This window comes from Eptesicus fuscus, chromosome 9, assembly GCF_027574615.1.
Source record: "Eptesicus fuscus isolate TK198812 chromosome 9, DD_ASM_mEF_20220401, whole genome shotgun sequence".
Classification (NCBI taxonomy): Eukaryota; Metazoa; Chordata; class Mammalia; order Chiroptera; family Vespertilionidae; genus Eptesicus; species Eptesicus fuscus.
In genome coordinates this window covers 68,617,285-68,905,642 of record NC_072481.1, presented here as the reverse complement: position 1 = coordinate 68,905,642, position 288,358 = coordinate 68,617,285, and the positions used below count along the sequence as shown (strand labels likewise).

The 288,358-nt window shown below is 40.4% G+C and overlaps 1 protein-coding gene and 3 pseudogenes across 1 annotated transcript; 1 reads left to right on the top strand and 3 right to left on the bottom strand.

Moving 5' to 3' along the window:
* Nucleotides 1–51,014: 51,014 nt before the first annotated feature.
* On the bottom strand, nt 51,015–52,450 carry LOC103297980 (tubulin alpha-1B chain-like; annotated as a pseudogene).
* Nucleotides 52,451–117,856: 65,406 nt separating this feature from the next.
* Nucleotides 117,857–257,109, top strand: ZNF644 (zinc finger protein 644). Its single transcript, XM_054721348.1, is given in 8 exon segments — nt 117,857–118,108; nt 161,624–161,684; nt 226,357–226,373; nt 226,376–229,393; nt 229,570–230,178; nt 231,939–232,061; nt 254,550–254,652; nt 255,399–257,109. Coding segments are annotated over 7 exon segments (4,107 nt in total). The 5' UTR covers nt 117,857–118,108; nt 161,624–161,640; the 3' UTR covers nt 255,592–257,109.
* Nucleotides 128,355–136,499, bottom strand: LOC103298009 (high mobility group protein B1-like; annotated as a pseudogene).
* LOC114227474 (40S ribosomal protein S13-like) lies at nt 147,990–148,508 on the bottom strand (annotated as a pseudogene).
* Nucleotides 257,110–288,358: the final 31,249 nt, after the last annotated feature.

The following is a 288,358-nucleotide window of genomic DNA, read 5'->3' as shown; positions in this document are numbered from 1 at the left end:
CCAGTTAGAAAGAGAATGATGTTTTAAAGTTGAGATTTACCTACAGTTCAGGATGTTCTGGGCATATTCTGGGCAAATTTATGTGTTCCCAAGAAAGATGGGGTGGACTTGTCTTTCTAACACTTGCCTTTATAGAATTCTTGCAACATATGTTGTTGAACTTCTTGAATCATTAGATCTATTTCTTGACAAACAAAGAGGCTGTCCCCCTTTTGTCTCCTGTCCTAATACATAATGCTTTCCTGTGGCTCTGGGCAGGAGACAGGAAATTCAGGACTTCTGTATCAATAGGTCTCTAGTTTAATGACTACAGATAGGTAAGAAAAATAGCCTGGTAGATGGGATTTAAAAGGTCTAGAAATAATTGAAGATGACCTTTTAGTTTTAAAATTGTCCCCAATGGCCCGGCCGGTGTGACTCAGTTGTTGAGCATCGACATATGAACCAGGAGGTCACAGTGTGATTCCGGGTCAGGATACATGCCCGGGTTGCAGTAGAGGGTGTGCAGGAGGCAGCCAATTGATGATCCTTTCTCATTATTGTTGTTTCTATCGCTCTCTCCCTCTCCCTTCCTCTCTGAAATCAATAAAAATCTGTTTGTCCTCAGTGGAAGTGGTTCCCCTAGTGTGTACGGCAGAGCTGCTGGTGCTCACCCAGACCCACAGGTGTGTATGCCATGTCAGGGCCTGGACCCTGAAAGGCCCAGCACCATCTTCAATGGCCCCTTGCTTTGCCTTCTCCATGCCTGGAGCAAAGACTTGGATACATCAGAGCCACACACCATATCAGGAGCAGGACCCCTGAACTCGGGACTTAGAGTCACCCAACCAGTGACACTCACATTGGACTTTATGTGAGTGAAGAACAGCTTGCTTTGTGATAAGCTCCTAAGAGTTCATAGTTGTCTGTGGGTAGCAGACGAGCCCAGTGAGTGAGATGCTACCAACCATCACGGGTTCTGTCCTCAGGCGTGTCCGTCCTCTTTGATCTGATGTATGAACACAGGAGGCACCTTCCACCCAGGACATTTTTTTTCTCTGGGACTCCAGCCAGCCCCCTACTTTCTAGCACATTTTTAGTGATTATTTTATGGAATAAGTATTTCAGATGGATGAGCCCATCGGCTGTAATATTGCACCCCAAATGACCTGGGGTCTATTCAAGGGAGACTCTGCTTTGAGGCTGGGTCTGAGCCAAGCTTGAACCCAGGTGTAAGCCAGTGCCTGGCACATGTCAGGTTCTCTACAAACATTGATGGACCGTCCAGATCCTGAGGGACAAGCAGGAAACAAAGTCAAGAGCTGGGAGCTGGCGGAAAGCACTGTAGAGCAGGCAGGAGCAGTCTGAGGACGGCGGCTGGCAGAGCCATGTGGCCACACGGACAGGGAAGCTCAGGTGGTGCATTGAGCTGCCCAGAGGCACTTTTTAAAAAAAAAAAAAAATCTTTATTGTTGAAAGTATTACATATATCTCCTTTCTTTCCCCATTGACCCCTTCTAGCCTGCACCCACCTCCACCCCAGGCACCCACCTCCACCCCACACTATTGTCTGTGTCCATGGGTTATGCAGATATGCATACACGTTCTTTGGTTGATCTCTTCCCTCCTTCCCAGCCACCCTCCCCTGCCTTCCCTCTGAGGTTCCACGGTCTGTTCCAATTTTTTTTTAAGTCCAGTTGTAGGTTCACAGCAAAATTAGGCAGAAAGTATGGACAGTTCCCAGATATCCCCCGCCCGCACACATGCATAACTCCCCCGTTATCAACATCCCCCACCAGAGTGATGCATTTGTTACAATCTAACCTAAACTGACATATCATTATCACCCAGAGTCCATAACAAACATTACTCTTACATTCTATAGGTTTTGACCAGGGGTCCTCAAACTTTTTAAACAGGGGGCCAGTTGCACTGTCCCTCAGACCGTTGGAGGACCGGACTATAGTTTAAAAAAAAACTATGAACAAATTCCTATGCACACTGCACATATCTTATTTTGAAGTAAAAAAACAAAACGGCAAAAACACCTGCATGTGGCCCGCGGGCCGTAGTTTGAGGACGCCTGGTTTTGACAATACTTAATGGCATGTATCTACTATTATAGTATCAAACTGAATAGTTTTACTGCCCTAATCAGAGGTACATCTTTATGGTGGACACAAATAAACAACTTTGTCCACAGCTTTCCCTTAGGAGGCATTTTCCCAGCCCACAGCTGACAGACCCCACGAATTCTTCAGATATCCGTATGGGAAAGGAAGGCCCATCTAGGATCCTGGCAGATGTGAATGGAGCCCGTGGCTCCATTCCCAGCATTCTCTGGAGTTTAGCTTGAGAAAATAATAAGAATCCTATAGGATCACTGATCTCACTCATTTGGACTACAGTAAATCTCTTCTATATTACTGCTCAGCCTCTGAGAATATTATATTGGGCCACATTTTATTAAAGAATGTCATGCATACCCAGAAGTCGCTATTTAATTTTTAGCTGCAAGATACAGTTTTGAAAAACTATTATCTAGAAAGTGCAATAATCAAACAATGTAATCAGGAATGTTAAACCTTCTTGGAATATTATTTTAAATGCTTGCCAGCTGGAAGCAAGAGTTGACAATGAAGTGTGTGACTTGGTCGGCTTTGCGATTTGTCAAAACATCTACACTTTCCAACAAGATACATTTGTTAAAATATGGTTTTTCTCTGTGTGATTGTTTTGAAATATCAAATATACAAAATCCTTAAACCAAGAAGATAGATTTGCATTCTCTATTCGTCCCAGCCTAAGATTTAGGATTAAATCACTTTAAGAGACACAATTGAATCCTTTCTCAGAGGAGTCAGACAGCCCACATATATCACCAATTGCCTTTCTGGCTGCTCTGTGAGATCAGACTCGTAAATTTTGTGACATGTGGAAAATATCAGAAAACCACAGCCTGCATTTTTTAAGAGAAAGCAGGACTCACACTGTCGTGAAACATCATTGGTAATTCACCCATTCTTTTCATCACCCACCCATGAATCTCTACAGAGAGGGCCAGCCGGGTATTCAGCCCATGGCTGGGAATCTGAGGAGTGACTCAGCTGTTTGGGACAATGTGCCACCTTCTCTGCCCAAAGGGGTCCAGCAAGGCTGTGGGTTCCCGTGCAGTACAGCAGGGAAGATGTCCTTTCTTATGACCCTGAACTCTGGCACAAACAACTCCTCCTACCTGTATCTATCTCATTGAATTTCCCATTCTGTTCCCACACACTTCCTGTCTACCCCTCTCTCAGCACTTGTTTCATTGTATGTAACTGACACTTCCGTCTTCACTATGGGGCATTGCACTTATGAAAGCCAACTAGGTTTCAGCCGGTTTCAGCCCAATCCCACAGGCCAGACGGAGGGACCCCACTGGTGCATGAATTCGTGCACCAGGCCTCTAGTTTATTTATAATAACCAGTATTTAGGATGGCTTGGAGATGCCTGGGTGGATAAAACTGAGCCAGGTTTGGTCTTCGGAGGCTAGCAGCCACGGTAGCTGAGGCCTTATTTCCCTAGAACGCCCTGAGCCCTGAACGTGGCAGGTGGTTAGCGATGAATGGATGAATGTGCCACCTGCGGGGGGAGCCTGGGGAGAGAGCAGGGATTGATTGGTCTTAGCTCCTAACTTCTCTTCTTCACACCACTTTCATGACCTAAGCTTTCTATGTCCCAGTTTCCTTGTCTATAAAATGGGAATGATAATGGTGCCTCCCTCATAAGATGCCATGAATATTGAATGATTTGTACATGTAGTATACTTACTAGTAAAATGACAACTTGCAGTCAAGAAATCTAAGCTAACAAAGTGAGCGCTCAAACAATGTGAGAGCTCCTTATCAGTCAGAATAATGTCCCAACTCCACGGGACGCCTGCAATAGCCCAGGTCTCTCCTCCACGTGAGTACGTGAGGGTGATTGGATTTGCTTGGAGGGGTGACTTGCTGGGGGATCTCAGGAATTCTGGTGAAGAGAGATGGGGACTTTTTTTTTCCCCAGAAATGGGCCTTCCTTAGCTGTTTGAATGACAGAATAGTAGGACTTCATGTCTGCTTGATGACAAGACCACCTTCACACTTCTCTCCAAAGCCATCTCTAGGGCTCCTTGAATGACCCTGGAGAGGATGGTCAGTAAAGTCTGGGCCTGGCCTTGGGTGGCACTTTAGGCTCTAATGTCCCTGAAAGTCCACAGACTCAAGAAGGACGGAAGGAAATGGGAATGACAACCCTGAAAGCACAGGCAGAAACTATCAAACCTCAAACATTTCTAGGCAAAAGGAAAATGGGGAAATGGGGGTGTTTGGAGGAAAGGGAGTGGACATGGTTTGGGGTGGATAGAGGTGAAAAGTTGCCCTAGACAGGAAGGCAGGTGTCTCCACCCTCAGACCTGTCTGGCCCTCTGAGCAGGGCCTGTGAACTGGGGAGCAACAGATCTGGGTGTCATCTTGGGGAGACAGGAAGTGGAGAATAAGAACAAGTTACCCTAGAGATGTTTACTCGGGAGACTCACCCAAAAGGAAGAGACCCTCAGTCACAAGGGAAGAGCTTCTATGATGTTGGCCCTAAGTCCACAGACCCGGGACCCAGGAGCAGGTCCCAACTCTCTGTCTACTTGTTTGGGGCCTGTGAGTGGTCACTTAGCCTTGCTGAGCCCCACCCTCTCTTCCTGTAAGATGGAATTAATGTACCTCCCTCACAGAGCCATTGTCAGTCTCTAATGAAATAAGATTTATAATGTGTTCTGAGGGTTAGATTACTAGCAGGCATCCTATATAATAAAAGCCTAATATGCTAAGTGTCAGGTCATCCAGTTGTCTGTTCAACCAATCAAAGTATAATATGCTAATGATATGCTAAGGCTGCTCAACCACTTGCTATGATGTGCACTGACCACCAGGGGGCAGACACTCTGACCGGTAGGTTAGCTTGCTGCTGGGGTTGGCTGGGGTCCGGCTGATCGGAACTGAGCCAGATGGGCCGTACACACCCTGGAGCCCTCCCGTGGTCCCTTCCTAGCTGGCCAACCTCCTGCATCCCTCCCCGGCCCCAATCGTGCACCAGTGGGGTCCCTCAGCCTGGCTGTGCCATCTCACAATCCGGGACCCCTCGGGGGATGTCGGAGAGCCGGTTTCAACCCGATCCCACAGGCCAGACCGAGGGACCCACTGGTGCATGAATTCGTGCACCAGGCCTCTAGTTTACTTATAATAACCAGTATTTAGGATGGCTTGGAGATGCCTGGGTGGATAAAACTGAGCCAGGTTTGGTCTTTGGAGGCTAGCAGCCACGGTAGCAATGGAGGCAGATTTCCACCAGCTTGGATGTCCTTTTCCAAACTGGCCCCTTTCCCTCCTCCTTCTTCCACAGCCTGGACAAGACTGGCAGTGTAGGGCCGTGGTTGAGGGTATGGGACCAGACTGTCTGCATTGGAACCCTATCTCTGTCATTGAGCAGCTTCATGGCCTTAGGCAAGATACTTAACCTTTCTATACCCCAGTTTCCTTGTCTATAAATTGGGGGATGATACTCGTGTCTACCTCATAGGATGCTGCGTACATTGAATGGTTTATTACATGTATTATATATAAAATGATAGCTAACAAAGTGAGCACTCAAAAATGTAATCTCCTTATCAGTCATGGTGATGTTATTCTAAACGGCCCAACTCCATTCGCTTCCCTCATTCAGACCACACTGGGACCTTTCCACCCAGGCAGGCCAGCCAGGAAGCTGGAAGAAAACACATTAGAAATCTCCTAAAAAATGAACATTTCTTTCCACTCAGATACACTTAGAACCCAAACTGGGGCTGTCCCCTTACCATCCAATCTGACTTCCTATAGAGGGAAGCGCAGATCCCACGTCATCTCAGACCAGTGGGACCAGCTCTCTTCTCCTCCAGTGAACAGTCACACACGTGAAGACTGGAAGGGACCCCAGAAGATCACTCAGGCTAGTGGGGTGGTTGGGGTTCCTGGGGAGAAAAATAATTGATGGAGGAAGTTCTGTTTTTTAGGGGGAAAGCCACTGTCTGCCTCCCAGGGCCAAATGCAGAGCAGAAAATGGACCCCCTGTGCTGCTGAGGGATGGAGAGTACATTCCAACAGTCCCACCAACACCCATTGAGATCTACCGCAGTCCTACGCCAGTGAGAATCTCACCGTGTAGTAGAGGGAGGCACATGGTGAACAGATGATTGCAACAGGAAGTGGTCACCCCGTGTTGTGGGTACTCATGGGGTGCTATGGACGCCAAGGGCAAGGGCACGAGGATGGCCTGGGGTGTCTGCGGAAGGAGCTTGGAAGAGTTGGTGATGCGTAAGGTAAGTCTGGAAGGAGAAAAAGGAGTAAACTCAGGGAAGAGAAATGGAGAGTTCATCCCATCAGAGGGAAGAGAATGAACAAGCAGGGGCTATGGTGCCAGACACAGGGCTGGAGAGACTGGGGCTGGGGATGCGGGGCCTCGTGTGCCACGGGAAGGACGGGGCTTGGAGAATCCGTAGGATTTTCAGCAGAGGAAGTGAGCAACCAGATGTGCCATCTGGAGGAGCCCTTCAGGGGCTGGCTGGGGGAGGACAGAGTGCAGCGGGCAGGCCTGGAGGAGGTTGTCCTGTTAGCCCCCCTGAGGGTGTCTGATGTTTTTCCTTGGCTTCTTGGTGAACCACCCCAGAGACCTAGGGCACCACTGTCACAAAGACACCCCACACGTGGCCAACAAACCCCTCCATGTTAACGGGTCTTAATCACCCAGGTATTCCCCACACCCAAACACAGCCCATGTCCTGCAGGAGAAATCCCATTGCTCTCCTGAAGCATGGAGCTCAGGCTGCAGAGAATGAACGTAATTCTCTCCCCCTGGTCACAGTGTTTGCTTTAAGAATGGGCAAGCCATTCCATCCAGGCTGCTGACACCCAGGGCAGCATTTCCAGAGGCGAAGTGTGCGGATGTGAGGCTGGAACACGAGGGAAGGCAGCCCCAGACAAAGCTGGCCATGGAGAGTAGAAAACTTCAAGGCTCTGATGATGGGGTGAAACCAGATCAAACCAGGCCTGAAGTACACATCCCTCTCCCCAGAACAAACTTCTGGAGTTTTCAGTTATACAAGCCAATAACTTACCTTTGTTTATAAACTTGTTTGTCTTGGTCGCAAAAGCTCAGAGCTCTGGGGTTATAATAATCTAGGGCACAGTGGCCAGAACTGACAAGTTCTAAACATGTAAAAAAAAATCACGAGGAGGCTTTCCTGACACCATTTTAGAAAACTGAAAAATTGCTTTAAAGTAAAAACCATTTTGTAAAGCCTTCTGCTAGATGGGACTTGCCTCTCAAATCCAACTTCAGCTCTGGGTCCCACTAACACAGTGGTGCGCTGCCACCTGCTGGTCACAAGGCAGAATGTGATCTGGAAAGTAAATTGTTAAGAATGGAAAAGGCCTTCAAGATCAGTGGGAAATAGAAAGTGGAAATTCATCCTGTGCTAATATGTATTTGTGATCTGTTTGAATCTGGGTTAGTATGTGTTATTTTTATAATAAGAAAAAAATACAGATATTTACTTTGGGAAATATTTACTATACTTTGCTGTTTTCACCAACACCTGCTGTTTCCTTGAAAAACAACAAATTACTACTCCCTTCCTTCACTCTCTCTAAAAATCAATGGGAAAAATATCCTCATGTGAGGATTAACAACACAACACAAACAAACAAAAAACCCTTCTTGTTTTCTCTTTTCCTGGACATCTGGAAACACACACTAACTCTAGCTTGTCCCTACTAATTGCACGAAGCAGCAGCCACTTCATTATTCCTGCTTCCAGGGCGGGCAGCCAGCCCATTTCCAGCCTGTTAGATCTTCCAGGCAGAAGTCAGACCCCAGTGCAGTGTCTCTCTGTTCAGGAAACACTTACCTAGCTCTCCAAGTATTCTCCTTAGAGTCTCTCTCTAGGTTTGAAGCACAGAGTAGCCAGGGACCCCTCCCACCAACTCTGGGAGAGATGGGCTCATTTTAAAAGTTCTATCTGCAAATCCCCTTTTCCTTCTCCAGTGGTTAAGGAATTTAAGAGTTGTCCTTGATACCACTTTGAAATCTCTGTACAGTGGCTCCTTTGGAATGTAACATCTATTATATATTCATGTCTCGACCAAAACTAAGACAGTAAGAACCCCATCATAAATGCTGCTATAAATTCCCTCCTGGCCTCCATTTGAGGTGGAGACTGCCAGGAGACTAGCAGAAGCATCATCCCTCCAGTAGGTGGCACCTTAATCAGCCCTATTCCCAGGGCTCTACCTGAGATCCATCTTGGTTCCCGTGATCTCCACCATCACTTTCCCAGCAAACCCTCCCTCCACTACAGCTCCCCTTCCGCCTGCCAGGGCTTTGGCTTCAATTCTCCAGTAAGTCCTGAGACTCACAGAGGCCTTGAAACTGTCTAGCTCCTATAGACCACACCCTGCCTCAGAGATCTTTTCCTGTTACCCCCACTCCAACGCCCCCCCCCCCCACCACCACCACCACCGCTGCTGCAGCTGACTTGGCATCTCCCTCGTGGGCTTCCACAGCTGTCTTCTGCTCTGTATCAAAGCACCTGATGTGACCACACCCTCTGTACCAAGTTCGAGTTTTCCCGGTCCATTAGGACACAGCACCCTGGACTGTCAACTAATTTCATAGGAGTTCACCCTGTGGGCAAGCTAGCTTTTCTTGGCCCCTTCCTAGCTGGTCCTGGAGCCTGTCCCTCTCTTGAGGCAGTGTGGGGCTGCTCCCCTAGATCCCCAATACATGTGCATTTATCACCTGGAGCCTGCAAGCTCCAATAAGATCTGGGCCCACTCCAGCCCCGTGCCTTACCCTCCTTTCTCCAGCCTTTCCCCTCTGAGTGCACTGACTTTCCTCCTGTCTTCAAACAGATGTGTTCAAAGCTGTGGGAAACCAAGCTCACACCCGCCTCAGGGCCTTTGCCCTGCTGTTCCCTCTGCCTTCTGCACTCCAGCTCATGCCCAACCCCATCTTTCCATTTAGGTTGCAGCTCAAATGTCACATCCTCAGAGGAGCCTTCCCTGACTATTCCGTCTACACTGTCAACTGCTATCACACTCTGTGCTCCTCCCCTATTTTCTTCAAATACTCGGCACTCTCTGAAATTGTCTTACATCCATTTGACTTGTTTGTGTATTATCTAGACAGATAAACTGCACCTAGAATATAAGCTCCATGAGGTCGGAGACCTCATCTGTCTTGTTCTCTGCTATATCCCCAACATCTAAAGCAGAGCATGGCGTTAGTCAATCAATATTTGTCAGTGAATGAATGAGTGACCTGTGCCCCAGGCCACTGGGCCTGAGTGTCAATCCCCAGCACCTTCAATTCAGTTCATCTGCATAAAATATTGCCACATCATTTGAATCCACTTGCATTTCTTAGTCTCTGCTCTGTGCTTATTGCTATAAACTCCAGTTGCCCTTGGAAACCAACCTTCCTGCTATTTCAAGAGTCTTCAACTTGAACCCGCTCCGCTGCCAGCTGGTACCTGACATTTTTCTCTAGTCCTGTTCCACGAGGGGTGCCTGCTGCTGGGGTTGCTGAGGGCCACGGGCCCCGTGAAGGCACCCAGGCCTTGCCACAGCTGCCATCCCCCTCAAATGTGCACGCACGTTGTGTGCGTCACACTCCGCTGGGCCACAACTCTGGGCACTGCGGGCTCAGTGACACAGACAGGCCCCTCTTGTCCATCTCTCATCCTCAGGTATCGGCATTAATGACTGCTGTGGACTGAATGTTTGCCCCCACCTTCCCCTCCAATTCATAGGTTGAATTCCTACCCCCAAGGTGATGGTATTAGTGGGTGGGGCCTTTAGAAGGTGGTTGGGTCATGAGGTGGAGCAACCTCGTGAATGGGAGTAGTGCTCTTATTAAAGACTAGAGGCCCGATGCACGAAATTCATGCAAGAGTAGGCCTTCCTTCCCCTGGCTGCCGGCACTGGCTTCCCTCTGGCACCCGGGACCCGGGCTTCCCTCGCAGCCCTGGCTTCGTCCGGAAGGACATCTGGAAGGACATCTGGTCTAATTAGCATATTACCCTTTTATTGTTATAGATTAGTGCTCTTACAAAAGTGCTCCGGGCAGAGAGCACTATAAAAGCCCTATCCCACAGAGCACCAGGGCCCCTTCTGCCAAGGACACAACAAGAATCTGCATCCTGAGGAGGGCTCTCACCCTGAACTCGGACTTCCAGCCTTCAGATGTGAGCAGTTAATTTCTGTTTATAAGCCGCCCAGTCTGTGGTATTTGTTATAGCAGCTCGAATGAACTAAAACAGTGACCTGTGAAACTGCCCGGTGCTTGGAGCAGGAGACACCTGGCACGCTCACCTGCACGGGGGCTATTGCACCTTCACCTTGATCCTGAGCTCCTCTTGCTCAGCCTCCTCACTGTGCCTGCCTCCCGAACCCCACTGCTGGCTGGGTCTACCAGGGCCCTTGGAATCTCTGGCTATGGGGTCTGGAATGCAGTGCACCTGGGTGCAAAACCTGGCTTCTCCGATCACTAGTGCTGTGTGACCTAGGGCAAGCAACGGAACCTCTCTGAGCCTTTTCCACCTCTTCTGTAAAATGAGGTTGATAATAGCATCTGCCCCATAGGGTAGCTGTGAGGCTCAAATGAGATGGGCAGTGCACATAAAGTACGGACTAAGGGGCCTGGCATGGAGTTAGCATTCCATAAATGGCTGCTGTCGTTAACCGCAGAAACCTAGGCTGCTCCCAACATCTCTCGTCTCCAGGTAGAAGTTCCCTTTGGAGACAACTCCTTTCCCTCAGCTTTACACTCCCAGCCCCGAGGATGGTGCTGGATACACAGTAGGTGCTCAAAATATTTATTGAGTTGAAGGATTTGATAGCAGGAAGTTCCTTCTTCTCATTTAGACTTTATCTTTGTTAAGGATAAAAATTATATGTTGGTTTGGGGTTTTCTTTTACAGCATGACTTTTTTATATATTGTGGTAGAATATACATATAAAATTTACCATTTTAACCATTTTTTAATTGTACAGTCAGTGGCATTAATTACATACACATGGTCGTGCAAGCATGTGGTATTTTTTTAAAAAATCCTAACAGCTGCCTGCAACCAGGAATAGAAACTGAATATACACAGACTTTGTGGATGTGAATTAAGAAATCCTCCACAGCAGGGTGGTCTCTTTCCGAGAGGGCCTGGGCCTGGCCCCCACCACTCAGCACTGATCCTTGACACAGGAGGGGCTCAATAATGTGAAGAGAGCCACCAGCGGAAGTGGCAAGGTGGCAGGAAAACAGGACGGGTCCTTCAGACACGTTGCTTAGAGCCCAAAAGCTTTTTTGTTTCTTTGCTTCTTTAGTTTTTAACGCGTTGTTTTGAGTAAGTGGCAGTGTCACACACGAATCCGCATGTGGAGTGAAAATCAGAAGACCGGCGACTTGGGATGCGTTCTTGGTTGGCAGCACCTGCCTTTGCTGAGTCACAGCTGCCCCTGCGGACGGCATGGGTGCTCTCCAGGCCACCGTGGTCCCTTCGGTTACTCCTTTGCTCCCTTTGGTTACTCCTGTGGTCCCTTAGGCATCGGAGGTTTTGACCCCTGGGTTAGAGTCAGATGAACTGGATTTGCCATCCACCTCCCCAACGCACTGAAGTCAGGCAGCCCTTTGAGCCTTCGTGTCCTCATCTCCAGGAGGGGACAGATGGCAGTGTGTCCACGGGGCCTGTGGAAAGCATTGCTAAGTTACACATATGAAGATGTGTAAGAAAACGTAAAGCTATTGTACAGACGCTAACCCCGGGTCACGGGCCTGCCGCTCCCAGCCCTCTGTGCTTGCGTCGAGGATGTCTGGAGTCGCCTGCGGTTTGGCATCTCCAGGTTTCATACATCGAATACTTGTCTGGAAAGACAGCAGCACCTGGAAAAGCGAAGGCACAGCTGACAGGTACCCCCAGCCCCTGCCGTTCCTCTTAGGGCCATTGCAACGGCCCTGCCTGGGCGGGACCCAGTCAAGAGCCAGTCGCCCAGGCCCAGGCCTGCTCTCCAGCATCTTCCATCTGAGAGCCCTCGACACACTGGACAGCAGCCGACGGGCCTGCGACTCCACGTTGCAGCCAGAGCAGAAATGTGTGGCATTTGCCACCTGGTAAAACCAGCTCCCAGAGCACCACCGGTGCCCTCGGCTTCCTCTCCCTCGGCGCTGGGGCGTGGCTGCTGGGACAACGTTTCCGCCTCAACGCCTGGAGGAAACAAGGGCCCTGGAAAGCCCTTTCAGTCTTTCTTACAAACTCCTTTCTCACAGTTCACCTCAAAACTCAGGTCAACTGTGTTTCGTCCGTAGCAGCTTGATTCTAAAAAGGAGTTCAGGACAGGCAGTAAATAGAAAGGTAAGTCAGGTGACACGGTTTTGAAATGAAACCAGTTTGCACCGTAACTGGTTCCAGATTGCCTTACAGTCTTGCCTGGCAGGTAGAGATTTAGCCCCGATAGCGAGCCAGATGTCACACTTGCTCTTCTAAGACATTTGCTTTTGTCTCCAGCAGTTCCTGGTGGAATAGATACAAAGAAAAGACAAGAGCCTGTTGAAGCAGGGAGCAGCGTGTTTGCATCCTGACACCGGAGAGGATCTGATCACCGGAGCCCTTCCAGTCTAGGTCTGAACAGCTTTCGAAAATCACACAGAACCAAACGATGTAAAAGCAGAGCGCAAAGGGGCCGTCGCACGTTCTGCATTCCGTTGGCGCAAGGAGACAAAGTGTGTCCACGATAGGAAATCCACCTGCAACGAGAGGGGCTTTGGCTCTTCCAGAAGAAAACTAGGCCTCCCACACGTGGCTAGTTTTTTGTGTTTTTTGTTTTTGTTTTTTGTTTTTGTTTTTTTTATAGAAAACAACTAGTCACTTGACCATGTTTCATTGTAGCCAAGAGCCCAGAAACTCCTCTGAGGCTTGTCTCAGCCGGAGCGGCGGCCTCCTCCCCTCCAGCCCTGGGCCTCTTCTGCACCTTCCTTCCCTCCTTCTCCCCACGGCACAGCACTGCTCAGACTTTCTGAGTCAGCAAGCATAAGTGCTCAGGCTCATTGGTAAGTCCTGCAACCCCACTGCAAATAGTGTAAGAAAGAACGGCACAGTCCTCAGAACCCCGACGGCTCTGACCCAAGGACCTCTCTCCAGACTTCTGTCAGCTCCCAGGAATCCGCTCCAACCCCTGGTCCCAGTGTCTCCTCGCTCATAATCCCAAAGCCTGCTGCTCCCGCGTGGCTCCCATGTCCATCCTGCTCCAGGCAGCTCTGCCCAGGTAGGAGGGTCTCATCCTGGAGTCCGTGCAGGGCTGGTAGCGTGGGCCACGGGCTGGCCAGGTGCTCGGGAGGAATCTGCCAGGCTACATGACTTGGCTTTGATTGGCGGCTGCGGCGGGGGCGGGGGAGGTGCTGTGGAGAGTGACTCCGGGAGAAAGGCATGATTTATGAGGAAATGGGAGATTGCATGGTGAACTAAGAGGCTGTAGTGGGGAGGGGCTGTGTTAGTGTCCTATTACTGAGATAACAAATTACTGCAAACGTAGTGGCTTGAAACAGCACAAATATTTTGTTGTCTTACTGTTCTGTCGTTAAGAAATCTGATCGGTCTCACTGGGCTGAGGTTAAGGAATCAGCAGGGCCTTTCTAGAGAGAATCTGTTCCTTGGCCTGTTGAGGCTGCCAGGGTGTTCTTGACCGTAGCACCTTCCTCCATGTCCAAAGCCAGGGATACTGCCCTTCTCAATCCCTCTTCTGTCGTCACAACTCTCACTGACCACTAGGGAAGGTTTCTCCACTTTATTTTGGTAATCCTCACCTAAGGATTTTTTTTTTCCCACTGATTTTTTAGAGGGAGTGGAAGGGAGGGAGGAGGGGAGAGAAACATCCATGCAAGAGAGTCACATCGATTGGTTGCCTCCCACTCCCCCTCATCCTCCTCCCCCCCACCCCCCTCCCCCCACAACTGGACCAGGGAATGAACCTGCAACCCAGGTATATGCCCTTGAACCTGCAACCCAGGTAATACACCCTTGATGGGGAATGGAATCCGAGACCGGTCCACCGGGCAACACTCTAACCACTGAGCCACACCAGCGAGGGCAGAAAGGTTCTCCACTTTATAGGACATGCAATTACGTTGGGCCCAAAGAGATAATTCAGGATAATTTCCCCATCTCATGGATCCTAACTTTAATCATATCTGCACAGTTCCTTGTAATGGGTTGAATTGTGTCCCTTCCGCCCCAAATTCCTATGTCAAAGTCCCAAACATAGACATCTCTGGGAGGGCCATTGTTCTCCTTACCACAGGTTTGGCCAGTGAATCCCAATCAACTGTTATTTGCTTGACTTTGCCCCACGGCTCGTACACCCTAAGTGAAGTAATGGGCTGGACCCCAGGCTTGTTGCTCACAAACACCCCGAAAGCAAGAGGGCAGACTCAAAACAATCCGTCTTTGCGCGGGAAACATGGTCCAGCTTTCAAAGCTCCACACATTTGAGAATCTATTCCAGTGTTTCTCAAAGTATGGTCCCTGAGCACCAGAGTTAGCATTCTGGGATGCTTATGAAAATTCCCAGTCTTACTGAGCCAGTCTTTCAACAAGGACCTTTAGTAAGTTTTATGCGTGCATGGCTGGGGGCTCCTGATCCAGAGTCGCTGGACTCTTCCGCTGTCTCACGTGCCCTTCTCCTCGTCCACTTCTCTCGAGGCATTGTTCATCCATGGTACCTATAAGCCCAATAAATTGCTCCCCTATCTCTATTCCCCTGGCACTTTATGCAGCCCCTCAGACTACAGCTTTGTTTTACAGATGTTTGCTGTGGATCTGCTGGATTATGTTCCATTCGTCTTGTCCCCTGAGTGACTATACAATTCCTCCATTTCCACACTGGGAGATGTGTAACTGACCATGTTTCCCGCTCCCTAAGGCACTAGAGTCAAATTCACAGCTCAAGTATCACAATTGGAAAGGCCGCCATTGGCTGTGTATCCATGTCCTCTTCCCCCGCTGGACGCTACCTGTTTTAATGTATGTCCTCCTTGCTGCAGAATATTAAAAACCTATATCTGACCATTTTATTTTATATGTTTCTGCTACAAGCTGCCTCAGATCCTTTCTGGAACAAGGTGAGAGAGATAAATTATTCATCTCAGTATTCCTTCCACCCAGGACAGTGTCTGGCAGGTAGAAAATACTCAGTAACTGTTTCCTAAATTTAATCAAAGAAAGAAAGTTATGTGGGTTCTGTGACAGCTATTTTACTTGTCGCTTAGAAGACTTTTGGTTACGTCTGATTTTGATCACAGTGTTCAAGAGCTAAAGCTGCTAGAAGACTGCATGATGGGTAAGTGCCTGTTCTTATGCAAAATTCACTTGATTTCAGCAACCTAATCATCTTTATTCTTCTCCTCGATCCATGGACAAGCCATCTTAGGGACCCAGGCTACTCATGAACTCTGTAATCTGTGATCAATCTTAAAAGATGGTGAACAGGCAGATTTCTGCTGGGAATTGAGAAGGAGAACAGGGTGAGCAGGGAGAGCAGTGTTAAATCTGACTGTGCCAGGATGGAGCCCAGGAGGAACACAGGGTCTGAGGAAGGGACGTGAAAGCGCAGGGGTGGATGCCAGACTCTGTCTCCTGAAGACGCACCACTGTGATGGCACCACGTGCTGTTGGAGAGGTGTGTGTTCAAGCACATGGTTAAAGATGTCAACATCAAATCGCTGCAAAATAAAATACAAAAACTTAAGAGAAAATCTAGAGAAAGGGAAAAAAATCACTTTTTATACTCATTTTTCTTCAATTTACATCTCATACTTGTTCAAGAAAAACCATCTTTTCTATCTTTGTGTATTACATCTGAAGAAATAACAGCAGCACCCAAGTCTCTTTAAATTGGAGATTTTTTCCTAGGAAACACATGAGCAAGTGTAGTCTTGACTTTCAGTTGTCACCTCAACTTTCTAAACAAGTCCCTCGCACTATTTTGAAAGCATCATTCAATTGGAATTTCTTTCCTTTGCAGAAAAATAAAAGGATGCTAACCTACCAGTTGTTACACGTAACCAACTACATGTAAAGCCACATGCCTAATTTAAATTTGTTTCCAACATCTTTGTTTCAATCAAAACCATCAATACAGTGTGTTTTCCCCATGAAAACCTAAAGAATATGAGATAATTCTTAGAACAACATAAAAAAAAGGGTGTTGATGTTAAATAGATTAAGATGGAAAGTTTGTAGGAATGAGTTTGGTCACATTGTTACCTTGCGATATATGATGTGACAAAAATCCTGGTCTGTTATAATAAAATATGGCTCTTTTCCAAAAAAATGAAATTAATAGAGGAACTGATATCATAGTTTGGAATATCTGGAATGTTTATGTTGTCCTGGGTCAGTGAGCTCAGGACTGGCTGAGAGTTTGGTCTGGGCCTCAAAGGGTTAAGTGTTAATGGCAGGACAGTCACCAATCAGCTGAGGCCTGGAGGCCTGGTTAAGCAGTGATCTGAGGATCAACTGGCAGACTATGTGAGAATGAGACCGGGGTCAGAGGTTATGTGCCAGCCCCTCTGTGAGGGAGGCCACCTGGTCAGCGGCAGCTGAGCTGTGAGTCAGGCGAGTCTCTAGTCTGTCATCCCCAGTCCTAGCCCATGGACCCATACTCTCTGACTTGTAGGCCGTGCCTGCCCACATCTGAACCCATGATCACACATATATACAGGCAAGCAGTGCATTCAACGGGACCCAGTGCAGGGTGTGAGATTAGCCTGGCTGCTCTAAGCCTGAGTGAAGGTGGAGGCAGCCTGGAATCTCCCTGTGCTCCCTATGCTGTCTCAGCTTTCTTTGAACCAGTCGGCAATCCCCCAAGTCTCATAACTGCTTCTGTTCCCTCCATAACGCTCTGGTGTCCCTTCTGGGACCTCACCTCCTTTAATGGAAGTCCTGACACCTTGTCAGAGTTTGGCCAGCCCCACCCCAGAGCCTGCAAGCTGACTTGTTGAAAAACAGACACACCATCTCCCACCCTGCATTCCTACTAGGGGCCTGTGTGGTTCATCCTCTCTCCAGCCCTAGTGCCTAATAACTTCCTTTCCATGCTGCCTTAAGCCTCGCAATTACTCCTGTTGTGATGTCAAAATCATCTACACTAATAAAAGAGAAAAATGCTAATTGACCGTACCTTTGCTACACCCACAGCCAATCAGAGCAAGCATGCAAATTAACCCAACAAAGATGGCGGTTAATTTGCATACACTGAGAGAGGGAGGAGTGAAGACTGAAGACAGCATAGAAGGAAGAGGGAGGGAAAGCGGAAAGCAAGGCGGCTGCCAGAGGGAAAGCACGGGCGGGGTGGGCGGTGGCAGCGGAGGGGCGCACAGCAGCAGTGGCGGCGTGCGGCGGCAGGTGGGGCGGGGTGGGCGGCCTCGAAGGCCGCTTGCAGGAATCTTCCTGCAAACAGACCCCTAGTAATAAATAATACAAGCTACCATGTCTTAAACTTTTTCCATGTGCCAGGCAGTGTGCTCAGAACTTTATATACATTATCTTGGTTCATCCTCACAACAACAGGATGAGGCAGGTACACTGTATTAATTTTACAGCTAAATAAACTAAGGCTCAACGAAGTTCAGTAGCTTGCTCAAGAGAACAAAAGTCCTAAGTGAGAGAGCCACGACTGAAATCCGGGACTGAAAATGGCCAGGATCACAGTTTCTGCCTCTTTATCCCTTACCATGAATTAGAAACAGCGAGACCATAGACGCAGTCTGGAATCTGCATGCTGTTTCATTGAAATTGTTGTAGATGTCCATGTACCACGCCAAGGACCTGCAGCCCTACCTCTTCCTCCAGCCACCGAAGAAGCGACAAGTTCTGCGCGGGCTTTAATCAGCTTCATGCACAAGCAGCCTGGCAGGGCCTGGCTTCAGCCTGCACCTCATCCTCTCGCTTTCTGCGTTATGGCTTCTCTGCTATTAAGCCATGGGACAGCATGGCACAGCATTCCCACATGGACAGCCCAAAGGGCAGAAGAGTTAACACCTAGGCCACTCTTGACTAGGGGCAGATAAGCACTGATAAATAAATGTTCCCTGCTTCATCCCCCATGGATGTTCTGAAATACATTTCATATGGATCCTTAGGAAGTTCCTCAGGGTCAAGCCCTAGATGCCCATCGATTCAACAACACATCCTTACCCTGGTTTTCCTTTGTCTCTGTTGCTTTTCCATCACTCCTGCCCCGTGGGACCACATTCCCAAGACAAACTACTTCTGTCTCAAGCACTGCTTTTAGGGGAACCCAGATAGGTGGACAGAGAAGTGCTCATTTCTCAAGAAAGCCAGTCCATTCACTCACATATTACTCCCTGCTACTGACCACAGTGATTTTTCTCTCAATTGCTGTTCATTTGTTTTCATCCTGGGGGCATGATGGGATCCCGAATCTCCTTCCTTTTCAGAAGTCACTACTGACTGAATTGTCCTGAAGAGATTAGAAGGAAGATCTGACCATGGCAGAGCGCAGCCAACATCCCTGAGCCAAAGCCGTAGTAAGGGGAGGGGGGGGGGGGAGGGGGGGGCGGGGTTCCCATAAGGCAGATGAAGAATGTGAATGTAGACTGAAGATAAAAGCCTTTCCTGCTACAATGATAAAATCATTATTCTGGGAAGAAGATTCTCTCAGAACCAACATACAAAGATCACACAACTGCAGGCATCTGGGTTGGGGCTGCAAGTCTACCTATCTCTCCTGCCCACCAGGCTTCTCCCTGTAGCGGTCAAGGTTCCAGACTCCTTGTTTCCTTAGTCCATTGTTCCTTTTAATCAGTGTTGACTCTTCTCCCCACGTACATTCTCAATGGGGAGGCCAGTGCCATCACTGTCAGCCGGAAGATGTGCCAAGGGAAACCAGAAAGATGAAATAAGTAAAGAGAGTCCCCCTTGCAGCCACACGCAGCCTCTCATCCCAGCAGCAGAGGCATGTGGGGGCATCCCTGAGTGCCCTACTTGAATTCCTTCCATCTGCTTGAGCACAGGCAGAACTGAGGAGTGTGCCTGCCTCGTTTCCAGCCCTGAAATAAAATTTATTCATTTTCCCAGATGTTTATTTAGAGCGGATTTTATATGGAGACTTTCTGCTAAGATAAGCTTTAGCCTTTCAATTATTTTCATTCTGGTGACCTTATTTGCTTTTAGATGCAATGATTTATTCCTCATATTCTGAGAAACCTAAGCTTTAATAAAAGCATGGTACCTATAATAAATCACACAGAGAAATGGCACTTTGTTTTACTAAACCTAGTAACAATATAATACAAAGGTGAGGAACCGTTTTTCTGCCAAGGGCCTTTTGGATATTTATAACATCATTCGCAGGCCATACAAAATTATCAACTTAAAAATCAGCCTGCTATATTTGGTCAAACATTTAATTAACTCACCCCTAATGCCTTGTCAGGGTCAGACCAAATTATTTCATGGGCCTTATATGGCTCACAGGCCAGACACTTCCCACCCCTGATAACAATTTCCTACAAATAACCTAAACCGATACAGCAATAATCTCAATAGCCATTATCCTGTAGGCTGTGTCCCAGGGCTGTAGACCTCTAGGGCATATGGAGCTATTACAAGAGATTAAATATATTTGATGCTCTCTCTTTTGTATGTCAAGCATAATTTGTGGTCTAAATACCTATAGCACACATAGGTATGACTTTTTCAAAGTGTTTGTACATGCTGCTGTGATAAAATGCAAACCCATAGATTTACTTTATCTCAACAAATATAGTGGTGAGGCTAGATAGTTTTTAAAAAATATTTTAAATTTTAAATTGAGGTCCCAGTATCCCAAAATATCAGGGTAACCAATGTCATGGAAAGAAGTCTTAAGATAGGAGTCAGTAAAGACTCAGGCCCATCTTCTAGCTCAATCATTAATCAAAATTTTAAAAAATGTGTTGTCTCCCAAAGATTTTGATTCAAAAGTCATAGGTAGATCCAGATTCTATATTTAAAATATCTTTAGCTACTTCTGGTATAAAACTACCTTTGAAATGATCTACAAACTAATAAATGTGGGTTAAATTCTTTTTAAGTTGTACACTGCTATGACAATAGAAAATGTTATTACTAATAAGTAATAAGGAAATTACTAAAGAAATAAGTAAAAATCTCATGAAACTGCCCTCGCCGGTTTGGCTCAGTGGATAGAGTATCGGCCTGTGAACTGAAGGGTCCCAGGTTTGATTCCAGTCAAGGGCACATACCTGGGTTTCGGGCTCAATCCCTAGTAGGGGGCATGCAGGAAGCAGCCGATCAATAATTATCTCTCATCATTGATGTTTCTATCTCTCTCTCTCCCTCTCCCTTCCTCTCTAAAATCAATAAAAACAGATTAAATAAATAAATATCTCATGAAACTAATATTTAAGGGCTTGTTTTCCAGCAAAAGACCCTGTAGGATCCTCACCAGTAGGATGCATCTGAGATAAGTATTTCAGCACACCAGTCCCATGTTCTTTGTCCATGGGTGTAGAAAGCACGGGGGAAAATGGCTATGTTTGAATCAAGCAAAAGAAACAGGAAGAGAACTACACCAAAGCATATCATAATCAAATTTCTATAAACCAATGATAAAGAGACAATATTAAAAGTAGCCAGAGATGTAGAGTGGGAAGGGGGAGGGGATAGAAAAACAAACTAGATATAAATGAACAAAAATAAGAATTATTGCAGACTTCTCAACAGAAGCAATGCAAGCCAGAAGACAATGAAGCAACAAATTTAATGTTCTAAAACAAAAAACTATCAACCTAGTACTTTATTTTTTATTTCAAGAAAAATGATTTTAAATATAATAATGTTACATGCAATAAATATTAATATTTTAAGAAAAATGATCTTAAATATACTAATACATGCAATAACCAAGTACTTTATACCCAGAAAGAATATCTTTCAAAATTGAAGCGGGGGGGGGGACCTTTTTTTCAGAGAAATGAAGCTACTAGAACTAATTAAGTGAGTTTAGCAAGGTTGTAGGATACAAAGACACATAAATCAATTATTTTTCTCTATATTAGCAATAAGCTATCAAAAATTGAAATAAACAAAACAATATTATTTAGAATGCCATCAAAAGGATGAAATAGTTAGAAATAAATATAACATACTACATGCAAGATGAAGTCAATAAAAACTATAGATTATTGTTGAGTTAAATTAAAGAACACCTAAATAAGTGGAGAAATATACTATATCAATGGATTAATAGATATTATACATCCTTCCCAAATTTTAATCTATAAATTTAATATAAATCTCATTCAAAGTACCATTATCTCCTTTTGTAGAAAGTGGCAAACTGATTCTTAAACTCATATACAAATACAAAGGGCTTAGAATAGCCAAAACAATTTTGTAAAAGAAGAACAAAGTTGGAAGACTTACTTTACCTAATTTTCAGATTTACTATGAAGCTACTATTATCAAGAGAGTGTGGTATTGGCATAAAACTGTACATACAGATCAATACAATAGAACACAGAGTCTAGAAATAGACCCACAAATATAGGGTCAATTGCTTTTTGATGGAGATACCAATGTAATTCAATAAGGAAATAATATTGAATGAATGATACTGAAAAACTAAATAACCATACCATATGCAAAAAAATAAATGATTTTGACCATTGCATCCTAAAATAGAAAAAAAATTACTTTGAAATGGATAATAGACCTAAATGTAAGAAGTAAAACTATAAAAATTCTAGAAAAAAACATAAGCCCAGCCAGCACGGCTCAGTGGTTGAGCATTGACCTAGGAACCAGGGGGTCATGGTTTGATTTCTGGTCAGGGCATATGTCCAGGTTGTGGGCTCAATCCCCAGTGTGGGGCATGCAGGAGGCAGCCGATCAATGATTCTCTCTCATCATTGATGTTTCTATCTCTCTCTCTCCCTCTCCTTCTCTGAAATCAATAATTAATATCTACACTAATAAAAGAGAAAAATGCTAATTGACCATACCTTTGCTACGCCCACAGCCAATCAGAGCAAGTATGCAAATTAACCCAACAAAGATGGCGGTTAATTTGCATATGCTGAGGGAGGGAGGAGTGAAGACTGAAGACAGCATAGAAGGAAGAGGGAGGGAAGGCGGAAAGCAAGGCGGCTGCCAGAGGGAAAGCACGGGCGGGGTGGGCGGCGGCGGCGGTGGTGGTGGTGGCTGCTTGCAGGAATCTTTCTGCAACAGGCCCCTAGTATGTGTGTGTATATATATATATATATATATATATATATATATATATATATATATGAAAAAACATAAGATGAAATCTTAATTTGCATTTGGAAGATATGATTCCAAAAGCACAGAATATAATAGGAAAAATGTCAATAATTTGGAATTCAACAAAATTAAAAATGTTTGCTCTTCAGAAGGTAAGGAAATGGAAAGGTAAGTCATAGGCTGAGAGAAGTATTTGAAAAACATATGTCCAACAAAGAAATATCTATTTTACATAACGAATTTTCACAGTAGTATCTTAGTTTCTTTGAACTGCCATACCAAAATACCATAAATTAAGTGACTTAAACAACAGGAATTTATTTCCTTGAATTTAGAGGCTGGAAGTCAAAGACCCAAGTGCAAACACAGTTGGGTTTTGGTGAGGGTGCTTTTCCTGCCTCGCAGATGGTAGTCTCACTGTTTTCACATGACAGAGAGAGATGCTAAGCTTTCTGGTGTATCTCTTTATAAGGGCACTAATTCCATCATGAGGGCCCCACTTCAATGACCTCTTCTAAACCTAATTACCTTCCAAAGGCCCATATCCAAAAACCATCACATTGGGGGTTAAGGTTTCAACATATGAATTTGGGGGTGGGGGGGGGACACCATTCAGTCCATATCAAATAGGAAGACAACCCAATTAAAAATGAGGAAAAGTTTTGAACAGTCGCTCCAGCAATAAGATTCAGAGATGGCAAATGAGGACCTGAGAGATGTTCTGCATCATATTAAGACTAACACAAGACACACTATATACTCACTACAATGGCTATAATTAAAAAAAAAAAAAGACAATACCAAGTATTTGGAAGATATGGAGAAACTGGAACCCTCATACATTACTGGTAGAAATGTAAAATGACACAGCCAATTTGGAAAACAGTTTGACAATTTCTCAAAATGTTAAGCATCAACTTACCATATGGACCAGCAGTTTCACTCCTAGATATTTACCAAAGAGAAATGAAAGCATATGCCCACCCAAAGGCTTGTGCATGAATGTTCCGAGCAGCATTATTCATATTAGCCAAAAAAATAGAAACAACCAAATGTTCATAAACATGTGAATGGATAAACAAATTGTGGCATATTCATATATTTAAATACTACTTAGCAGTAACTGGGAGCCAGCTACTGATAAATGCAAAAATACGAGTGAAATGTCAAAAGCATTATGTTAAGTGAAAGAAATCAGACATAACAGACAAGATATGAATAATCCTAATTATATGAAATTGTCAAAAGGGACATTCGGATAGAAAGCTGTTGCCAGGGGGGTGTTGACAGGCTTTTCTGGGATGATGACACTCTTCTATACCATGATTGTGGTAATTACATGACTATATACATTTGTGAGACATTATCAAGTTACACAGTTAAATTAGTAAGTTTTATTATATGTAAATTATACATCAACTAGAGGCCCAGTGCATGATTGAATCATGCACGTGTAGGGTCCCCTACACGCTTTCGCTTTTGATCACGGGGAGCTGGGTGCCTGTCCGCTGGTGCACCAGGCGCCGGAGGCTTCTACACCTCCACTCCTCCTCCGAGTCTCAGTGTGCTTTTCTCTTTCCTTCTAGTTGTATAATTTCCACTCAGCCAGCCTTCCCATGGTTCTGGATGATACCCGTTTTGTCTTTTAGTTGTAGTTTTGAAGTTGTTGTGCGAGGCAGCAATTTCAGGTGTTTACCTATGCCGCCATCTTGGTTTCTCCTCCCCTCCTTTTAAAAATCTGTTTTAGACATTAGAATTACACATAGAGTTTTATTTGGGGGAAAAAATCCTTTATTAAAAAACAAAAACAGCTGAAACCGGTTTGGCTCAGTGGATAGAGCGTTGGCCTGCGAACTGAAAGGTCCCAGGTTCGATTCTGGTCAGGGGCATGTACCTTGGTTGCGGGCACATCCCCAGTAGGTGGTGTGCAGGAGGCAGCTGGTCGATGTTTCTCTCTCATCGATGTTTCTGACTCTCTATCCTTCACTCTTCCTCATATTTAAAAATAAATCAATAAAATATATTTTTAAACACACAAACACACACACACACACACACACACACACACACACAAACAAACAAAAACACCTCTGTGATCTCTTCCAGTTCCAAAACTTGTAATATTCTCTGTTGATTGCTGAGAAGCAGTGCAGCATTGGGCATTGCATTACAGCACATCAGACTGCCTGGTGTCTGAATCCAGCTCCACTTTTTATTAATAGTGTAACTTTGGGCAAGTTTCTTTGTTACTTGGTTTCTTCACCAGTAAAATAGGAGAATGATAGTGCCTACTTCAACAGGTAATTATGAGGATTAATTGATAATGTATGTGAAACCCTTCCAACAGTGCCTGACACCTGGTACATGCTCAACAACTGCTAGTTATAGTGAGATTGATGATGATGATGATGCTGATGATGATGACGATGATGATGATAGGTCTATAAGATCTCAGTGAATCTGGTTTGCCTTTGTGAATTTCCCCAAGGAGTGAGCTGGGAAAAAAAATAGCAACCTAAATCAGGTCACCACCTTGTTCCCTGTAATTGTGTCAATAGTTTAGGGGTAGTGAAAACTTTGATCTCTGTTCTTTGTTTTATGAATATAATCATCTTTTCAACTAATGACTATCCCAAATTTTTTGTGTGTGGTTTAAATAAAACTTTTTCTGATTATATTAATAGTACATATGCAGTGATAAACATTTGAAAAATTAATTTAAAAAATAAAATATGAAAGCACTGGTAATCTTACTACCAAAATATAAATGCTATTAACATTTTGATTCTTGCATATTTCAACTTAGAGTGGACTTTCTGGACTTTCTTTTACACCATTTAAAAAGAATATATAAACACACACACAAAACTTTATCTGTGTATATGTATGTTTTTGTGCATATAGTTTTATGTCCTTCTTTTCTCAAATAAGGTTATATTATAAGTAACATTTCATGACATTAAATAGTCTTTGAAAATAACATTTATATGGCTTCTTAATAATTTATCACATGGCTCTAACCATGATTTATTTGACAAGTTTTCTATAATTGGACCTTTTAGTCGTTTTTAGTTTAGAGCTAGTATAAATAATGCTATATAAACATCCTTGGATATCAATTTGAAACATATCTGATTAGGGTACTATACTTGGAGAAATTTATGAATTACCAATATATGATCATTTATAAGGCTTCTGATATGTAGCTATATAATAAAAGCCTAAGTGACCATTGTGGTGGAACGACCAGATGACTGGTCACTATGATGTGCACTGACCACCAGGGGGCAGATGCTCAATGCAGGAACTGCCCCCTGGTGGTCAGTGCACTTCCACAGGGGGAGCGCTGCTCAGTCAGAAGCCAGGCTCACGGCTGGTGAGCACAGTAGTGGTGGCAAGAACCTCTCCCGCCTCTGCAGCAGCGCTAAAGAGCAGCCAGCCAAGCAGTAAGGAGTGAATAGGCGGGTGGTAAGGAGCAAGGGGTCCCGGACTGCAGGAGGGATGTCTGCCTGCCGGCTTAGGCCCCATCCCCAAGGAGCGGGCCTAAGCTGGCAGACAGACATCCCCCAAGGGGTCTCAGACTGTGAGAGAGCACAGGCTGGGCTGAGGGACCCCCCAGTGCACGAATTTCATGCACCAGGCCTCTAGTTAAAAAATAGTCTTCCAGAAAGTTTGCACCAACTTACACATTGACCAGCACTGTGGTGAATATCTGTAAACAGTAATTATTAGAAACTAGAGACCCGGTGCATGAAATTCATGCATGGGGGTGGGAGGGTATGTCCCTCAGCCCAATCTGGTACCCCTCGAGGAATGTCCAACTTCTCATTAGGATCAGGCCTAAACGGGCAGTCAGACATCCCTCTCACAATTCAAGACTGCTAGCTCCCAACTGCTCACCTGCCTGCCTTCCTGATTACCCCTAACTGCTTCTGCCTGCCAGCCTGATCACCCCCTAACCACTCCCCTGCCAGCCTGATTGATGCCTAACTGCTCCCCTGCCAGCCTGATTGCCCCTAACTGCCCTCCCCTGCAGGCTTGATCAACCCCAACTACCCTCCCTTGCAGGTCTGGTCCCTCCCAACTGCCTTTCCCTGCTGGCCTGATTACCCACAACTGCCCTCCCTTGCAGGCCTGGTTCCTCCCAACTGCCCTCCCCTGCTGGCCATCTTGTGTCCACATGGGGGCAGCCATCTTTGACCACATGGGGGCAGCCATCTTGTGTGTTGGAGTGATGGTCAATTTGCATATTACTCTTTTATTAGATAGGATAGAGGCCTGTTGCATGGGTGGGGGCCAGCTGGTTTGCCCTGAAGGGTGTCCCAGATCAGGGTATGGGTTCCCTTGGGGTGTGGGGCAGCCTGGGCAAGGGGCCTGTGGTGGTTTGCACGCCGGCCACATCCCCCGGGGACCCAAGCAGAGGCCCTGGTATCTGGGATTTATTTATCTTCTATAATTGAAACTTTGTAGCCTTGAGTGGAGCCAAGCCTCCTGCTTGCTCCATGGCCGCAGCCATTTTTGTTGGGATTTATTTATCTTCTATAATTGAAACTTTGTAGCCTTGAGTGGAGGGTGTGCGGAAAGCTTGGCTTCCTCCATTGCTGGGGCAACTCAAGCCTCCTGCTCACTCCGTGGCCACAGCCATCTTGGTTGGGTTAATTTGCATACTTGCTCCTGATTGACTGGTGGGCGTGGCTTGTGGGTGTAGCAGAGTGATGGTTAATTTGCATATTACTATTTTATTAGCTAGGATTATAAATGCTGAGTTTCACTATAGGAACTACATTGAGGAAGCAAACTGTTGAATGTATTTCCCTTGTTTGAGAAATTGAGCTGAATTTAAAGTTTACAAAACGAGGCTTTTAGGGCTTAATACAAATCACATATTTCTTTCTGGAGCCCTTAAAGTTTACAAAGTTTGTTTTAAAAATCATTCCTATTGGACCATAAAATGAGAAGTCCATTATATCACACAGTGATTCGGAGTCTTTTTAAGCCATAGTGTTTACTAACTAGGAAATAAAGAAGTCATTATTAGTATTATTATCATCATTTTGATTACAACTTATTTCCCAGACCTTTTCATGCCATGTTTCATGAAGAACCAACATCCCATCACTTAATTAAAGTCTGGTTAAAGGGATTCTCCATATCACACTAATGCTGACTTCACTCTGGTCCTTGAACAATTAATGTTCTTCGGTTTAGATCAGTTGGCCTGTGGTTCATTAAACATGAATATTTGAATTTAAATGTGAAAGACAATATGAAAATATTCCTCACACGTCTTTCATTCAAGCCCTGGCAACTTTAAGTAAGAAAATGTTCCAGGGGCAATGATGTGACTGGAATATGGAGCTGTGAAAAGCAAGATGGCATCATCTGGAATTTAAAATAGTTTTCTTTAAAGGCCTCATAACGTCACCTCCCTAGAGCCTGGCTGTGTCCTGACTGACATTCTGCTTCTCCATGAGACCTGATTGTGCAGCTGATGTGATAGTTTCCTGGCCTCCTTTCTCTGAGTGTGTCTTGTGAGCATTAACTGCGTTTGTAACCTGAAAGAAACTAACAGAGAAGTGGATCTTGTCCAAATCTCAGCAGGACAAACAGACCACTAATAATCTGGACTCTATTATTTCAACCCCACAGCCTGCCATCCTTCTTGCTAGTCAGGTTGTTCTTTCCACCATTCTCTGGACCCCCTTGATCTTCTGTGCCTGGATCAGCTGTGTTCCCGAGAAGAGTCTTCTCCTCTGTGCAGCCTGATAAATTATACTCATCCAATCAGATTTCCCCACACATCTCCAATCATAAATACTAAGGCCAAGATTCCTTCTTCATTAGGTTCTATTGGTTGTAAGGAATACATCCTTCAAATTACTTTAAGTAACAGGGGTTTGTGATTAACGTGTCTATTACGTGGGGGTCATAGACAGGTCAAGAATCTCATGGAAACCAAGGAGCAGCTCCTATTCAAGATCCAAGACAGGCCTAGAATCCAAGTGGTCTTGTCCCCTCTTCAGTTACAAAAGTCAAAGGTCTCCATTCTGGTGCTCTGTTGTTATGGTGACGCCTACTCTCACTGGCCCTGTGTGTCTTTGTGTGCTAGTTCATTTCTCTTCCCTGGTTCTCTGCGCCTACTCCTGTCTCTGTGCCTCCCCATTCTAACTTACTTGAAGTAGTTTCCTGGGTGGGGCTTTTCAAACAAGACGATCTCACAGGTGTGGATCCGTCCTCTGGAAGACTACATTGGGCGGCTTCCCCAGCCTGGCTACCATGGCCACCTTTCTTTCAATCCCAGCTTAAGCCTCTGCAGTTTTCCTTATAAAGGGAGAAAGGACAAGGTGAGCATTTTGCCAGATATCTCTGACACACCAAATTCCTAACTTTGACCTTAAGAATATTACTTTTGTGAGTAAAAGATTTAGGACCATTGTTCTAATTCGATTCATATGTTGTAAAAGAGAGGATTTATAGGCATCCTCTAAGCACTGTGCTGGAGCCATATCAGAGAAATGTTTTTGGAAATTCATTTTACCTATTCCTAGAACAATAAACTGCCACCCAATGTCCACTCATTCCCTAGCCTGTAAATGAGGCTTGTCCACGTACACAGGAAGTACATGCAAAGCAGCCTTAGGCTATGACTCCAGTATCAGCTCTCCACCCACTCGTAGGCCATGAGTGCCTTCAATACCAAATCCCTTGGCTTCATTTTTTAGCTCCTTCTGTCGGCCTCTAGCCGTTCTCCTCCTTCCCAGGATCCACTCTGCTCAGCATCTGCCCACTGGAGTAAGAGTACCTCTCTGCCATTCATGATTTACCAGCATCCCTTTCTCTATCCAGCCCCTACTGCATCCCTTCCTTCCCCTCAACCCTCAGGAGAGGAGATTTGTAATTCAGGACAAAGTGGGGGATCGCCTTTAATGAGCTTATAGCTAAAGAACCAGAATATTCTACTTACCTCAGAGATTTGTTTTGAGGACCAAATGAGATAGCTTAGGTAAAGTGCTTTGAATAGCACCAACACTCATTATTACATCTTGGTGTTTGGAGTCCTCTTAGCCATTTCCTCAGTTGCTCATCCTTTCACAGTAGGATCTGCTCCATGGCACAGTCCAATTTATGCAGAACAATTATATTCCCAAGTGATGAGGGTCAAGCATTTCAAGTAGAAAAAACATAGACAACTCCTGGTAGTATTTAGTATTTATTGAGAGCTTATTAAATATCAGAATCTAGTGCTTTGCAATTTTGACCTAACTTTTCCTCATAAAGTAAGTTCCATCATCATCCCCACTGTACTCATGAGGAAACTAAGGCACAGAGAAGTTTAAGAAATTTACCCAAGGTCATAAGTATTGAAGTCAGTATTCAAAATACATAGTCTTTTCTAGAGTCTGAACTTTCGGCCATTAAACCACGCGGTCTCCTGTTTAAGCAGGAAATGGCCTTGGTAATCATCTTGCCTCTACCCCTCATTTTACAGGTGAGAAACTGCGTCATTTCCCCAGGATTGCAAGTCTTGTTAGAGGCACAAGAAGGACTAGAACCCAGAACTGGTTTTACTTCAGTGATTTTCTGGCTACTCCACTTCATGGTAATGTTTTGCTAGACTAATTTTTATTAGCATCTACAGAAATGCTATCTTCAGATTCATTTCGCTTTGAGGGATAAGTTCTTCTTCCCACTTATCAAAGTAAGCTTCCATATTCTGACATTGTCTCCAAACTTGGAGATATTGGATAACTTCGTAGGAATTAGTTTCTCAACATGTTATATGTAGTGGTTGAGTTAGATGAGCGGTTTCTAGATTTTGGATTTCAAGGAACAACAAATTTTCAAAAAACATAGGGACCAGGATAGAATTGCCATTAAAATTATTTTTATTAATTCTTTGATATTATAGAGAGAGGAAGGGAGAGAGAGAGAGAAAGAAACATCAAGTTATTGTTCTACTCATTAAAGCATTCATTGGTTGATTCTTGTATATGCCCTTACCAGGGATTAAACATGCAACATTGGCATATCGGGACAATACTCTAACCAACTGACTACCCAGCCAGGGTGCCATTTTATTTTTACAGGCAAGTATTTTAAAAAAAACCCCAAGATTTTTCACATTCGTACAAAAGATAAAAAACAAACTACCACCTAAAATACTATTATTATTCTGTAAAATAAAGAATAGTTCAACCCAAAACTAGGAAGACCATCTTAGAATGCAGAGTCATTTAAAATGAGTAACTAATTGTATGGAAGGACTCCATACAATTGGCCTGAGTGTTTTCTTTTCATCACAGACCCATGACAATTTAATCGTGGATCAGCATTTGAGAATTTGAGTTAGATAACCTTTGAAGTTCTCTCTAGCTTTTAAACTCTGTGATTTTAAGTATCATTTCTCCCTTTACTATATTTTAGAGGTTTCTATCACTTAGGTCTTTATATATTAATCCTTCTTAAGCTTGTCCTTAAAAGCTTTGTTACCATGTGTGTGGAATGACTATTAAAGATCTTACAACCAGAATAGAAAAGCAGAGACATATAATTATCCATTCCTCATCTTAACACCCTTCAAGTCTTCCACTTTCCCTCTCTCCCACCCCTGGGAAGTAGGACATTGATTTTTAACACTGACCTCTCCCTATTCTCCAAGCTCCTTTAGACCAAAAGAGTCAGGTTCAAGCTGTAGCTGAGGATTTGTTTTTTCTACTGAGTGAAAGCCTCTGAGATTTGACTACTGCCCAAGGTCTAACCACAGAATTTTGCCAACCCTTGGACTAAGAGGGAGAAATTCCTTAAGGAAAGAACACCTGACTTCATGTAACAACACGGGGGAGAAGCAGAAATCTGGCCCCAGATACCCATTTGAAAATTCAGTTCTTTGTTTTCTACTTCAGATGGCCGTGTTATACCTATGTGTGTATTCAGGGGGAGGGGGAGGTTTGGGAGGAGATCAGAGGTTGCCAGGACTAGAGCATTGATACATCGAGGACAGAGACATGTCCAGCCATTTGCCTCTGCATTTCTAGCAATTAGCCTGTCCTCAGTGAGTACTCAAGAAATGTTTGTGGGATGCACCAAGTTTTAAGCACACTAATTTAATAGCAGCAGCCTTTTATTGCGTGACCTCTAGTGTCAGGCACTATAACTGTTGCTTTACAAAACTTATTTCTGATTCTTACTAGAACTCTCTTTGGTAGGTGATTTACTATTTCCATTGCATGGTTAAGGAATCTGAGGCGCAAAGTGGTTAATGGAGTTGGCCAAAGTCATGGAATTAGTTTAAGTGACAGCCAAATAGTCTGCAGTGTGCTGAGCTGCTGAGCTGCACATAAGCAAGCTCCAGGGAGAGGAGGGGAAAGGCAGCTGGCATCTCCCTCCAAGGGCTCAGCAGAGGTCTTTCCTGGCCAAATCTCTGCACAGGCAGAGAGCCAGTTGTGTCATCATCAAAGAGGAAGGAATCACTGACCTTTTTTAGACTCTCAGCTTTTAAGATGCTGAGACCATTTAGGTCCATCAAGAAGTGAGGGGCTTCCCTCGCAGGTTTGGCTCAGTGGATAGCGCATCAGCCTATAGACTGAAGGGTCCCAGGTTCGATTCCAGTCAAGGGCACGTACCTGAGTTGCAGGCTCAATCCCTGGCCCTAGTCAAGGTCTGTGCTGAAGGCAACCAATCAATGGCTCTCTCTCACATCGATGTTTCTCTCTCTGTCTCTCTCCCTCCTTCCACTCTCTCTAAAAATCAATGGAAAAATATCCTCAGGTGAGGATTAACAAAAAATTAAAAAATTTAAAAGAAGTGAGGGGTAGAGCCTAGTCTAGGACCAGCTCTCCTGACTGCCTATCTGGTGCTGTCCCCACCCTGCAGACACCAGCAAAAAATAGAAAAGCCCAATGTACCCATCAAGATAGGCAAACTCCTACAGCCACCACAAGTATCAGTAGCTTAAGAATTGACTTCTTATTTATGTCATAGTCCAAGGTCAGTAGGAGGTGGGCCTTTCCTCTTTAGTCTGGGCTGGCCCTCCCATAGGCTCTTGGGGCCCTTGGTGTTCTCTCCATTCAGCCAGCAGATGAAAAAAGAGAGCGAGGATTGTACCTGTGAGGGTTTCCCAGGCCAGGCCTGAAGAGGACCTCCTCACTTCCATTGTCCAGAGTTTAATCAGGAGGCGACATCTAACTGCAGCAGAGGCTGGGGAACGTGGTGTGATGTGTGCTCAGGAGGGACACTCGTGGACCCCCCCCCCCGAGTCTGGGAGTCCCTTCTGGGAGCAGCAGCTATCAAGGGGCCTGACCTCAGATTGCAGTTTTGTTCTGAGTTTACTGTAGGCACTTGAACTTTAGGCTCCTACAGCATTTATTTAAACATATGTGTGTGTGTTTAGGTCACTGCAACTATCATGCTTGCAAATAAGGGTGGGAGAGAAGGGGGCAGTGGCAGTTTTAAGTAGTTAAAAAGTTGCATCTGATTCTTCAAGGTTTCTTGTTTTTGTTGGTTTTATTTGTTTGATTGGGTTTTGTTTTGTCTTGCTTTGTTTTTTGTTTTGCTAAGATGTGTTGTATACTTATAGTGTATCACCTTTGTTAATCTTCATAGCAACCCTGGGAGGTAGATGCTGTTATCACCCCCATTTTCCAGATGTGAACATGGAAGCTTACTGAGGTAAAGAGACTAACCAAGGCCACAAAGCCAGTAGGTGGAGAGCTGAGGTTTTAACCTGGGGCTCGCCCTTTGGAGATCACATGCCATTCATTCCATTGTCCTCTGGCGGGCAAGCGTCCGGCCACAGCTGGAGCCCTATCTGAGCCTGGGACAGTTCTCTGAAGTCTACTCCCCTCTGCCATAGGCAGGCACCGCGTGTCCCTCTGTTGGTGGAAAATAGAGGCTCCTACAAACGTTCTGACCCAGTGAACAGATGTAGTGCTGCAGCAACTCTTCCTTGAGTTTAAAACAAGATCTTTTGGTCCACATTTTAAAGACTAATTTCATCCAAAATAAATTAATTTATGTTCAGCCCAATGCTTCCTAAATACTTCTAAATTCAGCAAGATATTTCAAAAGGAATACTCTAGCAGTCCTCTTAAACCACCACGGTTACAGACTAGTCAGATCTTTCATTACATGCTTTTAAATACTTAAAATGCCCTGGGAGGGAAGCACTGGATCAATTAGGGCAAACTGACTAAAGGTTAATTTAACAGAGCCCTGAGCAGATGCTCTGCCTGTCCTTGCAGCTCCATGGGCTAACAAGCTGAGCTACTTCAACTGTGTAAACACCATTAAAAGCAGAACTTGACCTGGGTCGTGTACCCACCCCATCATTAGAGAGTAGCTGAAAGAACCATATTAGAAGGAAACCATTGGGTGGGAGGTTGGGGAGCAGAAGCAGGAGAAGGGAGTTGTTGAGCTATTGAACTCTAATTGAACTATAAACAAGGGCTTATTATAAGCACTGCTCCCAGCACTCTCAGCGTGTGACCCCCTTCGGGAGTTTCATTGTAAGCAGAATTTAATCACACACCTGTCTTTCTAGGGCATCATGCCTCTAGTTCAAGTAACTGAAAGGTGTGAACAACAGACTTTGAGGTCATGCTGCTTTAAAGGTAGATTATGGAAGGAGCACTCAAGCAGCACAAGGCTGAGACCACTCAGAGGAGGTCCCATGGCTCGGGAAGCAGGAGTGGCACTGGTCCCAATCCCAGGCACTCTTCTCTGGCACTGACAGTCATGGTTTTGACTGACAGTCATATGTTAATTTCTCAGGGTCTCTTTACCTGGTTTTCAAGTCTTCTGGCATGAACACTGGAGTCCCCTACTTCTTATCCAGCCCAGCTCTGTATTCTGGTTGCATCCAAAATTACCTGAGCGCTCTTTAAAATAGTGATTCCTAACCCTGGCTGGTGTTGCTAAGTGGTTAGAGTGTTGGCCTGCCCTTTAGAAACACTGAAGGGATTCTGGACAAGGGCATGTGCCTGGGTTTCGGGTTCTCTCCCTGCCTCTGGTCAGAGCGCATGCTGGAGGCAACCAGTCAATGTGTCTCTCTTGCATCGATATTTCTTTCTCTCTCTCCCTCTCTTTCCTTTTTTATTCCTCTTTCTCTCTCCCTCCCTCCTTCCCTTTTACTCTCTCTAAAAATCACTACCTTTGAGTACACATCTTCTCAATGCTCTGTGTGACAAATGGGAAATACGAATAAAGCACGTCTACTATATACAGGAGTACGATGGTTGTCTCGAGGAAAAGCACTTGGTTTTTGAATTGTAACTAGTACTAGCCGCTTTCATCATGGAACACAGTTTCTAGTTGAGAAAAAAAAAGCTACTGACAAACGATGGTTTTTCCAACGTAGGTTCTTGGTAGACTTTTATCTTTTTGAGAGTGAATAATGCGAGGCTGTCACTTCAAGGGAGATAGCTGGCAGTGTTTGTTGGCAATGATAAAACTGAAGCTTTCAAACAGAAATTAGAGTTTTAGAAAACTTGTGGCTACTACCATGAGCTTGACAAATTCCTAATACTTAAAGATTCCAGTGAGATGGGTGCTAATAGTAATTAATGTAATTTTTAATATATTATATAGTGAAATATACCAACATTTGGAAGAACTCCGTAACTCAGTGAATCAATCTTCTCCAAATAAGCAATGCATGAAGTTACCAGATCATGCACAGGTAAGAGATTCACTCAAAGTGCAAGATTGTATGAAAAGTTCATTAATATGGTTTCAGATTACATATTGTAACTACCATTTAAGAAACTACCACTTATCAAGTTTGATGTAGTATTCCAAAAGAACATCCACAGCCATCAAAAACAATTAAAACACCCCTTTATAACTACATTTCTGTGGGAGGCCAAATTTTCCTCATGTACCTCAACAACAGCAATGAAACAGATTGTGGCTGACTGAATGCAGCAGAAATGAGAATCCAGCTGTCTTCAATTAACCCAGAGATTTGAAAAAATGTAAAATGTGGTCATTCTCACTAGTTTATTTTAGAAGCTAGCCGGTTTTTTTCCTCAAAATATGTTATTTATGTTAACATGTAATGGTTTTATATTGTTATTTTAAAATTAATTAACATATGTACATTTTAAAAATTTCTCCGTTTTAATCTCTGATATGGAAATATTGCTAGATATGAGCCACATAAACAAAAGCTCTTTGGGATCATCAATAACTTAAGAGTTTAAGGAGTCCTGACACCCAAATGTTTGAGAACTGCTGGACTAAATTATTTTCCAGTAACAAAATTGTCTTGGCTCTCAGTGGCTACACAGAACAAATGTGTATTTCCTTCTCATGCCCAGACAATCAGGCAACTCTCTAAAGACAGCTGTCCTTTCTGTGCTGACTCAGCAACCAACCAAGTGATCTTGTGGTTCTGCCGCCTCAACATATGGCCTCTACGATTGCAGCTGCAGAAGAGAAAGCTGGAAGGAGAGCACATCAGCTCTTAAATCTTCTGCTAAGTGTCACTGCTATTCACAGCTCACTCATCAGAACTGATCACATGGCCCCACCCAACTGCAAGTGGGCTGGGAAATGTGAGAAAGTTGCTGAATATTTGGTGAGCAGCAAATGGCTCTATCCACTATAGAACAAAGAAGTTGTGGTGAGAAACTGAAGCTCCTTAGAAAGAACTGATGGGGAACATATAGTGAGGTGAAGCAGAATGCAAGGAAAGGCAGGGGAGATTTGTGGGGGCCAGACTCTGTAGGCTGGCCTCATAAGCCATGGTAAAGATTGTGGTCTTTTTCAGGGCAATAGGAAGACATTGGATGGTTTAAACAATAAGTGATAACAATCAGGGTTATCTGTGGATGGACCACTGCATGTGTGGAAAGAAATGAATAGAGAGGGACAGGAATGGAAGCAGTGACGTGCAATGCTGATAAATTGGATAGTTAGCGGAAAACAAAAATCTTGATCTGTGGCACTTGCCAATTTCTGTAGTGTAAATACTCCCAGCACGGCCAGTTTCAAGCTGATCAATTTGATGTCACTGACTACAGAGTTAGGAAAAGACATCCACAGTCAGCTCTTGTGAGTCAGCAGAGCAGCTTTGGTGCCACTGAGGCAAGAAAGCTAGTGAGGAGGCAAGTCCAGACAAAAGATGATGGCAGTCTAAATCTCCCTCTTTGAACACACAGCTGGAGCTAACCCACATCCTATGCATGTCAGTGACCGAAACCCGCTGCCTCCCCCAGAAACACAACCACCACACCAAATATCACCAAGATTTTTCAACTATTATGACATACTAGAGGCCTGGTGCACAGATTCGTGCACCAGTGGGGTGCCTCAGCCTGGCTTGCGGGGATCGGGCCAAAACTGCCCTCTCGCAATCTGGGACCCCTCAGGGGATGTCAGAGAGCCAGTTTTGGCCTGATTCCCACAGGTCAGGCTGGGGAGCGAGTGAAGCAGATTCGGGCTGACAGTGCCCCAGCAGCAACCTAACCCACAGCTGATTCCATGAAGAATCGGGCTCCTCCTCTACTGGTCAGAGCGTCTGCCCCCTGGTGGTCATTGTGCATCATAGCTACTGGGTGAACAGTTGAATAGGGGAACAGTCAAAGAGTTGAACAGGTGAATGGTTGGACCGTCACTTAGGCTTTTATATATATAGATGGGGTGAGAGATATAGCTATCTTCCCCTATGCATCTACAGTCTTACCTCCAATACAGAAGTACGGTCCTCGATCCTTTAAGCAACGAACTATCTCATCCACTTTTAGATGATCTTCCAAGAGCCCTGATTGCAAACACCCTCAAATATTCTGGCATAACATTTCTCCCCAACTGTTCCAACGAGGGGGCAGCCTAGGAAGTTGCCTAAAAGGCCCGGCTTGGCCTGGCCAGTGTGATTCAGTGGTTGAGCATCTACCCTTGAACCAGGAGGTCATTGGTTCAATGCCCAGTTGGGGCACATGCCCAGATTGTGGGCTCAGTCCCCAGTGGGGGATGTGCAGGAAGCAGCCAATTGATGAGGTTTCTCTCATTGATGTTTCTCTCTCTCCATCCCTCTTCCTTTCCCTCTCTCTAGAAATCAATAGAAACATTTTTTTTTAATAAAAGGCCCAGCTTGGGTTTTCAGCCTCCTCCGATTTACATGAAGATTCACGAGAATCAAAATAGTTACAGTCGACAACTACAGATTACAAAAAAGCCTTCGCATGCTTGTCAATGAGGGGAAAACTTTGGCTGGCTGGCTCAGAACTGAACTAGATGATGGACAAGGATGAAAAATGGAGTGAGGGTTTCTACCCTACGGTGCTCTCACCCAATTTGCAGCCTCATCCACCCAACCTGGGCTTTACCTAGTTCGCCAAGGCTCCTTTTCCTTCTCCCTTCCCCTCTGCTCAAGTTTCCAGAACAGGATCACAGCGTGTGTGTACCTGAAGTGGTGTCTGGGGTGCTGTTATTTAAATAGCTCTGCCTCTAAATACAACAGGTGCCACTCACCATCGAGCTCCCAAATTTTAACTGTTAGTCTTTCTTTTTTTACTCCAGAGGGAAATATGAATTTTTTATTTCAAGAACTTGCCTGGTTCAGATAATAATTCCCTCTTTCCTTTCCTCCTTCCTTCCCTCCATACCTCCCTCCTTCCCTTCTTTTCTACTTTTCTTCTTCCCTCTTACTTTCGCTTTTCATATAAAGCCACAGGCTAAAGTCTTCCTCAACAGCGTCACCCATCACCCATCTGTCCTGCTGGTTCCAAAGTTCCCATCTCCTGGCTCTGCCTGCTGAACGAATTTCCCAAACAGGAGCTAGGGACTCTAACCAGGTTCAGCCATAATATCTGTGTCCCTATTGATGGTGTTACATAACCCAAGTCATACCACCAAATGCTAACATTTCTTCTTGGGAGAAATTAGAAATATGAGACTGAGTAACATTAAAATTTCATGTTTGAGAAATCTCAGAATTCCTGCATTCACAGAAACCATTAACCAAATATAAGACCTGAAATTGAAAGAGGATACACCTTTTCACTTGGCTGGAATTGCTTGATTTTAATATTTGTGCCTGTGCAGGCCCAAATCATGAGTGACTAGATTAAGAGATCCACTTCTTAAACAGCTAAGTAAGGACATTTAAAAAAAATAATACGTTTTGCTCAGCCAGCATGGCTCAGTGGTTGAACATCGACCTATAAACCAGGAGGTCAAGGTTCGATTCTCGGTCAGGGCAGTTGTCCAGGTTGCGGGCTTGATTCCCAGTACGGGGTGTACAGGAGGCAGCCGATCAATGATTCTCTCTCATCATTGATGTTTCTATCTCTCTCTCACTCTCCCTCTCCCTTCCTCTCTAAAATCAATAAAAAAATATTTTTAAAAATAATATGTTTTTATTGATTTGAGAGAGAGGAAAGGAGAGAGAGAGAGAGAGAGACATCAATGTGAGAGAAAAGCATCAATTGGTTGCCTCCTGTGCACCCCGTAAAACTAAAACCTGGGAATGTGCCCTGATCAGGAATCAAACTGGTGATTTGTAGGTGCACAGGACTATGGACAACCAACTGAGCCACACCAACCAGGGCAGCATATTTCTAAAAAAGGTAATTCTTATCGCCATAACTTAATGCAATAAAAAATATTTTTTAATTTAATAAATCTTTATTGTTCAGATTATTACAATAGTTTCTCTTTTTTCCACCCATAGCTCCCCTCCACCTGGTTCCCACCCCACCCTCTTCCCTTACCTCCCCCCCCGACCTTCTTCCCTTACCTTCCCCCACCCCCACTGTCCTCATCCATAGGTGTACGATTTTTGTCCAGTCTCTTCCTGCACCCCCTATACCCCTTTCCCCCTGAGAATTATCAGTCCACTCCCTTTCTATGCCCCTGATTCTATTATATTCACCAGTTTATTCTGTTCCTCAGATTTTTAATTCACTTGGTTTTTAGTTTCATTTGTTGATAGATATGTATTTGTTGTTCATAATTTTTATCTTTACTTTTTTCTTCCTCCTCTTCTTAAAGAATACCTTTTAGCATTTCATATAATACTGGTTTGGTGATGATGAACTCTTTATCTGACCTTCGAATCTGAATGATAACTTTGCTGGGTAGAGTAGTCTTGGTTGTAGGTTCTTGCTATTCATCACTTTGAATATTTCTTGCCACTCCCATCTGGCCTGCATAGTTTCTGTTGAGAAATCAGCTGACAATCATATGCGTGCTCCCTTGTAGGTAATTAACTGTTTTTCTCTTGCTGCTTTTAATATTCTCTCTTTGTCTTTTGCTCTTAGAATTTTAATTTATGATGTGTCTTGGTGTGGTCCTCTTTGGATTCCTTTTGTTTGGGGTTCTGTGTGCATCCTGGACTTGTAAGTCTATTTCTTTCACCAGGTGGGGGAAGTTTTCTGTCATTATTTCTTCAAATAGCTTTTCAGTATCTTGCTCTCTCTCTTCTTCTGGCACACCCATAATTCTGATGTTGATACGCTTGAAGTTGTCCCAGAGACTCCTTACACTATCTTCAACTTTTTGGATTCTTTTTTCTTTTCCAGTTGAGTGTTTTTTGCTTCTTTGTTTTTCAAATCTTTGACTTGATTCTTGCGTTCCTCTAGTCTGCTGTTGGGTCTCTGTATAATATTTTTTATTTCAGTCAGTGTATGTTTAACCCTTTGCACTCGCTTGCTTTTTTCTCAAGCTGCTACCGATGCTAACCGTGTCGAGTCACACTCAACATCCGAGTGCAAAAGGTTAATTTCTAGTTGGTCCTTTTTCATATCCTCGAGGGTCTGACTAAATTTATGGGCCTTTTCTAGGAAATTCTTGAAAAACCTTATAACTGTGGTTTTGAATTCTATATCCAGTCGTTTTTTTCCCCTCCATTTCTTTCGTTTGTGACCTGTTACTTTGTCTCCACATTTTCACTGCTTCCCTGAGTTGGTAGGGTAGCTCTGTGTGCTAGGTTTCCTATATGGCCCAGTGGGTCGGCCTCCCAGTCACCTGAGGTGGACACTATTGGTTCACCCCTTTGTGGTCTGTGTGTACAGCCTTGTTGTAGTTAAGTCTTGATTGTTGTTGGTATCACTGGGAGGTATTGACCTCCAGGCCAATTGGCTATGTGTATCAGCTGTGTGTAAGCCGGGAGACCTGTGCTGGAGACAGCCTTATAGGAGCAAACTTGCAAAATTGCAAAAGCCTCTGTGTTCAGCTTGGATGGGGCAAAGTCTCAGGGCTGAGTAGACAGTCTTGGCTTCCCATCAGCCCTGCCCTTGCACATGCGCACCTCCAGACCGCTGCCTTCCGCAGCTCCCCTGAGTTTGCGCCTGACAGTCCAGATTCCCCCAGGCTCACCCAGAACTGGGGTTCAGTGCAGTAGGAACTGGGGCTCAGTGCAGTCAAAAGCTTCCGACTCCCTTCTGTTAGGGAGAGCTAGCGGCAACCTCAGCAGTCAGTCTTCTCTGTGCGCACGTGCGCCTCCAGACCCCTGCCCACTGCAGTTTCCATGTGCCTTTCTCTCTACCTGACAGTCCAGACTCCCCCCTTATGAGCCTGGGTCCACAGGGTTTCACCCAGAACTGGGGTTCAGTGCAATCGGAACTGGGGTTCAATGCAGTTGGGGGCTTCCTTCCCTCTCCCGCCAGAGAAAGCCAGCCATGCACTCAGCCGCCCTTCCTCTCTGCGCGCGTGTGTCCATACCTCAGTCCTTTGCAGCTCCTCTGATTTTCCGTGAGCTTTTTTCTTTCCTTCTAGTTGTAGAACTTGCATTCAGCCAGCTTTCCTGTGGTTCTGGATGATGTCCGTTCTGTTTTTTAGTTGTAGTTTTGAAATTGTTGTGCAAGGCAGCAGTTTAGGTGTTTACCTATGCCGCCATCTTGGTTTCTCTCCCAATAAAAAATATTTGAACATTAAATATTTCAATGAATTTAGCATGATGAAAACTTACTACACTGACCTTTTCACCTAGCAAAGGACTTATGAAAATTACAGTCTACTTAACAACATTTGAGAATCCAAATCTCAGTGCATCCAACACCATTTAAGAGAAAGATTTTATTTGTAGGTATCTCCACTGGATCTATATAGAAATGAAGTCTCAGAATGTTAAACAATTTGCCCAAAGTCACACAGCTAATAACATCAGAGCTAAAATTCAAACCCAAAATAAAACTCTTTCCCATGAAAAAAAATGGTGGGGGTGGAAATAGAAGGAGTAACAATAGATTTTTCCCAGCCCCAATCCTATATAATAAAAGCCTGATATGCTAAGTGTCTGGTCGTCTGGTCAGCCGTTCAACCAATCAAAGAGCAATATGCTAATGATATGCTATGGCCACTCAACTGCTTGCTATGATGTGCACTGACCACTTGGGGGCAGACAGTCGACCGGTTGACCAGTTGCTATGATGTGCACTGACCACCAGAGGGAAAATGCTCCAACCAGTATGTGAACTTGCTGCTGGGGTTCAACTGATCAGGACTGAGTGAGATGGGCTGGATACACCCTGGAGCCCTCCCATGATCCCTCTCTGGCTGGCCAATCTCCCACGTCCCTCCCCAGCCCCGATCGTGCACTGGTGGAGTCTCTTGGCCTGGCCTGTGCCCTCTCGCAATCCGGGACCCCTCAGGGGATGTTGGAAAGCTGGTTTCCACCCGATCCTGCAGGCCAGGCCGAGGAATCCCACTGGTTCATGAATTTGTGCACCAGGCCTCTAGTATTAAATAAGTTTTACTAGGCCTATTCTTCCTGCTATATAATTTTCTGCCTATTAGGCAATTTTCCTATTATGTTTTTATTTCACAAGGAGGCCTATTACCTTGTAAAGAGATTCTGGAATAGACTGTATCTCCCTTGTCAATTATTAGCTTCCTTGATTACAAATAAACTTCAACAGCTCATTTCGTGAGGCCTCTGAGGTACTTCTGAGAAGTAAAGAATGGTTGATGGGGTTTTATACTTGAAGAACCTGATTTTTCAACTCTAAAACTCAGAAACAACTAACAGGGTAACAGGGCCATGGGGAAGTTCTGGCTAGACTTTGCGAGAGAAAAGCATTGATTGGTTGCCTCCCTCACAGGCCTCAGTCATAGCTGTTGTGTTGCTCGCTGTGACCCAGTGGGATGGACCCTCCACCTGCCAGCCAGATGGGTTTCCAGCAGGTCTTTTTTTTTTAATTTATTCATTTATTTTTTATTGTTTAAAGTATTACATATAGTAGTACATATATCTCCTTTTTTTTCCCCCATTGACCTTCCCCTACCCTCCCCTATCGCATGCCCTCATCCCACCCCCCAGTGTCTTGTGTCCATTGGTGTGCTTATATGCATGCATACAAGTCCTTTGGTTGATCTCTTTCCCCCCCTCCTCAACACTCCCCAGCCTTCCCGCAGTAATTTGACAGTCTATTTAGTGCTTTACTGCCTCTGTATCTTTTTGTACATCAGGTTATAATGTTCTTTATTTTCCATAAATGAGTGCGATCATGTGGTATTTTTCTTTCATCGACTGGCTTATTTCACTTAACATAATGCTCTCCAGGTCCATCCATGCTGCTGCAAATGGTAAGAATTCCTTCTTTTTTATAGCAGTGTAGTATTCCATTGTGTAGATGTACCATAGTTTTCTAATCCACTCATCTGCTGATGGGCATTTAGGTTGTTTCCAAATCTTAGCTATGGTGAATTGTGCTGCTATGAACATAGGGGTGCATATATCCTTTCTGATTGGTGTTTCTAGTTTCTTGGGATATATTCCTAGAAGTGGGATTACTGGGTCAAATGGGAGTTCCATTTTTAGTTTTTTAAGGAAACTCCATACTGTTCTCCACAGGGGCTGCACCAGTCTGCATTCCCACCAGCAGTGCATGAGGGTTGCTTTTTCTCCGCATCCTCACCAACACTTGTCGTTTGTTGATTTGTTAATGGTTGCCATTCTTACAGGTGTGATATGGTACCGCATTGTTGTTTTGATTTGCATCTCTCAGATAATTAGTGACTTTGAGCATGTTTTCATATGTCTCTTGACCTTCCCTTCTGTCTTCTTTCGAAAAGATTACATTTAGGTCCGTTGCCCATTTTTTTATTGGATCATTTATCTTCCTTTTATTAAGTTGTATAAGTTCCCTGTAGATGTTGGAGATTAAACCTTTATCAGTGATAACATTTGCAAATATGTTCTCCCATACAGTGAACTTTTGTTTTGTTGATGCAAAAGCGTTTTATTTTGATGTAGTCCCATTTGTTTATTTTCTCTTTAGCTTCCATTGCCCTAGTAGTGGTATTGGTGAAGAAATTGCTTTGGTATATGTCTGAGATTTCTCTGCCTGTGGATTCCTCTAGTATTTTTATGGTTTCCCGTCTTATGTTTAAGTCCTTTATCCATTTTGAGTTTATTTTTGTGTATGGTGTAAGTTGGTGATCTAGTTTCATTTTTTTTTGCATGTATCTGTCCAATATTCCCAACACCATTTATTGAAGAGACTGTCTTGACTCCATTGTCTGTTCATGCCTCCTTTACCCAATATTAATTGAGCATAGTGATTTGGGTCGATATCTGGGTTCTCTATTCTATTCCATTGGTCTATATGTCTGCTCTTGTGCCAGTACCAGGCTGTTTTGAGAACAGTGGCCTTGTAATACAGCTTGAAATCTGGTATTGAGATACCACCTACTTTGTTCTTCTTTCTCAGGATTGCTGTGGCTATTCAGGCACTTTTTTATTCCAGATGAATTTTTGGAGAGTTCTTTCTAGGTCTGTGAAATATGCCATTGGTATTTTAATGGGGAGTGCATTGACTCTATAGATTGCTTTGGGTAGTATGGACATTTTAATGATGTTGACTCTACCAATCCATGAACATGGTATGTTCTTCCATCTGTTTACGTCTTCCTCTGTCTCTTTTTTCAGTGTCCTGTAGTTTTCCCCATATAGGACTTTTACCTCCTTAGTTAAGTTTATTCCTAGGTATCTTAATTTTTATGGTGCAATGGTAAATGGGATTGCTTTTTTAGTCTCTCTTTCTGTAAGTTCACTATTGGTGTATAGAAACGCCATATATTTCTTGGCATTAATTTTGTATCCTGCTACCTTGCCAAATTCATTTATTAAGTCTAATAGTTTTTTGATGGAGTCTTTCAGGTTTTTTATGTACAATATCATGTCATCTGCAATTAAGGACAGCTTTACTTCTTTTCCAATTTGGGTGCCTTTTATTTCTTCTTCTTGTCTAATTGCAATGGCTAATACTTCCAGTACTATGTCAAACAGGAGTGGTGAGAGTGGGCATCCCTGTCTTGTTCCTGTTCTTAGGGAAAATGGTTTTAGTTTTTGCCCATTGAGTATGATGTTGGCTGTGGGTTTTTCAAATATGGCTTTTATTATGTTGAGGTATGATCCTTCTATTCCCACTGTGCTGAGAGTTTTTATCAAGAAAGGGTGTTGCATTTTGTCAAATGTTTTTTCTGCATCAATTGATATGACTATGTGATTTTTATCTCTCAATGTGTTTATGTGATGTATCACATTTATTGATTTGCGGATATTGTACCATCCTTGCATCCCTGGGATAAATCCTACTTGGTCATGGTATATGATCTTTCTGATGTACTGCTGGATCTGATTTGCTAGAATTTTGTTGAGGATTTTGGCATCTATGTTCATGAGGGATATTGGCCTGTAATTCTCTTTCATTGTGTTGTCTTTATCTGGTTTTGGTATTAGGATGATGCTGGCTTCATAGAATGAGCTTGGAAGTGTTCCTTCCTCTTGAATGTTTTGGAATAGTCTGAGGAGGATAGGTTTTAGTTCTTCCTTGAATGTTTGGTAAAACTCCCCTGTGAAGCCATCTGGCCCAGGGTTTTTGTTTGCTGGAAGTTTTTTGATGACTGCTTCAATTTCTTCCATATTTTTTTATTATTATTACTAGAGGCCCAGTGTATGATTGAATCATGCACGTGTAGGGTCCCCAACACACTTTCGCTTTTGATCACGGGGGAGCTGGGTGCCTGTCTGCTGGTGCTTCTGAAAGGCCTGGTGCCTGAGCAGACAGGCACCCAGCTCCCACGCTTTTGCTTTCGATTGCGGGGGAGCTGGGTGCCTGTCTGCTGGTGCACCAGGCCTTTCAGAAGCCTCCGGCACAGATCCCACGCTTTTGCTTTCGATCACAGGGGAGCTGGGTATCTGTCCGCTGGTGCACCAGGCCTTTCAGAAGCCTCCGGCACAGCGAAGGCTTCTGAAAGGCCTGGTGCCTGAGCGGACAGGCACCCAGCTCCCCCGCTTTTGATGGTCTGCGGTGGGACGTGAGCTCGCTGCCCCAGAGGGCCTTTCTGTGCCGCAGCACAGCCATGGTGCAGACACTGAGCTCGAGCCGCCGCTGGCAACGCGAGCTCAGCGTCCCGCCGGCCCAATCCGCCACCCCGGCCATCCCGAGTCCCGCCCCCCCCGCACCTCCTGGCCAATTGCAGGCATAGCGAAGGTACGGTCAATTTGCATATTTGTCTATTATTAGGTAGGATTCTCTATTTTAAATATATTTTATTGATTTTTTACAGAGAGGAAGGGAGAGGGATAGAGAGTTAGAAACATCAACGAGAGAGAAACATCGATCAGCTACTTCCTGCACACCTCCTACTGGGGATGTGCCTGCAACCAAGGTACATGCCCTTGACTGGAATCGAACCTGGGACCCTTTAGTCCGCAGGCCGACGATCTATCCACTGAGCCAAACCGGTCAGGGCAATTTCTTCCATATTTATTGGCCTATTGAGATGTTTAGATTCTTCCTGATTGAGTTTTGGAACGTTGTATTTTTCTAGGAATATGTCCATATCCTCCAGGTTATCCAATTTGTTGGAATAGAGTTGTTCGTAGTATTTTTTAACAATCCTTTGTATTTCAGCGGGGTCTGTTGTTATTTTGACTCTTTAATTTCTGATTTTGTTTATTTGGGTCCTTTCTCTTTGCTTCTTGGTAAGCCTGGCTAGAGGTTCATCAATCATGTTTATCCTTTCAAAAAAAAAAACAATACAAAAGATTGTTTTTTTATTTCCTCAAAGATCTTTTGTATTGTTTTTGTTTGTTTTTTTGGTCTCTATGTCTTTTATCTCTGCTCTGATCTTTATTATTTCCTTCCTTCTGCTTACACTGGGCTTTTCTTGTTGCTCTCTAACTCTTTGAGTTGTATGGTTAGATAATTTATTACCATTGTTTCTTGTTTTTTTTGCAGTAGGCTTATAGAGCTATGAACTTCCCTCTCAGACTGCTTTCGCTGTGTCCCATAGATTTTGGATTGTTGTGTTTTCATTGTCGTTTGTTGCCATGATGTTTTTTTTATTTCTTCTTTGATCTCTCTGGTAACCCAGTCATTATTTAATAGCATGCTATTTAGTCTCCATGTGTTTGATTTTTTTGGATTGTTTTTATTGTAGTTGATTTCCAATTTTATGCCACTGTTATCTGAGAAGATGCTTGATATGATTTCTATCTTCTTGAATTTGAAGAGACTTTGCCTATGACCCAATATATGGTCTATCTTTGAAAATGACCCATGTGCACTTGAGAAGAATGTATATTCTGTGGCTTTGGGGTGAAATGTTCTGAAGATGGCAATTAATTCCATCTGGTCTAATGAGTCATTTAGGATTGATGTTTCTTTGCTGATTTTTTGTTTAGAGGATTTGTCCAATGGTGATAGTGGGGTATTAAAGTCTCCTACTATGATTGTATTGCTGTCAATCTCTCCCTTGATCTCCTCCAGGAGTTTTTTTTTTTATGTATTTGGGTGCTCCTGTATTGGGTGCATATATGTTTACCAGAGTTATTTCTTCTTTTTGGATTGCTCCCTTTAGTATTATGAAGTAGCCTTCCTTATCTCTTTTTATGTCCTTCACTTTGAGATCTAATTTGTCAGATATAAGTATTGCTACCCCAGCTTTTTTTTCATTTCCATTCACCTGAAAAACCTTTTTCCATCCCTTCACCCTCAGTCTGTGTGCATCTTTTTTTCTGAGCTAGATTTCTTGTAGACAGCAGATATATGGTTCATGTTTTCTTATCCAATCTGTTACCCTATATCTTTTGATTGGGGCATTTAATCCATTTACATTTAAAGTTATTATTGATAGGTACTTGTTTGTCGCCATTTTTATTCTTTACCCCTGTGTTCCTTCTTCACTTCCTATTTCTTTTTTTTTACAGCAGACCCTTTAGCATTTCTTGCATTGCTGGTTTGGTGGTAATAAACACCCATAGTCCTTTTTTGTCTGTGAAGCTCCTGATTTCACCTTCAATTTTGATTGATAGCCTTGCTGGGTACAGTATTCTTGGATTCAGACCCTTCCTTTGCATGACTTTGTATATTTCATTCCATTCCCTCTGGCCTGATGTGTTTCTGTTGAGAAATCAGTTGCTAGTCTGATGGGGGATCCTTTGTAGGTAACTTTCTGTCTCTCTCTAGCCGCTTTTAAGATTCTTACTTTGTCGTTGGTGTTTGCCAATTTAATTATAAGGTGCCTTGGTGCCAGTCTTTTGGAGTTCATTTTGCTTGGGACTCTGTGAGCTTCTTAGATTTGTGTGGGTTTTTTCTTCCCTATATCAGAGGAGTTTTCTGTCATTATTTCCTCAAAAGGTTTTCTATTCCTTGCTCAGTTTCCTCTCCTTCTGGCACCCCTATTATGCTGATGTTGTTTTGTTTTGTGTTGTCCCAAAGTTCCCTTAGGCTCTCCTCCTGCTTTTTAATTTTTTTTTTCTAGAAGCTGCTATACTTGGGTATTTTTTTCTACCTTGTCTTCTAGCTCACTGATGTGGTCCTCTGCTTCTTCTAGTCTACTCTTGATGCTTTCTATTGAGTTCTTTATAGCAGCTATGTCATTTTTCATTTCTTCTTCATTTCCTCTTGGTTCTTACACATATTGTTGAATATGTCTTCCATTCTTTTCATCCGCCTTATGACCATTTCTCTGAATTCTTTCTCTGACAGGTTGCTTGCCTCCATTTCGTTTACTTCCTTTTCTGGTGATGCCTGCTTTTCTTTCATATGCTGGCTGTTTCTTTGTCTCCCCATGATGTCTCTTCTCTGGGTGTCTGGTTATGTAGTTCTCTCTCTCCTGCATTGATTTAAAGGCACAAAATACAACACAACAAGGTACAACGCACAATGCACTGAACACAAATGTATTCACGATATTAATAACCCCAAATAAAGGTGACCACCAGAGAAAGGTGTATTAGAGGATAGGAGAGAGAGGGGAAGAGGGAAAAAAGGAGTGTAAAAATAAAATTGGGTAGAGAAAAAAAAGTAAGAGAATAAGAAAAAGAGGGGGAAAAACTATATGTATATGGGGAGAAAACTCCAATAGAACAGCCACTAATCCCAACACATGCCAGCAACAAGTACCTGGAGATGAATGCAAACTACAAACAACAACTAATATTGAGTGTGGTGAGGGAAAACAGAAGCAAAAAAAACAAACAAAAACAAAACAACAAAACAAAAACAAAAAGAAAAACAATCTCACAAACAAGCATAAAAAATTAACAAACAAACAACAACAAAAGGACAGAGAGAAAAAAAATTTTTTGGATAGTGAAGAAAGAGAAGAGAGAGGTGTGTATGGACTTGGAGCAGGGAATTGGAAATTAGATATATAAGTAGGGTGAAATTTTAACAGGGGATAAAAAGAAGGAATAGGGAAAATCTAAAGCAGGAATAGGGTAAGAGAAACAGGACAACAAAAGGGGAAAAGTTAGGAAGAGAGTGATAGCATAAAGGTAAAGTTGAGATAGAGTAAAATGATGCTAAAGGAAAGATGAAAATAGAATGTAGAACACTAATCCCAAAGTGAAATAAAGAGAAAATAAAATGACACTTAAAAAAAAAAAGGTAAAATAGTAGTAGTAATAATACTGATTGAAAATAAAAATGTAATAATTACAAAGGTAAAATCAAGTGAGGGAAAAAAAGAAAAAAATTTAGTTTCTTAAGTAAAAGATGAAAAAAAAATGTGCAGTAGTGAAGGTCATTCACTTCCTCTACTGTTCTGTTTGGCACGCCTGTTTCCTAGTCAGGACAGTATTGAAGTTCCCTGCGTTCCACTGCTCCTCAGTGTTGTAAGCCAGTCCTGATTTTTAAGCAGGCAGTACGTCCTTATTTCTTCTATTCCTTTATTTGTGTTTACACAAGAGTCAATTTGTGATTCAACCCCTAGGTGGCAGTGTTTCTGGATTGACCTCCACGTCTATAGGTCCTCTCTAGCTAGTGTTTAGGTTTTGTTTTCCCTGTGGGACTTAATACCAGTTTGGGGGAGTGGGTTGCCCCAGAGCTGTTTCTCTGATGGTTATTCCCTGCTCTGATCCCCAGGTTCCAGAAAAACAACTTTCCCCTGCAGTCTCTTAGGGTGTCCCCATTTGGGTGATCCTATGTATTGGGCTTAGTAATCAGAAGCAAGGATTTAAAGAGGGAAAAAAAAAACACACCAGAGTAAGTATGCGAACTCGGGGGCTGCACACAAGTCTGTGCAGTCTTTTTTCCCCTTGGGTCTAAGCAGCCAGCACACTTTTAAAATTTTTAGGCTGTCCTTTTGTGCCCAGATCAAAATGGGTTGCTTTTTAGAGTTCCCTTCTGTTAGCAGCTCTGAGGACCCCCTTCCACATTCACGGATCACGCCAGCCCCAACAGCCACGGATTTTTCTAGGCGCAGACTTCCCCCAGTCCTCCAGCTCCCGCAGTGCGTGCGTTTCTCTCTCCTGCCAGGACCAGAGACCTCACCTTATCCCAGGCGAAATCTGACCTTTCTGTGGTGGAGTGTAGAGCTCCTCTGAATCCGCGTGCTTGCACCACTTGGGGACCCGTGTGGTGTTCTCGGGTTCACAGCTGTTCAGTGGGTGCCATAGTTATAGATTCCCCGGGCTTTTCAGATTTCTGATAACATCCACTTTCCCCTTCAAGATGGCATGGTCTCCGCATCTGAGCTGGTCACTCCAGGAGGGAACCCAGCAGCTGTGGGGGCTGCCCGGTCAGGGGAGCCCCGTCCAGCAGTCCCCCACAGTCTCCTGGAGTATAGCTGTCCCTCAACTCACCAACAAACACTCCCTGTGGGACCACACACTCTCCCTTTGTTTTCTCACTCACACACTATCTTGCAGTCTGCCTTCCCGTCGGCAGCCATCTTCCTCCAGACCCAAAATTTAAAACAACAATCTCCAGCAGGTCTTGTCGGCCAGGTGATGTTGGTAGTGACTCTGACTTTGGGCATGACACTGCACCCTCAGCCAAGCTGCAAATGGGAGGGATTTGGATAAAATGATCTTGTGGGCTTCTTCCAGGTTTGCAATGACAGTCACAGGACATTTTTTTTTTTTTTTTTGCTGCTAAATGCAGGGATCAGGCATTTCTCCTCATTAAGCTCCCCTCAATCTGGGAACCATGGAAGACTTTTCTTCATCCCCCCTCCTCCCCAGTGTCCTCATGACAAATACTGGGCCGGCGAAAGTATTTCACTTTTTTTTTTCTTTCTCAATGCCTTTACTATGACATATGAGGGGAAAATCTTACAGGTACACAGGGGAAAGACAGACATGATCACAGGTAAAAGTGAAGACAATCTAACCAGAAAGTTTTAACATCTATCAGGTAGTGAAGCTGAAGTTCAGAGTACGATATGTTGCAGGGCTGAAAGAAATGGTAATTAGTATTTCTCTCCTTCTTCCTGCCCTCTCTTTTGACAGTATCCACACTCCCTCCTCATAATCCTTCTCAAGAGAAGCCATGCCCTCACAGGTCTCAGAAAACTCTCCTTCCTCCATGCCCTCACCCACGTACAGTGGACAAAGGCATGATTGGCATACATCAGGTCAGACTTGTGGTCCAGGAGAGCCCAGGCCTCAGCCATAGCTGTGATGCTGCTCAGCATGCACACGGCTCACTGTGGTTTGGCCAGATCTCCACCAGGTACACAGTGAGAGGCTGGTAATTAATGCCAACTTTGAAGCCCGTGGGACACCAGTCCCCAAACTGGATGCCACCCTTGGTCTTCATGGCGGCAAAGGTAGCACTGACATCTTTGGGAACCACATCACCACGGCACAACAGGCAGCAGCAAGTCATGGTGAGGGTCATATTTCACCATCTGGCTGACTCAACAAATGTATTGGTGATCTCTGCTATAGAAAGCTGGTTGTGGTAGGCTTTCTCAGCAGAGATGACAGGGGCATATGAGGCCAGAGGGAAGTGAATGTGGGGTTAGGGCCCCAGTTTGGTCTTGGGTTTGGTCAGATCAACATTCAGGGCTCCCTCAAATCTGAGGGAAGCAGTGATGGAAGACACAATGTGGCTAATAAGGCAGTTAGTGTAGGTTGGGCACTCAATGCAGAGTGGGTTTACAGTTGTGAGTATGCGAAATGGAGAGTTTATTCTTGTATTATTAGTTATTAATTATTGTATTATTTTCCATATGAACAACTGTAAACCTACGTTTGCCCCACCCTGTATTGAGGTTTCTACAACAGATGTCACAGATGGTCTCGTTGTCAACCACAAAGGAACAGAGTGCTCCAGGGTGGTATGGATGGTGAGGATGGAGTTGCAGGGCTCAACTACAGCTGTGGAAACCTGGGGGGCTGGAAAATGGAGAACTCCAGCTTGGACTTCTTGCCATAATTGACAGAGAGACAACCATTCCATCAGTAGGGAGGTGAAACTCAGAATTGATTCCCCCACCCAAAATGTAAGAAATCAAGAAGCCCTGAAGACCTGTGAACTGGTCAGCCAGTTCCCAAATGTGGTCGATGACGAGGTCAATGATCTCCTTGCCAATGGTGTAGTGTCTGCAGGCATAGTTATTGGCAGCATCTTCCTTGCATGTGACGAGCTGCTCTGGGTAGAAGAGCTGGCAGTAGGTACCAGTGCAAACTTCATCAGTGTAGGTTTCAGGTCTATAAACACTGCCCTGGGCACATTCTGGCCAGCGCCTGTCTCACTGAAGGTGTTGAAGGAGTCATCTCCCCACCTAATGGTTTTATCACTTGGCATCTGGCCATCGGGCTGGATGCCATGTCCCGGTCAGTAAAGCTCCCAACAAGCTTTGCCCATCTGGCCAACAAGGATGGAGATGCACTCACACATGGCTGGTGGTTAGCAGGCACAGACAACAGGAGAAGACATGGGGTTCTGATTACTGTCCCTGACAAGCTAAAAGTTGAGGTAAGTAATGCATTCAAAGCGGTTTCACTTTGAGGAGTTCTTATGCGTGGCTGAAGTGTAATTCATGTAGTTCGACAGAGCACAGTATCCTACAGCAAGCACTAAGTGGTAACATTATGATAGATCTATATCTACTGCCTGATCACCTTCATTCATTTAGAAGTGTAACCTCAGCCCACGCCCTGAAAGTGTCCATAGAGGAGGCATGTTTCACACTAAATTGGTCAGCTCATGTTATCACACTGCCTCAGCCCTCTTCCTCATCTTGTGTCCAAGGACTCCTGTCTTGAGGTGACTCCATCAATCAGGAAAAAGCCAATGTTCCCAGCGGGAGTGAATTCTAGATGCTCCCAAGGATTCCAGTCCTAGCACTGAACAAGACAGAGGAGAGGGAAAGGGCCCATCCCCAATCCAGCTTGGTTGGAGTCCAGGGTCTCACCTGCCCCTTCAATAGTCATATCACATTGGCCTCTATCTTTGTGTCTAAGGAGGTAGCCAGTAAGTGGCAGATGTCATTCATTCCATTGCCTCCATCCTCTTCCTCCTTGTCCCTTATGTTGTGGAGTTTCTCTCTCACATCAATGTTTCTCTCTCTCTCTCTTTCTTTCTCTCTCTCTCTCTCTCTCTCTCTCTCTCTCTCTCCCTCCTTCCCTCCCTCTCCTCCCTCCTCCTCTTCCTCCTCCTCTTCCTCCTCCTCCTCCTCCTCTCTCCCTTCCTCTATCTCTAGAATCAATGAAAAACATATCCTTGGGTGAGGATTAAAAAATACTAATAAACAAATAAGCAAAGTTAGGCCAACCTAGGTTTGAGTCCTGGCTCTACCATGTACTAGCTTGAGCAGGATTCTTGAGCTCTCTAAGCCTCTCAGTTTCTTCATCTCTCTATAAAAGAAAATCAAATTACCTGCCTTACCATAAGTCATAGCAATAAAGACCATATGGTTTGAAATTGGGTCCAGTTCTTAAAACTGTTCCATTCTAAATGTTTCATCTCTCTAAGTCTCAGTTTCCTCATCTACAAAATGGAGATAATAATAAGGTTGGCCTGATTAAGGTGTGGATTTTAAATGAATGATGCATGGATAGTCCTCAGCAAAGTAACCTACATAGGGAAATAGTCACTAAATTGTTGTTCTTTCTCTCAGGATGTCTTTTTGTGAGAACAAAATAAGATAAAGTGCCTGGTGCTAAAAAATATCCATGTGCATTTTTAATATTACTTTTCCTCTAGGTTCTTTTTCTTTATGGAGAAATTCCTTATGAGAACTCTCTCCTCTGTGGACTTTTAACTACTCTCTGAGTCAGCTAATGCACTCCTTTTTGTCTGGTCATGATAATGGTCTTTGTGAAGAAATCAACTGAATAGCAAAGGAGGGAGGACTCAAAGCTTCTCTAAAGTGGGAAGATTCCTTGAAGTTTCATTAATCCATCCATCCATCCATCCATCCATCCATCCACTGAAAAGGCTAGGTCCTGGGATTGTAGAATTGACCAGCACAGATGTGGCCCTTCCCTTCAGGGAGCTTCCAGTGAGATGAGAGGAAGGTGTGCACCCAAGTCTGTGTTGGACTGAAAGTCCTTTGTATTCCCAGACCCAGAGGCTTATAAGAAAGCTGCATTGTGCTCACCTTAGATCTGGACTGAACATCCCCAGGAAGGACTCCAGTTGAATGAATTACAGTGCAACAGACAACCATGGGAGGGACAGTCCCTTTAATGCCATACATTTAGGATTCCATCTTAAACTGTGGGAAATGATGCAATTCCCCCGGAGTCTACATAATATACAGCAACTTGGTTTTTCAGGCTTTGTGGGCCTGAATAAAAGTGCTAAAGAGGAGTCCAGAACCTTTAAGACTTGCTTTACTGTCAGACAAATGTTCACCCTGCAGGGGTACTCGAGATTGAATGTAGCCAAGTAAGTGAATAGGTTTGGAAATAGCAAAGGGCCATCTGAATACGGGGAATTGTTGCCACCGAAGCTGAGGGTGGGAAGGAGCCTGATATTTTGTGGCTTCAGTCTGGGTTTCTATGACTAGAGCTGGATGGAGGTATATCTCATCCACTCAATCAACAGTGAGAGAGCACTTATCACTGCCAGGTGCTGGGATACAGCCCTGAACAAGAGAGACAAGACTCTGGCCAGAAGGAAGGGGCACTATAAGCAATTACACAGGGCATGTTGACAAGTAGAGGACCTTACTTAGCCTGTGCTGCCTGAACTTGCCCAAAGTGGGCGTAGGTAAGGTCTTCCTTTGTCTATAGCTGTGCTGCCCTAATTGCTCACAGAGTTAGTCAGAAAGGCAGCAAGACCCAAAGAGGGACACAGGTGTCAGAAACACTTGGGGGCCACTCCCAGCCCCTGGTTACATGTCATTGCACTTCTCTAGGTCTCAGGCTCCATTAAAGGGAGGATTTTGAGAAAAGAAAAAAGGATGTCTAAGGATATGCCAATTCCAACAGAAGCTCTGATCTAGGAGTCAGGGAACAGCCTCCGCCGTGTGGGTCCCTGCAACTCTGAGGCTGTTTGGCTCACACACACACACACACACACACACACACACACACACACCCCTCCCCTAAAGTGAGGACATTGAAGTCACTTGCTTCCAGTCATGTCTGCCATCCCAGTTTTACTACATGTCAGCTGGGGGTTTCCTTGACCCTCAAACTCCAGGTAAAATCATCTCGCATCTGCCACATGTCATGCTCCAGTTCCCATGAGCTGTGGAAGTTGAAAGCCCTCCTGAATATTTCTAAGGACCCAGGGGAGCGGTGGAGGGATGTTCCTCTTCTTAGTTTCTGGCTCCTGGACTCAGATACTGGGTAGGGGACCATCCCCCATTTCCCAAATTTGTCTTTGCCAGTGTAAGTGCCACATCCTAATACATGTGCCCATGAGTGATTCCCCCGCCTGGACTCTGGAGTGAGGGACTGTGTCATATTCCTTTTCCTATCCCTGGCACAAATACACCTGGCATCTAGTAGGCGTTTAATGACTATATAAAAGGAAGAAAGGGATGGTGCCAAAGGTGTCACTGATATTACCTTGAAGGCAGGTCAAGTTTAGGAGAAAAATGTGTTAAAGTAAAAAAAAAAAAAGAGTTGCTTCTCATCCTGGATCATCCCTGCTCTGCCTGCTTCTGGTCCCTTTGGAGGGAAGGGCAGTCCAACCACAAGCTGTTGAGATATTAACGGACAGTGACATTGTGAACTGATAGATGTTCAGCAGGTTTGCTCCCTGGGCTCAGCCCATTTGCTATAAGAGGCTTCCTGTCCCTCTGCCCCACCCTCCCAGCTGGATCCAGTAACACCATTCTACTTTAAAAGTCTGTGCCCACCTGGGCTCAGCCTCAGTTAGCCAGACCCAGAACTGACTTCCTCGCTCTCTAGCTGGACTCCTTTGACCCTTTATACAGAACCTGGTTCCAGAAACATAGGAAGACTTATTGTTCAGTAAATGTTTGCAAAATGAATAAATAATGGGGGGAAATAGAATATGGGTGCAATTATTTTGAGGGTCAAAAGTAGTGGAAATGCTTATAAGCAAATAAAAGGGGAGAATAAAAAAATTTTTAACAGAGGGCTAAATTTTTAATTGGCTCAGTGGATAGAGCGTCAGCCTGTGGACTGAAGGGCCCCAGGTTCGATTCCGGTCAAGGGCACATGTACAGGTTGCAGGCTTGATCCTCAGTGGGAGGCATACAGGAGGCAGCTGATCAATGATTCTCTCCCATCATTGATGTTTCTATCTCTCTCTTCTTCTTCCTTCCTCTCTTAAATCAATAAAAAAATATTTTTAAAAAATTTGTAACAGAGGGAAAGGTGGGATGTTCATTCAGCATCATTGCATAGGTAAGTCATTTGTCAAAGCAAGCTGAGGGTGAACTGGGTTTTCTAAACCCAAACCCAGCATTTTCTACTAGTGCCTTTATCATCTTGTCACATTATTTTTGTTTGTGTTTTGCAGCCTGTTGGGAATTACATCAGTTCATTGTTTGCTGGGTTTCATAAATCTCCCTTCCCATCCGGAACATACCATGAGGAATGTACAATAATTGCTTTTTATATAGCCAAGAATTTAAATTACATTTTGTTTTGCAAATTTTATGACACCCTTTGAGATAACTGGAAACACCTGGGGATGTTGTGAAACCAGGCCTAAGAATGGCCTCTTCACAATGTGCTCAGCATGGCTCCCGCAGTTAAGGAAGAACGTGTAGTTCCCTGCTGGCACTTTTCCTTTGCATGCACTCGGCTCTGGTGGAACCTAGAGATGGCTGGCAGGATAATCCAAATTATTAAGAAATCAAAAGTTATGCAGTTCTTTCCTTCAAAATTGCCTGTTAATTTAGGCAAAGAGCTTTGACTTCAGTTATCAAACTGTTTCTATTCTATACTTGGCTTAATGAGGAAAATAAGACATTTGGGGAGGGGGGATGGTGCTAGCAGCCTGGCTCTGTATCCCTAATGCACATTCCTGTTAGCCTATAGTCTAGTCACTGCCCCTTCCTTAATTATCTGGTCTTGCAAGACTTGTTTACCTAAGTACTCCCATTTTACAGAGGCCATAAACCATGAACAATACACAACCCCCGGAGGGGGTTATCAGTATTGGCACCATGCCAGGCCTTTAGGAGTGGTCTCATGGCCCCCATCCCAACACACGGGGCTTTTTGCAAAGCCTGAGAAAGTTCCGGAAGTCTGATCCATATCTGGGGGACAAAGAAACGAAAGGGTATAAAGAGAAAGCTTCCTCCATATTGGTTTACTCAGGATTTGGAAATAGGCTCCCCTGAGTCACGGTACTAGTATATCTGGAAATAAATGGGTTTTTCCTGTATCTCCAGGTACTGCTGTGTATTTTTTGGTTGCCTAGTAAATTCTGTAACAGCTACGTGTAGACCTGTGGGATCCAAAACTGTAATTACTAAACATTTATGGCAACTGAGCACTTGAAATTTGGCTACTCTGGATTTTGAAGATTTAGTTTTTAAAAAAATCTCATTATTAATTTTAGCATTGATCCCATTAAAATAGTATTTTATCAATATAATGGTTAAATAGACTATATTATTACAATTAATTTCACCTGTTTTTATTTTTAAATGTGGCTACTAGAAATTTTTATGTTACCTATGTGGTTTGCATTATATTTCTGCTGGACAGCTCTCATGGAGACAATGCTTATATATATATACTCAGTAGACAAACATCATAAAAATTGGATCACTGACAGAACAGAGTGAAAGGAGAATTTATTCCAGGGGGAAAAGATAGTTTATTTCAGACAAAAGCAAAACTTTGCTTGAATGACAAATTGTGCCATAATTTCCATTTCACAGTGTAATCTATTAATGAGCTAATGCTCAGAGTTTATAATGGATGGAAATCACTCCTATATTATAGCATTAATGGGCACAGTAAGTATATCAGACTGCCATTTCCTCCTGAATGAAACACCTATAGTATGTATGTTCCTCCATTATCTCTGGACTGTGAGCTCCTTGAGGACAGAGACCCTGTGTTAGTAATCTGTTAGGGTGACTAACCATCTTAGTTTTCCAGGATTGGGGGTTTCCCAGTACATAGGACTTTCAGTACTGAAACCAAGACAGTCCCAAACAGGATCTGGTTGGTCACCCTAGTGGGAAAAAAGGAATCTCACAAACTCTTCAATATTCCCTGTGCTTGACATGTAGTAAGTGCTCAATAAATGCTAGTTAAACTTGTACTGAAAACTGTGAACTTGTGCTGAATGTTTTCCCACTTGTGTATAAACAATCCTGATAGAATCAAAGTACATTCTAAATCAAAGAAGGATTAGTATGAGGTGTGTGTGTCTGTGTGTGTGTGTGTGTGTGTGTGTGTGTGTGTGTGTGTGTTTAAATAACATAGCATTGACCAGAGGCTGCTGTAATTGGGGTCCCCTTTCCAGGCATCAGCACTGCAAGAACTATCTTTTGTCCCAGTCAATGGAACGTTCATCCTCTCCCTTTGACCCATTCCCATCAATTCTACCAAGCCCCAATCTACCCCTGATGACTTAGGGGGGCCTTGCCATTGCCAGAGACCCTACTCAGATCATCTGCCTTTGGCTAGGGGAGACAGCTGGTTGCTTGAGCTGAGTGAGTTCTAATATTTGTCAAGCAAGTACAATACAGTTGTGTATTTGAGGAGGAGGAGGAGGAGGAGGAGGAGGAGGAGCTAGAACAATATTGGAAAGATTGAGTTAAAGGTAAGAAAGAAAAATTCCCTGATCTGTTACTGGCTTCATCCAAAAATAAATAAGCAAGTAAATAAATAAATAAATAAGTAAGTAAGTAAATAAATAAATAAATAAATAAATGTAGTATATGTGCTACCTGTATTCTGTGACATCAGTTCTGAAACTTTCCCACAATAGAGGCAATCCCAAGAATGGTTAAGAGCCTGGGCTCCAGAATCAGTCTTAGGTTTCAAGTGGCTCTATAAGTTGCTGAACTTTTCTGGGCTTCAGTTCCTTATCTGTAGGTAGTAACAAGAGTGTCTACCTCATAGGCTTATTCTAAAGAGTAAATGAGCTCATGGATGTCAAGTGTACAGTTCCTGGCATGTCAAGTGTACAATTTCCTGTCACTCAAGGTCAACAGAGAAAGTTAGTGCAAGGAAAGAGCATGGACTTTGGAAATTGTTAGGTTTGACCGAACAATTGAACTGATATCCCTCCCCTGGGAACTGGCTTTTCAGGTCATTTCACTATGGACATTCCCTTTGCTGAGACCACATTTCACTTGCGGTGACCACATTCCATTATCTCCCCTCCAGGTATGCATAAAGAAGTCTCCGCCCAGAAAAAAGCCCACCAAAAGTCCTTTAAAAGCTGCTGACTCCCCTCACTGGGTGCTGGAGCCATCCAGGCTCAGCCACCTGGTGTGCAGATGATCGAATAAATTCGTGATCCCTCACCACTCTGGCCCGTGCGTTCCTCCTTCGGCAACCTAACAGAAATATTTCAGTCAGGTCCATACAATCATGGTCTCAGGTAAGTAATTTAATCTCTCTGTATTTCAGTTTACATATTTGTAAGAATTGCTATGAAAGTTAAATGGGACATATAAATATGGTGCCCAGGACATAGTGATCAGTCAAGATAATTGGAAAGACCTTTCCTGTGTTCAATTCATCTCTTTCTGCTATCTAAGTCTGAGAGACCCAGCAGATTTCCTATCTCCCAGCACATCCTGCTCCCATTCCCTTGCCTCGACTTCTGCTATCTCATCTCTAGAAAATGACCCTGACATGTTGAATCCCGCCTAGCACTCGAGATCCAGCCGGAACCACCTCCTCAATGTCCTTTCCTCTGCCCAGGCAGAGAAGATAGCTCTCTCCTTAGCCAATCATCCCCTCAACCAATCCATTCCAGTGCATCAAGTTGCATTGCCCTCGTGTTGCAGAAGACCAGAGAAAAACCAAGCAACACTTTAGAGAAATGGAGTTACACGGTTTATTATGCTGGCGGACTCAGCGGAATAACCTCCCAAATCTGAGCAAAGTAACACGCAGGGAGCTTTTCATTTATATCTTTCTAGTGTCTTTGTCCCTCAAATATGGATTATGCTTTCGGTCCTTTTGCGGGCTTTGCAAAAAAGGCCCCAGGTGTTGGGGGTCTTGAGACCATATCTAATGGTCTGGCCTGGCGCCAGCACTAATACCCCCCACACACACACCCCCGGCCCCGTCCAGGGCTGTGCACTGTTCATAGTTTATGGCCTCTGTGAAATGTGAGCTTTTAGGTATCAGGTCCTGCAAGACCAGTTTCTGGGAAAGAGGCAGTGACTTAATCATACCTTATCAAGAATGTACACTGGGCTTGCTGGCACAGATTCAGATTGCTAGGCGCCGCTCCCCTCCCCCCCCCCTCAAACATCAGGGTTACATTGGAATTAGCCTTTTTAGCCTTCTCACTTGGATAAATTCAGCATTCTACACTGGTAGTTCTTAGAAAGAGCAACACAGAGAAAAATGATGATAGTACAGTGAGTGCCTTCTTTGTTTTACACAAGCATGGTGATAATAGATAGTTACTATGTTTCAATGTCCTTACTTGCCAGTCCTATGTTGATCACCGAAATGTTTTTGGTTTTATTTGTTTTGTTATTTTACTGATTAGCAAACACACACACACACACACACACACACACACACACACACACACACACATCTCCAGGAGCCACTTTATAGTGCACAATACTGGTAGAGAGAAGGAGATAAAGGGAATAAGGAAGAAGAGATGCAAGAAGGGCTAGTCAGAATCGGAGTCTCCATGTGGCCACCTTCTGCTGGCTGACTGGGGACCCCAATGATTCTGTCCAGGTGCTAACCAGGCACTCACATAAAACAGGCTACAGGTAAGACTCCATTCATTTGTTAGAATCAGTGAATGACCATCTCTAACTCCAAGTGGCAACAGGTAAGACTGGCTCCACCAGTTCTAAAGCAATGATTTTCAAACTTCATGCCTGGAAAGTTAGTTGAACTCTTGGAGTCTGGGGCCCACCCCCTGGGGCTCTTAGTCAGGCCATCTGGGGCATCTGCATTTTAAATAAGCTTCCTGGGGATTGCAAATGCAGGTGGTCCTCAGGCCAGCCAGACAGTGCAAACACCAATGCTGACCTTTCTGCTCTCTCCTGTAGATGCCAAGGCTCACCCACCCCTAGCCTCCACCTTTTCTAGCCTCTCTCCTGATACTGCATCTGCTTTCACATCTGTCACGCTCAGGTGTCCACACCGCTTTTTTTCTTTCTTGGAACCTTAGTAGTGAAATGGTCCTAGGTGGGCAAATTTCCCTGAGTCAAAGTGAGGTCTAATTTCTGTTTTGGGCAGCCTATGGAAAAGTCATAAGTATTGTGAATGTCTCTGGTTCTGAGAGAGAGCAGAATGCCTTCTATCTCCCCCATCACTGCTCCCAGCCCACTGCTAGTGAAAGGCAGCTGCGGCCTCCGCACCACTGAGGCTGTGTGAGAGGCAGCAGCATCCTGTTTCTTAGAGTAGGTGCTTACAAGTTTGTTCATGACCAACTATCTGAATTCAGTACCCCAGGTTTCCAAGTGCTACTGGAAAGAAAACATGGCTAAGAGAAGCTATCTAGTCTGGTTGATTTAGAAAAAGCAGAGAAAGAAACTGGCTCTTTTTTTTTTTTTTTTTTATCAAAATCACTAATTTCACTGACTTCACCTTTGTTAGAAACAAGGCGAGCCCCCCAAGTCAGGGGTCCTTGTAGAACACAAAACGTACTCGGGAGCCAGGCAGCAAGGCAACCATCTTTACTTCTATGTAGAAGGGTGCACACACATGGTCTGGAAGCGCGTGCACACCAAGCTTGGGTTTATAATCCCTTTCGCATGTGACCTGTCCTTTGCTCTTGACTGGAGCTCAGGCGCACAGTCTTTCGCGATTGGCTAATTCAAAGGGAGGGGTTGGCCTTTGCTGTTTCAAGATGGCGGGCCCCAGGGGAGCTGCAAGCCATGTGGCCAACATGGCGGCTGCCAGGTCACAAGGTCCAAAATGATGGCTGTCTTTGACAGAAAAGATGACTTGTTTATTCTCATACCTTCAGGCCATGCTCATGACATTTATCCATTTTCTTGTTTTAATCACCACTTAACTTAGTGTTACTGTCGGATTTTAGCCATCTCTTTGCAAAACTTGTGACCAATATTCAGGCAATTAGCTCCCAAATTAAGGGAAAATAACCATGGGGGGTGGGAGATGGCAGGGAGGGGTCTGGCATCCGGCATCCTGGTGTTCATCTAGAATCATAAGGACTTTTGAAAAGACTTCACAAGTGGAAAAAGCTCACAAAGAGGTTGATTTACAAAATTCCAGCTAAGGTCCAACCTCACTCCTGAAAGACTTGAGTTTTTGGAGAAGTGAATTTTAGGGGCCTAGGAACACAGCCTAGATTTGATAAGTTTAGGAAGGATAGGTGGAGCAAAGAATTTGTTTGCCTTACACACAGAAGAATTGAAAAAGGAAGCATGTGAGTGAGGGGTGTGGGGGAAGGGTGTTCATTCCTGTATTGAAAGAACAGAAAGGGACCATATTTTGCTTTTTAATTTTTTTTTGGTGCAAGGCAGATGGACTGTTGATTGACACTAAATAAATCCTTGAATAAATGAATCTCTCTAGTACTGGGGAGGGGGTGGTAAGGAGGGAATGGGGGGATGGGGGGAAGTAGCTTGTGCATATGGAACAGATAACTTTTTAAGGAAAGGGGGATTAAAAGCAAGAACCTCAGGGCATTTAATAACTGTGGCATTTTATTCTTGCCTCATGTGGATTATTGGGGATTATCTGCTAAAAGCAAGAGCTCAGTCTGGTGTTACTGTTTGACTCAAGCTTCCTGTCCTCTCGTTTAAAATCTGTCTCTTCCATGGTTTTCATTTGGTTAATAACAGACAAGTCTGGAGTGTGAAAAAAGCTTTCCTGATAAATGGAGGCTCTGCACAACCAACCTTTTCTAAAAACAGGAATGGATTTTACTGTCAAAGGCAACCTTTATGAAATCATAAAGCCCAATTAAAAGGATTAAAAAGTAGATCCATGAAAGATTTTTGCAGCAACTGCAGTGGCCTACAGCGCAGAGCTGTCGAGGCTCAGTAGAGCCAGTTAGTGGCAGGTCATGGGCTCCCCCGAGGCCTGGGCGGGCGAGTCCAGGTTGTCCCTGCACCACGTGATCTCTGCAGGCTGTGCTTATGCTTAGCCTCAAACATTACGAATCACCTGACCGAGAAGCTATATTTCAAAAGGAAAAATCTTTCCTAGTGGAACCAGAAGCAAAAGAAATTCTAAACTGAAGCTCAGCATACAGAAGGTTCAGCTTGCTAAAAGTTTAGTTTGGGATTATTTGAGAAAGTAAAAAAATATCATCGCAGTCTCAGGAATTACGATCACATGGAAAAGAGTGATGGGCTTTGGAGCCAATTCCAAAGTGTGGATTCTGGTCCTGGTCCAGTTACTCGGGTATGGTTTATCTGGGACAAAGTGTTGAAGTTCTCTCAATCTCAGCATCTTTATTTATATAACAGGAATAACAACATCTCTCCCAAGGGGTGTGAGTACTTACAGCACAATACACTGAAATCTCCTTCCTTCAATATACACGGAGTGGCCAGATTATTATGATCTCTGAACGCATAATAATCTGGCCACTCAGTGTATGTGTGTGTGTGTGTGTGTGTGTGTGTGTGTGTGTGTGTGTATATATATGAGGCCTGGTGCATGAATTCGTGCATGGGTGGGGTCCAGCCAGCCTGGCCAGGGGGAGGGGACATGGGCAGTTGGCCAGCCTGCCTGCTGGTCGAACTCCTGGTCGAGGGGACAATTTGCATATTAGCCTTTTATTATATAGGATATACACTGAGTGGCCAGATTATTATGTCTTCAGAGATCATAATAATCTGGCCACTCAGTGTATAAATACCCAGTAAATATTATTTTCATTTCCTGTTCCCTCTACCTTTCTCCTGTCTACCCCCAAACTTCTTATCCATAAAGACTTCTCACTGCTGCTGTGCCTACATGCCTCAGGAATTTATTTCAGTGTCATTGGGAGATCATTTGATGAAACCTACTAACATCGAGGAATTTCCTTAACAAACACATTGGCAAGGTCTGTGAGCTCTGAGGGCAGCTGGTCGGGTGGTAACTGAGACAGGCTGGTAAGCCAGGAGAAGTGGAATAGGAAAACTGAGACGGATAGTTAAACCATCAAGCAGTTTACAGCCATCTAGCTAATCGCAAAATCCTATCTTCTGTAACCAAGGACACATAAGGATAAATGGCTTGCACTTCTCCCCAACCAGAGGGTAAATAGCTTCAATCACCCTACTAAGGGAGACAGATAGCAGAAATCCAATTAGTGCCAAATGCCAACAACATCCAGGGACAGATGAAGTTAAGGAAATACATCTCATTTTGATACATCAGCATAAAGCTGATGAATATTCTATTGAGCTCCTCCCCCAGACCTCCCCTAACATCCCCTCCCCCTCTCCTCAGCCTTTAAAAACCCTCAAAACAAAGGTCCCAGCTTGTGTTTTCTCTCCCTGGAACAGGCGGAACCTTTCCCTTCTTTCTCTTCTTCCCCACAGGTAGGCATCTCCTAAAGTCTAAGGGACCCTTTAAGGACTCCACAAGGCTTGCAACCAGGGGGCAGTGGCCCAGCCCACATTACAAATCTAGACCTAAGTCAGCCTGAACGTAAGGGAGATGCCTCATTGTCATGGGAACCTAAGAAACACCAGCACAGCCTTCCAAATGAGTGCGAGCCAGTTTGCCTTACCCTAGAAAACTGCCTTCGAACTTTATCAGGAAACCTCCGACCCCGCAGCCAACCATGCTGTTTCCTGATCACCTCTTCTACTCACCCTTGGCCCAAACTCTCTCAGGAAGAGGCACTGTCCTCCCCCAACCCATGGATGATTTTCCCCTTGAATAAAGGACATCAAACTTGTTACTAAATTATTTTTATTTTGTCATTTCTGACAGTATAAAAAAGGGAAAAAATATCCATTAAACCTAACAAAGCTGATGAAAGAAGTAATGGTGACGTTTAAGGAAGAAAAGTGACTGAAGCTTCTGCTCCCTGTGCCTTCCCTGAAAAGAAGGGGCAAGGTGGCGGGTACAGTGATTGGTGAGACGCGGAGATGTGGGAAAATGAGCCAGCCCAGTAGGAGGGAGGTGGGGCCGGGGAGGGTCCTTGAGCACGTGGAGAGATTTGACCTGAGAATCTGTATTTTTTAAGCTTCCCCAAGGATTCAATGGGAGCTCCTCCATTAGTGATGTCATTGCTTGGCCCGGAGCCAGCACAACCATCTGCCAGGTCTCAAGTCCTTCTCTCATTGTTACGTAAAGCCCATGTCTGCTCACAGTTTTTTCTTTTGCAGGGACATGGCTGTAAAGTAGGATAAAAAAATTTGCAACATTAAAATTAATAAATGTTTAACTTAACTTTATGTCAACTATAACTCAGCTCATATTTTGTCATACATAAAGTATAGTCAAGTATTTTAACTCTTTGCCCCAATTTCTTCTATTTAATAGGTATATAATAATAGTACCTTTTGCATAGGTAATTTTTAAATACTCACTTGACATTGGTGGGAATAAATGTGATGGTATATGTATAGCACTATACAAGGGTTCTGGTACACAGTATGCCAGTGCGGTATAATGTTATGAACACTGTTATTAATGATAATGAACATGATGACAATAACGATGATGATGAAAGCATAATTGATTGAGGAACTCTCACTATACTAAGCACTTATGATGTTGATATTCCTCTCTCTCTAAAATACAGTGGCATGTCAGTCCCAAGCCAAACCATAGCTCTCTATAAGTAGTCTCCCACCTGTATCACAGTGTTCCAAGGACGTTCGCATCCATAATCTTCTTTACTCCTTATTGCTGCCCTTCCTAGGCAGGCAGCGAGGGCTTAGCAATGTAATGTAGGAATAAAGCACTGGAGGAATAAAGCTTGAGTCCCTGTGATTTCCAACAAGTCCTTTAACTCTTTTTTAGGCTCAGTTTGCTCACTAGTGAGTCAGGAGCGAACTCCTGCTTTGTGGAACCAAAAAGAAGGCTTGTATGTCAAAGAGCTAAAGCACAGTGCCCATCTAATCTGCCCTTATTTTGGGAGCTAAGGAAACAAACATTGACAGAAATGACCTGACATGTGCACAATCTCTCAGTTTACAAGAGGGAGAGGCAGGGCAGGAAATTGGGTCAGTGTGCCTTCCTTCACCGAGCACAGCTTCCTGAACTGCTGACATTCCCTGCAGGCCCTTCACGGCAGAGGCCCGGCAAGGAAAGACTTGGGCACACAGACCCCTGTGGGCAGGGTTTTGTAAAGCAGACTTAGCCAATGGAGCACTGCATTCCCGGACCCAGAGGTCAGGCCGTCGCCTCTCTGTGGGAAGCGTGGCTTCCTGTATCAGCCTCTGTGCCAAGCCAAAGCCCTATGGGGGTATTGCACTCTCTGCTACATTCCAATTTATGCTAGTGTTGTGAGGTGCAGTGGGGCCTAATGTTCCTTCTGATGCCCTTGAAGCCACTATGAGTTGGATAACTTATTTCTGCTTAGAGTCAAGATAACAATCGCTACTATTCTTGAATGTTTCGTATTGGTGCTTTATAACCACATCATCTCATTTAATTCTCACTACAGCCCTCTGAGGATGTAGATGCTATTATTATCTCCATCCTTTTAGGCCTTTATAGGTTAGCCTACCCTGCCAAGGTCATGCACCTACCTTTGTAGGCTATCTCAGAAGCCAGTGCTCTTCATCACCCCATTGTTTCTCAAGAAATGGCCTCTGTAAACCATATATATCAAAGTCAAAAATCACTTGATGTCCATTTCCTCTCCCAACCTATGGAATCAGATGGGGGTGGGTGGGAACAGTGGGAACCCAAGAATCTGCATTTCAAGGAGGTCCACAGTTGATTCCCGTGGATATCCAAATTTGAGAACCACAGCCCCACTCCTCAGCCTTCTGGATGCATTTCATCAAAAGGTAGGCAAGGAAGGGAGCGATTTGACCTTCAACACCGACGGAACACATCTTGGGCATCACTTTAGAAAACAAAAGCCAAGTCCCTTTTCCCTTACAATTTTCTGAATAACCGACATAGGTTCTCTTTAGTGGGTTTGAGTGGGACAAGGTTGTTTTGTTCCTGTTGATTGACAAGCATTTTAACATGAATATTTAATGGGCAGGGCAGCTAGCACACTTGCCTAATGTAATATTCCAAGCTCTACTTTCATTCTGAAGGGATTTGCCCTCCCTTAATGCATGTCTGCATCCTGTCCCAGTCCTTCCAACAGCATTTCCCACACAGATAATGCCAGTTCAGGAGCCACTTGTTCCCAGCTCTCAGTTTAAGATAGCACTTACTCTTATCTTGAGATAAGGTGTTTTTGTGCTGACTGAATGCCACTGAGCATTGTCTAGATTTTTATTATTGCTTGTCCAGGCCCTCCATGCCTTCTTGGTTAAAACCCATTGACAGAATCATTTTGGCTGACGTCATTCAGATGAATCATTCACACTTTTACCATTCCATCTCTATTTCTATATTTTTCCTTCCAGCCTCTGATGTTTCCCAACTTGCAAAATATTTGGGTTCAGTATTGTAATTGGGGTTTACTTAAACCAGTTGGGGGAATAAAGGACTCAGCCATCAAGATGTACAATTTTGTTTGCTATATTTTTGAAAAATCTTTTATTTATTTATTTATTTTAAATAAATCTTTATTGTTCAGATTATTACAATTGTTTCTCCTTCCCCACCCCCATATCTCCCCTCCTCCCAGTTCCCACCCTTCCCTCTGCCCTTACCTCCCCCACTCACTATCCTTATCCATAGGTATATGATATTGTCCAGTCTCTTCCCGTACCCCCTACACAGACACCCCCTTCCCCTGAGAATTATCAATCCACTCCCATTCTATGCCCCTGATTCTATTATGTTCATCAGTCTATTCTGTTCTTCAGATTTTTAATTCACTTGACTTTTAGATTCACTTGTTGATAGGTATGTATTTGTTCATAATTTTTATCTTTACTTTTTTCTTCTTTTCCCTCCTTTTAAATAATACCTTTCAGCATTTCATATAATACTGGTTTGGTGGTGATGAATTCCTTTAGCTTTTTCTTATCTGTGAAGCTCTTTATCTGCCCTTCAATTCTGAATGATAACTTTGCTGGGTAGAGTAGTCTTGGTTGTAGGTTCTTGCTATTCATCACTTTGAATATTTCTTGCCATTCCCATCTGGCCTGCATAGTTTCTGTTGAGAAATCAGCTGATAATCGTATGGGTGTTCCCTTGTAAGTAACTAACTGTTTTTCTCTTGCTGCTATTAATATTCTCTCTTTGTCTTTTGCCCTTGGCATTTTAATTATGATGTGTCTTGGTGTGGTCCTCTTTGGATTCCTTTTGTTTGGGGTTCTGTGCGCTTCCTGGACTTGTAAGTCTATTTCTTTTACCAGGTGGGGAAGTTTTCTGTCATTATTTCTTCAAATAGGTTTTCAGCTTCTTGCTCTCTCTCTTTTTCTGGCACCCCAAAAATTTGGATGCTGGTACGCTTGAAGTTGTCCCAGAGGCTTCTTACACTATCTTCTACTTTCTGAATTCTCTTCTCTTCTTGCTTTTCTGGAGGCATGTCCTTTGCCTCTTTGTATTCAAAATCTTTAACTTGATTCTTGCGTTCCTCTAGTCTGCTACTGGGTCTTTGTATAATATTTTTTATTTCAGTCAGTGTATGTTTCATTTCTAGTTGGACCTTTTTCATATCCTCGAGGGTCTCATTAAATTTATCAGCTTTTTCCATGAAATTCTTGAAAAACCTTATAACCGTGGTTTTGAACTCTATGTCCAGTCGTTTGTTCTCCTCCATTTCTTTTGTTTGGGATCTGTTTCCTTGCCTGCTCATTTTCATTTTTGCTGCTTCCCTGAGTTGGTAGGGTAGCTTTGTGTCCTATTGGTTCAATGGGTCAGCCTCCCAGTTACCTGAGGTGGACGCTCTTGGTGCACCCCTTTTTAGACTGTATGGACAGCCTTGTTGTAGTTAAGTCTTGATTGTTGTTGGTGTCACTGGGAGAAATTGACCTCCAGGCCAATTGGCTGTGGGGACCTGCTGTGTCTATAAAGGAAGAATTGCTGTGCTGGAGACACCTTTATGGGCCGGGACTTGTTGCAGTAGGGCTTTGGCGCTCACTGAGTCTGCCTCTTGAATGTGTCCCTTATGCGAGTGGTTGAAATCTGGTGTCGTCGCACACCGACCACTAGATGCCCTCGTTTCTGGATCTCCAATGGGGTGCACGTCAGCTACTGTCTGAGGCCACTCAGCAGGAGTTACAGCAAAAACTGCAGTTTTCTCCTCTTTGCTTGAGTGGTTTTGGAGCAGTCTGACTGGAGCTGCAGTTTATTTGGTTAAGCTGCCACAGAACAGGCCATTTATATGCAAAAGCTGCTGTTTGGAGCCTGGACGGGTTGGTAGAATGTGCAGGGCAGTGTCTCAGGGCGGGGTGGGATCTCAGGGCATCACTAGGCTAGGGCGTGGCAAACAGCAATGGCTGCTAGTCTACCTTTTCTGCCTTTCCCGTTTCCAAGTCCCTGCGTCCCGTGCTCCAGCGCAGTAAACACTGATTGCTGGGCGCACCTCTGCAAGAAAGTCACTCTCACTTTCCGACACGATGGCCGAGAGTCCAGCTTCTCCCTGTAGGTGTCTGGGTCCCCCTCGTGTCCCCAGAAACTGGATTTCAGAGTGATCGGGAGCTTATCTCCCTTCGGGTTGGAAAAAAAGCCGCGCATCCCGTCGCCCGCCACCAGCCCGATTCACACGCCTCCGTACCTCAGCCCTTCCACGTTTGTTCTTTCTTTTTCCTTCTTAGTTGTAAATCTACCATTCAGCCAGCTTTCCTGTGGTTCTGAGTGGTAGACGCTTTGTCTTTTAGTTGTATTTTTGAAATTGTTGTGCGCGGCGGCAGTTTAGTTGTTTAACTTTGCCGCCATCTTGGTTCCTCAGGATAATCTATTTTTGAAAATTCTTGAACAGCGATTTCATACAACTAACATTATACATAATGGTGAAAAATGAAATACTTTCTCCCTAAGATCAGGAACAAGACAAGAATGTCTCCTCTTAATCCTTCTGTAAAGCAAATAAAGAAATTCGTTCAGATTGCAAAGAAATACGTAAGACCGCCTTCATTCACAGATGGCACAATATTATATGTAGAAAATCCCAAAGACTCTACAGCAAACTACTAGAACTAATAAATTGGTTAAGTCACAAGATATGGGAAACATACCCATTATTACTATACTACTAGTGCTAATAAAACAACTACACACTGTAAAACCTTTTCTACTATCTGAGAAATTTTTTGCCGTTGCCAATTAAAATTTAAAAAAAAAAAACGATAACAAAAAGAACAATGTATTAGATCACCTCATCGACATAGTGACAGAATGCTGTGGGAGAATTAAAGAGGAGCACCACCCAGTTAGACAAACTTCAAAGTTTGAGCGCATAGTCCTCAAGACTGAGATTATCAACTTCAAGTTGGAGGCTCCCCAAATCACCCTCACGTTCTACAATTCCTCAGAGTGAGTGACTCAGCAGCCACAGAAAGCTATTCTTCTCCCAGTTACAGTTTAATTACAGGAAAAGGATATGGATAAAAATCAACCAAAAGAAAAGTCACATAAGGCAGAGTCTGACAGTGTTTCAAATGTGAAGCTTCCATTGTCTTTTCTCTGTGGAGCCAGGAAGTGCTACTCTCCCAGAATCAGTGTGTGACAGTGAACGTGGGGTATGCACCTCCAACCAGGGAAACTCACTTGAGCTTTGGTGTCCAGAGTTTTCATTGGGACTTTATTACATAGGCATGACTGATTGATTGTTGACGTGATTGCTCCGTGGGTGAACTCAGTCTCCAATAATATTACATGATCCAAAGCCCTGACCCTAAGTCACATGGTTAGTCTTTGTTGTGTGGCCAGTTCCTACCCTATGATTGTTAGATGTGGTCAGCCTTACCCTATAATCTGGTGTGGCCAGCCCCTGCCCTAAACAAATATACTCCTATGACAAAGTGTCTCCTAGAAGCTGAGGGCAAAGGCCAGGACTTGTCTTCGAATGAAGCCAAATTCTTTTTTGTTTTAATGTATTTTTATTGATTTCAGAGAGGAAGGGAGAGGGAGAGGGAGAGAAACATCAATAATGAGAGAGAATCATCTATTGGCTGCCTCCTGCATGCCCCCCTCCCCACTGGGAATTAAGCCCACAACCCAGGCATGAACCCTGACCAGGAATGGAACTGTGACCTCCTGGTTCATAGGTCTACGCTCAATCACTGAGCTGTGCCAGCTGGGCAAAAGAAGCCAAATTCTTTAGTACACAAGACCTAACCAAGATTTGGAAGCCAGCTAAGGTTTATAGTTAGGATTGAGATAGGTTAAAGTCTTACTGAAGTCTGTGAACAAATCTGGGAAAAGCCACACTGGACTCATTTGTTACTATTATTGTATATGTTTTTAAAAAGAATCATATTCCTGAATACTTAAATATGAATGGTAATGATTTTTACCATTAGACTTTTGTGTCATCCTGGACACCTCTTTCTTCTTTTCCTGTTACCTCCTTATGAATATTTCATGTTTTCCTAAAATTAGAGGGTTTTTAAAGATTTTAAGAAAAACTGAACTGAAGGTTAAACAAATACATTTTACTTGGAAGAAAGTAAAAGAATGGCCAAAATCAGCTTTGGGGTTTTATCTGTTTTCAGTAATCTATGCTTTAGTCTATAGTGCTGTAGATAATTAAAAGTTATCTTGAGGTTGGTTTTTGTAAATGCTTAATTGTACCTGATTTTTACAAGATAGTCATTTAGCAGAAGAAATGTCCAAATAATTCCCAATTTCAGCAGGAATAGGCAAGGAAAGAAGATCTAATCCTTGAATTATTTACTTAGATGAACAGAAATACCCCAACTCCCACCCCTATCCCCACCCCCACCCTCCTTTTTTTTTTCTTTTTGAAACAATGGCTATGCAAGATTTAGCCATTAAAGGGTTAGGGTAAGATGAAAATCCTCTCAGTAATAGTTGAAATCTGAGAAAATCTATCAAGGAAATTAAACACTTGATCAAAAAAAAAAAAAGAAAAGGGTTATTGGTGAGAGCTGAGATTAAACAGCAGAGTCGTCTGAGAAGAGGCCTCAATTATAAGAAGCAGGCAGTTAATAATATCCTCTCCGGGATCTGCTTTTCCTCAAGATGTCTCTGTGGGGAAATGCGATAGTTTCAATTTTTTTTTCCCACTAATATAGGAAAAAGTGCCTTACCTTTGAAAAATGTGAAGAAAACTATAAAATTTTTTGGGGAAAAAATCAGAACCAAGAAGAAATAATTTAGAAGTATGTTTCCCGTATAAGAGAAAGTACCACTCCTAATCAGGAACCAAGGTATTTTAAAAGTATACTTCCATTAAATTTTTTTTTGCACACAGATCTATAGAAATAAACCAAAAGCAAATGATAGTGATTCACACTTCTTGCATGAAGCTAAGCACTTCCATCCGTTTGAGCACTTTAGCTCATAAGAACACACACATTCCTGAAGTGAGCCACTTATTTGAATCCTACTTTCTTAGTAACTCATCACATGGACCTGAGGAGAAAGAACCACTTCCCATGCTGTGTTTCTCTATTGAAAAGGAGAACAATTTAGTCAGTAACATCATTATCATCACCGACCATCATCACTATCAATACAACTACCACATATCAAGTGCCAACTATGTGCAGGCATTATACCATACTAGAGGCCCGGTGCACGAAGATTCGTGCAATAGACCTTCATTCACCTGGCTGCCTGCACCAGTTTTCTGCTGGCACCGGGGACCCAGGCCTTGGCTGTGGCCACCGCCTTCTGCCTTCTTTCAGGGTCCGGGCTTGGCCCTGGGCGGTGGCCTTGGGCTCGGCTGCACCCAGCGTCCCTGCTACCCGATCTCAGGTCGGCTTGCTCCTGCGATCTGCGAAGGCACCCCGCTGGCGTCCAAGGCCCGGAAAGCCTGGGGCAGCTTTCCAGGCCTTGGGCTCCGCCGCACCCCAGCATCCCTGCGACCCGATCACAGGAGCGAGCTGACCCCCCAGGTCGGCTCGCTCCTGCGATAGGAGCAGGCACCCCGCTGGCGCCCAAGGCCGGGAAAACCTCGGGCGGCTTTCCCGGCCTTGGGCTCCGCCACACCCCAGCTTCCCTGCAAGGGTTTCCTGGTGGGCGTGGTTGATGGGCATGGTTTGGCCGGTGGGCGTGGCTTGGGCGTAGTGAAGGTGCGGTCAATTTGCATATTTGTCTATTATAAGGTAAGATACTTTCTTTTTTAAAAATATATTTTTATTGATTTCAGAGAGGAAGGAAGAGGGAGAGAGAGAGATAGAAACATTCATGATGAGAAAGAATCATGGATCGGCTGCCTCCTGCAAGACTCCCACTGGGGATCAAGCCCACAACCCGGGCATATGCCCTTGACCAGAATTGAACCTGGGACCTTTCAGTTCGAAGGCCGACGCTCTATCCACTAAGCCAAACCGGCTAGGGCTATACCATATACTTTCCATATCTAATTTAATTAGTTCTTATAAAAGCATTAAAGGTGAAGGTATTATATTCACTTGATTGAAAAACCTAGCACTCAGAGAATTCACAATCTGTAAAGAACAGAGTTAAAACCTAGTTCTGTGGGGCTTTAAATGCCCTTACTCTTTATCCCTGCTCTAGTGGTTCAATGGTTTAGCATTTCCTATAAGCAATTGTATCTGTACTGCAGCCTGTGTTCAGGACTGACACTCACCATGCGTGTGCTCGGGGTTAGCTCAGTGCCTAGAAAGACAGCACTGTCTCTGCCATGTCTATAGGCCTAGAATTAACAAAAGATGGGTCCCCACAACTCAATGGGGAATGGGTCGGGTGAAGTAGACCAACTTAAGTTGACTGTGAAGATAATTCTGATTTATCTGGGTCCCAGCAGCAAGCCAATTAATCCCTGAGCTATGCTGAATGAGTCATTTGGTCCTGGGCCAATTCCCGGTCACACTCTATCCCAACACCATATGTCAATAATAGGTAGTTAATACTTGGTAATATTCAAAATTCTAATATTATTTCAAGCCCAGCATGCTTTCTATCACCTCATACATTCATTCAGGTAAGAATACAAACAAAAAATATTTCATTGATATATTTAGTCTAGAACTCTTTGGTGGCATGAAACAAAACCCCAATTTTTGCCTAAGAAAACAAATTAATCTATTGTCTCACATAGCTAAATCATGAGTAGGGCAGACCACAGCTGGTCTGAGGAAAGACTGAGTCCAGAGGCTCTAGCACCCCCAGGATTGTCTGTTTCTTCAAGGGAGGCACTGGTGGCTCCAGGCTCGCACCCTCAGAGGGCCACAACCAGAAAGGAGAACGTGGGTGTGAATCTCTGGAGCTCCACTTTGAGAAATCTGGAAGGAGTTGCGACGTTCTAACTTGGATCACGTGCCAATCTCTTGGACCAATCACTGGGACCAGGGAGGCAGTCATGTGAGAAGATGGCCATCCCCATTTAGACCATAGGATTTGGTGGTGGGCACAAAGCAATCCTCCTTAGTAAAGTTGACAATCAGCTTCATTGAGAACATTTGCATAATGCACATTAAAAAAAAAAGTATTCTTACAAATTGTTCTGCCATCCAAATATACAATAGCTTGGAAAACAGCGTTTAGAAAACAAAAAGATAAATTAAAGCGACTAGAACAGTACAGGTTTTATATGGCTCTGATTTTACAGTTTTTTTGCTGCATCATCAAAGTCAGAAATCTCTTCCTTCAGCTGTCTCCATTGCTTGGGATTTAAAGAAATACCTTTTCTTCCTGGTGTCATTTCACCTTCTGGATTCATCCAGTATTCTTTAATATCAATTAGGACTTTTCCTTTAAAGTTCCGAACGCTGAAGTACCTCATTTCCCCAATCTGAAGCATGTTATCATTTCTGCTGTTGGCAGGGCCTTGACGTTGTACCAATCTTTTGCTTCTTTACAGGTTTTTCTGAACTAACTTGTTTTCCTCTTTAACTTTTTGTCAACGTCGCTGTCAGGAGAGCTTGAAGAAACGAGTTCCTTTGATGTATGTATTGCTCTGTCCCTACCCTGAGCAGCCCTGTGCTCGCTCGCTCATTGGCTACTGACCCAAATGAGCTTGCTTCCCAAGAAGAGGAGATATAGACAAAACTCTAAAAGTGTCCCTCTTGAACCATAGGGTACAATCCATTTTTTAAAAAATATGAAACTCCTATTACCTTAGTGCATATCAATAAAATTACTTGTGACAACAGAGATATGTGAAAGTATGGGGTCTGATCACAGAAAGTACTCAGTACATGTCTGCTAGATTTAAATCCAAATCTTCCTTGAAAGTCAAAATACGCTTTTTGTTTGGGTTGGCCTTTCGTGTTGCGGCCCCTCCAAACAGCAACGGTTTCCTGCTAAGGTGGGCTGGGTCTCCTGACGGTCAGTGGAATCACGTGTTACAGAGGTTCCTTACAGAATGGGTTATGTGCCAGGAGAGGCAGCTAGAAGGCAGTTTGAGGTGCCTGAGTTCTCTGTGAAAATGAGCCATGAAACTTAGGCAAATCTTTTTAGTTCGCTGGGCCTCAATTTCTTCTTTGGCAAAACTCCCTACCCATAGTTCCCTACCAGTATCTCCCTGCCAATAAAGCTGCAGGAGGAGGACTGAATTAGATAGCATCTAGCTAACAAGCTAGCTCATATCAAGCACTGAAATAATGGAATTTCTTTCCTTTCTGGGAAAGGATTGCATTGCGCCAGACCTCAGGGCAGCAATACCCTGAGAGAGTCTAGAACATCCGCTGAGACATCCGGTGTGAAATGGTTAAAGCAACAAATGACTCAAAAAGAGAAAGGTGGGATGCAGTTCTTCATTGCCATTTTCTTATTCAAGCAGAGCTAGCTTCTCTTTGCTTCTATCAAGTTGCGAAATTGTTATTTTCAAATATATTGAATTGTGCCTACTGAGAAAAACAAATCATTTTTTTTAAAATTTGGGTTTGTATGTGTTCGTGTGATATGATGCCGGTGAAGGTATTGAGCTTGGAAAGCGTGTGCTTTTAAAAAGCATTCTGGACACATTGCTGACTGTTACATATATTCATTTGTTCATTCATTTATACTTTACCACTTGTTCTAGAAATAAGTTTTTTAAGGTTTCACCGCTGGTAGTTGAATTTCTTCCTTTCCCAGGGTTAACCTCTTTAACCTTTCCTCATTGATTGTTCCAAAATAGTTTACTATTGTCCATTATAGTGTAGCTCGTGTACCTATGCTTAATGCACGCTCTGATGATGAGAACCCCTTCTGGCCCACAGAAACCCAGATGTAGCACAAATATTCATAGCACATGGCCCTTGGAAAATACCTGGTCTAGAGCTCTAAGCCAACATGGGAATAGTTTGATGTAATTCAATCTCTTGGAAACAACGTCTAATATAATTGCCTTAACATTATAATACTGATTAGTTAATTGCGATAGAAATAATGTTTGTTGATAAGTGTAAATGAGAATCCCACACTGATTTTACAGAAGAGATTAGGTTATTCTTTTCATTTTAATGGCCTTTCAGGACTCTAAGGTCAATTGCTGGTGAAATACAGGGCTGCTGCCCAGTAATTTGACACCCAGGCTTAATGAGTTTCTTGGGGGAAATTATTACAACATAGCATAAACCTAAGCAGCAACCCTCATTTTTAAAAACATATATCATATGATATTTATTTTCTTGGGCCATCCATTCCCTATAATTGTATCTCATCTCTGAGGTACATGTTCTCTAGAACAAACAGAATATTCATAACCATTATATATGTTAAAACACACACTGGAGCAGGGTCCAGCAGGGGTCTCCAAACTGTACTAAGAACATATCATGATGTTAAGTATTTTTAATTTTTTGAGGACCCTCCATACTGTTTTCCATCGTGACTGAACCAAATTACATTCCTGCTAATAGTGCATAAGAGTTCCCTTTTCTCCACATTCTCACCAACACTTGTTATCCCTTGTTTTCTTTTATTTTTTAATTTTATTTTTCAATTACAGTTTATATTTAATACTACTTTGTGTTAGTTTTAGGTGTACAGCACAGTGGTTAGACAATTATATACTTTACAAAGCGTTCCCCCCAATTTTTCAGGTACCCACCAGGCACCATACATAATTATTACAATATCATTGACTATATTTACTATGCTGTATTTTGCTACATCCCCATGACTATTTTGTTACTACCAATTTGTACTTCTTCATTATGTTTAAGTCTAATTCATTTTGAATTAATATTTGTGGTATTAAACAAGGGTCCAATTTTATTTGACTGCATGTGAAGATCCTGTTTTCCAGTTTATTGAAGAGACTATTCCTTATCCATTAAGTATTCTTGGCTCCCTTGTGGAATATCAGTTGACCATATATGCAGGAATTTATTTCTGGGTTCTCTATTCTGTTCTATTGGTCTATGTATCTATTTTTATACCAGTACAATGCTGTTTTAATCACTGGTAGGACTTACAAAGCAATATAATCCTTAAAGGGTCGTTTTGTAAGCTTCCCCGCCACAAGAGAACAAAGACTAGGAAGACTTGTCCAAGCTTCCCGCCACAGGAGAAGGAATACCAGGAAAACTTGTCAGACAGGAAATGCCTGACACCAGGAATCAAACCATATAAGGAACTAAAGCTGCCCAGAAGCACCTAATCCCACATTCACATTCTAAACCCATCAACCAAACCTTTAGGGGATTTAGGACCCATCGACAAGTTTCTTGTCAGTGTCTGCATATACATGGAGGAGACTCCAGCTTCTAGGTGCTGCCATCATCGACCCAATCAAAACCTCTTGGCTAGGTGCTGTGTAGCCCTTCCCTTTGGATGCCCCCACTCCACCCATCCCCTTTCTCTTAAATAAATTCAATTTGCTATAATCACCTAAAATGGCTAATTAGCCTGCCCTCTGTGGACGTAAGGGGCCACATGCTGACCTGACAAGCTCAGGGGAGGCCTGCATGACAATCTTGCAAACTCAGAGACCTAAAGTAACCACAAAGGATGGTCTGATATTAAAGTTTAACTAAAAGCAGTTATGGTGGGCAGTTACGTCCTAGGCCGGTATCTTCACTGATAAGGCCAACCTTTACCTTAACTGAGCCCATCTGTCTTTTTACATCTATGATAACACACCCTTGAAATGTCTGGGTAACTTGTAACTTCCCTTTTTCTGGAGCCCCTGGGGCACAAGCAAATGTGCTGGGCACCAGGACATATACCCCAAATTCCTTCAATATCATGTTAATTGTTCCTGCACCCACCTAAGTATGTGTCCATCATTTTACTTTTTATCCAATCCCAGGGGTTTCCCACCGTTTGACTTTATCCCACCTCCTTAATCTATCTATCACCAATGAATTTCATGTAACCCACCTATGTCCCTCCTTTGATTGCAATGTATAAATACAGATGTAACCCACCATTCTCCGGAGCATTATCTCAATTCATTGAGGTTCTGTTTCCCTGCATATGTCGACAGTTTGGCTCAAATAAACTCACAAAAATTCTTTACAGGTTTCACTGTGTATTTTTTTTTACATTAATATTTCATACCACCGACTTTAACGTTTCAATCACTGTAGCTTTGTAGTATACAGGAGGGTGGGGGCAAAAGTTGTTCATATGGACCATAATGCAATACTTAAAAATAATAGAAGAATAAACTGTGTTTTGCGAATTCACAACTGTAAACCTACTTTTGCCCCTCCCTGTAGTTTGCAATCAGGAAGTGTGATACCCTGTCTTTCTCAATATGACTTTGGCTGTTCAGGGTCTTTTGTGGTTCCATACACATTTTAGGATTGTTTTCTCTATTGATGTGAAAAACACTACTGGAATTTTGATAGGGATTGTTTTAAACCTATAGATAGCTTTGGGTAGTATGGACATTTTAACAACCTAAGTTGTTTTGATTCATGAACATGGGATATATTTCTACTTGTTTGTGTCTTCTGCAATTTCCTTCACCAAAGTTTTTCATCAATTTCTTTCCATAATTTTCATTCTATAGGTCTTTCACTTCCTTGGTTAAATTTATTCCTAAGTATTTTATTGTTTTTAATGCTATTGTAAATGAGAGAGTTTTCTTTCTTTCTTTTTCAGATGTTTCATTGTTTAGTCCTGGCCCAGTTCTGAAAGCCATGCCCTACTGTGCCAGACTCCAGTCCACGTAATCATGCCTGCTCCCAATCACATCCTCCTTCTTCCTAGCAGAGACATGAGAATCGCCTGTAATACTTTTTGCTTTTCAAAGAAAACTGCCTTTTAAAACTCTAAACATCACACTGTTGCTTTTATTTTTTCTTACTTTCTTTCCTTCCATAGCAGAATATTAAGGATTTATCAAAAAGGTAGAAGAAAGAAACGGTCAATTTTTAAAAGCTCAAATATCCGTGTCCTACAATGGTTCATGAAAATACTTTCACTGTTAAGCCCTAAATGAGGAAAATAAAAATCAATGTGCTAAGTTTTCTCATAAACTAAATGTGTTATTTTTTAAAGGACTAGCTTTTACTAGTATTCAAAGACTCTTTTCTTACTATTTATCTAATATTAAAATATCTTTCTTTTATGAAATGGTGATGACAGCAACTGGTAATTTTTTCTTAATGTCCTGTTTTGCCAACTATATGTTTGCCTTGCCCCTGACCCCAACGTCTCACCTCTCCCCCTAATTTAACTGTTCTGGAAACTGCTACACTAACATATGCCTTTTTTCTTATTGTTAATAAATTTGCTTAATTTCCCCCTCGATTTTCCTTGTTACTATTTATAAAACCTGATCAAATAGAACAAAATCTCTAAACGTCTTTGAAATTGCAACTGTAGCTCGAACAGGCAGGATATGTACAAGCAGGGAGATGTTGATAGTACAACCACTCTTTAAAATGTGTTCTCTGATGCCCGGCCAGTGTGGCTCAGTGGTTGAGTATCAGCCTATGAACCAGGAGGTCATGGTTTGATTCCCGGTCAGGGCAAATGCCCAGGTTGCATGTTCAATCCCCAGTGTGGGGCATGCAGGAGGCAGCTGATCAATGATTCTCTCTCATCATTAATGTTCCTATCTCTCTCTCCCTCTCCCTTCCTCCTCTCTGAAATCAATAAAAATATATGTAAAAAAAAAAGTTCTCTGAAAAGAGTGCAAATGCTGCCTGCTGAGGAATCTCACACCAAACATGATTCTGAATTACACCCAGTCAGGATTATACAAGCCAAACTGATGCCTTCAATGTGTTAGCTCTCTTATAGGAAGTGACTTTCCAATACCAGAAGCATGCACTGAAAATAATTGAAACAAAATTATTCTTACACCTTATGCAAAGGCCTTCAAGAAGAAATAAAAATTTTTAAATCTAGTTTAATTAGCAAGCTACTTGAAAGAAGAAACTTAGGTGCAGGCATTCATTCCTATAGTGTAATTTTAGAAACGAAAAGAGCTTCCATCCCCCAGTTTATCTCCCTGCCAACCTATTAACAAAACACAGCTCAAGGAAACTTCCAACGGCAAGACTCCCAGCTCGGCTTGCTTCTGTAACGGTGACTGTCTTCTGACATTACACATTGCTCTGGACTCGCCGTCACTCTCCCTGCTCTCCTCCTGCAGCACCCTTCTCCCAGGCGATGGCAACCTCCGCCATCAGACCTGTAAAGAATACTTATAGGACGATGAGAGGAAACTCAGTGTCGAAAAATAGATTCAAACATGGTAACTACTCCAAGATTGAATAGTTAGTTTGACCCTTGATTCATGTTCCACCTCACACCCCATCCTTTCCCCCAGAGTCAAGCTTTTTCAATCATTTCCAGCCCTCGTTCCTAGTGAACCCGGGCTTCCTCTGCCAGGCCCAGCGAAAGCAACCCAGTCATTCATGTCTCAGCTCCCTTCCCCCCAATCCTACCCAACCCCGAGTGTAGGCCATTTCCGCCTGGTTCCCTACAACCAGTGGTACGCTGCAGCTGGCTCAGGCCGTCTGGAGAGAGCTGATGGTACAATTCCCAGGAATGTTGCATACTAGGTATTAAAATAGTTATTATTAAATGTTAAAGCATATAAACTTATAATTAAGAAAATTCTATAAAAACAAAAGTAGTAATAAAAACTCATCACTAAATTATTTTACTCCACTTTACTATTTTCTATGTGCTGAAGATTCTTTACGTCTATTACGTATGTCTGTATGGTGGGAACACTCTTATCAGTGTGTATTTCTGGGCATCTCTTCCCAAGACTGAGTGCAGGGCATCACAATGGTAGCTTCAAGTCTGTCCTGGGAGTACTTACACCACTGCTACAAATCACGGTTACTCCCACTGCACCCTCTAAAGCAGTTTTGACGTACTTGCTAGCACACCATTGTGCAACATGACGGGAAAACCCAGCTATTCCCTCCCCAGGGCCTGAAGAAAGCCACAGAGCCTTACATCTTGGTCCCAGTATAAATTCAGAGGGACCTGTTTCAGCCGGGCTCAGGCACTGCTCTGCAATCTTACTATGTTCCCCTGGTCAGTTTCCCCTCCATGCCCCAGACCCTTTCTTTTTCTGACCTTGTCCATTTCCCTCCAACATCTCACCCTCTCCCTCCTCCCTCCTTATGCTCAGAGGACAACTTACACTCCCACTTCCCCGAGAAAACAGAAGCCAGCCAAGGGGCGCTCCCTCAACTTCCTGGCTCCAAATCCAAAGTGAACCGTCTGCACCCTGCCTTTTCCGGTTACAACGAAAGAAGGTGTCCCTCCTTCTAAGGCTTACCTTTCCACCTGAACCCTGGTCCCACACTCTCTGCCTCTCCAGGAGCTCCCCTCTCCATGAGACCCCATCTTCCGACCTTGTATTTCCCCCCCTCTGTTGTCTCCACGCCATGCAGTATTTTAACTTCTGCGGTTCTCTCCTAAGCAAACGAACCTTCCCAGTCTCATGTCCTCCTACATCTCCTGCCTTTCCTCTTCCCTTCCCTTCAGAGCCAGGCTTGAAAACATGTGTCCAAACTCCTCTGGTCTATTTCTTTTCCTCCCCCTCTCTCTCCTCAACCTGTTGCAACCTGGTTTCCCACCCAGTCCACTGAAATGCTGTTGCTGAGACCACCAATAGCCTCCGAGTTACTGAGTCAAATGGAAAGGTCTCCGTCTGCATTTTACTTGATTTCTCTGCCGGAAACCAATCACTGTTTCACTAATAGAGAGATGTGGACAGGAAGCGGGGGAAGGCTGGTCAACAACCTTAATTGCTCTAACCCCTCACTGTTTAGTTGAGACATTGTTAGCTGAAGCAGCCTCCACCTCTGTTTGTCTTATGTAAATTTCTGTTATTTCCTGCCTAAGCGCTATGGGTGTTTCCCATAGCCTCAAAAAAAGGGAGAGCAAGGCCAGAGCAGTGGGTCGCCCTCCCCCTAGAGGTGGACTCCCGCCTGGCCCCCAGTATTCCCAAATTAATACTTTTCTAGTCTCTTTCATTTGTGTGTGGCCTTCTCCAGAACCCAAACCCTGAACCGGAACCCTGAACCACGCGGGACGTGAAAGGGGTTCCTACATTTCTCTACAACAGGGGTCCTCAAACTTTTTAAACAGGGGGCCAGTTCACTGTCCCTCAGACCGTTGGAGGGCCGGACTATAGTTTAAAAAAAACTATGAACAAATTCCTATGCACACTGCACATATCTTATTTTAAAGTAAAAAAACAAAACGGCAAAAACACCCGCATGTGGCCCGCGGGCCGTAGTTTGAGGACGCCTGCTCTACAACATTGGAACTGGTTTGACCCTCTGCAATATTTTGGCCACTCCCTTTCGAAATGCCTTCTTCCCTTGGCCTCTAGGACATCACCCTCCACTGCCTTTCCTCTTACTTCTGTGGCCACCACCACCATTTCTCAATCTTTGCAGTTTCTTTTCTTCTTTTTGGGAGGGCAAGGGGAAAAAATCTAGAAAGCCAAATTTCCTGGATAAAGCTGGCACTGATTTTTCTATATTACTCCCCTCTTACTGTGGTTATCAGTAGCAAACCAACCACCAGCCCTTCCACACACAAACGTGATAGGCGGAGGGGGAAAAATCTAAAATGTGTCTGTATTATGAGTAAGTAGTGGAAGGAAGCAAGGAAGGTAACTAACATTTATTGACATTTATTTTTAAATGTCAGGCATTATGTATTTTATTCTATTTAATATCCATAATTATACTGTAAGGCAAATATTATCAACTTCATTTTACAGATGATGAAGTTGTCTAAACAGCCAATAACCGCCGAGCAAGTGAGTAGCAGAGATGGAATTTAAACCTACTTCTTCTGACTCATAGGACAGTGCTCTTTCCAGAGATAACGTACCCGATTGCTCTTGGTTTATAGAGATTCTGTGGAAAACAAGTAAATACTTCTTTTGCATGTGCTAGCTTTGCGGGGAAATGTCCTACAGTTGTTCAAAAGGAACGGGTTGGTGGCCTGACTTGATGGCCTCCAGACAAGACTTACCAGCCCGGCAATAACTCACCAAGGATTTCACAGGCAGGGTTTTCAGTCCTGCAGGTGGAGAAACTATTCTTGCCAGAGCACCCAGAAACCAGTAGAGTCCAGGGGACAGACTCATACCATTGGACTCAAGAGACTGATATATAAAGCAGACTGCCAATTTATGTAACTATCAACATTGTCGTATTCACTCACTAATACATTCTGACCCTGTAAAAAATATCTCTATGAGAAGTAAATTTTTAATCAGCAGGTTACTGACCAAGAAATTGAGCAAGAAATCAGAGCCAGGTGAGTTACACTGATTTTCTTTCTTGCTGGAGCAATGGAATTTCACTTTGCTAACTGACGGGAGGGTGGGGGAACAAATGTCAGGTACCCTTTACCCTGGTTTACCGTGGACTAGAGACCCCTGGCAAGTTCCCACTCTGTGAGCCTCCAGGTTGATCCCCCATCCCCCATTTGCTTACATGATGGAATAGTTTTGCACCACTCAGATGATACAAATTTGGGCTGAAAAACAGCACAAATGCCAGCTTGTGGCTACAAGTTCTCATACAAGGGCCCTCTTCTCTTCCCCAGCTGCTCAGAACCAGGGCAATTTTCCTGTTTACTCTAGCAGTGAGGGCTGGGGGAGTTGCTGCTGGGTCATCCTACCCTGGAGTCTAGCCCCTTTGAGTCCCAACTTTGTTGGGAAGCAGGGGGTTTCCCACTAGACTCCCTACCTTGAACGTCCACAGCCAAAACTACGCAAATTGCCCCTCAATTTTTCTTATTTCAGCAAGCACCCTCAGAATATAAGTAAGTTTGGTTCTTAGCAACTCTCAGGATTCCTACCTTCACTTAGATTTCGGCCTGATAATTTCTTACTTAATGGTAAAATGCTTTTAAGGTGCTTTATAAAAACACACACACACACACACACACAAACACACACACATATTTTATCCATCATTTTTAGTTGTTCTTAGCAAGAGGATTGGTTCAAATAACCTGTCGTTATCTGACTAGTAGTAACATATAACAAGTGCTCAATAAAAGTCCATGAATATCTTGTCCAGATGGATAGCCGCTCAAACCTGAGTGCCACAGAATGGCACGTGTTCAATAGTTTCTCTGCAAGTGTGCTCTTGCACTGTCTGCATCCTTTGCTAGAAATGCAGATTCTGGAGCCTGTCCTTGGCCTGCTGATTAGAATTTGGGGGATCAAATGAGATCTGCATTTTAATAAGCTCTGCAGGTAATTCTTATGTGCACCGAAGTTTAGAACAATCGGACTAAGGCAGAGTTCCAAATTACATCTCATACATTCCCAGAAATGCCTCATTTCTAAAGCCTTCTCACATGCAATATGCATTAGCAAAGCATTCATTTATAGGAGAGAGATTATTTCTCATCACATCTTTTCATTTTATTCATATTTATAATACATATTCAAAACAAAGTCTTAGTAGCATACTTAAATTACCATAAAAAGTGTATAGAACTTTAAAAATCCTAAGAATGTTTGACAGCATAACCTTCATAAAAATCTAGAAACCGGAAATCCAATTATCAGTTGAATGGGGGAATTTAGACCACCAACTGTAATTTAAATCACAAACCCAGTATTCCTAATCAGCATAAACCCTTTTACAGTTGCAACAAAATAAAACAAAACAAAAAATAACAGAAAACAAAAGGCACTTTTTTTGATAGATGAAAGCATTATATAGTCTATAGATTATACTTTTCTATAATAGTATTTTCCTTTGTTTATTTAATACCACAAATGCACCATTAATTTCTTTATATGAGATCTTCCAGAAAATTATATTCATATAACCTCTGATTCCAGTGGAAGTCTGACTTTGGAAAGAACAATAAAAAAATAGTAATTTATTATAGCCTAAAAATATCCTTATTAGCACTTACTTTTTTTCTTAGTTTGGAAATTCATATGTGACAAAATAGCATAGAAATATTAATAGTAGGATCTGGGAAGCAGTATACAAGTATTCACTGTAATATTCTTTCAATTTTGTTTTATGTTCCAAAATTTTCATGACCAAATATTTATGATAAAAGGGATCAATAGCCACATGTAGCTAATCCCTGCCTATTGGTCAGCAGCAGCTCTGCCACATGTCCTGCAGCGCCACACTGCTCCTCACCCTAGGACATACCGCCACCCCCGCACCCCCTCGTTCACCAGACTAAAGTCTACGCTGCCTTTAAGACTCAATTCAAAGGTCAGGACTTTTCTGATACCCCTACCCCAACACAGTCTGGACATGGTCTCTTTCTACTGTATTGCTCCAATAGCTTTTATTTTCTTAATCTTTATTGTTGAAAGTATTACATATATCCCCTTTTTTTCCCCATTGGCCTTTTCTAGGCCTCCTCCCCGCCACATTCGTTAATGACTCAGTGAATGAAAGTTGCTCTCAAAAGGATATTAGGCAAGAAAATGAATGGCAAAGCGCATACAACACTAATGGTTCATATTTTTTTTCAAAAAAGGTTTGTAAAATAAAGAACATGTTTATTAAATTTCCACAAAACAAAGACTATCTTGTATTAGAGGAAAGGAAACCATATATGGAGACCGGTTTTGAGTCAAGCACTATGATGGGCGAGTAAGTTTTAATGCAATGACTTTTATTTTATTTTATTATTATTATTATTTTAAAATACGTTTTTATTGATTTGAGAGAGAGAGAGAGAGAAACATTAGGCATGTGCTCTTACTGGTAGTTGAACCAGTGACCTTTCTGAGCATGGCACAATGCTCAACCAATTGAGCCACACCGGCCTGGGCTGCAATGACTTTTATAGGCTTACTAGAGGCCTGGTGCATAAAAATCGTGCATGGGTGTGGTCCCTAGACCTGGCTGGCGATCGAAGCATGAGCGTCTAGCATGGAAGGGCAGGTCCTAGCTGACCTCTGGGCCCTGGGCAGCACCTAGGCTCCCGGGCCCCTGCGCACCCCCCTCTGCCTGTGTCACAGCACCCGAGTCCCCACACAGAGATGCAGTGAGCATGGCCGGATGCCGTGGGCTGGGGCGCAGAGTGGGCCTCTGGGCCGCCCAGCAGTGCCGCTCAGAAGCTGGACAGGCAGCGCGCTCTCTTCCCACTGGCCTTGCAGACCGGCTCCTGCATGAACCCGCGGGGAACCTGACCAGCCCCTGCAGTCCCAGCAGCTGCAGCCCGGCTCACGTGGAAGAAGCCACATGGGTGTGGGGTGGGCTCCTCGTGGGTGCCTGGCACCTGAGTGTGGGGGCTTCCCCAGCGTGTAAGCCCTGGCATCCCAGGGGAGGGTAGCAGGGGGAGAGAGAGCGAGCTCGGCGGTCATTCCGCATTCTCACTGCACCTCTGTTCCATCACCCCCGCCCCCAGGTAGCTGGCAAGAGGTCGCAGTGCATTGCTGACGCTGCCATGTTCCACGCCACCCCCTGGTGATCAGTGCACGTCATAGCAAGTGGTCGAACTCTCAGTCTCCAGGTCAAACTCCCTGTCGAATGACCGCCCGAGGGGACAATTGGCATATTAGGCTTTTATTATATAGGATTATATTAGTTTCCTGTGGCTGCTCCAATGAATTACGTACTTGGTGGCCTAAACCAACACGTTTATTCTTTTATGGTTTGAAGGTCAGAAGTCCAAAATCAGTTTCACTGAGCCAAACTACCTTGTTGGCAGAGCTGGTTCCTTCTGGAGGCTCCAGCAAAGACTGTCGTCTTTTTTCAGCTTCCAGTGGCTTCCTGTCTTCCTTGACTTTTGGGCTTTTCTCATCCTAAAAGCATCACTCCAATCTCTGGTTTCAGAACCACATGACTGCCGAAACAGGTTTGGCTCAGTGGATAGAGCATCAGCCTGCGGACTGAAGGGTCCCGGGTTCGATTCCGGTCAGGGGCATATGCCTTGGTTGCGGGCACATCCCCAGTGGGGGGTGTGCAGGAGGCAGCTGATCGATGCTTCTCTCTCATCGATGTCTCTGACTATCTATCTCTCTCCCTTCCTCTCGGTGGAAAATCAATAAAATATATTTTAAAAAAAACAAAAACAGAACCACATGACTTTCTCTTCTGTGTAGTAAAACTTTTCTTTCTTTATCTTGTAAGTCTTAGAAGATATATTTAGGGCCCACTCTGATAATTCAATATCCTTTCCCCATCTCAATATCCTTAATTTAAGCATGTCTGCAAGTTCCATATAAGGTAACATTCACAGGTTCTAGGGATTATTTATGATTTGAATATATTTATTCAGCCTACCACACTGATTTTTTAAAAATAAAAATGTAGGCATGGTTACTTTATTCTGAAAGTCTACAACACTCTGAATTTTTAATGTTAATATATTTTATTGATTTTTCACAGAGAGGAAGGGAGAGGGATAGAGAGTTAGAAACATCGATGAGAGAGAAACATCGATCAGCTGCCTCCTGCACGCCCCCTACTGGGGATGTGCCTGCAACCAAGGTACATGCCCTTGACCGGAATCGAACCTGGGACCCTTCAGTCCGCAGGCCGACGCTCTATCCACTGAGCCAAACCGGCCAGGGCGACACTCTGAATTTTTAATGTTCTTTTCGATACATGTATTTGCAATATGGACAAGTAATAATATAAACGTTACAAACAATACAAGTATAGACTAGATCAAATGGACATACATATATTTCAGAATGTTTTGTAGGTAGGAATATTGTGAGCCTAGAAATGCAGACAGGATTTTAAGATCAGGGTATATATTAGGCCATGACTGCCCTCCCCCTCCCCCTAAGCCCCAATCCCCAGCCCCCTACTCCCCACCTCTTACTACCCCCCCCCCCACACACACACACACACACACACAGAGTACTGCTCTCTCATTAACAGGAGCAATTCTACAGCCCACATTTAGTTTATGAGACTCTACCCACACTTGATTAGGTGAGAAATAAACACATCAAGCTGGGCCAATCAGGTTCTTTCTTCCAAGGAATACATAATTTTACATTCAGATGTGCTAATGCTAATCTTAGCTGGCACCTCAACTCAGGTAGCAATCCTTCCCCTTATATATCAAAAAGCTGAGAAAAATGGTCTACAGAAAGAGAAGAATGCAGCAAATGTTTATAATCTTCCAACAACTCCCTCATCTTCCTCTCTCTCCCTTTTCCTTTTTTTCTTCCTTTTTTCTCCTTTGCATCAGTTATTTTGAGCGTATATCTGTTATTTGCAATGAAAAAAATTCTTTATCGAGACAGGGTAGAATCTTTAGTGATTCTCACTGCTCTGCTATTAAAATAGTGGACAATGCTTGTGGATTTATGCTTCAAAATGTAGAAATTTCATGTAGATGGAATCTTAGCTTTAATGAAACAAACTAATTCATATTTGACGTTTTTCATGTGTTTTTTTTTTAGGGTAAGACTACTTTACAATGAATTTCTATGTAGAATTGCATTTTTAAGGGATAATGTAAGGATCTCAAAAAGAAAATTTTTGTTATTATTTTATCTTCTGAAACCATATATTAAAATCTGAACCAACGATCAACAGGTTATGGTATTAAACCAATACATTTGTCTATAGATAAATGGGCTTTTGCTTTCCTTTGCCCTTAAAAAGGAATTTAGATTTGGGACAATCTGAATTTTGATGCATTTTCTTTATCTAGAGATTATTTCAAAGTTTAGCTTCCAGTAGAAAAGCTTTCTCTAAATTTTATCTCTTCATTTTTAACACCAGAGTTTCATGAAAGGTAATGTTTTAAATTGTTTTCTTATTTGAACACTAATTAGGCACAAAGGACATCTGAATAATTCCTTCAAGTATTAAGTTTTACATTTGTAACTTATTATGAAAAAAATAGTTTTTTTTGGTCTGGAAAATAAAGTGGGGTCTCAGGTTTGTCCCATAAAGTTTCATATGTTATAAAAAAGTGATAACAAACAAAATTTGAGATTATAAAATTTCTTTTGTTTTTGCTATTTTCTCAAAGGCTTGTATGATGCAGATATATATATTTGGTTGAATAATATAAAACTCCTGATTGTCTACTATTTTTGACTTATAAAAATGGCAATTTTATATTGTTCAACCTAAACGTTTCCTTATTTAATTACACATAATCTTGGTCTTTTTGAGAAATACTTTCCATTGTTTTGTTTTATGTATCTTTTCTTGGACACTTTCTATTTGGTGAAATGTTGATGGCCATCAAATGTATTTTTTGTTCATAGTAGTAAAATGAACAACAAGTTATTTCTGTTTCTCCTTTACATTTATAAAATGATTTTTTTGAAAATGTAAGCTACATGTGCTTGTGTAGATTGTATGCTAAAAGATTACTTTCGTTTTAAAAATCTTTCTTAGAATAGTTCTATTTTAGCTTCCTTCTCTACGCTTGAGTGAGGGACATCTGTTTCTGTTTTCAGCGTTCTTTTGTTACACAACGAAGTCGAATATCAAAGTTCTCCTCCTCCGACAAGGAAAGAATGCCTTACTTTTGGCTCTCATTTTCTTTTATTTATTTTCACCAGTTTTAAGAATTACAAATATTGTACAAAAAGGATGAACTGCTCCCTGAAAAAATCCAAACAGTAGGAAGTACAAAGTCAAAGCCTTTCTCTCATCTGTTCTACCCCCACTTCCCAAGGGTAACCACTGATAATAGTAGGCATGTATCCTTCCAGACCTTTTCCTATGCACATACATGTGTACATATGGATGTATATATGTGGATGTCTGTATCATTAGAAATGGGATCATACTAAACAGATTATTATACAGCTTAATTTTAACCCATTATTTCACTACATTAAATATTGCAGTGAACATTGTGACACATGTTTCTGTTCTTTTTGTAGCATAGATTCTGAGAGATGGGTTTAACTGAGTTCAACAGTTTATACACAGGGTGTCCCCCCAAAAATGTATACACACTTTGAATAACTATGTATTCCAATGGGTTAAATCTGAAAAGAAAGAAACATCAATTAATCTATCAGCTGTTAAAGTGTGTATACATTTTGGGGGAACACCCTGTATTTAAACCTTTCAAAGGTGCTGCTAAGTTGCTCTCCAGAGAGGAAATTGTACCCGTCTACACTGCTTCCAATACTGTATGAGAGAACTATTTTCCTTTTACTCTTGTTTCATTAGAAATGATCAATCTAACATTTTAAATAACCTGACAGGCACAAATGGATATCTCACTCTAATTTTTCTGTGTTATTTTCCTAACCACTAGTAGAGTTAGCATTTTTCTAAAAGTGTATTTGTTGATCATTTGTAATTTTCTCTCTATAAATTGCCTGTTTATATTATGTATTAGTTATCTGCTGCTGCATCACAAATGACCACCACAAATGTAATGGCTTAACACACACACACACACACACACACACACACACACACGTTCATCATCTCATGGTCTCGGTGGGTCAGAGTCTGGGCATGGCTTAGCTGAGTTCTCTCCTTTAAGGTCTCTCACAAGGCTATGCTTTCATCAGGTTTATCTGAGGAAGGATCCACTTCCAGGCTCTCGTGCTAAGTGCAATGGGAAGCCATTGGGAGGATTTTGAGAAGGACAGGGACATGATTTGATTGACATCTAAAGGCCTCACCCTACCTGCTCGGTGGAGAATAGGCTGTAGGACCATAAGCATAGGAGCGGGAGGAGGTGTTAGGCCATTCCAGCAGTGGGAGAAGGTGGAGGCCTGGCTGAGAATAGTAGCTGTGGGGAAGGAGCAAGGCAGACAGACTGGGAAGATATCCAGGGAGTGAAATCAAGAACATTGCGGATAGATTAGCCTGGGGATAAACTCTATTAAATATTCCTTAGATCCAGTCCTGCTTCTTGATTCCTTGAGTCTTTCCTTGGAGCTAACTCTAAGGTTTTAGCATGGATGGTGATGGTACCATTTAAAGCCCTCTCCACAGCCTACAAGGCCCTGCACCATGTGGCCCTGGCCTGTATCTCTCTGGCTTCATCTAGGCCCACAGTTCCCCTCAGAGCTGCTCTCCCACTCCACTGTCATATTTTCTTTCCTTGGAACATGCGAAATTCCAGGACCTTTCACTTGGGGTTCCTCTTTCTGGACTGCCCTTCCATACCTCTTCAATAAGGACGATTCATTCTCATCCTGCAAACCTGCCCTTATAGCCTTTTTTATCCATCCTACCTAAAGTTGTTTCTCCTGCATCAAAACACTATCATATTGTCCAGCCAGTGTGACTCAGTGGTTGAGCGTTGACTTATGAACCAAAAGGTTGCAGGTTAGATTCCAGGTCAGGACACATGCCCAGGTTTTGGGCTCGATCCTCAGTGGGGTCTATACAGGATACTTCTCTCTCATCGATGTTTCTATCTCCCTATCCTTCTCCCTTCCCCTCTCTCTAAAAAACAGACAAACAAACAAAAAAAAAAACCCCACCCCACTATCATATCAACCTACTGATTGCCTTCACAGCACTCATCACAATGTGAACTTACCTTAATTATGTATTTGATTGCTTATTTTATTCTATGGTCCTCCCTCTCCTCTCAGCCAGAATAGAAGCTCCATAAAAGGTTGGACTTTTTTTTTTTTAATTGATTTCAGAGAGTAAGGGAGAGGGAGAGAAAGATAGAAACATCAATGATGAGAGAGAATCATTGATCACCCCCCACTGGGGATTGAGCCCACAACCCGGACATGTTCCCTTGACCAGAATTGAACTGGAGATGCTTCAGTCCCCAGGCCGACGCTCTATCCACTGAGCTAAACCAGCTAGGGCAAAAAGTTGGACTTTTAATGTCTTGTTTACAGCACCTAGACCAGTGACTGACACATAGTAGGTGCTAAATCAAGTATTTATTGAGTGAATAAAAGAGAAACTGCCTGGGAGGGTCAGTGAGGTCTTCACAGAGGAGGTAGCTCCTAGTCAAGACTTGAATAATGAGCTAATGTCGGCCAGGTTGACATGTTCAGAAAGTCAGTGAACAACATGGGAATTGGGGTGTAAGGAGGACAGAAGTGGGGAGGGAGGTAATGTTGGGAGAGCGAGCTAGATGGGCAGGTTGGGAATGGGGAATGATGACGTTTTTATACTATGCTAAGGAGCTTAGATTTTACCCTTTGTGCAACTTGAGCCTTCCTCACTCCTTTCCAAACTTTAATGGCCTTAAGTTTTTCTGAGCAGCAACCCCTTGCGTAGTAGCTTTTGTTGTTGCCATAACAAATCACCACAATTTAAGGTGACACCTGCAGGCTAGATGACCAACCTAAGTCTCATCAGATTGAAATAAAGGTGCCAGCGGGGCTCTGTTCTTAACGGAGGTTCTGGGGAAGAATCTGCTCCCAAACTCATTCATGCTGTCGGCAGAATCCTGCCCTTGGTGGTTATAGGACTAAGGTCTGCGTTTTCTGCTGCCGTCACCTGGAGGCCAAGGTTTTAGCATGGATGGTGATGGTACCATCCTTAGCTCCTAGAGGCATCTCTGGTCCTGCACAGGGGCCCCTACATCTCAGAGCCACGAACAGCACATCAAATCCTCCTCTTGCTCGATTTCTCTCCGACTTCCCCCGTGGCCACATCTCTCTTCTTCCTCTCCCACTGTATCTCTCTAACTCCAGCTGGAGAAAGTTCTCTGCCTTTAAGGGCTGATGTAATTACTAGTAGATTGGGCCCACATGGATCTTCCAGGACAATCTCTTTATCTTAAGGATTACCAGTAAAATCTTAATTACTTTGCCATGTAATGAAAGGTTCCAGAAACTAGAGCATTTCTCGGTGTGGATGGGGCATGCTACCTCCACATTTCATGATCACGTGTTCTTCTGAGATTACCCAGCGGGCTGTGTAATATGAATTAGAATAGAAAGGGATAAGACTAGTATCCAGTGTCTATTCCAGGTCAATGATGATAAAGGACTGGAAAAAATAAGAGGGGCTGGAACTAAGGAATATTTAACAGATTATATCTCCAGGCTTTGGTAACTGATGAGATGCAGGGGGTGTGGCCAGGAGGATTCAGGATGGCTCTAAAGTAGGGCCTTTTGTTGGGATAGGTAGAAGAGCAGGCTTAAGGGGAAGATGATAGATTTCCTGAAGCATTGTAGATACTCCTGCATTTTGCTGATAGGTCATTTATGATTAGCAAATTACTCAAATGGTTATGTTAGTAACTTTCAACATAGTATCCCTTATAGGAATTCTTGGCATATTAAAAGGAGATTATTTAAAAGTAGTTAACAGTATTTACTCACTCCTTTCCAAACTTTAACAAACATTGAATGTGCTAACAGACTTAAGTTTTTCTTTGCATAATGTCTATAAAATCATTTTTTCTAGATATTTGCAGACAGTGCTGATAATGGTTTATTTCTAGCCTCTATTTAAGAAGACAAATAATTACAATACCATAGAAATTACTGAAGGGCACTTTATAATTGATGCTGAAAACATGAAGCATTGAAGAGAAAAAGCCACAATCCTTCTTGGCCTTGATCTTTGTTCTGGTCGAGGGGCATTGCAGGTTTGCATTACACAACAGCTGATTTATCAGGACATACTTAAAGCTGGTCACTGTATTTCAAGGGAAAAGCAAGACAAATCCAGAAAAAGTGCTTGACGTGGAAGTGACGCTTGTGTAGAATAAATTAGGACACATAGGTTCTAGTACATACAGGTTCGTTAGTTTTAAAGAATAGCTATATTTTATTGAACCGTTACTCTTAATGAAACAACTCATTTCTTATAGTAAACCAGAGAAGTCGTGTTTTATTATTCCCATGTTCCAGAAAAGGAAAATAAGCCTAAGGGAGGCTACATAACTTGTTCTAAATCCCATAGCTAGTCAGTAACAGAGATAGAATTCAAACACAGGACTGTGTGATTATAAACTTCATATTCTTTACCCAGAGCTCCAGGGCCTCACTCTTGGAGACCCAGGGAGAAAGGGGGCTTTCCAAACTACTATTTATATGACTTCACCTTGGGGACTTTCCTTGGTCTACCTGACTATATCATTTTCTTCTACCCACAGTTGTAATTTATTTGGGTAATTAATGTCTATCTCTTCCCACTAGACAATAAATTCCATAAATGCATGGGTTTATGTTTACCCTTGAATTCACAGTTCTCAACTCAGGACTCAGCACATACTAGGCGCTCAAAAATTATTTGTTCAGTAAATCTAGGAATGAATGATGTCATCTAACTTCACTGGGCCACCAGTATGTCATCTGTAAAATGAAGCAATCAGGACAGATTAATTTATTCATTCAAAACATTTTTGTGGGCTTATGAAATGATCTGTAGTTTCCTTCACAGAGACAAAATACAGTGAAAAAAATATCTGGTAGAAGTATTATATATGTTTATATCTATATCTATCCATCTATCTCCTTTATGTGTATAACATTTCTTTTTCACCTATAATAGTTAGTTATTATTGGGCTATTAATGAAACTCTTTAATGTTGAATGAATTACTAAATATGTAGAAATATTTGAACCCTAATATGTTCTACTATTAGTAGCATTATGGTAGTTGATTTTTTGAAATGCATTCATTTGTATTTGTGGAAATTTTATAGATTTATGGATGTAGTTTGATGAGCTTTATATCGTTTGCTTTTTTTAACTGCAATCTCTTTTTACATTTTCTTTGTAATTGATGCTGAAAACATGAAGCATTGAATATAAGAGATATGAAGTGTTTATATTTGTTGTGTCTCATTTGTTATTTTACAGTTCTGTAATTGGAGCTACAGAGTTACATTTTCTTTTATGCAGGCCATTGCTTGCTCTTTTTCTTTAGTTTACTCTGTCTTAGTGTCTTAGTGCAAATGTATTTTGCTTCCTCAAATAGAAAAATTGTAAAGAAAAATATTTTTACTCTATGTAAGGAAGGTTTGTTGTTGTTGCTGTTTCATTCATTTTACATCTAGTACTTTAAGGTACATGAACAGATAAGAATATTTTAGAAACTCTTCCAATAGGTTTAAGTATTTGCAATTTACTTATATTGGAATTGATATTTGAGTGACATCTTTAATGTACATAAATTGTCTGGTTTGGATAACATGATTCATTTCAAGGTAATTTTATCAATAAAATGCAGCAAGGAAAGTCTTAAGATAAACAATGATCTTTTTAAAATAGCAATATTTTCATATCTTATTCCTCTTGTATTGAAAATTCTATCATGAACAATTCTTTCAGAATTTTCTAATGATTTTTTTCAGTAACTGAAAACTAATCAGTACTTGAGTACTTATTTTCTTCATTGCATCTCTTTTTTCCGTAGTAAACAACCAGTGTCAGCCATGTTCTTCCCTGAGAGCAGCCCTCCCAGCTGCTGGTGATAATTACATTCACCTGTAACCAGTAACTACAGGAGAAATCCACTCTCATTTAAGAGTATACAGTACTGACTGAAAACCAAACTCAAAAAAAAACCAAAACACTATTTGAGGAAAGGGGAAGACATACTGGTGTTTTTTCTGATAATCAAAATAATGTACATAGACACCTAGATATATGGAGAGCTATACCATGTTCAATAATTGGAAGACTAAATATTATTAATTCTCTCCAAACTGATATATAGCTTCTATGCAGTCCTTAAAATCTCAGTAGGCTTGTTTTGTAGTAATTAAAACTGATTTTTTAAATTTGTGTGAAAATGTAAAGACCCTAGAATAGTTAAAACATTTTTGAAGAAAAAAGAAACATGTTGGGGAACTTTTACACCTTATTTCACAAAGTATAGTAACCAAAACAATATGGTTTTGGCATCAAGATAGATATATAAATCAATGAAACAAAAGAGGAAGTTCAGAAATAGATATTAATTGATTTTTTTTTTACAAAAGTGGCAAGCTAAATTGGGAGGAAAGAATTTTCCCCTCAAATAATGGTGCTAGTATAATTGTACATGTGTATACAAACAAAACCAAACTTTGGCTCCTACTTTACTCATGCCCCCAAAATAACTCAAAATATATAGGTCTATATATATATACTACTCTGAAATGTAAGAACTAACACTATGGAACTTTTGAAAGAAAGCATGAGAAAAATCTTTGTGACCTTGGGCAAGCAAAGATTTCTTAGATATGACATAAAAAGCACAAACAATATAGTTTAAAGTTGATCAATTTAACTTTATCAAAATTAAATATTTTTGTTCTTCTAAGAATACCATTTTAAAAATGAAAAGGCAAGCCACAAACTGGGAAGAAATATTTGCAAGATATGTATGTCATAGAGAAGTTGTATCCAGAATATATAAATAACTCTTAACAACTCTACAATGAAGACAGACAATCCAATAAAAGACTTGCACAAAAGATGTTTAGTCACTTCACTCAAAAAGATATACAGATGCCAATAAGTACATGAAAATATACCCAGCATTACTAGTCATTAGGTAAGTGCAAATTAAAATCACAATCAGATACTGCTATACATATACCCATAAGAATGGCTAACATCTAATGCTGAGCAATGCCACGGATTTGAAAAAACTGGAAACTTCACACTTTGTTACAGCCACAATTTAGCAGTTTCTTCAAAAGTTACTATATACACCAGAAAACCCACTCCTATTTGTATCTATCCAAAAGATATGAAAACATAGGTAATTCCTCACAAAACTTTTTTCATAATAACCAAATATATCTTTACAATGGATAAATAAAAAAGTCAGCAATAAAAGAAACAAACTGTGTACATATCTAACAATATAGATGAATCTCACAAACACCATGCTATATGAAAGAAACTATATATATATATATATATATATATATATGTATAATTTACATGAAAATTTAGAGAGGGCTAAACTATAGAAACCAGATCAGTAATTTTCTGGGGCTGAGAGAGAGAGGAGGTTGATGCAAATGGGCACAATGTAACTCTTTGAAGCAAGAAAAGTATTCTAAAATTTGCTTGTATTGATGTTTGCAGAATTGTATAAATTTACTAAAACTCAATCATTTGTATACTTAAAGTGATAAATTTTATGTTAAAAAACAAAGGACATAATTAAAAGAAGTAAAAAACTATGAGAAGATATTTACAATATGCAATGAACAAAAGATTAATATCCACAAAATATAAAAACTTTGTTAAAATAATACCAAATAGAATAACTAGAATATTTAGAAATTAGATAGATCTAAAGTGAAAAAAATTGCTCCCCTACTGCTATGAATTTGTTATCACATTTCTTTCCAGCTCTTATTTTAATGTATATTTTAACATGTTGAAATTGTAATTTTGTAAGCCAGGTATTTGGGGGAATCTGAAGATTTCTTTGAATTATTTGGAATTGTGTTGATGAATACAGCTGAGGATTCAGTAGTGACTGAGAAATTATAACCTTTCAAAGTCTCTGTCTGAAAGGCTTTATACAATTGTAATAACTGAGTTATTATAAGCTTTGAGACTAAATATGAACCCTGTGTTCATTAGTCAATGCTCGATGTATATATAAGCCTACCTGTGGCCTTATATCTTCTATGCAGCATCGTCCCCATAAGGCTCTATATTTCTTTGCCCCCCACCCCCGCCGCCATTCAGTCCTTCTCCCATTGCCTATCTTTTTATTTTTTAATACATTTTAAAAATATATTATTTTTTATTGATTTCAGAGAGGAAGGGAGAAGGAGAGAGAGATAGAAACATCAATGATGAGCGAGAATCATTGATTGGCTGCCTCCTGTATGCTGCCCACCACTGGGGATGGAGCCCAAAACCCGGGCATGGGCCCTTGACTGGAATCGAACCTGGGACCCTTCAGTCCGCAAGGCCAACGCTCTATCCACTGAGCCAAACCGGCCAGGACTTAAATACATTTTTATTGATTTCAGAGAGGAAGGGAGAGGGAGAGAGATAGGAACATCAACAATAATAGAGAATCATCGGCCAGCTGCTTCCTGCATGGCCCACACTTGAGATCAAGCCCGCAACCTGGGTATGTGCCCTGACCTGGAATCAAACCGTGGACCTTCTGGTTCATAGGTTGATGCTCAATCATTGAGCTACACCGGCCAAGCCCACTACCCATCTTTTAAACTCTTCCTTACTGACATCTGGAACTGCTTCAATATCAGCAAACTGGGCTGCATTCTCAGACTCATCCTCCTCAAACTGGCTATTTAATATTTTGGTTCACTGAAGCTCAGGCCTACCCTTCTTCCCTTCTCTATACTCTCTCCCCCAGGTGAGCTCATCCATTCCCGTGATTGTTATATATATGCTGACAGCTCCCAAATTTCTAGCCCAGTCCAGGCTGTACCCTTGAGCTCCAGACCTGTATACACAAGTGCCTACTTGACATTTCCATACCACATCTTAAAGTTATCTCAAACTCAAGATATCCCAAATTTTGAGTTTGTGAGTTCTGACTGCCCCATCTGAAAAAAGAAAAGACAAGAAGAAAGGGAGAAAGGTATAGAGGAAGGAAGGGCGGAGAGAGGGAGGGAAGGAAGGAAGGAAGGAAGGAAGGAAGGAAGGAAGAGAAGGAAGGAAGGAAGGAAGGAAGGGAGGGAGCGAGGGAGGGAGTGCCATGCCAGCACGGCCAAGGGTGAACCTGAGTGGGGGCGGCTGAAAGGCTTAGAAAAGACAGACAAGAGAATGAAAGCTGGGTCTTGATGGGGGTGGGACGCTGCTTCTCTGAGAGACAGCAACGACGCACACAAGCCATGTCTTTATTTTATAGCAGATGCCACAAGGCAAAGTAAGGGCATGATCAAGATATTCACAACATTCTCATGTGTTTCAATCCTACTCAACTACATGCACCTGAACTCTATCAAGCCTACATTACTCAGGCATGTGGGGCCACGTGTTTGGACCATAGCTTCAAGCTTACAACTACAGTTGTTGGCTATAATTGTGCTGGGAGGGCCCTGCCCTCCAAGCTGGGACTTGCACGTGTCCATGAAAGGACTGTGCCCTCTTATTAGTCCGAGGCTTGAACCTGTCCAAACACTGTAGCCACTCCCCACAGGAAGGAAGGAAGGAAAGAAGGGAGGGAGGGAGGGAAGAAAAAGTGTGGCACCATAATCTGTGCATATGTATAAACAAGAAATCCAGAAGTCATCATTGTTCATTGTCTCCTCCTGCCCTCAACCCCCATCTGAGATCTGAATAAAGACGCAGCTTAAGAATCAGGAAGATAGAGATCAATGTGTCAGCTTTACTATCGATGAAGGCCAGGTTGAAGAATGTGACTTATGAGTTTCCTAACTCTGAACCTCAGCTTTGGAAGATTTACCTACCTGTTCCCTGGTAACAGCGGACCCCTGCAGCCCTCTCAAAAAACTTGACCCTGTGCAGACCAAGCACATGCTTCTTGCAGGCAGCCAGCCCTAAAGAGAAAGCAGAAAAGGCTGAGCCTCCCAAACTCCTCAATTACATGGAAGGAGGATGAGAGGAGACAAGAAGCCAGGAAACTTTAAAGAAAATCATCTTCATGGAAACCAGAGGAGTAGGAAAGCATCCCTTTCCCAATACAATGCAAAACCAAAGCTTATTGATTTCATGTCCAAAATATCCCTGACAAATTACCTTCTCTCCTTCTATTACCACTTCCCTGATCAAAGCTAACATCATCTCTCAATAGCCTCCTCACCATTTTAACTATTGGAACCATCCATTCTCACCTATTTGCTATCTGTTCTCCACACTGTCATCCACAGTGATATTTTGTGGGGTGTTTCTCTCTTTTCCGCATCAGCATGGAAAAGGAGCGGGTCCGGTTCCTGAGTGGAGGCAGCTGGCAATTAAGAAATAAAAGAAAGAAAGAGACCAGATAGAAAGACAGAAGCAAAGCTGGGAGCCAGGTGGGACGCCATCCTCTCTGATGGAGGGACAGGGACCCCGAGCCCATGCAGCGCCTTTATTTATATATCCCCAAATACCAGGAAGTATCACCAAAACTTAGGATCAAAGGAGCTTATTTGCATTCTTGAGTAGGCCCGAGCATTCCTGGTGCTTGACTGGATTTACATATCAAAGCCCGCTCCCCGAAGACACCTGGACAAAGGTAAAAAGTCAGTACTGATAACATGCCCAGCCTTTTTGGGGAAGCATGTTCCCAGGGCGTGGCTCTGCCTGTCGCCCTGAGTTCAGCTGACAATAATTAAAGAAATGCCCATGTGCCTTTCCAGGGGGCCCTCTACAATATTTTCCCAATACAGATCTGCTCTTATTTTTTCCTCCCACTGCTTCCACTTTCCCCCTTATCACTGGCTTTTAGCATAAAGGCCCAAATCCTTTGCAGAGCCCTCAGGACCTTGCAAAGTCTGTCCCCATCTTCTGCTGCAGGACATCTTATAGGTGTCCCTTGCTCTTTGCTCTCCAGGGCCTTCTTTCTGTTCTCAAACGCATCTAAATCCCTCCTGTTACAAGGCCTGTGATATGCTGTCCCCCTGCAGCAAATGACCACCTCCTTTCAACTCATTATTAACGCCCACTCAGCCTTCAGGTCTTGATCCATCGTCATGTCCTTGGGGACAGTTTCCTGTCACACCAAGTCCTTTCAAAGCATCAAGTACTTTTATTTCATAGCACTCTTTACAACTATAATTTTACATTTATGTGTGATTGTGTGATAATTTCTGTCTCTCCCACAATATTCTGGGCTTTACAAGGAAGGTGCTATGTCTCTTTTTCTTTACTAATACATATTCCTAGCTCCAGACACAGTACCTAGCCCATAGTGGGTTCTTGAAAAATGTCTGTAATAATGAAACACCAGAGTAAGAGGGGAGTTAGGCCTAGAGTGAGGCATTGTGAAGGTTTCAATGAGGATCTACCTTTAAGTGAGACCTAAGGGATGACGGAGAGTAGTTGGGTGAAAAGGAGAGCAAAGCATTCTAGGCAAGGGAACAACTTGAGGGAAAACTCATGAGGCAAGCAATAGGCTGGGGAGTGTGTCCCAGGAAACAACAGTTTCAGGAAGACTGAGCGAGGAGAATAATAAAAGGCTTGGTAAAGAGCTTGGGATTTATCCTTAGGGCAATGGGAAACCTTTGAAGGTTTTTATTTATTTTAATTTTATTTTTAATGTTGCTAATATTACAGATATCTCCCATTTTCTCCTCCTTTTCCAATAGAGTTTTAAATAAAGTATTAACATGGATAGATTTGCATTTTCTGGCTGCTGTATGGAGACTGGATTAGGTAGGAGTGAAGTAGACTAAATGTGGGGAGATAGTATGTAATCTAGATGGACTATGGCTGCGGCAATGGGAATAGTGATACAGAAAGACTTGAGACATCGATATACAAGAGGTAGAAGAAGTAAACTTGATGTCTGATTAAATGTGGTGACTGAGGGTGGAGTCAGAAATGACTGCCAGGCTTTTAACTTGGACAGCACTTGATTGGATGGTGGGGCACTTATTGAACACTGGAAGGAGCTTTGAAAGGGAGGTAAATTAGTTTGAGGCATTCTGATTTTGAAGTGTTCTTAAAACAACCAAGAGAAGATATTCACTAAGTAATCTATACTAATAAAAGGGTAATATGCTAATTAGACCTGATAGACCGGATGTCTCCCGGATGTCCTTCCGGACAAAGCTGCGGTGGTTGCAAGGGCCGAGGAGGGCAGGCAGTGGCCGCAGCAGCAGGGTGATGGGGGCAGCCTTCCCCTGATTGGCCCAGTTGCCTCCCACAGAGGGAGGCCAGACTGCAACCCCATGAGGGCTCCCAGACTGTGAGAGGGGGCAGGCCGGGCTGAGGAATCCCCCCACACACCAGTGTACGAATTTTTGTGCACTGGGCCTCTAGTTGGAAATACCAGTCAGTTGGAAATAGGAATTTATGAGATTTGACATAAATATGAAAATGTGGGAATTCCCTGGTAGGGTGGCTCAGTTGGTTGGAGCATCATCCAGTGCAACCAAAGGTTGCAGGTTCAATTCCTGGTCAGGGCACATGTTTCTCTCTCTCCCCACTCCTCTTCCTCTTTCTCTCAAACCAATAAACATATTCTTGGGTGAGGCTAAAGGGAAAAAAAAAAGGAGAAAAACGTGCAAGTTATTTAGATGGTAATTGAAATCCCTAGAAATTATTGGTAACGGATGAGATGCCTAAGGAGAGTGTGCAGAGTTAGGAAAGCATCTCAAACAATCTCGAGGAACTCCAACATATAACGGTAAATGAGAAATATCCCAGAAAAGAAATTGAGTCAGACCCACAGAGAAATTGCAGAAAAACCAGGAGAGCACAGTGCCACAGAAGTCAAGGGAACACAGTGCTTATAGGAAGAAGAATCCTTTTATATTGACCATTCAGTTTCTACCATCTACATCTCAGTTTCTGGAAAGAAATGGATCTAAAACATTTTCCATTTACTGAGCCTTTTTTTGTTCCATCTTCTGAAATGTCTTCACCTCCTTTTTCTGTTTTGGGAAGAGAAAAAAAGTTTCTCCCTGCTCTTGTTTCTTAGGGCACCTTTCACATTTTACTGCAGTCAATTGCTTCCCTGACTGTCTTCCCCATTGCATCACGACCAGCACAGCACCTAGCTGGTCATTCAATGAGTGTTAGTTGGCTAAATGAGTGAATCAATCGATATAAATAACGTTAAGAATATCTATCATTTTTTAAATATTTCCTGTTTCTGGGCACCTGTGATAATGCTTGATTTATAACTCTTTTAAGCTTTATTAAAACCCTATAAGGGGACGTGATTATACTCTCCTTATAGATGAGGAAACTGAGGCTAAGAGAGAGAATTCACTTCTCCAAAGTTAGTAAGTTGCAGAGCTGCAATTCACAAACAAGTCTGCCTGTTTCCAAAGTCCATGCTTGTAACCACCACCTCTCCCAAGAGAAGTAAACATTCACATTTTCCAGACATCTGTGGAAGAGACATTTTTAAACTGGCAGCTTTCCCAATTCATCGCAAATCATAGCACATAAGGAACAGCCTGCTCTTGTTCCAAGAATGCTTTACTCTGGGTCTGGCTGAGCCCCCACTGAGCTGCCCTCCCTACCTGCAAAACAATAAGTTTTTCCTTAATCCCTCACCTAAACCTGTCAGCCTGAACAAGCCCTGGCTTCCTAAGCAGGAGGTTTCTCTTAGGATTAATACCCTAATATTATTTCCCCCTTCCTAACAGTTATTATCCCATTTGATTCAAGGATTGCCTCAGAATCCTTTGCTTGAAGTGCCAGAGTAGTTTCTTACACATCAACCCCTAGTGTCGACCTATAGTCAACACACTAGAATGTAAGTTTTATGAGGGCGGGGGCCTTGTCAATCTTGCCCATAGAATTGTGCCCAGGATCATGAACAGTGTGCGCCTGTACCCAGTGGTCTCACGATAGATAATAGCTGACGGAATCAGTCTGATGGTGATGCAGCCCCAAAGTTGGTTAACTGTCACGGCATCATAGTCATGCTGTGCTCTGGCACTTTACAGAGAGAAAACTCACAAACTCATGGCTGCCAAGTACCTATCAAAAGCTCAACTGAGAAAAACCGTTTTCATGAAGGTTTGCCTAACCGCTCTGCTGGCCTATCCTTTCAGACATAAACCAAAAAGGCAGTGAGGGTAGACAGAGTAAGTTGTCTTTTTGGGAAGAGGGGGAATTCTTCACAAGTCACCAAATAAATTCACCAAGTAATTTGTCTTAAAAATGTTTTAGAGCAGTGGTCGGCAAACTGCGGCTCGCGAGCCACATGTGGCTCTTTGGCCCCTTGAGTGTGGCTCTTCCACAAAATACCACGGCCTGGGCGAGACTATTTTGAAGAAGTGGCGTTAGAAGAAGTTTAAGTTTAAAAAATTGGGCTCTCAAAATAAATTTCAATCATTGTACTGTTGATATTTGGCTCTGTTGACTAATGAGTTTGCTGACCACTGTTTTAGACTTATTTATATAAGTACTAGAGGCCCAGTGCACGGATTCGTGCACCAGTGGGGGTCCCTCAGCCTGGCCTGTGCCCTCTCAGAATCCGGGAACCCTCAGGGGATGTCGGAGAGCTGGTTTCAGCCCGATCCCCACAGGCCAGGCCGAGAGACCCCACTGGTGCACGAATCCATGCACTGGGCCAGTTTTGGCCCGATCCCAGCAGGCTCTCCAAAACCAGCTCTCCGACATCCCCTAAGGGGTCCTGGATTGCGAGAGAGCGATTCTTGGGTGTCACACCCCAGAATCCAGCTCCCTCCTCTCTGGGTCTGGGGTTCAGGTGAAGCAGATTTGGGGCTGACAGTGCCCCAGCAGCAACCTAATCCACAGCTGATTCTTTGAGGAATCAGGCTCCCTCCTCTACTGGTTGGAGCATTTGCCCCCTGGTGGTCACTGCATGTCATATCTACCAGGCGAACAGTTGAACGGTTGGACAGTTGCTTAGGCTTTTATATATATAGATTTCTTGATTATTTAACTAAATAATAATACCGAGAGCACATTATAATATTAAGCTCTAAAAACTCCCTATTTCAACAGTTAAGGTTCCAAAAAGCTGGGGGGAAATGAGGAATTCAAGCACCAATCTTCTCCAATTGGGTTGCTGATCAAATTACAGTAAATTCCTGGATCTTCTCTTATTTTCTGTTCCCATTTCAGCAATTTCTTCTGTCAAGTATACTTGCAGGCAAAATATTAATAGTTGGCTAGATGTAACCTTTCTACTTAATTATGAATAGTGACCCTCCTGAAATCTCCAGCCACATTCCTTATCATGGATGGCTACATGGTGAATCTGTGCATTGGCCTGATTTAGGGGAAATATCTGGCACATGATTACTTTTCCTATAAAAATTCATTATTACCACAGGAAGAAAGTAATACTTTATCTCTTTGTGGATATTTCAGGCAAAGACCCTTTTTCCCATTTTATTATTTAGGAAAATTTCATTGAGACAAGAAAGAGACCATTATAAGACCACTTTGTTTTCCTGTACAATTCAAAAATCTTGCTGCTTTTCGGTTCTAGCGCTTCTTTGCAACATTTTTTTCTTATTAGTCAGATTGGCTATCACCGCTCTTTTCCAAAGCCTGCTGCCAAACTCATCAATTTCTCTTCCCAACCCTTAGGGATTTGTTTTTTCCCCTTTTCACTAAAAGAAACATCTCTTATGCATCTGTGCATATTTTTAATTTTAAGTTTTTGGATCACAACAGTAGAGGAAAGAACATGCATATATCTTTTAATAACCTTTTCTCCCTTTTATTACTTTTAGCTCTCTCTTCTGCTGGTGGTCCCACAAACAGAATATTGACAGCTACATGACCACTGGGTTCTAGCCTAGAATTGTGATCTTATATGGGATTTCTTAGGGTACTTTAAAACAAAGACTTACAAAGGTAGAAAGAAACTCTTATTTTTCTAATTTGCCCACAAAGCAATGTGATTTTTGATTCAACATTCCATATATATAACCACACAGCGTCTTGTATTTGACTATTAGGCATCTGATTAAGACGATAAATACAAATAAATAATTTAATGTGGCACTTCCATTTGAAGGAGTAGTGCCACATTATTTCATATGTAAAGATTTCTTAGTAATCTATTTTCCAAGGTGGATGACACAGCTGTTTAGCATTTACCTTTAAGAGAAGGTCATTTATAAGGTTTATTGACTATTGAGAGAACAAAGTACCTAAAGCTCTTACTAACAGTGTACTGGCTGTCTGTACACATTTCCTTTTGCCCTTGGGTCTCCAGTTATAAAGCCTAGGACTTCAATGTTGGCCACATACTTCTCAGCTGACAACACTCACACTAGAAAGGAGGAACATTGCAGAACAGTTTGAAAATTGGAACATGCAATGGGGCCACCTCAATTAAGGATGGCCAGGTAATCTGTAGCTCATATGAGTCTTTGGGGTGACCTGTATGTTTCCCATAGAGTCTGGGGAATCAAGTTGCTTATTTAGGCATGGAAGCCTGAAAGCAGGGACTGTTATATTTACACTACTCTGCTAGTATATTTAGTGCCATTAGACACCTCACACCTGAGTCCAAGGGGATCAATAGATATTTATTGGATGGATGGATGGATGGATGGATGGATGAATTAGTTAACTAATTAATGAAAATGACATGTTTGGCAAAAGGGTGGGGCAGATGACATTGATATCTGAGCATTCAAAAGATTAGAGAAGCTTTTTAGAAAATAAGACGTGTTCAGAGAAATGAGAAGACTTGTCACTGTACCGCTGACTTGTGCTAGAGAAGACTGCATAATGATTCATAAGTGGTGTCACTACAGATTCTTGGTTTCCAATGTCCACAAGAACACCAATGCTTCCCAGATGCTAAGGTCAGGCCCACCCACTCTCTACAGCAGCTGTTTCAAACTTGTTTCACTGTCCTCAGTTTTCTGCCCACCTCCTCCAGGCCACTTTGTGAAGAAAGGTTTGCTGCCAAGTTGACAAAGAAAAATGGAAAGCATCTAGCAAAAGAAATAATCTCATCTGCCTGACATGACAAGTAGAAATGTGTCAAATAGGAGTGCGATTACTCCTTCCATTATCTCTTTCTTTAAAAAATTTTTTTAAAGAGTTTTAGGAAAGTTCTTTATTGAAACTGTACATATTTATAGTGTACAATTTGATAAGTTATGACATATATCTATAATTTTGAAATTATCATTACAATCAAGATTATGAACATATCCATCACAACCAATCATCCTCATGCTCCTCTACAATCCCTTTCCCCTCCTTCCGTCTATTCTTCCTCCTCCACAATAGGCTACTACTGATCTGCTTTCTGTCACTGCAGATTAGTTTGCATTTTTGAGAGCTTTACAGAAAAAGAGCCATGCAGGAAGTATTCCTTTGGGTTGTTTCCAGTTTTGGGCTATTACTATAAAGCTGCTATGAACATTCTTGTACAAGTCTTTGCTTAGATGTATCTTTTTTTTTTTGGGTAAATACCCAGGAGTAAAGGGGATAAATCATATTCACTATATGGTGTGCATATTTAACATCTTAAAGAAACTGCTAAATTTTGTTCAAGGTTGTTGTACCATATTAGATTTCCACAATCAGTGTAGTAGTGTTCCAGTTGCTGCATATCCTGTCCAACACTTGGCATGGGCAGGCTTGTTAATTTTAGCCACTCTCACGTTTGTGTAGTGAAATCTCATTGTGGTTTTCATTTGGATTTTCCTAATGACTTATGAACATTTTCCTTTTGCTTATTTGGCATCAGTATATCATCTCTAATGAAGTTCCTGTATATTCATCTACTTTTTAAATCAGGTTATTTGTTTACTTATTGAGTTTTGGGAATTCTTTATATATTATGGATATAAATCCTTTATCAATTATGTAATTGCAAAAACTTCTCCCAGTCTGGAGATTTTCATTCTCTTAACAGAATCTTACAAAGAACAAAAACTCCTAATTCTGATGAAGTCCATTTTATCAATTTTTTCTTTTAAGAATCGTGCTTTCAGTGTCATATTTCAGAAGTCTTTGCCTAACATGAGTTCACAAAGATTTTCTTCTAGAAGTTTTTCAATTTAGGTTTCACATTAGGTCTATGATTTATTTTGAGTTAATTTTTGTATATGGATCAAAGTTCAATTTTTTTTGCATATGGATATTCAATTTTTCCAGTATCATTTGTTGAAAAAACTATTCTTCACCACTTTTCCCTTTTGCCTTTTCACCTTTGCTGAAAATTAATTGACCATGTGTTTGTGGTCTATATCTGGACCCTCTATTCTCTTCCATTGATTTATTTGTCTATCATAATGTCATACTGTCTTGATGACTATTTTTCATGCCAGTTATGTCATAGACCACTTACCAGCCTATGAATTTAGTTTTCTTTGGATCAGGTTCCCATCCGTGGTCCAGCTAGCTGTACCCAAGTGTAGAGGAACCAGGCTTGCAAAGTACAAGGCAGGGTTGCTGAAGACCATTTCTTCATGTGGGCTGAGAACAGGGCAGTTTCCTTTAACATATGTTGTGGCTGTATCCTGAAACCATCCCATTCTCTCTCTCTCTCTTTGTATCCAGTTTTACCCCCTTCAATAAAATTTTCACTCTATAGACCATTCTAAAATGCAAATTTGATCACATAATTTCCTTTGAAAAACCTATTCATGGTTACTCATTGCCTTTAGGGTAAAGTTCAAGTTTCTTGACCTTTGAGACCTGACTTCTGCTTCCCCTTTCAGTTTCAGTTCTCACCACTCCCTACTCCCCATTCCCGTGCTATATTCTAGCCATGTGAACTACTTGTCATTCTCCAAACATGCCACACTATCTTAATCTTCCGAGGCTCCTTTCATGTTGCTCCTTCTGCACAGAATACGGCCCCCCTTCCCTTTCCGGAGCTAGCTTTTAAAAGTCTTTTAGGTCTCTGCTTAGATATAACATCCATTCACTTCAGCAAATATTTATTAAGCAACTAATATGAATTAAGAACTGTACTATGAGTAAGGGATGCAATATGAACTTCTAACATGTCCTCATGCAGTATATAGTCTAGAGGACATTAAACAAGTAATTATAGTAAAATGTATATCTACAATGATATAGAAAGTGAAATATAGTTAAATCATGTTCCCTGATAATGCAAAGCAACTATAATACACCTGGCCATTAACCTTTTGCACTCGGATGTCGAGTGTGACTCGATACGGTTAGCATTAAAATAAAGGAATTGAGAAAAAAGCAAGCGAGTGCAAAGGGTTAATCCTATTCTCTGTTCAATTCTGCTCAAGTTTTTAACTTGGGATGGGGAGAGGAAAGGTTGAATGAAGGAAGTGGGATTCTGCATTCCCAGTATTCTCCCCATTCAATCTTTCTGGATTAGGCAGATGAAATGGGTGCCAAGTAACTGGAGATTCTTGGAAACAGTGCTGTGATTCTGGAATTCACAACTCGTCACAAGACCTAGAATCATTCCTAGTATATTCACGCTGGAGAAGTAAAGTACCATCAGCTTCCTCCAACTCCAGCTGAGACCAGGCTAGGTTTTAATCACAAGCCAGATTCTTGGAGCTCTAGCCAGCAAACTACATAGGCTCACCCCCGTCATTTCATTAACTTCATAATGATATGACCTTGTAATTTATGAAATTGAGTTTTTGGGTTCCATTTGTTCATTTATAGTGGGTTTTACTGTACACATGAGTGTAACAAAGAGAAAGCAGAGATGTTATGTGGGAGTGAGGTAAAGGGGTGGGGAAGGCCCCTCTGAGAGGCCATTTTTAGCTGAGACTTGAAGAATGAGTAGGAATTAGCCCAGGTGAGGGAGTAGGGAGATGGTTGTAGGCAGAGCACCTTCTCCAGGAACCCTTCCCTCCTCCCGCACACTGGCTTAGGTCCTCCTCCTTGGTGTTTCCAAGACCCTACTGGGTGCTTACTCCTATCTTTCACTTATCACACATATCACAATGGTGTTTTTTTTTCTTTGTTTATCTCGCTTTATTAGACACTAAGCTCCTTGAGGTCAGGGATAAGTATTTAGGACCCATTAGCCAATCAATTCCCTTTTTGTGAAGTAGGAAAGAGGAATTAGAGACTATCTTAGCAGAAGGATTAAAAAGGCTGACACTCTGTGTAGAATAATTAGAAATAGGCTGGCATAGGCCCTTGGGTGACAAGTTTGCTTCACATGGAAAGGCACTTTTGTGGGAAGAAGTTGTCATCCTTTTCTGAAGACTCAGCCCTGCACTAAGGTGCATGATTTGGTGAATGGAGTACAAGCTGGACTTTAGATGCCATTCATTGTTTGGCTGAGTGTCTTTGTGCACTGCACAAATTCCACAACTATACAGAGTGACCCTTACGGACATTTTACCACAGTCTCTGCAGTGACTAGTATAGGGCCTGACACATAGTAGGTAAATATTTTGAAAATAGTCCATAGAAATAGAAACTTAGACTAGGGATCCCAGTCTGCCTTGGTACCATGTGTATCCAGATTGTCAGCTATGGATATAGCTGTGGCCAGAAATGGTGGTGCCATGGGAGAGCCTTCATTTCTAGCACAAGGCTCAAACTAGCCACTGAAGACAGCTTGTCATATCAGGGGAGTAATGAGGTAGCTGGTAGGATTTATTCCTGAGTACACATGAGAATCCCTCAAGGAACTCTGCAGGGGTTTTAAGGGTCCTGCAGCAAAACCCAGTGAAGGTTACTTCTGGGTTACTTAAGTTGCAAAGAAAGAACTTGGGTATGAACTATCTTTCAATGTTCTGTATCCCTTGGGAACTTAGCTCAATTATAACAGCCTGATCAGAGCATAAATTGAAGAGATTAAAGCTTGACATATTTTGAACTTAGACAGTAAATAATGATATACTGGAGCAACCACTAAGTTTACGGAAGACAATTTTTTTTATTTATATTTTATTGATTTTTTTACAGAGAGGAAGGGAGAGGGATAGAGAGAGAAACATCGATGAGAGAGAAACATCGATCAGCTGCCTCCTGCACATCCTCTACTGGGGATGTGCCCGCAACCAAGGCACATGCCCGGGACTGGAATCAAACCTGGGACCCTTCAGTTTGCAGGCCGACGCTCTATCCACTGAGCCAAATCAGTTAGGGCTACGGAAGACAATTTACCAAAACAGGAATTATTCTATCAGATATCACGGATTGAAAAATATGCTATTATTTTATGAATCTCCTAAGAAATGAAAAAAAATGCCAGTTATAAACTATAGTTAGTAAAATACATCTTGATTTCAGAGATGGTACAATATTTTTAAAAAGTGTTACAGAATGGATAAAATATAGTTTATAAAAATCGTCCATTTTTGTGGTTTTAATATGTTGTTATATATCTTTAAGGAAAATAAAAGTTATTTTTCTGGTGAGAGCAGACTAATGATTTAAGCTCCCTTGACATCTTCGTGTCAGAGTGAAGTTTGCTATCAAAGTTTCATGACACCATCTGTTAAGATTACCGTATTTTTGTATAATTCCTTACTCATTGAGAAAGGAATTTGGTGTTCCTGGCGTCCTCTATAGGGGAGGGAGAGCATTGACCAATCTGCCTGAATAGTTCATTATGTTCGGCATTCAAAATTTTTACTGTAAATTAACATATTAACATGTAAATTAACATATGCACATATATATGTAATCTTCCTGCACATTTCATGCATTTGAGCTTCATCAATTCTGGTCTAACTGATTCTCAACCTGCAAGCTAAGAGCCAAACCCTAGAGGAAAATGACTCCCAGCATTCTCATCACTGCATGGGACACTATTTGGACAATAGGCTGACCTCTTTCTTTGTCAACTTATAGCACTTTGAGCATGTGACTTTTGATCTGTTCTACCATAAGATATTTGAGAGCTGAGTGTGTTCTCTTTGCCTTCACATTGTCTAAGGACCCAGTACCATGCCCAGAACATTAGACTATTGGAAGAGAGGATGGCACTATAATTTCAGTGCACCTTTCAGGTCTGGGTGAAAAAGGATTAAGTTCATCAGCTGCCTGGAGACCACAGCCATTGTGTGTTGAAGGTGAAGTATGGCAACCATGAAGGAATCTGACAGAGAGTTTGCAAGAGACATTTTAGTGTCCTGGAATAAAAAGAGAAATGGGTAAAATAAATAAATAAATAAAGATCACATTACCATGTTATATTTTTAGACCTATATTTCTATTCCAGACTGTTTCCTAAATCTATTTTTTTAAGATTGCAACCACCATTCTTTTCCTTCTTACAACATATTTAAAAAATTGAAATAAATAATATATGATAGAAATTTTAAGGTTCAATTTGAAGACATTTAATTTTATTTACAATTAAACTAGAGATATCAAAGTCTAATTTATAATTATTGCCATGTAGTTAAAAGAATACATCTGTATAATTATATTTCCCAATTATTGATTACAAAGAACATCAATACATAAAATGCAATGTTTTGGCTTACTACTTTATGTTCATTTTCTTTAGTAAAGCACATGCAATGTTTGAAATTAGAGATGCCCTTTTTTCTTGGATGGATCTCAACCAAACATACTAGAACATCTGGAATCTTTCATTCTGGAAAAAATAAACAATAAAGGCATTTCTCAAGTTGAATGTGTGTGGAAGTTTGAAGAAAGCCTAGTGAGGGCTTTCTTCTTACCAGGAGAAGGCTGGCCAGTTAGTTGTTAAGAATCCTTGAACAGTGGCATTTCCCCAAAGCCTGGATTTGTCTCTCAGCCTCCAAGTCCAGTTGCTTGACTCCTTGTTAGGTTTTCATAGTTGATCAGACTGAGTTGCTATTTCCTCTTCTCTTCTTTTCATTTACTCCTGAGCCCACTGCAGTGGGCTGAGCCTTATTCTTACTAGGGTAAGAATGATCTGTACATCCAATGGACACCAGTTATCTTTCATAACCTTTTTGCTACATTTACACAGGGTGTGCAGAGACCCTGCTTTGTGCTCACTAGTCCATTTCCTTTTCCTCTAGGCTAGGGCATACAGCCAAACCACATTTCCCAGCCCCCACCTGCAGCTAAGTGGGGCCATGTGCCTAGAGTTCTGAGTAGTGGAAAGTGAGAAGTGATGTGTGCCATCTCTGGGCTTTGCCACTTTCATCTCTCTCTCCCTGCCTAACTCCCACTCTCCCTCATTCCCTCCCTCCATCCATCGTTCCCTCCCTCCCTCCTTTTCTTCCTGTAGAGGAGCCAGTAGAAGACTCTAAGACCTAAGGGATGGCAAATCTATATAATGGAAGAAACTTAGGTGCCTGAATAACTGTTCCCAGGCCTATCCTCCCCTTCCCACTGACTGCAGTAGAGTGACATGAATGATGAATGAAGCTTATGAAGAGATTAGCCAAAGAACATATATATACATAGCCCATAGACACAGACAACAGTGTGGTGAAGGCAAGGGGAGAGGGGAGTGGGCAAAGAGGGTGAAATGGGGGACATCTATAATAGTTTCTACAATATACATACATACATACATACATACATACATACATACTAGTACATATATACATACATAAATACAGAAAGAAAGAAAATGAGAGATGAAGCTTTACTGTGTTAAGCTATTGAGATTTTGGGGTTATTACAGTAGTAAACTGTTACCAATACTTCCCTGGCTTCTGTGATGTCAACTCTTACCTGAATCTCCTCGTATCCCTCTGTCCCTTCATTCTTATTTTCTTGGACTTTTCCTCACTAATTTCTTAAATATCCTATATAATAAAAGTGTAATATGCAAATTGACCAAATGGTGGAATGACTGGTTGGTGGGGGGTGGGGCTGGTGAGCAGGTGGCACCAGGCCAAAGCGCGTGCCAGCGGGCAGAGGGAGGGGACAGTGATCGGGGCAGCGGCAGCGGAGGGGTGGGGGTGGGGGTGGGGGGCAGGGCCAGCCACTCACCAGCCAGATCTGTCCTCTGATCGGCCTGCCCAGTCACCTCCTGCAGAGGGAGGCTAGATGTCATCAGTCAGACACCCCCCGAGGACTCCAGGACTGTGAGAGGGTGCAGGCCAGGCTGAGGGACCCCCCGAGTGCATGAATTTTCATGCACTGGGCCTCTAGTTTTTTATATAAGTACTAGAGACCTGGTGCATGGATTCGTGCACTGGTGGGGTCCCTCGGCCTGGCCTGTGCCCTCTCGCAACCTGGGACCCCACAAGGGATGTCTGACTATCAGTTTTGGCCCGGTCCCTGCAGGCCAGGCCGAGAGACCCCACTGGTACATGAATCCATGCCTCTAGTATGCATATATGATCTTTGGTTAATCTCTCCCTGCCTCCCCCTGCCGCCAGCCCCTTCCCTCTGAGATTCATCAATCTGTTCCATGTTTCCATGCCTGTGCATTGAGCGTCTGTCCCCTGGTGGTGATCATAGCTACCAGTCGAACGTTCAAACAGTCACTTAGGCTTTTATATATATAGATCCATGGCCCAGTGTTTTCTTTCCATACAGGTAGGTATTCAGTGAAAAAGGCTCAAATTCTTTCATGGTCTACTTCTGCTATGTTGATGAGTTAGAATAATAAATATGCTCCTAAGTACTAGATATAATTTTAAATATATTTATACTAAACCTATTTTGTACCATGTTTTACAAGATTTTGTTTTAACTATGATTTTGAAACCCTTTTTAAAAAATTAATTATAGAGAGAGAGAGGAAGAGGTGGGAGAGAGAGAGAGAGAGAGGGAGAGAGAGAGAGAGAGAAATCGATTTGCTGCTCCACTATTCATTCATTGGTTGATTCTTATATGTGTTCTGACCAGAGATGGAACCCACAACCTTGGCATATCTGAACAACATTCCTACCAATTGAGCTAGCTACATGGCCAGGGCCTGATTTTGAACTCTTTACTTGTTTCCTCATCTACTCCATTCCCTGGTAAATTAAGAGTTGATTATATTTTGTTGTGTAGTTTTTTTTATTGAACTATAAAACTCCTCACTATTCAACTACTACTTCTTGAATATGTGCAAGGAACTATCTTATTCTTCATTTTGCTGACAGTGCCTCGCATAGTGCCTTGCACAGAGTAAGTAATTGGTGAATGTTGATTGAATTGCACAGGATTATTTGTTGCATACCCACTAGGTGTGAGGCTCTGTGCTGGGGATAGTGTGAGACAAAAATAAACATAAGAGGTTTGATCTCTGTTTACTTCTTCATCTCTGTGTAAATTTCCTCCTATCCCCACCCCAATTAACAAACATATTGTAACATTTGCAGTTCCACAAATGAGACTTATAGTTTTGGTACTCAGAGGTACCAGTATGTCCAGAACCAGTGAAGTCTTACAATAAATACAAAACTTGAGTTTATTACTAGGTAGTAGATTAACCAATGTTTCATTTTTTTTCTCTTTGTCTGGAATTCAGAAGTATTGGAATGTGGAGAATTGTCTGCTTTTAACCAATGTAAAATTGTTTTCTTTTTGATTAGGTCATTTGAGACTATACCTTATTTGTATATTTTATTGGGTAATTCCATTCACTGGAATAACTAATGGATTCATATATTGTGCTAATATTGTCAGATTTTAACATATTAACCATAGCCAGGCCTTGTTTTTCCTCCTTTTTTTTTTTTAAAGATTCTTCATCAAGTGAATTTATCAGAGAGTAGGTGTGCTTTGCAAATTTTCTCCCAGGTCAAACTATTTTTCACATCTTGATTTTCATTCTCAACTAGAGTTTCATTTTAATGTCTTTAACTATTTTGGCATTGAGCCACATAACTGGATATTGGATTTTTCCAGTTTGCCTGTTTTTTTATTTTTCTTTCTGCATTACCTTATTCAAACTTTCTGTCCTTAGCAAGTTTTCTTTCATGCACAGAATTTTTTGACATCTATTTTGTTTATAAAGAGTTTCATAAACTATCACTACTTTTACTATAACAATTTACTACTGTTACTATTTCTATGGTATTACAATTTAGTTGCTGACCTCTAGTACTGTATAAACAACAGCTTCATTGGTGAGACAAATGTCTGGTTATGACTGAGTTCTAAGTGGTTCTATTTGCTTGTGTTGTGATCTGTCTGCACATCAGTGAGTGGTGTACATTCACAAGCGAGTTTTTTGCTGTTTTTGATAACTGTTTTTGCAGTGATATAAGGTTGTCAGAATTTCTATAGTACATAATACTTTTGTTTTTAATTGTAAATCCAATAGTAACCTGAGAATGTCCAATTTTAATGGATTCTGTAGATGAAATGACCCAAAAGGTACCCCCCCCCCAAGCCCATTGGCTAGAAAAAACACACACATTTATATTTTATTCTTTACTCATTTGTGTAAATGAAGAGACTTTGCATTTTGAAAGAGCTCAAACAGCTGTGTGACTTGGTGAAAATTACCTTACCTCTCTTTGCCTCATTAGGTTGTAATGAAATTAAATGACTTAAGCTTGCTTGGTACGTAGTAAGCGCCCCAAAGTGTTAGCTATTATTATTAACTAATGCAACAAGTACAAACATCTGTTGTTTGGAATCTATTTTTGCTGATAATGATGGTGAAGAGACCATCCTATAGGAAAGAGAATGTTTCTCATTCTTCTCAAATAAGTGCAATTATGGTACATTCCTCTGAACACCAATAACATCTTGAGGATTTGGAGGAACACAGTTCATGGCAGTTGCTAAACTAATAAAAACTTTTTTTCTTTCTTTTTTTTTTTAAATGAGAGAACAGATTCAGAAAAGCCAAATAATTTATTAAGGCAGGACTGGTAGATTTCTCGGGAACTTTCAGTGCATGTCAAACATGTTAGCAACTTCTGTTTGTTCAGATTCAAAAGCAAAGACAATCAACAGCCTTTAATAGCGTGAAGCTCTGCCCTCAGACTCCTGTAGTGAATACTTGTTAAAAAGGAAGCTTTCCAGAACTCTCTTGGGACTTACCGATTCTTTGAAGGGTTAACCAGCACCTCAGGTGCTTCTTATAATAGCTTTAATTTGGAGACCCATGGGACATTCAGTACTGCAGGGAGGAAGTATCCTCCCGGGGTCAAGTTGGACCTAACCCAGAGCACCTTTTAGGGTAAGGCTGTTCCGCTGATGGAGATGCCACTTTTGATGCTTTGCCATCATCTCCCAATGATCCGTTCCCTTCCAGACTCAAAACCCTTCCTGTGCCATTACTCCACAGCTGTAACTGGCAAGCTTGAGTTCTTCAGCTGCCTTCCTCAAGAGTGGGAAAAGAAAAGGCATCCCGGCACGCTGGTAATTGTGGAAATCAAACACGGGCCTGTTCCACCTTAAAGGGCCTAGGCTTGCCGAAGTATTCGGGTCTTGCAGAGTTGGGCACCACCATATTTGGAGCGTGCCTACTTTGGGGCGGGAACCTCCTTGAGAGTGATTAGGTCAGCACTGGGGGAGGTGACCTTGTTTGGGTTCTGGCACCCGACCACAGAGGTGCCGTGTGGCTGCGGCCCCGCGTCCCTAATTGGCCCCGCAGCCACCCCCCCCCCCCCGCCCCCCACGCCGGCTCGAAGCTGCCCGAGGGCTCCTCGCTGGCCACCCCCGCGGCCCGCAGCTCGGGAGAGGCGGGAAAGCCGCGCGCCTGCGCCGTGGGAACCGGGGCCGGAGGCGAAAAGCGGGGAGCGGAGGGGGGCCTTGGAGCCGAGTAGCGTACAGAGCGGCGTGTGACGCGGGGACGCCGCGCGCTCCCAACGTCGCCCCGGTTTGACGCACACGGCACCAAACTGTGAGTTTCAGGGGTTATTTGGTCGGATTCACCGGGACCCGAGTGGGTTTGGGCCGCGGGGCTGTGGCGGCAGCGGGCCTGAGGGTGGCGGAAGAAGTTGGGGGACGCGGCCTCGGGCGCTCGGGCCGGGGAGCTACGCCCTAGGCTGGGTCCCAACCATCCAAAAGGACGCATTTTGCCGCACAGGCTAAGATGGCGGCGGCGGCGGAGGAGGCGGAGCTGGTGCTGCACAAGGAGCCCGGGCCCCGGGTTCGGGGAGGCGGCGGCCCCGGGGGGCTGCGGAGCCTGAGGTGAGCGGCGGCCGCCGCCGCGGGGCGGGACCCGGCGGAGGCAGCGGGGGGAGGGCCTTTCCGCGGCGGCGGCGTCGGAGGATCCGGTAGCGGACACAAAGGGGCTGAGCTGAGCCCTAGACTTGGGGGGTTTTGTTTAGTCACATGAAGCCGAGCAGCCAGTGAGCAGCCGGGGGAAGGGGCCGAGGTCTGGCCCGGGCCCCGGCGGCTCGGGGAGCCCGGCGGTCGCCATTGCATCGCACCGAGTAACGGGGCGTCCGGGAGCAGGACCAGCCCCTCTCTGCGGGCTGCTGGCGCTCGCCCGCCGCGCCGGCTCTGCCACCAACTGTTCACATCCCTCCCCTAACGCGGGGCCGGGACCGCCGATCCCTCTCCTCCCCCCCGTGCTGCGGGATGTTGTGCCGCTAGGTGCCCGGGAAGTGACTGCAAGAGGTAAATCGCTCCGAGAGTTCGGGTGGCCAGGGGCTTGGTGGGTGTCAGCTAAAGCTTTTTGCTTCTCCAGGTCTGACTCCCGGGCTTTGTGTCCCCGGGAGCTTAACCTCTGCCAGAGGAAAGCAGGTGTGCTCCACTTCTCCCGGGAACCTGAAGATGAGTTGCCCCAGACCCTTCCTTCTCAGTGATTGGAAACTTAGTTGGTGGAGCTAAAGGTTTCTGGTTACGAGACTTCCCGCAGACGACTCTCGTGTTGGGACCCATCCGTGGCTTAGCGACATGAGTGGAAAACTTTTATTGAACTGTTTTTAAGTAGCATTGACATAAATTTAGCTGGTATAACACTTGGGTTTAGACTTCAAATTTTACGTCATCATTAAGAAGTGATTAAGAAGTACTCCACTAGGGATAAACACAGTTGGGGGGCTTTGAATGATCGTCCTCTTTTGTATACAAGTTAATAATTTCAACAGAAATACCAAAACAACATCTATTCTGGCCATTCCTGACTAATGCCAGTCTTGTTGCATCTTGATGATAGATTAGAGTTGCTTTAATAGAATATTGCCTCTCTGCAGTGGTTTAGTTACTTTTTTTTTTTTTTTTTTAATGTCCTACAAGAAGGAAAACATTTCAAAAAATAGACAACTCAAATTGCCCAAAAAGGAATCTGGCTGTTTGCCTTCATATGTAAGTATCCAGGGAACTTGATGGCTGCAATATTGCATTAGTAGGTTTGGTAAGAAAAAAGTTTTTATAAAGTTATAATTTAGACATTTTAATAGGTGAAATATGAAGGCTTGGCTAATATTAGTAAAATGATATGTATATTGCTGTTAAAATCATAGTATTGTAAAATAATTTCTAACATGATTTAAAGTTACACTGCACTTATGACTTTGTGTATTGATATTAACTAATATTTGAAGTACAAAATTTGGAAACGACTAATGTTTTGGCCAGGTCACATTAACAAATTAAAATGATTGAAAGGATGCTTAAACACATTACGATCACTAACTTGAGTTCTCTGTTCAAATTAAAATTTGGACTTTTCACCTTTACCTAAAACTCTCATTTTCCTGTGTGTGTTTTTTCCCCCCCAGATTTTTCCCCTTTTAGCTTTTTTCCTAACAGAGCATTCTTCTTACAATAATGAATAGGACTTACATTAACATTGACAAGTATATTACTGAATCATAGTTTTAGAATGGAAGGAATCTCAAGGAACACTAGTCTCATCTTCTCTTTTATGCTATATTAAGGGCCAGGTATGATTAAGTTAGTGGCATAATGGAATATTCTCTCTCAGCTTCTTCCCCATTGCTCTTTTCATTGCTCATGTTTTCTGGAATTAGAAGGCGACTATACAACTGTGGTTAAATAAAATAAGGGAGTATGTTTGAGAATATGTGTTAGATACTGTAATATTCATGAGAACTGTGACCATAACTTAAACTTATTTAATGAGATATGATGACTTAGATTTTAAAGTGATTTTTATTAAAACCAATTTAATACAAAATAACAGACATTTCAAATAGTTTCAGAGCAATATTGTGTTTTAATTTGGGGGTTTTCATAAAGCAGTTATGATCCATCAATTAAAAAATAGCCCTAGCCTGTTTGGCTCAGTGGATAGAGCATCAGCCTGCAGATTGAAGGGTCCCAGGTTCAATTCTGGTCAAGGGCAAGTGCCCGGGTTGTGGGCTCGATCCCCAGTTGGGGATGTGCAGGAGGCAGCCGATCAGTAATTCTCAACATTGATGTTAGTTTCTATCTCTCTCCCTCTTCCTTCCTCTCTGAAATCAGTAAAAATATATATTTAAAAAACAAACAAAAAAACAGGTAGCTTGATAGACTTTTTGAAAAGTTTGAGATAACTGTTACTACTACCAGTTATTACCTAAGAAATGACATGCATGCTGAAAACAATGGTGCTAGTGCCTTTCATTTTGTAATAGGGTTGTAGTTGTGTAATGGACTTGCTACTTTGGCCCTATTTAAAAACAACTTAAGACTAATTACTACTACTGAGTAGTATTTCTGTAAGATCTGACAAATTAAACAAGTAGTAAAATCATTTATGGTGAAATATCACTATTATCTTTTACTTTTTTGGATATCAAATTTAACAAAAACAGTTAAATCATCTTGAGGTTTTAAAGCTTTTATGGGTCATTTAAGGTACATTTAAATTATTGACTTTCCTAAGAAAGTTGATAAGCTATTTTTAAATTTTCACCACTATGTAAGTGAGTGGATTTAATTACACACTAGTCTTGTGATAATTAGCAATACTCCCAGATTATTTATGATTATAAAATGAGTCCATCACCTGCAAACCTTACATATTTTGCAAGTTTAATTGGTCATTCAAGTTATAAGAGAGAGAGTTTTGGTTGTGGTTGAATTGAGACACTCAGGTAGCAGGAGGAGAAAAGAATTGGATGATACCTGCAATTTAGAGAAATTGGTTGTCAGAAAACATCAAGTTCACCTTTCTCTCATTCCAAATGCACTGTTAGCTTTAGGGTTACTTATTTAGACTCTCAGATTGTGATTCCAAAGGAAAAGAGTGGGTCTTAGTCTTGTAGGAATGTTTTTCTCGTAACTGGTTTGCAGGCATATCTTAAAGCAACTGTAGTTTGCACCAAATTCAGGAATTGGTATGTTGAATTATCCAGTCCTAATTTTATAAAACACTAATTTTGGGAGCCCCCCCTCCCCCCCTTTTTTTAAAGTAAGGGAGACGGGGAGAGAGAGAAAGAAAGAAACATCAATGTGATAGAGAAACATCAATTGGCTGCCTCCTGCACAAACCCAACTAGAGATCAAACTCACAACCTAGATATGAGCCTTGACTGGGAATCAAGCCCACAACTTTTTGGTGTATGGGACTACACTCCAACCAACTGACCCACCCAGCCAGGACCAGAATGTCTGTTTTGAGGGTGGAGGATCTGTAAATATTGCACACAATTAATGAGATGTAGCACTGATTGAAGCAGTTCTAGAAGTATACTGTGTCTTTTAATTCAGGTTTATTAGAGAAAGTATGTTTGAGATTATTTGTTAATTAGATACTATTATGTTAATGAGAACTTTTGTGCCAATACCTTAAAAACTTCTTTAATGAGATATGATGACTTAGTTTTTAAAGTGCAAACCATTTACACCATTGAATTTTGAGAGAACTGAGAAGACTCAAACTGATTCTAGCATTGGCTCACCCTGCTGGTTGGCTAAAATATTTCTCTTTCCTGTCTTAATTAAAAAAAAAATACATAAGATCATTTGAGACCTAGAAGGTAGAACATCAAATTCAATTCAGGAGATGGTGTCTTTATGAAAAAGTTTTCATCTCAAGGGACTCAGTTACTCTAATGTTTAATTTTTTTCTTAGATCTGCCAAAGTTGAACTGTGAGTTGCTGTCTTCTTTGAATTTACCGGGAACTCTTAATGTGATTATGGGGAATTAGTATTATTTAGGACATCCTGTGAAACAAGAGTCATGTGAGATAACTTTCTAGGAAGAGAAAAGCAGAGATTTTCCGGAGGGAGAGAGGGAGAGCATGTCAGGGCCGAAGCAGCAGCAGTGCAAACTTCTCTTGACTGGGGGAAAATGAGATTGAATTAAGGTTAGTGTTTCCATGGGATTACCTTTACACTCTTCCTCTACCAGTTTTTGTTCTATTCCGTGTCTACAAGCTGTAGCTTTCCCATTTCACTTGGGATTCTGGGAAATGTGATCTTGGAGTGAGAAGTAGATGTTATTTGTTCTTTGAAATTTAAGTCTGTTAGTCTAGATTGTGGTGCAATTGAAGTTGGTTAGAGAAATACAGATTTTAGGTATTGCCTTTCACTACGTATATGTCATTCATTGAAGTTGAAAATACAGCTTCTAAGACTTTTTGTACAAAGTCCAGAAACTTAACCTTTTGCACTCGGATGTCGAGTGTGACGGTTATTGAATGTATCAATAATTTGAAATACAAAAAAATCCAAATAAATAAGTTTGTATGAAAAGAAACTCCAGTTTTTTATTCTACTGCCGCGCTTTGTAAAATCTGGGGTATTTAAAAAATTAAATCCCGAGTAGAATAAAGGAATCGAGAAAAAAGCAAGTGAGTGCAAAGGGTTAAAGGTTATGAGCCAAACAGGTTAATTTAAAATAAAAAACGAATAAAGTATTAGGATTGAAGTAATTTATAGTTTACAAAGCATATTTGCCTGTGTTTCATTAATTATCAAACTTTTAAATGATTAACATTTTTTTAAATTGATTTCAGAGAGGAAGGAAGAGGGGGAGAGAGAAACATTGATGAGAGAGAATCAGTAATTGGCTGCCTCCTGCATGCCCCCTATTGGGGATTGAGCCTGCAACCCACCCCAAATTGGACCTTGACCTTCTAGTTCAGGGGTCCTCAAACTTTTTAAACAGGGGGCCAGTTCACTGTCCCTCAGATCGTTGGAGGGCCGGACTATAGTTTAAAAAAAACTATGAACAAATTCCTATGCACACTGCACATATCTTATTTTGAAGTAAAAAAACAAAACGGCAAAAACACCTGCATGTGGCCCGTAGGCCGTAGTTTGAGGATGCCTGTTCTAGTTCATGGGTGGATGCTCAACCATTGAGCCACATTGGCCAGCATGATTAACATTTTTATCCTTTCATGTTCATTCTTTTACTCAAAAGCCTAATGCATATCTTTTTCATCAGTTTCTTAAGGGAGGTGTTAAATATAACTAGTACTTTCAAAATACCATTTATTGGGGAGGAGTGATTTCTAATTATTAAATGGTTTGTGAAGGTGGATAAAAGCCTTGCCAAAGTTGGAATTAATTGCCTGTTGCTTACTATCTACTTAGCAAATAATACACACACACACACCCCAACACACCAACACGTGTGTGTATATATATATATAGAAAGTCATAGTTGCATTTATAATTATGTATAAACTAGAGGCCCGGTGCACGAATTCGTGCCCCAGTGGGGTCCCTTGGCCTGGCCTGCGGGATTGGGGCCGAAACCGGCTCTCCAACATCCCCCAAGGGGTCCCGGATTGCTAGAGGGCACAGGCCAGGCTGAGGGACCCCACCGGTGCACGATCGGGGCTGGGGAAGGACGTGGGAGGTTGACCAGCCAGGGAGGGACTGCAGAAGGGCTCCAGGGTGTGTCTGGCCCGTCTCACTCAGTCCGGATCGGCCCAACCCCAAAAGCAAGCTAACCTACCAGTCGGAGTGTCTGCCCCCTGGTGGTCAGTGCACATCATAATGACTGGTCATAGCGAGCAGTTGTAGCATATCATTAGCATATTACACTTTGATTGGTTGAACGGCCAGACACTTAACATATTAGGCTTTAATTATATAGGATGAGATAAGCTATAAAAGTGTAAGCCTTGAAGTAAAATTGGTGGGGTTAAAATCTAGCTGTGTGAACACTAGGCAAGTGAATTTAACGATAATACCATGTACATCCTCCTATATAATAAAAGTCTAATATGCTAAGTGTCTGGTCGACCATTCAACCAATCAAAGCATTATATGCTAAGGCTGCTCAACCACTTGCTATGACGTGTACTGACCAGCAGGGGGGCAGATGCTCTGACTGGTAGGTTAGCTTGCTGCTGGGGTCCAGCTGATTGGGACTGAGCAAGATGGGCTGGACACACCCTGGAGCCCTCCTGCAGTCCCTCCCCTGTTGGCCAACCTCCCATGTCTCTCCCTGGTCCTGATTGTGCACCGGTGGGGTCCCTCAGACTGGCCTGTGCCCTCTCGCAATCCGGGACCCCTTGGGGGATGTCGAAGAGCCACTTTCAGGCCGAGGGACCCCACTGGTGCACAAATTCGTGCACAGGGCTTCTAGTAATTTATATAAAGTACTTAGTTTTCTGGTATCTTTTAGAATAAAAATAGTTATTATTATTATCATTGTTTAATTATTTTTTCTACTGTAACTTGAAATTTTTACCTGAGTGATTTGGATTTATATACCTTTGCTAATGTTTCATTTTTAGACTCCTATTTACAAAGGCAAGGTTGTTAAAAAGGAAGTCAGAGGTAGGTATCACAGTGTGGCTTCTCCAGTTTTAGCTGTTCAGTACTTCAGAACACATACCATTTTCTGACCATCAGCTGATGAATAAAATGCCTTTGGAATGAGTACATTTTAGTGAAATTATTTCCCAATCATTGTGTTGGTTTGTCTTTGTTACAACATCCTGAATTTCTTCATCCTTTAAATTTTTGACCATGAATATGGTAGGGACCATTAGTAGAGAGACCAGGGTTGTGTAGCTATGTGTATTTGTATGTAATGTACATCTGGATGAGAGTGAAGAGTAGCCTCAACAGTAGTTAGGTTGAGGAGAGGCATGCTATTTTTTCTTATTTTTTTAATCCTCTCCCAAGGATATTTTTTCCAGTTGATTTTTAGAGAGAGTGAAAGGGAAGGAGCGGGGGGGGGGGGGGAGAGAGAGAGAAGAGAGCGAGAGAGAGAGAGAGAGAGAGAGAGAGAGAGAGGGAGGGAGAGGAGAGAGAGGAGAGAGAGAGAGAGAGAGAGGTAGATGTGAGACTGACACATGGATTGATTGGTTGCCTCCTGCACGCACTCCGGCTGGCAATGGGGAGCAGACCAACATCAGGTACATGCCCTTGACCATTCGGCCCATGGGCCAGTGCTCTAACCATTTAGCATACCAGCCAGGGTAAGACATGCTATCCTTTTCATTGCTTAGTCTGAATTGGGGAATTTTCTCAGACAGCATTTCCTTTTGCAATTTTCCTCTCCATACTTTGTATATATCTGGGCTAGTATGGTCTTAAACTTATTTTCCTCTTTAATTTTCTTCTGTCTACCTCCCCCCACCACCATCACAAATTGTAAGTTATAAAAAAGATAATTGTACTAGTAAAAGTAATTTAAAGTTCACATGATAGGTATGAATATGAAATAATAGAAGTTTCATATATGCCTAAAAAGTATTTTCAGCAGTTTGGAAAATGAAGGGGGGTGGTGAAATTCTTCCCTAATCTTATGAGCACCACCATATAATCATTAGTATTAAAGGGAAAGGAGATAAGACTGACATTAATTAACTATGTATTGTGTTCCTTTTAGTAATACTGTGATGTATATATATTTCCATTTTATATGCAAGAAAACAAATTCAGACTCCGGTCACAAAGATAATAAATAATAGAGCAGTCAAGTTTGAATCTAGGTGTGTCTTGATTTTACAGATGGGATCTTTATTCTGTCTTCTTGTCCTTTCTTTCTATATGTCTATCCTTAAACCCAGCGATCTTCAACCTTTTTCATCTCATGGCACACACAAACTGATTACTAAAACTCTGCCACACACCAAAAAAAAAAAAATTTTTTTGCCTATCTGACAAAAAATAAAAAGTAATTTTGATTCATTCATACTAGATGACTATTGTTGTAATGGCTGTTGTCTTTATTTTTGGTTTTAATCTAAGAGGAAAGAGATTAGTGCCCCTAACTAACTAGTCAGTTATAGCATGTTTTAAAAATTCTTTCAGCCCACTTTTGCAGCACACTTTTTGAAAATCACTGTTTTAACCTGATTAATGCAATTTGTGAATTTCATCTACTTATAAAACTTAACATTATAAAAGCATTTTTTTGTGTGTGTGCCTATTCTCATTTCAAGTGGTGTCTTATTGCCCACATTGTTTATTCATACCACCAAATAAAGGCTCTTTGTCTTGGCTGCTAGACTTTGGTACAGTGATATTGGTCAAAATGGAAGCTGCCTTTTTTTTTACTAAGTGACTAGAATGAAAAAAAATCTAGCTTTATCAGAACTAATATTCTGGGATTAGAAATGCTATTGGTTTAATAACACTATCCTTTCTGGTGTAACATTTAACTTAAAATTTGATATATGTAAAATGTAGATGACATTTTCAATTTATAGCTATATGAAAACAAAACTTTTCTTCTATTTTCATGCTTTGAAATGCTTTAAACCTTTCCCGTAAAAAAAATATTTAAAAATGTTATTAAAATTAAATAGGCACTTAAATCCTGTTTAGTTACTATTAGTAATTCCTAATTTAATATACTTTAATTTGTTAAAAGAAAAAAGTTTTATTTGGTTTTTACACTCTCATTGGGTGGATGACATAATCTAAAAGATAATTTGTGGGGTATTTATAAATTGTATAGGTCAGCACTACTCAAAAGAAATACTGTATGTTACAAATATGGTTTAAAATTTTCTGTAGCTACATTAAAAAACAAAGAAACAAGTAAAATTAATCCTACTAATGTATTTTATTTAACCCAGTATATTCAAAACATTTCAGTGTTATCATGATTGAGATATTTTACTATTTTTTCCCCTACACCAAGTATTCAGAATCGAGTGTGTGTTTCTTATGACACATCTCAGTTCAAACTAGCTATACTTCAAATGCTTAATAGTCACATATAATGTATTGAACAGTGCAGATACAGAAAGTTCTGTACAACTTTCATTTAATATTCACTCAGTTTTATATGTCACAAGGGGGCATCAGGATTTTAGAGATGCTTAGGTGGGGCATGGCCTGAAAAAAAGGCTGGGAACCATTGATATAAATATACCAGGTAACTTCTATCCCCATGAAGATATGTAACATTTTCTGCACAGAAAAAGGTGCCTCTTGCCCCCTTCTATTAATTCCCCCTTACAGAAGAAACACTATTCTGACCTCTATCACTATAAATAAGTTTGGCTTATTTTTGAACTTGCTTATGGCATATTTTGTTCTTTCTAAGGGTAGCGATAATTAATTCTAATCTCTCTTTTTTGTCTTTGTTTGACATTGTTGTGTGAATTTGGATGTAAATCAGATGATAGGTTGTTGGTACTATGACCCTTCTGTTTTTTTCCAGTGTGGTTATGTCAAGTTCAGAAAGATGTTTCTTACATTTCATGAATAGTAACCCTCTAGAGGTTAGCTTTAGGCCAAAAAAAATTGTTTAGAATATAGAAATTGAAGTTGCTTACACAGATAATATGGTTGTCTGGCTTGCTTTTATTACAGTATTCTCTAGGCATATAGCCAAGAAGTAGGTAGAGGAGGTCTTGGATTGCCTCCTTATATAGATGCCTTTTGGAAACTTGTTAAAGTAGTTTCTAGGCATTATGTAGGTTAGCTTTTAGGCATTTCAGGTTACTTAAAAAGGTATTTGAGTATTTCTGATTGTGTTATAGGGGTAGGAATAAATTAATATACTTATGTTTACAGGTAAGTATCCACGCTTAACCAGAAATATTTTGTTTGTTTAATATAAAAAAATTGTATCTACTTAGAAGTATTCATAATGTCAATAAAACAGTTGCAACTTTTTTTGCAATTACAGAGTGATACTCAGTTAATAGAATGACAATTATTTCATATAAGCTGCATCAGAGACAACTGAAGATGAATAAACTACCATCCCCGTAAATAACCAATTTGTGCTGTGCACCAAGAAGAACCTGCTTTAAATCTCCATGCCAATTTACAACCCCCATACTGTACCAGGGAAGGTTAGTGACTACTGAAAATACCACCAGGACAGGGCTATCTAAAGACACTTCCTGTAGTGTGTTAACTATACAAAAAGACACTGTACAGTTTAAAAACAAATCTTCCATTTCCATTTTTTTCTTTAAAAGGAGTGAGTTCTATACAGGTGATTAAATGCTTTATAGATAAGAAGAAAAAATGCACTAGAACCAACTTATTCATCATCATCTCATCTCTTTAACTTCCTCCTCTTCTTTTTTCTTGCTTTTTCAGCCCTTACAACTCCCTTTTTGGACACTCAGGCTTTCCTTTAGCTCAATATGCAGGAATATCCTTTTTGTATTTCTCCTTCAGCTTAGGAGCCTTCTTTTCATAAGGCTGCTTCCCCATCTCTCCCAGCTACTTTGCAACGTCACCAGTGGGTAGGCAGGGATGTTCTCCTTTGTTTTTGTGTTGGTTTTTTTTTTTTTGGGGGGGGAGGGGTGATATTTAGAACAAAACAAGAAAAAGGCCAAAGGAGACCTTGGGTGCATTGGGATCCTTGAATTTCTTTTTTGTTTCCCTTTTACGAGGGATGTAAGTTTTCATTTCTCTCTCATAATGGGCCTTGTTCGTCTTTTCCATGTCTTCAAATTTTCCTTTCTTAGTGGACATGGTCTTCCATCTCTCTGAGCACTTCTTAGAAAACTTTGAGAAGTTGACTGAAGCATCTGGGTGCTGCTGCTTGTGTTCCTCTTGGCAAGTTTGCACAAAGAAAGCATACGATGCTCGGCTTCTTAGGATCTCTCTTACTTTTATTCCTAATTACTTTTCCTCAGCGAGCACACAGTCACCCAGTGCCCAGCCAGCTCACACTTGCCCCGGCATTGTCTCTGTGGAGCTCAATTTATTGCAATGCCTGTCTTAACCATAAATATTTTGACACTTATGAGTAAAGAACTAGAATGTTACCATAAGGACAGTTGCACAAAAAGCTAAAATCCGTGAAGGACACTTTATAAAATGCAAACTGAAATGGAATTATTTTTTTTTATAAATTTTTTGATTGCTTTTTAGAGAGGGAGAAGAAGAGAGAGAAACATCAATTTGTTGTTTCACTTATTTTTTTAATATATATTTTTTTATTGATTTCAGAGAGGAAGAGAGATAGAAACAACAATGATGAGAGAGAATCCTTGATTGGCTGCCTTCTGCAAGCCCCCCACTGGGGAGATCGAGCCTGCAACCTGGGCATGTGCCCTTAGCCAGAATCGAACCTGGGAACCTTTAGTCCGCATGCTGATGCTCTATCCCAGGGGTCCTCAAACTTTTTAAACAGGGGGGCCAGTTCACTGTCCCTCAGACCATTGGAGGGCCGGACTATAGTTTAAAAAAAACTATGAACAAATTCCTATGCGCACTGCACATATCTTATTTTGAAGTAAACAAAACGGCAAAAACACCATGTGGCCCACGGGCTGTAGTTTGAGGACGCCTGCTCTATCCACTGAGCCAAACTGGTGAAGGCTGAAATGGAATTATTGATCATGATTTTTACTTCTAGTGCTTGAATCAGTTTTATTTTTCAAATGGAAGTAATGGTTACAGCATTGTTTTTCATAAATATAGAGCAGCAGAAGTCTTATTGTATGTAGTGTAACAATTGGTACTTTAGGGAGAAGGATGTTTTTCTGTAATATGGATTATGAAAAGAGTTGTAAAAAGCACATAACAATGAAAATATGAGTCTTCATTCTAGTATGCCTAGTTTGGAGAAATAGATGTTTTATATATTGTGTAGAATGGACATGAAAATACTTTCTCATTAACACTTGAATTATGAATGCTTTTGAGGTTTTGAATAAAAATGTATAAAGAAGTTTTGTTTTTTTAATTTGTAATAAGATTGCTTAACATACTCTTGCTCCAAGAATTTTAAAAGTTGTCTTGAAGAGCCTTGGCTGGTGTGGCTCAGTGGGTTAAGTGTTGCCCTGTGCACTGAATGAAGGTTATCAGTACAATTTCTAGTCAGATCATATGCCCAGGTTTTGGGCTCCATTCAAGTCAAGGTTTGTGCAGGTGGCAGCCGATGGGATGGATGTTTCTCTCTCACATCAATGTTTCTCTCTCTACCCTTCTCCTTTCCCATCTAAAATAAACTTAAAAAATCTTTATCTTGAAATAAAACCTCATCTGTCAGCTTTTCTTACATAGGTTTTGTATTTGACAAGTGTAGAAGGCTAAAGCAAAATTGGTTAGATTAGCCCTAGCCGTTTTGGCTCAGTGGATAGAGCGTTGGCCTGACGACTGAAGTGTCCCAGGTTCGATTCTGGTGAAGGGCACACATCCAGGTTGCCGGCTCAGTCCCCAGTGTGGGGCATGCAGGAGACAGCCTACGATGATTTTCTCTCATCATTGATGTTTCTTTTTCCTTCTCCTTTTCTCTCTGAAATCAATAAAAATATATTTTTTTAAAAATTGGTTAGATTAGACTTTGAAAAAGTATGTTTATTATTTACAAAATATTAAGACTATACTTTTTGGGGTAGATTTAAAAAATTAAAAAAACAATTAGAATGTTATTAATAGCATTAAGAGCTGACTTCTATGTGTAGAAAAAATACATAAGGGTATGTTCTATGTTTTTGTGTTTTTACAAAAATGAATGTTATATTTGAATTTAGTTTTGTATTCAGAAAAAAACCTTGTTTTTCTAGTTGTATTTTCTCTAACCTTCTCTTGTTTTAATTGAGTTAGGTATTATTCATTTACAAGGGGTAAGAATGGGAATGCTATACACAGCAAAGGATATGGTTCCTGCTCTTAAGATCTCATGATCTAAGACAACTTGAAGAGCACTTAAAATGAAACATTTGAATTACTGAGCTGGCATAAAATAATATGAATAGTATGTAGTAAGACTGAATTAATGAAGCTTTTTGGCAAAAGTTTTAATCTATATTTTGAAGAAGTGGTCTGTTAAGATTGATGGAGAGGGAAGGGAATATCAGCCAAGGGGAAAGGCATGTTGGGAATTGTGGAATGTGTTAGGTGTTTTATATGAACTTAATGAAAAATAAAGTTGATAAGATTGTGTGGCCTGAGCTGAGACTCTAAAGAAGTTTGGATTAGAAATGAGGAGTTCTACTGAAGGTCATTGAACAGAAATACAAGAAGAAAAATGAGAATGTTAACAGCCAGATATAACATGATTGGAGAAAAGATTGAAGTGAGAAAGGCCAGTTAGAGGTTATTATTTTGAGATTTATATTTAAGAGTAAGGACGGGTAGTTTTAAAGTAAAGAAGGTGAAATTCATGCCTCCTAAGTTTGTGTAGTGTAAAGTTAAAATAAGAATGGAACAATTTTATTTTCTTCTGGTATTGAAAATAAATTTACTTGGCCACACAGTTTGAGTAAGTAACTAACACTAATTGAGGTCTGTCTGCTTTGTTCTATAAAAAAAGTTTGATTTGAAAACTAAGTAAAACCCCAGAAAGTTATGCCATAGTGGTACTTTCTGAGTTGCTAGCACTTTGGACTTAAAAAAAAAACACACAAAACTTGAGATGAATACTAAAAAGAGCTTGTATTGTAGTTCTGTGTTTTGAGTTAGAGTGGTACAGTTTAGCCATGTTTAAGAGACATTCTAATTGGTATAAGAATTGGTGGGCAAATGGGAGATAAGAAAAATTAGTAATCTGGAGTATACCAATATTTAAATTTCTTTTAAAATAGATACTTGTTTTAACATTTAGGAATAGTTAAAAACACATAGCTTTATATAGGAGGGAAAAATCTCTAATATATAGTTCCCTCTGGGCTGTAGTAGCTCACAGTTAATAGGTTTCAGTTAGTAAATAAGTTAGTGAAGTTTTTGGTAACATGGTAAAATAGATATGTTTGACTCATCTAAGTTACCTGTTGAAGCAAATCAGCTAAAGCAAAAGAATAGGTTGTCTCATATTACCACTGGGAAAAAAGATTTCATCCATATCTCTGAAATTTGGGGTTTCTGTATAGACAGTATGGATGAGAAGGGATGACAGCAGAACTATCTACTGTTCCTGATTATTCTGATGAACTAGTGGTATTGTAATAGGAAGCTTGCCTGAAAGCCCTGCCTTGAACCTCTTTCTTAAATAGTCTCCTATTTATACCTATTTGTGCTGAATACTTCTTGGAAATAGATGAATCCCACCTGTGTATGCTGCATTGGGTCTCTGCAATCTGAAAAGCAATGAAAAATCACTACATGCATGAGGAGAGGGAGCACTGAAAGGGATGGAGACTAGGAAACCAAGTTGACTTCCATATATGTTGATCCTGCTGAAACAGCTCACACCGGTGGAGAAGATAGAGATAACTTTCAGTGGCCGTGGGATAACCAATATTCTTGTGCTATGTGACTGAATGTCTTAATGGTGGCAGTGCCATTAACAGTAATGCAAATGGTATTCTAAGTAGATGTCCTTTAGTGTGGTATTGCTTGCCTAACCTACTCTTGGTATATCCATCTTATTTTCCATGCCCTCTTCAGCAACTTTTCTGTCAAATTTTACTACCTTATAGTTTTCCAATAGATTTTTCTTAATTTAACTGGAATTAATTTCCTCCATCCCCTTTTCAAATTGGATTAAAAAATCTTACTGTGTGGTTTTATGAGTTTTATCTAGGTCAGAAAGACACAAACATTGAAAATACGGGAATGGCAAAAATAATACTAAAACTTGCAAGATTCATTGACATCAAGCAAAGGATACAACCTTTCTAGGGCAAAACTTTTGAGTGGAAAAACATTGTTTAAATAAAATACTAGGACTGCTCTCAACAGTATCAGGCTTGAACTTTTTTGTGATAAATTCAAACAAATAGCATTAAAACATATGAAGTATTAGGAGAAACCAAGATGGCGGCATGGGTAAACACCTGAACTTACTACCTCTCACAACCACTTCAAAACTACAACTAAAAGACAAAACGGGTATCATCCAGAACCATGGGAAGGCTGGCTGAGTGGAAATTATACAACTAGAAGGAAAGATAAAAGCACACAGACTCGGAGGAGGAGTGGAGGTGCAGAAGTGAAGTGCAGAGGTACGGAGGTGCGCGCAGGGGAAGGGCTGGCAACTGAGTACGCTGTTGTCTTTTTCAATCGGGAGGGAGACACAAGCTCCTGACTGCTCTGAACTCCAGCTCTGGGCAGGACTCTGGGGACCCAGACTCATACGGAGAAACTGGACTGTCTGGCATCAGGCAGAACTTGAGGGTGGCTTTCTCTCAGAGGTGCTTGCAGCGATCATTGTTCCTGCACAGTGCCGTGGGACGCAGAGACACAGGACCTCTTCCAGGCAGGGCTGACTGTCAGCCATTACTGTTTGCCCCACCCTGGTGATTCCCTGAGACACCCGCCCCACCCAGTTTGTGCGCAGAGGCTTTTGCATATGAATGGCCTGGCCCTTTGCAATCTGAAACCTAACGTACTGCAACTGGGTCAGAGAGCCCAGAGCCTCCAAAAAAAGAACCAAGGCTCGACAGCAGCTTGCATTGCTTCACAGCTGGGCCTCATCTGGGCACCTCCAAACACCAAACAAAGAGAAGGAATCTGCAGATCTCTCTGTAGCTCCTGCTGGGTGGCCTCTCTCCTTGGAGATCCAAGAGCCAATGTACCCAGTGGTCAGAGAGAGACCATCCAGACTACAACTCTTTATTTTATTTTTTTTTAAAATATATTTTATTGATTTTTTACAGAGAGGAAGAGAGAGGGATAGAGAGTTAGAAACATCGATGATAGAGAATCATTGATCAGCTGCCTCTTGCACAACCCCTACTGGGGATGTGCCCGCAACCAAGGTACATGCCCTTGACCAGAATCGAACCTGGGACCTTTCAGTCCGCAGGCCGACGCTCTATCCACTGAGCCAAACAGGTTTCGGCCAGACTACAACTCTTTAGATCCATAAGAGACACACTCAGGGGGCAGACTCAGTGAGTGCCAAAGCCCCACTGAAGCAAGTCTTGCCCCATAAGGGTGCCTCCAGCACAGAAGTTCTCCCATCATAGACACAACTGATCCTCACAGCCAGTTGGCCTGGAGGTCAATTCCTCCCAGTGATACCAACAACAATCAAGGCTTAACGACAACAAAACTGTGTACACAGCCCACAAAGGGGTGCACCAAGAGTGTCCACCTCAGGTAATTAGAGAGGCTGAGCTACTGGGTCCTATAGGACACCTAGCACACAAAGCCACGCTATCAACACAGGGAAGCAGCCAAAATGCAGAGATAAAGAAATAGGTCATAAATGAAAGAAATGGATAAAAGCAAAATACTGGATATAGAGTTCAAAACCACGGTTATAAGGTTACTCAAGAATCTTCTAGAAACCACCAATAAATTTAGTGAGACCCTCGAGGATATGAAAAAGACCAACTAGAAATTAAGCATACACTGATTGAAATAAAGAATAATATACAGAGATCCAACAGCAGATCACAAGAATCAAGTCAAAGATTTGAAATACAAAGAAGCAAAAAACACCCAACTGGAAAAGCAAAAAGAATCCAAAAATATTAAGATAGTTTAAGGAGCCTCTGGGACAACTTCATGCGTACCAACATCTGATTTATGGGGTGCCAGAAGAAGAGAGAGAGCAAAATATTCAAAACCTATTTGAAAAAATAATGACAGAAAACTTACCCTACCTTGTGAAAGAAATAGACTTTCAAGCCCAGGAAGCATAGAGAACCCCAAACAAGAATCCAAAGAGGACCACACCAAGACACATCATAATTAAAGTGCCAAGGGCAAAAGACAAAGAATATTAAAAGCAGCAAGAGAAAAACAGTTACCTACAAGGGAGTACCCATACAACTGTCAGCTGATTTCTTAACAGAAACTATGCAGGTCAGAAGGGAGTGGCAAGAAATATTCAAAGTGATGAACAGCAAGAACCTACAACCAAGAATAATCTACTTAGCAATACTATCATTTAGGATTGAAGGTCAGATAAAGAGCTTCACAGATAAGAAAAAGCTAAAGGAATTCATTGCCAAACCAGTATTATATGAAATGCTGAAGGATATTATTTAAGAAGAGGAAGAAGAAGAAAAAGGTAAAGACAAAAACGATGAACAGCAAAGTGACAACAAATACATATCTATCAACAAGTGAATCTAAAAATCAAGTGAATAAAAAATCTGGCCAACAGAATAAACTGGTGAATATAATAGGATTAGGGGCATAGAAATGGAGTGGAGTGACAATTTTCGGGGAAATATGACAATTCTCAGGGGTGTAGGAAGAGACGACAAAAATCGTACACCTATAGATGAGGACAGTGGGGGGTGGTACAGGCAGAGGATGTGGTGGGAACCTGGTGGATGGGGAAGCTATGGGGGGAAAAAAGGAACAACTGTAATAATCTGGACAATAAAGATTTAGTTAAAAAAACATGAAGTAGTTTCTTTAGAGATATTGGTAAAACCAGTGTTTTTTTTTTTTTTTTTTTAGGAGACTTTAATTCACCTCTCAGAATTTAATAAATTAAGTAAACAAAAATTAAGGCTATAAAGATTTGAGTAGCAGTATACTTTACTTAATAGATAATATGTCAAACTTTGTTTCCAATAGAGAATACACATTCTTCTTAAATTTTTGTGAATTCTTTTGAAACTGTCTTGGGCTTCAATGAGAATTTGAAATTTTAAATAAGAAAAACTGTATAGGCCAGTATTTTTTTTACTACAGTATAGTAAAACTAGATGTTAAAGCCGAAATGAGTCTACCTGCATGGTAGGGGTGTGTGGGGGAGGCAGCCAATCATGTTTTTTTCTTACATCAATGTTTTTCTCTCTCCCCTTCACTCCCTTATTCCAATTCCCTCCCTCCCCCTCCCTCTCTCTCTCAAAAATCAATAAATATATCCTTTGGTGAGGATTAAGAAAACAAAAACCTGTGTCCTACTAGAATTCGAACTTAAATTTCATACTATTTAGAAAAGTATAACAATGAGGACATGACTCATCAAAACTGATAGATGAATGAATATTCATTTAAACATGGTGAATTAAATAACCATTTATTTTTTTTGCTATCAAATCTAGAATTTTTTTTTTTAATAGTCATAGGTGTCAAGGGCAAAGAAAACTGGAAAGTTGATCACACCTAAAATTTTAGGAACTAGAAAGCAACAAGTGGCAAATAACTTTGTAGATGTGAGAAAACTGAATTTATTAGTAGGGAAATCCTAGAATTGGTGCTTTGTAGTCCTGGGATGCTTCAGGATTGGTGGCTACAGGTACCTTGAAAGAATTGTCTAAAAGTCTATAATAACAAGTAAGTAACATATTACCAGGAAAGGGTCTCTTCAGGTTTTTTCTCTGATACAAAGGGATGATCTCTGTTCTTGTCACTGGGCACAACTTGGATTAAGGGTGTCATACTGACAGAGAATTGAATAGAAATGTACATGTTGAAATGGGAATCACCAACAGCCTCTTTCCTTCCTAGTTCTGAGAACACTGGGTGTCAGGCTCGTAATCCCAGAATATTGGAAGATTCATCCTGTTACAGCAAACCTATGACCAGGAAGAAAAAGACCACGAGATGGTAACATGGCCCAGACTCATCATCCAACAGTGACACCTATAAACACAGAAATTCCAGCAACTTTTTTGTTTTATTTTAAAGTATGAGATTAAGGATCATTGAACATTTTAGGATAATCTCTATGTGAAAGAGAAGAAGGAAATAGAAACAATTCAGGAAGAAAACTTTATTAAAAAGTTATTGGCGAACAATAAAAACATTTAAAAAGTTACTGATATATTTGGAAGGAGATAATTATATCTTTGAAACAAGAAAAAACAATCCTCAGAAAACAGAGAGCTTGGACATTTAGAACATGAAATAAAAGGATTGGAAATACAGAATATGAAGGAAATTATTTAAGAATAATGAAACCAGAGAACCAAGGTGGTGGCATAGGTAAACACCTGTACTTGCTGCCTCCCACAACCACATCAAAATTACAACTAAAATACAAAACAACTATCACCCAGAACCACAGGAAAGCTGGCTGAGTGGAAGTACTACAACTAGGAAAATAAAGAAGAAAGCGCATTGAGACTGGTAGGAGGTGCAGAGGCATGGAACGCGCTGGTCTAGCTCCTGGGTGTGCACTTTTTTAATCAGGAGGGAGATCGCCTCTGCGGAGGGTGCCCTGAGGAGTGAGGAGTCCCAGCCCCACACCAGACTCCCAGCCTGGGGTCCCAGAGCAGGAGAAAGAAGTCCCTATGGGCAGTAAGAACTAAGGTCTGTAATAACCAGTGCAGATTGGGGCTGTGTGACACACAGGCTGCTGGAGACCCAGCTGCTCCGCTTTAAAGGCCAGCACTGTGAACTGAATTTACAAGCTCCTGCTTGTTCTGAGCTCCAATGCCAGGCGAGTTTCTGGGGGACCCAGACACACATGTGGAGGAACTGTACTGTCTGTCATTGGGGCAGGAACTCTGGGGTGGCTTTCTTCCAGATGGATGTACTTGCAGTGGTCATTGTTTCATGTCGGGACCTCCTCAGTGCAGGGCCCTGCCCAATTGACACCTCCCACCAAGCTGTGCGTAGCAGCTCTTGCATATGAATGGTCTGTCTTTTCCCAGGCCAAAACCCTGTCAAACAAGCTGCAGCTGGGTCAGGGAGCTGCAAACCTATCAATAAAAGGCACAAAAATCCCAGCCCCAGCCCCACCTGCCTTGCTTCACAGCTGGGGCCTCGTCTGGGCACTAACAAACCCAATACAAAGAGGAGGAATCGGCAGATCTCTGTAGTTCCTGCTGGGTGGCCTCAGGCAGTGGCTCACTTTGCACCTCCCTGGAGACTCAAGAGCCAGTGTACCAGTGGTCAGTGTGAAACCGTACAAGATTATAACTCTTCACATCCATAAGTGACACACTCAAGGGGCAGACTCAGTGAGCACCAAAGCTCCACTGAAGCAAGTCCTCTATAAGGGTGTGTCCTGCACAGCAGTTCTCCCACTGTAGTTGCAGCTATACCCCACATCCAATTGGCCTGGAGGTCAATTCATCCCAGTGACTTCAATAGCAATCAAGGCTCAACTACAACAAAACTGTGCACACAGCCCACAAAGGGGTGCACCAGTAGTGTCTACTTCAGGTGATTGGGGAGGCTGAGCCACTGGGCTCTATAGGACACCTACTACACAAGGCCACTCTCAACTCAAGGAGACTTAGCAGCTACCCATTTCATAGAAACAAATACAGGGAAGCAACCAAAATGCGGAGACAAAGAAACGTGACAATGAAAGAAGTGGGAGAAAGCAAACTACTGGATATAGAGTTCAATACCATGGTTATAAGGTTACTAAAAAGTCTTCTAGAAACCCCTGAGGAACTTAGTGAGACTTTGAAGGATCTTAGTGAGAATAAAAAAAACTGAAAAGGACCAGTCAGAAATTAAGAACACACTGACTGAAATAAAGAATAATATACAAGGATTCAACAATAGATTAGAGCAGTGGTCGGCAAACTGCGGCTCGCGAGCCACATGCAGCTCTTTGGCCCCTTGAGTGTGGCTCTTCCACAAAATACCATGTGCGGGCGCGCACGTACAGTGCGATTGAAACTTCGTGGCCCATGCGCAGAAGTCGGTTTTCGGCCTGGGCGAGTCTATTTTGAAAAAGTGGCGTTAGAACACTCAAGGGGCCAAAGAGCCGCACGTGGCTCGCAAGCCGCGGTTTGCCGACCACTGGATTAGAGGATCCCAAGAATCAAATCAATGATTTGAAATACAAGGAAGCAAAAAACACCCAACCAGAAGAGCATAAAGAAAAAAAAAATTAAAAAAAATGAAGATAGTGTAAGGAGCCTCTGGGACAACTTCAAGCGTAACAACATCCGAATTATGGGGGTGCCACAAGAATAGAGAAAGCAAGATACTGAAAACCTATTTGAAGAAATAATTATAGAAAACTTACCCTACCTGGTGAAAGAAATAGACTTTCAAGTCCAGGAAGCACAGAGAACCCCAAACAGGAATCCAAAGAGGACCACACCAAGACACATCATAATTAAAATGCCAAGGGCAAAAGAGAGAGAGAACATTAACCCTTTGTACTCACTTGCTTTTTTCTCAATTCCTTTATTCTAATGCTAACCGTGTCGAGTCACACTCGACATCCGAGTGCAAAAGGTTAAAAGCAGCTAGAGAAAAACAGTTACCTACAAGGGAGTACCCATACGACTGTTGGCTGATTTCTCAACATAAATTATGCAGGCCAGAAGGGAGTGGCAAGAAATATTCAAAGTGATGAATAGCAAGAACCTACAACCAGGCATACTCTACTTAGCAAAGCTATCATTTAGAATTGAAGGTCAAGTAAAGAGCTTCATAGACAAAAAACAGCTACAGGAGTTCATCACCACCAAACCAGTATTATATAAAATGCTGAAAGGTATTTTTTAAGAAGAAAAAGGTAAAGTTAAAAAAATTTGAACAAAGTGACAACAAATACATATCAACAACTGAATCTAAAAATCAAATGAATAAAAAATCTGAGGAACAGAATAAACTGGTGAATGGAATAGAATCAGGGACATGGAAATGAAACAGACAATTCTCAGAGGGAAGGGGGTCGGGGGATATGAGGAGATTAGACCAAGATCTTATATGCATGTATGCATTACCTATGTACACAGACAATAGGGTGGCAAGGGCCTGTGATGGGGTGGGAATTGGGTGGAAGGGAGCTATGGGAGGAAAAAAGAGGGACATCTGTAATAATCTCAACAATAAAGATTAATTGAAAAAAAAAAAAAAGGATGTCCTGTTAAAAAAAAAAAAAAAAAGAATAATGGAACCAGCCCGGCTAGGTGTGACTCAGGGGTTGAACATCAATCCAGGAACCAGAAGGTCACTGATTCCTATATATCATGGTGAAATTTCAGACACCAGAAATAAAGGGAAAATTCTAAAAACTTTTGGGTATAGAGCATATAAAAGAGATTAGGGCTCTGCCTGGCTTGCCTCAGTGGATAGAGCATTGGCCTTCAGACTAAAGGGTCCTGGGTTAAATTCCATTCAAGGGCACATGCCTGGGTTGTGGACTAAATCTTCAGGAGGGGGTGTGCAAGAGGCAGCCAATCAGTGATTCCCTCGCTATAATCAATAATAAATAGACACACGCGTGCACACACACACACACACACCCTAATATAGAAAAAGCCAGGGGCTGTCATGACCTAAACAACTAGACGGACCACTTGAACAGCAGGCTGTGTGGGGCAACCAGGCCAGCAGGGGGGTTAGTGAGGGATGACCAGATGACTGAACAGCAGGCTGTGTGGGATGACCAGGCCAGCAGTGGGGGTGGGCAGTTGGGGGCAACCAAGTGGCAGGCAGAGGCGGTTAGGAACCAGCGGTTCTGGATTGTTAGAGGGATGTCTGACTGCCAGTTTAGGCCTGATCCTTGGGACATATCCTGAGGGTCCCTGATTGGAGGTGGTGCAGGCTGGGCTGAGGGGACCCCACCCCTGTGCATGAATTTTGTGCCCAGGTCTTTAGTGTGTGTGTGTGTGTGTGTGTGTGTGTGTGTGTGTGCACGCGTGTGTCTATTTATTATTGATTATAGCGATTATTCACACACACACACACACACACACACACACACACACACACACACACACTGAATGGCCAGATTATTATGACCACCTGACGTTTGTAGGCAAATTAGCTGTACACTGCATCGTATGGGATATGGAAGCCGAAGGCCTGTTCGAACACCTTTGCTGTCTGCAGTTACCAAGATAAAACGTCTCCAATTCGCACAGGAACACAAGGATTGGGCAGTCAAGCATTGGAAAAAAGTCATGTAGTCCGATGAATCACGTTTCCAGTTGCATCATGCAGATGGCAGAGTGAGAATTTGGCAGAAACAGCATGAAAGCATGCGCCCCACATACAGGAGTACAACCTTTCAAGCTGGTGGGGGCAGTGTTATGGTTTGGGGCATGTTTTCCTGGCATGATTTGGGCCCTTTAATTCGTGTGGAACAACGTCTGAATAGCACAACATACGTAACTATTGTTGCTGATCAAGTTCATCCTATCATGTTGATGGCGTATCCCAATGGAGATGGCTTCTTCCAACAAGACAATGCGCCATGCCACGGTGCTCGTATTGTGCAGGAGTGGTTTCGAGAACATAAGGGAGACTTTACCTTGCTTATGTGGCCCCCACAATCACCAGATCTCAATCCAATTGAGCATTTGTGGGACGAAGTTAAAAGAGCCATCAGGCAGCTGGTTCTACAACCATCAAATCTCACAGAACTGGACAGTGCTCTTCATCAGGCATGGTGTCAGATTCCTCGCATCACCTTTCAACATCTTGTGGAGTCAATGTGAAGAAGAATCGCCACAGTATTGAAGGCAAAAAAGGTGGCCCAATGAAGTACTGATGGGGTGGTCATGGCCACTCAGTGTGTGTATGTGTGTGTGTATATATATCTATATATATATATAAGATTAGGAATCACTAACCTCAGTAAGTAATCAATAGTGGAATAAAGCCTTCAAAATCCTGAAGGGAGTAGGCTACAATCATGAAACATGAGGTTATTAGATTACCTCAAGTGTACTGTATCTAAGGAAGTTGCTAGAGGACACGGATTCCATCAAAATGTTGGAGTAACCAAAAAAGAGATAGGATCCAGTACAGGAGAGAAATGATTACCTAGGGTTATGGTGAAGGGAGATGATAAGAGGGTGTCTGTGCAAGTGGATCTGAAGAGTAATCAGTTCAGATTGGGACAGGAAGACAAAGGGATGTAGAAAGGGATCTAGACACACATACACAAAATGGAGGGGATTTTTATCTGTAGTTTTCCTGTGATGTCTTTGTCTGGTTTTGTTATGAAGGTAATAAAGGGCTCATAAAAATGAGTTAGGAAGTGGTGCCATCTTTTTCTGTTTTTTTTTTTTTTTTTGAGGAGATTGGGGAAGATTGGTGTCAATTCTTCATAAACATTTGGTTTAAAGGTACATTTCATCAGAAAAGCCCTCTGGTTCTGGGCAACCTTCTGGGATAAATGTATTCAGATTTTCTATATCTTGATCAGTTTTGGAAGTGTTTTTCTGGGAATTTGTCTGTTCCATTAGGTTATTTAATTTATAAATTGTGTTCCCTTATACTTTCTATTTTTATTATAAAGTCAGTAGTAATCACCTCCTTTTCATTCTTGTAATTATTCGTCTTCATTTTCTTATGGTCAGCCTGACAGAATGTGAGTTTTGTTGCTATTTTAAAACTCTGTTTCATTTATTTATGTTATATTCTTTATTTTATAATTTTTTTAATTGTCTAAAGTTTTACATATGTCTCTTTTGTCCTCAATTGACACCCCCCCCCCCCCCCCCAGCCATTGCCACCCCAGGCAAGCCTCCACTGTCCCAGTGTCTGTGTCCATTGGTTATGCTAATATGCATGCATACAAGTTCTTTGGTTGCTCTCTAACCCCCCTCCCCCCGCCATTTGTCTCTGGATCTATTCTTGTTCATCAAATTATGTTGATCATTATATCCCATATGTGAGTGAGATCATGTGATATTTATCTTTCTCCTACTGGCTTATTTCGCTTAGCATAATGCTCGCCAGTTCCATCCATGCTGTTGCAAATGGTAAAAGTTCCCTTTTTTTATAGTGGCGTAGTATTCCATTGTGTAGATGTACCACAGTTTTTTAATCCACTCATCTGCTGATGGGCACTTAGGTTGTTTCCAAATCTTAGCTATTGTAAACTGTGCTGCTATGAACATAGGAGTGCATATGTCCTTTCTGATTGGTGTTTCTGGTTTCTTGGGATATAGTCCTAGAAGTGGGATTACTGGATCAAATGGGAGTTCCATTTTTAACTTTTTGAGGAAACTCCATACTGTCTTCCACAGTGGCTGCACCAGTCTGCATTCCCACCAGCAGTGCAGGAGAGTTCCTTTTTCTCCACATCCTTGCCAGCACTTGCCATTTGTTGATTTGTTGATGATAGTCATTCTGACAGGTGTGAGATGGTATCTCTTTGTTGTTTTGATTTGCATCTCTCGGATGATTAGTGACTTTGAGCATGTTTTCATATGTCTCTGGGCCTTCTGTATGTCCTCTTTCAAAAAGTGTCTATTTAGATCCTTTGCCCATTTTTTGATTGGGTTGTTTATCTTCGTTTTGTTAAGTTGTATGAGTTCTCTGTAAATTTTGGAGATCAAACCCTTATCGGAAATATCATTGGGAAATATGTTCTCCCATGCAATAGGCTTTCTTGTTGTTTTGTTGATGGTTCAAGAGGAAGGCACACTTCTAAGCTCTTTTCTATGAAGCCAACATTACTCTAATCCCAAAACCGGATAAAGACACCACAAAAAAAGAGAACTACAGGCCAATATACTTGATGAACATAGATGCTAAAATCCTCAACAAAATTCTAGCAAATCAAATTCAGCATTACATTAGAAAGATCATACACCATGACCAAGAGGGATTTATTCTGGGGATGCAAGGATGGTACAATATCCGCAAATCAATAAATGTGATACATCACATAAACAAATTGAGAGACAAAAATCACATAATCATATCAATCGATGCAGAAAAAGCATTTGAGAAAATCCAACACCCTTTCTTGATAAAAACTCAGCAAAGTGGGCATAGAGGGATCATACCTCAACATAATAAAAGCCTTATATGACAAACCCACAGCCAACATCATACTCAATGGGCAAAAACTAAACTCATTTCACCTAAGAACAGGAACAAGACAGGGATGCCTGCTTTCACCACTCCTGTTGGATATAGTACTGGAAGTGCTAGCCATAGTGATCAGACAAGAAGAACAAATAAAAAGCATCCAAATTGTAAAAGAAGAAGTAAAACTGCCCTTATTTGCAGATGACATGATATTGTACATAAAAAACCCTAAAGACTCCATCAAAAAACTACTAGACCTAATAAATGAATTTGACAATGTAGCAGGATACAAAATTAACACCCAGAAATCTATGGCCTTTTTATACACCAATAATGAACTCACAGAAAGTGAAATGAAAAAAAAAAGCCATTTATCATTGCACCAAAAAAATTAAGATACCTAGGAATAAACTTAACTAAGGAGGTAAAAGACCTGTTATAATTCTTAATTTCCTCCCTCTACTTCTGGTTTAGTTTGCTCTTTTTTCTGGTTTCTTAAGGTGTAAGGTTAGGTTATTGATTTGAGATTTTTAAAATGTAGGTATATATAGCTATAAATTTCCCTTTAAACACTGCTTTCATTTCATCCCACAAATTTTGGTGTATTATGTTTTTATCTCAACATATTTTATAATTCAGCATTCATGTCTCATATTTTTTTTCCTTTGATATATTGGTTATTTAGGACTTCGTTGCTTAATGTCCACATATTTGTTAACTTCCCAGATTTTCTTCTCATTTCTAGTTCCATTACATTGTGTTTGGAGAACATACTTTGTATGATTTAATTTAATTTAAGTTTATTGAAGTTTGTTTTATAGCTTAACATATGGTCTATACTGGAGAATGTGCACTTGAGAAGAAAGTGTGTTCTGCTGTGGAGTGTTCTGTACAGGGATGGGCAAAAATAGGGTTACTGTTGTTTGTATGGAAAATAATACAATAATTAACAAATAAATAATGCAAGAATAAACTCTTGTTTCGTGTACAACTATAAGCCTATTTTTGCCCACCCCTGTATATTGTCTGTTAAGTGCTGTTAGTTTAATGTTCAAGTCTTCTATTTCCTTGTTGGTTTTCTGTCTGGTTGTATCCATTATTGAAAGTGAGGTGTAAAGACTCCAATTATTTTTGTTTGTTTTGATCTGTTTTCAGTTTCTCTTTTTCAATTCTGTAAGTTTCAACTTCATATATATTTGTTCTTAGGTATACATGTTTACAGTTGAAATAGAATTTTTGATGGATTGATCCTTTTATTATAAAATGCCCCCTTTTTTTGTCTCTAGTAACTTTTTCTTAATGTCTGTTGTGTCTGGTAGAGTATGGCTACTCCAGTTCTCTCTCTCTCTCTCTCTCTCTCTCTCTCTCTCTCTCTCTCTCTCTCTCTCTCTCTCTCTCTTTTGTGTGAATCCTCACCTGAGGGTATTTTTTCTACTGCCTTTTTTCAGAGAGAGAGGGAGGGAGTGAGGAAGAGAGGGGGAAAGAGAGGGAGAGAGAGAGAGAGAGAGAGAATGAATGAATGAATGAATGAATGACATCGATGCAAGAGAGGCATATCTACTGGCTGCCTCCTGTTTGTGCCCTGACTGGGGGCAGGGAGAGAGCCCACAACCCAGATACATGCCCTTGACCAGGAATTGAACCCACAATTCTCAGGGCTGACACTGAGAAACACCAGCTCGGGCACTAGCTCTCTTTTTTTTTTTTTAGATTCATGAAGCTGGGGCTGGGGGGGACACCATCTTTCCTCTCTGATGGAGAGGCTGCATGACGACGATGACCCTGCTAGCTCTCTTTTGATTATTGTTTGCATGATATATCTTTTTCCATCCTTTTGCTTTCAATTTATTTGAATCTGAAGTGTCTCTTAAAGACAGCATGTAGTTGAATTGTGTTGTTTTTTAACTGATTTTGCCAGTCTCTGTTTTTTTATTGGAATGCCCAATTAATTTGCATTTAATGTAATTACTGATAAGGTAGGATTTATTGTCTGTCCTTTTGCTATTTTTTTTTTTGTATATTTAAAGAATTTTTTTTTCCTGTTGTTGCTCCTCTATGTTCATGTACTATTGCATTTTTGTTTGTTTGTGTTTTTTTTTGTCCTGAATAGCTTATTTTCTAATACCGTTGAAATCCCTTGTTGGTTTTTTCACTATTTATGTTTTTCATTTTATAGAGGTTGACCTGGGAATTACAATTAATAACTTTATTTCAGTCAAATTCAGATTAATATTAACATAATTTCAATAATATACAAAAATTTTCCTCCTGCATAGTTCCACCCCTTCTTCTTCTATTGTTATTTTTGTCATGGAAATTACATCTTTATATATCTTTTAAGTCAATAGGAGTAAAAAAGTCACAAATTTAAAAATTATACTGTCTTTTATATATACCTATGTAGTTACCTTTACCATGCTCTTTATTTTTTCAAGTGGAGATGAGTTACTATCTAGTGTTTTTTTATTTCAGCCATGTTGAAGGGACACTCTTGTGTATTTCTTATACATCAAGTCTGCTGGCAATCGATTACCTTATTTTGCTTATTTTTGTTTCTCTGTGAATGTTTTAATTTTTCTTTTATTTTTGAAAAGTAGTTATAGATTCTTGGTTGACAGTTGTATCTCCCCCCCCCCCTCCCCGTACTTTGAATATGTCTTCCCATTGCCTTCTGGCCCCCATGGTTTGTGATGAGAAATTAATTTAATTATATTTAGGATCTCTACATGTGACAAGTTCTTTATCTTTGGCTTCTTTCAGGCTTCTTTTCTTTTTGACAGTTGATTATGGTATGTCTAGGTGTGGGTCTCTTTGAGTTTATCCTCGTTGTAGTTTCTTGAGTTTTTTGGTGTTTAGATGATTGTTTTTCATTAAATTTGGGGGAATTTTTAGTTATTTATTCAACATTTTTTTTCTCTCTCTCCCATTATGTGTATGTTTTGATATCTTTAGTGGAGTCCTTAAGGTACCTTTTGTTTTTTCCATCTGTTTTTTTTTTCTTTTTCTGTTTTTCAGTGGATAATCTCAATTGACCTATCTTCAAATTCTCTGATTCTTTCTCTTGCTGGTTCAAATCTGCTGCTGAAACCTTGAAGTGAATTTTTCATTTTAGTTATTGTACTTTTCAACTCCAGAATTTTTTTTTCCATGATTTCTCTTTATTGGTATTTTCTACTTGTTAGACATTAATCTCATACTTTTCTTTCGTTCTTTAGACATGAATTTCCTTTAGTTCTTTGAACATGTATAAAATAGCTGATTTTAAAACTTTGTCTAGTGAGTTCAATGTTTGGGTTTCCTCAGGGACAGTTCCTATTGACAGTTTTTTTTTACTTGAGTATGAGCCATACTTTTTTAGAAATGTCTTCTTTATTTTATTGAAAACTATACATATGAAATAATGTGGCAGGCCTGACAATCAGATATTCACCACTCCCCAGTGTTTGTCATTGTTAGTTTATTGTTGTTTGTTTAGTGTATTTTTTCTGAATTCTGTAAATCTATATTCTTTGTTGTGTGTGGCCCTACGGTGTCTCTACTCAATTAACTTAGTGGTCAGCTAATTATTGGACAGAGGTTTCCTTAAATGCGTGGGACCACCAGTAAGTCTCCCAGTCTTTGTTGGGGTACAACTTCACCACTCAGCCAGGAAGTTTGTAACTTGCCTTACTCTTTACTTTCTGCTTGTGTAGACCTTCCAGGTTAGCCAGAGGCAAGCACTTAGGGCCTTTGTAGGTCTTTCCTGAGCATGTGTACAGCCCTGGACATGTGCAGAGCCCTGTGCTATGTGTGACCATCTAGATTTTTAAGTATATATTGGAGCTTTTCTAAGTCCTCAGTTTTTATGTTTTTCGGTTAGCTTATTGTTTGCCTCAACTGTTATCCACTGCCTTGGTCAGCCACAATATTAAACAATTGCCTCTGATTATTTTTGTCATACTTTATGCACTGACTGAGCTCTGTGTCAGGTTAAATTAGGATAGATTTGGGAGTTGGGTCTTCCAGGATACCACTAAATTTGTCAAATAATGACAATACTTGGGGAATGCGGTAGTGAAAGAGCTCTCACCCTCTTCTGCCCATCTTAGGTGGCTGCTAGGCTACTGGTTTTCATGAGGCTTATGGAATGTTGGCTTTTTCCCTAGTTAAACAATGATTTTATTGCTTGAGTACATAGACATTTTATGCAATCAGGGCAAAGGCTATGGATGACTCGTATTTCCAGTTGAGAAGGGAGAACTCGTTTGGTCTTATAATATCAAGCCCCAACCAGTGAATATGGCTCTCTATCAGAATCAGATGGAATTAAGTATCCTTAACCTTTCTGTTCCTCTCAAGATGCTTTGAACAGCAACAGCTTTCTTAAATGGTTGAGATCCTAAGGAAGATCAGGAGCAAGTCCTTTGGACTTAAGAATTCTCAAGATTTTATTGCCTGTCACAAAACATACTTGTGCAACACCATGTGAGTCAATATCACACAAATTTGTGAGGGAGGCAGGTCCTTCTTTGCCAGTTTGTAGATCTACTCCTTCATGTCCTAAGATGGGAACTTCAGCCAGGTGGGAATGCTGTGGCAGTAGGGAAGAACCTACTGGGACAAGCGCTTCCCAGGACAGGAGCATGCATTCAACTCACGATGGCTGTCAGGCAGTGAAAAAGAGAGCATCAGTTGGGAACACTGCAGGAAGCCACCCAGCATGCTGGAGGTCAGATGTTGGCTTTCAAAATTATTGTGGATCTGGGGTGGGAGGATGGGAATAGGGCAAAATAATATGCCACAAAGTTTGCTGGTCTTATCAAGATTTATCCATCTTTCTTAATAAATTCTTCCCAGGTTGCTGCAAGCCTTTGGTTAATTTTTAGAGTTTGGAAAAGTTGACTGTTTTTGCCAGTTGTTGGTTTAATGAAGGAGATGATTTTTGAATGTTCTTATTTTGCTATTTTTGCTGATGTCTTACTGTTAAGTATGTAGTTTGCAAATATTTTTTCAAATCTGTCACTTATTAAGCCTCTTAACAGTGTCTTTCAAAGAGTAAAAGATTTTTATTTGATGAAATCTTGTCAAATATTTTCTTTTCTGGATCATCCTTTTGGTGTTGTTTCAAAGAACCCTTTTTTCTAGCTCTAGATCCTAATGATTTTTCTCTTCTACAAGGTAAATAGTTTTACAATTTACATTTAAACTTATAATCTATTTTGAATTAATATTGATATAGTGTGTGAGATTTAGGTCACTATTTCCCCCCTCCCCCCCATGTATAGCCAGTTGCTTCTGCAACCAAATGTTGAAAAGACTTTGTTCATTGAATTGCTTTTGCACTTTTGTGAAAAAAATCAGTTAGCCATCCTCAGGTGAGGGAGTTATATAATTTGGGGAAGTTACAGCAGGATATAAGAGTTAAGTAGTTTTCACATATTAGATCCAAAATGAAGCAATCAGATCCAAAATAAAGAATTAAAATACTGCTACAGAAGTACTGTTTAGAATGGGGGGTGGGGTGCTATCTTTCATTATAAGCTTCATTTGATTTTTAGAATATGCATTTATATAACTTTAAAATAAAAACAAAATACTGTAATGCCAGCGCCTTAGGATAAAATTCAAGCCTTAAATGTTTAGTTTTACTTTTGAAACATTTTTTCCTGTGGGAAAAATATTCAAAATAATGCATGGAAAAATATGTAATTTAAGTATTCAAAAGTACATACCTGCTTAATCACATCCTAATTAAGAATTAAAACCTTGCCAGATCCTTCACTCTGTCCCTTCCCAGTCATACCTCCTTCCTTAGTAGAAACTACCATCCTAGTCCTTTTTTTGCTTTGTTTTTTCCACTTAAAAATACATTTTTGAACTGTATATATTTTTCTTGTTAATGAAAGTTATATAAATGGATCCTACTTCCAGCATTCTTTGTGATTCATCTCTATTGTTGCATATATTATTGTAGTTCATTCATTATCATTGCTATACATTGTTATTTCAATATCCCACTATTTATTTATTATTGATGGAAATTTGGGATGTTAACACTTTTATGAATAACTAGAGGCCCAGTGCATGAAATTCTTTCCCAGGGGTTGGCGGGGAATGTGTGTCCCTCAGCCCAGCCTGCACCCTCTCCAATCTGGGACCCATTGAGGGATGTCCCACTGCCCATTTAGGGCAGTCCTCTTACAATCCAGGACTGCTGCCTCCCAACAGCTCACTTGCCTGCCTGCCTGATTGCCCCTAACCGCTTCTGCCTGCCAGCCTGATCAACCCCTAACCACTCCCCTGCCAACCTGATAGACGCCTAACTACTCCGCTGCTGGCCCGATTGCCCCCAACTGCCCTCCCCTGCTAGCCCAGTAACCCCTAACTGCCCTCCCTTGCCAGCCTGGTTGCCCCCCCACTGCCCTCCCCTGCAGGTCTGGTCAACCCTAACTGCCCTCCCCTGCAGGCCTGGTCCCCCCCAGCTGCCCTCCCCTGCAGGCCTGGTCCCTCCCAATTGCCCTCCTCTGCTGTCCTGATCGCTCCCAATTGCCCTCTCCTGCAGGCCTGGTCCCCCCCAACTGCCCTCCCCTGAAGTCTTGGTCTCCCCCCCCAACTGCCTTCTCCTGCAGGGCTGGTCCCTTCTGACTGCCCTCCCCTGTTGGCCTGATTGCCCCCAACACCCTCCCCTGCAGGCCTGGTCACCCCTAACTGCCTTCTCCTGCAGGCCTGGTCCCCCCCAACTGCCCTCCCCTGCAGGACTGGTCCCTCCCAACTGCCCTCCTCTGCTGGCCTGGTCACCCCTAACTGCCCTCCCCTGAAGGCCTGATTGCCCCCAACTGCCCTCCCTTATAGGCCTGGTCCCTCCCAACTGCCCTCCCCTGCAGGCCTGATTGCCCCCAACTTCCCTCCCCTGCAGGCCTGGGTCCCCCCCAACTGCCCTCCCCTGCAGTCCTGGTCACCCCTAACTGCCCTACCCTGCTGGCCTGATCACCCACAACTGCTCTCCCCTGCCAGCCATCTTGTGGTGGCCATCTTGTGTCCACATGGGGGCAGCCATCTTTGACCATATGGGGGCGGCCATCTTGTGTGTTGGAGTGATGGTCAATTTGCATATTACTCTTTTATTAGATAGGATGCTGCTGTGCATTTTCTTGTACCTGTCTCCTAGTGCACAGTTATATTCAGTAAATACATACTAATGTGGTTAGAGTGGATCTATGATAGATTTTCAGACATACTCAGATTTTCCCCCCAAAGTGTTTGTAACAGTTTATAGTCTCATCAACAAAGTTCTTTTTGCACTTCATCTTTACCAACACTTTGTATTGTTAATTTTACTTTTAGCCATTCTAGAGGGTGTGTAATGTTACCTTATAGTTTTTTATCTTTTTTATTTTTCATTTTCCTGTTTCGAAATGTGGTTGTACTTTTTTGTTTTTATTAGCCAGGTGTTGTAAATATTTTGTGTGTATTTGAAAAGAATGTGTACTCTGCAGTTTTTTGGGTGCAATATTTATATGTATTTGTTAAGTCAGTTTTGTTAACCATGCTAAAAACTTCTACATCCCTACTAATTTAATTTCTGCATGTTCAATTTAGGGAGGTTTGTTAACTTTTTCTATTGCTATTATGGATTTGTCTTTCCTGTGTTGCTATCAATTGTTTTACAAATATATATGAATCCATGATATTGGGGCACACAAATTTAGAATTGTTCTTTGTTTCTGATGAGTTGAATCTTTTATCATTATCTCTGGTAATGCTTTTTGCTTTGAAGTCTACATTGATTGATAATATCATAGCAGTGCCAGCCTTATTATAACTAGAGTTTGTGATTCCTTTTTCCCCCCAAACTTTTATTTAAAAACTTTCTGTGCATTTATGCTTTAGAGCTATTTGATGTATACACCATATCATTTTACTTTCAATTCCATCTAACACTCCTTGTCTTTTAATTATAGCATAAAGTTTGTTTAGATTTCATATAATTACTGATGTATTGATGTTTATATCTGATCTTAGGTGTTTTCTATTTATTCTGACTTTGTATTCTTTTTCTCACCTTTCTTGCCATCTTTTGGATTGAGTATTTTTATTCTCACCTTCCCCCACTTTTTTTAAAACATTGTTTTGTCTATGGCCTGAAGTCTGATTTTTGTTTATCGAAAAATATCCTTTTTTTTTCACCTTTATTTTTGAAGGATAGTATCATTAGATATAGAAGATGTTGTTCCAACACCTCCATTATTTTCTGATAAGTCAGCCATTACCTGTATTATCATTTCCCATATGTAAACTCTTCTTCTCTGGAGGCTCTCAAGGTTTTCTCTTTGGCCTTTAGCAGCTTGAATATGATATGTATATAGTATTGGTTCTTTGTGTTTTTTTCTGCTTGGGTTTGTTAAGATTCTTGGATCTGTAAGTTAATGTTATCTACCAAGTTTGGGATGCTTTTGACTATTACTTCTTCAACAAAAATTATTTTGTACCTTTTTTTGCTCCTCTTTCATTCTGTATCTATGTTGAGTGGGTTATATCTATATTCGACTACCTGAGATTGTCCTACTGGTCTCCGAGTCTGTTAAATTTTCTCCAGTCATTTCACTTTGTTTTTTGGATTGGATAGTTTTATTGCCCTATTTCAAGCTTCCCAGTTCTTTCTTCTGCCTTCTGGTGATTTTAAATTTTATGTAAAAGCTTTTTATTTTTTATATAGAGTTTCTACCAATACTTAGAATGTTTTCTTTTAATTTTAATGATAGAATGCTTTAAACTCCTTATATGCTAACTACAACAGCCAGGGTACTCAAAATCACTATCTAGTGATTCTTTTCCCCCCTCTGAGTATGAATCAAGTTTTCTGTGTTTTTTTGTTTGTTTGTTTGTTTGTTTTGCATATTATGTAACTTTTGTTTGAAAACTGGACATTGTGAATATGTTTTAGTGACTCTGGATTGTTAATGTTCCTCTAAGAATTATTGGGTGAAGTTTAGTGTCAGATTTTGAATCTTTCTCTGTGGTTTTCTTGCTTCTAGGGATTCTTATTACCAACTATTCTGCTGGGTGTGGGTTTTTTCTTTTGACACTTCAGTCTTGTAGGGCTTCAGCTATCTGCTGCCCTAATTGTGCACAGCTGTGGAATGTACCCTTTTGAAAAAGCATCAAATTCAGTACAGCTCTATTTTTCAATGTAGTTTTTTTTCCCCCCTCTGGCCTCTGCCAACTTTTCTGCTTTTAATGTCTTTAGTTCTTCCCTGTGCATACATAGTTTATTAGTCATCCAGTGATTTGGGCAGTTTATACTGAGAATTTTTGTTTCACTCCTCTGCTTCTCTTGCTGCCATGCTCTCTCCATTTAAATTTTCAGCTGCTTTTCCAGGCCTAAACTCTTTGTGCTAAACTCTTGAGTCCTATGGTGATACTATCTTTTTGCATAGATAGTTTTTTTTTTAATATATTTCATTGATTTTCTACAGAGAGGAAGAGAGAGGGATAGAGAGTTAGAAACATCGATCAGCTGCCTCTTGCACACCCCCCACTGGGGATGCGCCCGCAACCAAGGCACATGCCCCTGACCGGAATCGAACCTGGGACCCCTGAGTCCGAAGGCCGACGCTCTATCCACTGAGCCAAACCAGTCTCGGCTGCATAGATAGTTTTTGTTTGCTTTTGCCATACCTGGGGTCTCCAGCAGTTTGGGGTTATCTTAATTAAATTTTAAGGATTGGGATTTTTTTAAATTTGGCCATCTAGATGTCTTCAGGTAAGGCTGCAGTACATGCAAGGACTTGTTTAGTTCTGACTCACTAGAGTTAAGTCCTTTGGGATCTCAACTCAAGCATTTAGTATGATTCCCACCATACCGAACCTTGGACTCCCCTTTTAGTTCCCCTTGCTCTACAACAATGTGAGAAGTAATGATCAGTTTCTCAGCTGTCTCATCTGGATTGGCAAATAACTCCAAGGCAAAAGCATCCTTGGGTACTGGGTTTATATCTGTAGGTTTCCATCTTGTCTTGGATCTTTGCCTGGTCATTCTTTACTGTTGTATTAGCTCCTTGATGTCTTCAAATTGATGATTTTTAATATTTTGTTTAGATTCTCTAGTATGTCTCAGTAGATGGAATATTGCCTATTGATAAATATTGCCTATTCTGCTATTAAATTATTTCAGGAGTGCCTAGATCAGTGGGTGCATATGATATCATTAGGATAATGTCTCTGTTTCTTGGGTTGGATTTTGTATGTGGTGGCTTCATTCCTAAATATGTTATCTTCATGAGGTAGCAAAAAGATAGCCAGCCACTGGGTGCTCTGACCTATATCATTCTTGTAGGTGTTATTTCCACTGAAGAGTGTACCTTTTCCAGTGCTTGAAAAAAACCTGAGAAGGATTCCAAATGTCTCTCTTTGAACCATACTCCTATGCATAAACAAATAAAAGGTACTCCTCTGAACACCCTGGGTGTCACCTGCTCATGCCTTGATTCAGGGGCCTAGAATTGGCACAACTTTAACAGTTGAGTAAGAATGTTACCTTGCCCAGCTGGTGTGGCTCAGTGGTTGAGCGTCGACCTATAAATCAAATAGTAACTCTCTAGGGCTAAGAATAATTTTAATATGGTATCTTTAAGATAGAGTTGTTGTGTTAGCTACTGCTGTGTAACAAATTACTTTAAAACTTGGTAGTTTGAAACCAACATTAGAACAGTAAGTCTATGAGCCAGCTAGGCAGTATTTCTGATCTTCATTTGGCTCATTTTTGAGTGTACATTCAGTAGCCAACCAGAAAGGTGGCTCTGCCCCTCGTGGCTGGGTTCTTTAGGATGGCCTGGGATGGTATATCTGACTGTTCTCTCCTCCTCCAGTAGGTTAGCGAGGGCTTGTTCTCATGATGGCAGGGTTCCAAGAGGACAAGTATGCATGGTTCCTGGGACTTAACTCAAAACTGGCGAACTGACATCTGCTTTATTCTACTGGTTAGGTTTCCTTATAAGGTCAAGCCCAGAGTTAAACTTTGGGGAAAAAGACTCCACCTCTTGATGGGAGAAACTGCGAAGCCTCCTTGCCAAAAGAGTGGATAAGGGGTGCTGCAGAATTGAGGCTGTTTTTGCAGATAGACTTTGGGGCTCAAGCTGTGTAATTAATTTTTACTGTGTATTTAGTTCTAGGTTGAGCTTTGGTATATTTCAGTAGGAATTGTGCTTGAGAATTGAACTTGGGGCAAGTATAAATTAAATACATCAATCTGTTCAGTATCCAGATGACTCTAGTTATACTTGTTTCATTGGATGTGTCTGATAGGATTTTGGAAGCATAGAATTGCCAGTTTTAGGGTAATTGTAGTACCAGTTACAGATGTAGAAAGATGATCATTTGTATCTTTACTCTTTTGGTTATAAACGAGTGTTCTTTTTTGTGTTCATTATTATCATTCTAACTTGCTTAATTTGAGAATTTGACTTTATTTTTTCTTCTAGTGTAATATTTTCATATTGTGGTTTTAAAAAACAGATTTATTAAAGTATAATTACATAGTAAATTACAAATTTTAGAGTGTATAGTTTGAACAGATTTGACATCTATATAAACCCATCAGTAGTTGCCTGTCTAATATCTGAAAACTATCATTTCATATATGTTTCTGGTTTCTAAGTTAGAGACAACCTCAATTTCTATTATTTTATCTTGCCCTTGTATTAATTTCTCCTCTTGATATTTTTAAAATTGTGGTAAAATATATAACATTAACCATTTTTAAGTGTACAGTTCAGTGGTAAGTATGTTTATATTGTTGTGAAACGGGTCTCTGGAACTTTTTATCTTTCAAAGATTAAACTTTTTACCCATTAAACACTAATTTTTTTTCCTTTCTACTTTATTTTTCTCTGATTTTTGACCACTTTAGATATTATATGTCAGTGAATTCATACAGTATTTGTCCTTTTGTGATTGGCTTATTTCACTTAATATAATGTCCCCAAGGTTCATCCATCTATATATATAAAAGCCTAAGTGACCATTCAACCGTGATGTGCACTGACCACCAGGGGCAGACGCTGGATGCAGGAGCTGCGGAGCTGTGGTGACTTGGCAGCTGTGGTTCTTGGGTGAAGCACCTAGAACCAGAGAGAAGGGAGCCTGATTCCGGGGTTCGTCACCTGAGAACCGCCCTCTTGCAATCCAGGACCCCTTGGGGGATGTCAGAGAGCCAGTTTTGGCCTGATTCCTGCAGGCAGGCCAGAGGGGCCCCACCGGTGCATGAATCCGTGCACCGGGCCTCTAGTAATGTAACATGTTAACAGGATTTCCTTCTCTCTTTTTTTTTTTGTTAATCCTCACCTGAGGATATTTTTTTCATTGATTTTTTAGAAAGAGTGGGAGGGAGGGAAGGGAAGAGAAGACAGAAAGAGAAACATTGAAAAAATGGGCAAAGGATCTAAATAGACACTTTTTTAAAAAAAGAGGACATACAGAAGGCCCAGAGACATATGAAAACATGCTCAAAGTCACTAATAACCCGAGAGATGCAAATCAAAACAACAATGAGATACCATCTCACACCTGTCAGAATGGCTATCATCAACAAATCAACAAATGACAAGTGCTGGGTATCACCTGCTCATGCCTTGATTCAGGGGCATGTGGAGAAAAAGAAACCCTCCTGTACTGCTGGTGGGAATGCAGACTGGTGCAGCCACTGTGGAAGACAGTAAGGAGTTTCCTCAAAAAGTTAAAAATGGAACTCCCATTTGACCCAGTGATCCCACTTCTAGGACTATATCCCAAGAAACCAGAAACACCAATCACCAGAAACACTGTTCTTAACAGCACAGTTTACAGTAGCTAAGATTTGGAAACAACCTAAGTGCCCATCAGCAGATGAGTGGATTAAAAAACTGTGGTACATCTACACAATGGAATACCATGCCACAATAAAAAAGAAGAAACTTTTACCATTTGTAACAGCATGGCTGAAACTGGAGAGCATTATGCTAAGCGAAATAAGCCAGTTGGAGAAAGATAAATATCACATGATCGCACTCATATGTGGAGATATAATGATCAACATAATCTATGTAATAAAAGAGTAACATGCTAATTGATCATTCCTTCGCGACACCCACCAGCCAATCAGGAGTGAGTATGCAAATTAACCCAACAAAGATGGTGGGTTAATTTGCATACACAGGCACCCAGTGGCCGGTCAGGATGCTTGCTTTGTTGCCATGGTGACAACACAGGTGTTTCTCACTGTGCCAGCCACTCAGGGCCTCTGGGCAGCGTGGGAAGGAGAAAAGGTGGCTCCGGGCAGAGCAAAGTCAGAAAGGCGTCTCCGGTTCGGAGCAAAGGCTGTGCCGGCAGCCAGGGTAAGGAAGGCCCATTATGCACGAATCTTCGTTCATCGGGCGTCTAGTTTGATTAGTAAGAATATATCCAGAGACAAATGGTAGGGGAGGGAGGGTGGTTAGAGAGCAACCAAAGGACTTGTATGCATGCATATTAGCAAAACCAATGGACACAAACACTGGGGCGGTGGCGGCTTGCCCAGGGTGGGAATGGCTGGGGGTGGGGGTGGTCAATTGGAAGAAAAGGAGACATGTAAAACTTTAGAAAATAAAAATAAATAAATAAAAAAAGAAAGAGAAACATTGATGTGAGAGGCATATCAACTGGTTGCCTTCTGCACTCAACCCAGCTGGGGCAGGAAATTGAACACACAACCCAGGCATGTGCCGTTGATCAGGAATTGAATCCACGACCCTTTGGTGTACAGGCCGACACTCTAACCACTGAGCACACTGGTCAGTGCATAATATTCCATTGTATGTATATACCACATTTCCTTTATGCATTCACCTGCCAATGGACATTCAAGTTGCTTCCATGTCTTGGCTATTGTGAATAATGCTGCAGTGAGCTTGGGTGTGTAAATATCTTGGAGATCCTACTTTGAATTCTTTTGCATTCATAGCCAGACTGGGATTGCAGGATCATATGGTAATTCTATTTTTAATTTTTTGAGAAACTTCCATAAGATAATGTCTGCACCATTTACATTCCCACCAACAATGTACAAGAGTTCCAATTCTCTGCATCCTTGTCGACATTGTGATTTTCTTTTTTTAAATATATTTTATTGATTTTTTACAGAGAGGAAGGGAGAGGGATAGAGAGCTAGAAACATCGATGAGAGAGAAACATCGACCAGCTGCCTCCTGCACACCCCCCACCGGGGATGTGCCCGCAACCAATGTACATGCCCTTGACCGGAATCGAACCTGGGACCCTTCAGTCCGCAGACCGACGCTCTATCCACTGAGCCAAACCGGTTTCGGCGACATTGTGATTTTCTGTTCTTTGGATTGTGGCCATCTTATTGGATGTGAAATAATTTCTTATTTTGATTTTGATTTATGTTTCTCTTATGGTTAAGAAGGTTGGACATCTTTTCATATACTTGTTGGGTATTTGTGTATCTATTTTGGATATTTGTGTAGTCAAATCCTTTACCCATTTTTTGATATTTTTTTTTAATGTTGGGTGTTAGATGTTCTTTTTATATTTTGGATATTAACCCCTTATCAAATATATGATTTGCAAAAATTATTCTCCACTTCTGTAGATTGCCTTTTTCCTCTGTTGATTGTTTCCTTTGATGTGCAGAAGATTTTGGTAGGGATTGCATTGAACTTTAGATCACTGTGGGTAGTATGGACATTTTAACAATGTTACAGTGTTTCAGTTCATGAACATGGGATGTCTCTATTTATTTGTCTCTTTGATTTGTTTTAGTAATGTTTTGTAATTTTTTTCATGTATAAGTCTTTTGCCTTCTTGGTTAAGTCTGTCCCAAGTATTATATTATTTCTTATGCTTTTTAAATGAGATTGTTTTCATTATTTTGTTTTTCAGTTTGATCATTTTTAGTACATAGAAACAACTCATTTTCATATGCTGATTTTATATCCCACAATTTTGCTAATCATTTACTGATTTTAACAGTTGTTTTTAAAAATCTGTAGAATTTTCTATCTAAAAGACCATGTTATCAGCAAACAGATAATTTTGTTTCTTCCTTTCCAATTTGGATGCCTTTTATTTCTTTTTCTGATTTATTTGCTCTGGCTAGTACTTTAAGTACTGTGTTGGAAAGAAGTAGTATGTATAAGTGGGCATCTGATCTTCTTGATCTTAAAGAAAACATTTTCAGCCTTTCATAATTAAGTATGATGTTATCTGTGGGTTTTTCACATATGGCTTTGATTATGTTGAGGTAGTTTCATTCTATTCTTAGTTTGTTGATTGTCTCTGTTAATGCTTTTTCAGCATCAGCTGAGATTATTGTGATTTCTGTCCTTCATTCTGTTATGGTGTATTACATTGATTTTTTATTTGTTGAGCCATCTTGCCTTCTAGGAATAAATCCAACTTGATCATCCTAATATATAAAAAGCCCGGGGCCGTCACAACCAAACAACTGGACAGACGACCGAACAGCAGGCTGTGTGGGGCGACAAGGCCAGCAGGGGGGTTAGTGAGGGACGACCAAACGACTGAACAGCAGGCTGCGTGGGGTGATCAGGCCAGCGGATGGGGGGAAGTTAGGGGCAACCATGCCGGTAGAGGGGAGCAGTTGGGGGCGACCAGGCCGGCAGTGGGGGGGGGCAGTTAGGGGTGATCAGGCTTGCAGGGGGGGGGGCAGTTAGGGGCAATCAGGCAGACAGACAGGTGAGCAGTTAGGAGCCAGCCGTCCCAGATTGTGAGAGGAATGTCCGACTGCCAGTTTAAGCCCGATCCCCGGGAATGGGCCTAAACCAGCAGTTGGACATCCCCCAAAGGGTCCCAGATTGGGGGCTGAAGGGACTCCCCCCCTCCCCCCTGTGCACAAATTTCGTGCATCTGTCCTCTAGTTATGATATAATTCTCTTAATGTGCTGTTGAACTTGGTTTGCTGAGGATATTTTTTTCTCAATATTCATCAGTCATATTGGATTAGGGTCCACACTTACGATCTCATTTGAACCTCAGTTATGTCCTTAAAGGCCCTGTCTTCAAATATACAATCACATTGTGTGTTAGGGCTTCACAATATGCATTTTATAGGGACACAATTAAGTCCATAACAGCTTTTATGTAGTGGTTCTAATTTATTTCCTAGAGAACCTACCATACTCAGTATATTAGTTTTTGATGACTGGTCTTAACAGATTACCACAGACTAGATAGATGGCTCAAAACAACATAAATTTATTTTCCCATAGTTCCGGAAGTCAGAAGTTTGAAATCAGTATCACTGGGCAGAAATTAAGGTGTCAGCAGGGTTATTCTCTCTCTGAAGGCTCTAGAAAGAATTCATCCCTTTCCAATAAAAGATTTTACTTGGCTGATTTTTGCCAATCATATTTTCACTTAGACATAGTTATTTCATAAAGTAACTGACTAGATCCAGAAGTGATGTGAATTTTTTCCCTCCGATCTTTGAAAATGTGACTTCAATTCAGCCTGAATTTTACTTGTTTTTCTTCTATATTCCTATGTACATTTTAGGATACAACACAAAATTTCTGTAGTCAGTCTACATTGTTATGCTTTTATAATGTGCTCATCCAGTGAAAATGCTAAAATGAGATAAATGAATTTTTGTCCACATTGTAGTTCAGAAAATACACAAGTAAACCAATAGGGTTGATACAGAACTGTTACTAGTTGCAATAGCAGTTGAGAAACACAGCTATACATAGCTGAGGAAATTAAAGAAGGATCTGTCAGGGTGACTGGGCTAATTATTTGAAAAACTAGTAAAAAGGTATTAGCGAAGTTGAAGAAAGATAGTAGGTATAGTTCACCATGTGAAAAGGTATGAAAGCTGAGAGCATGAGGGCTGTTCTGAGAGTTGAAGAATTTGGAGTAGTAGAAGCATGGGGTAAAAGTGAGAGTAAAAATTAGGGATAGATAGAGATGAGGTCATTGATGGTACTATTGAAGGACTTGAAGCAAGATATGACATCTGCAAAAGGATTACTTTTATAGTTCTGGAAAGGATGAATTTGAGAAGATAGTCTGGAAATAGAACAGTTATAGTAATCTAGGTATGAATGGCAATAGGTATGCTGGTGCCGTTTTTTGAGAGTAAGAATTCAGACCAGTTACAAGTCTGTTTCAGGCAGGGGAAAGACATGTTTAGAGTTCAGAGTAGGATATACTGAGTCTTCAGAATTTATAGAATGTGATAAAATTAGAGATAAGTAGATTTTTTACAAGTAAATTTTCAGTGGAGTGTTGGGGTGAAGGTTACATTATACTAGATTAAATTGAGGAAGTAGGAGAGTATCAGTATATGCTATTCTCTGTAATGATTCCTGGTATTAAAGTACTGAATCAGTGTTAGCCATTATTATAGCTACTATTAGTATATACTTTTATGTATCTTACTCTGTATTTTTTTCTTCAACTATTTGGCATTTTTTTGATATGTACATAATAGCATTAGGTAAACATTGATCTAGATAGTATGTTTTATGAACAAATTCTGATTTTAATTATAGCTATTGACATACTATTAAAGTTATTACAACAAATTTTGTAAAATGTTTTGAAGAGAACTACAAACTATTTCTCATTTAAATAGATTATTTTTCTAAAAAAATAATGGGACTTAGCAAGTTTCATGAAGGTTAAAATACTCATGTTTTAGTTGAACAGTTTTTCAGATAGATATCTTACCAAGAAAAATTTTGATTTGCAGTTTTTAATTTAAAAGCATTGTGTCATAGATGTAATTATTCATATCTGGAACAGAAAACTAAATGATGGTTTTACTTGTATTCTTTCAGGTTTGATTTAATTTTGAATGAGATTGTTCCTGCAGCAAGATGTTAATAAGACAAAATCTAGGTAAGTAGAAGACTACTTTTTTAAAATAGTACATACCAAACTAGGAATAATACCAAAAAAAAATTTTAAGTGCCTTCTAGTCCAGAATCAATGAGTTTTTTAATAAAATCCTGAAATATAAAGAATTGACTTTTTGATGCACTTGATCCAATTGATTTGGTGGGAGAAAAATACAACTATCAAATTGTGAAACTGAATAATTTCATCTTTTATGTTGAGTTTTATAACTTAGGTGTGCAGTTTCCAATGACTATAAAACAAGTTAGAAAATCAGATTCAATAAAAGGTTTATTAGGTTGCTTCACTGTTCTCTTCTTGTAGATTATAGTACTTGAGTAGTCTTTGCTTTTGCAAACTGTACTTTCTTATTTCCGTTAATAAAGTACTTAATTGGTTAAATTATCCAAATTGTGATTTTTTAACATAATATTCAGAATTGTAAATGAATGGTTTAATATTTTTCTTGTGGGTATCTCTACTTTTTAAATTTAGCATTCTGATTCGCTTTTATTTTTTTTTTAAGACTGTTGACTTTCAAAAAATTGAATTTTGACCTTGTACTTTTGGTCTGGTATCTGAAAGAACGCTTTTTAATAATACAAACTGTTGAAATGTTAAAAAATAGACATTTACTTAATGTCTATTTGTTAAGTGTATATGGTTTCAAGATATAAATTAATAATACTTTGATAAAATTACATTAACTTGATCTTTCTCTAATCTGACAGATGATTCAGCTGTCAGAAACTTGCTGATTTCAAAGTTTAAAAAAAAAAAGCCTGGTATGAGAAGTGCTATAATACAGTAATGTGCAGTTAAATATTGTATTCTCAATAAGTGGTTTAGACATAATTTAAGCAGTTTCCCTTTTATTGCTATTATATAATAACTAGAGGCCCGGTGCATGAAATTGGTGCACTGGGGGGGGGGGTCCCCGCAGCCCAGCCTGCACCCTCTCGCAGTCTGGGAGCCCTCGGGGGATGTCCAGAGGGAGCAGGCCTAAGCTTGCAGTCGGACATCCTTAGCACTGCCGCAGAGGCGGGAGAGGCTCCCACCACTGCCACTGTGCCCGCCGACCGTGAGCCCGGCTTCTGGCACACTGACCATCGGGGCAGCTCCTGCATTGAGCGTCTGCCCCTTGGTGGTCAGTGCGTGTCATAGCGACTGGTTATTCTGCCTTCAGTCAATTTGCATATTAGGGTTTCATTATCTACACTAATAAAAGGGAAAGATGCAAATTGACCATACCTTCGTGACGCCCACCAGCCAATCAGGAGTGAGTATGCAAATTAACCAAACAAAGATGGTGGGTTAATTTGCATACGCAGGCGCCCAGTGGCAGGGGGTGGGACGCTTGCGTCGTCTCCGTGGCGTTTCACACTGCCCCAGCCCCTCTGGGCTCTGGGCAGCGTGGGAAGGTGGAAAGGTGGCTCCAGGCTGGAGCAAAGGCTGTGCCGGCAACCAGGGTAAGGAAGGCCCATTCTGCATGAATCTTCGTGCATCGGGCGTCTAGTATAGGGTAATAGTAATGGTAGTTTGAAGAGTATTTATTGTCTGTATATTGTATTAAGTGATCCTTGTGCTTTATTAATCTTTATATTACCTCCTATGAGATAGGTAACTGCAGTGTAGAAAATATTTATTTTTTGGTTAATAGGGAGCTATTTCTTTTTATTTAGGAAATGCATTTTATTTTGCTAGCATGCATTATAAGGAACATTTGCCTGCATATCTTCCCGAAGGAGAGAAGCTTCTGTATTTAAGGTCTTACAGGGATTTTGTTTGCTAGTTGAATATACAGGGTTTATTAGAACCTTTATTCTGATTTCTTGTAAGTTAGGTATTACTCAAGGGATGATACTAGTTTAGTTTACTCTGAACTTATCCCACCCCAATTATATGTGCAGTTTTCTTTTTATATTAAGTTCTAATGTATGTATGGTAAAATATGGAAACTTTAAAGTACAGAGCTGAATGAGTTTTTACATATGTGTTTATATATATAACCACCATCCAGATCAAGATGCAGAATATTTTTATTGTCCCAGAAAGTTCTTCTTGCTCTTCCCTTCCAAATCCAATAGCCTTTCTCCCTGAGGTAAGCATCATTCTGAATTCTGTCAGCACAGCTTAGTTTTGCTTGAACTTTGTGTATATAAAATTATATATTCTGTATTCTCTTGTTTCTATTTTTCATTCAACATAATTCTTTTGAGATTCCTCCATGTTGTTGTATCAGTAGTTCATTTTTTTAATGTTGAGTAATATTCTGTATAAAAATACTACAAATTTTTTATGCACTGTCTATAATTTTTTTATTGGATTCTGAGTGCCAACATTCTACACTGCTTTCCTTCCTCTAGTTTTCCCTTCATTTTCCTCATCACCTGCACAATGAAATGTAAGCTTTATAATGTGGTATACAATGTTATCACTGTAGCTGTTTCAGAATTCCTAGTAGTATCTGAGTAAACAAAATATGATGTTTTATATTCTTAGTTTTAGTCCTAAGTATATGTTGTCAGTCTTCTCCAACCACTTGCCTCCCCAATTGTCAATGTCCCTTCCTCCTTATCAGCTTATCTCCTGAAATAGTCCATCTCAAGCATCATTTTGTTTTTGAGCCAGACCTGGCCATTCCACAATAGTCGGTTTTCTTTACTAGACTGTGAGCTCTTTGAAGGTAGATACCTTCCATGTCTTATTTATCTCAGCACAGTACTTAGTGAATGTTTGTTAAACATAGAACAGTGAAAAGATATCTCTCAGACAAATAGAGATTCAGAATATTTGCTGGAATAAGATGGGGGCTTTAGCACTTCAGTTGCTGTTGAGCTGTATGAAGGAGCCTATGAGAGCAATATAGAGGGAGCGTTATAGACATTTTAGAAAGACAAATAAAATATCCCCTGTCTTCTTTCAGTCTAGTTGGAATAAAATAGCTAATCATTATTGATCTTGATTACTCTTTCCAAATGAAGGCATTAATCCATGTTATGGAAATTGGAGTGTTTGTTACTAAAGTATTTATACTATTTATTTCTTTTGTACTAGTTTGTAATAATTATTTCTCTAAAATTTTAAAAAGATGTGTTAGACTAATAGAAGTAGAAGATTAGGAAGATTGGTCACTTCTGAGACTTACCCTAAAGAAATAACTAAGAATGATCCAAAAATTGCACCTTAATTATGTTCTGCATAGTTCTGTTTAAAATAGCAACAAAAAAATGTAACCAACAGTCATGTATGATTACTGAATTATATTATGATGCATCTAAAAACATCACAACTGTGCAGTCTTAGACAACTATCAGTAGGCATTCAGAAACAAATGTAAAGAAAGCATGGGTGAAATATACTTGTGGTGTGACCAATAATATTATTTTTTAACATGGACCTACATTTATATGCCCAAGGAAAAGGAGGGAAGGTGATCCGCCAAGTAAATCCGCAATGGCTACCTCTGGATAGGTGGGGCAATTTCTAGGTAAACTCCATCTCTTTCTTTTTGCTTGTTTATGTTTTTTTATTATTATTATTGATTAAGGTGTTACATATGTGTCCTTATTCCCCCATTATCCCCCATCCCCCCCACTCATGCCCTCACCCTTGTTTATGTTTTTTAAATGACTTCAAATGAATGTTCAGTGCTTCTATATAAAATCAATAAAAAAACATAAACTTGAAAAAAAAAAAAAGAAGTAAAGAAAACTTTCCCTCATTTTCCTCAGGGTAAAAACTGTTGGAGTGGAGGAAGAAATTGAATTATAGTCTGGGATTGTGATAACATTTTCATTTCCTATAGCTTAGGAAACTTGCTGCTTGCTGAAAAGTATTTTTTAAAAGTGTGTTTTATCATTGTAGATCTAATATACATAAATAATATATATATTTTACTTTTTTATCGAACTTATTGGTGTGACATTGGTTAATAAAATTTCATAGGTTTTAGGCTTATAGTTCTATAATACATTGTCTGTATATTGTATTGTCTGTTCACCACCCCAAGTCAAGTCTTCTTCCATCATCATTTATCTCTCCCTATATTTTCTTAAGAAATGAAACTTTATAAAACTTTAAAGCATTTTGCACTAGTTTTCTTCCATATTTGAAATTTGGCTAGTTGGGTTGGCTATCGTAGTCAGCTGGGGAGTTTTTATGCCTGAAGCTTGATTGCCTTCTAGCAAGTCCAAAGCGAGGAGAGGTTCTTTCCCACTGGGATCAATTTGTTGCTTTTCCTCTCTGCAGCTTCTGCCATAAAGGTTGAACACAGACTTGGATGTTGACCCCATCTCATGCTGTTCTTCTGTCTCTCTACAAGGGTTTTCTTAGACACAGATTCTTATTGAATGTAGGACCTCAGTTATTTCTTTTATTTCATCCTGGATGTTAAGTGTGTTTAGTTTTTTTTGTTGATAAATTTTGAGTATTCAGAGAAATTTAATCTTGTGATTACTTAACTTAGTGTCTTTATAAGATTTCAGACTAGTCCGTTCCCCTCCCCCAGAGGCTGATAGGTATATTTGAATTTCAGACTCTTCCTCTTCATTTTGTGCTTGAATATTTTAGTCAACTGCTGCTAAGCTTTTCCATTTTGCAGAATTCCTAACTCCAAGGATTTGAAGTTCTTCATGAAAGTGTGTCTTTTTAAGGTTAATTTTCTTAATTCCCAAATTAACCTCACTGTGTTTCACTTTAGTAGCACTGTAGATGTGTTTCCCTTTGTTGTAATGTGAAAAAACACACCTTTTAATTAATAAGATTATTTGTTCTTCACTCTTGATGACATTATACAGTGTACATTTGACTGTTTTCAAATATATTGCCAAGCAACATTCAGTATTTTCAAAATTGTATTTTAAAATAAAGTCATATATCCTTATATGTGTGAGCCAATAGTATAGAAATGTTTAAAATTAATAAGTAAAACTCTCTTTTCTCCCAGCACTGTGCTCCCCATATGTTATCAAAAATAGCTTGTATGTATTGTGCATCTTTCTCTTTCCATTTAGCAATATATCTTGGACATTTTTTCATATATACATTACATATAATACAACTGTTTAGATACTTGGGTAAATCTCAGTGTTTTTTTTGCTTGTATAGGCAATACTGCAATAAATAGTCTTAACTATATCATTGGGATTGTGTGAGAATGTCTGTATGGTAATTTGTAGTAATGGGTTGCTGGGTCCCTGTATATGTCCTTTACTTTATGATATATATTGCAAAATTGCAATGAGATTGTACCATAACATTCTTATTAACAGTTTTTGAGAATATCTGTTTCCCCACACTGTGCTAAATGTTAATTTGTGGTTTAATTCTTGTCAGTCTAATCAGTGAAAACTATATTTATTTGTGAATTTCTTTAATTGTGATATTTTTCAAAGGTTTGACATGTCACCTTCATTTTATTATTAAATCCATAAATTAACATACTTTCATGGTTTAAGTACTGCATTTAGTTTTTAATATTGAATAACTAGATTTTAATAAAAGCTAGATATTCTGATATGTGAGCAAATAGCCTTCTTGGTTCCCTTCATATTTATTTAGGATAAATATTTCCTAATAATGAATTTCTTTATAATTGCCACAAACAAATGTTAGCATAACATGTACGTAAATAGAAAGAAAATAAAAGCCATTACTAAGTATTAGGTTTATTAAATCTGGACTAACAGCATGCCACTCAAACTCTCAGAGTATCAGGTTGTTTCTTGCAACCTGAGCATTAAGAAAACTTTCCTTCTTTGTGGTTATGCTTTTGTTGTCTTTAACATGTATGATAAGCTATAATTATTTGTCTGAGATAATTTTAAAGACTATGAACTCCTTTTTCCAAATTCTTTAATTCTAGAAATTATTAAATTTAAGAATTGAAAAAAGAACTGAGAAAAATCCTTAACACATAATAGTTTTCTCTGAGTTATTTTTAAGGATTAAGATACTGCCTCTTTGGGGCTTATTTTTTGTACAGTATTTCTCAGTGTGATGCCTTTATTCCTGGGTATGTTTGTATTTATCTTGGTTTCATCTCTTAAAACTCATCCTTGGTTTTACTGTGCTGTTTTATTTATTGAAAGGGTTAAGTAGGCTGCATTAGTATGTTTTTAAGCCAAGTGGTCAATCTCTTTTTCCAAGGAAAATTTCATCTGTGCCTGTATTTATTATAAAAATTTCAACCCAAATCTGAAGTGGTTTTCAACTTCACTATTAAAGATTAATTAAATGGCAAATGTCATTCTAATATGTGAGCAGGAAACTATAAAACTGTCCTGTCAAACGAAAAAATTTTGCCGTTGCTTTAGGTTGAACTTTTAATGGTAGGTCTAAACTGTAAATAAAGGTGCTAAATAAAACAAGGCATTGAGTAAGCCTTTATTGAAATCGCATGTCTAGGCACTATGCTACATGTTAAGTATCCATAGCTAATTAGAATTCTTAGTGCCATATAACGAATTATGTTATAAATTATGAACAGAACGCTGTCAGGTGTAAAGAGAAATATAGTAGGACTAAGGAGGGAATTTTGAAAGAAGAGATCAGGAAAGGCTTCATAGAAGGAAGGTGACAGTGGGCCCTGAAGGAAAGAATAGAATTTTGATTGTAGGATGACCTAGGGGAAATGTAGACAGAGGGAGTGTGAATTAAATTTTAATTTCCAGAAATTATTTTGTATGACAGTTTCACTCATCTGGATGTCCATGCTGTCAAAGTTACTGACGTTTTTTAAATTGTACCAAAGTTTACACTCTACTATAGCTTAGAATTCATTGTTTGAACTGTTTCTTTGTTCTGGTTTTTCAAACTTTTAAAACTAGTCTAATTTTGGACCCACCAAGAAATAAGTTATACTGTGAAAGGATCCATGCTTATCATTAACCCTTTGCACTCGCTTGCTTTTTTCTCAATTCCTTTATTCTAATGCTAACCGTGTCAAGTCACACTCAACATCCGAGTGCAAAAGGTTAATTTACATATGACAGTATTATACTTAAGAGTGTGAGGTTCATCTATAACATCCAAAACAACTGAAGGCTCGACCAACCGGAAATCAGTGCTGGGTTGCCCTGGCGACCCAGCACTGACTGCCACAGCTGCAGGCGCCCTGACCTAGCACTGACTGCCAAGGGGGCTGTGGATCAGGCCTGGGGAGAGAGAAGCAGGGTCTGATCCGTAGCCTCCATGGCAGCTGTTGATCAGCACTTGCCTCTCTTCTTTCCCTCTTGGCCTGGCCAGTAGCCGTGCCTCTTTTTCTCTCAGGCCTCTGCTGGGGTTGCTGATCAGCCCCACCTCTCTGATCAGGCCTGTTGATAGGCCCAGAGATGCTGACTGGCATAGAAACCGACCAGTCAGATCCAAATCTGGGTGACGTGTGAGAAGCCAATGACTGCCTAGGAGGCGGAGCTTTTGACGCTGACTGACATAGAAACCAACAAATCAGAACCAAATCTGGGTGAGGTGAAAGGAGCCAATGGCTGCCTAGGATGCGGAACTTTTGACGCTGACTGGCATAGAAACTGACCAATCAGAACCTAATCTTGGTGAACTGCGAAGGCAGAACCTAAGCTGGGGGCTGAGGAGGGGTTTTAAGGGCAACAGCTGTTTGGTGTAAGGTGTAAAAAAGCGGTTCAATTTTTTAATGAAGTGTTAGGCAGTATAGTGCATATGGCTGGCCATCGGTCCAGATATAAGGATTATGTATTTTGTCTGCCAAGAGCATCTCCTCCTGATGAAAAAGGCTCCCCCCCCCCCCCCATTTAAGCAATCCTATCCTATATAATCTATCTGTACTACTAAAAGGGTAATATGCTAATTAGACTGGATTGACCAGCCATCTTCCGGACGTCTGACTTCCTTCTGGACAAAGCCATGGTGGTGGGGGCTGGGGCCGAGGCAGAGGCCATTAGGGGCAATCAGGCCAGCAGGGGAGGGCAGTTTGGGGTGAGATCAGGTCGGCAGAGGTGGGCCATTGGGGGTGAGATTAGACTGGCAGGAGAGGGCAGTTGGGGTTGAGATCAGGTCCGCAGGGGAGGGCAGTTAGGGGCAATCAGGCCAGCAGGGGAGGGCCATTGGGGGTGAGATCAGGCCAGCACGGGAGGGCAGCTGGGGGTAAGATCAGGCCGTCAGGGAAGGGCAATTAGGGGCGATGTAGGCAGAGGAAGTTGTGGACGATCAAGCAGGCAGGTAGGTTAGGAGCCAGTGGTCCCAGATTGCGAGAGGGATGTCCGATTGGAGAGGGTGCAGGCTGCGCTGAGAGAACCCCCACCCCCACCCCCGTGCATGAATTTTGTGCACCGGGCCACTAGTAAATAGTAAATGACTGGCTTGAGGTCAGGTAGATAATTAGAACCTAAGTCCTCCGACCTCTTATTTACTCTTCTTTTTAGATGACCATTAGAGCAGATATTTGAAACCTTTTAGGTTTTTCTGGCTGAGCTAAGGACTATGGGCCTACCTATCACATGATCAATGCTCAGTAAATACTTGTTTAATGTTTCAAAAATTTATGTATTTTATGAATTGGTTATTTTAGTTAACTTGGTTTTAGCTCATACTTAATACTAGTTACTAGTCTGAAAAAATGATTAAATATGTAATTACAATAAAATGTGATTAGTGTTGTGATAGTCTGTGTTCCTGAATGGCCAGACCATATCTGTTTTATTTATTAATACATGAAGACTAAGGACAGTACATTATTCATAGTAAGCACTTAATAAAGAGTTATTGAATGACTGAATGGAAATGTGACAGAGCCTTCCAGAGTACCATTTAAACTAAAGCTTAAAGGAACTATTGATGATTTACCTAGATATAAAGGGAAGAATTGTTATTAGCAGAAGAAATAGTATGTGGAAAGGTTGAGAGGTAAGAAAAAGGGATGATTGGTGGAACTAAAAGAAATATGGTATGTTTTGAGTGTAGAGTTAGTTCTACATGGAGTGAGGGTCAGGTAATGGCTAGTGTTAAAAGATATGACAGAAAGTAAGGCTCTAGCTATTTTATTGAGGTTTTTATAAACTACTTTAAGGACTTTGGGTTAGCATAGTAATGAAACACCATTGAAAGAGATTATTTAAATGTGAGGAAGTGATGTCATCACATCTGTGTTTTAGAAAAGGTCCCTAATTAAAATGTAGAATGCATCGAAGGAAAAATTAAATTTGATTTAGCATGACCAGTTAATATGGGGATGAGGCTGGCCTGGCTTTACAATGGTGATAGTAAGGATAAAAAGATATGATTGGGTATGAGAGAGATTCAAACAATAGGATAGATAGCTTTGGTGATTAATTATAATGGAACTAGAGGCCCAGTGCATGAAATTTGTGCACATGGGGGGGGGGCGTCCCTCAGCCCGGTCTGTGTCCTCTCGCACTCCGGGAGCCCTCGGGGGATGTCTAACTGACGGCTTAGGCCTGCTCCTTGTGGGGAGTGGGCCTAAGCTGGCAGTCGGACATCCTTAGCGCTGCCACAGAGGCGGAAGAGGTTCCTGCCACCACTGCGACGCTCACCAGCTGTGAGCCCGGCTCAGGGCTTCTGGCTGAGCGGTGCTCCCCCTGTGGGAGCACACTGACCATCAGGGGTCAGCTCCTGTGTTGAGCGTCTGCCCCCTGGTCAGTGCGCATCATAGTGACCGGTCATTCTGCCGTTAGGTTGATTTGCATATTAGACTTTTATTATATAGGATGGGGGTAGGAGAGTAAAGAAGGAGTTAGGGATGCTAGTCATGTTTCTGTCCTGGGTGGTAGTGCTGTATTCAGATATACTGAGTTTGAAGTAGCTCAGAAATTTTCTACATAAGTAAAAATTTCAGGTGGAAATTAGATACAAGAGACCTATAACTTAACACATTAAGCCCCAGGTCAGTCACTGTTGACTGACACTCTACTTTCCCTCTGGAAGACAAAACAGGCTGGGGGCTTAACTTGTTAAAGAGATCTGAGAGTATCAGCATTCAATCTTCAGGATATCTTGCAGATTTATTGTCCTGATATCTCTTCAAGATACTACAAAACATCTTTTATATATTAAATATTCAGTTGACCTAAAGATTATTGAACAATGACTTGCTCCATGTAGATTTATAGCTGGTATTTTAAAAAATATGTTTTTATTGATTTGAGAAAGAGAGGATGGGAGAGGGAGAGAGAGAGAAACATCAATGGGTTGCCTCCTGCACACCCCCTACTGGGGATCAAGCCCACAACTCAGGCATGTGCCTATGACTTCTTGGTGCATGGGAGGATGCTCAATCTATTGAGCCATGCCAGCTGGGCTAGCTGGTATGTTTTTATTAGAGATTCTGTCCTCTACGTATTCTTCTTCTTCTTCTTCTTCTTCTTCTTCTTCTTCTTCTTCTTCCTTCTTCCTTCTTCCTTCTTCCTTCTTCCTTCTTCCTTCTTCCTTCTTCCTTCTTCCTTCTTCCTCTTCCTCTTCCTCTTCCTCTTCCTCTTCCTCTTCCTCTTCCTCTTCCTCTTCCTCCTCCTCCTCCTCCTCCTCCTCCTCCTCCTCCTCTTCCTCCTCCTCCTCTTCTTCTTCTTCTTCTTCTTCTTCTTCTTCTTCTTCTTCTTCTTCTTCTTTTTTTCAATCCTCACCCAAAGATATATTTTTATTGATTTTTAGAGAGAGAGGATGGGAGGAAAATAAAGAGAGAAACATCATTGTGAGAGAGAAATATGAATTGGTTACCTCCTGTATGTGCCCTGACTGAGAATCGAACCCACAACCTTTTTGGTGTATAGCATGATGCTTCAACCAACTAAGCCACTTGGCCAGGGATATTCTGCTTATTCTTAATTAAAGAAGATCTAATACCATCTATAATAATAAAAGGGTCATATTCTAATTAGACCAGACTTCCTTCCAGATGTCCTTTTTTCTGGACAAAGCTGGAGCAGGCGGGGGCTGCGGCAGAAGTGGCAGGGAGCCTTGGTGGTGGCGGGCAGGGTGGGGGCCAAGGCCCATGCATGAATTTCGTGCATCGAGCCTCTAGTTAATGAATAATTTATCATACTACTGATGGCAACACTCTTACCAAAAATACTCGAATAACTTAGGGTGTATTGAATATGATTTCTTGGATTTTCATTAATATTGTCTGATACATAGTAGCTAAATATGAATTCTGTTACTATTTGATAATGCAGACATTTTCCAGCCTGAGTAACAAAGTTTTGGTTAAAGTAGCCCTGAAGTCTTTAGGTTAATCATGATTCAGCAAGTCAAATGGATAAAATGTATATGTGAGAGTAGGACATTGCCTTTCTTGTTTACCATTGTGTATACTCACCATCTAGAGCAGTTCAGAGGTACTCAAACATTTGTTGAATAAACAGTCAGTATTTACATATAATATTTACTATCTAATCAATTTTACTTTTAGTCAAATAATAGTGACAGACAAGTTAGCCCTTCCAACTTAAAAGATTGTAATTTTAATTCTATTAATATTTCCCCCTTTAAGTTATCCTATAATCATTTATACATGTACTGCCTTTTCTCTATATATTTCCTTCCCAACAGACATATTTTACTTTCTAATCAGAAACATTTTAAATGAAACTATTGAAATATCGAATAAAAACAATCAGTTTGGATATTTTTGTGTGTTCTGACATCACCATGTCTAAACTGGATTGATTAATAACCGCCTTTAAAACCTGTCTTTGCTAGTGCTATTATTATCAAGATCAAAATCCCTCTGAATAGTCACATTGCTTATTTTCTGTCATAATGATTTGGTCAGTTACTAGGTCTTTTTGCTTTTATTTTGTCAACATAAGTGTATATTTACATTTTCTATTTCTTATTTATTCCATTGCATTCATCTGTGAATGATAATGTTTTTGGTCACTTCATTTTATTTGTGTAAAGATATTTCATTCAACTTTTGAAAGTACATAATTATATAATTATACTACAGGCCCGGTGCACGAAATTCGTGCATGTGGGGGGGGGGTCCCCTCAGCCCAGCCTGCACCCTCTCCAATCCGGGACATCCTTCTCACAATCCAGGACTGCTGGCTCCTAACTGCTCACCTGCCTGCCTGCCTGATTGCCCCTAACTGACCCCCCCCCCCCCCGCCAGCCTGATCAACCCTAACCAACTCTGCCTGACAGCCTGATGGTCCCTAACTGCTCCCCACTGGCCTGGTTGCCCCCAACAGTCCCTCCCCCCTGCCGGCTTGGTTGCCCCCAACAACCCCCCTCTGCTGGCCTGGTTGCCCCACGCAGCCTGCTGTTCGGTTGTTACTGTGAGGGCGTCATGACCAATTTGCATATTACCCTTTTATTAGTATAGATATACTATTCACTTGCTCAAAAAACATTAACAATGATTTAATGGATAAATTTTCATTCTTAGATCTTCTAATCAAGAGCTTTCAAAGTTATGTTTCTGCTGGAGGCTAAGTCCAGCAGGTCATAATAAATGCGAGAAGTCCTGAAAAGGTTGAATGGACATTTTCAGCAGGGCTGAAAATTTGCATGTTTTTACCTGCTGCTGGAACAGCTGAAGGCAATTTCCCTAACCTGACTGATTACCAAACCGTACCTTTGATATGTATATCTGCTTTGTTAAAGGGTAAAATGTGTGAATAAAAAGCCATGGGTGCAGACATTCGAGGAGCCCACTTCACTAGAAAGTGGAGCCTCCCCTGGCTCCCCCATGCCTCCCAAATTTATATTTCATGTCTAGTCTCTATTCATTTACGTCGCAGTCCCTTCTTCAGATTCCTGAACCCTAGCAGCGAAAAAGACCCTTGTGTGTTTCAATCATTTTTATCAGTTTCACCTCCTACTGCTTTTCAATAAGCATTTGTTGCATCCCAATTGATTATCATTATTTTTTTAATTCTGACACTTTTATCTGTACTTACATCTTTCTTAACAATTTTATCCTCAGTTCATCTATTCACTGGAAACTTAACTTTCCAAAAAAGTTCTGCTCAAATCCTGCCTTGTCTTGAGGTGACATAGTCCCTAGGAAGTCATTTTCTCTCTACATCTTATACCCTGATTGTAAACTGAACCACCTATTGATTGAATGACTTAAAAGTATGACAAGATAGGAAGATATTAAATATTTACATTTCCTACAGCACCCTCTGCAGTTGGCAGGCTCTTACATTATTTTGACTGATTGAAAACTAATTGTTGTAACCTTAGATTTTTTTTTAAACAAAAGTTTATTGTGTTTACTTTTTGTACAGTTGAGAAGCAGTTAGATTTTTTTTTTTTGCCTGATTGATTAAAAACCCAAAACATGATAAGCCCAGATTTATTTTAGTTAACCATTATAATAGTTCATATTATATGCCAGGCTTTGTTATAGGTCTTTATAAGTATTAATTCAATCCTCTGTTTTTAGATAAGGAAGGCAACAGAGATATAATGAGATTGTAAACTGAGATACAATGATTTTAATTGACCTACCAGTGAAAGAGTTATGATTTTAATCAGGTAATCTAGCTTCCTTAAAGATTGTTAGTACTGCCTCTCATTAGAGCTGTAAAATAAGCTATGAAGAGAAGTCATACAGGAAAAAGCTATAATCAAATATATAGTCTTATTTCATTTAGGTTCTCATTTCTCCTTCACCCTCAGGTTATTTTGGAGCAAATCTAGACACTTTATTGGTCCCCACCTGACTCTCAATGGTATTTTTTTTAAAGCTTAATATTGATATACTTCATACTTAAAAAAAGGTTAAAATAAGCTTGCCTGTGTCTGTTAAAATCTTTTCTAGAATTTTGTAGGGTTTACAATAAACCTATAGATTGATTTGGGAAGAATGAGTCTTCTAATCTATATATATAGCTCTCCATTTATTTAGGTCTTAGATTTCTTTCATCTGCATTTATAATTTTACGATACAAATGTTTTACATATTTCAATAAGTTTATACCTGAATGTTTTGTTTTATTTGAATTGATTGTAAGTAGCATTGTGATTTTAATTTCAGGTTTTATGTTTATTGTCAGTATATAGAAATGTAATTGATTTTTTTAGGTACAATTTGCCTAAAATGATCAATTTTAAGTATAAAATTAGGTAACCTTTTAGATTTGCAATATTGTGCAACTACACCTCTAACTAGTTCCAAAATATCTCATCACTCCAAGGCAGAGACCCTGTACCTATTAGGCAGGTACTCCTCATTCCTTCCTCCTCCCAGCCCCTGGCAATCACTAATGGGATATATTTCTGTTTATTTGTGTCTTGAAAAAAATTTCAGCAATATATTGTTGTTTTCAGTGCCCAAATATTTCATTTCCTTGGTTAAATTTATTCCTAAGAATGTTATTCTTTTTGATGCTGTTATAAATGAGATTATTTCCTTATGTGTGTTATCTTATGAATTTTATATATTAAGGTCATGTTGTCTGTGAATAGAGAAAAATTTTATTTTTTCCTTTTCAATTTGAATGCTATTATTTTGTTTTCTTGTCTAATTGCTCTTACTGGAACTTCCAGTACTATGTTGAATTGAAATAGCAAGAGCAGATGGTCTTGTTTTGTTCTTCATCTAGAGGAAAAGCTTTCAGTCTTTCACAATTGAGTATGAATTTAACTGTGTGCTTTTCATAAATGGGCTTTATTATGTTGAAACCATTTCCTTTTATTCTTAGTTTATTGAGGCTTGGTTTCTTGGATCATGAAATGGTGTTGAATTTTGTCAAATGTGTTTCCTGCATCAATTGATGATCATATTTTTTTGTCCATTCTGTTAATGTGGTGTATTACATTGGTTGATTTTCATGTGTTAAACCATCCCTGTAATGTGCGAATAAATCCTACTGGATCATGGTATAGTAATCCATTTAATATGCTGTTGAAGTCCATTTAATATGCTGTTGAAGTCCATTTGTTACTATTTGGTTGAGTATTTTTACATCAGTATTCATCAAGAATATTGGTCTCTAGTTTTCTTGTTGTGTCTTTGTCTGGCTTTAGTATCAGAGTATTGCAGGCCTCATTGAATGAAGTTGTATAAATCCTCCGTTTTAACTTTTTGAGGGTTTCAAGAGAATGGGTGTTATTTCTTTTGAACTCTCCATTGAAGCTGTCAATCCTGGGTTTTTCTTTGCTGGGAGGGTTTTGATTACTGCTTCAATCACCTTGCTCACTATAAGTCTATTCATATTTCTTATTGCTTCATGATTCATTCTTATTGGTTGTATGTTTTTAGGAATTTATTTCTTCTTGGTTATTAAATTTTTTGGTGTACAGTTGTTCATAGAATTCCCATAATCCATTTTCTGTGATATTGTTTGTAATGTCTCCTTTCATTTCTGATTTAGTCATTTGAATCTTCTCTTTATTTCTTTATCTAGCGAAAGATTTGTTAATTTTGTTGACCTTTTCATAAAACCAACCCTTTTTTCATTATTTTTCTTTTTTTCTCTCACTATTTTGTTTATCTCTGCTGTAATCCTTATTATTTCCTTCCTTTTCCTAACTTTGGGTTAGGTGGTGGTCTTTTCTAATTTCTAGAGGTATAAACTTAGGTTGTTGATTCAAGAATTTTCTTATTTTTTAAAAGTATGTATTTATAGCTATATTAGAGGCCCAGTGCACAAATTCGTGCATGGGAGGCTGTGTCTGGCTGGCCTGGCCCAATTGGGGCGGATTGGGGCCAGGCCTGTCAGGAGGAGACAGCGGAAGGTTGGCCAGCCAGCCTTCCGTTATCGGGGCCTGATCAGGGCCGGGCTGGCTTGGGAGAGAGGCCGAGAGTGGTTGGCCAGCGGGCCCCAACCCCAATTGGGGTGGGGGGGTCATTTGGAGGTGGGGCCAGCCATGGGGAAGGGCTGTGGGCAGTGGGCCGGCCAGCCCTACCCCTGAATTGGGTGGGGGGTCCAATTGGGGGTCAGCGGCCGGGGGTGTGTGTGTGGGAGTTTGGCCAGCCAGCCCCACCCTCGATTGGTGGGGGGTGCCGATCAGGGACTGAGCTGGCTGGGGGTGGGGCCACGGGCCAATAGGGGTGGTGGGGGCTGATCGGGGGTGGGGCAGGTGTGGGGAGGGACTGTGGGTGGTGGGCTGGCCAACCCTGCTCCCGAATGGGGTGGGGGGCCGATCAGGGGCCAGTGGCTGTGTGGAGGGGCCATGGGTGGTTAGCTGGCCAGCCCTGTCCCTGATGGGAGTGTGGGGGTTGATCTGGGTTGGGACCAGGTGGGGGGAGGGGCTGAAGGATGTTGGCTGACTGGCCCCGCCCCCAAATGGGCTGGTGGGGACCCTTCAGGTGTGGGGCTGGCTGGAGGGAGGGGCTGCAGGATGTTGGCCAGCCAGCCCCGCCCCCTATTGGGGTAGTGGGGGGGGCGATCAGGGGCGGTAACGGCTTCAGGCAGTGGCTGCAGGCTGATCGGGGTGGTGGGGGCTGATTGGGGGTGGGGCTGGCTGGGGGGAGGGGCTGCAGGAGGTTTGCTGGCCGGCCCCACACCCTATTGGGTAGGGGGAGGGGCTGCAGGCCGATCGGCGTGGGAGAGGCTGATCGGGGCGGGGCTGGCTGGAGTTAGGGGCCGTGGGAGGTTGGCCACCGGCCCCACCTCCCGATCGAGCTGGTTCACTGGTCACAGTGGGCATCATAGCGACTGGTTATTCCAGCGCATTACGGGTCGCTGGTTTTTTACATATATAGATACTTCTAGCACTTCTTTCACTGTATCTCACATTTTAGTATGTTGTGTTTTCACTTTCATATGTCCCAGGCATTTTCTAATTCCCCATTTTTCTTTTTTTTGCCCCATTGGCTATTTAAGAGTATGTTCTTAAATTTACACTTTTGCATATTTTTTAGTTTTCTTTGTGCTGTTGATTTCTAGTTTTATTTCATTGTGATCAGAAAGGGTATTTCTATCATTTGAATCTTCTTGAAATTGTTTTGTGGCCTTATACTGGAAAATGTTTTATATGCATTTGTGCAGAATATATATTCTGCCATTGTTGGGTAGATTATTCTATATATGTCTGTTAGGTCCAGTTGGTGGTGTTCAAGTTTCCTATTTCCTTATTGATCATACTAGAGGCCTGGTGCATGGATTCATGCACCAGTGGGGTCCCTCAGCCTGGCCTGAGCCCTCTTGCAATCTGGGACCCCTTGGGGGATGTAGCAGTGCGCGAAATGCCAGGCTGCCCGGGAGGCGCCCTAGCCAAGGCCGGGCACCACTCCCGCTCATCCCTGCCCCGCTGTGCCTGCTGCTACTGCCACTCCGTAGTACTGCCGCGGAGGCAGGAGAGGCTCATGCTGCTGCAGCTGCGCTCGCCAGCTGTAAGCCAGCTTCTGGCGCACTGACCACCAGGGGGCAGCTTCTGTGTTGAGCATCTGTCCCCTGGTGGTCAGTGTCTGTCATGGCACCCCGTTGCCCACTTGTTCAGTCGTAATGGTCACTTAGGCTTTTATATATATAGATGGTTGGTTGTTCTATCCATAATTGCTCACTTTTGTATTTAATTGATGTTTTTGTTCATTTTGACTTCCATCTAATTTCTTTTGGTGTTGATTTACCAGTCATTTCCTTGTGTTTACCTTGGTGATTACAATTAATATCTTAAACTTATAATAAGCTAGTTTGAATGAATACCAACTTTGTTTCAATAGTGTAAAATCTTTGTTCTTACACAGCTCCATCCCTTCTCTGTTTTATTGTTACTGTTGCAAGTTACATCTTTATACAATAATACTGAATTTTATATTTACCTTTGATATTGCCTTTATAATTGTTCTCTATTTCCTTTTATAGCTTTGAGTTACTATATAGTATTTTTTGTTGCTGCTGGAATGACTACTTTAACATTTCTGTGGGGAAGTTCTATTAGTAGTTCATTTTCTTTTTTTTTTTTCTTTAAAAAAAATATATTTTATTGATTTTTTTTTACAGAGAGGAAGGGAGAGGGATAGAGAGTTAGAAACATCGATGAGAGAGAAACATCGATCAGCTGCCTCCTGCACACCCCCTACTGGGGATGTGCCCACAACCAAGGTACATGCCCTTAACTGGAATCGAACCTGGGACCTTTCAGTCCGCAGGCCGACGCTCTATCCACTGAGCCAAACCGGTTTCAGCAGTAGTTCATTTTCTTAACTCTTGTTTACTCGGGACTGCCTTCATTCCACTTTCATTTTTGAAGGATAATTTTTCTGGGTATAGAATTCTTGGTTGCCAAATTTTTTCTTTTAGCAGTTTATAAATATGTCCATGCCTTATGGCCTCCATGATTTCTGGTGAGAAATTAACTTTTAATATTATTAAGTAACTCTGTTGTATGTGATAGGTTGCTTCTGTATTGCTGCTTTTATTATTTACTAGAGGCACTGTGCACGAAATTCATGCACTTGGGGGGGGGGTCCGTCAGCTCGGCCTGCGCCCTCTCACAGTCCAGGAGCTCTCAGGGGAAGTCTGACTGACAGCTTAGGACATTCTTAGCACTGCCGTGGAGATAGGAGTGGCTCCCGTCACCACCACTGCACTCCCCAGCTGTGAGCCTGGCTCAGGGCTTCTGGTTGAGCAGCGCTCTCCCTGTGGGAGTGCACTGACCACCAGGGGGCAGCTCCTGCGTTGAGAGTCTGCCCCCTGGTGGTCAGTGCATGTCATAGTGACCAGTCGTTCCGCCATTTGGTCAATTTGCATATTAGCCTTTTATTATATAAGATTCTTTGTCTTTTGGTTTTAACAGTTTTATATTAATGTGATTTAGTCTTTGTTTCTGCATTTATCATACTTGGAGTTTGTCAGTTTCTTGGATGTTTAGATTTAAATGTCTTTTCATCAAATTTTGGATGTCTGTGGCCATTATATTTTGAAATATACTTTCTATCTCTTGCTCTCTCTTTCTCATCTCATAAATATGTTCATACACTTGAAAATATCTACAGGTCTCTTAGGCTCTGTTTATTTTTCTTTCTACTTTTCAGACTGCATAATTTCAGTTGACCTACTTTCATGTTCACTGTTTCTTCTGCTTGCTCAAATCTACTTTTGAAAGCCACCAGTGGATTTTTCATTTTAATTATTGATTCTTTATGTTAAGACATTATTTGCCTGGCTTCCTTTAGTTTTTTCACTGTGGTTTCTGTTATCTCTAAGTTTATTAAGACTTTATTTAAAGGTTTTGTGTAGTAAGTCCTATGTCTGTGCTTCTTCAGGGTCAATTTCCATTGACTTCTGCCTCTCCCGATGAGTAGGACATACCTTCTTGCTTGTTTGCATGCTTTGTAATTTTTTTTCTTGAAAAGCTGGACCATTTCAATATTACAACGTGGTATCTCTGGATGACCCTCCCCTCAGGGTTTCTTGTTACTTGCTTTGATTTGTAGTTGTTACATTTCTAAGTTTTTTAAAAACTATTTTTTTGCCACTTGTCTTTGAACTCTGTATTCTTTTAGTTGTGATCACCTGGTGGTTTGACAGAAGTTTTTTTTTAAATTCCTGGAGAATAGAAAAGGAAGGGAGGAAAGAAGGAGAGGAAAGGAAAGAAAAAAGTTTAAGGAAACATATACCATTCCATGCATTGCAAATAGGCTTTTTGTTTGGGCACTTCTTCATTTCTTAGCCAGGTTATTTAGAACTCTGCCTTCTTAGCCTTCTCTTCCTGTTTGCACTGAGTATAAAGATTAGCCAGAGCCGAAACCGGTTTGGCTCAGTGGATAGAGCGTCGGCCTGCGGACTCAAGGGTCCCAGGTTCGATTCCGGTCAAGGCATGTACCTTGGTTGCGGGCACATCCCCAGTGGGGGGTGTGCAGGAGACAGCTGATCGATGTTTCTCTCTCATCAATGTTTCTGGCTCTCTATCTCTCTCTCTTCCTCTCTGTAAAAAATCAGTAAAAAAAAAAAAGATTAGTCAGAGATGTAAGCTAAAGATTTTTTTTTCCTGGTCTTTTCTGAGCAGGCCCTGGGTGATGGGCAGGGGTTTCTAGGTCTTCCATTCTATATACAAGCTTTGCAAAGACCTCATTTCTCAAAGTGCCCCTCTCCTCATATTTTCCTCCCAATCTTTCCAACATCCTCTGCTTCACTGCTTTTCTGTCCTGAGACATTTTTTACTTAGGTGAAACAGGCATATATGTGCATTTTCAGTCCTTCATTGAACCTCTAAACAGGTCAAAACAAACATATTAAGTTGCTTTTTTCTTGATTCAGCATTTGCTTTGGTGCTATAAACTTTTTACTATTTTCCAGAGTTTGGACAGAATTGCTTTTGACAATTATTTTTCTAGTTTTCTTTGGAGGGATGGGTTCTTTTACTTTCCCTATGTATTTATCAGTTATACAGAGACACAGAACCAATAGATCGTGTGTATATGTGTGTGTGCATGCAAAGAGATTTATTTTAACGAATTGACTCTTATAAAAATAGAGGCTGTCAAATCCAAAGACTCAGGCTGGCAGGCTGGAGACCAGAGAAGAGCTGATGCTGGTGTTCAAGTCCAAAGGCTATTAGGCTGAAGAATCAGGAAAGATGTTGGAGTTCATGTTTGAAGCCCATTTGCTGCAGAATTCCCTCTTGTTCAGAGGAGGTCAGTCCTTTCTTCTATTCAGCTTTTCAACTGATTATATGAGGCCCAACACATTATGGAGAGCAATCTTTGGAATTCTCCAGTGAAATCATCTCAGCCTATACATTTCTTTTTTTGGGAGTTTTACAATTCTAAAATTTAATGTTATGGGCTATAAAAGATGAATTTAATATTAAGGGAGTTGTGTTTAGTTGTGTTTTTCAAGATATTGGGCAATTTCATCCAAATTGTTAAATTTATGACTGTAAAGTTACTCATAGTTGTCTTGTAGGGACTGTAGTTATATGCACTGTTTCATTGTGAAATTGGTAATTTTTATCTTTGTCAGTCTTGCTAGAAGCTTACTTTATTTTTTCATATAACTTTTTTTAGTGATTTTTCAGTTATTTGTTTTCATTTTTATTTATTTCTACTCATGTATTTCTCCTTTCTGCTTGCTTTTAGTATATCTTGCTCTTCTTTTTCTATTATTGCTATGCAGTGTTTCTCTTCTCATTTGTAACATTTGATGCTGTAAATTGCCCTGTCAGCATTGCTTCAGCAGCATCCCCCATATTTTGATATGTTGTATTTTCATTTTTATTACATTGTCTTAAAAAGGTTCCCTTTTTTTGGAGATTTTTTTGAGACATGGATTCTTTAGAAGTGTGTTAATTTTCAATTGATAGGAATTTTCCTGTTTTAATTTCTGTTACTGATTTCTAATTTATTCCATTATGGTCAGAGAACACATTCTATATGATTACTATTTTTTTTTGGATGTTGTTCGGGTTTATTTTATTGCTGTGGATATTGTATATCTTTATGAGTATTTATTTCATGGGCACTTGAAAAGTGTTTTCCTCTGTTGCTAGGGGCAGTGTTCTATATACGCCAATTAGATCTTATTGGTAGATTGGGTTTAGATTTTTTAATATTCTTGCTTATGTTGTGTCTAGTAGTTGTATCAGTTGCTGAAGAAGCATGTTAAAGTCTCCAACTATAATTGTGGATTCATCTGTTTCATACATATCAGTATTTGTTTAGTGGTTCTCTTTCTTGGTACATTACATATACATTTAGGATCATGTCTTTCTGGTGGGTTGATCTTTTTCTCATTATTTAATGTTCCTCTTGGATACTATTAATAGGATACTATTAATTTCTTTTTTCTGAAGTCTACTTTACCAGACATAAATAACCACTCTTGGCCTCTTTTTAAAATTAATAGTGTATATTTTTTCATACTTTTACGTTCAGCCCATGTATGTCATTGAATTTGAAGTATGTTTCCTGTAAGCTGCATTTAGTTGATTTGTATTTTTCTCCACTCAGTGATTTTCTTTCTTTTGATTGATGTATTTAGACCACATACACTGAAAATTATTTTTGATATGTTGCCTCTGGTTGTCATTCTTCTGTTTCTCTTTTCTTGTCTTCTTGTAGGTTACTTGAACATTTTTTAAGGATTACATTATTATTTACTGATGGGGGTGTTTTTCTTAAGTGTATAACTAATTTTTTTAATCCTCACCCGAGGATATGTTGTTTTTTTGTTGTTGATTTTAGAGGGAGAGGAAGGGAAGGGAGAGAGAGAAACAGAGAGAGAGAAACATTGATTGTTGCCTCCTGTATGTACCCTGACTGGGTTCAAACCCACAACCTAGGTATGTGCCCTGACTAATTGCTTCCTGTATGCACCCCAACTGGGAATTGAACCCACAACCTTTTGGGGTACTGGACAATGCTTTAACCAACTGAGCCCCCTGGTCAGGCATCCTATCTAATAAAGGGGGAATATTCAAATTGACCATCATGCCATAACAAAATCCTGCGCCCACAGTGGAGGCAGGGATTCCGTAACACAAGATGGCTGCGTCCACAGTGGAGGCCGAGTTCCTGTAACGAGCAATCAGCAGCAACCTGAGGCTGCGTGGCGCTGGGCCGGGACAGGGGACCTGAGGTTGCGCACCCCCGCCTGGTGGGGCTTGACAGGGGACCTCAGGCCATGCCCCCCTTCTCTGGCACCAGGCTGGGGGACAGTCGGTCAGGCTGCGTCCCCTGCCTGGCGGAGCTTGACGGGGGACCTCAGGGCACACCCTCGGCCCCAGCGCTGCGCTGGAGGACCTGAGGCTGCACCCCCCGCCCTGGCACCAGGCTGGGAGACCCGAGGCCATGCCCCCTGCCATGTGGAGCTTGATGGGGGACCTCAAGACACCCCCCCCACACTTGGCGGGGGTTGATGGGGGTAGGGCCGGCCAGGTCTGGATATAGCCCAGTGGAGGTGGGGCTGGCCGGGTCTGGGTCTCACACGATTTTGGGCACACATGGGTGGGTGGGGACTTGACTGGTTTCCATGGCGTGCCCAAAACTCTGACAAGAGGAAGATTTTCATATACATTTTACTAATTTTCTTTCATCTTTGACACTTCTATTATAGAGAAAGGGCAAATAGCAATATTAAAATATTTCTGCTAATTAATTCCCTTTTAATGTGCACAAATTTCATGCACAGAAGCCAGGCAGGCAGTGCCCTCTCTACTGGCCAGCTTTGCAGACCGGCTCCTGCGCAAATTCACGGGGAGCCTGACCAGCTCCTGCGGTCCCAGCGGCTGCGGGTTGGGCTCCTCGTGGGCGCCCGGCACCTGAGCATGGGGGTTTTCCCAGTGTCTGAGCCCTGGCATCCCTGGGGAGGGTAGCAGGGGGAGTGAGAGCGTGCTCAGTAGACACTCTGCATTCTCACCGCACCTCCGTCCCCGTCACCCCCACTCCCAGGTAGCCGGTGAGAGGTGGCAGCACATCGACAACACCCGCCATTTTCCACGCCACACCCTGGTGGTCAGCACACGTCCACCAGGATGTATAGCGAGAGGTCAAACTCCTGGTCTCCTGGTTGAACAACTGCCTGAGGGGACAATTTGCATATTAGGCTTTTATTATATAGGATGATTATTTCAAATAATTGTCAGATATAGTCTAACATTTGATTTTTCTCTTCGTTGGTATCAAGTGATTGTCTTATTAAAGTTGTGATTTTTCTGATTCTTGACATGACAGGTGATTTTTCTATTTTATTATGTACATTTTGACTATTTTTGGAGATTGTGGACTCTTAAAAATTTGTGTTTGTTTTGACAGGTACATATACTTATTTAAATGTAGTGTGCAGATCTTGGCCTACTTTTGTGGGCTATGGTTTCAGTGACAATTTAATTTTCTGAATATTGTTTTTACTTACTTGATTTATTTTATGCCCCTGAGGCTTCCCCTGGTCCTGCTGGTGCTGCTTTAGGGAGTGGAAGATACTTTCCCAGACCAGGCCACTTGTTGCCTTTAAGTGAGGGAAGGTAGTCTCTGGTGGGATAAAGAATATGTTCTGGATTTGGTGCTTGTGGTGGGATCCCCTTACTAATGCTCCCCATCTACACACTGCTTCTCAGTGGAGGAAAGCAATCTCTTACCTGGCAATAGAGGATAGTGCATTTATTAACAGCAGAGCTGCCAATAACTCTTGCTGCTTCTGCTTAGTTTATCTGGTTTGGACTACTGAACGTCCAGGGAAGGAATGAGCCTAATTGGGCTACCTTCTGGTGTTTTATTAGAAAACAATGGGCCTGGTCAACCTTCTGTTGAGAACAGAGTCATAAGGTGTTCTTCCACTATCCTCTAGTCCCAAGGTCCCTAACAAGTTCATCTTCCTCTTGACTTCTTTCAGATTTCTCCTTTAATTATCTTTTGTGTTATTCCTGGTTTTATAGTTGTAATGAGCAGTGGGGAGATAAGTATAGACTGAAAGTGGCATGATTATAACCCATGTTAATTACTGCATTTTATTTATCCTGTATAAGATTATTTTCATAAATCCATTAGACTTAAAATCTTTAAATGATTTGCCTTTTAAAAAAATAGTGGCATATATAATTAGTTGGTATGCCATGAATATAGCATCTGTTATAGAGAGATGGTTTTCTAATGTTCTAAATGACAAAGGTGACTTAGATCAGAATAATTTGCCTGTCGTTTTTTAGGTAAGGTTTTGAAAAGATCAAAGAAATTTTACAGATACATACATTTCAATTTAATTTAATTTTACATATAACAATAAAACTTCAATGTTAATATTTATTTGTCTTGTCTACTCCTTCTAATGTCTTAGAATGTGCCTAACTAGTCTCAAGTGAATTATTAGGAAATAGAAGCAAGAACACAGTCATACCTGCCACAGGTAAACAGGTGCACCAAACCTACAGGTTAAAGAAATATTTCTGATTTATTGGCTCTCTTTGAAGATCTCTACCTTAGTAGTAACTGCAGTTCAATACCTATTGTGCCGACAGTGATGATGTTGACAGGACTTTTAAAAATTTGTTTCTAGGTACATATTTAGTCTGGAGGGATGTTTGCCATTGAAATATGGAAATTTCTAGAATATTGTCGCTTAAGGGGTATGAAACAAAATATGTAAAAAATTGGGAAGTTTTATGGATTCTTCATCACATAGGCACAATCTGTTACTAACTCAAGGTTTAGTCTTTTTTCCTCCCCCAGAGGATTAGGGTTGGGGGCTAGAAAGTTCCAAGCTTCTAATCATAGCTTAGTCTTTCTGGTGACCAGTCTGCACCCAAGAGCCCATCCAGAGTAGCCCTTAGAACAAAAGATCCTCTTATCACTAAGGAAATTCCAAAGGATTTAGGAGGTCTGTATAAGATTTTCTTATCATTCAGGAAATTACAAGGAAGGTTTTAAGAGTGCTTTGTTAGGAATGAGGAGCAGAGACCAAATATATATCATGTGTCACAGAGTTCCTTGTATATTCAGGATATTAACCCCTTATCAGATATATGATTTACTAATATATTCTCTCATTCCATAAATTGCCTTTTCACTCTTATTATGAATGTCCTTGGATTCAAAGAAGTACTTAAGTTTGATATAGTCCCATTTCTCTATTTTTGCTTTTATTGCCTTGCTTTTGGTGTCTGTCACATCCAAGAAATCATTGCCAAATCCAATGTCATGAAACTTTTCTCCTATGTTTTATTTTACCAGTTTTAAAGTTTTAGCTCTCATGTTTATGTCTTTGATCCATTTTGAGTTAATTTTTGTATATGGTTTATCTTAGTCCATTTGGGCTGGTATAACAAAATAAACACATATTTTGGGTAGTTGATAACACAAAAATTTATTTCTTACAATTCTACAGGCTGGAAGTCCCCAGATCAGTGTGCTAACATGGCCAAATGTACCCAGGGCCCTTTTCTGGGTTGTGGACTTCTTGTTGTGTCCTTACATGGCAGAAGGGGCAGGGAATTCTCTATACCTTCTTTTATAAAGGCATTAATCTCATTGATGAGGGTTCTTTCATCATTACCTAATCACTCTGAAGGCCCTACCTCTTAATACCATTACATTGAGCATTAAGATTTTAACATACAAATTTGGGGAAAACACTAACATTCAAACCAACGCATGATGTAAGCTAAGAATCCAGCTTCATTGTTTTGCATGTTTTCTAGTTTTCCCAGCACCATTTGTTGAAAAGACTGTTCATTCCCTATCAAATGGTCTTGGCATCCTGGCCAAAAATCATTTGACCTTGTATTCGAGGATGTATTTCTGGTCTCTCTCTTGTATTCCATTAATCTGTATATCTGTCTTTATGCCAGTACCACACTGTTTTGATTACTATAGCTTTGTAGTAAGTTTTGAAATAAGGAATTGTAAAATCTGCAACTTTGTTCTTTTTTAAGATTGTTTTAGCTATTTGGGATCACTTGTGACTTTAGGATTAATTTTTCTGTCTGTAAAAAACTCCATTGGGAATTTGATATGGGTTGCATTAAGTCACCTTTGGGTAGTATTGACATTTTAACATTATTATGTCTCCCAGTCCATGAGCACTGGATGTTTTTCATTTATTTTGTCATCTTTAATTTCTTTTGGCAATGTTTGTAGTTTTCACTGTACCAAGTCTTTACCCTCCTTGGTTTTTTCTTAAATATTGTATTCTTTTTGATGCTAGTATGAATGGAATTTTTTTCTTAACTTTTTCTCAGATTGGTCATTGTTAGTACATGGAAAAACTGTTGACTTTTGCATGTTGGCTTTTTTCTATCATTATAGTTTTTCTGTTTTTTCCAATTTTATTGAGATAGAATTTACATTCATCAGTGTATACATTTAAAGTACAGCATAATGGTTTAGCATATGTATATTGTGAAATAATCATCACAATAAGTTTAGTTGGCATTCATCACAAAAAAGAAAAAACATTTTATTTGTGATAACCGAGAATTTACTCTCTTAATTTTGTATCATACAGCCGTGTTAACTATAGTCATCATATTATACATTACATCCCTATTTTATTTATCTTATAACTGAAATTTGTACTTCTTGACCACCTTCCTCCAATTCCCCCTTCTCTTACCCCCTCTCTCTGGCAAGCACATATCTGATTTCTTTGTTTATGAGTTTGGGGTGTGTATGTGTGTGTGCACACACACTTCAGGATTCCACATATAAGTGAGATCATATACTATATGTCTTTGTCTGACTGACTTATTTCACTTAGTATAAATTCCCCCAAGGCTCATTCATGTTGTTGCAAATGGAAGGATTTCATCGTTGTTGTTTTTTTGTGGCTGAGTAATATTCCATTGTATCAGTTAGACACTCCCCTCCCCCATCTTTATACATTAATGGGTACTTAAGTTTTTTGCATTTCTTGACTATTGTAAATAATGTTGCTATGAATATGGGGGTGCATGTATCTTTTTGAGTTAATGTTTTCAATTTCTTCAGATAAATATCCTGAAGTGGAAATGCTGAATCATATGGTAATTTTATTTTTAATATTTTGAGGAACCTCCATACTGTTTTCTATAGCGGCTGCACCAATTTATATTTTCACCAACAGTTTTCTTTTCTCCACATCCTTGCCAATATTTGTTACCTCTTTTTTATGATAGTGATTCTAACAGGTGTGAGGGGGATGTATCATGTGGTTTTGATTTGCATTTTCTAATGACTAGTGATACTGAGCATCTTTTCATGTACTTATTGGCTATTTGGATATCTTCTTTGAAAAAAAATGTCTATTCAGGTTGTACAGACATGCGGAGTTCCATGCACACAGTCAGAGATACAATTCCCTGGGTGAGACTTGAATTCACAACCTCAGCATGACCTGCACATGTACTGCAATGATTTTGTCCATTTTTAAATTAGATTTTTTATACTGAGTTATATGAATTCTTTATGTATTTTGTATATTAACCTTTCTTGAACATATAGTTTGCAAATATTTTTTTTCATTTCTTTTACTGTTTTGAACTAAAAGCATTTTAGTTTGATGTAGTCCCACTTGTTTATTTTTTATCTTGTTGCTTGTTCTTTAGATGTCATGTCCAAAAAAATTGTTGGCAATACCCATGTCAGAGAGTTTTTTTTCTATGTTTTCTTCTAGGACGTTTATGGTATCAGGTTTTACATTTAAGTCTTTAATCTATTTCAAGTTAATTTTTATGATTGATATAAGATTGGGATCGTGTTGATTTTTGTATGCCACTACTTTGCTGAATTTACTTATTATTTCTGACAGCAATTTTGTGGAATCTTTAGGATTTTCTGCCTATAAGATTATGTCATCTGTGAGCAATGGTGACTTTATTTCTTCCAAACTGGTTGCCTTTTATTTCGGTCTTGCCTAGTTGCTCTATGTAGGACTTCCTGTACTATGTAAAATAGAAGCAGTGAAAGTGGGCATCCTTGTCTTATTCCTGATGTTAGAGGAAAGATTTCTGTCTTTTGCCCTTTAGTGTGATGTTAATTGTGGGCATTTCATATATTGCCCTTATTAAGTTGAGGTAGTTTTCTTGTATTCCTATTTGTTGAATGTTTTTTAAGTAATGAAATGATATTGAATTTTGTCAAATTTTTGTATAATTGAGATGGTTATGTTGTTTTTGCCCTTCCTTCTGTTGATGTGGTGTATTACATTGATTATCATATGTAGAACTATCATTGCATTCCAGGAGTAAATCCTACTTGGTCATGTTGTATAATCTTTTGACTATATTGTTGAATTCTGTTTCCTAGTTATTTTACTGAGGATCTCATTCCCTTTTGCATTGGGATAATTGTAGCCATATTGCAAGTGTGTACTGTATATTGGAAGATACGTTGAATGGAATGTAATAATATATTTTGTCAATAGATAATCATCCATATATACTAGTATTTGGTTGCACATACCTCATATTATTATTATTTTTTTAAAATATATTTTATTGATTTTTTACAGAAAGGAAGGGAGAGAGTTAGAGAGTTAGAAACATCGATGAGAGAGATACATCGATCAGCTGCCTCCTGCACAGCCCCCACTGGGGATGTGCCCACAACCAAGGTACATGCCCTTGACCGGAATCGAACCCGGGACCTTTCAGTCCGCAGGCCGACGCTCAATCCACTGAGCCAAACCGGTTTCGGCATACCTCATATTATTAATCGTGAAATAATCATGATACCTGGATTCTAGACCATGGTTTTCAATCATGGCTGCACATTCAGCTTTCTAAAAGGTTTTTAAAATATATACATTCCTTTTATCTCTCTCTATATATAAAAGCCTAATATGCAATTTGTTCCCTTGGGAGTTCAACTGGGAGACCAGGAGCTCACTATGACGTGTGCTGACTGCCAGGGGGTGGCATGGAACAAAGGAAGGCCCCGGTCAGCAGCCGGGAAGGAAGGCCCCGGCCAGCAGCTGGCAGCGGAAGGAAGGTCCCGATCATCCCTGACCGCCAGCCAGGTCTAGGGACCCTACCCGTGCATGAATTTTGTGCACTGGTACTCTAGTATATAATATAATATTTTAATATATATTAAAAAATAATAGTGCCAGAACCACATTCTTAAATTCGTTAGAGGGGAACTGAGCATTTGGGTTTTTTAAAAGTCTCCAAGTGCAGATATGTTTGAGAAACCTGTTGGAGATGATCCTGACTACGTATTAATAGTTGACTGGGTGTACTTAAAAAACACACAAACTATGGATCTTAGCAATATTGAATCAGAAATTTCAGAAAAGAAGTGCTCCAATCTGTGTTTTTGAAAGGACAAGTTTTTCTGAAGCATAGCTAGGTTCCTGACCACTAGTCCACAGTTTTCTGAGCCATAGAAAAGGACAAGTGGCAACTTTTTTTTTTTTTCTTAAAGGGGGTAGTTGGGAAATGTTTGATTGACTGATTGATTTAAAATTATTTTTTAATCCTTGGCCGAGGACATGCAAAGAGAGAAACATTGAAGTGAGAGAGAAACATCAATCAGTTGCCTTCCCTGTGCTCCTCATCTGTGGATCAAACCAATGATCCAGGTAGGTGCTTTAACCATGAATCAAACTGGCAACCTTCTGGTGCAGGATACAATGCTCAACCATCTGAGCCACTCTGGCCAAGCATTGGCAAACTATTTTAGTTAAGATAATTTGCAAGGGCCCAAATATAAGTTTTGTATATTATAGGTTGAAAGGAGATACATGTTTTATATATCAGCTATCTATTAGCTAAGTTGTTCTCTTTTGATCATTAAGGAAGTCGACATAGGTACCTATCCAGGTACAGTAGAGATTCATCTCATTGCTTCATAGGGTTGTAGTAATAAGGGTAGGCAGTACTAAATTGTTTTTTAGGAATGCTTGCTCATATGCACAAATATTCTTTTTTAAGTCCTAGCATGTAGCATCTATTACAGTAGAATAGAACCTTTATAATCAGTATAATATAAAACATCTCATTGGTTCTGTCAGGATGAATATATAAATCTACCAGGGCTTCCATAAAAAAATATCATGGACTGGGTGGCTTAAACAACAGAAATTTATTTTCTTACAATTCTAAAGGTTGGAAGTCAGGGCAGTTTAGGTTTCTCCTGAAGTCTTTATCCTTGGCTTCACTTTTTTTGCTCTTTCTTTACATAACCTTCTTTTTTTTCTGTGAGCATGCTTCCTTGATGTCTCTTTGTATGTTCTAATCTCTCCTTACCAGGGTGTGGAACCTTTTTTCTGCCAAGGGCCATTTGGATATTTATAACATCATTCTCAGGCCATACACAATTATTAACTTAAAAATTAGCCTGCTCCCGAAACCGGTTTGGCTCAGTGGATAGAGCGTCGGCCTGCGGACTGGAAGGTCCCGGGTTCGATTCAGGTCAAGGGCATATACCTTGGTTGCGGGCGCATCCCCAGTGGGGGTTGTGCAGGAGGCAGCTGGTTGATGTTTCTCTCTCATCGACGTTTCTGGCTCTCTATCCCTCTCCCTTCCTCCCTGTAAAAAATCAATAAAATATATTAAAAAAAAATTAGCCTACTGTATTTGATCAAATACTTCATTAACTCACCCTTAATGCTTTGGCTTGGCCAGACCAAATGATTTCTTGGACCATATAAGGGCTGGACATTACCCACCCCTGCCTTGTGAGGACACCAGTCTGATTGGATTAGGTAATAATCTCCTTTTAACTTAGTTACCTCTTTAAAGGCCTTGTCTCCATATATAGTTACCTTCTGAGGTACTTGAGGTTAGAGCTTTAATATATGATATCTTGGTAGGGGGGTACATTCAGTCTATAAACAGTGAGTTAAAAATGTTCTGTATGATTGAATGAACTAATGAATTAATAAAATTACTTGTAATTTTTAAAAATGAATATTTAACCATACTCTTAGAATGTAATATGATGTAATGCATGGTCACATATGTAGCTTTTAGTTTGCTATGGCATGTAGGTATGTATCAGTGTCATCTGAAAGGTATACTAAAGTATTTAGAAAGAAATGTCATAAAGCTGGGAGGGAGTTATAACCTTATTTTTATATATCATTTATGATATGAGTTTTTATCACATTGTCATAAAGACAATAATTATTTTTAATACTTTTTTATTATTGTAATATTGTCATAAGGAAACAAGGTTTGTACTATATATCAAAATTATACAGTTTAATCTGGAGATAATTGCTGTTTAGGCACCTGAAAGCTAGAGATAGAACAATAAATGTTGCAGAGATTTATATTATGTATTCTTATTTTTGTGTTAGTGAAAATATTAAATGAGCTTTTAGCTTTTGTACAAACACTGATGGCTATTTTTTTCTTTATTGATTAAGCTATTGCATATGTGTCCTTATCAACCCATTGCCCCTCCACCCCCTAACTCATGCCTTCACCCCTGTTGTCTGTGTCCATTGGTTAGGCTTATATGCATGCATACCAGTCCTTTGGTTGATCTCTACTGATGGCTATTGAGAGGCTACCCAGAAGATGCAGTGTGTTTGGATAAAAAAGTTAATAAAAAGACAGTTTGGGAAATTAAAAATGGAGGTGGTGTAAGTGGATGCTACACTGACACATTCCCAGGATCAAACTGGAATTACAACTAAAATACAAAAAAAAAAAAAAAAAAATCATCCTGAATAATCAACTAAAGACTAGCTATTTCCTTCCAATAACCAAGGAAGGAAAGTGGAGACCACATAGAGACTGGTAGGAAGGGCGGAGGTGCAAAAGGACTGGCCAGGCTCTCACTGACAGCAGCTGAAGTTCTGGAGAGATATCTCAGCAGTGGGAGGTAGCCACTGAGAACTCTGTGGCCTAAACCCCAAGCTGGGCCCCTCAGCAGATAGCATCAGAGCTGAGAAAGGTAACCACATAACATCTAGGTATGAAAAGCAGCACGGTTGCTGTCTGCTAGGGAGAGATGGCTGGAAATTCAGGCACTCTTAAAGAGCCACTGCACAAAATTTTGTATGCAGCCACTCACCATGGACTCGGGCAGAGGGAACGCAGGGTGGACTGGAGCTGTGTGAGCATAAGCCAGGTTTGGGGGCTCTGGGGTTAGAGCTGAGAAGGCAGACACCCCATTTTCTATGCTGAGTAATTCCCTCATGCTGTGCAGGACATCTTTCTCAGTCAGACCTTTCCTATCCAGGTGGATTTTGCTGGGGAAGAGGGAAGGCAGTTGCCCCACCATATTGGAAAACCCCTTGCTCCACCATTTGGAGTTCCTGAGGCCCATTAAGAGACTGAGAATAATAATTAACCTCCAGTCAGAAGCAATTTCCCCACCCTGTTGGAAAACTTCTTGCCCCATCTGTGAACCATTGCCTAAGGCTAACTACAGTCAGTCTGCTGACAAAGGCAGGTCTCTGGAGGATTTGAGTCTTTGCCTGATCTAATTAGTCAGAGTGTTTGACACTGTCCTTCACTAGAGATTGGGAGGTGTAAGTAGATATACCTAATACATAGTCACAAACCCAAACAGGCAGCCATAATGGGGTGACATGAAAACAGCCCCCAAATAAAAGAACAAGAGAATTCTCCAAATGAAGAGCTAAATGAAATGGAGATAAGAAATTTATCAGACATAGAGGTCAGAGTAATGATGGCAAAGATGCTCAACAGCATGAGAGACTATATAGTAACTATGAAGAAGGACATAGCATTAATAAAGAACACAGTGGAAGGAATACACAGCAGATTAGGGGAAGTCAAGGATTGATCAGTGAATTAGAAGACAGGTAGAAAAAATCACTCAGAGAACCAAAAAGAAAAAAACGGAGGACAGCTTAAGGTTGCTGTGGGACCACATGAAACATAAAAATATTCGCATAATAGGTGTGCCAGAAGGAGAAGTGAGCAAGGGATAGAAAATATGTTTGAAGAAATAATGGCAGAAAACTTCCATAACATAGTGAAGGAAAATGTCACACAAGTTCAGGAGGCACAGAGAATGCCAAGCAAGAAGAACCCAATCAGGCCCAATCCCAGACACATCATAATTAAAATGCCAAAAATTAAAGACAAATAGAGAATCTTAAAGGCAGTAAGAGAAAAACAATTTGTTATCTACAAAGGAGCTCCCAGAAGGCTGTTAGCTGATTTCTCATCAGAAAATCTATAGACCAGAAGGGAATGGCATGAAGTATTCAAGATCATGAAAAGCAAGGATATGAAACCAAGATTAATAATATTCAGCAAGGCTACCATTCAAAATACATGGTGAAATAAAGAGCTTCTCAGACTAAAAAAAAAGGCTAAAGGAGTTTATCACCACCAAACCAGCACTGCAAGAAATGCTAAAGGGACTGCTGTAATGAGAAGAATATATAGAGAAACATAGGCATACAGAATTAAAATGGCAATAAATAAGTACCTATCAATAATAAACTTAAATGTAAATGAATTAAATGCTTTAGTCAAAAGACATAGGGTACTGAATGGATACAAAAACATGACCCAATTATAGGTTGTCAACAAGAGACCCACCTCAGAACAAAAGACTCAAACTGGATGAGAGTGAAGGAATGGAAAACAGTTTTCCACGAATATGGAAACAAAAAAATCTGGGGTAATTGTACTCATCTGACAAAGTAGACTTCAAAAGGAAGGCCATTCCAAGAGACAACAAAGGTTACTACATAATACTAAAAGGATCAATCCAACAAGAGGATATAACTGTAGTAAACATATATGCACCCAATATAGTAGCACCTAACTATATAAAGAAACTTCTGGAGAACTTTAAGGGAGAAATAGACAGCAATACAGTCATACATCCTGCTGACTTCACTGGATGGATCTTCCAAACAAAAAAATAACAAGGAAACAGTGACTTTAAGTAACACACTGGATCATATGGATTTAATTGACATTTATAGAACATTTCACCCCAAGACTGCAGAATATACATTCTTCTCAAGTGTACATGGATCATTCACAAAGATAGACCACATGTTGGGATACAAAACAAGTCTCTACAAGTTCAAGAAGATTGAGATCATATCAAGCATCTTCTCACATCACAATGGAATGAAATTAGAAATCAACTATAGTAAAAACACTCAAAAACATTCAAACATAAGGAGGCTAAATAGCATGCTATAAACAATGAATGGGTTACCAATGAGATAAAAAAGAAATAAAGCACTTCCTGGAAATCAATGAAAATAAACACACAACAACCCCAAATCTCTCGGGCACAGCAAAACAAGTTTGAGAGGTAAGTTCATAACGCTATAGGCATACCTCCAAAAAAACAAAACAAAAACAAAAAAAAGCAAGAAAAATTAATAATAAACTAACCCTACAATTTGAAGAATTAGAAAGAGAAAAATAAGGAAAGCCCAGAGTATGTAGAAGAAAGGAAGTTTTAAGATTAGAACAGAAGTAAGTGACATAGAAACTAAAATAAAAATAAAAAAACAATATAAAAGAAATCAGTGAAACAAAGAGCTGGTTCTTTTGAAAAGATAAACAAGATTGATGAACCATTAGCCAGACTCATCAAGAAATGGACTAAAATAAAATCAGAAACAAATTTGGAGTAGTAATTACTGACACCACAGAAATACAAAAGATTGTAAGAAAATACTGTGAACAGCTTTATGCCTACAAGCTGGACAACCTTGATAAAATGGACAAATTCCTAGAAAAATGCAACTTCACAAAACTGAATCGGGAAGAGTCAAAACCTGAATAGGCCAATAACAACAGATGAAATAGAAGCAGTAATAAGAAGTCCGTCCGTCCCTCCTTCCTCCCCTCCCTCCAGCAAACAAAAGCTCGGGTCCAGATGGCTTCACAGGGGAGTTTTACCAAACATTCAAAGAAGAAATAACACCTATTCTCAAACTTCCAAAAAATCCAAGAGGAAGGAACACTTTAAGCTCTTTTTATGAGGCTAGCAACCTAATTCCAAAAACAGATAAAGATACTACAAAGAAAGAAAATTACAGGCCAATATCCCTGATGACCATAGTTGATAAAATCCTCAACAAAATATTAGCAAATCGGATACAGCAATATATTAAAAAGATCATACACCATGAACAAGTGGGAATTATTCCAGGGATGCAAGGCTGGTACTATATTTGTAAATTAATAAATGCAATACATCACAAATTGAAAGACAAAAATCACATGATCATATCAATACATGCAGAGAAAGCATTCGACAAACTTCAACACCCATTTTTTATAAAAATCTCAGCAAAGTTGGAATAGAGGGAACATGCCTCAACATAATAAAGGCCATATATAACAAACCTATAGTGAACATCATACTCAATGGGCAAAAACTGAAACCATTTCCCCTAAGAACAGGAACAAGACAGGGATGTCCTCTTGCACCACTCTTATTCAACCTAGTACTGGAAGTCGTAGCCACAGCGATCAGGTAAGAAGAAGAAATAAAAGGCATCCAAATTGGAAAGGAGTAGGTAAAACTCTTATTATTCACAGATGACATGATATTGTACATTGAAAACCCTAAAGACTGCACCAAAAAACTACTAAATTTAATAAAGGAATTCGGTAATGAGGTTAGATACAAAATCAGCACCCAAAAATTGATGGCTTTTTTTATACCAATGATGAATTTCTCAGAAAGGGAAACTAAACAATCCCATTCACCATTGAAACAAAGAAAGTAAGATACTTAGGAATAAACTTAACCAAGTAGGTAAAAGACTTGTACTTGGAAAACTACAGGGAAAAAGAATAGAGGGCGATTCAACAAGTGTAAGAATGTATGTTGTTCATGGATTGGCAGAATTAACATAATTAAAATGTCATTACCAAGGCAATGTATAGATTCAATGCAATTCCTGTCAAAATGCCAACAGCATATTTCACAGATCTAGAACAAATATTTCCAAAATGTATATGGAATGAAAAAGACCCCGAATATCCATAGCAATATTGAAAAAGAAAAACAAAGTTGGGGGAACCACAATATGTGATATCAAGTTATTCTATAAAGCCACCATAATCAAAACAGCCTGGTACTGGCACAAGAATAAGCATATAGGTCAATGGAATAGAGCAGGGACCCCATAAATCGATCCAAGGTATTAAACTCAATTAATATTTGACAAAGGAGGCAAGAACATACAATGGAGTAAAGACAGTATCTTCAATAAACGGTGTTAGGAAAATTGGACAGGTACATGCAAAAAAAAAAAAAAAAAACAACTAGGCCATCAACTTACACATAAGAATAACCTCAAAATGGATAAAAGACTTAAATATAAGTAGTGAAACCATAAAAAACCTAGAAGAAACCATAGGCAGCAAATTCTCAGACATCTCTGTAGCAATATCTTTATGGATACATCTAGGGCAAAGGAAACGAAGGAGAAAATAAACAAATGGGACTACATCAAAATAAAAAGCTGCTGCACAGCAAAAGAAACCATCAACAATGAAAAGGGAGCCCAATCTATGGGAGAACATATTTGGCAATGATACATCTAATAAAGGTTTACTATCCAAAATATACTAGTATAAGGAAATCATACAACTTAACAAAGGAAGACAGACAATCCAATTAAAAACTGGGCAAAGGACCTAAATAGACACTTCTCCAAAGTGTACATACTAGTACAGATGGCCAAGAGACATATGAAAAAAATTCTGTGATCATCAAAGACATGCAAATTAAAACAACAATGAGGTATCACCTCACACCTGTCAGAATGGCTACCATCAACAAATCAAGAAATGACAAGTGCTGGCAAAAATGTGGAGAAAAGGGAACCCTAGTATACTGCTGGTAGAAATGCAGACTGGTGCAGTCATTGTGGAAAACAGTATGGAGTTGCCTCAAAAAATTAAAAATGGAACTCCCATTTGACCCAGTGATCCCACTTTTAGGAATATATCCTATATAACCTGCAACACCAATCAGAAAGAATGCATGCACCCCTGCATTCATAACAGCACAATTTATAATTGCTAAGATCTGAAAACAGCCCAAGTGCCCATCAGAAGATGATTGGATAAAAAAAGCTGTGGTAAATTTATACCTTGAAATACTATTCAGCAATAAAAAAGAAGGATCTTGTACCCTTTGAGACATCATGGAGGGACCTGGAGAGTATTACTAGGTGTACCGATTAATAATGGTGGATTTTGTAATCAAAGAAAACATGGTAATTTCAAGAGAAACATCAAAAGTGCTTTATTCAAAGTAATGTCCATCGCTAGCTACACATTTCCCCATCTTTCAGGTAATTTGTGGATACCGTCCCAATAGAACTTCTCTTATTTTGAGGCAAACCATTCAGAGACCTGATTTTCCACTTCGTATGTTTTGAAGTGCTGTGCAGAAAGTGCATGTACCATTGATCGGAACAAGTGGTAATCTGAAGGAGCAAGGTCTGGTGAATACAGCAGGTGTGTTAATACTTCCCAGGCAAGATCTTTTACTGGTGTCTTTAACTGGTTTTGAAGTGTGTGATGGTGCATCATCATGAAGCAAAATTACTTTGCCGTGTCTTTTGGCACATTCTGGTCATTTCACGATCAAAGTGTGGTTCAGATTGATTATTTATTGTCAGTAGAGATCAGTATTAATGGTTTCACCTGGTTTTACTAGTAGAAGCTCATAATACATCACACCTTCCTGATCCCACCAAATGCAGAGCATTGTCTTCTTTCCAAAGTGATTTGGCCTTGCAGTCGATGTTGATGGTTGACCTGGATCAACCCATGATTTTGTGCATTTGGGATTCTAAAAAATAAAATAAAATAAAATTCACTTTTCATTGCCAGTCACAATTAGATGCAAAAAAGACTCTTTTGTTCTGTTGAAGCAACATTTTACTGATAACTTTCGATTTTCCATTTGTCTTTCGTTCAGTTGATGTGGCACCCATTTTCCTTCCTTTAAAATCTTTCCCTTTGCTTGTAAATGATCAGAAATTGTTTGCTGAGCAACGTTTAATCTTTCTGCAAGTTGTTTTTGAGTTTGACACACATTTTCATCCAATAATACTTGTAATTGTTGGTCTTCAAACTTTTTTAGGTTGACCTGGACATTCTTTGTCTTTCACATCTAAATCATCTCTTCTAAAGTGTTTAAACCAGTGTTCACAAGTATCTTGAGATGGAGCATGTTCACCATAAGCTTCCTGAAGTATACAATAACTTTTTCTTCAAAATAATGAATTAAAACTTCCCTCAAATGCTCTTTTTTTTTGGCACAAAATTCGACATTTTTAAGTGTAAAAATATCTATGATGTTAACACCTTCAGCAAATTTGACATATGAAGTTTTGAAGCTTGTCAATACAACAAAATAGCATACATATCAAATCGCATATATATCAACATATGTGTAAATCCACCTATTGAAAAAAATCCGCATTATTAACTGGTATACCTAGGATGCTAAGTGAAATACACCAATCAAAGAAAGTCAAATATCATATGATCTCCCTCATATGTGGAATCTAATGAACAAAATAAGCTAATGAAAGGGATGGATCTAGAGACATAGAAGCATGTAACAGACTGGGGAATCTCAGAGAGAAGGCAGGGGGAGGGTGGGTGGTTGGAAGTGATCAATCAAAGACCTTGTATCCATATATGCATAACCTTTGGACACAGACAGTAGGGTGCTGAAGGCCTGGGGCAGGGGGTGGGGTGGGGGGAAAAAGAGGATATATAATACTTTCAACAATAAAGATTTAATTTTTAAAAAAGTTTGCTGTGTTTAAGTTTTATAACTGATTACAGGCTTTATTATTTTTACAGTTAGTCTGGACTTTGTCGGTGTCCATTCATTTAGATACTTGAGCACCTATTAGTTCAAAACAGTGTATACAGCAAGAGACATGGTTCGAGTTCTCTTAGAACTTTGTTTCATTGGGAGAGATACATTAATCAGCAGTTATAATCAATTATTTGAAAGGCATTAGATCTCAAAAGCAACACTTCTTCAAAAGCAACACTTCTTCAAAAGCATGTGACAAAGGAACTTTATATTTAGAGGGTTCGAGGAAGGTTCCTCAGAGTAAATGTTGTTTAGAGCTATGATGTGAAGGAAGATCATGAGTCAAAGTTATGTAAATGTATGTGATGGAGTGGAGAGCAGAGGATTCTAGACAAAGGAAACTGCATGTGCAGAGGCCCTGTAATGGATGAGAAGGAACATGTTGGGAAATTTGAGAGAGGGCCAGTGTGGTTGAATCGCTGGTAACTAACTGTTTGGTGTGAAGTGTGAGACCAGACTGGGGCAGGGACCATCAAAGCCATATCAGCTATGTGTAAGATATGGGACTCTGTCCTAGGAGAGGAAAACATTGTGTTCCACAAAGGAGTAATGAACTTGAAAAGATCACTGTGAGTATAGTTGTGAAGAATTGATTAGAAAGGAACCAATAAATCCACTTAGAAAGCCAAGATACATTAATTTTAAAAAATTCACGTTTTTCTGCTTATGATAATACACAAAAATGTAGTCACATTAAGTAGCATTTTATATGCCAAGGATGCATGTGAACAAAACAGTGAAGAAACTTTTTAGTAGTGATAAAGAGAAAACAGATAATGAAATAATTATAATCTGTCAGTTATTAGTAAGTACTGTGAGGAAAAATAAAACCAGAGAGGGAAATTAAGAGTGACTAAGAGCTATTTTATTTAGGATGGAGTGGTCTAAGAAGAACTAAGAAGGAGGTTATTGACATGCATTTGGAGGAATTCCAGGTGGAGAACATGTTCTTGGGGCCTGGTGAAGGAATTGCAAGAAGTCCAGTGTGGCTGGGGTACAGTGATAAGAGGGAGGCTGTTTAAGAAATGAGGTCTAAGACTAAATGCATTAGGATGGACATGAACTAGATTATAACACTTACTACTTTGATTTCATATATATTTACTAGAGGCCCGATTCATGCAAGAATAGGCCTTCCTTCCCCTGGCTGCAGTACCGCCTTCACTCTGTCCGGAGCTGCCTTTCCACATTTGCTCTGGCCAGAGCCGCCTTCCGCCTCTCGCCTTGTCGTGTTAATTTGCATATTCCCCCCTTATTGGCCGTGGGTGCTGCCATCTTTTGTCACAGAGTTACGGTCAATTTGCATATTCCATCTTTATTAGATAGGATTTTATCCTAAAATTTAGTAATTTCTTTTATTGGTAATAGTTCATTAAATTAAAGTAAGTAGCATTATTTGGATTCTAGATCCAATTCCATTGTGTGAGTGGGGATTTCCCCCATACCACCAAGCAGTTTCCAGGCACCAGGTGAGTGTCATACAATTCACCTCAATTCTGACAATATCCATCCTGAGAAAGCATCAGATTCCACAGGTTAAGGGTTCAGTCCTACAAGACTCTCCCCAACCCTAACCCCGTAGCAATCACAAATCTAGGTTGTTACCTGTCGTTTTGATCTTGACCCCTTGAGTTCAGTTAATTTGGTAGAGTGGCTCACAGAACTCAGGAAACTCATTTATTCACTAGAATACTGGTTTGTGATAAAAGGATATAACTCAGGAACAGCCAGATGGAAGAGATACATAGGGCAACATGTGGGGAAAGGGCACAGAGCTTCCGAGCCACTCTCTCAGCACTTTCATGTGGGGGACCATCAAAGCCATATCAGCTATGTGTTTGCCAACTCAAAAGTTCTCTGAATTCTGTCCTTTTGGGGTTTTATGGAGGCTTTATTATGTAGGCAAGATGGATGAAATCATTGGCATTGGTGATTGATTGAACCTACAGTCTCTCTTCTCATTGGAGGTCAGGTGAGTGGGACTAAAAATTTCAATCCTCTAAGCACATAGTTGGTTGTCTCCTCCGGCAACCAGCTCTCATCTTTAGGTGCTTTCCAAAAGACACTCATTAACATAAAAAGACACCTTTGTAGCTCTCTGCACATAGAAAATTCCATTGGTTTTGGAGCTCTACACCGGAAACTGGAAGACCAAACATTAAGTTTCTTATTATAAATCACAATATCATAAGTATTCTATGATTTAACAAATTTCAAGAGCTATTTTGCCTTCTTTTTAAATAAGAAAATCAGTCTTCTCAAACTTATTCAAATACAGAAAGATAGTGTTACTGCTTGAATTGTCATACTCCCCTCACCAATCCCAAATTCAGGTACTAATCTCCACTACCTTAAAGTAGGACTCTAATTGGAGATAAGGTCTTTACAGAGGTTATCTAGTGAAAGGTGAGTCATTAGGGTGAGGCCCTATTCCAGTTATGATTGTTCCCTGGATGAAAAGGGAAAATTTGGACACAGACATGCATACAGGGAAGACAATTTGAAGAGAAACAGGAAGATGACCTGCAAGCAAAGGAAAAGCCTGGAACAGAGATCCTTTCCTACTTTCCTTACTCCGTATACTTAGACTGTTGACATTGTTATTAAACCTTCAGGTCTTTTAAGAAAATATGGAATTAAAAAAACAACAAGCAGCAAAAAGTAAACACTACTTATATACTTCTAAGATAAATTTAGCATTGAAGCTGTAAGTCCATCATAATAATACACATTTTGTTCACAAAAGATTGACTTCTTTTGTTTTGATTTTAAACTTCTGTACCAAGATATTTTACAGTGTTATTTAATTTATTGAAAGATTGATTTCTTTGCATTTCAATATTGTGTTTCAGTGTAACATTTTCTATTGCTTCAGCATGGTATTTTGGAATGGCGGGTGTGGGGAGAATGGGGAACATCTGTAATAGAGTCAACAATTTAAAAAAAGCATAAGCAAAAAAAGAATGATATTTTGGAAAAAGAATTTGCTACCACTTGGTGGCACTACTTGGCTTAAAAATGAATCAGAATGTCTTAACTGCTGTTCTACATAAATGATTAAATTCAGAGGGGATCTATTTGATATTAAGTTACTTAATATTATAAATATTTGATTCTGAATTTATATTTACAGTAGAATTGCTGTTGTAAAATTGAATTTTATTAAAATATAATATGGAATATAAAAAGATAAATCAACTCTTAGTTTAGAGAGGGAAGCGTACAAATTTTTTATACAAATCATTTATATTCTGTCTTAATCCTCTGTTTCTAAATCTCAAAAACATATTTTTAGTATTAGTAACAAACATCTTCAACTTTCCTTTAATATTAACATTTTCTATGATGTACATTTTATTTTGTCCTACATAAAGCTAAGATTTTTTTTTTAGGTGATCAAGGTAAATGGAACATAATAGGGAAACAGAAAGTTTAAATGAGTTTAATTATGTCTTCCACAACATTCTGAAAACTCAGACAGTTCTTTTATTTTATTTATTTTGATTAATTAGACAAAGGATCCTGAACTATAAGATGTGGGAAATTATTATGTCCCCAGATATGATTTTAATAGCTAAAGTATTTGTAATTATTGATTTCTAGGTTTTATATACAGCATATAAAATGTCTTTTTTAAAAGTTGGAATATAATAGGTACAGGAAAGTACACAGAATATAAGTATAGAACTCAGTGACTCACCACAAAGTAAACACTCCATGACCACCACACATCAAGATATAGAATACTGCCAGCAACCCAGAAACCCCGTTTTCTTTCCCAACCACTCTCCTTTTCCTCTTTCCTGGAGTAACCACTGGCCTGGCTTTAAAGACTATAATGCTTTTTTTTAACACTTGTTTTTAGGCTTTTATATAAATAGAATTACGTAGTAATATTAGTCTCTGCTTAACTTGTTTATTAGCATTATGTTTGGGAGATTCATGAATGTTTTCACATGTAACTGTAGCTGATTTGTACATTTTATCACTTTTTCTTGTTTTTACTTTTGGACATTTGTATTGAATAATGCTGTCATGAGCATTCTTGTACATGTTGCTTGGGGCACATGTACATTTATGTGAGTATATACCGGGAGTAGAATAACTGGGTCATTGGTATATATATGTTCAAATTTAGAAGATAACACAGAATTGTTTTCAAAGTGGTTGTATCCATCCCATCAATAGAATATGAGGGTTCCTATCACTCTGTATTCTCACCAAAACTTGGTATTAATAGCCTCTTTAATTTTAACCTTTCTGTAGGATGCATTTCCTTGATTCCAAATGAGATTTAGTACTTTTTCATAAATTTATTGGCTGTTTGGATATCCTCTTTTGTGAAGTCTTCTCTCCCCTTACACCCCAGCATTTTTTGTTATTACTATTGAGCTTTCTATATTACTGATTTATAGGTGTTACATATTTTATGGATATGAGCCCCTTTTATCTATTGGAGTTTTTGTGCTTTTTCTTTTTTGTTTTTTAGGAGCTTTTGTATATGCTAGATACAAGCCCTTTGTTTAATTACATTTTTTAAGATTTTTTTTTTTAATCCACACTGGAGTATATGTCTATTGATTTGCGGGCGGGAGGGGGGCGGGGAGGAGTGTGGCGGGGGGCAGTGGAGGGAGAGGAAGAGGGGAGAGAGAGAGAAAGGGAGAGAAAGAAAACGTTGACTGGTTACCTGTAGGTGCCCCAACCAAAACCTGGCCGAGAATTGAACCCAAGACCTTTTGGTTTGTAGGTGGGTGCTCCCACCAACTGAGCCATACCCACCAGGACTGTTTATTTAAATTTGTTGGAAAAATATATCCCACTTTGGCTTGATTTTCACCCTATTTATTAGTATTCTTTTGATGAAAGGAAGGTTTAAGAGATCTTTCCTGGCTCCAAGGATATGAAGATATTCTGTTATCTTCTAGATAGTGATTTTCAACCTTTTTCATCTCATGGCACACATAAACTAATTACTAAAATGCTGCAACTCACCAAGAATATATTTTTTGTCTATATGACAAAAAAAAATAGGTATAATTTTGATTCATTCACACCAGAGAGAGATTGTTATATTGGTTGTAGTCATGTTTTATTTGACAATCTAAAGGAAAAGAAGTCAGTGCCCCTGACCAAATAGTCAGGTATTGCGTGTTTTGAAAAGTCCTTTTAGCACACTGGCTGAAAATCACTGTTCTAATGCAAGGGGTTCTCAATTAGAGGCAATTTCCCCTTCCCTCACCCCACACCTTTGACCCCAGGGCAGGATATTTGGCAGTGTTCCAGGACATTTTTAGTTTTCACAATAGGGTGAATAGAGAACAAAACAGTTCCCTAGCCCACAGGATCACTAGTGCTGAAATTGAGAGACTCTTTCCTAGAGGCTTTATTATTTTGCTTTCTACTTTCTACCTAGAGCTGATTGATTGTTGTATATTGTTTGTTATGTATTTAGATTTAACTTCTACCTCGAACTGCTTCTGAGTATTATGTGAAGTAGGGAGGTCACCTTTTCCCTATATTCATCTGAATATCCATCCATTTTATGCAGCACCGTTTATTGTAAAGTTTGTCTCCCCACTGCTCTACAATATCACCTTTGTCATAAATCAGGTGACCATATACACACGGGTCTGTTTCTGGGCTCAATATATTTTTTTTCTATTGATCTACTTCATCTACCCTTGCACCAAAACCACAGTTTTAATTTGCAGGGCATTATAACAAGTCTTTATAGTCAATAAAGCAAGTCTTTTCCACCTTGTTCTTTGACTCTTATAGTCACGTCAGTTTTACAAAAATTGAATCTATTAATTTGAGATAGAGGTGACATCTTTATGGTATTGAGTCTCCCAGTCCATGAAGACATTTCCTGTTATTATTTAGATCAGTGAGTCTCAAACTGTGTTCTCAAGACTCATTCAAATATCAGTATTTCTCAACCTTGGCACAATCGACTTTTGTGGCCATATAATATTTTGTTTGAGGGAATAAGAATATTCCATTAAATGTTAACAGTTTTGTGAAAAATATACTTTCCAAAACAAAATTTATTTTAGAGAAAAGTAGCACTGTTTTACATTTTTGCAAATCTCTTTCATGTCTAGCTTAATAGAAGACATGAATAGGATTCCTTAATAGAATTCATATACCTGCTTCTGCTTTAATCTGTTGGGATATTACAAATCATATTCCAGAGAACTCCATTGTATAATTGTAAGAGAATGAGCGTGAAAAAGGAAAATACGGTCTTATTATGAAAATAGTTGTGATTTTGAAGATTCCCTAATAAGGTCTCAAGAACTCGCAGGTGCCCTAAAACCATACTTTTGGGAACTGCTTTGCAACATGTATCCTTGACCTTTAAGAGTCTAATTATTTCATATCTTTCCAGATAATGCAAGGGACCTAAAACACTTTAATTCCATTCCCTCCCCTTACCCTTTGCTTAATTTATTTACTATAATGCTCATGTATTTTTAACTCCATATATATTTTAATTTCCATAAGACATCATCATTGTTTTATGTTATTTTAAATTTACCCACATATTTAACCATTTATATCACTTTTTATTTCTTCCTGTTTCTTCAATTCTCCATCTGCAATCATTTTTTTTTTTCTTTTTTTGAAGAACACCTTTTAGTATAGTCTTTGCTATAGATTGGTGCTGAGAAATTCTCTTAGTTTTTGTTGTCTGGTCATGTTCTGAATTTACCTTCACTTTTGAATTATAATTTCTGTTTTTGAATTTTTCATTGTTGAATGATAGTTTTTTACTAGTTAGCATTCTGGATTGGCCACTATATTCTTTCAACAAGAACATTATCCCTTTGTGTTCTGTCTTCTGTTGTTTCTATTGAGAAATTGTTAGTTTTGTTAATGCCTTCCAGGCAAAAAGACCAGCAAAAACACTTATAGTTGAACAAGTTTACTTGTTGCAGAGGGATTTTGCACACTAAAAGTACCTTTGCATTTATAAGAGGGTATTTGGTTGGGTAATTTTCGAGAGGGTCTAAGGAAGGTAGAAGCTTGCTTTACATTGAATATTGTCAGAACATGGGGCCATTTTATGATGTCATCCTTTTTATTTGAGGTGAAATTCACATAACATACATTAATCATTTTAATTGTACAATACAGTGGTATTTGGTATATTATGCAACCATCAGATCTTTGGTTTCAAAACTGTTTCAACACCATTCTATCCATTCAGTAATCATCTTCTAGTCCCCCTTCCACTATCACTTGGGTGGTATCCTTTACTTACTATCTCTATGGATTTGCCTATTCTTGATATTTTATATTAAAGGAATCAGACAATATATGACCTTTGTGTCTGGCTTCTTTTACTTATCATAATGTGTTCAAGGTACATCCAAGTTGTAGCATGTACTTTGTTTCTTTTTTGGCTAGTATGAATAATGATGCTATAAACATTCATATACAAGTTTCTGTGTATACATGTTTTCTGTTCTCCTGGGTATATATATTTAAGAGTTGAATAGCTGGGTCATATGTAATTTCTATGTTACGGTTTTTAGGAAACACCAAACTTTTCCACAGTGGATACACTATTTTACATTCTCACCAGCAATGTTTAAGGGTCTCTATTTCTCTTCATTCTCAATAACTTGTATATCTTCTTTTGAGAAATATTTATTCAGGTCCTTTGCCCATTAAAAAAATTTTTTTTGGTCTTTTTTGTTGTTGAATTGTTTATGCATTTTGGATATTAAACCCTTATCAAATATATCCTGATAATGTCCTGTGATGCATAAGTTTTTTTATTAATAAGGTCCAAATTACTTAGTTTTTGTTTGTTATGATTATTATCAAATCTGATAATCCATTACCAAATCAGACATCATAAAGATTCATCCCTAGGCCTTCTAAGAGCTTTATGATTTAGCTCTGAATATTTTATATTGTTGACCTATTTTTATTTCATTTCTGTATATGATATGAGGCAGTGGTCCAACTTCATTCCCTTGTGTGTGATTGTCCAGGTGTTTCAATACCATTTCTTGAAAAGACTATTTTTGCCCCATTAAATGGTCTTGGCATCTTTGTTAAAAATCGGTTGGCCACAGATATTTGCATTTACTTCTGGATTCTCAAATCTGTTCCATTGGTCTATATGTCTAACCTTCTGCCAGTACCACACTGATTATAATAGCTTTGTAGTAAGTTTTTTTCTTTAAATCCTTATCCAAGGTTATTTTTTCATTGGTTTTATTTTTTAGAGAGTGGAGTGGAGGGGAGAGACAGGATCGAGAGAGAGAGACAAACATTGATGTGAGAGAGACACATTGATAGGTTGCCTCCCACATGGCCCTGTTTGGCAGGGGATCGAACCTGCAACTGAGGTACAAGCCCTCGACCGGGAATCAAACCTGCAACCCTTCCGTCCACAGGCTGATGCTCTAACTGCTGAACAAACCAGCCAGGGCTGTAGTAAGGTCTTTTTTTAAAAAAAAACAAAAACGTTTTTATTGATTGCAGAGAGAGGAAGTAGGGGGCGAGGGAGAGAAACATCAGTGATGAGAGAGAATCATTGATCAGCTGCCTCCTGCATGTCCCTTACTCTGGGGATTGAGCCCATAAGCTGGGCATGTGCCCTGACTGGGAATTGAACCGTGACCTCCTGGTTCATAGGTCAAGGCTCAACCACTGAGCTACACCGGCTGGGCTGTATTGAGTTTTTAATATAGTGATTACTACTACTTTCTTTCTTTTTCAATACTGTTTTTGTTCTTCAGGCTCTTTGTAGTTCCATATGAATTTGAGGATCAGCTTATCTTTTTCTGGAAAAAAAAAAAGCCATTAGAATTTTGATAGGGATTGCATTGAGTCTGCAGAACATTTTGGGAAGTTTTGCCATCTTAACAATATTTCCTGTTTGAATCCATGAGCATAGATATCTTTCCATTTATTTAGGCCTTCTTTAATTTCTTTCAGCAATATTTTGTAGTTTTTAGTGTATAAGTCTTTTACTTCCTTGTGTTACATTTAGTCCTGGGTATTTTATTTTTGGATGGTTTTATAAATGGAGTTATTTTCTTCATTTCTTTTTTGGATCATTCATTGCTGACATAGAGAAACACAACTGATTTTTGTATGTTGATCTTATACTGAAAGTTTGCTGAATTCATTGATTATATTAGCTCTAGTAGTGTGTGTGTGTGTGTGGTCTATGGGTTTTCCATATATGGAATCATGTCATCTGCAAATAGAGATGGTTTGACTTCATAATTATACCAATTTGGATGCCTTTTATTTTTCTTACATAATTGCTGTGCCTAGAACTTCCAGTACAATCTTGAATAGCAATGGTAAAAGCAGGCAGTCTTGTCCTGTTACTGATCTTAGAGAGAAAGCTTTGTCTTGCACCATTAGTGTGTATGATGTTAGCTGTCGGTTTTTCAAGGATGCCTTTATCATGTTCAGGAATTTCCTTTCTATTCCTGGTTTGCTGAGTGTTTTTATCATAAAACAGTGTTGGATTTTTGTCAAGTGTCTTTACCAATTGAGATCAAGTATTTTTTTCTTTGTTCTAGTAATATGATGTATTACATTGATTGCTTTTCTTATATTGAAACACTATTGCATTCCTGGAATAAATCCCACTTGGTTATGATATATAATCCTTTTTATGTACTGTTGGGTTCAGTTTGGTAGTATTTTGTTGAGAATTTTTGCATCCACATTTATAAGGGTGTATTAGTATGGTTTACTTTTGATAACTGGATTTGTTTCAGGGCAGAGGTTTTCTCATCTCATGGCACACATAAACTAATTACTGAAATTCTGCAGCCCCAGCACACCAAAAATATAATTTTTGCTGATCTGACAAAAAAATAAGTATAATTTTATTCATACTAGACAGTTGTTGTTGTGTTGGTTGTTGTCAGTTTCTTATTTGGCAATCTAAGGGGAAAGAGGTCAGTGCCCCTAAGACGTCAGGTATTGCATGTTTTAAAAATTTTTGTGGCACATCAGTTAAAACAATTGCTGTTTTAGAGTAATGCTGGCCTCATAGAATGTGTTAGGAAGTGCTCTGTCTTCTATTTTTGTAAGTTTGTGAAAGATTGGTGTTAATCCTCTAAATGGTTGAATTGCCAGTGAAACCATCTGGTCCTGAACTTCTTTTTGGGAGATTTTTGATTAATGATTCCGTCCCTTTACCTGTTATAGATCTGTTTAGATTTTCTATTTCCTCTTGAGTAAGGATTGATAATTTGTGTGTTTCTGGGAATTTGTTCATTTTAATCTAAATTGTCTAATTGGATAGCATTCAATTAGACAATTTAGATTAAATGATAGTATTTTGTGACAATTCTTTTAATTTCTCTAAGCTCCGTATAATGTTCCCATGTTTTTTTCTGATTTTAGTTATTTGCATCTTTTTTTTCTTAGTATCTTTGTCAGTTTTGTTGATCTTTTAAAAGGACCAACTTTGGATTTGATTTCATTTTTATATTCTCTTACCTGTTAATATTTATTATTTCCTTTAATCTGCTGGCTTTGAGTTTAGTTTGATCATTTTTAGTTCCTTAAAGTCTAAAACTAGGTTATTGATTTGGGACTTTTTTTTAAAATTTCTTTATTGATTAAGGTGTCACATATTTGTCCTCATCCCCCCATTCCCATCCCACACCCCTCCCCATGGATGCCCCCACCCCCCTGTTGTCCTTAACCATTGGTTAGGCTCGTATGCATGCATACAAGTCCTTTGGTTGATCTCTCCCCCCTACCCCCACCCTTCCCTCCCCTCCCTCTGAGGCCCGACAGTCCGATCAATGCCTCCTTGTTTCTGGGTCTGTTCTTGTTCATTAGTCTATGTTGTTCATCATTTCCTCTAGATGAGTGAGATCATGTGTTACTAGAAATCCTACCTTATAATAGAGAAACATGCAAATTGACCGCACCTCCGCTATGCCCATGATTAGGCCTGCGAGAGGCTGGGGGCGGGACTCCGGGTGGCCTCTCCGGCCGTTGAGAAGACCAAGATGGCGGCGCCCAATCCTCTTAGTTCCGGGGGTCCCGGGGGCGATCGCCACCGTGGGGGGGGGGGGGGCGTGTCCGGGCCGAGCCAGGTGCTCCCGGGGTATCCGGGGGCGATCGCCACCGAGGGGGGGGAGGGGGACGTGTCCGGGCCGAGCCAGGCGCTCCCGGGGTATCCAGGGGCGATCGCCACCCTGGGGGGGGTGTGGCAGGACTCGCCCAGCCCCTCCCAGGGTCCCTGGGAACATTGCAGGCATGTGGTTGCTGAGACCCAGACCAGGCCTCTGGCCACAGATTCATAGCTTTGCGGAGACCTAGGGCAGGGATCTGCCTGATCTGCAGAGAGACAGAGGTTCTGCAGTGCCCCCAAGATGTGGGTGGGCACAGCCAGGGATCAAGGGGCATGGAAGGACTCCTGGCAGAGGGGCAAGGACCCTCACCCCTGAGGCGGGGGTTGAGGGGTGGAGCCACCTCAGTGAAGGGGTGCTGCACTGCAGGGTACTGGACTGACTGACGTGATTCAGAGAAGCTCCCAGTGCTAATGGGCCTTGCTCAGGCGGCCTTCACACTTCAGAGGCAGTGACTACTGCTCCTGCCTTCACCCAAAAGCAAGCTCGCTACACCCTGCCCCATAGCAGAGCATGCCTAGGCAGTGAGTAGGAAGCCTTCCACCTGCTTTGGAGAAGGGGGGGCAGTAAAGAATGGGGGGAGAGGAAAGAATGTGGAGCATCCGCAATGAAGAGGTGCTTGAGAAAGAGGCTCGGAAGCCTGACTGGAAGGTTTGTTCTGTTTGCTGGGCCGCTGCCCCTTAGGAAGCGCAAAGAGCATGGCTCTGAGGGCTTCCTGTGTGCTCTGAGGGCTTCCTGAGTCAAGTTCCACAGCCAACTGGAATTGGCCTCAGTTTCCTGGTCTGTAAAATGGATGAAGCGTGTCCCAGTGCCTTCACTGAGCTTTGATGGCCAATTGAGATACTATATAAAGAAAATGAGGGAAGAAGTGAGAAAGAAAAGGAAGGACAAAAAACACAAAAGAAAGATTGAATGGAACCTGTAAACCCATTGTCACTTAAATAGGGAATATAGTCAGTAGTGTTGTAATGATGGTATGATGCCAGGTGGGTACTAGAAATATCGGGGAACACTTTGTAAAGTATATGATTGTCTAACCACTATTCTGTAACTAATATAAAACCTGAAACCAATACAAAATAATGTTGAATGTAAAGAAATGAAAATTGGAGTGAAATTTTTATAAATTTCAAAGTTTAAATAAAAGCTGTAAAGGAAGGAAGGGGAGAATAAAAAGTGTTTTTCATTTTGCCACTTCATTAAAAAGACAGTTGTCTTTATGTGATGCTTTTATACTTTTCTAAGTCATTATCTCATTTTAATTTCCGGGCAACTTAAAGACAAGATAATTATTCCCTCCACTATTCAAAGAAAGGAAATCTTGGTGTCTGGTCCTAATGATTCAATCGTCAAGCCCTTATTGTAAAGCAGAGTTAGTAAAATTTTCTGTGCAGGGTCATATCTATACTAATAAAAGCCTTGGGGGTGATCAGGCCAGCAGGGGAGGGTATTTGGGGGCAATCAGGCCCGCAGAGGAGCAGTTAGGGGTCAATCAGGCCAGCAAGGAAGCAGTTAGGGGGCAATCAGGCAGGTAGGTGAGCAGTTAGGAGCCAGCAGTCCCAGATTGTGAGAAGGATGTCCAACTGCAGGAATCGGGCCTAATCCTGCAGTTGGACATCCCCCGAGGGGTCCCATATTAGAGAGGGTGCAAGCTGGGCTGAGGGACACCCTCCCCAGTGCACGAATTTCGTGCACCAGGTCTCTAGTATACTTATAAGAACCGAATGTGAGATGAGCAATAATAGTTATGCTGACAGGCAAATGAATCAGTCTGTAGTGAGTTTCTTTCTGGACCAAAAGTTCTTTTGAGACCCAATTTCAATGTCCACCAGTTCCTTATGTGTACATGTCGGCACTGACTTTTCAGCTCTGGATGGTGGACAAATGGTGGTAATGCAGGTCCGACTCCCTCTGGTTTGGTCTCACCCAGACCCAGGGGCGCGGCCTCACCTGGACCTGGGACCCAGCATCACCCCGGGCCCCGGGGCGCGTGGCCTCACCCGGACCCAGGGGCGTGCGGCCTCACCCGGCCCGGGACCCAGCCTCACCCGGGCCCAGGGGCACGTGGCCTAGGGACTTCTTTTAATGTAGGCATTTACAGCTATAATTTTCCCTCTGAATCTGCTTTTGCTGTATTCCATAAGTTTTGGTATGTTGTGTTTTGTTTTCATTCATATGACGATAGCCTTCTTAATAAATTTTATCTGTAAGTAAGGCCTTCAGAGGCGGAGATAAGCTTTCATTGATGGTAAAGGCAGCAATCGACTCATTTAGTGAAAGAAAGGCGTGTTGGTAGTTTGTGTTTCACAACCTTGTCTGAAGTGAATATTTTGTGAGATTTTTTTATATTTAACAGGAAAACAATATGATTTAGTTGAAAGTATTAGATTAGTTGTTGGACGTCAGGAGCTGCTTTTTTTCCTTTCTAAGTCTACTTAATGTCTCTTTGTAGGCATTCTTTTTTCTGTGATTACTTTTAAGATTTTCTCATTGTCTTTCATTGTCATCAGTTTTACTGTGATGTATCTTAGGTGTAATTTTCTTTTTATTTATCCATCTTAGAGTTCCTGGTGCTTCCAGAAACCATGGCTTGATGTCAGTTTTATAAAATTATCAGTCATTATCTCTTCAAGCTTTGGTTCTGTTCCATTTTCTCCCTATTTCTGGGATTTCCACTAAATAGATCTTTTCACTGTATCTTTTTTTTGGGCTTCTTTTCTTCATTTTCCATCCTTTTGTCTCTCTTTGCTCATTCTAGATTTTTTGTTCTGACCTTTCTCTAGTTCACTAACTCTTTATTTATTTTTTTAGTAGATTTTTTTTCAGTTGTATTGCTATACAGTTAACACGATATTTAACTCTTTAACTGTATCTCATTTATAGTTTTGTTGCCTGGTGTCCAGAGAATATGATCTATATGATTTCTATCTCTGTTTGAATTTTTTCTGTGGTCATTATAATAGATTTATTTATTTATTTATTTATTTATTTCAGAGAGGAAAGGAGAGGGAGAGAGAGATAGAAACATCAATGATGAGAGAGAATCATTGATTGGCTGCCCTCCTGTAGGCCCCACACTGGGGATCTAGCCCGCAACCCAGGCATGTGCCCTCACCGGGAATTGAACCTTGACCTCCTGGTTCATAGGTCGACACTCAAGCACTGAGCCAGGCTAGCCGGGCTATACTAGATTTTATAAATGTTCCACTTTAGTTTATAAATAACAATGTCTGTTTCTTGTATAGAACTCTTATGTATTCAATCAGTGGTCTTTAAACTTCTTTTTGTCATATCCCCTAAGAGAAGTTTGAAAAATGATGGCATTTTTAAGTTGTTTATCTCAGAGAAAAAAACACAGGGAGCCTCTGAAGGGTTCTGAGGAATATTATATGTCTTAGGTTTTAAAAGGATTTGTGGTATTGAGAACACATAAAGGAAGATGCACTAAGACCAGATTAGGAAGGTGTTGAAATAATACAGGGGAGAGACAATAGTGGACCTAGATGTAGCAGTAGTGAGAAGTGACGGTATTCTGGATGTAATTTTAAGATAGTAGAAATAGGATTTCCTGATGGTTTGGATATGAAGTGTGAATACAAGAGAATACAGAAGATTGCTCCAAGGTTATTGACCTGAACAACTGCTGGGAAGGAGAAGATTGCAAATTTGTGTTTGGGAACCTTTCTTTTGTAAAGTGAGAGAAAAGTGATCTTAAAAGAGGAGGTGGTGCCTTGGCTGGTATGGCTCAGTTGATGGGAGTGTCGTCCCATACACCAAAAGGTGATGGATTTGATTTCCTGTCAAGGCATATACCAAGGTTTCTGGTTCAATCCCTGGTCGCCATGGAAGGCAACCAGTTGATGTTTCTCACATCAATGTTTCTCTCTCTGTCTTTCTCTCTCCCCAAAATTAATTAAAAAGAAGTTTTGACGGGGGGATAAGGACACATATGTAATACCTTAATCAATAAAGAAATTTAAAAAGAAGAAGAAGAAGAAGAAGAGATGGGAAACTAGAATATTCTCCTTGATCTGTTTGATGAATTTTGTAGAGAATTTTTTAAAGCCTCCCTTTGTAACTGTCAGTTTCTTCTAATACTTATAAAAGTTTGATTTATATATTTTATATCCATTTGATTGTGTGCAAATGGAGTAATGAATATTGTATATTCTTGGTATGTATTATTAATATGTACTAATTATTGGTATACTATATTATTGTGTAATTTTCATCTTTAGCGGGTTTAGTGCTGTTTGCCTTAAACTTCATTTGATATTTTTGATAGTAGAGATATCTTTTTTATTATTAACATTTACATAGTTTGTTGTTTCATAATCTTATTTTTAATCTTGGTATTTCTTTTATAAACAACATATAGCATCCTTAAAAACAAAATAAATATGAATGCCTTTTTCTTAATATATTCACAATAAATGTGAAAACTGATGTGTTTGTACTTTTCCTGCTTTCTTATTTTTATTTTCTGTTTGCTGTGTTCCATTGTTGCTTTTTATTTTTAATGGGTCAGTAAAATTTTCATTTTTTTAATGCTAATGATTTGAAATTATATATATTATTTCACTATTTTAATTAGTTATTTGTAACATTTTAACACATTTTTTTAAAGATTTTCTTTTAATCAGTGTCCATTAGTCTAACCTCCCATGTTGAAGTCTTCTTGGGATTTTAATTCTCATGTTATTAAATATTATATAATTTCATTTCTTAGGAATTCATTTTGAATATTATCAACAGTTCCTAGATTTAATTGCATGTGTTAGTGGTTTAATTGCTCACTAATTATATTGATTCTTGAAAAAAATACATATTTTTACTGATTTCAGAGAGGAAGGGAGAAGGAGAAATAGAAACATCAATGATGAGAGAGAATCATTGATTGGCTGCCTCCTGCATGCCCCCTCACTGTGGATCAAGCCCGAAACACAGGCATGTGCCCTGACTGGGAATCAAATTGTGACCTCCTGTTTCAGGGGTCAATGCTAAACCACTGAGCCATACCAGTCGGACTCTCTTCTTGCCCCTTAAACAAAATCTATGTTCTGGAAGAATACTTCATTTCTTCATCTGTCTTCACACTGCTCTTCCACTTACCTACTGAGGGTTGTTTGGGGGGGAGGGGTTGAGTTTTGTTTTTGTTTTAGTAATTTTTCATTTCAAAGTTTTTTGTCAGCTTCCCACTCAAAACATATTGTACTTTTTAATTTAAATCTGAAGATACTACATATATTGAGTATATTTTATTTCTTATTTTATTCTTCTAGTGATGAACCTTGTAATTTTAAGAAACATTTAATTTATAATTTCAATCACTATTAATGAATAATATCTAAAACCTTACCTATATACACTGAGTGGCCAGATTATTATGATCTCTGAATGCATAATAATCTGGCCACTCAGTGTACATCCTATATAATAAAAGGCTAATATGCAGATTGTCCCCTTGACCAGGAGTTTGACCAGCAGGCAGGCCGGCCAACCACTCATGTCCCCTCCACCTGGCCAGGCTGGCTGGACCCCACCCATGCACGAGTTCATGCACTGGGCCCCTAATATATGTATACACACACACACACACACACACACACACACACACACACTGAGTGGCCAGATTATTATGCATTCAGAGATCATAATAATCTGGCCACTCAGTGTATACAAAAGCTTAAGCGACCGGCCGACCGTAGCTATGATGCACACTGACCACCAGGGGGGCAGGAGCTGCTGAGCTGCAGTGACTTGGCAGCTGCAGTTCTCAGGTGATGCACCAGAACCAGAGAGGAGGGAGTCCGATTCCAGGGTGTGTCACCTGAGAACCGCCCTCTCACAATCCGGGACCTCTCAAGGGATGTTGGAGAGCTGGTTTGTGCCCAATCCCTGCAGGCCCGGCCGAGGGACTCCACCGGTGCACAAATCCGTGCGCCATGCCTCTAGTTATTGTATAAAATAATAAAATATATACTTAGCACACTAATTTCAGCCATTTTTAGATCCCCTTACATTCAACCTTGTAGAAAATGTTTTCTGAGATGGTAGGTGAGTGGGTAACATTTAGAGGCTGTGTGTCCCCACATTTGAATATTATGTATTGTTTCTCCATAGAAGATTCTGTAGTCAAAATAATTTTACTCCAAACTCTTAAGTTATTACTCCATTGACTTAACACTTAGTCTTGACAAAATATACTATTCTAATTTATATTCTTTTGTATTCTGGCTTTATTTATTTATTTTTAAAATATATTTTTCTTGATTTCAGAGAGGAAGGGAAAGGGAGAGAGAGATAGAAACATCAATGATGAGAGAGAATCATTGTTTGGCTGCCTCTTGCACGCCCCCCCTGTTGGGGATCAAGCCCGCAACCCGGCCATGTACTCTTGACTGGAATCGAACCTGGGACCCTTCAATCCACAGGCCGACACTCTATTCACTAAGACAAACCAGCTGGGGCTGAAACCTGGTTTTAGTTTTCTTATTTGTTTGTTTTGACATTATCATTCCATTCTTTTCACACTCCTTCTCAGTGACTATTCTAGTTATGGTTTTAGCTACCTTGGTATATCTTTCTCTTCTAGTCCATCTGCTTTCATTTCATGGTGTTTTATGAGAGAGGGAAGGTAAATTCATCTCCTTGATAGACCTTAAGGAATCAGAAACTTCTAAATACTGAGTGGCCACTTCATGACCTTTTTCCTTAGAGCACTGAGTCAAGCACTGTAATTCCCCTGATTGCTTATTAAATACTAGAGGCCCAGTGCACAAATTCGTGCATGGGTGGGCTCCTGAAGGAGGTAGGGAGGGGCCAGGATGCTATCGGCTCTCCGAGTGGGCTGTGGGACACCCTTGACAGCCTGGGATCCGGATCCATCCCACTGACATTCACGCCAGTTGTCGGGAGCCAGCTGGCGGCCACTTTTATATTGTTTCTTCCTTGCAGAGCATCTAGGGAGGGGAAGCAGCTGTGGTGCCTGAGGCCAACTTCCAGGAGGCCAACGGTGCTGTTGGTATTGTGCCAGCGGCATTGGTCCGTCAGTGCCTGGTCCATTCTCTGGAGATTGGACCTGCAGGACTACTGAGGGAGTGAGTAGCTGCTGGCAGGCTGGTGGGCTGCCTGGGACGGGTCTCAGCTGAGTGGTGCTCCTGCTGTGGGAGTGCACTGACCACCAGGGGGTAACTCCTGTGTTGAGCGTCTGCCCCCTGGTGGTCAGTGCGTGTCATAGCGACCGGTCATTCCACTTGTTCGGACGCTTAGGCTTTTATATATATATATATATAGACTAGAGGCCCAGTGCATGGATTCATGCACCAGTGGGGTCCCTCAGCCTGGCCTGCGGGGATCGGGCTGAAACCAACTCTCCGAGGGACCCCACCGGTGCATGATCGGGCTGTGGAGGGACCTCAGGAGGACTCCAGGGCATGTCTAGTCCATCTTGCCCAATCCTGATTGGAGCCAATCAGGGCCAGCTGGACAGGCAGGGACCATGGAAGGTTGGCCGGCCGGGGAAGGACCGCAGGAGGGCTACAGGGTGTGTCTGGACTGTCTCGCCCAGTCCTGATCTGCCGGACCCCAGCAGCAAGCTAACCTACCGGTCAGAGCGTCTGCCACTGGTGGTCAGTGTGCGTCATAGCGACTGGTCAAACAGTTGGATGGTCAGCCACTTAGCATATTGGGCTTTTATTATACAGGCAATCCTCGGTTACGTCGGACTCTGTGCACGTCGTTTCGTGGTTACGTCACCATCTCCCACCATTTATTTATAAAAAAAGTTCTGTCATTTCGACGTATGTACATATGTGCTTTGTGTTTTTATTATTTATTTACCACAAGTAAAGGTCAGGGATTATTATCTTTTTTTTAAATTCTTTTTACCGTTTCACTTCATTACTGCTGTGTATGTGCTCCATGTGAGTGACGTAGGTGCTTATGTAGATGGGTTCCGACTTACGGCGAAAATCGCGTTACGTGGTGCCGTAGGAACGGATCTCCGACATAACCCAAGGACCTACTGTATAAGATTATTTCACTGAAGCCCTGCTTTATCCCCACAAGAATGTTGTTATTCTAGCCTCAGGAACTCTTTAAGATACGCTTCTTCTTCTAACTCTTCAGCTTCTGCCCATTTATCCTGTTTATTTTACCCTGGGAGTAGTATAAAGTCCCAGGTATCTCCTCCCAGAATAAATTTCTGCTTGTAAGGGCCTCCATCAGTAGGAGCAGTACAGAAATTCACTGTCATCGTTCCATAAATGAAATAAGTTAATGGCAAGGGTCATAGGGAATTACACATAATGAGTAATTACTAAATGCCAGGCCCTGTGCTACTTGCTTTATGTACATTGTTTTATTTAATCCTCAAAATCTTATAAGTAGACTTTATCCTTATTTTATTGATAAAGCCATGGAAATTTAAGGAAAGTGGAGTAACTTTACCCCAAGCTAAAAGTTATGGAACCATTTTTCAGACCCAGGCATGTCTACCTCCAAAGAGTCTCTTGGCACTGCAGTATAAAATTTAGCCCAAACCCTCTCTTTTCTGTGAGGCTTTTCTTAGCCATGGTATTTTATAGTATCTTCTACCTCCTCTGAACTACAGAATATATAATTCTTATTATTCACTGGGGACAAAATGTATTACTTTTTATTGATAGCAATTTTTCATACATATGTATCTTGTATGGCCTTCCTCAGTTAGATAGCAGTACTGTAATTAAAAAAAAACAAAAACTGCCAGCAATACCATTTGATTAGTGTTAAGAATAATTAAAAATTTCCCTGTAATCTCAATTTTAAATGTGCTGTAGTTTTCTTTTATTAAATAATAGTGTATTATTGATAACATTTTGATTTTATGGGTTGAATAAATTGAAAATCATGCCCTAGCTGGTTTGGCTCAGTGGATAAGTCGGCCTGCAGACTGAAGGGTCCCAGGTTCGATTCCGGTCAAGGGCACATGCTTGGGCTGCAGGCTTGATCCCCAGTGGTGGGGGCATGCAGGAGGCAGCCAATCAATGATTCTCTCTCATCATTGATGTTTCTTTCTCTCCCTCTCCTTACCTCTCTGAAATCAATAAAAATATATTTTTTAAAAAGTCATGCATTCTGTAATTATGGTTCAAAATTGCTACTTTTAACTATGCCCTCATTCTCTCTTCCTATGAGTAAAGAAAATTTTTTAAGTCATATTAGCTTGAATAGAGCTATACATTTGATTATTAATAAGTACTTGCATGTTCTAAATATTATCTATCTTGTATAAATTTGGGTGAAATTTTGTAACTATTTCAATTCACTATAAAAATATTTCTGGTTTTATAAATGAAACTACAAAATTGTACATGTAATAAGTAAAAACTTGTTAGCAGTTCAATTGTTAAAAGAGCTCTGTGGCCTCAGTGTGTGAGTCATTTGGTGCCATACTTTTCCTTGTTCAAAAATCAGCTCATTAACATGTTACAGGTTGACTAAAGGCTTATTTCAGGTAATTTTGAATTTAGAGAATGTTTTTAAAATCCAGTAGTATATTTCACTTCTGTTTTTAGCTCATTATTTCAAATAATATAAAATGTTAATAATGTAGTACGCAAACATTAAATATAAATTACATATGAGGAAGGGCCTTAAAAATTATTTTATCCAATCTCCAATGCCATATTCCCTTCTGCATTGTTCCTAACAAATAGTTCAACATGCTGAGCCATTCAGTCCACTGTTGTGTAAGACAGCCCTTTGTAATATTGAATTATTCCTGTTTCTAGTTTTTCTTATTCTTGGGATGAAATCTACATTTTTATGATTCAAACACATTATTATGTATTCTTCCTTCTGTACTCCAAAGTTTCAAACATTTGAAGATTGTTAATTGTATTGACTAATTGTTAGGCTAAGCATACCAAGTTTTCTCCTTATTTCATCATGTGGCATGTTGAAACTCTTATGAATGTTTTGTATTTTTTTAGTGTTTCCTCTCAATATTATGGATATACAGTGTACTCTTCTTCACTTGAGTTATAAAGTAGATGAGAAGTAGGTATACATTTGTACATTGTGTATAATATATATAGGCGTAAATACTAAGATAATCTTAGATATAGTATTTCAGTTAAGGTTTGTTTTGTAATTAGAATAACAGTTGTGAATGGTTTTCTCTTCTTAACCCAGTTGCATATATGATTAACTGAAGTTGTCATGTGTTCTCAAGGATAATTTAAATGGACATAGGATTTGTGAAAATTTGACAAATCCTAACTGTAACTCAGCTAGTGGGCAACACTATAATTTATTTATAGCTGTACAATATAGTTTTTAATGAACTAATATAGAACAATGACAAATTGTACTATATTTTTGTGTGAAATTATACTGCATGACAAAGGTTGGCATAATGTAATAAGTACCCACAAAATATTAACCTACTTGCAATAAATACAATTAATAATGTACATAAAAGAATGAAATTAAGCTTATTTTCTATCAGAAAAAGAATTATTCATGAACAGAAAGTGGACAGCATAGATTAGATGACAGGAAGATTGTATATAATCTGAATTACTGAGTGACCTAGAAAGCTTGCTCAGAGGGATTACAGAATAATTATGTTAATATGCAATTATCACCTCATTTCTTCTATAGTAACCTCAAGATGTAGTGTAGTGAGGGTGTTATAACAAGTGCTGATAGTTTGCAAAAATACTGATGTTTGAAATTTCTGAGACAATAAGTCTAGCTTCAGGCATATAAGTGATGATCTGTCATCTTGAAGACAGATCTGACCTTTGTGCTTTTTTTTAATGCTCACAGTATATAACTACAGGCAGTTATAGCTGTAGAACTCATTATGGTTTTCTAGACAGTGAAATATGTTTTATGTAGATTTAAAATTCCATTTGCAGCTTTTTATAAAGTGTGTGAGTTTTCTAAAAGAACATTTTAAAATTTAGTTAAAAGAAAATTTCTATGATTATGTGATTACACGAAGGACACAGTGACACAGCAAATTCATTGAAATTTAGGGGTTCCAAACAATATATATATAACATTAGTTTGTTTATTAATTTATTAGTTTCCCTTTTTTTAAACTTAATGAATAATGCCTATCTTCAAGTATATCCCCTACTTAACAATAATATTAACATAAAATGGTGTTGGTGGCTCTGTTATGTATATTTGACTATGTAAAGACAGTTGAAAAAGCTATATGAGACAGTGTGAAATTAGCTTACAGGTCAAATGCTTTCTTGCCTGGATGTCACATAATCAGCCATGAATGTAGGGAAATAATTTTTATGTTAAAATTCTAGATCCATTCAGTACAATGTGTTTTGATGATCCATTGTTTTGCATTGTATCTCGATGCAACAGCTGAGTCTTGAGTATTATTAAAAATGTATTTTGAACATTTTCAGTTAAAATAAATTCTGAAAATTAAAACAGGAAAATTGTTCATTGTTGCTAAAATACCAGCTTAGTGAGTGAAGTGCTTATAACTTAACTGATGGAGTAGATTTTTAATATTTGTGTATTAATAATAAAAATTCTGAAAAAGAGTAACTTATCTGTTTTTGAGTAGAGATTGACAATCATTAGTTTGGGGGCAAGTCGTATTTTTCATTATATAGGTGTGAAGTAAAACTTGGATTGTTAAAGACCTCATTTTATTTTTTTAAATATTTAATTTGATCTTTTGTTTTTCTATTTGCTAGATGTATTTTGTAAAGAAAAGATCTGTTAGGTACATATATTCTTTTTATGTTTCTGAGCAAAACAGTTTGATATCTTCAGAATGTGAACTTATGTAAGACTCTTATAAAGCCATTCTGGTAATGAGGATGCAGTCTCCAAGCCGACATGAATGTAGTTTGTCACCCTGCTGTTCAGGGGTTACCAATGAAGTTGCTTTAAATGGGAAACGTCTGTTCTATCTCTGAACCTCTAACACCAGAACAGATGGGTAGAACATGGAACATGGAAGGTTTTACCTCTGAGGTGGTAACAGTGAAGCCACTCATTAACACTGAATTTACCACTTCGTTAGCAACGTTGCTTCCTGTTGAGAAAAGCTAATATAGGCTTTCAGATTGACTGAGCATATATTTGTCTACCTCTGTGATTATAATAAGTAGGAACAAAAAGTAAGTGTCTTTCAGTCTAGTTTTAAAAAATTTTGTTGTCCATTTCGGATTTATGTAAGATTGTTCCTATTTGAGCATTTGACTTTTCATACCAAATGTAATGAGAAATATCAGGAATGGATAATAGTATATGATCAGTGTTTGCTTTTCTTTTCACTGACATTTGCACACTCTATCCTAACACATGTTTATGTGCTGCCCATTTTTAACTTCTGTGTATGTGATGAACAGACTCCTGCTGGGTGCTGCATTAGCACCATTTTGGGGTGATATCATTGAATATGATCTTATTGAAAGTCTGTTTTTATTAATTTGGAAGTTTGCCAATCTCAGAACAGAATACTAAGACCTATGAGGGGCGGAAAAAGGATTGTTGGTATAAATAATAATGCCAAAGAAAGATATTTGTAATGTATGTTGTATGAAAGAACACATCTGTTCATAAGATAAGGTTGTATTTATAAGTGCTTGTTCCAAGTTCTGAAATAAAGAAGTAATTAGAAAATTTTTTTTATTTTTGAATTAAACTTGATGTTTTTCCAAAATTGGTAACCTAGAAGATATTAGAAACAATACACTTAATTGAAAATGTTTTATTTCTAATTTTTGGGTTGTAACTTCCTGCTGTCTTAAAGTGCTATTACTCATTATACCAATTTAAAATACTATAAAAATGGAAGGTTTTATTCTTTATCTGCGAGGAGGAACCTAGTCTGTCTTGTTTACAAATGTATCCTTAATACTAGAGCAGTGCTTGGCATGTAGTAAAAGCTCAATAAACATTTGGAGAATGAATGAACTGTACTTAACTACTGTGTACAAAATGAAAAGAAATATGGGATTTTATGCCAGTACTTCAAATAGTTAATACCTACGGTTGCCAAATAGCGGGTTCTTTAAGTTGTATTTGAGGATTATTGGATATTTTGAAGGCCTTGCTATAATAGGTGAGTCAAGAAATCAGGACCACGATGAAATTGGCATTATTTGAATAGGCAACCCAGATTTCATAGAAAGAAAATTGTTTTGTTTTGTTTTTCTATACTTTAGGAGCTTTTACTTTGGTTTTGCAGTTGTGTTTTTATTCATTCAACACTATTCCTTTATTCAACACTATTCCTTTATTCCTTTATTGCCTGAGGACCTATACCAAGTGCTGTGTTAGATTTCAGAGACATGAATATCACTAGGTCACAGTCCCTGCCTTCTAAGAACTTACATTCTTTTAAAAAGACAATCCCTGTATAATGTGGCCATTTCTAAGTGCAGAGTAAGAGCAGAGTGTAAGGGAACTCTTAATAGTAGGGGCAGTAATTATAGCCATGGTATGTATGTATGTCTCCCAAACTTTCAGCAGTCTTTTAAAAAAATATTCTGTCTTTTCATAAAGATTACAGCTATTGTCAAAAATGTCTAAAATTTTTTAATCTACATTTTAATATGAAGTAACCTAAAATCGTAACATACAATGTTTCAGAGTAAAAGTTTTAGGCCATTGCCGTAGACTGTCAGATGACAAATGAGAGACTGCCTTTAGGGAATGCCTAGAATTTGGGGCCTCAGGTTATGAAAATGTAAAGTTACATAAAATTTTATTAATTTTAACTTTACTAATTTAGAACTAAGGGTAATTTATGTATGGAATGAACAAAACCCTGTGAATAAGACATTTTTAAATTAGAATTTTAGGAGAATGAAACATTGATAGCAAAACATCCTTAAATTTTTAAAAATTAAAAAAAAATTCTTAGATACATTAGCCATTGATGTCGATAGCAAGTAAGTTTCTTTACTGAACAGTGTCTTTTTACCTTCCTTCAGGAATGAACTCTTAAGTGACAAAACTTACTTCTCTGCAGTATTTAACAATTTACATTATACTCTAGTATAGAGGGACTATCCCTAATAAACCTACTGAAGTCAGATAATTTTCTTTTTATTAGCAATCTATAAATGAGATTTTAAAGTGTTTTTTTCACCTGTAGCATATTTATTTATATCATGTGTGTGTCTGTATATGTGTTTATGTTGCTTTTTTCTAGAGATTTTGGATATATGTGGTATTGAGTTGTTGCCGAGCACGAAGAAAAAATTAATCTTTGAGACACTTTTAAAGTCTTTCAATTTTTTAAAGTATTTCTTTATTCTTAGGAAAATTTTAGAATTTCAATATAAAGAGTATAATTAAGCTAATAAAAGTGTACTTTCAACTCTCCATACATTCTAATAGTATTTTTTCATGCAAATCTAAATTTTTTTTTTCCGTTTTCTAGACTAAATGTGTTAAATGGCTTGCCAACAATATGGATGATTTGAAGATAAACACCGATATTACTGGTGCTAAAGAAGAACTCCTAGATGACAACAATTTTATCTCAGACAAAGAGAGTGGAGTTCATAAACCAAGAGATTGTCAGACATTTCAGAATAGTAACACGTTCACTCTGCCTGAAGAACTGTCAAAGGACAAATCAGAAAAAGCCTTAAGTGGAGGCCAGTCTGCTCTATTTATACATGCTGGTGCTCCTACTGTTTCTAGTGAAAACTTTATCTTGCCTAAAGGAGCTGCTGTTAATGGACCAGTTTCACACTCCTCCGTAACTAAGACTTCCAATATGAATAAAGGCAGTGTTTCATTAACCACTGGACAGCCTGTGGATCAGCCAACAACAGAATCTTGTTCAACTTCGAAGTTGGCAGCTGATCTTCAGTTGTCTACACCACAGAAAGCAAGTCAACACCAAGTTTTGTTTTTGTTATCAGATGTACCACATGCTAAGAATTCAACCCATTCCATTAAAAAACTACCTACCTCTGCTTCAGTTGGTTGTGACATTCAGAATTCAGTAGGGATTAGTATAAAGTCAGATAGCACTTTAATAAATCAAGTAGAGGTGGGTGAGGATAGTGAAGATTTATTGGTAAAAGATGATTGTGTCAATACATTAACAGGCATTTCCTCAGGTACAGATGAATTTAGGTCAGAAAATGATACAAACTGGGACCCCCAAAAAGAGTTCATTCAATTTCTTATGACTAGTGAAGAGACAGTGGATAAAGCTCCAGTTCATTCTAAAGTTGGTCTAGAAAAAAAGAGAAAGCGAAAAATGGATGTAAGCAAGATAACTCGTTATACTGAGGATTGCTTTAGTGATTCTAATTGTATACCCACTAAGTCAAAGATGCTAGAAGTAGACTTTCTGGAACAGAATGAAGGACTGCAAGCAATAGACTCACAGAAATATGCATTATCAAAAGTGAAGCCTGAAACAGCTGATGAAGATGTGGAATCTGTGGATGCTTTTCAACATCTAATTTATAATCCTGATAAGTGTGGAGAAGACAGTTCATCTGTTCATACTAGCACTTTTCTTTCAAGTACCTTAAAAAAAAAATGTGAAGAAAATGATTCCGAGTCACCTGCTACTTTCAGCACCGAAGAGCCATCATTCTACCCTTGTACAAAGTGCAATGTGAATTTTAGGGAGAAAAAACACCTCCACAGGCATATGATGTATCATTTAGATGGAAATAGTCACTTTCGCCATCTTAATGTCCCAAGGCCATATGCTTGTAGGGAATGTGGGCGGACATTTCGAGATCGGAACTCACTTCTAAAGCATATGATTATTCACCAAGAAAGAAGACAGAAGTTGATGGAGGAAATTCGTGAATTGAAAGAGCTTCAGGATGAAGGAAGAAGTGCACGATTACAATGCCCTCAGTGTGTATTTGGTACCAATTGCCCTAAAACATTTGTGCAGCATGCTAAAACCCACGAAAAAGATAAAAGGTACTACTGCTGCGAAGAATGTAACTTCATGGCAGTTACAGAAAATGAATTGGAATGCCATCGAGGCATTGCCCATGGAGCAGTGGTAAAATGCCCTATTGTCAGTTCTGATGTAGCCCAGAGAAAAACGCAAAAAAAGTCTTTCATGAAAGACTCTGTTACAGGATCATCCAAAAAATCAGCTGCCTACGTATGTAAGATGTGTCCTTTTACTACTTCAGCCAGAAGTATTTTGAAAAAACACATGGAGTACTTGCATTCATCATCATGTGTTGATTCATTTGGTCGTGCTCTTGGACTTGGTAAAAGAAAAAGTAACATCCTTGAAGAACCTGAAGACAATGAGAGCACTAAACCATTAAGCAAGCAACAGTCAGCCACATTTCCAAAGAACTCTGCTTTAAAACAAGATGTAAAGCGAACATATGGATCATCTTCACAATCAAGTAATTTTTCAAAATTACATAAGCGGCCGCACAGAATACAAAAAGCTCGGAAAAGCATCGCCCAGTCAGGTGTTGTAAATGTGTGCAATCAAAACAATTCTCATAAGACTGTAGTGATTAAAAGCAGCATTGACCAAAAACCTAAGTATTTCCACCAAGCAGCAAAAGAAAAATCTAATGCCAAGGCAAATAGCAACTATTTATATAGACACAAATATGCAAACTACAGGATGACCAAAAAATCAGGTGAATCATATCCTCTGCATTTCAAAAAAGAAGAAGCTGGTTCATTAAATTCTTTACATCTGTTTTCTTCATCAAGTAATTCTCACAACAATAGTTTTATTTCAGACTCTAACAACTCTAACACCAAAAAGCATGAAAGCTTCAAAGACCGCAGGCGTGTATCTGCAAAGAGAGCAGTTAGGGAATCTAAGAAGGGAAGTTCTGCTGGAGGGGAAGACTTAGATAGCTATCCAGATTTCTTGCATAAAATGACTGTTGTTGTTTTGCAGAAACTTAATTCTGCTGAAAAGAAAGATAGCTATGAAACAGAAGATGAAAGTTCCTGGGATAACGTTGAGTTAGGTGACTACACTACACAGGCTATAGAAGATGAAACTTATAATGGTATTAATCAAGAACATGTAAATTTATTCCCTCTATTTAAAAGCAAAGTGGAAGGTCAAGAGCCTGGAGAAAATGCTACACTTAGTTATGATCAAAATGATGGCTTTTATTTTGAATATTATGAAGATGCTGGAACTAATAACTTTTTGCATGACATACACGATTCTCAGCATTTAGAAAATGCAGAAACTTCATTGTCAAAACATAGTTCTGTTTTTCATTGGAGTGATTTGTCTCTTGAGAAGAAATCATGTCCTTACTGCCCAGCAACATTTGAAACAGGTGTTGGATTGTCTAATCATGTTCGGGGACATCTTCATAGAGCAGGATTAAGCTATGAAGCCCGTCATGTTGTATCACCAGAACAAATAGCCACCAGTGACAAAATGCAACATTTCAAACGAACTGGCACAGGGACACCTGTTAAGCGAGTTAGAAAAGGTAAGTTTTCCTATAGATACTTTGGGCTAATGTGTCTGTATTGAAATTCAAAGGATTTAAAAGTTTTGCTCAAAGTCTTAATTAGCATCACATAATTTCATATTTCAGAGTTAATTGGCTTTAAGATGGTCAGTTTATAAAAAATTCTGATATTACTCTTAAAAAATTTTTTTTAGCTATAGAGAAGTCTGAAACCACTTCTGAACACACTTGTCAGCTCTGTGGAGGTTGGTTTGATACTAAAATTGGATTATCAAATCATGTTAGAGGCCACCTGAAAAGACTTGGAAAGACCAAATGGGATGCTCACAAATCTCCAATCTGTGTTCTGAATGAGATGATGCAAAATGAAGACAAATATGAAAAAATCTTAAAGGCATTGAACAGTCGTCGTATTATTCCCAGACCATTTGTAGCTCAAAAACTTGTATCAAGTGATGATGACTTTCTATCTCAAAATGTTATACCTCTTGAAGCATACCATAATGGCCTAAAGACTGAAGCTTTATCAGTGTCTGCGTCAGAGGAAGAAGGGCTGAGTTTCATAAATGAATATGATGAAAAAAAACCAGAACTGCCCAGTGGAAAAAGGAATCAGTCTCTTACATTGATAGAACTGCTTAAAAATAAAAGGATGGGGGAAGAAAGGAATTCTGCTGTCTTTCCTCAAAAGATCCATAATCAAACTGCAAGAAAGAGATTTGTTCAGAAATGTGTTCTTCCCTTAAATGAAGATAGTTCATTGATGTATCATCCACAAAAAATAGACTTGACTATGCACTCAGGTAAGAGGACATTTATGACTATCTTACATAATTTAAACAATTTACCTATGCTTATTTTATTGGAATATTTATAGAAAATACTTTCTTTGAATTTTCTCAAGCTGCTTTTTTTGCAGAGCAGAAATTGGTTATACTGTTACTTCTATAAAAATCATCAGTTGATGCTCACCAGTACTGAATTCTCTGTGCCTCATTTCTTGGTCAAAATGTAAGGTGAGAACAAAAGCAAAAACAAACAAAAAGCTGATCTGTAAAAATAAAATTTGCTGTGTCTGGGGCATGGTTCTGTGGATGGGAGGTTGACATTCAAAAGCATAACATTACCCAAAAGGCAAAACCTGTCATATTTTTTTGCCAGTGGTACAAAGTGAAAACAAAAACTCTTTCAACTGAGTGGGTTGGTGTCTGTTGTGTGTTGTGATGAACTGAAAGAAACTTCTCCCTTTCCAGTTTCTCATGGTACCGTGGGATAGTTTGGTTTTGGAGAACTGTTGTATGAAACATTTGTTTGGGGCTTTAGTTTTTACAATAGTGTTCTAATGGAACAGAACAGATGGTTTAGTGTAGTGCTTGTGCACCAATAGTTTTTTCATTTTCAAAGGAGTATTTTGTATATGTTGGCAAATGATGTGGTAGATAAAGTACCCAAACTTTATTTGGTATTGCTAAGTCTGGATTATACTTTTAGACTAGAAAAATTTTGTGTCTTTATAGGTTTCTTTTGGAGGTTAAGAATGTTGAAGATTAACTTAGAGAGTCTCATCATTTTAGCCCTGAGTTGAATGTGTTTAAGGTGAAAGTTGCTCAGTGGGTTAATACTGAATAAAATTACTGTATTGTTGATTTGTTTACTTTGGGCCGACATTGGGACATCCCAAATATTTGTAAGGCAGTTTTGATTTAAGGAAAGATTACCTTGCTCTGTAAGTGGTCTGGAAAAGTAGTTTATCTTGTATGGGCTTCTGTTAACTGTGTTAACCAAGTTGTAGTACTCTTCAGAGAGATAAAGCATAATTGTGGCTGTCATAATGTTGAAGATACCAATTGAAATGTGTTGGGAGAATGAGAGTTGTCTGAGAAATTAGGGATTTCTTATTGTTTCAACATGTTTTCTTTCCTGTGATGACTAAGATATTAGTTTGTTGATCATCTATTTAACACAAAGAATTTAGCAAACAACTTCAAATCATTAACTTCCAATATTGATTGCACAGAACAATGAAAATAAAATGCCCTGAATAAAATTTTGTGTCTAACAGCTATTCAGTGGTGGGTTTTACCACCTTTTTACCCAGCCTTCATCAGAAAGCCTAATTTGGTAGTGAGCCTTTTATGGTTTTGTGGGTAAAACACTTCAATTACCACTTCGTTAACTAAACTTTTTAATTTTTTAAAATTGATAATGCTGTGAGCTTTGAAACTTCTCAACAGAGCTATGCTATCCAAATCACAGGATTGTATTTTAGGTTTAGGAAATGATCTGCGTTAACACAGAAATCTGCAAGAAAGTGATAGTAGGTGTTAAGTCTAGAGAAATTCCAAGGTTCAAGACACTTCTCTTCCACCTTTCCTAAGGGCATGGGTTGGCTCTAAATACTAACTACAAACTAATAATAATTAACTAAATTTCCTCTCCTTAAGCTAATTCAGTGAACGCTTTTTAAACCATCCATATTGTGCTACTTTTCTTCACACTTCTAGCTAAGAAAATTTCACTTTTTGAAGTGAGAACTGGATTATAGTTTTCTTTTGAATGATAGGTATGCCTGTGAAGCTTAGAACATGTGTGCATTGCAATACGACGTTTACAAGTGCTGTTAGCCTGTCCAACCACTTACGCGCTTATGTACGAAAGAAGAGTGCTGGACTTTTGACTGGTACAGGTATGTTTGAACGGATAAAACACAGCAAGTCTGTTTGATAAATGAACTTTTTCTCTCAACAGACTGGTGCTAATTTAGATGATATTTATGGCTTTCTTTGGTACGCAGCAGTTGAGTCTGAATACGCATTAAATTTTGGCAACTTGTAAACTGTTAAATATAAATTTAAACAAGTTTTTTTCTTTTTTGGTTTTTTTTTTTTTCTTTTTGGCTCTTATTGACTTAGGGGAAAAATACCACCCAATAGAGGGGTGGAACTTTTGAGTATATATTATTCCCATTGATCATTAAATTATACTACTTTTGACTCTTAAATTTATTTTTGTTAATAGATTCTTTTTGGTTAAAAAAAAGAGATTGTAATTCTAGCTTGGGGAAATGTTTTATTAGATAAGAAATGAAATTTCAACTATGTAGCTTGATTAGAAAACTAAGCAAACTAATGAGTTTTTATTAGTCTATAGATAAAATCTTTAAAGGGGCAGGCCTTAGTAATGGCTCATATTAACAATTGAATAGATTTTTCTTTTAATGCCCCTGCACTGTCTTTAGGATAAATAAATATAGCTATCCACATAAATGTTAACATGCACATTTCTGTGTTATTTTTGGTTGGTTAGCAGATACCTCTTCATATTGCTAGTTTGTGAAATTTTTATTAGCTTACTCATGTATAGTACTGCTGCTTACACTACAAAATGTGTTGCTCTTTTCATTTGTAGCTTTTCAAGCTACTCTGCTTTAGCAAATCCCATTTCTCTTACATATACTATCTTTACTAAATATATCTACATTAATCCTTTCACCTAAAATTCTCTTTCCAGTCTTTTTATTTCTCTTGCTTTCTGCCTTCTAGTTGTTGTTTTCCCAATTTTTGTTCTTTTCATGTCTTCCTATGGCTTACATCCAGTGTGTTCTTACTACCAAAGAAATACTTGTATTCATACTAATTTCTTTCTTCTGCTGCTTTGCTTTGTCATTTGACTTGATATACAAATGACCAGGGATGACTGTTGACCATTTATATTAAAAGGAGGGAAATAGAGTTTTACTCCAACTGTGAGGGTTTAGTTTTTATTATATTACTCCTACCTTCATCAAGCTTGAACCGTGATTGCAGACAGTAGAGGCAAGGAAGCAGTGAAAATAAAAGGCGGTAGAAACAGAAAATCATCATTGTTATTATAGTCACTAACTTTTATTGAACACTTACTATTGTGTCAGGCAGGCACTATGCTACGCAGCTTATACACATAACATTTATCTTTACAACCACCATGAATTGTATGTACTGTAATTCTCTCAGTTTTACCAGAAACACCAAGGCTTAGAGAACTTAAGTTGCCCAAGCTTATGTAGTTATTAATAGCAAATTTGAAATTCAAATCAAGGCTGACTTACTCTAGACCTTTGTTTTAATCACTGTTATCTACCACACATAGAATGAAAGTAATTGAAAATCCTAAAATAAAGTTGGGTTTAAGGTGGGGAGCATTCTGGTGAGACTGAATAAACAAGAGTCTAATTAGTAAAAGCAAGGATCCAAAAAATGGTTAGGCCTGGATTAGATTTCAGAGGATTTTAGAAAATGTTCTATTCTGTTAATTCAGATACATTACTCAAATATTCACCAAGTCAAATGTATTAGTACAGATTTTATAGTCCATTAAAAGATGCTTTTACCTCATGTGAAAATCTTGCAAAACATAGAAAGAACTGCTTATAAATAATTGATAGGAACTCTTCATTGACCAAGGGTGCATTCTAATGAACATTCTATTGTCTAAAAAATTTCATTATTAGAGAAAAAAGTAATATAGGATGAATGGGAGTACATTTCTTTGGGCATCAGGAAAAAGGGGGCTAGTATCTTTAAAATATCATTAAATACTAACCAAAATGTCAGAAGTGTTAAAACTCTAAAGCGTTTGGCAGTCCTAAGATAAAAAGCTGAAGAAAGTCTGGGGTATTTCCCACAGCCCATACTCACTTTTAAGAAAAATAAAATACTTATACTTCATTTTCTTGGACATTCTGAAACGTTCCCCCTGATTGTTAAAGTCTTCTTGAGCAGTAGAGCTATATAGATGATGTCCTTGCTGCTTATTCATGCCAACTGAGAAGTTTTTTGAGAATCGACCTATGAACCAAGAGGTCTCCATGTCCGGGTTGTGGGCTTGATTCCTAGTAAGGCACGTGCAGGAGGCAACCGATAAATGTCTCTCATCAATGTTTCTATCCCTCTCCCTTCCTCTCTAAAATAAATAAAAACATATTTAAAAAAATAAATATAACAAATCAGCTTCAGTAATGTTTTTGTTTTCCAGATAGAGAATATTCTCTATTATATTTAAACTTCACATTCCTGTTCTCTTCCACAATATCAGTTTCACTGATAGAAAGCAGCAGTCCCAACCTTTGGTCCTGGAGCGTTCCACTGGTTATTGTAAGGGGAGCTAGACAGAAGATGTCTTAAAAGGGATTCATCAATTCGTATGAGTAAAAAGCAGTAGTTTTTAAGAATATGTACATAGTGTTTTGAGAAATAAAATACAAAATCATTTTTTAAAAAACCTTACCTTAATCCAATTATATCACAAAACTGGAACAATGTGAAAGGAAAATTGATAGGACTAAATCCTCCATAAGAATGTCTAGAATCTGTGTTCCTAGTTCAGTCTCCATTCATGTAGATTTTAATTATGTGGCCTACTCTTGAAGAAAAAGCTTAGATATAACTAGACTAAATGCTAAAGGCTGCTTGGTTACCTGTGATAGAATAAAAACTCCCAAATTTTCTTAGAAGCCACCAGCTTCTGGCCTGTTGTATGGGAACTGGTGGCCTTTTGAGGAGGGAGGAATATTCTAGCTGGCCTGAATAGACTGAAAAGATGCCTCTCTGCTTCCCCAAATAGTTATTTACTAATGACTCAAATGCTTCTTTTGTGGGTTTGTTGTTGTTTTTTAATCCTTACCCAAGGATATTTTTTCCTTTGATTTTTTTTTTTTTTTTTTTTAGAAGAAAGTGTGTAGGGGGAGGGAGGGGGGTGGATAGGGAGGGAGAGAAATATCCTTGTGAGAGAGACACATCAGTTGGTTGCCTCCGGCATGTGTTCTGACCCAGGGCCAGGGATTGAGCCTGCCCTTGACTGGGATTCAACCCCTTGACCCTTTGGTCCGAAGATCAACCCTCTAACCACTGCAAAACCAGGGTGACTCAAATACTTCTTTTTAAAATATATATATTTTATTGATTTCAGGGAGAGGAAGGAAGAGAGACAGAGAGAGAAACATCAATAATGAGAGAGAATCATTGGTCGGCTGCCTCCTGGAAATCAAGCCTGCAACCCGGGCATGTGCCCTGACCTGGAATCGACCCTGACCTCCTGGTTCCTGGGTGACACTCAGCCACTGAACCACATCTGTCAGGTTACTCAAATACTTCTCATATGATGGTTCTCAATTTTGGGGGGAGTTATTGACCCCTTTGAGAATTTTATAAAAGCCATGGTCCATCCCAAAAACATGCATTCATTCATCCAAGGATAAAAATGTTTCTATATATAGGCTTTGCATATTTTTTGAAGGTTATCATTCATGGACCCTTCCTCTGTGGAAAACTGAGAAAAGGGAAGAGCCAAAATGAAAATGAAGTGGAAAGAACACAGAACTGGGAATCGGGTGCCTTAAATCTTTTTTTTTTTTTCTTAAGAGTTAAAAGATACTTGAAATGCCAGAATTGTGTAACATCAAAACTAACTTATATGATCACAAATACAAATTAAAATGTAACATTCTTCCCAATTTTAGTAAAAGGAAATGATGAAGAAAGTAGTAAAGCTTTGGAATTGAAGAGATGGAAGAGGTAGCCATTCTTGGGACAGTTAATTTGCCAAAAAAGAATAAACTTCACAGATTAAAATTTTGCCCAGAACTGACCCAGTTTATCATCCATTGGGTAGGTTCAAATAAATTGTTTAATTTCCATGTGCCTTCAATTGTGAATAATTCTTTATGAAGCTGTTTTACTTTTATTTTAAATGAATTTTTGTCTAAAGAGACTAGTGCCAAAGGGTTTGCTTTATATTCTGTATGGTAAATTCAAGGCATACTTCTAATTCAAAATTTATTCCAATTAATATAGACTGCACTATTGGTAGACTTCTTTTACAGGTTTTGTTCTCTGTAGATTGTTTTACATGCTCATACAAATTGGTTCCTGGTTAATTCCTTATGCAGTCTAATAACATTTAGTTTTCATTAAAATTAGAAATTCCATATAGTTCATATTAAATACTTTTGGGCTTTTAACTATTGGCTTTTTTGTATTTAATATTTTAATTAAGTGATATTCTTTATATACTGGCAGTATTAAGAACACAATGTTACTAAGTTATTAATAGAATGACCATACACACTGTTTTAGCCCTATTTTTCCAATCAAATAATAGTGCCTCTTTCATAAGTGTCCTGGATTGGACAATAAATTATATGTTCGCCCTGGTTATTAAAATTTCTAAAATATTTAAAATTATGTAAGGCTAAGTGTATTCTATCAACTTAATCTACAATCAGGAACTAAAAAAAACAACTGAGCTCAAAGTACAACAGGTGAAGAAAGGAGAGTAATTAAAGTGTGTGTAGAGGGAATCTTATGAAAGAAAATATATCAGTAAGATGAATGCATGTTTGCATAGTCTGTTATCTCTTGAAAAGAATAAAGAATAACAGTCATGTTCAATATTTTTATTGGGACTCCCATTTTACATCTTGACCCTTCATACAAACTCAGTCATACATTCACCTACTCATTCACTCACCTACTCATTCACTCACCTCAATTGACTGTGATACACTCTAATATGTCCTATTTTATTCTTTTTCATTAAAAATTAATGGTGGTCATGACCCAATAAATTAATTTGCTACCCACTAAGAAGTCACTTCCCAGAGATTGAAACCATTTCCCTTAAGTGACTCTTTCTTTTAGGGACAGATACTAACTAGAATCAGTAGTAGTAATAATTTAGAAATCATAACACTTCTGTGGCAGCAAGTGAATTTTCTTTCCTCACAGAATTTAAATTTGTCTATATATCATATTTTTAATCAAAAGCTGATCTTTTGGTATTTAAAGTAAATTAGAAATTTCTAGTTACTTAATGTAAGAAAAAATATATGCAGGAATAGTTGGGGGAAGGGCTTTATTTCATTATTTTTAGAACACTTTCATGATAACATTTTGGAAGTAAATCATGATTGTTGCTATTCTCCAACAAAAGACTCAGCAACAATTTTCAATGAGAAAAAAAAATGTAAAAATTGGGGCTAGAGCCTTTCAGTTAATATAATACCACTAATGCAATATATCTACATTCATTTTTTTTATTAGAGTCAGTGTTTTATTTTTCATACTATTTACTTTTAAGGTTGCATGTTACCTATAGATCTTTTGCTTATTTTCAACTATAATGACATAATTGGTCATAGAGAATGGCAACAACAAGTGCTAGTGAACATATAACACAGTGCCAGGTGCTGAGTTGCCAGTGTAAGGCACCAGAAAAGTAATTCTTATATTATGGAAAGTGCTGTAGGAACATTTTCTGCTTTGATGGAAAGAAGAAAAAATAGTGTTGTGAAAGCTTCTCAAGGTACATTAAATTACTTGTCCTTTTTATGACTGTCTGCAGTGTCTTTTTAAATATTAATAAAATATTGCATTTTAAAAAAAAATTACATGCTTAAACGAGTCATTTAACTCAGAAGACAAGTAGAAAGTTTTCATTGTGATTAAACTCTAAAGAAGCAAACCACCTTCTAGTTAAAGCAAAACACCTTGTAATTCACTCAGACTAGGCTGTATGAGGAATATGTGATAAGTATGAAACATGCCCCTGTCATCAAAGAACTTAGGAAACCATATTGGTAACACATATAAAACTATCAAAATTACAAAACTGTGCAAGGTAGTATACAGATAAATGGCATATTGGATATAAATGTTGTAGGAGTTGAAGGTACTTTAGCCCTTTTGAGGAAAGTTGGACTTAAGTTGTACTCTTTTTTTTTTCCTTTTGCCTTTACTCTATCTCATTGTTAAATAGAGCCTAAAAAAGAAAAAACAGCCCTAACCAGTTTGGCTCCGTGGATAGAGCGTCAGCCTGCCGACTAAAGGGTCCCAGGTTCAATTCCAGTCAAGGGCATGTACCTTGGTTGCAGGCACATCCCCAGTAGGTAGGGAGTGTGCAGGAGGCAGCTGAATCGATGTTTCTAACTCTCTATCCCTCTCCCTTCCTCTCTGTAAAAAAATCAATAAAATATATATTTTTTAAAAATGCTAGTAGGTTTATTTTTTCATTATGTTTAAAATGAAAGAGAAATAAAACCAGTAGTCGAAGAAAATTTTCATGCATTCAACAAAAATAGTTATTGTACCAGAACCGTGCTAGCTCTGAGGCTATACCTTACACACCAAGCTGCATAAACATAGTCACCATCCAGTGGGATAAATACAAGTGTTAAGATATATAATGTTTCAACTAGGCCCTGAACTTGAAGGATGAATAGTTTTAGGAAGAAGAGATAAAGTATACCGTTCCAGGTAGAGAAAAGAACATAGTGTGGCACAAGGGGATGAAATTTGAAGTTCAAGAGGTTCTGGGAGATTCAGTTATAGGTGTTTGGAAAAATGGGGATTTTGGAAAGTAGGATGGATGCTTTGAATATGTGCTTAAATTTTTAGGAAGTTATGGAAGGATTTTTAAAAAATAGTCGGGGGAGATAAAATTAAGGAAATGAGCTAGTCAATCTTATATTTTTAGAAAGCTATTCCAGATAACAATGAAAGATAGGTTTCCATGTTTTCTTGGCTATAGCTTATCTCTGTAGTACTGTTTTTGCATTAAAGTGCATATCTGTATATATTTATCTGCATAGTAATGTTATTATTTATTCAGGATGAGCAAGGTAATGAATTGTTCAAGTTAAATAAATTTTTCAGGTAATGGAAGACTAGTGTCAAACTTGATTTCGTCCTAATCATGTTGTTGGTAATGTTTCTAAAGTGTTGTTCTTATTTCTGCCTTGTGAAACAGTAGACTGGATATAATTTAATCATCACAGTATTTAGAGCCAACCTTATGGATACCAGTTGTTTTATTAAGCCAGCAAGAATTGGACCATTTGACCACGGTACTAAAAAGTGACTCGCTGATTTATTCATTTATTCGATGAGATTTTTTTCCAGCTCTTACTCTGGTATATGCATTGTGCTAAGTAGTGCAGAGATAAATTGGATCTTACAACATAGTAGAAGCACGTCCTATCTAATAATAGACAAATACGCAAATTGACCATACCTCTGACACACCCACAACCCACAAGCCACACCCACCATCCAATCAGAGCGAGTATGCAAATTAACACAAACCAAGATGGCTACAGCCACAGAGAGCAAGGTTTCCTAGGTAACAGAGGAAGCCAAGCTTTCCGCCTGCCCTTGCCAGGCCTAAGCCTCCACTCAAGCTACAAATTTTTAATTATAGAAGGTAAACAAATTCAAACAAATGGCAGCAGAATGGAGCTTGAGAGAGCAGGCCAGGGTTGCCGCCGGCAACAGGGGAAGCAAAGCTTTCTGCACACCCTGGCTGGGCCCACCCGCTTAAGGCAACAAAGTTTCAATTATAACCCCAACACAAATGGCTGCCGGCCTCGGAGGGAGCCCCAGGCTTGGCTCCGCTCCAGGCTACAAAGTTTCAGTTGTAGAAGGAAAATAAATTCCAGATACCAGGGCCTCCGCTTGGGTTGCCAGGGGGCGTGGCCAGCCTGCAAACCACCACAGGCCCCTTGCTCAGGCTGCCCCATGCCCCAAGGGAGCCCCACCCTGATCAGGGACACCCTTCAGGGCAAACCAGCTGGCCCCCACCCCTGTACCAGGCCTCTATCCTATCTAATGAAAGAGTAATATGCAGATTGATCATCACTGCAACACACAATATAGCTGCCCCCATGTGGTCAAAGATCCTGCCCCCATGTGGACACAAGATGGCCAGCAGGAGAGGGCAGTTGGGAGGCACCCTGCCTGCAAGGGAGGGCAGTTGAGAGGGACCAGGCCTGCAAGGGAGGGCAGTTGGAGGTGATCAACCCTGCAGGAGAGGGCAGTTAGGGGTGACCAGGCTGGCAGAGGAGGGAAGTTGGGGGCAAACAGGCTGGCAGCAGAGTGGTTAGGGGGTGATCAGGCTGGCAGGCAGAGTGGTTAGGGGCAATCAGGAAGGCAGGCAGGCAAGCAGTTGGGAGCCAGCAGTCCTGGATTGTGAGAGGGATGTCCGACTGCCCGTTTAGGCCCGATCCCGGTGGGGTCCCATATTGGAGAGGGTACAGGCTGGGCTGAGGGACAACCCCCCTCCGTGCACAAATTTCGTGCACCGGGCCTCTAGTCCTACCTTATAATAGAGAAACATGCAAATTGACCACACCTCCGCTACACCCACAGCCAATCAGAGCGAACAAGATGGCGGTTAATTTGCATATGCGGGCACTGAAGGCCTGGGTCCAGGAAACATCCTCCAGACCCAGGCCACTCCTAGCCTGTAGGCCTGTGCTTAGGTCCTGAGCGGCAGTGGTCCCAGAACGCCCCCTGGCCACTCAGAGCCTATCGACACGGGGATGTTCCGCCCCACCCCCAGCGGCTTGCAAAGGCTCCTGCACAAAGCGGTGGTTTGGGGCCACGCCCCCAGCCAGGCGCCCAGGACCGGGGGCTGCCACTGGCCTCTAGGGTGTGCCAAGACCCTGGCGGCCACTGCTGTGTGCTGCCCGGGGTCCCTGCAAACCCCGAGCCTGAGCGCCTGGCTGGGGGCGTGGCCCCAAACCGCCGCTTTGTGCAGAAGCCTTTGCAAGCGGTTTGGAGCCACGCCCCCAGCCAGGAGCCCAGGACCAGGGGCTGCCGCTGGCCTCTGGGGTGTGCCAAGACCCTGGCGGCCACTGCTGTGTGCTGCCCGGGGTCCCTGCAAACCCCAAGCCTGAGCGCCTGGCTGGGGGCGTGGCCCCAAACCGCTGCTTTGTGCAGAAGCCTTTGCAAGCTCTTTGGGGCCACGCCCCCAGCCAGTCGCCCAGGACCGGGGGCTGCCGCTGGCCTCTGGGGTGTGCCGAGACCCTGGCGGCCACTGCTGTGTGCTGCCCGGGGTCCCTGCAAGCCCCGAGCCTGAGGCCCATGGTCAGGCTGGCTGCTGGCCTCCCCAAGCCGCTTGCAAAGGCTCCTGCATAAAGCGGCGGTTTGGGGCCATGCCCCCAGCCAGGTGCCCAGGACCAGGGGCTGCTGCTGGCCTCCTGGGTTTGCCGAGACCCTGGCGGCCACCGCTGCGTGCTGCCCAGGGTCCCTGCAAGCCTCGAGCCTGGGGCCCATGGTGGGGCTGGCTGCTGGCCTTGGGGCGTTTGGGGATGTTTCCACCCCGCCCCAGAGGCTTTCCAAGCTCCAGCACCAAGTGGCAGATTGTGTCCACGCCCCCAGCCTAGCGCCCTCCACAGGGGGATGGCTGCTGGCCTCTGGGGTGTGCGGAGACCCCGGCAGCCACCACCGGGTGGCAGGGACACGCCCCTAGGCCAGTGGACACAACCCAGGGGCTGCATGAGCTGCAGAGGATACACCTTTTTAAAAAAATTTTTATTGATTTTTTTTTTTTTTTTTTACAGAGAAGAGGGAAGAGGGATAGACAGTCAGAAATATCAATGAGAGAGAAACATCCATTAGCTGCCTCCTGCACACTCCCCACTGGGGATATGCCTCCAACCAAGGTACATGCCCTTAACAGGAATCAAACCTGGGACCCTTCAGTCTGCAGGCCCATGGTCTATCCACTGAGCCAAACCAGTTTGAGAGCAAATACCTTTTCTGACTGCTCATTGGCTAAGCTCCCTGTAGGCCACCACTTGCAGTGTTCTTGGTAATTTGGGTTATAAGAATCCAAGAAGGTAATCGGGTTTCTCCACCACACTCTTGAAGGAAAAAATGAAGATCCCTTGAGGGGTCCCAGATTGGAGAGACTGCAGGCTGGGCTGAGGGACAACACCCCCCGCTACCCCCTCTTCCCGCCGTGCACGAATTTCATGCACCGGGCCTCTAGTAGATACATAACTGTCAAACAGAACAAATTTCGCCATTGGAGACATGTGCATGAAATACTGTGGGAGATGGGAGGGAGAGGAAGGTACTTTCAATTAGACTAGGACCCAGCAAGGCTTTTGGAAGTCACATTTGATTTGGACCCTGAAGGGTCACTAATTCAAATGGAAATGGAGGTCTAGGGAGGGAAGGAGTATACTTGTGGGAGGGAACAGCTTGGGACAATGTGGGAAGTTTATTGAAAATACTAGGAAAGTAGGAGATAAAGGAATAGAGGTAGACAGGTCAAGGACATAGAAAGTTAGAATGCTAATATATGGTGTTGGAATTAACTTTGTCAGGGGCCAATAAAGATGTTTGGTTTTTGTTTGTTTTTTTAAAGATTTTACTTTTAAAGAATTTTTTTTTTTTATTTGTAAAAAGGTAAAGGATTTGGTGGGGAAGTGAAGAAATTGTAGGTGAGTTATGTTAGTAATCTAAACCAGGACAATGACAGTAGGAATATAAAGGAGGCATAATAGATGTCTGGATGATATGAAAATAAAAGTAAGCAAAATTTGGCAGATTAGTTAGAGGTAGAATAATAAGAAGAAAGAGACAGAAATGGCTCGAAGTCTTAAATCTTGTTACTGGGAAGATGAGCATTCCAGTAACAAATTAATGCATCAGCTACCATGATATCTGGTAACAGAAGGGTAGTAGGCTTCATGGCCTCACAGGGGTTCATTTATCAACAATGCCTCATCAGCCTGTCCATCATAACAAAGCAAATCATCACACTTAGTGAATCAGTAAGTTGGTTTTTAGTTGAATGGAGCCTAAGATTTGTACCATGGTGGCATGTATTAATATTTTATGATGCCTAGTTTTGCTTTTCATTGGTTATAAAATTTAGGAATTCTATTTGACTGACAATCTTTTTTGACCAACATCTTATTTTCCATAAAGTATTAATTAGTCCCCTAGTATTCTTGTTGGTTCTGTTATTTCTTGAATTTTGCTTTTTATATCTTGTTTTCATTTTTTTAACAATAGACTTAACCTAGATTTTTATGTGTTTGGATTATTTTAACATATCTAATATCTTTATATACTCAGCTGTAGTATTGTGTTTGCTATGATTTATACCCTTTTTTAAAAAGTGATTTCTATTCTAACATTAATTTTTTGAATGTTCTTTATAATCTGGATTAAAATATAGTTAGGCCTGCCTGGCCAGTGTGGCTCAGTGGTTGAGCGTCAACCTAAGAATCAGGGGTTCACCGTTTGATTCCTAGTCAGGGCACATACCCAGGTTGTGGGTTGTGGGTTGTGGGCTCAATCCCCAGTAGGGGGCATGCAGGATGCAACCGATCAATGATTCTCTCTTCATCCTCTTCATCATTGATGTTTCTAACTTTACCTCTCTTTTCCTCTCTGCAATCAATAAAAAAATATTTTTTAAGAAAAGATATAGTTAGGCTTTACAGTAATAAGACATTTTCCTGGCCTGAGCTAACTTCTAAGTAATCTGCTTTAAGTGACTTTATGGAAATAATAAAATAATATACAGTTGTTCTCTTTTGGATGTTAAAGCAAGAGGATGGCTTGGTGGAGACTGATGGTCCCTGACTTATCTAAGAAGTGGTAAAGTAGGATTTACTATTTCTTTCTTGTGTCTGCAGTCTGAGGAATGAGGTTAATTCTTGGTATCCAATGTTTAGAACATCTGTTTAATTGTGGCCTTAGCTGGAATTTACTTCAGACAGAAGATACCTGTTCAGCACCATTTTTGATTATAGATTGAATTTTGGCTGGAATGTGTAAAGTACTTCAAAATTATAAAAAGCCAAATTAGATCTATGTGATATTTGTAAGTGCTGTGAGCCCTATCTAATTTAAGTTGAATGTGACTATATTAAAAACAATTTAACAAGACATTTTAAAATAAGTTTTCCTTTCTTAACTAATTTTGTAATCAGGAACAATTATTTAGTCACTCCTACTAAATATGAAATGATATTTTGGAAATACTGTAGACTTTTAGAAGGCAGGGAGTATGATGATATTTGTTAACAGAGAGTCGCCCCAATTGGAAGGGGCTCATCCTGCCTGGGCTCTTGTCACGTTTGCGAGAGAGCATTCAGATGAGTGACAGAAGGCAGTGTTGAAGTAAAGCAAACAAATTTGTTAAGAAAGCAAAACAAGCAAATTTATTAAGTATGCATTTGGCATATAGCACAAGCAGGCAACTCGGCTAATCTGAGTGGCCCATGTTGGGGGTTCAAGAGTTTTATACTTCCCCCCTGTAGGTTTCAATATTCACCTGCCAGATATCTTGGGCAACAGACTAGATTTCAAGGTCCCCCTTTTACATTGTTGTGGCTTTTCCCAGAATTCATGAGAACACCTGGTGATTTTATCTTGGCAACTCCCAAGACTGCTAACTTCTTTGTTTGGTGGGTGAGATAAACTACCCCCCTTCCCTTCCTCCTTCTTTAGCAGCTATCTACCCTGCCTAACATATTCAGGTAATTCTAAACAAAAGTGATTTAAAGCAGATTTGTCATTATGTATTTACTTTTTATGGCAATTTTAGATGTATCTTAGAAAAGTGTTTGATACTGATAAGTGCCTCTTTTGCTTAATAAAACACCATAGAAGTAATACATTTATTATCCTGACCAGTTAAGCAACTTGTAGCTGGGGTATGGTTAGCTTTTGGCTTTTGGCAAGCTGGAAAAACTAGTCTGCCTCCAATTTCTCTGTTTATAAAAATGTAGGATAAATAAAGTATCATATTTATGTTTAACTTTTCCCTTCACATCTTGAAAATACTTAACTCAAAATATTCTTTTACTTGTCATTCCCTCTACTTTGAATTAACAGAAGCTTCTACAAATTAAATGTACTTTTTCTTCACCCTGGGAGACACAAATTTAAATAAAGGCTTGCCTTCATTTGTTTTAACTTTCTCTGAACCAAGCATATGAGGCTATTGCTACCCTTATTGCAACCTCTTACTTTATAGGACAACCTCAAGCTGTCTGTTTCTTCTAGACTAATATTGTTAAGCCGTAAACCTCATAGTTAAGGCAAAGGAAGTCTGCTTTTCAAATATTTTGTATTTCATTCTATTCCAAGTAAAATGTTAAACCATTCAAGATCTAACTTACTTTACCATGATTGCTCTTTGATTCTAGGTTAGTGATTTTATTTTATTTTATTTTTTTAGTTATTGAGAATGCAAACTCTAAAAATCAATGAAAGAAAGTTAGGGTGTTGAAAAATATCAAATTTTGGAGTGAAAATATCAAGGTAAAATATTTGTGAAATATACTTCTGAGGTTACTAATTGTGTATCTGTATACACTGAGCGGCCAGATTATTATGATCTCTGAATGCATAATAATCTGGCCACTCAGTGTGTGTGTGTGTGTGTGTGTGTGTGTGTGTGTGTGTGTGTGTGTGTATTAGAGGCCCGGGGCATGAATTTGTGCATGGGTGGGGTCCGGCCAGCCTGGCCAGGGGCGGGGGGACATGGATGGTTGGCCGGCCTGCCTGCTGGTTGAGGGAACAATTTGCATATTAGCCTTTTATTATATAGGATATACACTGAGTGGCCAGATTATTATGCGTTCAGAGATCATAATAATCTGGCCACTCAGTGTATATGCCTAATTATAATTGGAAGGGAACATTGCTTTTCATAACAATAAACCAGTTAAACTGCTTAATATGTACATTTTGGGAATAATGAGTCGTTTGATTATGGCAATATATAGCTAGAAGTAAAGAATTGGTATTGGTAGTAGGGAAGTCCTTTTACAATTTTAATGGATGTAGAGAGTGAAATTTAACAGTTGTTCTTAATAGTTGTTGGTTTTCCTCTATAAAATGCTGATTCTAGGTACCCCTTCACTTGATGCCACCAACTGATTTGTTGCTTGCATTTTCCTCAAACGTCTCTATTTGTAGGAGACATTTTTTTCCCTATGAGGAATATAAAAAATATACTCTGGTTAATCTCTGGTGATGATAATTACCTGATGTGTGTGATATACAGGTGACAGCCAAGGAATCTTCAAGTTGGGCAAAGAAACTTTTCTGTTAATCAGTTTAAAGTAAATTTTATCCTGCTTGTTCAGAGGCAATATTATGAGTTGTTTATGGTGTTCAGAGATTGAGGTGTCTTGGATACAATATTTCTTTTGAAAACAAATTTCCGTTTCTTTTGTGATTTTGTAAATGTTGCATCAGTTATGCTTCATGCATTATTACACCTTCATCAGGTATATGTAATGTCTAGTTCATTTCCAATAAATACAATGCTATAATTAACAACAACAAAAAAGAGATAAAGAAGTGGAACTAAGGGCTGGCTGCTTTTCTCATTTAGGTTGGTGGATACTCAGTATCCAGAATCCTAATATATAAAAACCCTGGGTCGTAATGTCCAGTAACGACCAAGGCTAGACCAACTGGAAGTCAGTCCTGTAGTCAGTGTTGGGTTGCCGTGGCAACCCAGTGCTGACTGCTTCTGCTGCAGACACGGTGCCCCAGCACTGACTATTGAGGGGGCTGTGAATCAAGGCCAGAGAGAGGCCTGAAGAGAGAAGCAGGGACTGATCCGTTGCCTCTGTGGCAGCTTTTGATCAGCACTTGCCTCTCTCTTTCTCTCCCAGTCTGGCCAGCAGCCACGCCTCCATTTCTCTCCAGGCCTCCACTGGGGCTGCTGATCAGCCCCGCCTTTCTGATTAGGCTCCGTTGATAGGCCCAGAGACACCGACTGGCATAGAAACCGACCAGTCAGAACCAAATCTGGGTGAAGTGTGAGGAACCAATGGCTGCCTAGGAGGCGGAGCTTTTGATGCTGACTGGCATAGAAGCTGACCAATCAGAACCAAATCTGAGTCAACTGTGAGGAGCCAATGGCTGCCTAGGAGGCGGAGCTTTTGATGCTGACTGGCATAGAAGCTGACCAATCAGAACCAAATTGGCCGGCAGAGGAGGGCAGTAGGGGAAGAGATCAGGCCTGCAGGGGAGGGGAGTTGGGGGCTAGATCAGGCAGGCAGAGGCAGTTGGGGTGAGATCAGGCCAGCAGGGGAGGGCAGTTGGGGGTGAGATCAGGCCGGCAGGGGAGGGTAGTTAGGGGCGATCAGACAGGCAGGCAGAGACAGTTAGGGGCCATCAGGCAGGCAGGCAGGCAGAGGGGTTAGGGGCAATCAGGCAGGCAGGCAGAGGCAGTTAGGGGCAATCAGGCAGGCAGGCAGGTGAGTGGTTAGGAGCCAGCGGTCCTGTGGGATCTGGCCTAAACCGGCAGTCAGATATCCCCCAAGGGGTCCCTGATTGGAGAAGGTGCAGGCTGGGCTGAGGGAATCCCTCCACTCCGTGTACGAATTTAATGCACTGGGCCACTAGTTGTCTACATAATTTGCCAGATCCAGTGCAAAGTGAAAATGTAGCACCCTGTGTTCAAAAATTAAGAATGTCAAGTCTGTGATAGTAGAGCATTAAACGAAGTGTAGGACCCTATGCACCATACCCCACAAAATGTGTCTTTTAGGCACTTTATGCAAAGACAAAAGTATACACTGAAGAAATAAGAATTTACCTTTTCAACAAATGGCTTTTCCTACCTCCATTTATATGTTACACAAACTCACATTTCTTAACCGCCCCCCCCCCAAAAAAAAAAATCCATGCTTCTTTTTTTATCCTTGCTTCTTTTTCAGTTGAGGCTGAGAGAAAGAAAATGCTATCTGCACAGTCTTTTGTATGTTCGGGACTTATGAACCTTGAATAATTAATGGCACCAACTAGATTTGTTTATTTGTCCATATCACACTGTGTACCCCTTGGGGCTATGCATCCTCTTTCCTCCTCACCACTGCCACTACCACCACCAGCTTGTTAATGGTGGTGGAATGATGGCTTACCTATCTATGTCATTTTTATCCCTACTTTTTCCTACATAATTTGCCAGATCCAGTGCAAAGTGAAAATGTAGCACCCTGTGTTCAAAAACTACTATTCATAGCTGCTATTTTCTGCCCACCTTCTATAGGTAGATTAGATGAAGAAGAAAGTTTCTTCTCTCTACTAGGGCTACTGTATGTCTCTAATTTTGGATATATGTAATCTGACCATTATATTAACTTTCAGTTTACCCCAGAGATGCCAACAGTTAAGAACAAAACAGATGAAATGGGGGCTTTTAACTAAATGGACCGGGGAGGATGATTATAAGTAAGAATATTTAGTGGTGAATGTTAATTTAGTTATGATGTGCTTTTTTACAACAGATGTTTTTAAGAAATGAATCCTCATTCTTTGAGGTCATTGTGTAGTGAATTAAAAAGAAAATGAAATTTATTGAAACAGTTATCCTATATAATAAAAGCCTAATATGCTAAGTGTCCGGTCGACCGGTTGGCCGTTCAACCACTCAAAGCGTAATATGCTGATGATATGCTAAGGCTGCTCAACCGCTTGCTATGACATGCACTGACCACCAGGAGAAGACAGTCGACCAGTAGGTTAGCTTGCTGCTGGGGTCTGGCCGATTGGGACTGAGCAAGACGGGCTGGACACACCCTAGAGCCCTCCCGCGGTCCCCCCGCCCCCCAGCTGGCCAACCTCCCGTGTCCCTCCCTGGCCCTGATTGTGCACCGGTGGGGTCCCTCGGCCTAGCCTGTGCCCTCTCACAATCCGGGACCCCTCAGGGGATGTTGGAGAGCTGGTTTCGGCCTGATGGCAGAACAACCGGTCACTATGATGCACACTGACCACCAGGGTGCAGAAGCTCAACGCAGGAGCTGCCTCCTGGTGGTCAGTGCGCTCCCACAGAGGGAGCGCCGCTCAGCCAGAAGCCGAGCTCATGGTTAGCAAGCACAGCGGTTGTGGCAGGAGCCTCTCCCGCCTCCGTGGTAGCACTAACGATGTCCAACGGCCTGACTGCAATAGGGTGCAGGCCAGGCTGAGGGGACCCCCAACCCCGAGTGCACAAATTTGTGCACCGGGCCTCTAGTTGTATATAATGGGCAGAAAGGTGGAAAGGGCAAAAGGGCTTAATGTTAAAAAAAAAAGCCCAAAGTAAATTCTTCTTCTTCTGTGTATAAAACTAAAATAATAACTCAGAAAACAGTCTTGAATTTGTATCTGAATTATTTATTGGTTTGCTTTTCACTGATCCAGTTTAATGCTTTAGACACATATATGTTGTTGTTGTTGTATTTTGTAGCATAGCAATATAGTGTTTTTTTGAGAACTTACAAGTCTATTTATTTCCCTCTCATTCTTACTAATCAAAATAGCTATTTTACCGGAAGGTATATCCTAAAACTTTTTGTATACTGTACAGCTCGATTCATTCTTCTTACAAGTAAAATATTTCCAGTAGCACAGTAGCAGTTTAAATCCTTTATAAATCAGATAACTGCAACATACATATATATATAAAACATATTTTCATTGATTTCAGAGAGGAAGATATAGAAACATTAACGATGAGAAAGAATCATTGATTGGCTGCCTCCTGCATGCCCTCTACTGGGAATCAAGCCGATAACTTGGGCATGTGCCTGATCAGGGATCAAATCATGACCTGGTTCATAGGTCGACGTTCAACTACTGATCTAAATCTGCCAGGCTGCAGTATTTTATTTTATTTTTTTACAGTCTTCTGGTTAAAATTGATCACTTAAACATTCTCTGTTATCCTGAATAGGAACCTTAGGAATGTTTGAGTGACTGAGTTTGTTCCTTTCTAAAAAAAATGAATTATACTCATGGAGAGGAAAATTAAGATTTTCTAAAACTAATCTAGTATTTTTTGTAAATTTCAAGTACAAAAACAATGTTAGATTTAAAATTCTTCGAGAGGAAAATGGTATGTATATGTTTTTTTTCGGGGGGGGGGGTTGACACTAACAAGTGCAAATAAAGGCTTTGTATAAAGTTATCTATTTGGCAGATTGTTAATGTACACAACTTTGTTAAACCTTTGGCTATTTATCACAAATATTGATGAGCCCCGTTATACTAAAACTAGTGTTAGTGATGTTCTTTTTTTTTTTTTTTAATTTCTTTATTGATTAAGGTGTCACATATTTGTCCTCATCCCCCCATTCCCATCCCCACCCCACCCCCCTGTTGTCCTTAACCATTGGTTAGGCTCATATGCATGCACACAAGTTCTTTGGTTGATCTCTCCCCCCTCCCCCCACCCTCCCCTACCCTTCCTCTGAGGCCCGACAGTCTGATCGATGCGTGATGTTCTTTTTTAAAATGCTCTAGTGACTCCTGATACACAGTCCAGAATGAAACTGCTTTTCGCTCTAGATATAATAAAATCTGTTAAATTAGAACATTTGTGTTCTAAACATATTTGTACATCATCTTTTTCATTTAATGGAACATACTGTGTAAATCATATTTTTCCTATAGAAAATAACATATAGGTGTCCCCTTTGTGTTCATATTAATAATATGTTAAATACTCAAATTTTTTTTACAGATTTTTCTAAATTGTTTAGGCAGTATTGCAAGGATAAAGGTTGAATATTGGTATTACAAAAAATTGTTCTTGTAAAATATATTTATGTTTTACTTTCTAAATAAATAAGTGACATTTCAGGGGCTAAGACGTTTAAAAATGATAATGGAGATATTAAGACACTGAAATATCCTATCTAATAAAAGTAATATGCAAATTGACCATCACTCCAACACAAGATGGCTGCCCCCATGTGATCAAAGATGGCTGCCCCCATGTGGACACAAGATGGCAGCCACAAGATGGCCAGCAGGGAAGGGCAGTTGGGAGGGACCAGGCCTGCAAGGGAGGGCAGTTGTGGGTGATCAGGCCTGCAAGGGAGGGCAGTTGGGGGCTATCAAGCCTGCAGGGGACGGCAGTTGGGGGGGACCAGGCTGGCAGAGGAGGGAAGTTGGGGGCGACCAGGCCTGCAGGGAAGGGCAGTTGTGGGGGACCCAGACCTGCAGGGGAGGGCAATTGGGGGTGACCAGACCTTCAGGGGAGGGCAGTTAGGGGCAATCAGGCTGGCAGAGTAGCAGTTAAGCATCAATTAGGCTGGCAGGGGAGTGGTTAGTGGGTGATCAGGCTGGCAGGCAGAAGCGGTTAGGGGCAATCAGGAAGGCAGTCAGGTGAGCAGTTGGGATCCAGCAGTCCTGGATTGTGAGAGGGATGTCTGACTGCCCGTTCAGCCTAAACGGGCAGTTGGACATCCCTCAAGGGGTCACAGATTGCAGAGGGTGCAGGCTGGGCTAGGGACACACACACACACACACACACACACACACACACCCTGCACGAATTTCATGCACCGGGCCTCTAGTTTAAGTATAATTGTCCAGAGGTCCCAGGTTTTTAATATCCTTACTTTACAGACAAATTTTCAAGAATTCCCAATGTATGTGATTCTCTAAACTTACTTGGAACTCTGGATACTGGAGATAATTGTATACTGGCAGAGTTGTCCTACTTTCCAAAGTCACAATACCTTCAAATATTAAATACTACACAACCTGTGGCATGCTCATTTAAATTTTAGAGCTTATCATTTATAAAACAGCCTAAAATTCAGGGGTTTTAGAGTTTACCTAACATCAAAAGTCAGAAAAATTCTTTTTTCCTCTGTTAAAGTCAAGAAACATTTTTATACTTCAGAGTAAACCTATCCAGTTCCATTTAAAAGGTATCACAGCATCCGAATGTAACTTGAATACTTTGTAACTGATAAAACATTATTTTGCATACTTTCTCATCACCCTCTGCCCTTCTCCCTCAATTTGTTTTACATACCTAACATTAGCATTCTGTGAATAATTTTTTAAAGGATTGCTATAATGTATTCTATTTCTATCCTACAGTAATTTATTTACATTTTAAAGGGAATTTGAATACAGTGGCAATTTTGACAACCAGCAAGCTCATCAAAGTAAGATTCTATCTGTAATCTCATGATATACCAAATACCTACTCTGTTCTATGTAACAGAGTCAGGGATTGTATGTGGTTTACCTAACAAATAGGGAAAGAGTAACTGACATCTAGCTTTTGAGTGTCCTAAAATCTTTACTTCTAGTGTATCCATTGCTTTAAAATTCATTTAAATTCAAATTGCTCACCAATGCAACTAGGAAAAAGAAGGTGCTGATTACAAAGTACATAATACCTCACTCTTCTTACTAGTTGTGAAGAACCTAGCTTCTACATATAAGCTAGACTGATCAGTGAAGAATTTAAGTGTGACATTAGCAACATATTCACTTAAATGATGCAGAGGTGTTTTACATGAATGTTACCTATATTACATACTGATAGAACAAATTTCCATTTATATGCTCTAAATGTCAGAGGTTAAATTACTGGGTTTTCTTTTATTTTTTACTTCAGAAGTATTTGTTGAGTTCCTGTTATGTGCTAGGGCTCTTGACTGAGATAAGTAATGAGAACCTTACACCATTTTTCTATTCCAGGTTTTTGTTGAAGCTTTGAATTAGCCATTCTTTAATACTTACTTGACTTCCTGTATGTAGTTCTTTACTTATGAGATTCTTCTTCTGAGAATAAGCAGAGAGAGACTGTGGGCTCTAGATTTTACTTTTAAAGAGGCAGATGAGAGGAAGCAGAAACCAGTGGCTTGAATGAGATTTAGGCTTCTCGTGGTTTCTAATTTTCCTTTGCACTGGCCACCTGACTGCTGTAAGGAATTGTGTGTTTACTGGTTTTGTAATAATAGCGTCTTCTTTTGGAATCTGGACTTTGAACAACTCATTTTACGGAATAATTGAATAGCCAGTTCTTATTCTTTCTTACCTAGAATTTTTCCAGGGGATTTCACATGGCAGGTTAAGAGGAGAAAAGCCATTTGTGTAACTCTTCTGTTATATTTGTTTCCCTCCCCCCTTGGATCCCTAGATACAACTTTCTTACCTTCTCTTCCTGCTAATTGACCAGCAGATCCTGTAGTACTCTTGTCCCTTTGTCTGTAGTTGTATTCAAAGACCAATAAAATGTTATGTCCTGTCTATTCCTACCTCTAAAAATATCCTTTGTCTTTATTTAATTAGATTTTGTGGAATAACTGATTGAAGGAAAAGCAATAAAAAATTTTCAAGAACTATTAGCACTAAAAGTTTGATCTAATTTAATATAAATTTGTTTTTTCCTTTTAATTACATTTTTAAGTAGCTATGGAAAACTTAAAATGAAAGCATGTAAGGAATAGTTAGCATTAAACTTCTGGTCTGTTTGCAAACTTTTATGAAATAACCTGGATTTATATTTATTTTCCAGAAAATAAAACATGTATGCTATACATGTTTCACAGATTAAGTTAAAAAATGACAATTAAGCTTTTTGTGTTTTTTTTTACCCTTTCAATGTAGGGTCATCATACAATTTTGAGCACTATTTATTACAATAGAATTCAAAGTGAATTACTATAAAATCCATTTTCATTGAAACTTTTATTACATTGTTGATGTTCCCTTACTAATTTTTAAAAGCTTGTAATATCTTAATGAAGTAGTACAAACTTAAATAAATGTTATAATTTTTCTGGAAATAAGGAAGATTTAACCAGATGTTAAAATGGCTGTATGATCATAAGAGAAATACCATTATTGTAAAAATTGACCAACTTAGTAACTTCAAGTTATTTAGTTACAGTTTCTCAGTTTGATATAGTAAAGCATTATTTTAAAAGCAGTACAGGAAGAATGTATGTAGATAATATTACTGCTATTAGAGAAACAGCTGCAGATTAGTGCATGCTTTAGGGCAGTGGTCGGCAAACTCATTAGTCAACAGAGACAAATATTAACAGTACAACGATTGAAATTTCTTTTGAGAGCCAAATTTTTTAAACTTAAACTTCTTTTTTTTTTTTTTAATATATTTTATTGATTTTTTACAGAGAGGAAGGGAGAGGGATAGAGAGCCAGAAACATCGATGAGAGAGAAACATCGATCAGCTGCCTCCTGCACACCCCCCACCAGGGACGTGCCCGCAACCAAGGCACATGCCCCTGACCGGAACCGAACCCGGGACCCCTCAGTCCACAGGCTGACGCTCCATCCACTGAGCCAAACCGGTTCTTCTAACGCCACTTCTTCAAAATAGAGTTGCCCAGGCCGTAGTATTTTGTGGAAGAGCCACACTCAAGGGGCCAAAGAGCCGCATGTGGCTCGCGAGCCGCAGTTTGCCGACCACTGCTTTAGGGGATACAAAGAAATGCAGACATTTCTAACTTGATTTAGATGGTCTGACCTCTCTAGAAATATAAGTATGTCTGTATGTGTATATTTATGTATATTTGGAAATATATAAAAAATGTTGTCTTTCTCTTCTTCCCTTTTTTAGTCTTAGATTGTAAGCAAAAGAAATCAAGGTCAAGATCTGGAAGCAAGAAGAAAATGCTAACATTACCTCATGGTGCTGACGAGGTTTACATTCTCAGATGCAGGTACATGCTTATATTGCTAAATCTGCTTAGTTCAGATTTTGGATTTATATATATTAACTCTTTTATTCGGGGTTTTTAATTTGTGGCAGAGGTACATTCTCCACAATTAAATTACAAATGAACTTTTGGAGACAAGCTTAAAATCTTAACTCAGTTCATAAATGCTGTACTTCAGTAACTAATGGATCAACTTTTTTATATTAGCCAAGAAGCTCTGTGATATGGTGAATTAAAAAAGCAGCTTTTTTTGTTGTTTTATTTATTTGCTTTGGTTTGATTTGATTTTTTTAAAATTGTCTTTAGTTTCTGCGTATTGGAATACATTTAGTTTCTGCTTATTGGGAACATATACTTGTAAGTATAGCTATACAGTTATTCATACCTCCCTTCCATACTCACCATCATGCAGTTTAAGGAATTCTGAATTGCATAAGGATCTTTTAAAAAGAAGATACATTTTGGAAATGTAGTTGTTTTAAATATAGGTGTTAAGACCATTCATTTTAACCTAATGTTCCCATTTCTATAAAGATTACTGGAGTTATTATAGCTGTTAAATACATGAATTGGCAGTTTTGATATTGTATTAAGTCATTTTGACTTTATATATATTTAGAAATGATTGTCAAGAACTGTCTCCAATATATGGTAAAGTTTACTTCTTATGTTTATTGATTTTTTGGGAATTGGTTTTAAATAAAGGGAATTGGTCATGTTAAGACAACTGTCATTAACTTCTTCTGTAGGTTTTGTGGCCTAGTCTTTCGTGGACCATTGTCTGTTCAGGAAGACTGGATTAAGCACTTGCAACGACACATTGTAAACGCTAACCTTCCCAGGACTGGAGCTGGCATGGTGGAAGTCACGTCACTGTTTAAAAAGCCTGCTTCCATTACAGAAACTTCATTCTCTCTACTAATGGCAGAAGCAGCTTCATAGAACAAGGAAACCTTTTAAATAGCAAATATGAATTAGGTGTAAATTTGAAATTCTTTGTCTTTTTTTTAAGCCACATTAAATTATCCATTTATAAATACTAAAACAGGAAAAGGGAAAAGTGAATTATGGTGGCATCAGAACAAATAGAGTTCTTCAAACAGTAAGTAGTCTATATATTTTATATAGGACAGAAGATGTGTTTTCAAGGTTTACTGGATTTTGTCAGTTAACTGTATTCATTCAGTAAAAGAGCAGTACATGTAAGCAGTCATTAATAAACTGTTGCACATGGATACTTAAAGACAGACTTATTGGAAAGTTATGTTTTCTGCAGTGTTACCAGAATCAAGGTTCTGTTTATTCCCCACAAGACTTGCATTGAAAAATAAGATATTATATTTTGTTTGTATGTAGTGTTTTGTATAATACCTGGAACCGCTAACTAAATTTACTCAACTTAGGGCATTAAATATCATGTATTTCATAGATTGAGACTGTTCACTCATATAGGGCAGAGTACTATTCTATCTAAATGTGTAAGTGTTTTTTTAAAATCACATGGAATGGTTTTTTTTATACTAAAAAGTGGAGGGAGATTTGTTTAAACAAGTATTTCTAAAAGAAATATGTACATAGTCCTGGAAATTATTTGTGGTAAGGAAATATTCTTTACTCCAGTTGCATTTCTCAGACAATAAAGTGGTGCATCCATGCTACCTCCTACTTTGTCAACAAAGATGCTATTTACCCTTTACATTTTTTGTATCATAATAGATTTTAAAATCTAATGTTCTTTATTGCAAGGCATCCTTTTGTTAACAGATTTGTTTCTTTTTAATGGTTTACCTAAAATTTGACATGCTTACAGGACAGGTTTGCCTCTTTATTTAACATTGTAGAAATGTAATTAATAAATGATGCTCACTACACAATTTAGAATAGGCTTTCTCATTTATATTCTCTTCCAAAATTGATCAGTAGCAAAACTTAATATACCAATTGAAATATTTCTACATATGATGGGAATGTTTACAATTTAAATTTTAGAACTTGTTTTGGATGTGATTATATGTACGAAAATCGTGTAACACTATGCTTATGCTAAGAACCGACCTAACGGAATTACTGAAATAAATGTGCTGTGAGGAATGGAAAATATGGTGCAGATGTCTTGGTCATGAAATTGTGATTCTTCCTTTCAACTTTTCCAAAAACAAATTAGTTCTTTTAATCTGAAGTCAGATTCCTTTACAAATGACAGTTTTTTATATGCAAGCACCATTTCATTTTATTTCACGTAGTATGGCTAATACTATAGTTGAAACAAGGATATGCATTGATACTTTTCTTCGTATGTAAATAAAGTTTAAAACATTAAATAAGGAGTATTTTGGTAGAGTATATACATACCTCACTGCCAGTGAAATTGCTTTCCTATGGTATATCTCCTTACCAGAAAAATCTCTAAATAAAAAAAGACTTAAAGAAAATTATAATGTGTATAGTGTGAAGCATTTCTTATTTTTATCACTGGTGGGAATAGGTGTGTTTCATTTGATTTAAATTTTTCTACTTAGCAGGTTACTTTATATGTGAAATTAAGAAGTTGGACTAAATGGATCATTCAAGGGTCTCTTGATCCCTGGGGTATACTAGATAAGGGAAAAGTACTTGTAATTTATTTTCATTTTTCAAAATGCCTAATAGAAACTGTATTTTTTCTTATAAAGATGAGACTAAAACATCAAATTGTTTTTGACTAAATATACTAAATCGGTGTATACTAGTTGTCTCTTATTGAGCAAGTTTCATTGATATATATGAATTTATTTATTTATTTATTTATTTATTTATTTATTTATTTAACTGGAAACATACTACATGGCAAGTAGAGTTCAGAAGTTTATAAAAAAAGGTTCCTGCCCCGGTTGGTTGCTTGGTGGTTAGAGCATCAGCCCTTAGACAGAAGGGTCTTGGGTTTGTTTTCCAGTCAAGGGCAAGTACCTTGGTTGCTGGTTCGCTCCCCAACCCTGGTCCGGGCACGTGCAGGAGGCAACCATATTTTCCGGTGAGGATTTAAAAAGAAGATTCCTGTGGCAAGACTAGCAGTTACAAGAATCCTTTTTAACTCTAATATTTATATGATTTTATCTTTTTTTAAAGTATGTTTTTATTGATTTGAGAGAGAGAGAGGCAAGGAGAGGAAGAGAGAAACATCGATTATCTGCCTCCTGCATGCCCCCTACTGGTGATTGAGCCCACAGCCCGAATAAGTGCCCTGACCTGGAGTCAATCCTCGACCTATGGGATGAAGCCCAGGTAACTGATCCACACCAGCTGGGCTTAAGGAAATATTTTATTTATGACAAGATGTAGACATTGCCAACATTCCCAGAAACCTTTATGTTCTCCACCCCAATTGAATTCTCTCCCTCCCATTACCATTATTCTAACTTCTATAATAATTATTTGTTTTCTGTTCTTAACAGTTTGGTCATCTATGAATACATAGTTTAGTTTTGCCTGTTGTTGTATTGAATAGAAATGGAATTACACTACATGTATTCTTTTGTGACTTGCTCCAATGTGGATTGGCAGTTATTTTTCCTCCTGCATATCATTGAAGCTATTATTTCACCACTAGAGGCCCGGAGCATGAAATTCATGCACGGAGGGGGGGTTCCCTCAACTCAGCCTGCACCCTCTCCAATTGGGGACCCCTTGCAGGATGTTCAACTGCCATTTTAGGCCCAATCCCAGGGATCAGGCCTAAACCGACAATCAGACATCCCTCTCACAATCTGGGACCACTGGCTCCTAACTGCTCGCCTGCCTGCCTGATTGCACCTAACTGCCTCTGCCTGCCAACCTGATCACCCCTAACTGCCCTCTCCTACAGGCCTGATGTCGCCCCCAACTGCCCTGCTCTGCTGGCCTATTTGGTTCTGATTGGTCGGTTCCTATGCCAGTGTCAAAAGTTCTGCCTCCTAGGCAGCCATTGGCTCCCCATAGCACCTACCTTTGGTTCTGATTGGTCGGTTCCTATGTCAGTCAGTATCTCCAGGCCTATTTCTGGGCCTGATCAAAGAGGCGGGGCTTAACAGCAGACCCCGCTGAGGCTGGAAGAGAAAGAAAAGACTGGCTGCTGGCGAAGATCAGAAAGAAAGAGGGAGAGAAAGAGAGAGGTAAGTACACTGATCAACAGCTTCCACTGAGGCTGCAGATCAAACCCTGACTCACTTTCTGGGTCTCAGCTACCTGGGCAGTCAGTGCTGGGTCACCAGGCTGCAGCTGGGCAACCCAGCGCTGACTTCCGGATGGTCTGCGTTTGGTTGCAGGCTCGGCCCCTTCCCAAGCCTAAAGCCTCTGCCCCAGGCTTTAGGCTTGGAAAGTGGGCACGCTTCCCCCTCCCCCGCCCCTCCGATCGCAGGCTCAGCCCCTTCGCCCTCTGATGGCCGGCTGGGAGTGACCTGGGTGCCGAGGAGGTTCCTGGGACCCAGGTATGTATGCAAATTAACTTCCATCTTGGTTGGGTTAATTTGCATACTCACTCTTACTGGCTGTGGGCGTAGCGGAGGTACGGTCAATTTACATGTTTCTCTATTAGGTAAGATATTCTACTTCATTTTTGCAAGTTTAACTGTTGCTCAGTTTTAAATAAGCTGTTTATGTTTATATGTAGTTTTCTAAAGTTTTATTTATAGTATATCTAGATGGGAATTTCTTTTTATTACTGTCAGGGTTGGGATCTCTGCTGGGCTTCTAGAAATTTCCTGGCCATTATCTCTGTTATTTTTTCTACCTCATTTTCTCTCTCTTTTCTTTAGGGACTTCAATTAAATGTATGTTAAATCCTTCTCACTGTGTCCTCTAGGTTTTTTACCTTCTCTTATCCATTCTTTATATCTTTGTCTCTTGGTGCTACATTTTAGATAGTTTCTTTTGATCTTTCAGTTTACTAATTTTCTTAGCTACTGTTAAACACCATCAACCTAGGTATTAATTTTGGTTATATTTTTCAGATCTAGAATTTCCACGGAGTTTTTTTCAGATAGGTTTCTTATTGTTTCTGGTAGTCTAGTTGGCTGGTATTTCTTTAAATATAGTGTACATAATTATTTTTATATTCTTGTGCTTCTGATAATTTCAGAATCTAAAATGATTTGGGGCAGAGTTTATTGATAATTGCTTTTTTGTTCATCGTGTTTTGTTTTCTCATGTGCACTATCTATACTAATAAAAGCCTAGGTGGCCCTTGCGTGATGCCCTCACGTTGTCACAAGATGGCCGGCAGGGGAGGGCAGTTGGGGGCAACTGGGCCTGCTGGGGTGGGCAGTTAGGGGCGACCAGGCCGGCAGGGGAGGGCAGTTAGGTGCAACTAGGCCTGCAGGGGAGGGCAGTTGAGGGCCATCAGGCCGGCAGGGGAGGGCAGTTGGAGGCAATCAGGCTGGCAGGGGAGCAGTTAGGTGTCAGTCAGTTTGGCAGGGGAGCAGTTAAGCGGCGATCAGGCTGGCAGGCAGAAGCGGTAAGGGGCACTCAGGCAGGCAGGTAGGTGAGCGGTTAGGAGCCAGCAGTCCTGGATTGTGAGAGGGATGTCCCAGATTGGAGATGGTGCAGGCCAGGCTGAGGAACACACATGCTGCCGCCCCCTCCCCCCCCCCCCCCCCCGTGCACAAATTTCATGCACCAGGCCTCTAGTATTAACAATGTGTGCCTTAGCCGAAACCGGTTTGGCTCAGTGGATAGAGCATCAGCCTGCGGACTGAAGGGTCCCAGGGTTCGATTCTGGTCAAGGGCATGTACCTTGGTTGCGGGCACATCCCCAGTAGGGGGTATGCAAGAGGCAGCTGATCGATGTTTCTAACTCTCTATCCCTCTCTCTTCCTCTCTGTAAAAAATCAATAAAATATATTTTTAAAAAACCCAAAACAATATGTGCCTTATATTAACAATATTTAGAAACTACTGTATAATTGTTTTGAGGTCTAAGATTTTCATTTACTTCTGCCAGGTACAACCAGTTTAGAACACAATTTAGGTTCAAGGTTTGTGTTTTCCTGGCCTATCAAGATGACCTGAAGTCAGGCTATAAGAGGTAGATCATGGGAAGGCTCATACACCTCTGGTTCAGCTTTTACCCTGTGAATGTGGTTTAGTTCTCCAAGCCCCATGAAACCATCGAAAGTGCAACTGAGTTTCATAGCCATTTCTTCTAGGTAGGAGGGTATGTCCTCAGGGCAAACATACTTAAAAGGTTTCATTACAGGGTAGTCCCACTGGATTTCTTGTCTTAAGAGAGTTTGACTCGGTAATTCTTTACTCTTTTTTTATTTCTTTTATGCTCAGATGATGTTTTTTTGTTTTATTCAACTTTTTTAGTTGACCTCAGTGAGAGAGGATTTATTGAAATTACCTAACCTACCTGAAAGGTTTGCGACACAGGAAACAAGACACAGAGTCCAGGCCATGGAATGGGGGGGAGGTTTTAATCTTGCGCTCCCGGGCGAAACTCACCGGTCCGAGAGTGGGCCAGGGAAGTTCGCGCCAAAACGGGGGCTTAGGTACTTCCTTTATACAGCTGTTTAGTGAGGGGAGGGTGGAGGGCATGAGAGGTGTGGAATTCCTGCCTCAGGCAGGGGTCTGGGAAGGCTGGCAAGGGTCTGGGAAGGCGCCAGTTATCTTTGTCATCATCTACTTTGCAGATGCTTGCATGGCTGTGGACTTCCCCCCCGTGCCTCGACCTAACACTACCCATATCAGAATCAGAAGTCCTTATATAAATTCTGAGAGCAGGGGTTTTGTATGTTCCATTCACTTTCGTTTTCCTAGAAGAGTTCTGGTATATTGTATGCATCCAGTCAATATTCACTGAATGATTAAGCTATTATTTTAAAGCAAATTTAAATACATTATGGGATGTATTTTCCTTGTTTTTCTTCTTAAAAATAAAGTTTGGCTATTCTTAAGCATTGTTCTTGTCCAGGTGTATTTTAGAATCACTTGTCAAATTCCATTTGAAAACTGAAGGGGGCTTTGCTTGGAAATACATTGAATGTATAGATAGTAATTTGTCGAAAATGAGTCTTTCTGTTTTAGGAACATGGTGTTTTTCCATTTAGTGTCATTTTTTTGGTGTCTTACAGTTTTCTTTATAAAGAATTGCACATTTAAAATTTTATTTTTATATATTTAATGTTTATTGCTATTGTGAATGAGTTTTCCCAAAAAATTTCTAACTGAATATTGCTGATATAAAGGGAAACTCTTGATTCTCTGTATGGCAGTCTTATTTATATCCTCTATCATTACTGAACTCTTATTCTAATATTTTTCAGTCAATGCTCTTGAAATTTCTAAGTAGCCAGTCACATCATCTGCAAATTGTGACATTTACCTTTGCTTTCCAAATTCTTATTTTCTTAATATTAATAAGGATTTCCAGTACAATATAGAATATTAGTAGTGATCACTGGCATTTCTCTTTTACTTCTGATTATAATGGGAATACTTTTATTTCATCATCCTATCTAATAAAGAGTAATATGCAAATTAACCATCACTCCACTACACCCACAAGCCACGCCCATCAGCCAGTCAGGAGTGGGTATGCAAATTAACCCAACCAAGATGGCTGTGGCCACAGAGAGAGCAGGAGGGAGGCTTGGGTTTCCCCGGCGATGGAGGAAGCCAAGCTTTCCTCCTGCCCTTGCCAGCCCAGGCCTCTGCTAAAGGCTACAAAGTTTCAATTATAGAAGATAAATAAATTCCAACAGAAATGGCTGCCGCCATGGAGCAAGCAGAAGGCTTGGCTCTGCTCCAGGCTACCAAGTTTCAATTGTAGAAGATAAATAAGTCCCCGATACCAGGGCCTCCGCTTGGGTCACTGGGGGGCGTGGCTGGCCTGCAAACCACCACAGGCCCCTCGCCCAGGCCGCCCCACACCCCAAGAGAACCCCCACCCTGATCCGGGACACCCTTCAGGGCAAACCAGCTGGCCCCCATCCATGCACCAGGCCTCTATCCTATCTAATAAAAGAGTAATATGCAGATTGACCATCACTCCAACACACAAGATGGCTGCCCCCATGTGGTCAAAGATCCTGCCCCCATGTGGACACAAGATGGACACCACAAGATGGCCAGCAGAGGAGGGCAGTTGGGAGGGACCAGGCCTGCAAGGGAGGGCAGTTGGGGGCGATCAAGCCTGAAGGAGAGGGCAGTTAGGGGTGACCAGGCCAGCAGAGGAGGGAAGTTGGGGACAAACAGGCTGGCAGGGGAGCAGTTAGACATCAATCAGTGTGGCAGGGGAATGGTTAGGGGGTGATCAGGCTGGCAGGCAGAAGCGATTAGGGGCAATCAGGAAGGCAGGCAGGCGAGCAGTTGGGAGCCAGCAGTCCTGGATTGTAAGAGGGATGTCCGACTGCCCATTTAGGCCCAATCCCAATCCCGGTGGGATTGGGCCTAAACGGGCAGTCGGACATTCCTCGAGCGGTCCCAGATTGGAGAGGGTGCCGGCTGGGCTGAGTGACACTCCCACCACCACCACCCCCATGCATGAATTTTGTGTACTGGGCCTCTATTGTAATATAATTTAGTAGGAATTTTTGTGTAGACATAAGAAATTTATGGATAAGAGTTTTTAAGTGGCTTTTTTAAATATTTTTTTTTTACCCTTAAAAGTTTTACAAATATTAACTTAATTTTAATTAGCATCTACTTCAATCATTATCTGTATCTTTTCTCTCCAACAGCACAAGAATCTTAGCATGCTTTACTCCCTTCCCATTTCGGCAACCTATTTTTTTATCACCTGAAATTTGGCTTCCATATTATTTTAAAAATGTATTACTTGTATTAAATCTTGACCTTTCAGTACACATCACTTTAATATTCTACGTGAATAGCACATAAAGCACTTCTGCTGCATACTGAAGTACAGTGGTTGCCTCCAAGAAAAATACTTGTATATAATTGTTTGAGTTCCAAGCTATACTAATTGCTTTTTTCATGGAAAATTTTTTAATTGAGGTAAATTGATATAAAATTAACCTTTAAAAATAAACAATTAGCCGAAACCGGTTTGGCTCAGTGGATAGAGCGTCGGCCTGCGGACTGAAATGTCCCAGGTTCAATTCCGATCAAGGGCATGTACGTTGGTTGTGGGCACATCCCCAATGGCGGGCGGGGGCGGGGGGGCGGGGTGTGCAGGAGGCATCTGAGCGATGTTTCTAACTCTCTATCCCTCTCCCTTCCTCTCTGTAAAAAAATCAATAAAATATATTTAAAAATAAAAATAAACAATTAAGTGACATTTACTGCTATGACACAACAGTCTCCTCTACCTAATTCTAAAGTACTTTTATTATCCCAACAGGAAACCTTGTACACATTTAGTAGCTGCTCCCCGTTCTCCCCTATCTCCGATCCCTGGGAACCACCAATCTGCATTTTGTCTCAATGGATTACTTATTCTACTGTTGTAGTATTTTTAAATCAATAATTACTGTTTCAACTCTTAAATTGTTATTAATTTCTCTGCCTTCCATAATTTTATATATGCAAGTTATCCTCTTGGAATTATTTATCTTTTGTTCTAATAAGGCTTCAAGGAAACTTTTAAATTTAGGGCCCATGGGTAATAACCTCTTTGAGTCTTTATATATATGAGGATATATATTTTTTCCAATTAAGAGCTAGAATTCCCTTAGACTTTTTTTTTTTTAATATATTTTATTGATTTTCTGCAGAGGAAGAGAGAGGGATAGAGAGCCAGAAACATCGACGAGAGAGAAACATCGATCAGCCGCCTCCTGCACACCCCCTACTGGGGATGCGCCCGCAACCAAGGTACATGCCCCCGACCGGAATCGAACCCGGGACCTTTGAGTCCGCAGGCCGACGCTCTATCCACTGAGCCAAACCGGTTTCGGCTTCCCTTAGACTTTTGAAAATAGTATTCCACCTTATATCCAGTATCATGGGTAATCTTGTACTAATTCATTTTTTGTGGATGTTTTAACATTTTTATCCATCATATTCTGAAAGTTCACCATGATGTATTTTTATTTTTCATTTATGCTTTCCAGCACATATTGGACTCTCAGTTTGAGGACTTATGTCTGTTTTCAGTTCTAGGATATTTATTTTTATTATTTTTTTGCTTATTTTTTTTAGTTCTTTCTATTATATCCCTGTGGAACTTCTTCAGGGGGGATATTAGAACTCCTAGATCTATCTTAACTTTTTTCTTTTATACTTTATATCTGGTTTTTTGTTTGTTTGTTTTTTTGTGTTTGTTTTTTACATTGTGCTCTGGGAGAATTCCTTAGCTCAATCTTCCAATATGCTATTTGACTCTAAAGCTATGTTCATGGCTATGATTTCCTCTTGGCCTTCTTAGGATATTAATTGTATATTTTTTAAGTCTCCTTTTTGCTCTATTGCTTTCTCAGGGATTAGTTTGTCAGATAGGACAATGGTCTCAAGATCTGAGCAGTTCTTACTAAATGCTAGTTTTGCTAAATGTTAAAATGTAGCACAGTGTTTTGCAGCTGTAACTGGATGAGCTTGGTAGGAACCAAACTGAAAAAATTTAAGCCAACTGCAAAAAAAAAAAAAGAAGAAGGTGAAGAAAAAATCAACATGTAATTAACCAAAACAGGGTATATAAACAGTGGCTAAGTCTCCCTTTGGGGAGACAGATTTGGATGTAAATCACATTCAAGTAAATAAAACTATCTTAAGACAACCATGTAACCCCTTGAGTTCAGTAACAAGTTCTTTTTGTTGAGTTTGCCTTTTATTCATGGTGTCGATTTTCTCAAATATTTGGTAATTTTCACTTGTTCATTCATCTTATATTTTAAATTCCTTGTTAGCTTTTCTGTACATGTTTCATTTATTCAGCCTGTTTCTGGTGATTATAGAAAAGGAGTAACCGATATAGAGTTCTCTAAAAGTATAGACTACATTACTTTTTTGGTATTGTCGAGCAATACCATGCCTCTTCCATGGGTGAACTAAAAGCACCCAAACCTCTGGAGCCTTTCCCACCATTTGGAGCCATCTTCCCATGCAAAGTTTAGATTAAGATTTCCTCCAAACACACAGCAACCCAAAATCTATGGGACACAGTGAGAGCAGTCCTGGCAGGGAAATGTATAGCATTATAGGCCTACCTAAAGAAATGAGAAAAAGATCAAGGAAACAATCTAACCCTACACCTAAAATATTTAGAGAAATGACAATAGGAAAAGCCCAAAGTAAGTAAAAGGAAGGAAATAATAAAGATCAGAGCAGAAGTAAATAACATAGAAACTAAAAAACAAAAACAACAAGCCAATACAAAAGATAAATAAAACCAAGAGCTGGTTCTTTGAAAAGTTAAACAAGATTGACGAACCTGTAACCAGACTCATCAAGAAACAGAGAGAGGACCCAAATAAGTCAAATAACAACTAACGAAATTGAAGTAATAATCAACTCACAGCAAACAAAAGTCTTGGACCAAATGGCTTCGCAGGCTAATTTTATCAAACATCCAAAGAAGAACTAACACCTGTCCTCCTCAAACTCTTCCAGGAAATTCAAGAAGAAGGAAGACTTCCAAGCCCTTTTTAAAATCAGGCCGACATCCCAATTCCAAAACCAGATAAAGACACCACAAAGAAAATGTTACAGGCCAATGTCTCTGACGAGCATCAATGCCAAAATCCTTAACAAAATATTAGCAAATCGAATCCAGCAATACAGTAAAAAGATCATACACCATGACTAAGTGGGACTTATTCCAGGAATTCAAGGCTGGTATAATACTAGCAAATCAATAAACGTGATACATCTCATAAACAAAATGAAGGATGAAAATCACATGGTCGTATCAATAGCTGCAGAAAAAGCATTCAACAAAATCCAACACCCATTTATGATAAAAATTCAGCAAAGTGACAATACCTCAACATAATAAAGGCCATATATGGAAAAAAAAAAAAACAAAAACTACAGCCAACATACTCAACGGACAAAAACTAAAAGCATTCCCTTAAGATCAGGAACAACACAGGGGTGTCCGTTTTCACCACTCTTATTCAACATAGTACTGGAAGTTCTAGCCGCAGTGATCCAAAAAGGAATAAAAGACATCCAAATTGGAAATGAGAAAGTAAAACTCTAATTATTTGCAGATGACATGATATTGTATGTAGAAAACCCTGAACACTCCACCAAAAATATTACTAGATCTTACCATTGAATTTGGTAAAATAGCAGGATTTAAAATCAATATTCAGAAATTGATGGCATTTCTTTTTGTTTTTAGAGAAGAATGGAGAGGGAGGGATAGAAAGATTGATGAGAGAGAACATCGCTTAGCTGCCTCCTGCACACTCCTCACTGGGGATTAAGCCTGCAACCCAGACATGTTCCCTGACTAGGACTTGAACCATGATTACTGAGTCGCTCAGGCTGGGTTTGATGGCATTTCTATACACCACTAATGAACTATCAGAAAGAGAAACCAAGAAAACAACCCCATTTACCATTGCAACAGAAAAATAAGAATAAACAACCAAGGAGGTAAAAGACTCAGTAAACTATAGGACATGGAAGAAAGAAATTGAGGAAGATACAAATAAATGGAAACATACCGTTTTCATGGATTGGAAGAATTAACATCATTAAAATGTTCATACTAAAAGCAATCTGTAGATTCAACCCAATCCTTATTAAAATACCAAAGGCATATTTCACAGATCTAGAAAAACTATTCCAAAAATGTATATGGAATCATAAAAGACACTGAATAGCCCCAGCAATCTTGAGAAAGAAGAACAAAGTTGGAGGGATCACAATACAGATATCAAATTATACTACAAGGCCATTGTAATCAAAACAGCCTAGTACTGGCATAAGAACAGGCATATAGATCAATGGAACAGAACAGAGAGCCCAGGAATCCATGCCTTTATGGTTAATTAATATTTGACAAAGGATGCAAGAGCATACAATGGAGTAAAGACAGTCTATTCAATAAATGGTGCTGGGGAAATTGGACAGGTACATGCAAAAAAATGAAACTAGACTACCAACTTACACACTAAGAAGTATGAACTCAAAATAGGTAAAAGATTTAGTTGTGAGACCATAAAAATCCTATAAGACATAATCAGTAAAATCTCAGACATCTCTTGTAGCAATATTTTTGCTGATATATCTCCTAGGTCAAGAAAAACAAAGGAAAAAGAAACAAATGGGACTACAAACTAAAAGGCACAGCAAGAGAAATGGAAGAAATATTTGCCAATGATATATCTGATAAGGGGTTAATTTTCAAAATATATAAAGAACTTATATAGCTCAACACCAGGAAGACAATCCAATTAAAAAATGGGCAAAGGACCTGAATAGCCAGTTCTCCAAAGAAGACGTTCAGATGGCTGATAGACATGAAAAAATACTCAACATCACTAATCATCAGAGAGATGCAAGTTAAAACCACAGTGAGATATTGCCTCACACTAGCTAGAATGGCTACCATCAATATATTAACAAACAACAAGTGCTGGAGAGGATGCGAAGAAAAGGGAACCCTTGTGAACTATTGGTAGGAATGCACACTGGTGCAGCCACTGTGGAAAACAGTATGGAGTTTCCTCAAAATATTAAAAATAGAACTGCCTTTTGCCAGCGATCCCTCTTCTGGGAATATATTTTAAGAATCCCGGAACACCAACAATATATGCACCCCTGTGTTCATAGTAGTGTTATTTACAATAGCCAAGATTTGGAAACAGCCCAAGTGCCCATCAATAGATGAGTGGATAAAAAAGTGGTGTTACATTTACACAATGGAATACTTACGTGACTATTAAAAGGAAGGAACTCTTACCTTTTGTAACAGCATAGATGGGCCTGGAGATTATAATGCTAAGCAAAATAAGCCCATCAGAGAAAGACAAATACCATATGATCTCACTTATATGTGGAATCTAAAAAACAAACTGACAAAAATACAACCAGGTTCATGGGTACATGATACTGACAGGTGTCAAAGGGGAGGTAGGTAGGGCAGATAGGATGGACAAGGTGAAGAGAGTAGCCAAAGAACATATATGCATAGCCCATGGACACAGACAATGTGGTTAGGACCAGAGGGAGGGGGTGGCGGGGCCTGGGTGGAGGTGGGCAAAGGGGGGAGGATGGGGTACAGATGTAATGTCAACAATAAAATTTACATTTTTAGAAAAAGATTTCCTCTTTCAATCAGATTCCATTTATACCTTCTGTTTCTTTAAGGATTATTCATAATTTCTAATTAATCAAAATATACTTTTTTTCCTTCCCAACATTGTTACTTTAAATTTATGTCAGTTTTTAAGGATCCTAAGTATATGTTCAATCCAGATCTTGCTCTAAAATTAAGAAGCTAATACATAAATTTTTGTGAATTTATAACCTTTCTAATTACCCTAAATCATTTCTCCGATGATTTAGTAGTCGTTGGTAAACTTTTCAGTGTGATAGTCTTAAGACATACTTTTACATGAAAGTCTTTTTTGTATTGCTAGTTCATGTAAATAAGCATATTATTCCCTAAATCATTATGAAGTCATGTTATATAAGAAAGACATAGTTATGCTTCAAAGCAGTGTTCTTTTTAGCTCCTCAAATCCTCTCTTTTTATTTTCATTTATTTGCATTTAACTGGTGTCAGTCTCTTTAGAGTATCAGATCAGTGCTTTCTACTCACTGTAGACCTTAGATGTATATTTTGTGAAGATACACAGAAATAGGTAAGGAATGAAAGTATTTGATTTTTTGGAAGTTAATCTAGAACATGGACGTTTAAAATGAGAAAGTTTTTTGCCCTGTGATTTAAATTTTGTATTCTGCTTTTTCATTTGATGGTTTTGGGGTGATACTTTTACTCATTTCTCTCTGTTCAATGTGACCACGTTGCAAATTTGAAATGTTTGTTATGGTATCATTTCAGAACTGAAACATTATTTACTAAAGGTAAAAAAATATTATGGTGACATGGTTTGTTGAGACCCTTGTTGTTATTCATTTAGTGTTTTCAAGCCCTTTGATGAGATCTCTTGTCACTAATACAATAAGTACTTCAGGACGTTCACTGGAAATATGGGAGAAACTGAGGTTTTCTCATATATTTAAAGATCCATTTTTCTTTGCTATATCATCTTCCAACACAGCAGGCAATTGCCTTCTCCCTCAGACAAGCTCATATGGCTGGCTGTTTGGATTGCTTATCAGGAACTCTAGAGTACCCAATCCAGTGCATGGTATTGGGCCCACACAGTTTAAAAGACAGTCAGTTCTTCACATAATTACTGATAAAATCAAAGGGTTGTAAGTGGTAATTAATACTGGCACAACAGCAAATTTTATTTTGTTCTCACGTCTTACTTTTTACTGAACTATCTAAAACAACCAACATGAAGTGTTTGCAATTAATGGTGAATACCAGTAAGTTCAGCTAGGGCTCACTCTATGCAGGATTTACCATTAACCTTAACAAATTTATTAAATTTTATACCAGTAACCTTATAAATTTCATAACTCTTCAGAGGAACATCTGATCCTATATTCTTCATTGCTACTTCTAGACTCTTCTACCTCTTTCCTCTGAAGATCTTTAGCTTTGAAACTCATACTATCAGACTGTATTACTTCTGCCCTTCGTTGCAGTTATTTAACAATTCCCCACTGTGCCACAACCCCAAAGATTTGGGGCTCCTAGTCAGTCTCTGCAACACTACCCATATCCTAAATCTTGAAGAGTTCAATGTCCATGTGAAAGTGACAGCAAATTGCTGAAAAAGATTAATTTAGTCATGAAATTATCTTGGGGAAAAGTGTAATGGGTGAGGGAACAAGTGCAAATACTGAAGCAGAGTATGCTTAGTGTGCTGAAGGAACAGCAAAAAGGCTGGAGAAAACCAAGGAAAGTAGGAGATAAAGTTAGAGAAATAACGTAGAGCTTGGTCTTGTAGGGCCTCTATGTCAGTGTAAAGCATGTAAGATAATAAGATCTTTAACACATTTATCCTTCACACTCTTTTAGTCTCACTCTCCGGATCATGTATCCAGAATTGCATCTTTTTCTCAGTTTTAATATTCCTACTCTCTGAATTACCACTTTCTGTCCTTCCAGTTTTTTTCTCTCTTACACTGACTCTAGTAATTCTTCATCCCCATTGATCTTGCCACCTTTTTACTGACTCTCAATAGCTCCTCTTCTCCCCACCCCCGTTCTCCCACTCTCTTGATCCAAATTTTATCCAGTCCATCAAGACCACTCTCTTGTACTTGCTCATTCCTTATTCCTCTCTCACTTCGTGTACTCTCTTGGCAAAATCCCAACCCCCAAATAAAGCAACTCTGTACACTTAGGATGTTTTTTTTTCCTCCCATCTTAAAACAAAACCTCCTCTTTTGGCCCCCACTATCCTCTCCAGCTACCAACCATTTCTATTTTTTCTTTGAAAGCAAAATTATTTGTCAGAGCCAGATCCTATCTAATAAAGAGGGAATATGCTAATTGACCCTCACACTGTCACAAAGATGGCGGTGCCCAAAGCCAATAAGGATGGAATATGCTAATTGTCATGCCCTCAAATATGACGGCACCCACAGCCACAAGATGGCAGTGTCCAGTCCCCTCAGCCCCGCTGGGGCGGCAGGTGTGCAGCAAGTCTGGGCCCACCACCAGGCGGGCCCATCCGTTCCACATGCCTGCCTCAAGAGTCCCCCAGTCCCCTCAGCCCCCCAGCCGCCCAGGGCTGGCCTGAGGCGCAGGCAAGCCTCGGATGGCAGCTGCCCAGCCGCCCAAGGCCAGCCTGAGGTGCAGGCAAGCATTGGGTGGCGACTGCCCAGCCGCCCAAGGCTCAGGTAACCAGGGCCAGTCGAGGCTTGCGCTACCGGCAGTGGCAGCAGCAGAGGTGTGATGGGGCATCGCCTTCCCCTGATCGCTGGGTTGCCTCCCGCCCCTGAGGGCTCCCAGACTGTGAGAGGGGGCAGGCTGGGCTGAGGGACCCCCCTCCAGTGCATGAATTTTCATGCACCGGGCCTCTAGTATATAATAATCATGATAATCTATAATAAAAGCCTAAGCGACCATCGCAACCGAATGGACAACCGAACAGGCTGCGTGGGGTGACTAGGCTGGCAGGGGAGTTAATGAGGGCCGACCAAACGACTGAGCAGCAGGCTGTGTGGGGTGACCAGGCCAGTGGGAGGGCAGTTAGGGGTGACAGGGCTGGCAGGGGTTCAGTTGGGGGCGACCAGGCTGGCAGGAGGGGCAGTAAGGGGCGACTGGGCCAGCGAGGGGGGGGGGGTAGTTGGCGACCAGGCCGACAGGGGGGGCAATAAGGGGCGACCAGGCCGGCAGGGGGGGGCAGTTGCAGGCAACTAGGCCTGCAAGGGGGGGCAGTTGAGGGTGACCAGGCCAGCAGGGGGGGCAGTTGAGGGCGACCAGACCAGCAGGGGGGGCAGGTAGAGGTGATCAGGCAGGCAGGCAGGTGAGCAGTTAGGAGCCAGTGGTCCCGGATTGTGAGAGGGATGTCTGACTTCCCCCTGAGGGGTCCTGGATTGGAGAGGGTGCAGGCTGGGCTGAGGGGACCACCCCCCACCCCCCCGTGCACAAATTTCGTGCAACGGGCCTCTAGTCTATATATATATATACTATATATATATATATATATATACTATATATATATATATGGCTAAGTGACCAGACAACCGGACAGTAGCTATGATGATCATTGACCACCAGGGGACACTCAACGCAGGAGCTGCCACCTGGTGGTCAGTGCACTCCCACAGTGGGAGTGCCACTAAGCTGATGGGCACCAGACTGGGCTGATGGCTGGCAAGCGCAGCTGCAGTGGTGCAAACCTCTTCCACGTACACTCCTCCTGCGTGCCCAAGCAGTAGCAGCAGGCCCAGTGGGGCCGGGATGAGCAGGAGCGACACTCATCCTGGGCTCAGGCTCCTCCCTGGCCTCCTGCCACTTCACACACTACTTCATGCTGTGCGAGATCGACACGGACAGCGGGCTGGAGCCCAATGAGCTGGCAGGTAAGGCCAGGCTGCAGCGGCGCAGAGGTCCACTGATCCCTGCAGGCCAGGCTAAGGGACCCCACCAGTACACAAACCCGTGCACCGGGCCTCTAGTACAAAATAATAGATAACATTTATTGAGCATTTTCTATGTGCCAGGCACTATTCCACATATCTTACATACATTAATCTTAATTGATTCTCATAGTAATCCAATGAAGCTGGAATTCAAATCCAGGCAATCTGGTATCAGAGCCTATCTATGCTCTTAACTATTAAGACTAAAGCTAAGTATGTTCTAAATCTCAATTCATTCACATTAGCAGCACACTCCAATTTCCAAGAATGAACAGACCCTACCCTAATCTCATTCCTCATGAGTGGTAATGCTAAGCCGAGCAGATTCTGGCTGCTAGGCGTATTACAAGGTGGAGCTTTTAATTTATCAGAAATGATTGCTTTTGGCTGAGGACTCTTTCTGTCTTGTAATCTTTTGACTTTAGCTCTTTTTGGTTTCCTGTGCTTTGTATTTCTCTCTTACATTTCACATAAGTTAGTAGAAGCTTGTAGGATGCTAAACAGGAACCAGAGTGGGGTCCAGGGAAAGGAGGTTATAGATTTTTCTCATCCTGATCTGTAGCCCAGAAAAGAATCCCTGAACTGAATCAGATTAGTAAGAAACAAAACTTTATCTGAATTGCACCCTCTGCAGTTGCTACTTTGTAATCTGATGGCAGTAGGTAGCAGATTTTTTTTTTTTAAGCACTATCTACCATGGTGGTGGTAGGCGGAACCCACTAATTACATACTGGAATTACTTTCTTAAATCCTACTGACACTTCCCTACAGAACTTCTTACTCAAAGAAGTGCCTATAATTCATTTTTAGTCACTTCTTTCTTTGGAGAGGGAGGAATTCAGTTAAACATTCAATATGAGTATTTTGTAAATAACTACTGAAAGTTTTAAAGAGTAAATCCTCAAGATCAGTTCAGTTTTTAAGTTTTAAGAGCAAGGAAACATCAGAATCACTCTAGCTGACTACTAATCTCATTCTCATTGGCAGACCTGGCAGAGGTACGTGCCCCTTCCTAAACAACACTGACAAGGGGAAGGGATTCCTGTGATTGGCTTTTCCCTTTCCTGGCTAAAACAGGTTGTGGAATCAAACTCCATTCCTATAGGAGAGTTGTTAGTGTTTCTTATTTACTGTTTTTTGTTCACTTAGTTTTTTTGGCTCCTTAAAAGTTATCCTCGTGTCAGAGATAGTTCAAAACTCTCATTATAAAGAGCAGGCAAATTTTTCCCAGCCCCTATTGTTGTTGCCCCTCCCACCCACCCCTATACTCCATTAAATGTAGTTTTACCTTCTTGTACCCACACATGTTTTAATTACATTCAGTTTGCAAAAAAAAAAAAAAAAGTTGAATTTTATTAGTTCACAATGAACATTCTAACCCATTCACAAGGAACTGATGTTAACGTGAAGTCACTAAAAGAGAATAAAGAATTGACCTACAAACTCCCATGGTGAATGCAAATCCAAGCATTTCCCAAGTGGTTTCTTTTCACTGTGGAAGTTTTATTTCTTAGAAAACAACGCTGGATAACTTTGCCAAACCAGCCTAAATTTGATAAACGATCTCAATTTGTCCTTTAGGAGTCATATCTGAAACATTTATCTCTTGAATTCTAAAGAAAATAATATAACTTAAGGAGAAACTCATCCTATGTTTTTTTTCTTAAGTTTAAATTCTTTATTGTTTAAAGTATTACATATGTCTCCTTTCCTCCTCCCCCCGCTCCCCATTGACCTCTCCCCGGCCGCTCCCACCTCCCAGCACATGCCCTCACCCCGCTATTGTCTGTGTCCATTGGTTATGCTTATATGCATACATACAAGTCCTTTGGTTAATCTCTTACCCCCCATTTCCTCCCCTCCCCTGCCTTCCCTCTGAGGTTTGACGGTCTGTTTGATGCTTCTATGTCTCTGGATCTATTTTTGTTCATCAATTTATGTGGTTCATTATATTCCACAAATGAATGAGATCATGTGATACTTCTCCTCTGACTGGCTTATTTCACTTAGCATAATGCTTTCTAGGTCCATCCATGCTGTTGCAAATAGTAAGAATTCTTTCTTTTTTACAGCAGTGTAGTATTCCATTGTGTAAATGTACCATAGTTTTTTAATCCACTCATCTGCTGATGGGCACTTAGGATGTTTCCAAATCTTAGCTATTGTAAATTGTACTGCTATGAACATAGGGGTGCATATATACTTTCTGAGTGGTGTTTTTGGTTTCTTGGGATATATTCCTATTAGTGGAATTAGTTGATTCTTTAGAACTATGGCCTCGTTACTTTTAGTAAATTAAGCATTTTCATATTAATAGTTTAAAGAAGAGCAGTATTATCAAGGGTTGCAAAGATCAAGAATATAATTTAACAATCTGGCCCAAGATTTTTCTGTGATGAATCCAATTGTACTTGTGTTGGATGAATGTTGCTACATCCTATTGCAGAGAAGGACTTTTTGTATGCATTTAATGTAAGTACTAATCCTTATAGCAGGTCCTTCAGGTTGATGCCAATAGTGTGGGTGAGGACAAAATCATGTTTATACTAAGAAATACTCCAGAGGAATTACATATTAAGTAAGAGTAGTAGAGAAAACAAGAGGTTTAGCAAGATACACAAGTGAAAGTCTTATTTCTGAAAGAGATCATGGAGTAGAAATAGCACTAATGGGTGCTAGAAGACTTGTTAGAGCAGTTTCCATCTCCACCCAGTGGATATACTTGAATGAAGAGTCAACCAGAAGACAAAACAAAAAACAAATGCTTTGTTTTCTTATGGACTAGAGCTGAGGGAAAGGGAAGTATTCTAAGGCGAAATTTTTTGTTTAAACTGATGAAGGAAAGAAGAGAACTTCTATTTTGAGAGTACTTCTGTTTCACCATCATTGCCACTAATTTTCACACAGCTACTTTCTCTGATACTGTAACACTACTGGAAACATCCAAATGGCAAATACAATTTTCTCCTGACCACAGGAAAGAAGTCCTTTTTCCATAGTTTAAATAGCAAAGTGATGGCATTTCCCACTGTGGAGGCTGATAATGGTGAAATGATGATGATGACAGTGACAAAGGCATAGTTGAAGTCTGATGGCTGTTAGGGGAAGGAAGTGGGAGTAGTGGGAAGAATACCAAACCAAGTATCATAATTTGATTTTTAAGACTGGATTGTTCCCTATTTTAGCCAAACACAAGACCCTGAATTCATAATTGTGTTTAGTTTTCCAATCATGAGGAAGCAGAATCTTTGACTCTTGTTCTTCTATCTCTAAAATTCTGTAATTACAACAGAAAGTGTCCATGCTAACTCTAAAAACTAGCCTGAACAGTATCAAGAATATTAAAAAATAGCATGAAGAGTAAGGTGTCCTTTTAATTAAGTTTATGCTTACTTATAATTGGTTTATGTAACAATTGTGTGTGTTTTTTCTGGAATATACCTCAGAAATGGCTGTAGAGTTCATTTAAGCAAAAATAAAAGGCAGAACTGATAACACATCATATCGCCACATGGAGGCTAGCAATTAGACATAAAGCCAGACAAAATCACAAGGAGAGCCATAAATAAAAGAGAGTCTTAATGTGATTTAAATACCGTGACTGAGTTGCATTCAGTGTCAGCCTGGTCACCAAGTCCAATGCGACATAGAGATGTATTCTAGCAAAAGACTTCTGCATCCACCATCTGGCCCCCGACTCAGGGAACACATCTCCCTGAATGACACATAACCCAGTGGGATGCACCAAATTTGCTTAAACATGAGCACATCCTCTTCTCATAACAAAGGCCGCTTATAACCCTAATTTTATATTCTGTACACTATGTCCTGGAAATTATGAAAGCCACGGTCTTCTGGGTAGGACTACAAACGTTTATGGATTTTGTTTCCTTTGTGGAAGCCACAATTTAAAAAAATACTGTAAATTTATTGAAAAGCCCCATTAGATGCACTTTAAAAATTCATCCTTTGTGTGGTGAAATAGAACTAAGCTGTGTGTGACTAGGTAATCTGACCCTCCAAACACAAGAGTTTGAACAGAGAGTTCCAAAAATCAGAACTACTGTTCTTTGTCACAACCTCCTGGTAAGTATGTAAAGTGAATACTACTAAGGAAAAATTTCTCTAAGATTTAGACTTTAGTTTATGCCTTAAACTGTTTTCAGACATGTTCCAGAATAAAGGCAATCACATCAGTCTCTCGTCTCTAAGAAACAGTCTACTGGGCTTCTTTTCGTCTTTATTAGTTTGGAAATATTTTACACTTCAGGAGGAACAGTATTATTTACCTAAATGGAAAGTTTTTTTGTGGGTTGTTTTTTTTTTAAGCAAATCATTGGCATTCTTCAGACTGCTAAATATTTTATTGACTGTTGGGAAGGAAGGAAGATTATATTATAGCCTTTTCTGTTATTTAAAAAGTATCTCAAACCTACGATCACTAGTTTAAATAACTCAGAACTTTCTGATGGTCTGTGGTGCCCTTTTTGACAAAGATAAATGCTGAAAGAAGGAGCAATATGTGGAAATTGGGATAACAGTTAATCGTTTTCTTCACAGTTATATAAAACTGTATCCCTTTGTTGGAATAAGATGAGAAAACCTTATTCAAGAACTGAACTGCCTTTTTTTTCAATCCTTACCTGAGGATATGTTTTTATTGATTTTTAGAGAGAACAAGGAAGGGGGTGATAGAGAAACATCCATGTGAGAGAGAAATATCAATCAGTTGCCTCCCATACATGCCCAGACTGGGGATTGACCTTGCAACCAGGCATGTACCCTGACCAGGATTGGAACCTACAAACTTTTGGTGTATGAGATGATGCTCCAACCAACTGAGAGCCACCCAGCCAGGACCTAGCTGCTTACTTTTTAAAAAAAATCTTTACCGTGGAGCCGAAACCGGTTTGGCTCAGTGGATAGAGTGTCGGCCTGCGGACTCAAGGGTCCCAGGTTCGATTCCGGTCAAGGGCATGTACCTTGGTTGTGGGCACATCCCCAGTAGGGGGTGTGCAAGAGGCAGCTGGATCGATGTTTCTCTCTCATCGATGTTTCTAACTCTCTATCCCTCTCTCTTCCTCTCTGTAAAAAAATCAATAAAAAATATATTAAAAAAATCTTTACCATTGAGAGTATTACAGATGCCCCCTTCCTTCCCCCCTTTGCCCCCCCTCCTCCCGGTTCCCACCCTATCCCAGGCCTTCACCACCTTATTGTCTGTGTCCATAGGTAATGTATATAGGCATATAAGATCTTTGGTTAATCTCTTCCCACCCCTTCCCTCTGAGATTCGTCAGTCTGTTCCATGCCTCTGATTATATTTTATTCATCAGTTTATTTTGTTCATTAGATTTCTGGTTCATTTATTTTGATTTTTACATTCAGTTGTTGATAGAGAAGTATTTATTGCCATTTTATGGTTCATATTTTTTATCTTCTTTGTTTTCTTAAAAAATACCCTTTAACATTTCATATAATACTGATTTGGCGGTGATGAACTCCTGCAGCTTTTTCTTGTCTGTGAAGCTCTTTATCTGACCTTTAATTCTAAATGATAGCTTTGCTGGGTAGAATAATCTTGGTTGTAGATCCTTGCTGTTCATCACTTTGAATATTTCTTGCCACTCCCTTCTGGCCTGCATAGTTTCTGTTGAGAAATCGGCTGACAGTCATATGGGCGCTCCCCTGTAAGTAACTAACTGCTTTTCTCTTGCTGCTTTTAACCTTGGCATTTTAATTATGATGTATGGTGGTGTGGACTCTTTGGATTTTTCTTGTTTGAGACTCTCTGTGCTTCCTAGACTTGTAAGTCTATTTCTTTCACCAGGTAGGGAGGTTTTCTGTCATTATTACTTCAAATGGGTTTTCAAAAACCTTGCTTTCTCTCTTTTCTCCTTATGACATCCCTATAATGCGAATGTTGGTACACTTGAAGTTGTCCCAGAGGCTCCTTACACTATCTTCATATTTTTGGATTCTTTTTTCTTTCTGCTCTTCTGATTAGGTGTTTTTTGTTTCCTCATATTCTAAATCATTGATTTGATTCTCAGAATCCTCTACTCTACTGTTGAATCTTTGTAAATTATTCTTTATTGCAGTTAGTATATGCTTAATTTCTGACTTTTCCTTTTTCATGTTTTTGAAATTCTTACTAAGATCCTTAAAAGTCTGACTCAAAGTCCCTTGAAGCTCTCATGAATATCCTTGAGCAACCCTATAACCATTGTTTTAAACTCTGTATCCAGTAGTTTGTTTGCTTCCATTTCTTTCATTTGTGCTATGTTTCTTTGTCTCCTCATTTTGGCTGCTTCCCTGTGTTTGTTTCTATGTATTAGGTAGAGCTGCTATGTATCTTGGAATTGGTAGAGTGGCCTTATGCAGTAGGTGTCCTGTAGGGGCCAGTGGCTCAGCCTCCCCAGTCACCTGAGGCGAACAATCTAGGTGCACCCCTGAATGGGCTGTGTGCACAGTCTTGTTGTAGTTGAGCCTTGATTATTATTGGCATCACAGGAGGAATTGACTTCCAGGCCAATGGGCTGTGCGGACCAGCTGCCATTACGATGGAAAAGCTGCTGTGCAGGAGACACCCTATGGAACAGGATTTGCTTCAGAGGAACTTAGGTGCTCATTGGGTCTGCCCCTTGAATGTGTCACTTGTGGATGAGTAGAGTTGTAATCTGGTGTGGTCTGAAGCTGTCCACTGGGTACACTGGCTCTGGGACCTCCTGGCAGAAGCTACAGAGCTATCTGCAGAGTGTTGCTACTTGTATTGGGCTAGGAAGTACCCAGGCGAGAGCCATGTGTAGCAAGGCAGGCTGGTGCTTGTGCTAGGTCTTGGGCCTTTTGTTGATAGTTTTGGGGCATACTGACACCAGCTGCTGCTTTGTTTGAGAAGTTTTAGGAAAGTCTGAAGCCTGAGCCAGGACAGGCCATTCATGTGGAAAAGACACTGCAAATAGCTTGGGTGGGGCTGCAAATTGGATGGAGTGGGGTCTCAGGGAATCACCAGGGCAGAGTGAACAGTGTGGGCCAGGCTGATGGAGACTCATACATGGCTGCCAGTCAGCTCTGCAACAGAGGGAGTTCCCAGCACAGGAACAGTGACCCCTGCAAGCACCCCTATCTGGGAGAAAGCTGCCCCCGAGTTCCTGCCCTGATGCCAGATGATCTAGTTCCTCCCTGTGCTCCCCCTGAGCTGTTGGAGGTCAGAGGAAGCAGTACTATGTAAGTTCGTGTGCCAGCCCTTAAGGGGAACTGTGTGAGACTCCATGTTACTCAGCCACAATCCCTGCTGGTTTTTACAGCCTGAAGTTATGGGGTTTCTCCTCCCAGCTCTGGAACTCTGGGCTGGGGGGCTTGTGTGGGGCTGGGACCCCTTGTTTCTCACAGGAGGCCTCTTCAGTGGAGATATCCCTCCCGATTTAAAAAAAATAAGGCATACATGGGTGTCGGACCAGCCTGTTCTGTGCCTCCGCCCCTCCTACCAGCCTCAATGTGCTTTCTTCTTTACTTCTATAGTTGTAGGACTCCCATTCAGCAAGATTTTATGTGGTTCTGAATGATGGTTGTTCTGTATTTTAGTTGTAATTTTTATGTGGGTGTGGGAGGCAGTGAGTACCGGGGTTTACCTATGTCACCATCTTGGTTCTCCTGCTCAAGCTGCTTGCTTTTAAATGAAGTAAAAAGAAATAGAATTCTTTAGACACAGTAAACTCAAAGAGGAAGGAAATAGCCGAAACCGGTTTGGCTCTGTGGATAGAGCATCAGTCTGCGGACTGAAAGGTCCCAGGTTCGATTCAGGTCAAGGGCATGTACATTGGTTGTGGGCACATCCCCAGTAGGGGGCGTGCAGGAGGCGGCTGGTCGATGTTTCTCTCTCATCGATGTTTCTAGCTTTCTATTCCTCTCTGTAAAAAATCAATAAAATATATTTTTAAAAAAATAAAAAAGAGGAAGGAAATAGTATCCTCATAAATGAGAAACAAAAAGTTCAAAATTATCTGAGAAAGAAGAAATATTAATAAATGTTAATGCCAATTTCATGTAAACTATTAATTAGAAATAGAGTGAAAATGTAACACATGACTAATAAGGTAAGAAATAATATAAAATTATGGGGAAAGCCAGAATTTAAAAGTTGGACTTCTTCAGGTTTACAGTATTGATAACATCTCATGTTTCAAGAATTGACTTGAAATATTATAGAGCCAATTGATAGTGGAGCCACTATTGTTGTGAATGAAGGCGAATGAAGACTACAAAAGAGCATCATAGTGCTGGCATTTTTAAATGTCTAGTCACTTGGACTTCCTTCTCTGAAAAACCACTGAAATTAGGCAAAAACAAATAAACCTTAATTCATAAACTCATTCAAAAGAGCAGTAGCCTGGGTAATAGCAGTTTTAACATTTTAAAGAAAAAAGGCTGTTCAACCAGTCTAATATTAGGCCCTAAGCTTCTGTCTTGAATGGAAACCCCACCCAAATATTAAGGGGCATTATATCTCTTTCTCCCCTGAGTTCCAAACAATAAGTAATGGGCATAAGTTTCAGTGTGAAGGATGTGGGCAAAGAATGAAGAATACTGTTAATTGTAGTGGGTTAATGAATGAGTCTTTGAAAAACTCATTGCCATCACCCAAAGCATTTTCTGTCTGTGACATCGGTGGCCCTTACAGTGAGAGGTCTGATGAATTACACAAGGTTCTGAGTTGGGGAATACTCAGCACAAACACCACACCACACAAGTGAGAGGGAGAGAGACATGTACCGATCAACATGACAGTATTTAGCTACTATAACTCTCTGGAAATGTTCTAACTGCTTTTGGATAGCAAAGAAATCTTTGTTTTTAGCTTTGTCAGTTGACACAGTTTTGAACTGAGTCTGATTCTCATTGGCATCTATGATTTGTATACAGTTTCTGGAACAGCCTTCTGGAGAAACTTTTCAATCAAACTTTTGGCATTAATGGTATATATTTTTATCAAACTGTCGATCTTTTTTATAGTACAGCCTTTGACTTCCAGAAGAGTCAAGCTGTCTTAGAGACTCTGAGAGCCCTAGGGCCTGAGACCAATGCCAGGTCTATTACCCTGAAAGCTTGGATGTGGAGGACTATAATCCTGAGTACGAGGGTACCTGACTGAGATGGGAGTGTTCCTGCTGGTATAGAAGATATAGGAAGATAGTGGCATTTTAGATTAGAATTTTTAGAATTCATTTGAACAATCCATTAAAATCCCTATCTTCGTGTACCTGGAGAATCACAGATTCAACATACGTGATAACATATTCAAGAAGTTTTAGTCCTGTACAGTGATGTGCTAGTAAATATTTAATATCTGTTTTTCTAGGCAAGGAATGTGTTGGGGGAGGGGAATGGGAGGGCGTGTGGGGAGGGGCACACAGGTACCTGATTTGTAGTATTTGCTAATTTCTTTTTAAAGAATAGTTTATTGATTTTTTTATTTTTTAAAAATTTTTTTTAAAATAATATATTTTATTGATTTTTTTACAGAGAGAAGGGAGAGGGATAGAGAGTTAGAAACATCGATGAGAGAGAAACATCGATCAGCTGCCTCCTGCACACCCCCTACTGGGGTTTTGCCCACAACCAAGGTACATGCCTTTGACTGGAATCGAACCTGGGACCTTTCAGTCTGCAGGCCAACGCTCTATCTACTGAGCCAAACCGGTTTCGGCATGATTTTTAAAGAAAGAGGGAGAGAGAGAAACATCATGTGAAAGCACAACATCAATTGGCTGCCTCCTGCACACCCCGCCACAGGGGATCGAGCCCACAACCTGGGCTTGTGCCCTGACCAAGAATCAACCAGCAACCTCCTGGTGCACGGAACGTCGCCCAATCAACTGAGCCACCCTGGACCAGGGCCCAATTTCTGTGATGTAAATGCCCTCACCTTGGCCAATTGGAAATTATCAAAATGACATCACTGAAGGCAGAGTTGGGAAGAGATGTGGATGCACAATTGCCTCTGTTGCTCCAACATACCCTTGGTCCTAGGTCAAGTGCCCATAAAGCACCGAAGTTCAGAAGCATCACTCTCATTCAGCAACAGCTACCATTGTCACTATCAAATAGACCTCCCACCTGTGACAAATGCTCTAAAAGCAAACCAAATATGCCTTCTCTGAGAACTGTGATTTTTAAATAATAAAGACTTTATTATTTAAAGGATTCCCCTATGATACTACTATTATTGTAATATCACCCAGTCTCTTATATGTTCCAATTACTATGAACAGAAAATGAAATGTGTACAGCAAGCATGTTAAACTTGTGGCTTGCGGGCCACGTGACTTGTTTATTTGGCCTGTGTTAGCCTTTGAGTTTGACCTGCTTAGTTTACTAGTTAAGAACTGATTCTCAGGAGCAGTAAGCACCACCTTCAGAATAGAAAAGTATTTCGAAGACTTGTTTATTTTGTATTTGAGTATTTTTTTGTTTTAAAAGACTGATGACACTGAGAAATACTACTTTTACCATTCAATAAAACGCCTGCCTCGAAATAACATTTAACAACAGTTTCAGAAATCTCCATTTGCTGTTTTTTGGGAAACAGTAGAACTATTACATCAACATGTCAATTCCTGGCTCACCTGTCTTCACTCCCAAACCTGGAAATAGCTCTATGACCCCAGAACTCAGGTATCTCAAATCTTCAATTTCTCTGTAAAAGACTTTTTATAAAACAAAAAATGGCATTTAACTTCCCCAAAGCCAGAAAACCCAAATGGCTTGAATTCCTACCCACGAAAACAAATCTTTGGTAAGGACTGGAAACTCTATGCTTTCACATTCACTCACTTATTTAAAAGACAAAGCCAGAGAGAACCAAGATGGCGGCATAGGTAAACACCCGTACTTGCTGCCTCTCACAACCACATCAAAATTACAACCAAAAGGCAGAACAACTATCATCCAGAACCGCGGGAAAGCTGGCTGAGTGGAAGTTCTACAACTAGAGAGGTAAAGAAGAAAGCGCACTGAGACTGGTAGGAGGTGCGGAGACACACGCGGAAGGGGCTGGCACCCTGGTGCTCTGCTTTTCTTAATCGGGAGGGAGATACAAGCTCCTGATTGCCCTGAACTGTAGTTGCAGGCAAGACTCTGGGATCCAGACACAGACGGGAAGAAACTGGACTGTCTGGCATTGGGCCGGAACGAGAGGACGGCTTTCTTTCAGACGGAGGTGCTGGCAGCGGTCATTGTTCCTGCGCTGGGACCTCTCCAGTGCAGGGCTGACTGGCAGCCATTGCTGTTTGCTCCACCCTGGTGATTCCCTGAGACCCCACCCCACCCAATTTACAACCCCACCCAAGCTGTGCACAGAAGCTTTTGCATATGAACGGCCTGTCCTTTCTCCACCTAAAACCTGTCAAACAGGCAGAAGCTGGGTTCGGGAGCCCCAAAGCTATCAGAAGAAGGCCCAAGGCTGGCAGCAGCAGCCTGCCTTGCATCACAGCTGGGCCTCGTCTGGGCACTTCCAAACCTGATACAAAGAGGAGGAATCTGCAGATCTCTCTGTAGTTCCTGCTGGGTGGCCTCAGACAGTGGCTGACTTTGCACCTCCTTGGAGATCCAAGAGCCTGTGTACCCAGTGGTCAGTGTGAGACCAGACCAGATTACAACTCTTCACATCCATAGCAACACACTCAAGGGGCAGACTCAGTGAGCACCAAAGCCCCACTGAAGCAAGTGCTGCCCCATAAGGGTCTCCTGCACAGCAGCTTTTCCAGTGTAGACACAGCTGGTCCTCATAGCCAATTGGCCTGGAAGTCAATTCCTCCCAGTGATACCAAATGCAATCAAGGCTCAACTACAACAAGATTGTGCACACAGCCCGCAAAGGGGTGCACCAAGAGTGTCCACCTCAGATGATTAGGGAGGCTGAGCCACTGGGCCCTATAGGACACCTAGCACACAAAGCCACTCCATCAACACAGGGAAGCAGCCAAAATGCGGAGACAAAGAAACAGGTCACAAATAAAGAAATGGAAGAAAGCAAACTACTGGATATAGAGTTCAAAACCACAGTTATAAGGTTACTCAAGAATCTTCTATAAACCTCCAAGGAACTTAGTGAGACCTTCAAGGATCTTAGTGAGAATGCCCCCCCCCCCAAAAAAAAAAAAATGAAAAGGACCAGTCATAAATTAAGCATACACTGACTGAAATAAAGAATAATATACAGGGATTCAACAGCAGACTAGAGCAGTGGTCGGCAAACCGCGGCTCGCAAGCCACATGCAGCTCTTTGGCCCCTTGGGGTTAGAACCACTTCTTCAAAATAGACTCACCCAGGCCGAAAACCGACTTCTGTGCATGGGCCACAAAGTTTCAATCGCACTGTACGTGCGCGCCTGCACATGGTATTTTGTGGAAGAGCCACACTCGAGGGGCCAAAGAGCTTCATGTGGCTCGCGAGCCACAGTTTGCGGACCACTGGACTAGAGGATCCCAAGAATCAAGTCAAAGATTTGAAATACGAGGAAGCAAAAAATACAACAAAACAAAAACAAAACACACACACACACAAAAATACACACACAACTGGAAAAGCAAAAAGAATCCAAAAATATGAAGATAGTGTAAGGAGCCTCTGGGACAACTTCAAGCATACCAACATCTGAATTATGGGGGTGCCAGAAGGGGAGAGAGAGAAAAATATTAAAAACCTATTTGAAGAAATAATGACAGAAAACTTCCCCTACCTGGGGAAAGAAATAGACTTACAAGTCCAGGAAGCACAGAGAACCCCAAATAAGAGGAATCCAAAGAGGACCACACCAAGACACATCATAATTAAAATGCCAAGGGCAAAAGACAAAGAGAGAATATTAAAAGCAGCAAGAGAAAAACAGTTACCTACAAGGGAATACCCATACGACTGTCAGCTGATTTCTCAACAGAAACTATGCAGGCCAGATGGGAGTGGCAAGAAATATTCAAAGTGATGAATAGCAAGAACCTACAACCAAGATTACTCTACCCAGCAAAGCTATCATTTAGAATTGAAGGTCAGATAAAGAGCTTCACAGATAAGAAAAAGCTAAAAGAGTTCATCACCACCAAACCAGCATTATGAAATGCTGAAGGGTATTTCTTCAAGAAGAGGAAGAAGAAGAAAAAGGTAAAGATTAAAAATTATGAAAAACAAAGTGACAACAAATACGTATCTATCAACAAGTGAATCTAAAAATCAAATGAATAAAAAATCTGATAAACAGAATAAACTGGTGAATGTAATGGAATCAGGGGCATGGAAAGGGAGCGGACTGACAATTTCTCGGGGGGAAGGGGTGTGGGGAGTGCAGGAAGAGATTGGACAAAAATCTTACACCTATGGACGTGGACAGTGAGGGGGCGAGGGCATGGGGTGGGGTGGGAACCAGGTTGAGGAGAACTATGGGGGGGGGGGAGAAAGAGGAACATATGTAATAATCTGAACAATAAAGATTTTTAAGAAATGGGGGAAAAAAGACAAAGCCACTTGGCAACTTGCCCAAAACCTCCCCTGAACCTTAGGAGACAAAGTAAATGATTCTTAGGACATAGTCATTCCAATCACAGTGTGGTTAATATTCATTCTAAACTACTGATAATATTCATAACACTTACTGCCATTTACAATGAAATCTCACATGCATGTCCTTTCCCACTACTCAATACTGAATAACACTGGTAACAAAATGTCATCTTCCAGTTTCAGAGCTTCTACCAATGATTAATATACATTTATTCAATAAATAGGTGATAGGTGTTTTCTGTGGTGAGGCATTGTGGAGTCTATCAAGATTAATTAAACCAACCCATTAGTATTGGACCTGGGCTGGACAGGGATTAGAAATGTTCACACATACTCAGACAGAAATTTTTATTTTCTCTCATTTTATCAGTGGGAGAGAATTTAAGCTCAAACAGGTCTTCACCATGGTGCTAATAAAGTTATTAGTTTTGTTTGGTTGTCTGTTTTTTTTTCTGGGCTAATTATTTAATGAAAATAATAATCACAGTTTATGAACATATCTCAGTGAATTTTATATACTACACACCTAAGGTCATACTCAAGATTTATTTCTATGATGAATATTTCCCTGAGAGTAACAGTTAATGGCAATGTGACCCAGTCTTCTTAATTGCTGTGAGTTAGCACAGCTATTCTGCATTGCTTTTGGCTAGTGAATTAGAATCATTGCCGGGCTCTGACAAGACATGTCACTGATAAGCATAGAAGAGGACAAGAAGGAAAAGAAAGAAGCAGGAGGAGGAAAACAGATTTCAGTCAACACACTAAGATCAGAATCTGTGCACAAGGAGGAAAGAAAACATACAGCAGCCTCCTGACCATTCACTCACCACATTTTGATTCTCTGATATTAAAAAAATTAATGGTAGGAAATGAGCCATGGATGAAGTTCTGAAGCTTCACAGTAAGGCTTCATGCAAAGCCTACCCTCAGACCTCCAGCTCATTTCACCCAGTGGCAGGCATTAGAAAACAGCTAAGGTGCCTGTGAGCTCCAAAGGTGGATGAAACAAGTTACTGGGGGGATCCTAAGTGCTTCACTGTGGGGGCTGATGACGGCGTTCCCTGATTCAAATCACATTGTTACCAAGAAACTTTAAATTTGATGCACAATGAAGCAGTGGCTTTCCTTGGTGACAAGGGACATTCCCATGGCTGAGGTGTTCCTCTGGGACGTTTTCCCTTTCTTTCCCATCTTTCGCAGATGTTTGGAAGTGAAGAGCTGTTTAAAGGAATCAGCTATACACAAATTTACTCATGATCATGGTCTCACAACTGGAGGTTTTCCAAGACAAACCATTTCCCTCAAATTCTGGAATGCAAGGTCAACTCTGGGCCACTGCTAGGGTGTGTAGGTGTAGGTACATGATCTCCAAACACTGGGAGAGCCACAGTTCTGTATTTCTCTTTCGTATGCCAGCTTGTATAAATGGAGGCCAGAGCAAGAGCCATGGTTTGTGTGTGGGACCGCCAGAGGGCACTCTGCAGAGAATGAAAGGGCATTTCCATCCTCTGGAATGCAGGTGCTGCTTTAAGTCAACTTAGTTTATCAAGGACGTTCTTACACAGCTAAGCCCAGTGATTAAGAGGGAAAAGAGAAAACAACTGCTTACTTCCAGTGATGGCGATAGATAGCCTTTTTACTGTGATTTGGTGACATTTCTGATACTACCAGAAGCCCATTTATAAACTATTTCCAGGAGAGATTGGAATAATTGCTAAGCAACATGGGGTGAGGGAGGTGGCAAGGAGATCTTAATAAAAATTAAATATTAATTTGGGGAGGACCAAGGAAAAAGCATGGGAAGGTACGTAGGAATAAATTGGCTATTTTCTCCAAAAGCTAATCCACTTAAGGAGATAATACCAATTCTTATTCACAAGGTAATTATGTGAGACCATATCAAATTGATGGTATCCAACCATCTTTGACCTACAAGAATGGTCATGGCCTGTGGTTCAACCCAATAAAACTAGAAACTATTAGAAACAAGGTAAGTTTGTAAGATGTGCAAAAAACTAAATTGTGGCTTAATAGTAAAAGTGCTGGAAAAAC